The sequence below is a fragment of the Ceratotherium simum genome, chromosome 28 (genome assembly GCF_057802395.1).
Source record: "Ceratotherium simum simum isolate JZ-2026a chromosome 28, ASM5780239v1, whole genome shotgun sequence".
Lineage (NCBI taxonomy): Eukaryota > Metazoa > Chordata > Mammalia > Perissodactyla > Rhinocerotidae > Ceratotherium > Ceratotherium simum.
The window spans coordinates 33,502,737-33,791,094 of NC_141927.1; the positions used below are offsets into that span (position 1 = coordinate 33,502,737).

A 288,358-nucleotide genomic window follows, 5' to 3' on the forward strand; every position below is an offset into this window, starting at 1 on the left:
ATACCAGAGTTGGCAGGGAAAAAAGAGTAGATGTCATGGAGGCAATGGATTTGATCTGGGTCACAAAGACAGTAAGTAAGTACTCACTGGATGGAGTAGGAGTGACAAGGGACAGCGTAAGTGTTGGCACAAACAGAGCTTGGTGCGTTTGGAGAAAGATGATGTGTGTGGTTCAATTTGGGTGTGTGCAGTGGGAAGGTGGGATATCAGGAGACGAAGTTAGCAGGAAATGGTCCTCAACTATGGCTGTGTATGAGAATCACCAGGCAACTTTCAAAAAATACTGATGTCCAGGCTCACTTACAGACCAAATTTTACCTGCATATCTGAGGGCGGCTGCAGGCACGAGTATTTAAAGAGTTCCCCCAGGTGATTCTTGTGTGCAAGATTGAACACCAGTGGAAAAAGGTGAGCTTACTACAAAAGAAAAAAGTTTTAGGTTAAGTTATCTGGATCATGTTTATCTGATCCAGGATCAGATCCTGAGTATCAAATTACTTTTTTATTTCTAAGCGCGTAGTCTCAATCTAAAGACAGTAACTTTATCTGATTACTCAAAAACATAGCTTTTGCTGAAAGTATTACTTTTCGTTCTTAAAACACTTTCTAATTCTGTGTAATAAAGTAAACATCAGAATCAGGGAAAGAAATTCAACTCAAAATGAAAAGACTCTATTTCCCCAAATCCAGCTCCCACTCAAATATCTAACAACACTGGTATTAAAGAAAGCTCAATGTAGGACATTCTCAACTTTCCTGGATTTACCAAATCCTCATATTACAATCCCAACCCAGAAATTCTCCAGCATTGTTTTGATTCAATCATTTCAACTTTCATTCACTTAAAAAATATTTGCTGCATATTGATTGTGTGCCAGACACTGACCTAAGTTCTGAGGACACAACTGTGAATAAGACAATCTCAGTTTCTGCACTCATGGAGCTCACATTGAATCAGAGGACTTCTTTCTTTCAGTTTACTTCAGCACTTCTGATTTGATCCTCTAATTCTTTAAACAATACAAATAACCCACAACAAATTTGGGGTTTGATTAAAATATGTACGGTCATCCCTCAGTATCCACGGGGGATTGGTTCAAGGACCCCCCGAGGACACCAAAATCTGCAGATGCTCAAGTCCCGTACATAAAATGGCATAGTATTTGCATATAACCTATGTCCATCCTCCTGTATACTTTAAACTGTCTCTATATTAGTTATAATACTTAATACAATGTAAATGCTGTGTAAATAATTGTTATACTGCATTGTTTAGAAAATAATGAAAAGAAAAAAAGTTTGTGCATGTTCAGTACAGATGCAAAAATAGTAGGCCTTTCCATCTGCAGTTGGTTGAATCCGCAGACCTGGAACCCACGGATATGGAGAGAAGATTGTAATCATTTTTTCCATCCCTCTTCCTATTGTGTCTCTTCCACTCATCTTCTTGATTAATGAAGAAGACTACTTAAAAACACCACTATCACTACATATTGTGGGAGATCAAGATTTGGCCACCCTGAAATCTATCTCTTTACCTTGGTTGTTTTCTCTAGAGACATTTGACCTCCCCCACTAACTGCCTAAAGAATTTGACATGGTAGCTCCTTCCTGGAACAGATCTATCATGATGGCTGTAAAGATAACGTAGGGTAAATGTTACAATAGGAAAGGCACCAACAAGCCCCTCTTATCAGAAGTTCTGTCTCTCTGGCCACATTCTCTGGATGACCCTGCGAAGAGTTGCCAGACAATCATTTACATTTATAAGGGAAATCTCCATTTGTAAAGGTATCTCCCTCTCTGTATTGGGAAGAGGGGGGATGAGCTCATTTCTAGAGACTTATCAATGTGGAAGTTGAGGCCTTGAGCTACATAATAAACCTTACTCTTGTTTACTGTGCTTTAGTGGTAATCTCCTGTAACTGACTCCCCCCACCGCCAAAATCCTCCTTTGTCATTGGCTGAAAAAGATATTTAAGACGAGAATTTCTGCTATTGTGTTGAGAAACGCAGTGTCCCTGCTTTCTCCCATGTATACATGTTATTAAACTTGGTATTATTTTCTCCTGCTAACCTGTCTTGTTAATTATTTGGCCAGCCATAAGAACCTTAAGGGAAAGGGCAGAGGGAGATTCTCCCTCTTCCCCCGACAATATCACTCCCTGTTCAAAAATCTCCAATAGATACCCATGGCTTATCACAGTGAATTTGTGGTCATTTTTAAATCTCTTCTCCCATCTCACCGTTTTTTGAGGATCAGTGTTATGTCAGCTCCTGTTATTGAGGTGAGCAGGACACATTCCCCAGATACATTAGGACAGAGAATAAAAGACAAATTCCTCACACTGACTGCAGCCACACCTGACTGCACAACTTCCTGTTCGGCTTTATCAACCTCTGATACAGGAACATTAGCGCGTTTAGTCGTATTTACATACTTTCTACATCACTGCCTCAGTCTCTTTCTTCACCCTGTTTCTTCCACCCACAAGACTCCAGCGCTTTTGGCATCTTCCATTCTTCTGCAATTAAATATTTTTTTTCTTGAAATATTGCTCATGCTGTTATTTTTATCTCTATTTACCTCAACAGATGAATAGCCTCTTGAAGAATCTAGGCTGTATTTCACAATTTTGTGCATTATTCATAGCACCTGGAAGTAGTGGGCACACAGAGGCAGTGCAGGGTGAATGCAAGAGCTTTGGGCTTAGAATCTAACAGATCTTGATTCAAATCTGGTTTAGAATCTGACAGACCTTGGTTTATTCAGATGCCAAAGAATAAAAGGAAAACCACTAGATCCTTTTCAAAAAATTACAACTCTGAGTCTATTAATTTGACAACAAGGGAACATACAGCATTGAAAAAATTCACTTAGTTGGTCACTGAGTAGAAAACGAAATCAAGGAATTTTAAGTGCTGGAAGGGAGGAGTTAATGGTGGCTATGCTAGTTAATTGTTGAAGATTAACATTATAGATAGGACAGAATGAGTCCATGGTTCCAGCACAATTAGTTGAAATAAGTCCCATTGTTCATTGGTCAGGACAATGACTTCAGTTAGGTCAAGTAAGGGTCTAGAGTACTGGGATCTTTCAAAGTTCGAGTCTTCTATCTGCTTCAGCTGTTTAGAGTCAGTTGTTATGAAACACAACAGTGAATTTTGGTATCTCCTAGGAAAGTCCTAATTTAAGTGGAAAATTTCCTTTTATGAAGGGCTGTTTAAACTTTTTTAACAAAATAGTTAATATGTATGCATTGTCTAGAATATAGTAAACACTTAATAAAATTACATGTAGCATTTTTATTCAGGTATATCTGTTCATTGATTAATTTTTATATTGGCCCCGAAAGGCATGTCCTTGGTTTTTTACGATCTTTGGAGAGAATATGAAAAATGAGGAGAATTAAATACATTTATTTTAATAAACATTATGTAAGGGGCTACGTCGCTGAATTGTGGGCCCCCAAGTTCACATGTTTGAGTCATAGCCCTCAATATTGCAGAATATGACTATATTCAAAGAGAGCACCTTTAAAGAGGTAACTAAGGTAAAATGAGGTATCATGGGGGGTGCAAGGGTAACTAATCTGATATGACTGGTGTCCTCATTAGAAGAGGAGATGATTAGCACACAGGCAAACACAGAGGAAGGACCATGTGAAGACACTAGAAGAAGAAATCTGTCTACAAGCTAGGGAGAGAGTCTTCAGAAGAAACCAACCTTACCGCACCTGGACCTTGGATTTCTAGCCTCCAGAATTGTGAGAAAATAAATTTCCATTGTTTAAGCCACCCAGTCTGTGGTAATTTGTTATGGCAGCCCTAGCAAACTAAAACAGATTTTGGTACTGGGAACTGGGGTGCTGCTGTAACAAATACCTAAAAATGTAGAAGTGGCTTGAAACTTACTAATGGGTAGAGGCCGGAATGGTTTGAGGCTAGGAAAAGCCTAGCTGGCCCAGTGGCGTAGTGGTTAAATTTGTGCACGCCGCTTAGGGGCCGGGGTTACGCCAGTTCCGATCCTGCGCGCAGACCTACGCACCACTCATCAAGCCATACTGCTGAGGAGGCCTCCCACATAGAAGAACAGAAGGACCTACAACTAAGGTATACAACTGTGTACTAGGGCTTTGAGGAGAAAAAAGGGGGGGAAAAAAGAGGAAGATTGGCAACAGATGTTAGCTCAGTGTCAATATTACCAAAAAAAAAAAAAAGTTAGAAAAAAAAAGAAAAGCCTAGATTGGGCTGGCCTGGTGACATAGTGGTTAAGTTTGTGCGCTCTTCTTCATCAGGCCGGGGTTCACAGGTTGGGATCACGGCCACAGACCTACACACCGCTGATCAAGCCATGCTGTGGCAGTGTCCCACATAGAAAATAGAGGAAGATGGGCACAGATATTAGCTCAGGGATAATCTTCCTCAGCAAAAAGAGGAAGATTGGCAACAGATGTTAGACCAGGGCCGATCTTCCTCACCAAAAAAAAAAAAAAAAAAGTCTTAGATTGCAGTGAAAAGACTGTTGGTAGAGAGAAAAACATTAAAGGTACTTCTGGTAAGGTCTCAGACAGAAAGGAGAAACATGTTATTGGAAACTGGAGGAAAGGTGATCCTTGTTACAAAGTGGTGAAGAACTTGGCTGAATTATGTTCTAATGTTTTAGGGAAAGCAGAACTTGCAAGTGATGAACTTGGATATTCAGTTGGGGAGATTTCTAAGCAAAATGTGGAAGGTGTGGCCTGGTTTCTCCTTGCTGCTTGTAGTAAAATAAAGGAGGAAAGAGATAAATGTTTAAGCCAAAGGAACCAGAACTTAAAATTTGGAAAATTCTCAGACTAATTGTTGTAGTTTAAATTTGATTTCCCTAATGGATTATGATGTTGATGGTCTTTTCAGTTTATTTGTCATCAGTTTATCCTCTTTACTGAAATGTCTGTTCCTATCTTTTGCCATGTTCTAATTGGATTTTTGTTTGTATTTTTATTCATTTATTTATTTTTACTGTTGCATTTCAAGAGTTCTTTATTATTCTAGATATTTGATCTTTGTTAGAAATATGGCTTACAAATATTATCCTCCACTTAAAAGATCTTTCAAAAAGAAAAAGAGCTTAATTTTGATAAAATTCAGTTTAATTTTTCCTTTTGTTGATCATCAAATTTATGGATCTTCAAGTCTATTTGTGTCAAGTTCAAGAATTTTTGCCTAGACTTAAATCCCAAAGATTGTTTTCCTACATTTTCTTTTTTAAAACTTCTATATTTTTCTATTTTACATTTTAATCCATGATCCATTTTGAGTTAATGTTTGCATGAGATGTGAGATTTTGGTTGAGTTTCAATTTTTTGCCTATGGATGTCCACTTGCTGCAACTTCACTTTTTTTAAAGACTATCTTTCCTCCATTGAATCACTTTTGCACCTTTGTGAAAAATCAGGTGGTCATATTTGTATAGGTCTATTTCTTGGTTCTCTATTCTGTTCCATTGATCTATGTGTCAGGCCCCATGCCAATCACATACTGACTCCATCAGTGTAGCTACCTAATAAGTCTTAAAATCAGGTAGACTGAATCGTTCTTTTTGTTTTTGTTTTTGTTTTTTGTGAGGAAGATCAGCCCTGAGCTAACATCCATGCCGATCTTCCCCCACTTTATGTGGGACGCTGCCACAGCATGGCCTGACAAACAGTGCGTCGGTGCGCGCCTGGGATCTGAACCCAGGCCGCCAGCAGCAGAGCACGTGCACTGCTATGCCATGGGGCCGGCCCCTGAATCGTTCTTTAATCTTCATTTTCAAAATTAGTTTAGCTATTCTAGTTCTTTTGCTTTTCCATATACGTTTTAGAATAGTTTTATCTATACCTACAAAAAATTTTGCTGGGGTTTTGATAATAATGGTATTAAACCTTTACAGTCATGCACCACATAATGACATTTTGGTCAATGATGGACTGCATATACCATGGTGATTCCATAAGACTAGTACCATGTAGCTCAGGTGTGTAGTAGGCTATACCACCTAGGTCTGTGTAAGTACACTCTATGATGTTTGCACAATGATGAAATTGCCTAATGATGCATTTCTCAGAATGTATCTCTGTCATTAAGCAACACATGACTGTAAATCATGACTGTAAATTTAAAGAAAATTAATATCTTTACTATGTTGAGTCTTCCAACACACAAACACAATATGTCTCCCCATTAATTTGGGTATTCTTTAATTTCTTTCATTAGCATTATATAGTTTTCAGGATACAAGTTCTATATATGTTTTGTTAGATTTACACCAAAGTATTTAATTTTTTAGGTGACTGTAAATGGTATTTTATTTTTAATTTCAGTATCCATGTGTTTGTAGCTAGCATATAGAAATACAATTTATTTTTTATGTTTATCTTATATTTTGCAACCTTGCTGAACTCACTCTATGTAGCCATGTTATCTGTATATAAAAAGAGTTTTATTTCTTCCTTTCTGATCTCTGTCTTTACTTCCTCTTCTTGCCTTATTGCATTAGCTAGAACTTACAGCATGAGTGCTAGGAGTGGACATCCTTGCTTTGTTTCTGATCTTAGGGAGAAAGCATTCAGTCTTTCACCACTAAATAGAGTGGTACGTGTAGGTTTTTGGTAGATGCTCTTTGTCAAGTTGATGAAGTTACCCATTATTCCTATTTTACTGAGAGTTTTTATCATGAATATCACGTGAATTTTGTCAAATGATTTTTCTGCATTGATTGATATGATCATGTGATTTTTGGTTTTAGTTTCTTTTATAGTGGATTACATTGATTAATTTTTGAATATTGAACTAGCCTTGTATCCCTGAAATAAGTCTTGTTTGGTCATGGATATAATTCCTATTATATACTGCTAATATCTATTTGTTAATATTCGGTTAAAGGTTTTACTGTCTGTATTCATGAGGTAGATTACTCTGTAGTTTTTATTTTTTGTACTATTGGTCTGTTTCTCTGGTTTTTGTCAGATTAATCCTAGTTTCATAAAATGAAATGAGAAGTGGTCCTTCGTCTTCTACTTTCTGGAAAAGTTTATTTAGAATTGCCGTTAGTTCTTTTTTAAAAGTTTGACATGATTCTCCAGTGAAACTATGTGGACCTAGAGATTACTTTTTTGGGGAATTATTAAATTATGAGCTCAATTTGTTAATAGTTATAGGGCTATTAAAATTGTCTATTTCATATTTGGTGAGTTGTGGTAGTTAGTGCTGTCTGAGGAATTAGTCCTTTTCATCTAAATTGTTAAATGTATGCGTGTAGACTTATTTGTAATAGTCCCTTATTATCATTTTAATGTCTACAAGGCCTCTAATGACATCCTGTTTCATTCTTGATATTAGCAATTTGTTCTCTCTTTGCTTCAGTTTCATTAGAGGTTTGTCACTTTTATTGATATTTTCAAAGAATCAGCTCTTTGTTTCTATGGTTTTATCTATGGCTTTTCTGTTTCAGTTTCATTTATTTCTGCTCTTACTACTATAATTTCTTTCCTTCTGCTTGTTTTTGGTTTATTTTGTTCTTCATTTTCTAATCTTCAGATAAAAGCATAGATTATTGATTTGAGACTTTTCCTCTTTTCCAATATGCATTTAGGACTATAACTTTCCTTCTCTGTACTGTTTTTGCTATGCCTCATAAACATTTGATATGGTGCATTTTCATTTTTGTTTAGTTCAACATATGTATTGATTAATCTTCAGACTCATCTTTGGCCCATAGATTATTTAGAAATGTGTTGCTTGTTTCTAAATGTGTATAAGTCAACGCCCTTCTCTCAATAATTAGTATAACAATTAAATGAACAGGATGCAATCCACTCTCATAGAAAATAAACCACATTTGGGCCATAAATCCAACCTCAACAAGTTTAAAGAAAAATGAACCCAGGTTGAATGCGTTGTCTATCCACAACTGAATTAAAGTAGAAATAAATAACAGGAAGATAACAGAAAAATTCTATTGAAGAGTGTTGACTTCTTCAAATATAGTTGTGGTCTTTGTCTATTTCTCCATTCAGTTCTATTAGATTTTTAAAAATAGACTTTATTTTTTAGAACGATTTGTAGTTCACTGCAAAAGTGAGTAGAAGATACAGAGATTTCCCATATATTCTTTGCCCCTACACATGCACAGTTTCCCCCATTATCAATATCCCCCACCAGAGTGGTACATTTTTTACAGTCAATGAACCTTCATTGACACATCATTCTAATCAAAAGTCCATAGGTTACACATAATATCAAAAGTTTTTAGTTGTACTTAGAAGGAATGGGGAAAAGTATGTCTAATTTATCTTCCAAGAAATGGGAATACCAATGCAATGTTTTTAAAAATCAAAATTTATGCAAAAAATCCATATAAACAAAATCTCAACTTTTAACTAAAGACAGAATCAGTATTACTGAATTACCTTCTATCTCAGGGTTCAATATGGCCCATCACAGTACTGTTATTAATCTTCTTTATATTTAAAATGTAGAATTTACCTTAATATAGTAAACAAAACAACAAACATTGCCTTAAACAAGAGAGAAACTTATTTCTTTCTTGCATAGAGAAAGTCCTGAATCAGCAGCTCTGGGCTGGGAGAGAGCTCCATGGCACTATCAGGAATTTGGGCTCCTGCCTTTCTATTCCACTGTCATCAGCCTATGGCTTTTTTTTCAAGGTTGCCTTGTGATGTGCATGATTGTGTTAAGTAAGATGGAGGGGGAATGACAGAAAAGCACAGAGGGGTCCTCCCTTAGCTGAGACAGCTCTCTTCAAGCAGCCTTTCCACAAGTTCTACACATTTCCACTTACATCTTCCTGATAAAGATTCATCCTTCTGCCATTTCTAGCTGGTAAAGAAGGTTGAGAGTAGAGTCTTTTATTCTGGGCTGCAATGTACTCAGCTAACAATTAGAGTTCCCTATCTAAAAAAGAGGAGACCAGATGTTGGGAGAAGGGAATTAGCAATCTCTACTATCCATACGATATCATACTAGATCCCGAAGTCTGAAGAGGGTTGACCCAATTTCTATTTATTTCATGATGCCATAAATATTGGTAAATAGTAATAATTTTCTTTGGAGGAAAATGCAAAGTCAAATGCACTCAACATAAGTGCAAGAATTCTAAGGTACATGCATACTGACAACTGTTGGAAAAGATCAACACTAAGAGTTCCTGCCCACCACCTTCCTAGGGCTGATTTGTAAGTTCTAACTTACCACTTTGGTCAAAATGAATGGATGCTATTTTAGATTAAAGAGGTAATTTGTCCCATTCACTGATACAAAGCATATGGATTTTTTCCCTCATGTCAGGCCCATTGCTCTGCATATTTAAGAGGCAAGTTCTCATCAGCTTCAAGATACTGTGGTTGATATCAATATGTTCACACTTCCCTCACTTCTCACAGCTGACAGCTGTATAGAGGTGGCTATAGTTTTCCAGGGCAACTCATCAGTCCTGGAGCAGCATATCTATTCAAGGAAGAGCCTCATAGTGTAATAATTTTGAACAAGGTCAATAGGTCTTTTATTTGCATCACCCAAACCAGTGAAATATCAGGATGGGAGTTCCGAACCATGTGCTGAAAGGCAAGATTTTATGAAATCTTTAAGGAAAAACACAGTAAAGCCATGAATCTGCAATAGGGAAATTTTGGTTCATTTGAAGGCCAAAAACATATAAATAAATAAATAAAGCACAGAAAAAATATAAAGCACACGTGGAGTAAAACATAAAATTTTAGTTTTCGTTGCTTATACTTACTTGATTTATAGATTTTGAAGTAACTGAGCTTTGTTAAAGATAAATTCAGAAAATATTTTAGTATACTTCAAGGGAATCAAGGGAAGAAAAGAAAGAAATAACAGTTGAAAAGACAGCGTCAATTAAAAAATATTGTCCAGATGTTAGGTATAGGATTCCGGCATCTACACAACACACGTGCTAAGCATGTGGTACGGTCTCTCAGAGAGATGAAGATATTCCCCTAAGGTTACACATTTGGAATGAGTCAGAGCCAGGGCTCAAACAGATCTAAATTTTCTAACTACAGAAAAACATGCTGCTTTCCAGATATGGAGAGATAGCATGCTTGAAGAGACAAGAGGCAAAAACAGTAGCTGGCCAATGCTTGGGACCAGCAGACAGGCAAGAGTTAGTGCAGCTGTAGGGTTCCCCAGTGTTCATAAATCACTGACATCACACTCTGCCATCCACTAAGGATCTCAAAGTTTCTTTCACCTCTTATTATAGTTTTTTGAAACATATATGTATGTGTTATCACTGTTCATAGTTCTTCAATTCTTTTCTACTCTTAAGCCACATAAAGTGACCAGAGCGGTGAATTAGGAAAAAATTGTCTACAGGATTACACAAAAATGACCTTATCCACTTAACTCCAGAAGAAAATTAAATTAAGTTTGAGGACCTTTTCTTTCCTAGGCTGATGGTTTCTCACCTTGATTTATGGGGTGGTAGGAAAAAGCCATTTTCCACCCAGCTCCACTTCACTCATAATATGACTACATGTTACAAATGCATGTAGAGGCAACAACTGCTCAATTTATCTTTGGAAAATTTCCATCTCTCCCTCTCTGACCTGCTCACTTCTATTTGCCAAGTTCTCTCAGTGCATAGGTCGCTTGTACCAGGACACTTCTGAGATGGTGATGCATTCTCCTCCACTCAACATATATTTCTCTAATTTTCCCTTTATCTCTGCTCTATAATACCCAAGAAAACAGTTTTGTAATTCATTAGTGACTTGTTACTATTGGGTTGCTGTATTAATTCTTATGAGAGATGTTAAATTTAACAAGAGAACCTGGGAAAGTAAATCTCTTAATCAAAAAGTAGCACTTACTGGTGAATAAAACATTGTGAAGAAAATAGGTAGGGTTGTTGGGACTTCAAGTCCCTAGAGACTTCTGCCAGGATGAATCTGCTCCTACGGGTGGAATCAGGAGCTCCCTGGCTGCCAACAGCACCCTGGCTGTCCTTCCAACTTGAAAGAAATACATAGAACATGGTCATAGTCTTTTCTCAGAAGCTCCACTGGATTTTCTAGGCACCTCAAAGACCCAGGGGCTGAGAATAGGAAAGGAGATGCTTTTATAATTAGGAGAAATATCTACAGCTACAACTTTAGCCTCCTGGATTCCAGGAGATCTCTTCTGTAACACATTGTACTTCAAGATTGCGTGGGTAGGGAGAACATATATGAAGTGAAGTTTAAAACAGTAAAATAATACATTCAGCCACAACGCTGTATATAATCTTATTTAAGAAATGGTTCTTTCTTTTGTTTATTTAATTTAGTCTAAGAGTCCATCAGATATCCATGGCATCATCGTAAGATTTTAAACTGAGATTAGTTCACTACGTTGAAGGGGAAAAATTTTTCTTTTCAGAAATGTTAGTAAAAATGAGTTGAAATGTTGAATAGAATTCTCTCAAATAAATCAGACAGAATGTAAGTCTCTCTTAATGTGTCTTATCCCTGTTAAGAAATGCACCAGAAGAAAATGGTCTCTTTTCGTCACATGCTTTGAATGGGTTTAAGTGTCCTCATTTGTCTTCTGACTCTCAGCTGTGAAACAAAGAACACTGAACACCAAGGTAGGAGTTTAAGTTCTCACATAAAATGGGATTTTGAGTTTGTTCAGGATGTTGCCCAATCCAGAAGAAATAATAATCCCAGAATAGTTGCCAAATTAGGAGTTAGTTCTGGAATTTCTTGTCACCTGACATTCTCTGAGCTTGCCTTTTGTCCAGGCTCAGAATTCATTCGAATTTTAATCCAATTTGTAGAGTTACCAAGAATATAGGGCAACAAACCCAGTGTAGGTAGATTTTCTGTTCTTCAGAACATGGGCAGCCCATACTAAGGGTTGATTTATGTAATTTTTTTGGTGGGGGAAAAGTGAAGTGAATTGAATGATTGCTTCTTTATTAAAGAAATGATACTCAGGACTTTGAGATTGCACTGTATCTAGTTGAAATATAAGCTTTTATAATGCAATATCCCTTAATGTTGACAAAATTAACAATTACTTTTGCACCTTCCTTAAGTTTCCTGAAATCTTTTTTCCTAGATTTATTGAGTTATAATTGACATATAACATTGTGTAAGCTTAAGGTGTACAATTTGATGATTTTATACATGTATATATTGTTAAATGTTTACCACAATAAAGTTAGTTAACACATCCTTCACCTCACATAATTACCATTTTCTTGTTGTTTTCATTATGGTGAGAACGTTAAAGCTCTACTCTTGGATTGCTGTCAAGATGGTGGTGTCAGCGGACTCTGAACTCACCTCCTCTCAAGGAGACAACAGACTTACAACTAATCTTGGAAGAATTACCCCTGAGAGAGAGCTGAAAACTGGATAAGAGGAACCCCTGCAACACACAACAGTCTTGACTGGGGTGGAAGAGACAGAAACTCCCTTCTGGAGAGAAAAAAAGCCATCTTCCCAAAGCTGCAGCCCCTCACAGCCATCCAGGAGCAATACAAAGGTATGCAGCCTTCCCTGGGGGAGTGGGGGACCTGAGTGGGGACTGTTGCCACTGTAAGCATTTTCTGGACTCAGCACAACCAAGACGAGTATCATGATATCTGGCTTTACTGGCTACTAACAACAACAGGGAATACGCCCAGAAAAGCTATCAGATATAAGAAAAAAACAAGCCAGCTCTTTAAAGGCCTATGCAAAAATTCACCCATTTCAGAAGACAACATAAAATCACCAGAAGAAAGGTGCACATTCATTTGGTAAAAAGAGACTCACCTGATAGGCCCTACGTGCATCTCAGTGAGAAGTGAAAACTCTCTAGGTACTGAGACATTAGTGGCAGCCATTTTTGTGACCTGGTTACAGGGGTGCCAACACAGTCACTGGCAGACATCATTGGAGTTCTCCTCCTGGCCTCTCCACCTAGGGTCTGCCTCCCCAACTAGAGCACTGATTTAATCCAGCTCAGCCAGGGCAAGTGGCTCACCCTAGGGACTGGCCCCAGCCAACAACATACCCTCAGACAACTTACAGGACTGCATAGGCTAAGTGCCTAGATTCTCTGCAGCCAGGCAAGTGGGTCCACCTCTGTGAGGCAGGGTGTGTGCAAGGAGCAGGTGGAGTGTGTGGGGCATTGGGAGAGTGTGTGGGTCTTCTGCTGTGGGGTGACTGGGTCCCATTCAGGGGGTCAGGGCATGCGCATGGGGCAAGACTGTGTTGATGGTGTGTGGTCCTGTGGGTGGTGGGGCTTTTCAGCTGCTGAAGACTTGTGCTTCTCAAACAGCTCCATAGGGGATTGGCCCCACCTTCCAAAGCCTGAAACAATTGGGTGGTCCCGTGCCTGGGGCCTGCCCCACCCAGCTGCAATGCTGAGAGAGCCAACAAAAGGCTTATATGCTGGAGGCCTACAGCTATTGTAAGCCCCTGAGCTTAACATCCAGCCACACTGGGAGCTGACTCACTTAACAGAAAAACTGCAATAGGAATGTGCTATTAGAACCTGCAGCCAACTGTGCTGGGGCTCACCACACCTGATAAAGATACTAAAGGGTCCATAACAGCCACACACAGCTGAGCATTACAACCAGCTGGCTGGGGGGACAGTTCAGCCTCCCAGGGCATCTACAGCAAGAGCAACCCTGCCACAACAGAAGGACATATGTAACCCACATGAGGGTCACTCCTGGAATATTTGGAACTGATTATGAGAGGGAAGCACACTATTGGGCCGCATAAGGCATCTCTTACATAAGGTCACCTCTCCAAGATCAGGAGACATAGCTGACTTACCTAATACATAGATACAAGCACAGAGAAAGAGGAAAATGAAGAGGCAAAGGAATATGTTCCAAGTAAGGGAACAGGACAAAATCCCAGAAAAAGAACTAACTGAAACAGAAATGAGCAATATGCCTGACAAAGAGATCAAACAAAGAGTCATAAGGATGTTCACTGAGCTTGAGAGAAGAATGGATGAACTCAGTAAGGATGTCAACAAAGAAATGGAAAATATAAAAAAGAACCAATCAGAAATGAAGAATACAACACAGGAAATGAAAAATTCACTACAGGGACTCAAAAGCAGAGTGGAGGATACAGAAGAACGGATCAGTGAGCTTGATGAAAGACTAGAGGAAATCACTCAAGCTGAAAAGATAAAAGAAAAAAGAATTAAAAAGAGTGAGGACAGTCTAAGAGACCTCTGGGACAACATCAAGCACAGTAACATCCATGTTATAGGTGTCCCAGAAGGTGAGGAGAAAAACAAAGGGGTAGGGAAACCATTTGAAGAAATAATAGCTGAAAACTTTCCTAACCTAAGGAAGGAAACAGACATCAAGTACAGGAAGCACAGAGAACACCAAGAAAGATAAATGTAAAGAGACCCACACCAAGACACATCATAATTAAAATGTCCAAAATTAAAGATAAAGAAAATTCTCTCTGCAAGAGAAAGGCAACAAGTCACATACAAAGGAAACACCATAAAGTTATCAGCTGACTTCTCAACAGAAACCTTACAGGCTAGAAGTGAGTGGCACAATATGTTTAAAGCGCCAAAAGTAAAAAAATCTACAGCCAAGAATACTCTACCCAGCAAGGTTATCATTCTGAACGGAAGGAGAGATAAAGAGTTTCCCAGACAAGCAAAAAGTAAAGGAGTTTATCACCAAGAAACCAGCCCTACAAGAAATGCTAAAGGGACCCATTTAAGGGGGAAAGAGAAGAACACAAATAGGAAAAAAAAAATCTGTTCCCATGATAAGAGCATAATGGATACAAATGCACAAAAATGAGGTTAGGTATGATATCAAAAACAAAATGTGAGAGGAGGGGAGTAAAAGAGTAGAGCTTTTAGAAAGAGGTCAAACTAAGGAGACCATCAACTTAATATAGATTGCTATATTTGTAGGTTATTATATATGAACCTTATGGTAATCACAAACCAGAAACTCATAATAAAAAAACAAAAAACTAAGAGAAAGAAACCCAACCATAATACTAAAGAAAACCATCAAACCACAAGGGAAGAGAGAAGAGAAGAAGAAAGGAATGGAAAAGAACTACTAAAACAACCAGAAAAAAAAGTTAAAACATAGCAATAAGTTCATACTTATAAATAGCTACTTTAAATATCAATGAACTAAATGCTCCAATCAAAAGGTGTAAGGTTATGGTTAAAAGGTATTGGTTAAAAAGGTATTGGTTAAAAAAGGAGGAACCATATATATGCTGCATACAAGAGACACACTTGAGACATCAAGACATTCAAAAAGATACTCCATGCAAAAGCCAATTAAAAGAAAGCTGTGATAGCAATATTTATATCACACAAAATAGACTTTAAAACAAAAACTGTAACAAGAGACAAAGAAGGGCCCTACATAATGATCAAGGGAACAATCCAACAAGAGGATCTAACACTTGAAAATATCTATGCACCCAACGTAGGAAGATGTAAATATATAGAGCAATTACTAACAGACATAAAAGGAGAAATAGACTGTAACAGAACAATAGTAGGGGACTTTAACAATCCACTTACACCATTGGATAGATCATCCAAATAGAAGATCAATAAGGAAATATTGGCCTTAAATGACACACTAGACCAGATGGACTTAGTGGATATATACAGAACATTTCATTCAAAAACCAAAGAACAGACATTCTTTTCAAAGGCATATGGAACCTTTTCCAGGACTGATCATATTTTAGGCCACAAAACAAGTCTCCACAAATTTAAGAAGATTGAAGTAATACCAAGCATCTTTTCTGACCACAACTGTATGAAAATAGAAATCAATTCCAGGAAGAAAATCAGAAAGCCACAAATATGTGGAGATTAAACAAAATGCTACTGAACAATGATTGTGTCAATGAAGAAATCAAAGGAGAAATAAAAAAATACCTGGAGACAAATGAAAATGAAAATACAACATGCCAGAATTTATGTGATACAGCAAAAGCGGTTCTAAGGGGGAAGTTTGTAGCAATACAGGCCTACCACAACAAACAAGAAAAATCTCAAATAAACAATCTAAACAGTGCACCTAAAGGAACTGGAAAAAGAAGAACAAACAAAGCCCCAAATTTGGGGCTGATTTTCAATAGAAGGAGAAAAATAATAAAAATCAGAGCAGAAATATATGAAATAGAGACTGGAAAAAATCAATCAAACCAAGAACTGGTTCTTTGAAAAGAAAAACAAAATTGACAAACCTTTGGCTTGACTCTCCAAAAGAAAAAGAGAGAAGGCTCAAATAAATAAAATCAGAAATGAAAGAGGAGAAATTACAACAGACATTTCAGAAATACAAAAGATTATAAGAGAATAGTACGAAAAGCTATATGCCAGCAAATTGGATAATCTAGAAGAAAAGGATAAATTCTTAGAATTATACAACCTTCCAAAACTGGATCAAGAAGAAATAGAGAATTTGAATAGACCAATCACCAGTAAGGAGGTCAAAATGATAATCAAAAACCTCCCAAGAAATAGAAGTCCAGGATCAGATGGTTTCCCTGGTGAATACCACCAAGTATTCAAGGAAGACTTAATACCTATCCTTCTCAAACTGTTCCAAAAAATTGAAGAGGGGAAGCTTCCTAAGTCATTCTACAAAGCGAAAATTATCCCGATACCAAAACCAGACAAGGACAATGCAAAAAAAGAAAATTACAGGCCAATATCACTGATGAACCTTGATGCAAAAATTCTCAACAAAATACCATCAAATCAAATACAACAATACATTAAAAAGATCATACACTGTGATCAAGTGGCATTTACTCCAGGGGTGCAGGGATGGTTCAACATCTGCAAAACAATCAACATGATAAACCACATTAACAAAATGAAGAATAAAAATCACATGATCATCTCAATAGATTCAGAGAAAGCATTTGACAACATAGAGCATCCATTTATGATAAAAACTCTGAATAAAATGGGTATAGAAGGAAAGTACCTCAACATAATAAAGGCCATATATGACAAACCTGTGGCTAACATCATTCTCAATGGTGAAAAACTGATAACTAGCCCCCTAAAAACAGGAACCAAACAAGGATGCCCACTTTCACCACTCCTATTTAACATAGTATTGGAAGTCCTAGCCAGAGCAATCAGGGAAGAAAAAGAAATAAAAACAATCCAAATTGGAAAGGAAGAAGCAAAATTGTTACTATTCGCAGATGACATCATTTTATATATATAGAAAACCCTAAAGAATCTGCCAAAAAACTTTTAGAAATAATATATGAATATGGTAAAGTTGGAGGATACAAAATCAACATACAAAAATCAATTGCTTTTCTATACACTTACAGTGAAGTAGCATAAAGAGAAATTAAGAATACAATCCCATTTACAATTGCAACAAAAAGAATAAAATACCTAGGAATAAACTTGACCAAAGAGATGAAACATCTGTACACTGAAAACTATAAAACATTGTTGAAAGAAATTGAAGAAGACACAAAGAAATGGAAAGAAATTCCATGCTCTTGGATTGGAAGAATTAACATAGTTAAAATGTCCATACTTCCCAAAGTAATCTATAGATTCAACACTATCTCTACCAAAGTTCCAAGTACATTTTTCACAGAAATAGAGCAAAGCATCCTAAAATTTGTATTGAACAAGAAAGACCCCAAATAGCTAAAGGAATCCTGAGGAAAAAGAACAAAGCTGGAGGTATCACATGCCCTGATTTCAAAATATACTACAAAGTTATAGTAACCAAAACAGCACGGTACTGGCACAAAAACAGACACAAAGATCAATGGAACAGAATCGAGAGCCCTGAAATAAACCCACACATCTACGGACAGCTAATTTTTGACAAAGGAGCCAAGAACGTACAATGGAGAAAGGAAAGTCTCTTCAATAAATGGTGTTGGGAAAACTGGACAGCCACATGCCAAAAAATGCAAGTAGACCATTATCTTACACTCTACACCAAAACTAACTCAAAATGGATTAAAGACTTGAACATAAGACTTGAAACCATGAAACTTCTAGAAGAAAACTTAGGCAGTATGTTCTTTGACATCAGTCTTAGCAACATATTTTCAAGTACCGTGTCTGACCAGGTAAGGGAAACAATAGAAAAAATAAACAAATGGGACTACATCAAACCAAAAACCTTCTGCACAGCAAAGGAAACCATCAACAAAATGAAAAGACAACCTAACAACTGGGAGAATATATTTGCAAACCATATATCTGATAAGGGGTTACTCTTCAAAATCTATGAAGAACTCATACATCTCAACAGCAAAAAAACTAACAATCCAATTAAAAAATGGGCAAAAGACCAGGACAGACATAGAAGATATACAGATGACCAACAGGCACATGAAAAGATGTTCAACATCATTAACTATCAAGGAAATGCAAATAAAAACTACAATGAGATCTCACCTCATGCCCATCAGAATGGCTATAATTAACAAGACAGGAAACAAGTGTTGGAGAGGATGTGGAGAGAAGGGAACTCTCATACATTGCTGGTGGCAGTGCAAACTGATGCATTCATTATGGAAAACAGTATGGAGATACCTCAAAAAATTAAGAATAGAACTACCATATGATCCAACTATTCCTCTGCTGGGTACTTATCCCAAGAACATGAAAATGTAAAGATACATGTAACACTATGTTCATTGTAGCATTATTCACAATAGCCAAGACTTGGAAACAACCTAGGTGCCCATCAAAGGATGAATGGATAAAAAAGATGTGGTATATATACACAATAGAATACTATTCAGCCATAAGAAACTATGAAATCCAGCCATTTGTGACAACATGGATGGACCTTGAGGGTATCATGCTAAGCAAAATAAATCAGAGGGAAAAAGTCAAATACCATATGATCTCATTGATAAGTAGAAGATAAAAAGAACAAACAATCACATAGAGGTAGAGACTGGATTGGTGGTTACCAGAAGGAAAAGGGGGAGGGAGGATGGCAAAAGGGACAATTAGGCACACGTGCGTGATGATGGATTGTAATTAGTCTCTGGGTGGTGAACATGATGGAATCTATACAGAAATTGAAATATAAAGATTTACACCTGAAATTTATATAATGTTATAAACCAATGTTACTGCAATAAAAAATAAAAAAGCTCTATTCTCATAGCAACTTTCAAGTACACAATACAATATTGTTAACTGTAGTCACCATGCTGTACCTTAGATCTCTGGAACTTATTCATTTTATAACTGGAAGTTTGTACCCTTTGCCCAACATCTCCTCATTTCCCTCACTCCTGAGCCCCTGGCCACCACCTTTCTACTCTCTGTTTCTATGAGCTCTATGTTTTTAAATTCCCGTATAATTGAGATCTTACAGTTGATAAGAAGAGTTAGGAAACCCCATTCATGGCCAAAACAACTAACTCTTAGTTAAAAATACACATATTTGCCCAGAAAATGCATTTGCTTTAAGATATTCCTCATTTAAAGTTTAAAACACTAAACATTAAAAAAAATACAATTTGTATGCCCTAAAATGTAAAATATAAAATAGATTTTAAAAAGCCAAGGGCTCTATTGTATTGAATCATATAAATCATTGAAATAATCCAAAAGTGACTACCTTCTCATAATAGAAACACTATTTAAGCAAGTTAGTCTCTGTTTCATTCAGTGTTTGGTGGAGACTCATGCCTACATACATGAATGTTGCTGAACCAGTATGATCTAAGCAGCTTAAAAATCTCTTACGTTCCCAGAACTAGACTGTTTGGGCTCAATCAGGATTCACGAGAATTGCTCTGACAATTAGCAGTAGGAGAACAGAGAGAGTGTGATAACCTAAAGCTTAGAAAATTTTTAAGATTCAAAATGGTGAGATATATTAAGGCGGAAATCAATCATGTAGATTTCAAGTCAAGATTCCTAAGAACAGATGCAGAAGGGTATGTCTGGTGTGGGCCAATGAGCCCTTTTTTTTCCCATGAATTACCCAGCAAAGTAGGTTATTGAAAAGCAGGGGCTAACTTTGAGACAGAGAGGAATGATGTCCTATAGTTCATAAGTATGCATTCAATGACAGACACTCTAAGCTAATATGACAAAGCTGAAGATTTCTGGAGAAACCTCAAAATACTCGATGGCTGAACTAAGACTGTGTGATGGTTAATAAGAGATGTCACAACAGAATCAAAAGCAAGAAAGCCATAATTCTGAAAATATCTAAGAGCCAAAATCATTTACATTTTATTGACTCAAGGGACTGAGAAGGAAACTAATATTTGGGGAGCAGCTCTGATGCAAGAGAAAGTACTAGATGCTTCAGACATATTGTTTCTTTTAAGCTTAACCTTATAAAGCAGGTGTTATTAGCCTTCAAAGTCACCAAAGTCCCGTTTATTAGTAAGCTATACAATCAGGACTCAAACCCAGGCCAGTGTGACCCCAAAGCTCAAGTATTTCCCACTGCATTGCACTGCTAATGTGCAGGAGGCAGCAGGCATTGGAGTGTAAGTAAAATTAAGTTAGCTAAATTACAGATGTATTCATGCTTTGACCTAACAATTCTGCTCACAGGAATTTGCTTTGAAAACATACTTGCAAAAGTACAAAATATCATCCACAAAGTTATTTATTGCTGTATTATTTGTAACAGTAAAAGCCTGGGAAAAAAAACAAACACAAAATGTCTCCCAGTAAGGGAGTGATTGAATAAGATATGATGCATTTGTATGTTGAATTACTACGCAGCCGAGTAAAAAGAATGAAAAAGATAACTATATACTTACGTGGAATAATTTCTAGAAAATATTTTTAATTAAAAAATAAGGTGCAGGACACTGTATGTGGTATCCTACTTGTGACAGGAAGGAAAGGAAATAAGAATATATATATAATTTTATATATATACAAATATAAATATTATATACTTATAATGAGAATCATCAAAAGAAAGAACCAAAAAGTAATAAAAGTGGTTACATAGAGATGGTACAGGGATAAAGGGTGAAAAGAAAAAGAAACTAAATTTCTTAGAGTTTGTGATTTTACTTTTAAACTACGTAAATGTTTTACAAAGCTTAAAAGTAAATAATAAAGAAAAAGGAAAACAAATCTAACAAATCCTAAAATTCAAAACAGCTGAAACAAATCAACTTAATTACATATAAAACTGGCCACATGGAACAAATAATTATTTCAGTGACATTAGAAAACAGTACATTGATCCAACAGCCAGAGTTGGAAAACATACCAAAACTTAAAGGATACAGTAAGTGCAATACTAAGAAGAAAGTTTATAGTGATAAATACCTACATTAGAAAAGAAAAAAAAATCTCAAACAATCTAATATTACATCTCAGGGAACCAGAAAAAGAAAACAAACTAGGCTCAAAGTTAGCAGTAGGAAGGAAATAATAAAAGAGCAGAAATAAATAAAATTGAGAATAGAAAAAACAAAACTAAAAGTCAGTTTTTTGAAAGGATATACCAAATTGACAAACCCTTAAGACAAATTATAAAAAAAAAGAGATGACTCAAATAAATAAAATCAGAAATAAAAGACAAGACATTACAATTGATGCCACAGAAATGAAAAGGATCACAAGGGACTACTATGAACAATTATATGTGAACAAGTTTGATAACCTAGAGGAACTGGATAAATTCCTAGAAACATACAGCCTAACAAGACTAAATCATCAAGAAATGGAAAATCTGAGCAGACCAATAAGGAATAAGGAGATTGAATTAGTAATCAACAACCTCCTAACAAAGAAAAGTTCAAAACCAGATGGCTTTACTGGTGAATTTTTATCAAACATTTAAAGGAATTAACACAGTCTTAAACTCTTCCAAAAATTGAAAGGGAAGGAACACTTCCTAGCTCATTCTATGAAGCCAGCATTATCCTGATTCCAAAGCTAGTCAAAGACACTAAAATAAAACTACAAGCCAATGTTCTTGATAAAAATAGATGCAAAAATCCTTAACAAAATATAAGCAAATCAAATCAACAGCATGTTAAAAGGATCATACACTATGACCAAGTTGGATTTATCTGTTGGATGCAAGGGTGTTTCCATTTATGGAAATCAATGAATGTGATACACTGCATTAGCAGAATGAAGGATAAAAATCATATAATCATCTCAATAAATACAGGAAAAAAATTTGATGAGATTAAACATCTTTTCATGATAAAAATTTCCAACACACCATGTATAGAAGAAATTTACCTCAATATAATAAAGGCCATATATGAAAAGCCCACAGTGAACATTGAACCCAATAGTGAAAAGCTGAAAGCATTTTTCCTAAGATTAAGACAAGGATGCCCACTCTTGCCACTTGTAGTCAACATAATACTAGAAGTCCTAGCCAGAACAATTAGGAAAGAAAAATAAATAAAAGATATACAAATTAGAAAGGAAGAAGTAAAATTATCTCTGTTGGCAGATGACATGATCATATACGTAGAAAACCTAAAGACATACACACGCACACACACAAAAATGCTTAGAAGTAGTAAATGAATTTCGTAATGTTGCAGGATAAAACATTAAAATATAAAAACCAGTTTGCTTCTATATACTAACAATGAGCTATCTGAAATGGAAATTAAGGAAACAATTACATTTACAATAGCATCAAAAAGAATAAAATACTTAGAAATAAACTTAAGCCAGGAGATAAAAGACTTATACACTGAAAAGTACATAACATTGAGGAAAGAAATTAAAGACACAAATAAATGGAAAAAACATCCTGTGTTCATGGATCATAACACATAATATTGTTAAAATGTCCATACTACTCAAAGAGGAGTTATGGATTCAATGCAATCCTTAGCAAAATTCCAATTGCATTTTTTACAGAAATAGAAAAAAGCAATCCTAAAATTCATATGGAACCACAAAAGACCCAAAAAAGACAAAGCAATCTTGAGAAGGTAAAACAAAGCTAAAGGCATCACATTTCCTAATTTCAAAATATATTACAAGGCTACAGTATGAAAAAAGTATGGTTCTAGCATAAAAACAGACATATGGACTACTGCAACAGACTAGAGAACTCAGAAATAAACCCATACATGTAACGTAAACTGTTTTTTGACAAGGTTGCCAAGAATACACAATGGGGAAAGGATAACTTCGTCAACAAATGGTATTGGGAAAACTGGGTATCCACATGCAAAAGAATGAAATTGAACCCTTATCTTACACCAAAAATCAACTCAAAATGGATTAAAGACTTAGATGTAAAACTTGAATCTATAAAACTCCTAGAAGAAAACATACGGGAAATCTTCATGACTTTGGTCTTATGACCCAAAAGCACAGACAACAAAAGCAGAAATAGACAAATGGATGACATCCAACTAAAAAGTTTTGCACAGCAAAGGAAACAATCAGTAGAGTGAAAAGGCAACTGATAGATTGGGAGAAAATATTTGCAAACCATATATGTGATAAGGATTTACTATCCAAAATATGTAATAACTGCTACAATTCAATAGCAAAAAAATAAATAACATTATTTAAATATGGGAAAAGGACTTGAGTAGACATTTCTCCAAAGAAAACATACAGATGGTCAACAGGTATATGAAAAGATGCTCAATGTCACTAATTACCAGGGAAATGCAAAATCACAATGAGATATTACCTCATGTTTGTTAGAATGACTATTATAAAAAAAAAAAAAGATAATAAGTGCTGGTGAAGATGTGGAGAAACTGGAACTTTTGTACACTGTTGGTCAAAATGTAAAATGGTACAGCCTCTATCGAAAAGATAAAGGCCACTCAAAAAATTAAAAATAAAACTACCATGTGATCCAGCAATCCCACCTCTGAGTATATATCTGAAATAATTGAAATGAGGAATTAAAAGAGATATTAGCACTCCCATGTTCATTGCAGCATTATTCACAGTAGCCAAGACATGAAAACAACTTAACTGTACATTGAATAGGTAAAGAAAATGTGGCATATACACACAATGGAATATACAGCCTTAAAGAAGAAGTAAATCCTGCTATATGCAACAACATGGATGAACCTTGAAGACACTGTGCTAAGTGAAATTGTCCATACACAGAAAGACAAATACTGCATGATTCTGCTTACATGAGGTATCTAAAATAGTCAAATTCGTAGAAACAGAAAGTAGAATGGTGGTTGCCAGGGTCTGGGGGCAGGTAAAAATGGGGAGTTGTTTCTCAACGGATATAAAGTTTCAGTATATAATATGAATAAATTCTAGAAATCTGCTTTATAACATTGTGCCTATAATTAACAATACTGCATTTTACACTTAAAAATTTTTGAGGGTAAATCTCACACTAAGTGTTCTTACCACAATTTTAAAAAACTGATAAACCTATTTTAAAAAAGAAGTACAAAAAATCTTAATCTCATTCAATAATTTTATTTCAGTGGTAATATTTATTTTATTATTTTGAAACTCTTTTATGAATATTGTATTATGCTACCAATAAATAATCATTTTAACATTATTACGTGTAATGATTTCAATGTATGGGAAAAGAGACACAAATATAAAACACAAGAAATTAAGTAAACCTCCCACTGTGTTAAAGTTGAAAGGAAATTATATAAACTCATGATTTCTAAAAAAATAACATAACCATGAAAGGGCCTAAGAGCAATAATACCCAAGTAGCATTGAAAACAACTTCTATCCAAATTCTGTTTCCTAAATACCATTCTCTAACAAAGGGGATAGTGCTCTTTTCTGAAAATGGCTGTCTCCAGATCTGGTAGGAAAAGTGCAAGATCTTAGGACATCTTTTTGTACCAGAAAGCAAAAAGGCATTCAAAAAGCAGTGGAGTTCTGTCAAAAGGACCCAAGACCCAGTTGAAAGGGATGCTGCTGGCTAAACTTGAAACAATCTGAGCAAGAAAATAAATACGAAATATTTTTGATGGATGCATGATGTGCATATACAATTTCCACAATGATACACATCATTGTGGACTAAAATTGTATACAAACACACGCACAGTAAAAAAGGCTTCCATTGGAGATTACAATTATATCAACACCTGTAAAAATTAGTGAATTAATGAAAAAGAATTAATTAAGCATTTATACTTTTATTTCACTGACTATAAAATATCACCAACTAGCCCTAATTGATGAGGGAAAGCTCTTTTATTATAAAAGAGAGTTGGCTGTTAATAATAATAGATGAAATGACAGGGGAAAAAAAATCACCATTTATTAGCTCCTAATAGATATTCTACTCAGGAAAGAATCATCAATGAATTCTAAAATCATTAAATGAAAGGTTGATGGAACTAAAAATACTGCCACATAGATTATTTCCCAATCATAAGGGGGAAAATATACCTTTACAATAGAGAAATCTGATTGTTCCCATCATGAATAATGAATCAACTAGTCATTTTTGCCTCCTAGTGTGATGCAATATAAAGTATCCAGCATCAATAATGAGTTATTTTGTTAAATTTTGATAAAATTTACTATTTTTCCTTGTTTTTATTTATTTTTTATGATGAAGAAGATTTGCCCTGAGCTAACATCTGTGCCAACCTTCCTCTATTTTGTATGTGGGTTGCCACCACAACATGGCCACCAACGATTGGTGTTAGGTCCACCCCTGGGAACTGAACCCAAGCCACTGAGGCAGAGTGCACTAAACTTAACCACTAGGCCATGGGGCCAGCCCCATATTTTACCATTTTTAAGCATACAGTTCAGTGGCATTAAGGACATTCATATTGTTGTGCAACCGTAACTGCTATTTATTGCTAGAACTTGTTTTTGTCTTCCCAAACTGTAATTCTGTACCCACTAAACACTAACTCCCCATTCCTCCCTTCCCCAAGACCCTGGTAACAACCATTCTACTATCTGTCTTTAAGAATTTGACTACTCTAGAAACTCATCTATGTGGAATTATATAATATCACTGAATGATTTATTTCACTTAGTATGATTCATCCATGATTTATTTCACTCAAGATTCATCCATGTTGTAGTGTCTCAGAACTTCCTCCTTTTTGAGGCTAAATAATATTCTGTTGTGCGTATATATCATATTTTGTTATCCGTTCATCCATCAACAGACATTTGGATTGTTTCCAGCTTTTAGCTATTGTGAATGCTGCTATGAACATGAGTGTATATATATCTGTTCAAGTCACTGTCTTCAATTCTTTTAGGTATATATCCAGAAGTTGAGTTGCTTGATCATATGGTAATTCTATGCTTAATTTTTTGAGGAGCTGCCATACCACTTTCCAGAATGATTGTACCATTTTACATTCCCACTAGCAATGCAAAAGAGTTCCAGTTTCTCCACATCCTAGCCAGCAATTGCTTTTTCTGTTTTTTCAATAATAGTCATCCTAATGAGTATGAAGTAGTATCTCATTGTGGTTTTGATTTGCGTTACTCTGATGTCTAGTGACTTTCAGAATCTTTTCATGTGCTTATTGGATGTTTGTATATCTTTGAAGAATGTCTGACCATTTTTAATTGTTTTTCCTTTTTGCTGTTGTTGATTTTTAGGAGTTTTTAAAAATATATTCTGGGTATTTATTAATGCCTTATTAGATATATGATTTGCAAATAATTTCTCCCATTTCTTAGGTTGTTTTTTCACTCTGTTGATAGTATCCTTTAACACACAAAGGTTTTTAATTTTGTTTAATTTCAATTTATTTTTTTCCTTTTGTTGCCTGTTCTCTAGGTATTATAGCCAAAAAATCATTTCAAATTTAGTATCATGAAGATTTTCCCCTTGTATGTATGTTTCCTTTCAAGAGTTTAGAGATTTAGCTTTTATGTCTAGGTCTTTGATCCATTTTTAGTTCATTTTTCTGCAAGGTAAATGTCCAACGTCATTTTTTGCATGTGAATATCCAAATTCCATTTGTTAAAAAGGCTATCTTTTCCCCATTAAATGGTCTTGGCACACTTGCCAAAAAAATTAAATCATATATGCAGGGTTATTTGGGGAGTCCCTATTCCATTGCATTAGTCTTTATGTCTCTCTTGATGCCAGTACCACACTGTTTTGAATACCATAGCTTTGTAGTAAGTTTTCAAATCAGTAAATGCGAGACCCACCCCAGCTATGTTCTTCTTTTTCAAGATTGTTTTGGATATTGAGGGTGCCTTATGATTCTGCATAAATTTTAGGATGAATTCTTCTATATCTGCAAGAAACATCATTGGGATTTTTATAAGGATTGCATTGAATCTGTCGATTGCTTTGGGTAGTATTGGCATCTTAACAATATTAAGTCTTCCAATCCATGAACACAGAATGTATTTCCATTTATTTGTGTCTTTTTAAATTTCTTTCAGTAATGTTTTGTAGCTTTCAGCATACAACTCTTTCAATTCATTGGTTAAGTTTATTCCTAAGTATTTCATTCTTTTGGGTGCTCTTAAAAATATAACAGTTTTCTTAATTTCTTTTTCTGCATTGTTCATTGTTAATGTATAGAAATGCAACTGATTTTTGCCTATTGATTTTGTATCCTGCAACTTTGTTAGTTTATTCTAACAGATTTTTTTGATCTTAGTGTTTTCTACATATAAGATCATGTCATCTGTAAACAGAGATAATTTTACTTCTTCCTTTCCAATTTGAAGGCCTTTTCTTTCTTTTTCTTACCTAATTTCTCTATCTAGGACTTCCAGTCCTACATTAAATAGATATGGAAAAAGTAGGCATCTTTGTCTTATTCCAAATCTTAGAGGAGAACTTTTGTGTTTCATCACTAATTATGATGTTAGCTGTGGGTTTTTCATATATGAATTTTATTATGTTAAGGTAGTTTTCTTCTATTCCTAGTTTGTTTAGTGTTTTTTCATGAAACAGTGTTTAATTTCTTCAAATTAAATTGAGATCTGCGTCAATTGAGATAATCATGTGGGATTTTTTTCTTTCTACTAATGTGGTGTTTTACGTTGATTGATTTTTGTATGTTGAACCAACTATGCATTCCACATATAAATCCCTCTTGGTCATAGGTATATCCTTTTAACATGATGTTGAATTTAGTTTGCTAATATTTTGATGAGGATACTTGGATCAATATTCATAAGCAATATTTGTATGTAGTTTTCTTTTCTCATAGTGTCTTTATCCAGCTTTGAAATCAGGGTTATGCTGACCTCATAGAATGAGTTAGGAAGTGTTTACTCACCTTCAATTTTTTGGAAGAGTTTGAGATTGTGTCAATTCTTCTTTAAATGTTTGATAGAATTCATTGGTGAAGCCATCTGCTCCTGAACTTTTCTTTGTTGGTGGGTTGTTGATTACTGATTCAATCTCGTTATTCCTTATCAGTCTGTTCAGATTTTCCATTTCTTGATGATTCTTTTTGGTAGGTTGTGTGTTTCCAAGAATTTATCCATTTCGTCTAGGTTATCAAATTTGTTGCATACAACTACTCTCTTATAATCCTTTTTATTTCTGTAAAGTTAGTAGTATGGTCCCTATTTTCATTTCTGATTTTAATTATTTGAGGCTTCTCTCTTTTTTTCTTAGCTAATGTAGCTAAAGATTGTCAATTTTGTGATCTTTTTGAAGAAGAAACAAGGATCTTGATTTTGTGGATTTTCTCTGTTCTTTTTCTATTCTCTATTTTATTTACCTCTGCTTGAATCTTTATGATGTCCTTCCTCCTGCTTGCTTTGAGTTTAGTTTTTTCTTCTTTTTCTGGTTCTTTAACCTTAACAGGGAAAGAGTAGGTATAAAGTTAGGCTGTTCATTTGTGACCTTTATTCTTTTTCTTAATATAAGCATTTACAGCTACAAATTTCCCTCTTAGCATTGCTTTTGCTGCAACCCATAAGTTTTGGAATATTGTATCTTTGTTTTCATTTGTTTCAAGGTATTTTTTTATTTTCCTTGTGATTTCTTCTTTGACCCATTTATTATTTGTGTTATTTAATTTCTACCTGTATGTAGATTTTCTAGTCTTTCTTCTGCTATTAATTTCTAGTTTCATTTTCTTGTAATCAGAAAAGATACTTTGTATGATTTCAATGTTTTGAAATTTATTGACTTATCTTGTAGCTTAAAATATGATCTGTCCTGGAGCATGTTCCCATATGTACTTGAGAAAAATGTGTATTTTGCATTTGTTCGATGGAGTGTTCTGTATATATCTGTTAAGTCCAACTGATTTATAGAGTGGTTCAGGTCCTCTATTTGCTTATTGATTTTCTGTCTGGCTGTTTTATCCATTATTGAAGTGAAGTATTGAAATCTCCTACTATTAATATAAATTGGTCTATTTCTCTCTTCAATTCTGTCAATGTTTGCTTCATATATTTAAAGCTTTGAATTTTGGTGCATATATATTCACAATTGTTGTATCTTCTTTGTGAATTGACCCTTCTATCATTACATAATGTTCTTTTTGTCTCTTTTAACCTTTTTTGACATAGTGTCTATTTTGTCTGATATTAGTATAGTTATTCCTGCTCTCTTTTGTTTACTATTTGCATGGAGTATTTTTGTCCATTCTTTCACTTTTAACCTATGCATGTCCTTAGATGTAAACTGAGTGTCTTGTAGACAGCAAATAGTTGGATACTGGTTTTTTATCCATTCAGTCAATCTATGCCTTTTTTGGGGAGATGGGGGGGTTTGCGAGGAAGATTAGCCCTGAACTAACACCTGTGCCCATCTTCCTCTATTTTATATGTGGGATGCCACCACACATGGCTTGATGAGCAGTGCATAGATCTGTGCCTGGAATTTGAACCTGCCAAACCCAGGCCACTGCAGTGGAGCCTGCAAACTTAACCACTATGCCACTGGTCCCTCAATCTATGTTTTTTGATTGGGGATTTTATTTCATTTACATTTAAAATAATTACGGATAGAGGAGCACTTACCATTGACATTTTGTTGTTTGTTTTCTATATATCTTATAGCTGTTTTTGTTTCTTATTTCCTCCATTCCTGTCTTCCTTTATGCTTTTTTTTTTTGTAGTGACATGTTTGATTCCCTTCTCATTTCCTTTTGTGTATATTGTATAGATGTTTTTCTTGTGGTTACCATGGGGATTACATATAACATCATAAAGTTATTTCAATCTATCTTGAATTGATACCAACTTAATTTCAATTGACACAAAAAACCCTATTCCTTTAAAACTCTGCCCTTGTTTATATTACTGATGTCACAAATTACCTCTTCATATTTTGTGTACCTGTTAACAAAAATTTATAATTACTTTTTATTTTTTAATTAATAATTTTTTCTAGAAATTATTCAATGTAAGTATATAGTTGTCTCCTCCTAACTATGCTGTGCTGTGCCAAGGAAGGAGTCGGGCAGAAGTGAGTAGAAAGTCCATGAAATTTCCTAGCATTTTGAATGTGGCTTTTTCTTGATTGGATGTTTCCTTGGTTGTTATAGATCTTCGACGGGTTTCCAGAGCTCCTGTAAAGTTACCTTAGTAATTTTGTAGTTGTTTATTTAATATTTCCATAGGGGAATTAGGGACTAGAACTTCCTAGTCTGCTATCTTGCTGACATCACTCTACCAATGACTTATTCTTAACAAAATGTTTAATCTAAATATAACCACATATTAAACTCTAATTTCTATATTAAGGGAAATATGAAAGATAGATAAATAAGATAAATGACACTATAAACAACAGACAAATCCAGATTATGAGATATTCTATAGAAATTTTTAGAAAAACCAATGACATAAACAAGAAAGATAAATTGATGGGCTTTATGCTCTATTAAAAGAGATTTAAGATTAGGATAACTGTTATGTCCTAACTTGCCCAAGATGGTCCCTATTTACACTTCTTGCTATATTATAATTATTAATAGTACCCCTTTCACTCTTATCAGAGTCCTGGTTTAGCTGATAAATTATATGGTCTCCCTGCTCAAGAGAAATAAAACCAAGAAGAATATGTGATCACTAATTGAATAAGAAGCTTAAAGCACATTATTGGGACAAATGTTGTCATTTGAATACAGATTGGATTTTTTATATTATTATGGTTTTTTTTTAGTTTTGCTAATTTTGGAGATGCATGTTGAAATATCTAGGGGTGAAATATGATAATGTCTCTAATTTATTTTGAAAAGTTTAAGCAGAAAATTTATCATATATGATTAATTTTTATTCATGCACGTACATTTTTATGTCTTTTACTTATATATGTAATTTTAATACATGACACATATACCTATATATGTGTGCTTGTATATGAGTGTATATGGCATATGCATGTATATGGTAGAATGTTGACAATTGTTTGATTTAGGTGGTGGGTATATGGGGGTAATTGTACTATTCTTCCTGCTTTTGAATATGTTTAAAATTATTAGAAATAAAATGTTTAAAATTCAAGAGGTTATCTAAATCGAGTAGACAAGATTAAAGAGGACTTGGAAAGCCCTTCAGAAGAGCTTAGATGTGTGGTCTACTTGAGCTGAAGTAGCTAAACAAAGTTCATTGTGGTTTAAATACTTCCCACTTTCAATAACCTTTCATTCATGTTTCCCTAGCATATGTGTCTTTGACTATTATGAGCTGGGGATGCTTGTACTTGTAGATCTCAGATGAGGGTGATGTTTTTCTTCCCAGTAGATTATAAGCAACTTGAATATAGCAAAAGTATTTTTTGCTCCTTTTGTCCCTCCTTATAGCACCCACACATACACGTTCTGCAATGATTACAAGTCACCAAGAGACTCATGAAAATTGCAAGAGGAAGGTGACAGATTACAAAGATGCCATAATTCTCCACTCCAACCTTTAGCCATGCCTCTTTGCAATGTGACTTTACAGGACTTCCCAGAAAGAGACAGAATCTATTCCTTAATCCTTTGCGTCTGGGCTGTACTTGTTCTGACCATAAAATGTGGCAGAAAAAAAATGCTGTACCAGTTTTGAGCCTACTCCTCAAGAGGGCTTGCATGCTTCATTCTCTCAGAACCCTCCCAGCCACCATGTGAACTGATACAGGCTAGCCTGTGGTACACTGAGATACTTGCTCTATTGAGGTACTTGCTCAGTAACTCAGCTAATAATCACCAACCTTCAGAAGTAGATCCTCCTGGCTGACGACAGATGCCATTACTGAACCAAACTGAGAGCAGAATTGCTGACTCACAGAACTGTGAGCTAAATAAATGTTGATTGTTTTAAGCCACTCTGTTTGGGGTGGTGTTTTGTATGGGGAAAGATAAGTTATGCAAGAAACGAAGGGGAAGAATAAGGAAGAGAGAGGGAGAAGGAGGTAGGAATATAGTAGAGTGGGCCTGAGCATATGAATGACTTTTTTCACGGAAGTCCTGAATCCTATATTTTATTTAATCAGAGTTGCTGTTGCATTGGTAGCATTCAGCAAAGTCACAAAATTTGTGTTGCATTCTTTTTCTATTTTATCAAACTTGAGGTTTGAAATATTCATACATATAAAAGAACTCATTATGACACAGGAGAAATTTCTTCATTTGCCATTAGTTCACACGCACACAAGCAGCATCTGTCTTCCAGCGATGGGTAGCTACTTAGTCTCGCCTAGCAATTTTCTCTTTGATTAAGCCCACATACCAGAACATTATTGCTTTTCTGTGTCTATTAGGATACTGGTGCTTTACTTTTTTAAGGATGTTGGTACAGAGTGAGGTGATTTTTTCATAGAGACATTCACCAGATTCCTGAAGCCACGGGAATTCTGGACTCCAATCTGAAGCTCCTAATTTCTTCCTCTCCTCGCACCATACACTCCTCCGACCATAAAAAAACATATCAGGAAATATAGGAGTAACATTATTCAGTGAAAAATACTGACAAAGACCTGAAAAAAATGATTAGTATCAAAGTTTAGACAAGAGATATTTATTTGACACACCTTCGGAATGTCAGTGTTTTATCTTGATTCTGCACAAAGACCTCAAAGAATATCTGTGGAGAGAGGAGAATAAAGAAAAAAATGGAAAGGTAAAATTAGGGAAATGCCAAACCCAAGAATCACTCAATTGCTTTCCCCCTTGCTAAGAGTTTTTAAAAATTGGAAGAAGCCTAGAGTTCTCTAAGAGGATGTGCAGGGCAGAAGTGATTATGTTATCAGAGAATAGACTGGAGATAAATAGAAGAAACATAAGCGTAGAGACATCTGACCTGCTCTTCCTTCAGTAATTTTCACTTCAGCCACCTGTCTCTTGGATCTTGATTTTTTTCATTCAGTGGACTGCTCTGGCAGATCAAAATAAAATTATTAATGCCAATAAATTTAATTCTACTTATCAGGATTCCTGGACCTGTCATGCAGTCAAGCTTCAGTAGTCAGTGCACTTCTGTGGCCCCCTGCCAGCCCTCCCTCCCTCCAGGGTAAGAAGAGCTGGGAGACCCCAATGGTTCCCAACACAAGAGAATTGCCCTAGATATTTTAATAAACAAGGTAGACATCTCTCAGGTTAGGGGTTTGAAAATTCAAATTCATAAAATTCCCACAGTTCATTTTCTTGCAGCCATCTAGATGCTGGTTCATGACCAGATTTTTGGAAACCACTTGACAAGATGAAATTAAGGTCAAGATTCTATGACAGGGTATTTGTAGAGTTTTTGGTAAAGTAAATTGATTTCTATAGAATTAGTTTGGGCACTTCCATAAAAACACCATTTGAGTGAGGCTCTAAAGCAGAGAACACAAATACAAATACCTACAGAATGAAGTAGGCAAGTGGAAAGTGTAAAAATCTGGATAGCAATGCCCTCTCTAAAAGTCACAGCCTATTACTGCCATCTAGGAATGAGGGTACAGTATGATTTTTCTAATACATTCAGAAATCTAGATATTTTAAAGTGAAGTTTCTTGATTTTGAAATGTTCACAACTTATTTTTAAAAACTTGAAACACTGTCTGACTAGATGTTTCTCTGGGCTTGAATGTGACTGCCCTACGAGCTACCTTAGGGTGTCTGCAGATGCGATGTTATCTTTGTATAATTCCACTCTATGGTACACATTCTGAAGTATTCCAAGTATCAAAAGACTTTAAGCACAACAAGGAAATTACTCCAGATTCAATAATGACTAATCTTTACCAAAGATAATTTTTTTCACCTTGGTATACATCAGTGTAGTATGACCTCATCCTAAGCACAGACTGATTTGGGGCTCAGCAACACCCTTCTCTCCACACATAAACTCAAACACACACACACGTTTCTCTTTCAACGTCTATTTGTGTGAATTTATACATATGGAGTGTTGGTTTTGGGGCTGGAGGAAGGCACGTAGTAGAGGGACCCTGGAGGTAATAAGGTAATAGTGTTTCCTGAGCTACGGCTTTTCAGTCCTTGTGGAAAATTAAAACCACAGGATAAAACAGCTCTTTTCTTGAGAGATCTCATGAGACTCTGAGACCAAGAGTGCTGGTTAGGGGCCCAGGTGAGAAAGTCACCACAGAGCCCAGGAAATGGTCATTCTTTCTATTTCTCTTCAGATTATCGCATGGCTCCAGCACCTGGAGGACTCAAAGACAATACAGTTTCATTTAGCACCTCTAGGATGTTGTAGCATGTAGTGGGTTGGGATCAGGGATTCAGCATCTTACTGAGGGTGGCACTGGCAGTGACAAATGACCTACTTCGAGTCACTTCTCAGCAGCCACCATCCAAAAGAAGACCAGAGTTGACATAAACCAACTCATTCCTGTATATCAGTGAAACCACCCAGGGAATAACCAGAAAATTGATCCCTGCCCACCATATACCTGCCACCATCACCATCTGTGGCCCTACTGAATGCATTATTCACCCTGATATCTATCAAGGCTGACCTAAGCCAACTTAGCCATTCAGAGTCATTAGGTTCTTTTTGGTGAATGTGGGCTTCCTCTACTGATTGGTGATGTTTGAAGCCAATTGTTTTCCTCTGCAATGCCATGGCTAGATATTATGTTTTTAAAAAAGGAAAACCATACATAATTCTGCCACAAGTACCGATATTTATTAGTGAGCAGGCATCAAAACATGTAAATAATGAGGTCTTGCAAATTTGATGAAGTCCCCACTCTCCATCCTTTCCACTCTGTCCTCTCTAGGTGTTCCACAAGCCCCTTCCATTAAGGGCTCATCTTGCCACAACAAGTCTTCTGATGATAGGAACAGTTATGTTTCTAGTTCGATTAGAACAAAGAATTCTCTGTAATGCGGGAAACTCGGGAATAAGTAGAGTTCTAAACCTAGGGTACTACCCAAAAAATATTAGCCTCCCGGGATTGTCAGAGTATTAATCATGCAGGGGGAGATTTTTCTGTACAAATATTTCTGGTTGACATATATTGACACTATTCATTTCTCCAATGAATAATTTAATATTCTTTATGTTAATAAACCCTCCAGTGCCGAGTCAGACTGTAATATGTGAAGCACTTTCTGTGGCCACCTCTGGGGAGAGTGAACTGTAGAGTAAGGTTTTCAGATTCTAACCTACCACCTCTGAAATATTTTGAAGTGTAAATTACTGAGTAGCATAGTTCATATATTATGTGACCATCCCTGAAGTACAGATTAATGTTAATTTAGACATGCACACACACCTCACACTGTCAACTGAAATACTTTAAATAAATTTTAGAAAATAGAGTAATTTTCCACAGAGCATTGTTTTGGGCCAAGGAATTCACTTTTCAGTGAACTCACTTTGTAGCAAAAGAATCCAAATCCATGGGGTTCGCTGATTTACCATGCAGTTCCTCATCTAGTAGCAGCCAGCTCCGTAAAACAGTAGAATGGCTCATTAAGATGCAGTGTTAACTAAGAGAAAACACCAAACAAGACAGAGATGTTGTCCATAGATTTGGTATTTGCTCTACACCAGCAACCAGCAATGGAGCTCTTTCTCCCTGAATGCACAGGTGCAGGATCCAAGAGGTCAAAGTGAAAGGATCCTCTCTTAGTTTCACACACATAATGACCCTCTCACAAAATTTCGTCTTGTGCAGCAGCGAACATATTCCCCCTTGATATAATCAGCATCAATTTTTTGACCAATATTCCAATATCACAAACCTCCTTTCTTTCTATTTAATCAGTTACTGAAGAAGCCCAAAACAGCCAGGTGTATGTTATAGCTTCAGATTTAATGGAACCATTGTTGAGTCTTTTAGTGGAAGCAGTATTCTGAAATACTAAAATCTTGAAAGCATAGGAGCCTAGGGTCTGTATTTGTGTTGGACAACAGAAAGAGTGACTCATAGCAGTAATAACACTATTATTTTCCTGTCTATTATTTGAATTTCCTTTCAAAATTTGGGGAATTCCTCATATTGTGAGTTGAAGAGAGACAGAGCCTACCTCCCACTATAGAACCTCAGGTTCTCACTTTTCAACTCACTGTGTAGTTAGCACATGAGTATGTGATTGCATAGCCAATAACAAGCACTCATTCTAGAACTTGAATAAAGAACTGGTAAAGCAAGACATCTGAAAGTAGATGTAAGGTGCATCCAGTTTCCAAGAGCACCAACATCTGAAATGCCAGCAATAACATTCAGTTGAAGGCCATGACCAGTATGGTGTCTAGAGCTCATGTCGGTTTCCTATTGCTGTGTAACAAATTACCACCATCTTAGAACCTTAAAACAACACAAATTTATTCTCTCACAGTTCTTTAGGTCAGAAGTCTGGATGGGCTTGAGTGATTTCTCTAATCTGAGTCTTATAAGAAAGAAATCAAGATGATGGGCCACTTGAGCTCTTATCTGGAGGCTCTGGGGGAGAATCTGTGGAATGACTCTGCCATGGCACCCTGCTGACTTTGCATGTACCCACACAGGCCACCCAGGCAAAGGCTGGAACCACAGCTTGTCTGAGCCTTGGCAGAATGCCTGGTGATCTTCCCAGAACAGAAGAGGATGATAGGATTATAAGGAGCTTCTTTGAGGCCATCTCCCACTGGACCTATCTCCCCTGGGAGGCTTTCATGAGACAGTTTCTCATCTATCACCTTCCAGATTATGATGAGGTATGGGACTTTCTTCCCTGCCCCTTCCTCCCATCAACATAGAATTGTAGGATATAAAACTGCTTAGCCTTAGCCTGGAATTGGCTCCTCAGCAATGAGATACTCCACAATTTACATTATAGTCACCTGGCCACTTTTGCTTAGGTGTTGATCTTTCTGGTGTGTGTGACAAGGACTATGGGGAGCCAGAGCCTTTGGCTAACCTTCCTTCTGCTGTTTACATAAATAATAAACTGTCTGAATCTAAGAACAGCTCGCTGTATCTTTACCAGTCAAAACAGTCAGATCTTGCTCTTAGTCTTACCTTGTGTTGGGTGTGTTTGATGATCCACTTCCAAGCTTGTTCAGGTTGTTGGCAGAATTCAGTTCCTGGGAATGGTAGGTTGAGCTCCCTAGGTTTTGGCGACCTATCATCCAGGAACCTCTCTCAGCTCCTTAAGGCTACCTGCCACTCCTCATCATGTTGCTGCCTCCATCTTCAAATCAGCAGTGGTGCAGAGTCCTACTCATTCTTCAAATCTCTCTGACTTCTCTGCCTGCCAAATCACTTCCCCCTCCAGTCAGAAAAAGTTTTTTATTTTAGGGCTCATGTGATGAGATTGGGCCCACCTGGATAAAACAGGATAGTCTCCCAATCTTAGGATCCGTCACCTTAAATACATCTGAAAAGCCCCTCTTGCCATGTAAAGTAACACATTCACAGGTTCTGGGGACTACCATGTGTACATCTTTGGGACTCTATTCTGCCTACCACAATTGGCAATGATGCTGATATCCCAACAGACCAGATTTGTGGCACTGTTTTGACCCTTGCTTTGGGGATATGGTCTATAAGTTTCGTTGTCCAGCACTCTTGGCTACTCAAGCTACTCTGGGTTACTAATATTCTTCTATAAATTCCTTTTCTTTTTACTACTGTCAGTTTCTGTTTCTTGCAACTAAAACTCTGATAAATATATACATGATTCTCAGCATTGTTGACAAGAATTGGATAAAATTTCTTGGGGCTTAAAATTCTTTTCCAAATAATTACAGCTCTTGGACTGGCTAACAAATATCTTCTTTACAACTATGTAATGACATAGTTGTAGAAATGACAGTTTACATCTCCTTTTCTTTGTTGAGACAGTTCCACTTCATACTTGTGGTATCAGTGTCTATAACCCTATCTTATGAAATAATTCCTGTATTCCTGATTGTCCATTATAAGAGAAAATGATTGAGAAAATAGATACCCAAAGACCAACACCTTACTTCTCACTCCCAATGAAAGTCTTCCAGCCTGCTCTCCCTCCCTCAGTCCTATCCCCAGTCAAGATTGTTATATAAACATCATCTGGGGTTGCAGAGGAGAACAATCACTCCATATCACTTAGTTAATTTACTGGGACTATAGATGGAACCAATTGTTCCCCTTCCTCGAGGAGATTGTCAGAAGTAATTCCACAATCTCCTGCTTCCTGCTCATTTAAGTACCATCTGTACTCTCATCTCTTTACTGCTACCTCCACTTGCATCCTCTTTTTGCTTGGGACACCTCATCATCTGATATATTCCCCACACCTTCCTGCCCCTGCAAATCTTCTCCTGTACACATTGGATCCCTTCATCTGGAAATACTAAACCCTTCTCTAACTCTTCATGACTTTGCCTTTACTAAAAATTATCTCTCTCCACAGAACCCCATTTCTCCCAAGTTTTCCCAGCTGGATGCCTTTTATCTCCCTCTCTCTCTGCCACACACCGCAGGGTCACGAGGCAGTATGAGTGTCCTCCTTGCTCCCTATTGCCTCTTCCACACCACTCCTCCTTCCTCCTGCAATATTCTATCCCAGCTCCTCTGATACTTAAGCCATCAGGATATACCAGAGGCGCCACTCCCCCTCATTGCTGTCATCTACATATATCTTACTCTTTCCCATTCCTTTACTGAAGAGGTGATTCTTGCAGCCTCTGCCCAGATTCCATCTTCTTAGAGGAGCTTTCTATGACCCCCCCTCAGGAGTCATTCTACCTCCTCCCCATTTCTTCTCTAATTCATCATATTTTTCATTTCCTTCATAGCGTTTATATTGTGAAACTTTTTATTATGTTCTCATTTATTTAATGTATGTTTCTCTTGCTGGAATAAATCAAAGTCCTTGTCTGTCTATTTCACGGTTATATCTTCAGTACCTAAAATAGTATCTGACACTTTAGGTAAAATTGCCCTATCTGAAATTGGGTTAAAATAACTACACATGCACCTCATAGTTATATGAAGTTCTACCTTGATATTTTATCTAAATAGTCAATTTTCCAGACACTATTCATGGAATAATAGGCTTCCTCCTCACTAACATGCAATGTTTTCTCTATTACATATTACATGCTTACAGAAGAGCTATTTTATGATTTTCCACTCTGTCACTTGGATGCATATGCCTGAATGTTTTGCCAAAGCAATTTATTTTAATCACTGTGACTTGATAAACTTTGTAATAACTGATAGAGAAAGTTATTACTTTTCCCCTTTTAAGCTTTTCATAGTACTCTTTTCCAGATAAACATTAGTGTTCAGACTATTGGGGCATTTTCAGTGTAGAATGAAAGTGGAACAAATCATGAAGGAAAAGAACCTAATTTGCTTACATAAAAATATGAACTTCTGTACGTTGGAAAACATCAGAAACAAATTTGGGAACAGTATTTGCACAATATGCAGCAGTATTTGGGTAGGTGTCAAACGGATGCTATGAGTCCTCATGACATTAGGTTATACCATCCCCTGGAGCCCTCCATTGCTCTGGAAGGACCAGTCCCTAGCTGCTGGCAAGCTGCCCAACTGCCTTGGAATGCTCAGGAGAGGGAAAGGATGCTCAAATCAGCCTTTCATTCAGAAGGATCTAGGAGCCAGTCTGAAAGAGAGAACGTGAATCTTGAGCACGTTCAAACGTGTCCATAGATCTGACCGATGGACTGGACAGAAAGGAGAAATTGAGGAGTATGTCTGGAAGAAAGTGCCAGAGCCTAGAGATCAGTGGGAAGACTGGTTCCAAGAAATGTGTGAAGCTGGCCTGGCCACCGCCTACCACAGCCCCATCTCCACCCTTGGAGCACCTGTGCTGTCTGAGAAGGGAAATCTAGGCCGGTGGTATAATCGAGGAATCGGACTATCCTGGTGTGGAAAACCCCTGCCAAAGAGCTGGATAAAAAACATAGAGGAACTACCAGCCAGCCAGAGAGAAGAGCCCCCACGTTAGTTCGGGAATATAGAGAACAGCATCGGGTTGGTTGTCAAGGACACTGAGACAAGAGTGGCCATCCCGGAAACATATGGATGGCTGATCTTTACATGAGTTCCTCCCCTTCCCTAATCAAGCTTCTAGAGAACAATGTGGCAAGGGGGGCCCCAGAAGTGCTGGATCAAGAAGGGGGAGGCTCTGAACATTAAGATTTCTGGAATTGCAGAAAATTTGTAATCGTTGGTAGGTAAGGCCAGGACATCTTAAAAGAGTCAAAGGGTTAAGTTTATCCTTAACATAAAAGATGTTCTTAACACTGAAACAGAGAAAAGATTCCCCTTCCAACAGAAAAAATGTCAAAGGATATCAACAGATCATTTACTGGTGAATGAAGGAAACCAGAAACCTCATCCCAAAATATGCCTCTTTGACATAAAACTTATTTTAAGCTGAAGGCAATTAAGAAACAGCAAACGCAGAAAAAGCTTCCCCTTTTCTGCCTAAAGGCAGGACATAAATTCTGCTTTCACTGGAGATACTCTTATCAGCCCAAAGATGGCACCAGAGGAATATGCAAAGAAACCATGTTAAACTAACACTTATCTTCCCAGTTACTCCTGCACCATTAACTACCTCTAACACCAACCTCTTTGTCTTGTCAATTCTTCACAAATTTATTGTTTTTTTGTCTAAAAGGTATAAAAGCTTCCTGCTCTAGTCACATCTTCAGGGCTTCATTTTCTTGTGAAGGCTCCCAAATACATGTAAAAATTCAATAAAATTTGTATGCTTCTCTGCTGTTAATCTATCCCTGTCAGTTTAATTTTCAGACCCAGCCAGGGACTCTAAGAAAGTTGAGGAAAGCATTTTCCTGCCCTGCACAAAGAACTATGACTTACAAATGCACATATACAATGATTTCATTTAAAAATGAAAGAATAAAAAAATTAAAATGATAAAAAACATCAAATTATCCACTGAATCAATATATGAAAAATGTTAAACATGACAGTGTGGGTGAAAGAGGGAAGACCCAGGAGTTCCAATGGGAATAAAACAACAGAAAAATGACATGAGCTTTCTAAGAGCTTTGACGGTAAATATCCAACACTTAAAAATGCTCATATTCTCAGGCCGACCCCGTAGCTTAGCAGTTAAATGCACAGGCATGCTACTGGCGGCCCAGGTTCGGATCCTGGGCGCGCACCGAAGCACCGCTTCTCCGGCCATGCTGAGGCTGCGTCCCACATACAGCACCTAGAAGGATGTGCAGCTAGGACATACAACTATCACCTGGGGCTTTGGGGGGAAAGAAAAAATGCTCATATTCTTTGAGATAGTAATTTCACTTTTAGGACTCAATCCAAGGAAGTCACTAGAGATGGGGACAAATATTTACAAAGATACTTATTGCAGCATTTTTATAATAAAAACGTTGAAAACCTGGGGGCCGCCCAGTGGCGCAGGAGGTTAAATGCGTGCACTCTGCTGCGGAGGCCCGGGGTTCGCGGGTTCGGATCCCGGGCGCGCACGGGTGCACTGCTTGGCAAGCCACTCTGTGGCGGTGTCCCATATAAAGTGCAGGAAGATGGGCACGGATGTTAGCCCAGGGCCAGTCTTCCTCAGCAAAAAAAGAGGAGGATTGGCAGATGTTAGCTCAGGGCTGATCTTCCTTACAAAAAAAAAAAAAAATTGAAAACCTAAATATCTAAGAAATGGCTAAATTATTAGGATAATATGATAGGTATTACACAGTCATTGAAACAATGTTTTAAAGTAGTTTAGTGACATGGAAAATATTCAATATCTCATGTACAATAGAAGGAGAAAACAAAGGATGCAAAGCTGTATAGTCTGATTACCTGCAAGCCATAAAATCACTGAACTGTTCCTCAGACATCACCCAGGCCCCTGCGATTATTTTACGGATGAAAGAATTAAGGTTCAAAAAAGATATTAAGGATCAGAGAGGATAAATGACTTCCCCAATGTCACAGAGTTAGTTAGGAGAAAACCAGGAACGGAATTCTAGTCCCTCAACTCCCCATTCATAGTTCCTGGATTGATCGCATAAATTTCCTGATTCACATTATGCACTTTAGGGGTTTACGGCCTCCCACTTGCATCTCCAAGTCCTTCTCTTTTCATTAGCATCACCCTTATCAACCTGTTATGACTCTAGGTCAAACTCTGGATCTCCAAATCCATATCTGACCAGGTAAAGGGAATTCTTTTTTAAATACTCTGCATCCTCTCTTCTCTAAATTCTTTTGTTCTTCTTATTAACACTTTAAGAAATATGCATTCCTGCGGGATATGTCCCTAGGCCTTCTCAAATTCACAAATTTGAAAATATCACTGTTACACATCACTCCCTCCGTAAAATGCCATGAAGTATAACTTAAAGTTTTAAGTGACCCCCTTAGACAATTAATGGTTCTATAAATTCAGTGCTAAAGTCTTTTATACAGCTATTAAAATAAATTTGGGTGGAAGCAATACCTGAAATAGTGTCACAGATTGCTTACTCTTGTTTCTCTGCAGAGTACATCAGTTCTGAGTTGAATTCACCGTTTCACTCCTCAATGTTATTTTCTGGCTGAGAAACATAACCTTTGGAGCCACTTAACTTTCATCACCAACTTGGTTGTTGACTTTCTTTCAAATATTTGTTTTTATCTTCATCACTGAATATTCACATTTCTTTTCATTTTTCCAGTAATGTGTAGTGTTTCTTATAAATTTTATCAGTTACTTATAAGAGATATCAACATCTGGGCCAATTATTTGTAGTAAAAATGTATTGCTTGGTTTAATTTTATGTTTATGAACTGTAAAACAATTGATTTACATATAATCAAAGAAATCCATTTTGCTTTCGTGATTTTTTTCTTTCTCTTTGTGCTTAGAAAATCTTTTCCCTTGCCAGATCAGATAAATAGCGACTAGATATTCTTCTGGTTTTAATTTGTCTCTCTCTCTCTCTTTTTTTCTTCTCTCTCTTTCTTCTTGTCTGTCTTTGCTTTTTTAGACATTTATTTGAAAATCTAATTTCTCTTTTATAAAATTAAGCTCTGAAATTAAGAGTAGACATGGTTTGAAGGAAAGAACACACACTTTGGGATCAAAGTGTTGGGGCTTCTACTTCTGATAGGTCTGTGGTCTTAGACAAGTTCACTTGCATCCTTGAGTAAACTGGGTATCTTAACACCCACCATCCAGGACAATTGTAGAGGAGATGCTGTAAAACGGCTAGATCCCAAAGATGTTATTTCTGCTCTCTCTCTCCTTTGCATATATGTTCATTCTTGCATTTCATGACATTTTCTCATCTAGAATGATTTTCCTGGTTTCCTTCATCTTCTAAATTCTACCTGGTCTCTATTACTGTCTCCTCCTTAAAAATATTATCTGATGCCATGCCTTTAGGGCTGCACCCCCGAGGTTATGATTAAATACTAAATTCCTCTTCACAGTTTCTCACTGCTTTTTGTGCATTTGCCATTTCTGCACAACTATCTCCTCCACTAAACTCATCTTTTAAAATGTGACCCGATTTTGCAAGATGCTGTGAAGAAGACAAAAGAAGATCTACAAATCTCAGTTGACTGATATTTTCTCTTATCAAAATAAAGCCAATACACAAGAAGTTAACCCCTATTGCCAACTCTACCCTAACCAAGGAACTTGAACTTTAACAAATATATGGAGGGGTTAACCTAATTCCAGCTACAGACAATCACTCAATGGCAAATGATGTATTATAGGTTTCATCCTTTTCTGAATGCATTTCAGAGCTTTGAGGCTATTACCCTGTTCTGAACTCAGTCTCCAGAGTTGACACCTCAAACTGAAGTGTGTCTAGATGACCTGGGCCCACCACCCAGCATCCTCTCCTTCCTGTCTCCCAGGGGACAGCAGCACCCTTAAAGCACCACAGCCTCCTAGTCTGACTTCTCCTTAGGAGAGCTCTCCTCCCTGCAGGCTGCAAACTGCTTCTGATTAGGTGTGGTGACTGGCCTCATCCCTTTGGTGGGCTTTCATCCCTTACCCTCTTCTTTCCTCCTTAGACTGAAGAGCTCCCTTAGATACAACATCATTTCCAAATCAGAGTGTTGGAGGAAATCAGGATAGTTACTTAAGGCCATTAAAGATCCTTCATTAGCATCAAGTGCCCCTTTGTAATGAACCATGCATCCTGGGAGGAGGAAGGAGGTTTAACCTCTCTGCAGGGAAGCAGCCTCAGATGCTGAAGATTTCACTGCCCAAGATAAAGGCAGCAGCTTACAACAGACCAGTCTGTAAAGCAATGTTGCTTAACAGTGATGTGGAGGAGGAAAAAGTTTTCCTCAACCCTCTTAGGGGTCTCTGGCTGGGTCTGAAAATTAAACTGACAAAGACAGATTAACAGGAGAAAAGCATACAAATTTTATTGAATTTTTACATGTACATGGGAGCCTTCACAAGAGAATGAAGGCCTGAAGAAGTGACCAGAACAGGAAGCTTTTATACCTTTTAGACAAAGAAACAATAAATATGTGAAGAATTGACAAGACAAAGGAGTTCCGGCTGGGGATAGTTAATGGCGAAGGAGTAACTAGGAAGATAAGGGTTAATTTAGTGAGGTTTGTTAATACTGCCTTCTTGGCCCTAAATTCCCTGTCTCTAGTGATAAGGATGTCTTCTTCATCCAGGTGCAGGGATGATAACTTTCACACAGGAGGTTTATGACCTGTTTCAGGGAAGAATGCCGAAGAGTAGGGGGGAGTCAGAGTGACCTTCTTGCTTTGCTGTTTTTAAAAAATTCTTTAAGATATTTAGTATGCCAAGATGCCATATCTTGGGGTAGCAAGTCCTGAACTCTGTCAGTGAGAACACTGATTCTGGAGTAGACTAGACTGTAGACTGGGCTTTGAATCAAAATCACCATATGTTAGTTCAGAGACTTTGGACAAATTGCTGAATTTCTCTGGTCCTCAAATTTTTAATCTCTAAAGTTGGGAAACTAATATCTATCATGCATAGTTGTGATGATTTAGTGAGACAATCTGCAGAAAGTGTTTAATATGGAACCCTACACTCAATAAATGACAGCTATTATTGTTGAGTGTCTGATATTTGTCCCACTGAAGGCTTAATACTTTAAATTTATGAAGCTCTTTCCTCATAGTAGCCAACCTGACCCTCATGCAATCTATGCAGTAGACAGGATAGGTGTTTTGTCTCCCAGGAGACTGTTTTTTTCCTTCTAGATCTGGTAAGTAGCAAAGTCAAGACTCAAAGTCGTCCCTTGAGGGTCCAGGGCACTTTCCTCTGGCTGCAAATGACCTCTTGACTCTCCAGGGAAGGAGCCACCATCTGCAAAGGTTTTGATTTCCTGTGGATAATGAGTTTCTACACAATGTGCAGTGGGTGCGTTTTGGTTGATTTCTTTCCATCTACTTGATTCAGCCAGGCAGTACTAAAGCTAAGAAGTCCAGCTATTCTGTGCTGTCAATTTATATAATGATTATTCCAGGAGCAGGTGATTTCTATTAGAGGGCAAGTGACAGATTGCAGGTTAGATAGAAATGCATGTTTTTCAAACTAGGAACTCTCAATAAACAGGGAAGCAGAGCTGGCTCGTCCCCAATCCCACACTCAATAGAGAGGTTAATGATGTGATTATCCGGGTATTATTTGTCCAGACCGGGGTACTAGACTCTGGACACCTCTACTGCCAACTGTTGCTCACTCCAGCAGTGAGAAACACATGGGACAGGTAGGAGGAGAGAGAATGATAACCAGTGTGTGACAGGTTTAAAAACCAAAAGGGCTCCCAGAAGCTTATTTTCCAACTCGAAAAGGGATTAGGAAGGACTCACAAAACCAAGGAAGAGAGTCCTGGATTATCTCTCTTACAGCACCAATGTCTTTCTTGGGGAAACTTGTTCAATTTCTTATATTTTTCTGTGCTTTGTTTTGCATTGTCACATTAAATGGAGAAAGTTTTTAAGATTCCTCTGCCTGTTTCCTGATTTCTGTGGTGGATCTTGATTGTCTATGGTTGAGACCACTCTTGTAAGGTGCTCTTTGCGGCAAGAAAAACCCATGCAAAAGAAGACATTTCAAGTGGAGATGCAATAAAATAATTTATTATTTTGGTTCTTTCATTAAGCTTACTAATCCAAGAGTGATGCTTCAGGGCAAGGATTAACTTCGCAAACCTAAGTGACAGTTCTCTGACATGTGAAAACCCAGAGAGGAAAGGTATCCTGAGCATCCCTTCCCAAATGAATGAGATGCTTGTGCACAGCCCGACACATCTGTCCTTGCAACTTCATTGAGGTGAGCCAAGGCATTTGCAGACAAAGGGAAAGTCAATGGCTCTCCTTTATCTCATTATTTCTCAGGACTCCATTTCTTTCCCCCTACTCTAACTGCAAAGGTGTGATTTTTGAAGAGTTTATTTGGATATACCCCAGGGCAAAGAAGCCTAACTTTCTCTTAAAGAAAAAAAAGAAAAGGTCCTTCAGGGCAAAAGTAAGTCAATGTTGCTCCCTAGTGGCAAGATTTCCAAAGAGCAATCTTTGCTTTGATGAACTGCAATGACATTTGCCAGGCAAGAACCTGGCCTGTGGCACCACTGATTACAGACAGTGTACAGGAGGAGAGGAAGGGGGTCACTTGCTCAGTGATGGTCATTCCATGGAGTTTGGCTTTTTCAACTAGCACATAAATTCTTGCCACCAAATTGCCATGCTTTCTCTTTTCACTCTCTCTCCTGGCCAGAAAGGAATTGACCCTTATCTCTTCTGTAGCACTTTTTACCCCCCACCAATGTTTGTTAGAAGTGAGATGAAAGATATTTTAGAGTATACTCAGGAGGCTCAACGATTTTACCAAAGAAACTTACCATTAGTCGTTGATGATTTCTTACCATCATACGTTTATCTTTTTTCTCCAAAATGCTATGCATTTGGCTGGGTTGGGGTAGCTTTCCTTTCAAAAATTAAAGAATAAATTCCTCTGTCTTGGTTGTAGCTTCCTTGTTTTTAAAAGAAATGAGTAGGACTTAGGGATAAATAGACTTAATGCTCAATAATTCTTGTACCTCAATGCTCATCTACATAGTTTTGCGTATTACATTCCAAAAGGCCCTTACTGGAAGGACATCCTGAAAAAAGAAAATAAATGTGTTAATGCAACAGTTACATTCAAACTCTATATCAAGGGCATTGCTTATAGAGGCAGTTTTTAGATGAATGCAATTAAAATCACAATACTGAAAGAAAGTCAGATATACTAAGAAAGAGACAACATTACCCTTTTGATGGGAGAAGTAACAGAACTGGGTGAATAAGCAAGGCTCTGTCTTAGAGGAGATTAACCAGTTTCTGAGCACTTCATTTGCCTTATGCATGCACTTCATATCATTTGTTTGGATTTTCTTTAAAATATGTAGATTAAAATAAATTTGGTTTTTAGAAAGTTATTTTGTATCTACAGAGTTTTGGTTTCTCTCCTGAGATAATTGGAACACTGCTGGGCTCTCCCCAAACCAAAGATAGAGCTAAAGCTTCTTTTATCTCCTGCCAAAGCTTGCAAGGAGACAGAGGAGTTTGGAGAGGAGTGTTTGGGTGAACGTGCCAATTCAACAGGAGCTGATACAGAAAAGATGGCTTTCATCTCCTGTACTGTTGGTGACACCTCAGTTTTTCAACTAATCTTCAAATTGGATACAACTGACTGCCCAGAGACTCAAACAAACACACAGTTGACTGAAATACTGATTTTGGAAACACACTCACGTGGCACCCAGAGGGATAATGCAACCAGCTGCTGGGACAAGGCTTGGTGATTTGCCTTAGCTTTTCAGTGGTAGACCAGTAATTTCAAACAGGGGATGGGCAAAGGGAAGGCAGAGTGATCATTGCACTGGAACCAGGGCCAGAATCGCTGGTTGGAGCTGCCAACAGTGAGCCCCCACTGTTATTTCTCTCACTCCACTTTTGCTGGTTGGCATTAAGCATTCCGGTGAAATCACCAGCTTGATGTTCAGCTGGCCTGATTGCTGAAGAGACTGATTGCATTATTCAGTCTCGTGAAAAGATTTTTAGGACTCTCAAGGAGCCATAGAGATTATATTAAAAAAAAAAAAACAAAAAAAAACTCCAGAGTTATCAACAGTTTAATTTATCCTTCTATTCTTTCAAAACGGGCAGAGTCACAGAGGACAAACAGAGAGAGCCTGAACAGAAAATGGGTTTTTGGTGAGATTGAGTTTGGAAGGCTTGCATTTTATGGGATTGGGTGTCCCCTTCTTTGTCTCTTAGTTTCTGTTTTTCATTTCTCCTTTCTACTTCTCTTCCAGACCAGTCCTCCATCTTCTTAAAACAACAACAAAACCAAAACCAGCCAACCAGACAAAACCCTGCTGCTTGCTTAATTCCCTGTGAAATACTTCCATCTACTGGCCAAATGGAGAAGGCTCATGTCTTAACTTTTTTGTTATACTTGTACCACGATTTATGAAGACCAACCTCCAAAGATTTAGTATAATAATTAAGAATCACAAATCAGAATATTAAAGAGGTTGAGGAAATTCTTCACTTTGGACTTAACAATTCACATAAGTAACACTCTGTGTGTTTGCTATACATGTGGATATATGTATGCAGTTTGCAAACACCCCAAATGAAGCATAAGTCTGCAGTCTCAGAGAAAGAAAATTAGTGAGAAAAGGGAAGGAAGACTGGACAGAGAGAGGGGGAGATAGTCTCTCCTGCAGACCAGTTAGCATATTTCTTATAGGATCACACAGGGAAAGAGGCTCTGGATTCAGAGATGGAATCAGAGACTGTAACCAAGGCAACCATAGTCCCTCTATGAAGAAAAGTAATTCCATGAGATCTAAAAAGAAATCAAATTGAGTTGCCCATTAATTTATCAAAGTGGGTACCCCTTGAGTAAAAAGCCACTCAGAAATGACGTTTCTTCCTTCTGGTTCATTTTTAAAAAGAATCCATGTGGGGAAGGGGGTCAACACTGAAATATGGAAAGATGTTTATGATCTATTAGAGAAATCATCTGGGCTTACAGAATTAAAGAGTCATAGTTTGTCAACGCTGGGGTCCAGCCTCCTCATTTTACTGATAAGAAAATTAGGATTGGAGAAGCATAAGAAGCTTGTCCAAAGGCTTATGCTTCAGAAGTCAGCCAACAGATCTGACAAGAGCTAAAACCAAAATTCAAGATTGTTGTATGGATTTTAAATACAATTACATAGTTTGTAATACCAGCCTCTCCAGCGCTGATAGTTTCTAAAAACAAACTCATACTCTCATTGACTGGTGTAGACGTTCTATTGGGTTAATGGGCCTCCCACAGTAGAACATCTTCTGTGGTTTGTCCACCTAGAATAAACAGAGAACAACAGAGTGAAGAAAAAGTACAGTGCCTTTTAAAAGGGCAAGTTTCAACAGATTATGGATCAAAATAGAATATAGATCCTCTCAAAAGTAGTTAATACATCCTCTTCCTTATTCCATCAAACTTAAGGAGAGGAACTGAACCAAAAATGAAAGCTTAAGAAGGTTAAAGGTAAAGACCTGGTAATTAACATAGCTTCCTGTAAACACCTTGAGAGACCGAGGCAATAATCTCTCAGTAACATTTCCACAAGGATAGACACATTAAATCAACAAGATGATGTTTACTTCAGAGACAGCCTGCTGTGATGTGCGTGCTCTGTGGAGGTAAAACCATCTTCATCGTTGACTTTAGACCTGGTTCTGTCATTGACTAGCTGCAAGAACTGAGGCCTCATTTGTCTTAACCAGTGCCCTTGACCGATGGTGTGGATGTTCTTTGGAGGTATGATACAAACCTCTGCTTGTAGAAATAGAATAAAATAGGATTTTACCTGGCCAGCCCTGGTGGTCTAGTGGTTAAGATTTGGCACTCTCACCCCCTCAGCTCTGGTTCGTTTCCCAGTCAGGGAACCACACCACCTGTTGGTTGCTTGTCATACTGTGGTGGCTGCATGTTGCTATGATTCTGAAAGCTATGCCATGAGTATTTCAAATACCAGCAGAGTCACCCGTGGTGGACAGGTTTCAGTGGAGCTTCCAGACTAAGACAGACTAGGAAGGAGGAACTGACCACCCAGTTCTGAAAATTGGCCATGAAAAGCTTCTGCATAGCAGCAGAGCATTATCTGATAGAGTACCTGAAGGTTCCAGGATAGAGCAAAAACACCAGGCAGAGTTCAGCTGTGCTGTAAATAGGGTCGCTAGGAGTCAGAATCAATTTCATGACACTAACAACAAGGGTTAGACCACCAAGTGTGACAGATAGATTGAGGCCCCTAAAAGATCACATTTCAATTTCAGAAGCATTAAAAACACACACATACATTCACGAGTGCTGCTATATACTCTTAAAAAAATGAAGTTCTTACTTTCCTTTCTCAGATACGGCACATTTTTTGAAGAGAGTGAATTTTTAAAAATGAAACATTTATTCAATCTCATTATAAAGTATAATTTTTCCAGAATATTTTAGTGCCCAGAGGTAAATTACAGAGATGTGTACAAAGTAAAGCTATTTTTCTAATCCAATCACTAACATGTTAAAAAATTCATCTGAACTAAAAAAAAAATTTCTTCAGTAGCATAGTCTTTGTTTCTTGGATCTAGTTTTAAAGGCAGAGCAGTGAAAGGCCCCAACAACCACCCAGAAGAACCAGCCAGAAATACAGGGTCAGCCTTGACAGGTCCTCATCCTCATCTCCCACATGCAGACGTGCAGATGTTACTCCTGGATCTTACTCACACCTGTCCACCTGTCTCCACCCGCCAGCACATCCCACCTGGACCAGCCTCCCCTCACTCTAGACCAATATCTTCTCTGCACGGAAGCCAGGGCCATCCTTTTACAACTGGCATTCAATCACTTAACTCCACTCTTTAAAATCCCTTGAATGTTTCCTCTTAAGAAAAAGTTTTGTTGTTTGTAGTTTTTTTATCTTGAATTGGAACACAAGGCCTTGCATGATCTCGTTCCTTTCATACACAGCCAGCCTTCTCTTGGGTCACTGCTTTCCATTCGGCCACCCTTTTCAGCAGCGCCACTCTCCTTCCCGCTTTTGCCCACCATGGTCTATCAGCCTAACAAGCTCCCCAGGGGTCCTGGTCTAGGTAGTTTTCCTGCTTCTGACCTTCGCTTCAAACACAGCATACTCGAGGCAGCCTCCAGACTGCCTCTAGGACTCCTGGCCTTGATTAGATTCCTCCTTGGACCATATGTTTTTTTTCCTCCAAATGCTTCTCCCAGTTTGTAATTGTAAATGTCTTCCTTGGTTAACTGTATCCCCTGTCAGGGGATGAACTAGGTTTGTTTTGTTGATCATTGTGCTTCCCGTGCCTGCACATAGTAATTGTTCAACACACACACACCATGATTGCACATACAGACACACACACACATTTGACAAAGATTCTGGCTTGTAGTAGGTAGGCAACATAGTACATATTATTTTTTATTTCTTTAAACTATCAAGTATAAACACAGTCTTTTCCTTGTTATTGTGAAGAGGAACGTTGCTTCAAAGTTGTCTGCCTCCCGAGTTCTGAACACTGAATTGCTACCAAGCTATGAATGGCAGCTTTTCCTTTGTCACATGCTTCCACCATGACAACTCAGTATCTTTGAGCAAAGTTATCAAATTCGAACCTGTCATCAAAGATAATAACACTTTGAATGGCACTTGATCCAAATCAGATGACCTTTCCACTACACACACACACACACCCCCACACACACACACCACAAACTGTGCATATACACACTGCAGGTGGCATTTCCTTCACGAGAACAGTTTGTAGTGAAAGTGGGAAACACCGAGTAGAGAAGTGTGGATAACATGGGTTAAGGTCCATGTAGATTCAGTATTTCATTCACCTAACAAATATTTTTAAGGACCGATGATTTATTCATTCAGTCACCAACTATTTCATGTGATGTGCCAGGCATGTGCCAGGTGTGTTCCTAGACACAGGGTACTCGGTGCTGAATACAACAGGTATGGTCCCTAAGCTTGTGGAGCTTACAGTCTTGTGAGAGAAGATAGAAAAGAAACCAGGCAATGAGGAAGTAACAGAATTACAATTATTAGTGCTATGAAGTGCTTGGAAGGAAGAGTCAGAAGGCCATAACAGAGAATCCTGGGGCACGTGGCAGGGCCCTTCTTTCTGTAGGATGGTCAGGAGGGTGTGACAGGACATTTAAATGGAGACCTGAAGATAGCAGCTGCTGGAGATGCGAGGGAGTGTTCTAGGCAGAGGGAACTGTGCGTTGTAAAGGCCTGGAGAAAGAAAAGGCTTTGCATGTCCTCTTGGCTAAGAGGAGGCAGTGTGGCTGGAGCACAGTGTAGACGAGGAAGTGTGGGGCACAGGGTGACCAGCTACTCCAGTTTGCCCAGGACCAAAGGGTTTCCCAAGGCATCAGAACTTGAGTACTGAACCTGGGACAGTCCTGGAGAAATGGGGATGGCAGACAACCTAAGTTCAAGATGAATTTGGAGAGACTGACTTTGAAACCACCCGCACATTTTTTGATTCATCCTCAGAAGCTAATAATAATATTATCACATTAGCAGAATATTAGAGGAACAAACTGCCTGTCTCTTTAAATTGAATTAAATCTTTTTTGATCTCATAGGTCAATTTCTGGGAAAAGGAAAAAGGTGCCTAGACGGAAAGAATTTGTTGTACTTTGACAATATTAAATAGCAAAAGTTAGGAAATGAGAAAATTTCATAGATAATTATAGCTTAATCACTACTTAAGAGTAATCAGATTAAGCAAATGATGTGAATGAACTTTGACTCAGAAACTGATTTTACTTTCCGAATAGTTATAGATGTGTGTCTGTGTGTTTGATATAAACAAATAATTCCTTCCTTCCTCTTTTCCTTCCTTCCTTCCTCTCCTTTCTCTGTAATCAATGTCATTCAGAAAAGGAACTGAAATAACTAATATTATCTTTTTTTATGTTGAATTTTATGCTTTTCAAAATATGATCACCCTGCCTTATTGAATCCCCATAATAATTCTATCAAGTAGGTATTATCTTCACCATAAAACAAGACTATGAAAAGTGAAGTGAATTAGACATCACACAGTAACTTAATAGAAGGTCTGGGGCAGGAAGCCAGGGCTCCTGACTCCTAGACCAGAGTTCTTTATAATACTGCCCTATGCCAGTCAGCTAGTTTAATGACAAGATTTTGTGGAAATTATTGGTGCTTAAAGGAAGGAACTATAACTGTGTCAGCAGTCCTTGAAAACGCTATAGTTATCTTCTAGAAATAGTCTGCCACACAGAGCAGAGTCATCACGGGCTCCAAAGGACAACAGAATTTCTCCTGGGTCTCATCACCTCGTGTCAGGTCATCTTCGCAATAACTCAGGGGAACTAGACCCTCCATCGGGCTCTGACATTTTGCCTGCCACTCATGCACACTGAAGCCATGACATGTCTTACACCTTTGAAAACATCAGAGAAAATAAAAGAAATTGCTCTCATTCTGAACTTTACCTCTGCTAGACCAAAGGATTCGCTGACGGGGCAGCGATGAAAGCAAGAAAGGGGAGGATCTCAGAAAGAAGAGACAAGGGGAACAGATTCTCGGGCTCAAATAGCAATTGACTAATGTTCACACTGGTAAAATCGCCTTCTACAATATCTGCACCTGTACTTCTCTCACGTGTCCTTATAAGATTACTGTGAATGTGGTATCCACTCAGGAGAAGAAGCAACTTGTTGACACACAGATTGATAGTTGTATGTTCATTTCACTCAAAAAGAGTTGTTCTGAAGTCTGCACAAACCAAAAAGACAGCCTGTTGACCACAGCCACAAAGGATGTAATTTCCTCAAGGTTATAGAGAAAGTCAGTAACAGAATCAGATCTAGAATTATCGTCTTCTGAAGACCCATGTTGTAGACCCTGGCCTTCTGCATCTGCTCATTCGTTTGCATCCTATGAGTCAGCACTGCTGTGGTTAGTGCACCCTTGTTCCTAGAACCACCCATTGTTATTGCACCTGGCATTAGGACTCAGTAATAAGTTGAACTCTAATTCCTAGAATGGTTACCACGTGATCATGACGTCATAGAAGCCCCACAATTCCATCACCTGATGATTCGATGCAAACCACAGAATGATAGTGGGGAAGACCACAGAAGCCTAGCAATTCCGTCTCCTGATGTTTCGATCCAAGCCACAGAATAACAGCGGGGAAGACCTGGGGAAAATGTCCTGCACAACGGAGATCCAGGCAGCGTTTATTCTTTCCTCTTTTGTGACCTTCTTCAGTGGACTCCTCATCTTATACATTTTCAGGCTATTCTGGAGGGCCATAAAAAAATGGCAAAACATCAAAGGAACAGGAATTCTCTTGGTCAGTTTTCATATGTGGGATCCCACTGTATGAAGATCAGAGACAGATTTGACATGCGTTTGTGTTTAGAAAATGATTTAGGCTTTGCTCAGTTTGCGTGGGCTAACGAAACCAGCTCTGACCCAGTGTCTTAGAAAGAGGATGATCCTGCTTGGGGTGGAAAACAGGAGCCTAGGCCGTCATCCCAAAGGCCGCAGGTACAGGGCCAGGCCTCGTTTCCCACCACTCAGAGAAGCAATGTCTTGTATGGGTGGTGATGAATGCTAGCTCTGGACACAGGGGTCACTGTTCTGAAAAAAACTTCCACGAACATTATGTCTATGTCTCTATTTTGAATTTTAAAATGACAATTGTGCCAGATACTATGAAGGAGCCAAAAAGGAACATCAAAATCAACTTTACTTTGATAAATCGTGCATGCATGATGCATATGCACTCATAAGTGTACACTGCCTTTTGTATACCATGTTAACACAACACGCTGAACTGCACACACCTACACACAGAAACCCATGCGTACATGTGCATGCCATCTAGTCACAAACGCAGAGACGCTTCTGCCTGAACAAGCTTTGCAAGGGTGGGTGCTATTGAATAACGGCTGGCGAATGATGGTGACGAGAATAATGGTATCTTACCCAGATAAGACTTAGCTGAACTGCTTGAAATAAAACTCTCAAATGCTACATAATGGCTGTCCTATTACCAGTGGTTGAAGGCAAAGAGCTTTTTTACACCCTAGGTGGTTTCTTTCCATTTCTCTTTCCCAAACTTTGTTTATTTCTCTGATAGATTACAGTAATTTCCATAATAAAACACATTTCACCTGTGCATAATAATTAATATTGAAAGTTGCTTAAAACATTTCTCTTAAAGCTAAACATTGACATAAAATAGCAGAATTAATGATAACGGTAACTTTTTAAGGTCGTTGGCAATATCATAATATGGAAGTCAGGTTTCTTCATTCAAGTACTTGATATTGAAGTTCATAGATTTCGTTGCTGATTCACTCTATTAATAATTATTTGTAGATCAAAGACTTTAAGCAGTGGCATAAACATTGGGAAAGAATTCTGGGGTGCTGTCTTCTAATAACATGAGAGAGTACACAAATGAGTAAGGGGTATGGTGAACCTACCGTCTACCTTTTTTTTTTCAATGCACAACTGACTTTGTAGAATTGTTTAATGTCTTTATAATTCTGCTCCAGGAAATGGAGCAGAATTTTTCCCCATCATATTCATTTTTGTGTGGTTACAAAAATGTGAGAACTCATTTGTCCATTAACATTTGAGGTATTTTTCATTTCTTTCATTGGATGTAATTCATGTCTACCCCTCAGTCCAGAGGTACCATTTAATTTCAAACAGAAAGCAAATGCTACAAAATGTTAAGAAGTGGGATCTGAGGAACCAGAATACTATACTCTTCTGCTTTTGAATCTTGAGGGGAGTTTGATAAAAGTTGAGTGACTTCTCAATAATTTGTTGTATTTAATTAAACTGAGAGTGCTGTATTTTTCTCTAAGCCTTTGGGAAAGTTGGCATAATGCAAAAATGTCACAAATCTAGGTACCGTGAAAAGTTCTTTTAAAAATTATTTGGAGAGTCATAATTTTCTCCTTAAATGTGCATTTTAAAAAGGTTTAGTACATTCATAAGTACAATTTTATTATATCTTAGGGCCAATTTGTTTTCCCACAGAAGGCACCTCCAATTTTATCATGAAATTCAAATGAATGCTCCCTATTAACGTCATATTGAATATTTTTAAAAAATTAATTCCCAGATGACATCTCAGGCATGCATACGATGGTTCATAGGTATTAGAGGGTAAGTCGTTGATCAAGATATGAACTCTATCAAAGAGTCATTTAATGAGACTTCCCTTCCTACCACTCAGAAAATATAAGTAGAAAAATTAAGCCATTTGAAACCCTGGCTCCACATAAAATGAGCTTTTCTAAAGGTCGGAGGGTCTCAGTCAGCATGGTGCGGTCAATCCTAGTTCAGTTGTGTCTTTCTCGGCAGTGGTTCAAGACTATCAACAGATGTGAATCCTAGTTCAGACCCCAGCCTTTCCTCATTGCCTGCTCGTGGGCCAGGCATTTAATTTCTTCATACCTCGGTTTCCTTACTGACACAAAATGGATTTAATCATACTGACTTTGTCTACCTCATAGGACTATTATAAATTTCAAATATAATTAGTAAAGGCATTTGGTAAATGTGAGGAAGGATTATAATTTCATCAGCTTATGATACCAGATAAGGAACTAAAACAACACAAAATTGCTGAAACTTTTCTTCTTCTTTCTCTCTCAAAAAAAGCAGACACTTAAGTAATCACCTAAAAGTCAGTTTGTAATCTTTTCTCACTGTTTACGTATCTTTATGAAAAAGGATAAGACGCTTATTCCCAGAGCAGAAAGAAGCATGCTGCTCCCAATCCTGATCATACAGTCACATCAGTGTGAAGGGCCTGGGACTGAGACATGAGAAAGGCATGATGAAAACTGAAGAATTCAGAATTAAAAAGCTGGGCAGAAGCCAGTAAAATGCAAACCTAGTAAAATTCATTTTATGAAATACTGCTTAAGCCGCATCAGGGTTCCCCGGGTTGGACCAGGTGGAGGGATTTCTGGTTGATACCACAGCAGAGGCTCCATCAACAGACATCAGATTACTTTCTCTGAGATCCAGCTCACTCTCGATCCCTTTCTCTTGCTTATAGGAATTAATCTTGTCAAATGGCATTGGTGATGAACATTTAAAAAGTCACCACCACTTCCATGGAGCATTTCGTGATCGGATAGAAATGTTACTTTCGGCACAGACCTTTGTGGGGCAAGTGTTGGTAAGTACATTTTCATCGTTAGCTTGCTAACGAACTTTAGCCATGAGCATGATTATAGTCGGTATATACAATTTTATCACCCAGGTGAGCATCCGGTGTTCCCTGGTGGCCTTACCTAAAATATCACTACCTCCCAACTGCCATCTCTCCCTGTCTATCCTCCTTAGCCGTTATTCTGCTTGCTTTTTCTTTGGAGTGAATATAATTACTTGGCATTATATTTTCTACTTGTTGTCAGCCTATCCACTAGAAGAAAAGCTTTACTAGGGAAAAAGTTATGTGCATTTTGTTCTCCTCGTATGTAAATGGATGTCTGGCATATAGTAGATGTTTCCAAAAATTCGATGTTTAGTGCATTATCTGGCCTGAAATGTACAGCTATTTTCCCCTCCTTTGATTCCAATAGCCTCTTTTCTTCATTATACAGACTAGTCTTTTTTGCCCCTCTATAATATTTATCATTTTACTTCCTGTCTTAATGTAAGTAACCTGGACATATTAAAACTCAATTCAGGCATCATCTCCTGGAGGAAATCTTGCCTTATCTCCATATTAGGCTAGGAGTTCCTCGCTAAGCTTCTATAATATCCATTGAACACTGTTATTAAAATTATCTGTGCATATGCCTGTTTCCCCCAGTGCACTGTGAGCTCCTTGAAGGAACAGACTATGTCATGGAAATGTTTATCTCCCATTGTCTGGACATATAAAAGAATATTGCACTCATCATCATTTCAGTAGTATAGTTTTATCTGAAACATTAAAAAATAGAACCTATAATTTGAGGGTATGCTGCCATCAGATGGTGGGATGATGAAAGTAGATGTATGTGAGCTAGTGATTATCCTTTGCTTTTTTCTAGTTAAAGTTTAATTCAGATATAATTAATTTTTAAAATTTATTTGGAAGGATGTAAGTAAAATTGCTTTGATAAAATCTGCAGGGAATGTTGAATAGTCTGGGATTGTGCCTCTCCTCTTCTTCCTTCTGAAGTTTTTGTCTCTTTTCTGAAATCCCTGTTGGTATAAACTGTTAGAGAAGGATTTTGTGATTCTTTCTGATTTTATCATGGATTTCTTGACTAGGATCTCTTCAGATGTTCCAATCATGTTTGGTTGTGTGAGAATAATATTGGGGATAACATATTCTAGGTCACTGGGTGAGGCGGAAGAGCACGTATATCATCTACATGTAAGCGTTACATATGGGAGTGGGAGGAGAACGAATGATCAGGGATTACAAACCAATAAAAATTACTTCTTTAGTGGCAGAAAAATTGTTCTTTTGATCTGCTAAAGCTGATGATTAAGTAGTTGATACAACAGGAGAAGAGGAGGAAAGGTTAGATTAGAATAAATACTCTAGCATTGAAAAGTATGGTTGCAAATCTCATTAGGGGTCCCAAGCAAGTGTTTTAAGAAAAGATGAGAAGAGAACAAAATGGCTTATAGATTTCCTTTCCATCCATCCTTCTTTTCTTCCTTTGTTAATTCCCCTACTTCCTTCTTTCAACAAATATTTATTGTTTGCCAACTATATGCAAGGCAGACACTCTAGACGTGGCGAAAAATGCAGGCAAGAGTCTTGCACAAATGGGCCTTAAATTATAGTGGGATAGAGATGATAAATATGTACATAAACAAATAAGAAAAATTCAGATGGTGATCAATGCTCTGAGGGAATTATGAGTGATGTGTTTGAGAGTTTTCATGGTTACTGACTTAGATTCCATTAGATACAGTGATCAGAGAAGAAATCTCTGAAAAGGTAAGATTTGAGTTGAGACACGAAGAACCAGAATAAAGCAATTGAAGCGTGGAGAGAAGAAGGTTCCCGATAGAGAGAAGATTTTTGGAAGTAAAGAGCTCAGGTTGCTGTAAGTACCAAAGTGAGGCTAGAGGTCATGAGGGGCACGGGGGAATGAGGTCTGAGAAAAGACAGGAGAATCATGCAATGCTTTGCACTTCATAGTGAGGATCTAGGCTATTCAAATGGAATAATTTTATTTTAATGCAAAGGGAAGGCATTGAGGATTTTTTAAGCATGGGGTTGACATGGTCTAATTATGTTTTAAAAATTCAACAGCACTAAAGTTTGGAAAAAAAGGAATTGTCAAAGTTATACCAGGCAATGACAATAGAAATTGGGAGCACATTTTAATATCAGATAAGTTTGAATTTAGGGTAAAAAACAATAAACGAAGCCAAGTAACCCGTATTAGTTTCCTAGGATTGCTGTAACGAAGTACCACAAACTGAGTGGCTTAAACAACCGAAATTTTCTGTGTCACAGTTCTGGAGACTAGAAGTCTAAGAGCAAGGGTTGGTTCCTTCTGAGGACTATGAGAAACAACATGTTCCATGCCTTTCTCCTAGCTTCTCATGGTTTGTTGGCGATCTTTGGCATGCCTTGGCTTGTAGATGAACTCAGATCTCTGTCTTCATTTTTGCATGGTATTCACATAGTGACGTCTCTGTTCATGCCTGTGTCCAAATTCCCGTTTTTATAAGAAAACCAGTCACATTGGATTACAGTCCATCCTCATGACCTTATCTTATCTGAATACATCTGAAAAACCCTATTTCCAAACAAGGTCACTTTCAGAGGTACAGAGGTTTAGGACTTCAACATATCTTCTTGAGGGGACACAATTCAACACAGTTCAACATAACCTTTATAATGATAAATGTAAGAAACCTCAACCAAGACATAACATCATGAATATCACTACACCAAAAATATAACTTCAAGATAATTGATAAACAAAAAATTAAAAGAAATAAAAAAGAAATATTAAAAACATTGACATTGGTAGAAGGAACTTTTAGTTCCCCTATCTCATACCAGGACATAGTAAATAGAAAGAAAAAATAATACTAATAAGCATAAAGAAGACCAAAGTAACTTAATTAAGAGAGAGCTGATTGAAATGATCAAATTCCATATGCTGAAAACAGAATTTCAACTTACAAGTGCCTATGGACTATTTATAAAAATTCAACATATGTTAGGCCACAAAAAACAATACCAATTATAAAACTTACAAAGTACAGACAGACAACATTAACTGAACACAGTGTAATAAACAGATTAGAAAATAATAAATAAACCCAGAAAAAGAACCAAAAACAAAGACCTTACAGCTAAAAAGATTTAAATCTCTCTCTCTTAGATGACTCTTCACTCAGAGAAATCAAAATAACAATTGCAGTACATTTAGAGCTTAAAGATAAAGGAAACACATATCCCTTGCACCTGCAGTACAAGATGGGAGTAGTTCTGAGTTAAATGCATAACAATGAAAACTTATTTTGATAAACAAAAAATAATTAAAATAAATGAATTAAATATCAGTCTCACAAAGTTAGAGAAAGAGAATACATTAAAGCTAAGCAGAATAAATATAAAAAGCAAGTCAGAAATTAATGAATTATAAAACAGCTGATTATTTGAAAAAACAATAAAATAATCAATAGCTAGTATAAACAAGGAAAAGAGAAAAAAACACAAATACGTATGAAACAAAACATTAAAACGAGACAATAAGTACAGACAAAAAGGAAATTGAAAGATATATATGCAATTAAATATGAAATCTGAATGATTCCTTGGAACAATATAAATTAATAAAACCAACTGTAACAGAAAGAAACTTAAACAGACCAAATATCTGGAAGAAATAAAGATGTTGTCAAGGACCTGTATCACCACCACGACCACCATCCCTCCTCCCCGTCCTCCTATGGGAGACGTAGATGATTTCAAGGTCCAGTCTACCAAATCTTCAAGGAGCAGATATCTCTACTGCTAATTAAACAGTTCCAGGGCATAGAAAATAAAATCAGCATCTTATTTTCTTTTTCAATGAAGTCACAGTATCTATAGCAAAACCCCCAAAGACGGCAAATAAAAAAAGTCTGCAGGGACCTGCCTGGAGGCATAGTTAACCTTAACCTCCTGCCTGGAGGTTAAGTTTGCCCGATCCACTTTGGCGGTCTGGAGTTTGCAGGTTTGGATCCCGGGCGTGGGCCTACATACCACTTATCAAGCCATGCTGTGGTGGTGTCCCACATACAAAACTGAGGAAGATGGGCACAGATGTTAGCCTAGGGCCAATCTTCCTCAGCAAAAAGAGGAGGATTGCCAACAGATGTTAGCTCAGGGCTAATCGTCCTCACCAAAAAAAAAAGTCAACAGACTAATGTCATTGACACTTTGGGGGAGGATACATGGCCAGCCAACCACTGGAAGAAGAAGAAGAAGAGGAAAAAGAAGGAGGAGGAAGAGGAGGAGAGGAAAGTGAAAAAAAGAGGAAAAGAAGAAGGAGGAGGAAAAGAAAAAGAAGGAAAATAAGGAGGAGAAAGAAAATTCCAAAAGTCGAAGGGAAAGAAAATATCTTCAAGACAGGATACTGTCTTCTAGAGATTAGAACTCTAGAGATTAGAGCCTTCTAGAGATTAGAACATGGCAAAGTATCAACTCTATGGGCTTGTTATTTTAGTTATCACAAGATATGTTTTTATGACTACCTGTGGGAGATATTCCTCTGAATTTAGTTCCAAATATAGTCTGGTTCCTAAACAATCTGTTCCTGTTTTTTTTTGGAGGGGGGGGAGTGTTGTTAATTGTGTAATTGACATGTTTCTCTGTTGCTGATGGCTAGGAGGTTTAGAACCAAAACTATGGCTTATCTTTAGCAAGTGTATCTATTTTTAGCAACATTCTAGGTAGGCACTATTTTATGTCCACATTTTATTTTTCTGTCTTCTTTGGCTTCTATTTTTTCAGGTCTTTGTATTCTGCCTTACATCCTTTCTGTAAATGCATAATCTTTTCTGTAACTGTGTAATCCTTTCTGTAAATTAATAAACAAACCCTTAGCAAGAGCAACAGTTGTCAATCTTGGTATACAGAACAACTGAATGAACAAATGAAGCATCACAATTCATTTGGAAATGAGAAAGAATATTTCATAAATGATGCTCTTTTTTTTTTTTTTCGTGAGGACGATCAGCCCTGAGCTAATATCCGTGCTAATCCTCCTCTTTTTGCTGAGGAAGATCGGCTCTGAGCTCACATCTATTGCCAATCCTCCTCCTTTTTTTTCTCCCCAAAGCCCCAGTAGATAGTTGTATGTCATAGTTGCACATCCTTCGAGTTGCCGTATGTGGGACGCGGCCTCAGCATGGCTGAAGAAGCGGTGCGTCGGTGTGCGCCCGGGATCCGAACCCGGGCCGCCAGTGGTGGAGGGCGCGCTAAGCCACCTGGCCGGCCCAGTGATGCTGGTTTTTGACTAAATAATTGACTAAATAAAAATTTATTTTGCTGGTTTTCCTAATTAAATACTACTTCTAGGGGGAAATAAAGAAAAATATAAAACATACTAGAAAAGATCAGTCTCCTAATATTTCTGTAAACAGAATACTCATGCTTGTATCTATAAAGATAGAAAAATTGCTAAAATTGATGTTGAACCCTACCTCTTTCTAGGAATAAGTAATATCCACAAATACATACATTAATTGAAAAAAAATCTCATTTGGATGAATTTCCTATACAATTTTACATTTTATGTTTGATAATTATCAGAATTTGTTATATAGTTGTGTTGCTTTAGTCAAACGTATCTTAACAGCTGTAATGATAATTCAATCCAGAAGAAATTTTTTAGTTAATATTTACAGACAGGTGTCAGAAAATTTAGATTCCCTTTTAGTTCCTTGCACCTATCTTGAGATTTTCAAACCCGTTTCTCCTTGTCTCCATTCAACTACGATTTATTATAGGTGTTATGCAGTAATTATTGAATCAACACGACAATATATGTTATAAACAAGGATGATCCATAAGCCCAGGTTTTTGTCAGTTGTCCTGGTGTAATTATTAATAGAGTCTCTTTCACTCTTCAAAGTTTATGTGTTTGGACAATTAATAATACAGCTGCCTTAGTTTTAAATGAAAAGTTTTTTTAATGCCACAGGACATTCTCCAAGGAGAAGGAGCCACCAGAGAGAACGTCGCTTTGAAGGTCTCCTTGACTGCTCATAGATTAAAATCTGCCTTTGTTTAGAAAGAACCCTTTTTTCTCTCTCTACTCCTCACATCATTGCCCTCTCCTGATGGGCCATGTCCCTCTCTTTTGGTCTCAGTTAGCTTTGCTGGAGATTTATATATTTCATTAGTCTCATGATATACAGATATGTATGTACAATTAAATTTTTTTATCCTTCTTAATTTTAATATCCTTTTTTTTTTTCCCATTTATTTTGTTGAATTTCTTTCTTTTCCCCTCCAGTCAGTTTCAATGAATGGTAGTATTATATCACAGGCTATCCCACCAGCTCAGGGTGAGAATTTCCTAATAAACCTTTCCTGATTCTAAAACTGCTTCTTTTCGTGTCATCCAAAGGTCCACCCCAAGCTTGGGGAAGACTCTACTGGATGAGACCTGAGTTTGTTGGGAGAAATCCCCAAACTGACATGTTTCCCTTTTGCAAGGAGCTGTGCAGGGAAAGCAGAGTTGTAGCCTCCAAAGAACGGATTAAGGAGCAATAAACACGCTGCTCCACCTTGTGAAGCTTGCTCTTCAAAAGGAACATCCTTAACCCACAGGTTATTTTTCCAGCATGGTAGTGGCTCACGTCGTTACTTGTGGCAGAGGGCCCTGGGCTGCTCCTGGGGCCTCCACCCTCCCTCTCCCACCAGCGGTAGCCGGCCAGGGTGCAGTTGGCCTCTGCCATCCTGTGCACATCATGCTTCCTCTTCATCACCTGCCCTGGTTTTGGAAAGCCTCCAGCAGCTCCTGAGACAGCCCCTCAGGCACCACCATCCGCAGGCGCTGCTTCTCCTGGCACTCAGTGATCATCCACTTCAAGGCCTGGAAGCAGCTGCATGGGTCGGCTAGCGGCACAGGCACCTGGTAGAAACGGTCACCCTTGAGGATGGGTCGCAGCCCCATCACAGGCTCACAGCATTTCAGTGCTCGGTGGAAGGTAGTGCAAGAGTAATGTTCCATGGTTGCTGTTCTGCAGAAGCAGCTAGTACTTCTCCAACTGCTTCCTTCTCACAGCTTCCCGAGTCTGTGTCAAGCGGGTTCTGGCCAGGACTTTGTTTCCTCCAAAACCATCGTGTTGATCAATTTACTGATCACTGGCTCTCCATACACAGAGTTTATTCTCATCGCTGGGGCAGCTTTGGTGAGCCTGGTCTTCCAGATCTCCTGCTCATACTTCCTCCTCCTTCAGCTCTGCCAACAGCTTTCGGTCAGATTCCTTGCCAGTCTGGGGATCCCTGTGTTCGGCACCCTAGCGGATCCCCTCCTGGCTTACTCTGGACGCCGCAGGCCAGCACTGCGCACCTGCGGTGCCGGGTGCCACCACGCTGGCGCAGCCTTCACCGTGGGCTGGCCTCTGATCTTCCCAGCTTCTTCAGCTGAATCTGACGTATAAAAACTTTTTTTCTCAGAGTACTTCTTTGGCCATATCTCATAGAATTTGGCAGGTAATTTTATTTTTATTAATGCCTAATTCATTTTAAGTTGTTTTTAATTTCGATTTCTTGTTTTGATTCATGATCTATTGAGAGGAATGTATGCTTTTATTTTCTTGGGGATAGAGTGGCTATCTTTTCTACTTTGCTAAAATTTATGGTCCAAGAATATCACTGCCTTTATGATTTCTAGTTTATGGAATTTATCTTTGTTGCCTAGTACATGATCGATATTTTTTTTTTACTACCTAAAGGACTTTTAAAAGAATATGTATTATCTGCTTGATATGTAAGCACCATTAATTATGTTTTATGTATTTTCCATATCCTTAATTATTTGCTGACTGGTTAAAAGGAGCATGTGAAAATGTTTCATTTATAATTTTATGGTTTTATTGAATATCTTGCATTTCCAACAGATTTTGAATTATACATTTTATATAACATTAATTAGTGGATATGCTTACCTATTTTTCTTTATTACCTATATTTTCTTGGTTGATTGTTCCTTTTACCAGCATGAAATACCCATTTTTGTCACATTTAGTGATGATGTTTGTGTGTGTGTGTGTTTGTGGATTTTTTTGCTGGAATATTTTAGAATACAATATTAGCATGTAACATAACATTACTTTCATTTTATTCATACTTGATTGGGATGTCTTTACCCAGCTCTCTTTCAATTTTTCCATCTTATTTCCTCTCAAGTGTGTCTCCTTTAAATATCTTGTAGCTGGATATTTGTTCTTTTATTGATTTAAGAATACATTTATTTGTTCATTTACCAGGGGAATTTAATTATTCTCCTTTATGGTGATCTGTTTTATTGGTCTTTATAATATTTAGAGATTGAATTTGCTGCATAAATAGAATGTCTAAATATCAGTAGCTTAAAAAAAACAAAAGAGAGGTCTGTCAGTAAAGAAAGAAAGAATGAGTATTGGTTATGTAACTAAGAGCTCTGTTACTGTCTTAGTTCCTTATGTTACTGGAGAGGCAGAATGATGATGCGACTGTGGATTTTGAGGGACATAGACTCAAACATTGGCTCCTCCACTTCCTACTGTGTAATCTTGGGCAAGTTAATTTTTAGAATCATTCATATAATGTGGATACCCTCTCTCTAAAGTATGGTAGGGAGAATTACATAATAATACTTGTAAATCCTTCAATTGACCAACACGATGATTTTGGAGGAAACAAATTACTGGCCAGAACCCGCTTGACAGTAAGCAGTGGCCATTGGCTGGTATTTCCATTTTTTATTTGTTACTTTTTATAACTTTTATTTATTTTCTTTCATCTTTTGACTCGGATAATTCCATTTTTGATAGAATATCGTAGGCGTATTAGGTAAATCAAATGCAGAACAAACTTTCCGTTCTGTATTTCTTTACGTATCTCTGCATGTTTTATGTCTATATCCTCCTCTTGTATGAGATCTTTGGCATGTTTTTCCTCCGCACCACCCCTCTTTTCTTCCAGAAATTGTTGAGCTGATCTGAACATTCAGTTCCAGAATGCTATTGTGTGTTTTTAGCCTTCTACATCTGGCAAGATTTTCTTCTTCTTATTTGCATTAAAGGTAAAATTACATTAATTTTACTAGTTTCATTAGGCACCACTTTTTCTTACATAACATTTTATCTTTCTGAATTTTTTCTTTTTTTTTTCTTGAGTACTTTACATATTATTTGTAAGGGAAGTGTGGGTGGTAAGTTTTCTGAATCCTTGAATGTCCAAAAATGTTTTTTTCCCTCACTCTCATAAGTGAACAACAATTTGGTTGGGCATAGAGTGCTTGGCTTGCAATCCTTTTTCCTAAAATCTCTATAATGCTGTTCCAATGTCTTCTAGCACTTAAAGCTACTTGCTAGATACTAAGCTACTGTCTCTCAGCTCCAAATCCACCCTCTATCTCCTGCTTTGTGATTGAGGCCAGGCCTCAGCAATAAGTCTCTTTTGTCAGCTCACTGAAGCTCAGTTAGGCTCTGCCAACAGCAGGTACAAGAGGAGACCGACACCTAGAGGAGAGGAAGGGAACTGCTCCTTCTGTGTTTTGCATCTTTTTTTTTTTTTTTTTTTTCAGTCTTACCTAATCAATGGCTTTTCACTCCAGTAGCAGTACTTGGTTCTTGTTTCCCGTTTTCTCCCATACTGCCAAAACCAAGCTCACACATGCCCTCAGAGGGGCTGAAATTACCATTACCGGCCAAGCTGGGACCCTCCTCCCAGGCCTCAATCTCAACTCCAAAAGACACTTCTTTTAAGATGCTAAATGTTGATAATCCTAACCTCTTTTGGTTGATCTCTCAGCCTGCCATTGGGGTGCAGCTTCTCACAGTTTACTACCTCTGTGTTACCCCATATTCCTTTTCTGCCTTTCTAATCCTCCAACGCTATTTAGCAAATTTTTAGAATCTTGCTAGGAACACAAATTGTAATTTTAAAAAGTTTAATTACATATTATATGTTAACTCTTACATTGGAGGTCATTTCATCTGTTTTCTCTGTGTGATCCTCCTGTTTTCTTACACTTCCCATATAACTGGCAATTTTCTATCGTCTGCTCGTTTTCATAAGTGAAGGCTTAGAGTATTCACAGTGTCTCCTGTTAACTGCGTTGGCCGTTACTTGTATTCTGAAAACTCCCGTAACTATCCACCAAGTAAACAGGGGATTTTAAGCCCCGCTGTGGAAATCAAAGACTCAGTTTACTGTGTTTTCCCACAAAGACAAACATGGAGGATAATGCTGTGGCCAGCAGCTCTGCAAACCAGGCTCTCTCTGGAAGAGGTCTCAAATTCTTCAGTTTATTTTTCTCTGACTGCTTTCCAAGGTGCTTCTGAGAAAAGGAGTGTCGCTGCCAGCCAAGAGGTTACTCCTCAGCCACCGCTTGGCCTCAGAGTGTCTCCTTCTAGGCCCCTCTGGCTTTGCGGCTCCATCTTCAATCTATAGTTCAGGTGGAGGGCTTTCTACCCCTCCCAACAGCCAGCACTTCCAGATTTACCCCTCCGACCCAAGAGAAATTTATAGGGCCTCTCAGAATTATCTCCCATTTCTACCTGACTCAGAACAGTGTTCACAAGCTTTTAGCTTCCAGTGCTTTGTTTCGGTTTGGTATACATTTTGCTATTTATTATGTATTATTTCTAGATAATATTCTTTAGGTTTGTGGCATGAGGTTGGTACTTTTCTTAGTTTCAATATAACTAAAATTTTCTTTTTTGTTGTTAATTTCTATGGTTTAGAGAGTTGTAAACATATGGCTTGCCACCCTCATCTTTCCAGAAGCCTGTCAATATATGATTTATACTTGAAGAATCACTTATGAGATTTATTGAGAGAAAAAAATATTATCATATGTAAAGAAAAAAAAGATTTAATGAAAACTATTTATTAATAATTATCAGTATGCTGAGATATATATATATATATATAATCTCCGCATATCCATTTCCAACATGTTTCCTGAGCTTTGGACTACATTTCTAACTAAATATCTCTGTGAGACCCACAAACTTAGTAATATCTCCATCGACACTTAATTCAGTTGTTAAAATGGAACTTATAGTAAGAAATGAGATCCCAGGAAAATAGATGCTAGTAACTCCCATGTTTTAAGTAAGTTACAATACTGCCCGTTACAAAGCAGTTGGAAGAAAACCAGTTGAAGCTCTAAGCTTCACATGTAAATTAGGGTAAGCTGGAAATAGAAGAGGATTTTTGGAATAAGCTCTGTTGTGGCAGAAGTGTGGGAGTCCTTTCCTTTCATATCAACCCTAACGAAAGAGGCTTAAGGGCAACCACTCAGAAATTTCAGTTTGCATTTTTGGAACTTCGGGGACACAGAGGACTGACATCTGTCTCACTCATGATAAGGGACTGTAGGGCTAGCTGCTCTATGCCAGAGAAGTTGCCACACTGAAGACAACCTATCCTTCTAGTATTGGTTGGGGCAAAGAATGCTTGAGCTGTTCCATGGGCCAGATGTGGGTCGCGTGTGAGAGTCTTCTCCTACCTGCTCAAGTAGGCATCTGGAGGGTAAGTGTTCCAACAGAATATGAGAATGTGAGGTGTACTGAGAAAAAAGTTGTGAGCAACCCATGAGAGAATATTCTTTCACTCAGTTCATGGGAACCACAAATGGGACACTTAGCAATTAAATATTATCAAGACTGCAACCCTCTGCCCCCTCTCCTTGCATTTCTGATCCCCTTTACTTTGCTCTACTTTATTTTCCTAGCACGTGTCTTCTAACATACCATATAAGTTACATATTAATAATCTTTATTTATTGTCTAGACTGTAAGCTCCGTAAAGGCAGGGATCTTTGCGTATGTTGTTCACTGATGTATCCCAGTCACCAGAATAATACTTGGGTCATGGTAGGTAGTAAAGAAATATTTGTTGAATTTCAATATGCATTGAATTGGGATCTCCATGAAAGCCCACGAAAGTAAACATTGAACACTTCCCATGCCCAGAGAGCCCAGGGTGAGAGCATGGTGATCTAACACCAGTCAAGTCCAGCGTTTCCTGCTCTGACCTCCCCTTTCTGTTCACTCCCCACACTGGCCTATAATTCTGGAGAGGGCAGAGGTAGCCTAGTCAGCGGGTAACTAGGAATAAAAACCCAAACAGGGTTAATAGAGAAGAAACTGACCTCTTTCCCGACGTAGGTAGCCGCCCAAAGAACACCTGAGCTGGAAGGGAGTGAAGCTTTAATTATACATAAAATTCAGAGTTTTATTAGTAGTATTATTAATATAACACTGGACTTAACATATTTAAAGAACAAATGGTTTGGAAACTAGAAATAACTGGAGGAATGTTTGGTTACTTAAAGTTACCTGAAAAGTCATGGAGGCTAAGATTACATCCAGATGGAGAAATCTCTGATGACATTCCACAAACTCTGCTTATATTATAGACCAGATACATTAGCATGTTAAAAGCACTCATTTTCTTTTCCTCACTTAAAGCGCTTGCCCTCCTGTCAAAATTCTGACCATTCTTTAGATGGGCATGTTTGAGGCTACAATATCATGGGCAATTCCAGTCCAGAGTCTGTATCAAGTAGCTCTCAATTTCTAGCATGTACTAGAGTACATAACGCATATTAAGCTCTTGATTAATGTTCAATGAGTGATTGAATGAATAAATGATAGGACTTCTAGAGATCAGAAAGTTTTAGGGGCAGCAGGAAGTACAAACTGTTTATTCTGAAGTGTGTGAGGGTTAAAATTGGTAAGTAAAGTGGGTAGGTACATGTTCATCTATTGAATACCCAGTAAAGGTCCAGTCAATTTTTCTTGAATGAGTGAATGAATGAATGCTAACATAAATGAAAGTGGGAAAAAATTACTACACATATATAGGCAAGGTAAAAAGAGAAAACACAATTTTGTTGATTTGTTTATTCATCTGTATTCATGCCAATAAAATGGATTTGTACATTTGTCCCTATTGGTTTTTTTTTTTTCCCAGGTGATCCTTGTCTTTGTCTTAAGCATCGGGTCTCTTATAATCTATTTCATCAACTCTTCTGAGTGAGTAAAATCCCCAGCCACCCTGGTCTGCTATATCAGTAGGTTGCCAGCTAATTTGGAATTTTCTCTCAGGAATAATGCTTAACGTACTTTCAAACATACTCACACACTCAAGCTCATGAAAAATGGTAAGTGTTTAGTTCCCCCCAGAAAGCACTAAACCCAACTCCACAAAGAATTGCACGAGTTTCCCCTGGACCTTGTCATCCTGCATTGCTAGGGGCTGGGGTGCTCTGCACAGGTCTTCTCTAGACTCTCTGGGACTACAAGCCTCCAGCTCCTCCCTTGGACCAGTTATGAGGGCTTTAGGTGTTGAAGCAGAAGTTCTGTGGTTGTTTTAGGGTTTCTCAACATCTTTCAAACAACTTTGGATGGTCTTGAGAAAGGAAAATGCTAGACTTTACCTGGCATAAAGGAGCAAATTATTGTCTGCTCTTCTCTGAAGGCATTCCCTTCTTCTATCCCAAAGTTAAGACAGTTTCTTGGACCCAACCCAGTTAACCTGAACTCCACGCTGATCCTCTGGGAATTACATTGGACTTCCAGTTGAAGTAAAATTGGGATTGCAAGGCCACAAAAGTCAGGCAACTTTAGAGATCCTAGGGAAACTAGTAGTCTTGGTTTGTGAATTCCTTACTGATATTTTTAGGAAATTTTCTTTGAATTTGGTTCAGATGAGTCCATTTGACCTAGAGTAGCTCTGTCTCAGAAGGGTACAGAAACCAAAATGTCATGGCTAGGTAGATGTTCTTACAAACCACAAAGAGCCATGTAGTCTCTATGCCTCTGAATCCCATTGATAAAATGGAAATAGAACAAATAAACTCTATGAAAGGAAGAGCAGGTTAATTTTCTTGTTATTTTCAGCTCCATGCACAGTCCAATGGTTTTGTTCATGTATATCTCTACTCCCAAGAGAAAAGTAATTTCCTTGAGATGTGAACTTAAGTGCCTGGATTGACCATACATGTTGAATAAATAGAAAATTGCCTACCTTTTCCTTTTATTTGGTCTTTATAGACACAGCTTTTAAAATGTACATCTTTACAAATTGTCCTTATTTCTTTTCCAGCCCTGTTGGAAGCTGTTCTTCATACCAAGACAAAACCATCCCTATTGATTTGACTTTCAATGCTTTCTTTAGTTTCTATTTTGGGTTGCGAGTAAGTACCTATTGAAAGCGGGAGTAAATAGATGAACACAACAGACACAACATGAAGAGATCTGTGTGTGCCTTAGTTATACAATCTGCTTATGTTTTCAGGCTCTAAAGCTAGAGGATCGGTGCCCTAAATTGTTAAATGTATAATGACACGTAAAAACTCTCTCTTCTGCACTTGAAACTATAAGCCAGGCCAAAAATTCCAACACAAATGAAAATGATTCCTTTTTTAAATATCATCACACTGTCCTCATTATTGGCTTCCCACCTACCACTGAGAAAGCTTTACTAATAGTCATAAGCTAGCAGAACCTGAGTAACAAGCCTCTGAAAATGTCATTAGCTTCACGTATGGCATATGTGCCATATAACTATATGCAATACTTGTGTGTCTTTATTTTTGTTACACTCCTTTATTAAATAGTTCTGTCATTCCACAAACATTTATTAAGAACCCATCCTAGATATAGATTTCAATGTATCTATCCATCCCATGTTTGTGGGAGACTGTATAGATATGCATACATGTGTGTATATATGTATGTATAAAAGATATGTTATATATATATGTGATATGTATTTCTATGACCTTCCTTCAGAACTTACTTCGACCACACTGACCATCAAAATCTTCTTTATAAAGCAGACCTTCCCTTCTGGAAATGCTTGCTTTCTTAATCTAAATAGGGAAGCTTACAAACACAGGCCTTGCCTGGCCAAACTTCTAGGCAGCTGTACCTTTTCCACTGAAGACTATCCTAAATTATGTACCTTCATTGTTCACAAATAGGGGATTTTATCTATATAATTATATATATCAGAAAGCTCTAGGAACAGTAGGAAGGTCCAAGTGTTTATTCTGAAGTGTGAGAGTTAAGCTCCAGTAAGTAAAATGGGTTCATGTTCATTTACTGAACACCCACTAAAGGTGCAATCTCTATATCTATGTATATAGGTATGTATGTATCTACAGTATATTCATCTATATAGTTACGTAAATAAATATATATGTGTGTGTGCATATATATACACATATGCGTATAATAGAATGAGATCAGAGCTTCAGTTGCTGAATGAAATGTAGCTGAATAAAGCCACTCATGTTCATTTTAAAATTCTTGAGGGTAACAGAATTTGGGGTCTTTTATTTCCATTTCATAGTTTTTGGCAGCTGATGACAAGGTCAAGTTCTGGTTGGAGATGAATTCGATTGTAGACATCTTTACCATCCCACCAACCTTTATTTCTTATTATCTGAAGAGTAATTGGCTAGGTAAGTGTATTGTAGGAATCAGGAGCAATCTCTGAAAAAACCCTCAACATTCATTCATAAGTATCCCTTATTTTCTTTTAAAGCCTGAATGCCATTTAAAAAAAATTCCTCACGGTGATTGAACGGTTTTGAAATATATTTTCAGAACCCATTTTTTTTTTCTCAGTACCTCACGCTGTACCTGCTGCACAGTAGATGTCAGTGGCTGTCTGTTGTTTGTGGACCGGCTTGTCCACAACCTGAAAGGCGAGGCCCCAACACCTCACCCCGCTGCGGCCCTTTATGCTGAGATCCCACATGGACTGGAGGAGATGAAAAGCCTCCCTTGGTTTTCGAAAACTATAAATCATCATACCCAGACACAGTGTGACATGTTAGGGGTTTATTTAATTACTTACGTTGTCTTTAGGGTGGATGAATTAGCAGCTCATGGGCATTATGTGGCTTTTATCGGTTTTTATGTAATTTTTTGTTATTATTATTTCAATATTTCTTGCCATCATGATCAAACCACATAAAGTAAAATATCATGCAAACACATGAGGAGCGTATCATAGAGATTCTATAGACGGGAGTTTAAGTGGTTTATGGATAATTTGGTCTCTATTCTGAAGAAGAGTTCAATAGAGTAAAATGTGTGTTGTGCTTATTTTATACTTTACGTTAGCTCAGCAACCCTGTGGAGTAGGTACAGTATCAATTCCCATTTTGCAGGTGAGGAACTAGAGAAGCTGAGGGGATTGTTTTGATTACAATGGCTATTAAGGGTCAGGGCTAGGATTTCAACTAAAGCCCATGCTCTTAAACCTATGACATTATAATATACATATATGTGAGCACTTCAGGGAGAGAAAGAATGTAAGCAGTCCCAGTTGTGTTATCATTCAGACTACCCCCTCAGTGACCCTTTTCTGTTGTCATCTTTCTCCTTTCCATTGCTTTGTAGGTTTAAGGTTCTTGAGAGCACTGCGGCTGCTAGAACTTCCTCAAATCTTGCAAATTCTGCAAGCCACCAAGACCAGGTAAACGCTAGTCCTGCTGCAAGTACTACTTACTTACTTGTTTGGGGCAGGAAATTAAAATGTGAACTGAGCCTTTAACTCAACTCATTTCCCACCAGAATTTCAGTTCAAAAGTCGTGAACTCCCTCAGCTCCCAAGATATTATTCGCTCCCTTTCTTCAGTTATATTAACATCATGCACCGGCTGAAAAGTTTGCCATCATTTTAAAGAATTTGTTTCCTCTTTATTTTGTAGAACTACAATGTGTAAGTCCATTTAGGCTTTAGTTCTGCCCCCCATCCACCCAAATAAAAAATCGGAGCAATTCAGAGGCTTTGGTTCTGCACATTTGCTACTATGCGTCGTGTCTTTCCTGGCTGAGAATGTAAGACAATTCCCCTGAGCATGAGGGTTGCCCAGTAGCAGCAGTGGACTATTGCTTACAGAAATGGAGCCACCTAAATGTCTCCAAAAGAAAAAAAAAAATCCAAACCACCTTTGAGCAGCAACACTTCTAAAGTTTTAAGCAGTTTAGTATTATGTTACCACTCAAAATCTCCATGCCTCTACGGTCTCATTAGAAGCATCAAATATTACAAGCCAGGTGGGTTTCACTGCTAAGTGTTTATGCATTACGGAGCGTAAATATGGATCCCAGTCAGGACCAGAAAGGGCTGTTCTTGTGTGACACGTGGCCCTGCCTGGAAACCACAGAGATTTCAGCTAAACTCTAGGGCTTTACTTAGGAGACAGGCGCTTGTCTCATCCTCTTCACCCAAAGAACCCGGTGTGAGTTTAGCCATAGGAGATTATATTTCTGTGATCTACTCAAATTTTATTTTGCAAGCCCACTCTCTAGACTCCTGGGACACTTTATTTTGTACTATTACTTTAGACAATGTAGCAATCTATTAAATTTACTTTATGATGATGCACGTATAATATATTATTAAAAGCAATATATCAGGCTATTGGCTATCATAGCAAAATCTAAACTTTTTCAACAAATGTGTGCGACTGGCTGTGTTTTAGAGCTGTGCATCTCAAACTCTAATGTGTATGTGAATCAAGCAGAGGATCTTGTAACAATGCAGATCTATAGATCTGGGTGGGGCCTGGGATTCTACATTTCTAATACACTCCCAGGTAAGCATATCATTGCTTCTGGTCCAGGAACCACACTTTTGAGTAGCAAGATTTTAGAGGATGAAGTAGTTGTGTTGTTCTGGAACCTATCAGAATCCAACAGCTCTTTGTCTTTCTTCCTCTAGCAATTCAGTGAAGTTTTCCAAACTGTTATCAATAGTTCTCAGTATCTGGTTCACTGCTGCAGGATTCATTCACCTGGTAAGCATCTTATAAACTCTCTGATGTTACTAGTCCGCATGAACATCTTTTCTTTCTTTCTTTCTTTTTCTTTTTATTTGAGGCAGGAATTTTTTTTTATGAGATATAATTGACATACAATGTTATATTAATTTCAGGAGTACAACATCATTCAATATTTGTATATATTGCAAAATGATCATCATGATAAGTTTAGTTAACATCTGTCACCATACACAGTTACAAAATTTTTTTTCTTGTGATGAGAACTTATAAGATTTACTCTCTTAACAACTTTCAAATATGCGATACAGTAGTCCCCCCTCATCCACAGTTTCCCTTTCCACAGTTTCAGTTACTTGTGGTCAACCTTGGTCTGAAAATATTAAATGGAAAATTCCAGAAATGAACAATTCATAAGTTTTAAATTGTGCACTGTTCTGAGTGGCGTGAAGAAATCTCACGCCATCCTTCTCCATCCTGCCTGTGATGTGAATCATCCCTTTGTCCAGCGTATCCATGCTTTATACACTACCTACCTGTTAGTCACTTAGTAGCTGTCTTGGTTATTGGATCGACTGTCACGGTATTGGAGTGCTTGTGTTCAAGTTACCCTTATTTTACTTAATAATGGCCCAGAGCACAAGAGCAGTGATGCTGGCAATTTGGATATGCCAAAGAGAAGCCATAAAGTACTTTCTTAAAGTGAAAGTTCCCGACTTAATAAGGAAAGGAAAAAATCATATACCCAGGTTGCTAAGATCTATGATAACTTTTATTATTACAGCGTATTGTTATAATTGTTCTATTTTTTTAGTTACTGTTGTTAATCTCTTACTGAGACTAATTTGTGAATTAAACTTTATCATAGGTATATATGTATGGGGAAACGTCTTTTCTTCAAAAAATAGAGGTAAACCTTGTGAACTCCTGTCTGCATCAGGAGTTTCCAGTGTGAGGTTTATCTTTTTACTTCCTTTTTCTGGGTTTTCTCCAACCCCATATTTCTCACTAATATGTATCTCCTACACTCAAGGTATCTATGTTCCTTCCTTCATCTTTCAAAATCTGCTCTTATGAAAGAATCTAATAAGCTTACCCTTCAAAGTTGTAAGCAATAGGTAAAATTTATCGCTATATCTTCATAGGTGTTCTAGCATTTAAAAAAAAAATAGTCAAAGAAATGAATCCAATGAAGGAATTTCACATTTATCAAAGCCAGAGAGTTGGGGAGGAGTTGCTGAGTCGCAGAGGGGAGCTTTGGGGCTTTCTTGTTTCTCCTGAAATCAATCTGTATATATAGCTGCTTCCCTTTCCTACAGGAAAGCCTAGTTCTTATCTCACATAATCAGGAAAATAATAATTGGATTTCAACAGTAGGAAAGAAATTCCTGGACTTTATTGCTCGAGGACAGTTGAGGAGCAGTCATTAGAAAATGTGGAAATTGAAGTGGGATGTTAAAAGCCTGCAGAAGTCTTTGAGTAAAGCAAAATGAAACAAAAATTATAGTAGAAGACTTTTTCACTTGAGTCCTTCTCTGAAAATTAATTAAAACAATAACAGGAAAAAAAGTAAAAAATTTACCATCTTCAGTTCATCAAGAAAAATGTCAAACACCAAATGCAAACTGTGATATGAACCTTCAAGAAATCTGAAACCGGCCACATCCTCCCTCAGGACTCAAGCAAGAGAGAGATTTCTGTGAAAAGAAGTGTCATAACAGTAAAGACGGATCCGTGGATCTAGAGGACTGGATCTAAGGGTATGGTCCTACGATGAGAAGCAATGATCAGTGTCCCTGTAGAGGCCTGTTGGCCATCACAGAATGGTAGGCAAGAGAATGCTAAAGGAGAAACCATGGTAACAGGACTGTTTTGCCTTCAATAGCAGTTCCAGTGAAGGACTCTCCGGCTGAATGGGGCCTATAGGCATATTTTATTTGACCTAATTATGTTCATATTTTCTGGGGGTTTTTTGTTTGTTTGTTTGTTTGTTTTTTATTGCTTGCTAACTTTTTTTAGGGAGATTGGCCCTGAGCTAACATCTGTTGCCAATCTTCCTCTTTTTCTTTTTTCTCCCCAAAGCCCTAGTACACAGTTGTATATCCTAGTTGTGTGTCTTTCTTGTTCTTCTATGTGGGACGCCACCTCAGGATGGCTTGATGAGCAATGAGTAGGTCCACGCCCAGGATCTGAACGAGCGAACCCCAGGCCGCTGAAGTGAAACACGCGAACAACTGCTACGCCACTGGGCTGGCCCCTTCTTGCTAACTTTTAAGGAGAGCTCTCATAAAAATCCTGATTTTTGGATTTTTTGGGAAATTACAAGATTCTGGCAACCCACTCTTCCCAAGGCCGCCAACAGTCCTAGTCGAAGACTAGCTGTCCCTTGTAAATAGCATGGGCTTCTGGGTTGGACACAGTCTCTGCCAGGCTTTCTTGAATCATTCAAGTCTTTTGCTCGACTCCTTTAAGCACGTGAACATGTGCCCTTGTTGGGCATCCAGTCACCCACGTAAGGGGACCTCCAATGAGGATGCATGCGGAGAAAGAAGGAGAAGCAACCAGTTGGCTTGTGACTTAAGGGGATCCACTGTGAGTCACACCAATATCTGGAATGTTAAAAACCTAGAAGAGCTATATCTCAGAGCAAAGAAAATAGCAGATTTTCTTGAGAGAATATTTGAAATGAAAAACCAAAATAAAAGCTTTGATTGTCCCAACTCACTATCTTCCTATACTCACACTGTCCTTCAGCTAAAAGTTGATACCATTCAAAGGTGAGTGTTAACCAGAAAGTAATCAATATGGTGCCTATGCTTAAATTCTGCCCAAAATAACAGGGGGGTGTGGTGGAGAACAGAGAGACATCGGTACAACAACAGTTACATAATGTAACTTGCCCAAGGAAACAAAGGAAAAGTTAAGAAAAAACCCTCCATATTTGAGAAAAAAGACAAACAAAAGGCTTTAAAAAGAAACTGAAACTCATAATTCAAACAAAATATATAAGATTTTAAATAAAAGATTATTAAACAGTAGCAGGAGTTGGAAAATGGGCTGAAAGATATCTCAGGGAAAAAAAGAAGAAAAAAGTATTACAGAGCTGAAAACTGTTAGAGAGAAAAAAATGTAATAAATGTGACAAAAACATGCTCAGAAACATGGTGGACAAGATTGAGGCAAAAACACTAACGTGCAAAAGAATAAAAGTCCTCAAATTATTGTAGAAAAGAAATATGAAAGATGGGCCATGTTGATTTACTATAAAATTAGTGATCTTGAAGAGGGGGACACAGTAAATGGCAACAGAAAAATGTTTTAAAATAAAGTCTGGAATCTGTAGATTAAAGGGTATACTGAATCTCAGAAAAAATAACCCTAAATTACTTATTTTAATCATATTTTGGAGCAGTTACTGACCTTCAAGGATAAGGAGAATATCCAAGAAGAACAAAGCAAAGTCTACATAAGGGGGAAAAACTGAAACTGGCCTCAGATTTCAGGTCAACAGCAATACCAGAAGATGATTGAGCAGCGGCCACAAAGTTCGTGTGGAAGTGTAACCTATCCTGCCATTTTAAGCATGCAAGAGCACCCGTGAGCCCTTTTAAAAATATATCCTGATGAGAATATCCAGCCACCTAGGAGAAGAATCAAAGCTAAGAGCTCGAGAATGAGGAAACCATGATAAAAAGTAGTAGTGGTGAGGACTGAAAGAGTTTAAAATAGAACCAAGATGTAACCAAGGGAATTATGGTTGCAGACTGTAACACACATGAGCAATGGAAAAATAATATAACCAACACCAATGAGGGGGAGGTAAGAGGAGATGGGAGTGTCCTTATATCCTCCTCCTCCACAGCATATCTTACCTAAAGTTGAAACATAAAGTTTGAAAACATAAAATGTCAGGTTTGAAATATGGAGTTAAAAATCGATAATAATTTAGTATTTTAACACTGGCCATAATCCTTTATCTTAACTTTAACTCATTTCCTATCTGGGACTGACATGTTGATGCTAAGCTCTTAGAGAGGTGCTGGAGGAGTGGGGAGGGATTTGAAACACTAAAGGAATGCTCCCAAAAAAGAGTGTTAAACTTATTGTGTGTTATTTAAAGTGTTATTTAAACACTTAAAGTGTTATTTAACTTATTGTGAGAGAGATTTCCAGGTTGAAGTAAATTTACTTTTAGTTGTACATCATGTTGGGCACGAATATGATTGAATCCCCGTGCTGAGATGTTGTAAAAGACACTGTGGGGTTTTAGCTTAAAGGAAGCTGTCCCAAGCAACTCTTATACTCCTTTAAAAAAAAAAAAAAAGAATGATTTAAACTTGGTTTTCTTATAGTACATTAGTCTCAGAAAATAGTAAAGACTCCAGAAGTCGGTGGAAGCAGATTAGCAGACTTTTTGCAAGAAAATCCACTACCAGCCATAAGAGTTCTGTGTAGACATACCATCTCGTTCTTATTTCGCTGTGGGGCGTTATAGGACTCCACACTCCTCACCTACTCAGCAAACTTAAGAAAGGATTAGCACTCAGCACATCGCTTCTAAAAAGTGATCAAATCTTTGTGCATACTACATTATTTCTCATTTCCGTTCCACTTCCTAACAACAAAACAAAAAAACTACTTTCCCCAGGCATCTCTAGCATTTTATCATTTTTATGCTAGATAGGAATGGAAGACATCTAGGCAATATATAAGTTATTTGGGAAAAAAGTCTTAAAATGGAAAAATAAAGGAAAATTGTATACATTATTTATAATTATTATATGTTATATATAATATACAGGATATATATTATATATTAATAATAAGTTTATATATACTATAAATATAAAGTATAATAACGTTGCCTAAGTTACTCTATTTAATATAAAAAAAAGATGATCTGATAAATTTAGTTTCCTTAAAATGTGAAGACTTATGGGGAAAATCAGAGGAAAATATTTTTCAGAGTATTTTTTTTTAATTACTGGGAAGATTTTTGTGGTGAGGGGGGAAAATAACTTGGAAACCTTGTTTGTGTGCTTTTCCTTAGACACTAACATTCATGTGCTTAAACTCACTGAGATGAAGTGCCCATTTAAGTGTTTCTTTCCTTAATGGCAATCCTGACCTGGTGAGAAATGAGAATAAATAATAATTGCTCTGAGAACGTTTGGAGTCTCACGGCTCCAGGATGCGATGATGTGCCCACATGAAAAGAAAGAGACATGGGCAGCCATCCCCCTGTGGAGCATTCCCAATGTGGGCTCAAGCTACATGCCCCTCAGATTTCAGCAATAATCACAATGCAGGGAAAACAAGACTTCACTGTCACTACCCACAATTTGCAAACCCTTCACAACAGCCTGGGAATCATTTAATATTTCATTTGGATTGAGTTAAGTGAAACTAATCCAATGTGTTGCCTATTCTTTGTAAAGTTTCCCTTAGAGTCCATTCAGAGACCTTTCCTTAGTCTTTTCTCTTTGGACAGGTGGAAAATTCTGGTGATCCCTGGCTCAAAGGTCGAAATTCCCAGAACATATCATATTTTGAGTCCATTTACCTGGTCATGGCAACAATGTCGACTGTTGGCTTTGGAGATGTGGTAGCCAAGACATCCCTAGGACGGACCTTCATCATATTCTTCACCCTGGGGAGTTTGGTGAAGACTATTTTTAATATCTTTGAATATAGCTACACAAACCAAAAACATTTGGTTAATGGTGAGAAATAAAGCAATATAGGTTTGAGAGTGAATGTTGCATTGATTTAGAGCAGGTGTCAAATGAAAATGAAAAGATACATGAATCCTATATTTTCCAAACTGCATGCCCTGGAGGGCGTAATGTAACTGCGTGGTGTCCAGGGATGAAGGGTGGTAGACAAAGGAGAGCAGACTTTCCTTATTAGCCTCTACACTGATTTGAGCGACCCGTTATCTTCCTTCATTGTTTGCCCATCAGATTAAAGTCTTTCTTCCAAAAGGAAAGGGCGTGTGAAATTTGATCTGAAGAAAGTTCTTTCCAGATTAGATGAGTACACTCTCTCCAAACTAGCATTTTACCTCAGATAAGTGAACATCTGTGCTTGGTTCAGGAGTGTGTCACAGACAAAGGAAGCCTCCTGTTCTTTGAGTGACTTTAATTTCAATTCCTTAAAATCCGTAACAGAGTTCTCTACTCCACCTTCCTGATATTGCCCTGTCCACGTTATTATATCCCCTCATTTCAGTCTTTTTCCCTTAACCCCCCTCTGTCCCATCTGCTTTGTTTTTTCCAAGGGCCCAAAGAGTATCAAATCAAAGAGTAAGAAGGGCAATTAGAAGGACGAGGGGACAAAATGGGCAGGGAGGTTGCCTTACTGCTTGTCCTTGCTTTCATCATTTTGAATGCTGAAAAGCGTTTTATTAAATTTTAGCCAAATCCAAAGGCTGAAGTAAGGAAGAAAAATGTCTCCCTTTAAAGATAGAGTTCACAGTCATGCCCCTCCTACATGAGAGAAAGTTTTATGTACCTTCTTTCTCCTTTATAATCCCAGAATTCTGGAGTATCCTTGAAAATAATGAGACCTAAAGTTTTATTTGCTGATCATTTTAGGTACTATTTGCAAACTATATCCCTGAAATGGTGGAACTCTTTGCTAACAAGAGGAAATACACCAGTTCCTATGAAGTGGTCAAAGGGAAGAAGTAAGTAGCTTTCAAGGATAATTTCTACAGTTTGGGATATTCTACTAGTCACATATCTCTTTCCAAACACCTGTTGCCTGGCCTGGGTGAATGTATTGGCAAGGTCCTTCATGCACTACAGAGGGCTGTGCTACAATAAATATGATAAGATGATTGCTACTTGATACAAGCTACTACATAGATGCTTATAAGAGCATTAAATCAATCAAAATGACAGATAATGCTGTCATTCACTATCAGATATTATTGATTGTGGCAATATTTCTACATTCCTTATCACTAACTGTTCTCTTCTGTTTGTTACTAATTGTCGTATTCATTTTCATCACGTGGTTAACGTATGGCTAACTTTATGTAATGGATCAAATTAAAGCCACGGTTCGAATTTAAAATAATTAATTCAATTCAGTTATCTTAGCCAAAACTTCCTTAAACTATACGGGGCTCCTTCAGAGGCAGAGGTTTGCTCGGGTGTGGAGCACCTTCAGCCTCTTCTCCAGTACTTCCCGGATCTCCCATTTTGGCCATTGCACGGCCATTTGCTCCCAGGAGGGGACTGGAGTTGGAACTGTTTTTACACTGCTGCTCTTTGGATATATGTTACCTCAGTTTCCATTATGCTTTTTCACCTCTAAGAAAAGAATGGAACAGAGATCTTAAATTTGAAGGGATTCTTTTTTATTTAGTCTCTGTCTGCTATAGAGGAAAGAGGCACAACGGGTATAACTCCTTGGAGTGGTCTCTTAATGCAGTGGGCTGAAAACCAAGATTGACCTAGGAGTATGAAGAGGAAAGTAAAAAAAATAATGAAAACCAAATATTGAAAACAATGAAATAAACTATATAGGCCAAAGTGTGACCCAGTTCATCTCAGGAAAGGGATACAGGACACATGCTAAATCAGCCAACAAGATCTGGAAAATTTGAGGTTAACTTAGGCTAAAATTATTCTTTCAGTTTCCTTAAATGACTAATGGGGGGAAAAATAACTTCTATATATATATATATTAAGCCTAAGGAAATTGACAGCTATTTTTCACCATAAAAACTACATGCATAGATTCTTGCACCTCTCCTAGATGTCTCTTCATCAGACTCACTTTTTTGTGACTACTAGATAATTTTAGATGCCAAAGATAAACCAAAATAACCTAGAGTCTAGTGCTACTTCAGACATAGTATTTGACTATGGGAAAATCAATGAACCATTTTGTGCCTCAGTTGCTCCTCAGTGAAAAAAAGACCATGTCAGCCAATCAGGAATCAAGTGGAAAATCAAGTGAAATAATGTACCTTCAAGTCCATCATAAGTTATAAATAACTGTGAAGACTCTAGCAATTATGATAATTATTGTTGTATTCCTGAAAAGCTATGAGTAAATTAAATGTGTGGAGTCATATCCTACATGAGATGAACTAGGGACTACAGAAATCTGACGCTTCTTTTGTTTATTGGAGATGCAGTCCTTGGTGTTTCTATTTTTAAAATCTGAGTGATCCAAATACCAAATTTATTTAAAACTAAATTTAGGCTAATTGTCCATCTCTAAATCTAGAGAGGAAGATACTTCTGTTCCTCAGATGACCCACCTCACATATTTTTGCTCCCTAGGTTCATTGTGGTCTGTGGAAACATCACTGTCGACAGTGTAACTGCTTTCCTGAGGAACTTTCTCCGTCATAGGTCAGGGGAAATCAACACTGAGATTGTTTTTCTGGGAGAGTAAGTGTATCTGCATGGCTCATGGGGTCTAAATTAATACTTGAAACACATGTGAAAATTTTTAATGAAAGAAAATTACCCTTGTAATGTTCATAGAAAAATTAGGAAATAATTATAAGCAACAACAAAAGAGAAAGCAATCTCATGATCAGAGTTAATCTCTGGAAATATTTTGGAATATATCTTGCTGGATTTTTTTCTATATATGTACTAATAGTATTTAAGTGATTCCCTATCATTTAGGTTACCCTACACTTATTACAATGACCATAATTTTGTGCACAAGTCTGGTGCACTTCATAATTATTATTGTAACTGTTAATTCTCAGAATTGGAAATGTGAAGTTCAAATAGTTGCTGATTGTTTTTGATGATGTTTTTGTTCTGTGCAGTTTACCTTTCCCCAAGCAGAGTCCAAGTCAAATATTTTGTGGACCACTGGGAAATGCATATTGAATACAAAAAGATTTTTAAGTAGGTAAAATGGTTTCTAATTGTTTTATTTTAACAATATTGGTTCCTGGTGAGATTGATCCATTTTTGTGTATTTTGATGGTTTCCTTTCCTTTATGAAATCCCTCATTTCTTTTATCCTCTTTTCTATGAGGATGGTCATCTGTTACTTTACTGACTTTTAAGCACTCTTAATATATTTTGGTATTAGCTGTTTTGTGTCATATGTTGTAATTATTTTTCTCTCTTTGCCCTTTAATTTTTTGTATGTTTTTATTTTAATATAGAAGCATTTGATTTGCATATGCTCCAATCCATTGATTCTTTCCTTTTGGCTTTTTTCTTTTCTGACATTCTTAGGTCTCTCTGTTCTAGAATTAAATAAATATTTCTCTAGCATTTTTATGTTTTCATATTGAAATTTTTTATATTTAAGTTCTCTGGAATTGATTTCCTGTAATGTGTAGGGAAATAACTTCTTTATTTTTTCCAAGTGGTTAATCGGTTATCCAGACCTCACTCATTTACTAAATAAGTCAGCCAGATGTGAAATGACATTTTGATTTTATGCAGGACTGTACGTAGGATCACCTCAACCTTCACGCATTTTATAGTTGAACACTCTGTACGTTTCACATTATGACATCTCCAGTTCACCGTAACTTTGGGATCTCATATATGAGATAACCAATAAGCATTTTGAACTCCTTTATGGTATTGTTGATGGACAGCCAACAGTTCTGTTTCAATATCATTGTCATGTCTGTCTTTTCAGTAATTTGTGTATTACTTGAATTTTTATTTAAAAAATAATTTAAAAAACCAGTGCTCAAAATGATAAGAGGCTAATAATTATAATCCATTTATAGACAGTGACAAAGAGGAAATCATTAGATGTATGGAAAGTGACATTTTATCAGCTGCTGTATTTTTGTGGTCTAATGTAGGTTATTATAGGTACTTAGATAATAAATGAAATTTTTTAAATGATGCAAAATGTTGTAAGTATCTATCTAGAATTTTACCAATTACGTCTATACTCTGATGACTCCAAAATTTATATCCTCCACCAGACGTTCTCTGTGGCTCCCTATTCACATAACTAATTGCTTACTAGATAGTTCCACGTCAGTGTTTCAAAGTCCCCTCAGACTCAAAAAAGTAAACTCATGATCTTATGTCCCCATTTCCATCTCACAAGGCAAATAAAAAATATAAAAGAAGCAAAGAAAATAGCGTTTTCTATCTCAGTAAATGGTACCTTATCAATGTGGTTCCTTAAAACAGAAAATTAGGCATTGTCTTTGATACTCCTGTCTCCCTCAAACACTATGTACACTTTGATCAATATCATCAATTTTGTCTCCTAAATAAATCCTATTCTATTTCTATCATTTCATCTGCACTATCACAACCCTATTCAAAGTTAATATCTTGCCTCTCCTGAATTTTGGTAAAGGCCATTTTATTGATTTGTTCTTTTTACTCAGAAGCTCTTCTTCTACCTTTCTATGACCAGTTTATTTTCATTCTTCAGCACTCAGAGTCCTTCCCCATCCAACCTATCTAACTTAGTGTCTTTTAATCCTTCTGCCTCATTTCTTCATTGTATTTCCTTTAAAGCAATTATCACAGTCTATAATTGTGGTAGGTTTTCCTTTAATACAGATATTAACATGTCTTTCCCTTATTGTACATTCATACTGCTCCTCTCAATAAAAGACAGAGTCTCTTTCTCCTCCCTTTGAATCTGGGCTGGCCTGTGACTTGATTTGATAAATAGAATGCAGCAGAGGTGACACTTCGCTAGTTTCAGGTCTGGACTTTAAGAGGACTGGCAGTTTCAATTTCCACTCTCTTGGAGCCCTAATCCATCATATAAAAAGTCAGACTAGCTTGCTGGCAAGAAGGCTCAGCCAGCTCTCAGCTACCACAGTCACATAGCTGAGACGACAATCATATGTGTGAAGTTATTTTGGTCACTCCAGCTCCCAGTCAAGCTCTCTGATGAATGTACCCACATAAATGGCCGCAGCCAACACTATATGGAACAAAAGAATTACCTTGCTGAGACCAACCAACCCACAAAATCAAGAGAAATAATGTATTATTGTTGTTTTAGATCAATAAGTTCTAGAAGAGTTTCTTTTGCAGAAAGGGATAATTAATACAAAAAGTGGTACCGGAAGTGGGGTGCTATCATAAGCCAAAATTTGGCCTTCTTTTGGGAACTGATGGTAGGCAGAATCTTGGAAGGGTTGCATGAAGACTCTTAGTAGAGGTCAGGAAAGCAATGATGAAATTGCTATTGAGTATTGGACAAAGAAACAGAATTTTGATAACAGTGTCACCAAAAAGAACATGGAAAATAGAAAATGTATCTAGTGAAATTGTGAAGCTAGCTAAGAAAATTTTCTGAACATGTTAGGTGTTATTTGCCTTAGTATAATCATGTATGATAAGGTAAGGTAAGAAAATTAAGCTAAACCTCAACAAAGTGGGTACAGAGGGAACGTACCTCAATATAATAAAGGTCATATGACAACCCACAGATAACATCATACTCAGTGGTGAAAAGCTCAGAGTTTTCCTCTAAGATCAGGAACAAGACAAGAATGCCCACTTCTGCCACTTTTATTCAACATAATATGGGAAGTTCTAGCCACAGCAATCAGGCCAGAAAAAGAAATAAAAGGCATCCAAATTGGAAAGGAAGAAGTAAAAATGTCACTATTTACAGATGACGTGATACTATGTATAGAAAACCCTAAAGAATCTGCCAAAAAACTATCAGAACTAATAAATGAATTCAGTAAAGTTGCAGAATACAAAATTAATGTACAGAAATTGGTCGTGTTTCTATACACTAATAACAAGATATTGGAAAGAGAAATTAATAAAAACAATCTCATTTATAATTGCATCAAAAAGAATAAAATACCTAGGAATAAATTTTATCAGTGAGGTGAAATATTTGTACTCTGAAAACTATGAGACACTGATGAAAGAAATTGAAGAAGACACAAATAAATGGAAAGATATACTGTGTTTATGGATTGGAGAATTAATATCTTTAAACTGTCTATACTACCCAAAGCAATCTACACATTCAGTGAAATATCCATCAAAATACCAATGGCATTTTTCACAGAACTAAAACAAAGAATCCTAAAATTTATATGGAACCACAAAAGACCCCGAATAGCCAAAGCAATCTTGAGAAAGAACAAAGCTGGAGGTATCACACTCCCTGATTTCAAACTATATTACAAATCTATAGTAATCAAAACAGTATGGTACTGGTACAAAAACAGACACATAGATCAATGGCATAGAATAGAAAACCCAGAAATAAACTCATATGGTCAATTAATCTATGACAAAGGAGGCAAGACTATAAAATGAAGAAAAGATAGTCTCTTCAATGAATCTTGTTGAGAAAACTGGACAGCTACATGCAAAAGAATGAAACTGGACCACTATCTTACACCATACACAATAATTAACTCAAAATGAGTTAAAGACTTGAATGTAATACCTGAAACCGTAAAACTCCTAGAAGAAAACATAGGCAGTCAGGTCTTTGACATCTGTCTTAGCAATATATTTTTTGGACCAGTCTCCTTAGGCAAGGGTAACAAAAGCAAAAATAAACAAGAGGGACTACATCAAACTAAAAAGCTTCTGCACAGCGAAGGAAACCATCAACAAATTTAAAATTTGGAGGGGTTATCAAACTCCTCATCTTGTGTGTCAGAGAAGCTGGACATTTTTGGCCCCCTTGCCCTGTGAGATCACCAAAATGTGGGCTCAGTTTGATAGCTGCTTCTTCTGAATTAGTAAGTGCTTTTGGGTGGAGTGGGGTAGGGTTGGGGAGGGGACTGAACTTAATGTCCAAGACCTTGATTTCTCCTGGGTTTTGGCCTGGTAATTCTTCACGGTCTGGTTGTATCCTTGGTGATTTATTAGGAGATGTTTTTATGTTTCAATCCAGCATTTTTATGTATTTTCAGTAGAAGTTTGGCTGAACTTACCTAATTTACTATTCCTGAATGCAGAAGCCCCAAACTCTACTAATATTTAATATATGGATATATGCAAAGTTCTCACTTGTCCACATATGCTGATGATCACATGTCACATACTGAATATAAAGTGTTTTAAGGGAATAGGGGAAGTCTTTTTGTAGATCATGACCATTCTTTCTCTCTCCTATAGTTTTATTGCATCTATATACACTCTTAAAACGCACACTTTATTTTAGATATATTTAACTTTATAGAAGGAGGATTATGTTTATGTAATCTGTGGGTCTTAGATTTTCCTCATGTTAAATTATATAGGATGTATATATAATGTTCAAAAAATGATTATATAATGTATATAATATTTCTTAAAGTGGCTGTAGTTAATTGGTATTTATTGTTATATGATATTTCATTTTTGTCTTCTCTTTTTCTCCATCAATTTTACTACAGCTTTACCTATTATATTAGATTTTTTTTCAAAAAACCAATGTTTGGCTTTGTTGATCTTCCCTGTTTTATCTTTCTTTTCTGTTTTATTGTTTGCACTCTTGTTTTTATTGTCTCTTTCCTTCTTATTTCTTTGGATTTATTCTAACATTAGCGTTCAGACTATAACTTTCCCCTAAACCATTACTTTTATTGTATACAAAGGGTTAGATATTTAGTGTTTTCAACCTAATATATTTATAAGAATTTTATAACTTTCATTATAATTTCTTCTTAGCCTATGAGATTTTTAGCAGTCTATTCTTTTAGATTTCCAAATATGAAGAATATTTTTAAGTTTTTTTATTAACTCCTAACTTAACTGTATTGTGATCAGAGATCATAATATGTACAACAACTATTTTTTGCAATGTATTGAGGCTTTCCTTATTGGTCAAGTAAATTATGGTTTTGATAAATATTTGTGTGCTCTTGAAAAAAAATTCAAATTATTCACAATAGCCAAAGTATGAAAACAACCTCAGTGTCCATTGATGAATGAATGGATAAAGAAAATGTGGTCTATATATACAATGGAATGTTATTCAGCCTTAAAATAAGAAAGAAATCTTGTCATTTGCGACAAGATGGATGAACCTGGAGGGCATCATGCTAAGTGACAGAGAAAGACAAATACTGCATGGTATCACTTATATACGGAATCTAAAAAAAAAAAAGGAGAAGAAAGTCAAACTCATAGATACAGAAAGTAGAAAGGTGGCTGTCAGGGACTAGGGGATGGGGGATATAGGGAAAGGTTGGTAAGAGGGTACAAGCTTTCAGTTTTAAGGAGAATAAGGTCTGAGGATCTAATGTATAACATGGTGACTATAGTTGATAACATTGTATTTTACAATTGAAACTTGCTAAGAGAGTAGAATTGAAAAGTTCTCACCCCCGCAAAATAGATAAATATGTGAAGTGATGGATGTGTTAATTAACTTAATGGGGGAATCCTCTCACAGTGTATACGTATATCAAATCATCGTGTTCTACACTTTAAATATCTTACAATTTTATTTGTCAATTATACCTCAATAAAGGTGAATAAAAGAAAAAGAAAAGATATCTTAAATATTGCTTACAGAATTTATAAATATCAAACAATGATTTTTTTCTTCTGCTTGATCTATCAGTAATTGAGAGATGTGTTGAAATCTCTTGTTACAGTGGCAGATCATCAATTTCTTTCTCTAGGTTTGTCAATTTTTTCTTCATATATTTAGAACCTATTTTATTAAATTCATAGTTCTTTTAAAGTGTTGTCTTTTTGAATAACTGAATTGTTTTTATTTGACACTGAACTTCTTCAGCCTTTTTTTTTAGCATTAACCAGATTTGTATTTTTTCATATCACTATGAATGATTAGAGAGGAATTTCAGGCCCATGCCTGGCATTAGGCTAGTGGTGTCAACATCACCTAACCATATGGATTAATGATAGAGGATGGATGTTTTTTCAAAAGGAGATTAGGGGTTCTATTTAAATGCAATAAATAAATCAAGCAATCTCTAAACTAAAGTCAACCATCTTTGGCATATCTTTTGTCCAGAGTTCCTCCTTCTTTGGAATTGGAAACCATATTTAAGTGCTACATGGCCTATACAACTTTTGTTTCTGGATCTGCGCTGAAGTGGGAGGATCTGAGGCGAGTTGCGGTAAGATCCAGTTCCTTTCCTCCTTGTAGTTTTCCTAAGCTGCAACTATTAAGAGGATAGGATGTATTGCTCTTTCAAAAGGTATTACTCCAGACCCTTAAATTGGGGAAAATATGACTTCCTCATCTTTAAAAATTGCTGATATAGGAAATGTAGTAATTGACCTCCAATTCTTCCTTGACACTTATCAAGCAGACCTCATTGTTTACCTGTACTTACATTTACATTATTTATTTCACTAAATTCTCTATTTATCTAGAACAGTCTTATTTTATCAGCCTAAGAGATCTGCAAAAATTATGGATAGTAAAAGTGTGTTTGATCTTACTATGCAAATAGGATTCCTAACAGATGAGAGATTTCTAGGAGTCTGTCAGCTTTACCAAATTCTCCTAAACAAGCTGATATGCCTTCTGATAGGAGAAATGTGAAGGAAAATAGCAAAGACCCCATTAAGGTTGAGATTAAAACTAATGAGCCACAGCCAGCCCTCTAGACATCTTTCATTTAAAATCAAAGCCAGCTTCCTCTAATGTTTTAGGTTTCACAGTCATAATCCAAAAGGCTTCAGTTTTTTAAAGCAGAGATCTATACAGTCAACATAAAGTATAGAAGCTGAAAATGACAGACACAGAATAATCTTTCTCTTTCCTGCAACTTAGTATTATAAGAGCCATTTCAATAATTTTCTAGAACCTTAAGATTCAGAATCCACAAATATTGAATGACTGCTTACTCTAAGCCAAGCAGACTTGCAATTCCTCAATTCTTTACTATTCTGAAAGATAAATAAATATATGGGCAGTTTCTTAAAAAGATCTTATTACTCATCACTAGTCATAAATTGATGGTTATGGGTGATAGGAAAAATATAACTATGTCCTTTACCCATTTTAAAGCAATCTTACATCTATGTTGGAGAACCTGCCCCCTGGTCCATCTGCTACAGCCCTTGCAGCATTTGCAGGAATATGATCCTGATGTAAAGACATCCTTATCACAAGTCCTTGCTGAGTGTGTTCTCTTTCTTATTGGAAATTTTATAAGAAAACTCAAAAGGGGAACACTAGAGCATTTCCCATATAATTAACAAGATGGCTGTTGTTTAATCTTGAAGAATAGATGGAATCTGCAGAAGCATGCCTGATTATAGCCAATCCTTTGTGCAGTGACTTACATGCTGAAGACACTTCAAACATTATGAGGTAAGAAGCTGGCACTGTGTTTTAAATGCTCCCATGCTGATGTTATTTTTACCTTTTTTAAAATAAAGCCCAGTGTGTAGGAGAAGATGTCACTGTCACAGCACTATGTTCATCATATTCCAGGTTTCTGCCTATTATTTTGCCCCAGAGGCTGCACAGATTGTGAAAATAGAGCATCCTGAGTGTCTATGTGCTTCTCCACATACTTTCCTGAAGTTTCATATGGATAATAGCTATCTAAATTTAAAATGCAAGCATGCAAATAATTGATAACTGTTCAGATGGCACCCTTAGAGCTAACATCCTCTCCCCCTCAAAAATAAAGACGCCATGTGTGATTTGTGAATTCTATTAGTAGACTTAATTTATTGGGATTTTTTCTCCAGTAATTCTAGTGAAAGATTGTACATGGTTCAGTATGACATGCTTATGACTATTGGCAAGTATTTCAAGATGGCTAGAGTTAGACTTACCATCTTTAACTCAGAACTAACTAGGAGCAGGAACTTGACTTGTGGTAACACATTCAAACGATCGTTGTGATGGCAATGGCTTGTGCCTAACCCAAATGAACTTTTGGCCCCCAGAGCAAAATAAATATACATAGCTGAAGGTGCCTGTATAAATAGCAAGAAACTGCTGAGAAATTGCACCATGCATAATATAGTAAATATGAGCTAGATCTTAGTGTCTTAATTTGTAAAATGAGAAAGTTGGATTAGACAGTCTATGAGCTACTTCAAGCTATAAAGGGTAATTCAGTCTCTGTTTTTTCCTGTAATTAATGTGTTTGAATTTGAAGGCTAAAATATATGAAACAGTTATTTCCTCCTCAAGAATTTGTCCCAGAAGACCACAGTCTCCTAATACCAAGAGCTGACCTTTCCGTAGATTTAGTTAACTAAGCCACTAAAACAATAACACCCTTCTATGTGTAAGCTATTAAACAACATTCTTAGAGAAGAGCGTAATGATGAGCTTTATAATACACTGTTTCCCTATGCTTACACATCAATTTAACTCTGAATTGAATTATATTACGAAGCCATTGGATATGGTGCATCCCTGATGAGTATATTTGTTGTTTATGTAGGGTGCTCTCTATCAAGAACTATTACCCACAGACCAGAGTCATCATACAGATACTTCAATCCCACAACAAGGTATTGTAACATTCTAGCCTATCCAATCTCCTCCTTTTAGTCTGTGGAGCTAGATGAACTTAGCTCATCTAAGGAATAGATGAATTTATTACTTGATAATGGGTCTACACATAAAAAGTTTTGGCCAGTTGTACGTGAAATTTGGAGTCTCCTTAAGATTGTTATCACTTAAGAATGTAAATTCAGGAAAATATATATTTGTATACTTTAAAAGCTGCTACCTGAGAGTCTGTCTTTTAATCAGTATGAATCTAGATGCTGGCTGAGATCCTTCCCTTTGGGACACTGACAGGTCTTGGCACACGCTCAACTACAGGAAGCCACTAAAAACACAGTGGGCTGCCTGAACAATCACAAAGGTTTGAGAGACAACTAAGAGTGAGGGCAGGCTGAACAATAAGGTTCATGAGACCACTCCTTCAAGACTGGGAGAGGTGGCTGTTTTATCTAATGCATAGAAACCAACACAGAGAGTCAAGGAGAATGAAAAAACAAAGGAATATGTTCCAAACAAAATAACAATATAAAAACCTAAGGAAAAGACCTTAATGAAATGGAGATAAGTGATTTATCTGATAGAGAGTTCAAAATAATGGGCATAAAGATGCTCACCAAGCTCCAGAGAAGAATAGATGAACACAGTGAGAACTTCAACTAAATGGAAGTCTCAGGGCTGAGGAATATAATAACTTAAATGAGAAATACAATAGAGAGGTTCAACAGCAGACTAGATTAAGCAGAAGAAAGGATCAGCAAACTTGATGACAGGGTAGAAGAACCCACCTAATCAGAACAGCAAAAAGAAAAAAGGGTGAAGATAGCTTAAAGTACTTATGAGAAAATGTCAAACAGACCAACATTCACATTATAGGAGGCCCAGAAGGAGAGAAAGGGGCAGAAAACTTATTTGAAGAAATAATGGCTAAAAATTTCTCTAACCTGGAGAAGGAAACAGATATGCAGATCCAGGAACCACAGAAAGTTCCAGATGATAAGAGTCCCAAGAGACACACACCAGTATAAATAAAGCATCTAAATAAAGACACAGTATAAATAAAGCATCTAAATTTAAAGACAAGGAGAGAATCTTAAAAGCAGCAAGAGAAAAACAACTTGTTACATACAAAGGAACTCCTGTAAGATTATCAGGAGATTTTTCAACAGAAACTTTGCAGGCCAGAAGACAGTAGCATGATATGTTCAAAGTGATGAAACAAAAAACTACCAACCAAGAATATTCTACCTGGAAAAGTAGTCACTCAGAATCAAAGGAGAGAGGCCAGCCTGGTGGCATAGTGGTTAAGTTCATACACTCCACTTCAGTGGCCCCAGGGTTCACAGGTTCAGATCCCAGGCATGGACCTAGGCACCTCTCATCAAGCCATGCTGTGGCAGCGTCCCACATACAATATAGAGGAGGATGGGCATGGATGTTAGCTCAGGGCCAATCGTCCTCAGCAAAAAGAGAAAAGATTGGCAATAGGCATTAGCTAAGGGCCAATCTTCCTCACCAAAAGGAAACAAAAAATGGAGAGATAAAGAGGTTTCTAGACAACAAAAACTAAAAGATTTCATCACCAATAGACGGGTTTTACAAGAAATGTTAAAGGGACTTCTTTAAGCTGAAATGAAAGGATACTAATTGGTAACAGGAAAACATGAAAGTATAAATCTCATTGGTAAAGATAAATATATAGTAAAATTCAGAATATTCTAATGTTGTAAAGGTGATGGATTAATAACTTAAAAAGCTAGTATGAAGATTAAAAGAGAAAAATAGTAAAAATAACTGTAACTATAGTAATTTGTTAAGGGACACACAAGATAAAAAGATGTAAATTGTAACATCAAAAACATAAAATGTGGGAGAGGGTGTAAAAATGTAGAGCTTTAGATGCGATCAAACTTAAGTTCTTATCAACTTAAGATAGACTTATAAATATAAGTTCTTTTATGTAAGCCTTATGGTAACCACAAAGCAAAAACCTATAGTAAATACACAAAAGATAAAGAGAAAGGAATCTAAGCATACTACCACAGAAAATCATCAACTCACAAAGGAAGAGAGCAAGAGAAAAAGAAAGGAATTGAGAAATTAAAAACCAGTCAGAAAACAATTGACAAATGACAATAAGTACATACTTATCAATAATTACTTTAAATATAAAAGGACTAGATTCTCCAATCAAAAGACATAGAGTGGCTGAATGGATTAAAAAAAAAAAAAAGACTCATCTGTATGCTGCCTACAAGAGATTCATTTCATGTGTAAGGACACATACAGACCAAAAGTGAAAGGATGGAAAAACATACTCCATGCTAGTGGAAACCAAAAGAAAGCCGGGGAAGCTATACATATATCAGACAAAATAGACTTTAAAACAAGACTGTAATAAGAGACAAAGAAGAGTGTTACGTAATGATAAAGGAGTAAATCCAGCAAGAGAGTATAACATTTGTAAATATTTATGCATCCAACATAGGAGCACCTAGGTATATAAAGCAAATATTAACACATACCTAAAGAGAGAAATAGATAGCAATACAATAATAGTAGGGGACTTTAATACCCAAATTTCATCAATGGATAAATTATCCAGACAGAAAATCAATAAGGAAACAGTGGCCTTAAATGACACATTAGACCAGAGGGACTTAACAGACATATACAGAACATTCCATCCAAAAGCAACAGAATACACATTCTTTTCAAATGCACATAGAACATTCTCCAGGATAGGTCATATATTAGGGCACAAAACAAGTCTTACTAAATTTAAGAAGATTGAAATTATATCAAGCATCATTTCTGACCACAATGGTGTGAAACTAGAAATTAATTATAAGAAGAAAACTGGAAAATTTATAAATATGTGAAGATTAAACAATATGCCATTTAACAACCAATGAGACAATGAAAAATCAAAAGAGAAATAAAAAATTACCTTAACACAAATTAAAATGGATATACAACATACCAAAACTTATGGGATGCAGCAAAAGCAGTTCTAAGACAGAAGTTCATAGCAATAAATGTCTACCTCAAGAAACAAGAAAAATCTCAAACAACTTAACTTTGCACCTCAAAGAATAAGAAAAGAGGAATGAACAAAGTTAGGAGAAGGAAGGAAATAAAGATCATAGCAGAAATAGATGAAAAGAAATAAGAGAAATAGAGACCAAAATGAAAATAGAGAGCAAAAATGAAATAGAGGCCAAAATAGAGACAGTAGAAATGATTGATGAAACTAAGAGCTGGCTTTTTGAAAAGATAAACAAAATTGACAAAGCTTTAGCTAAAGACACCAAGAAAAAGAGAGTGAGGACTCAATTGAAATCACAAATGAAAAAGGAGACATTACAACTGATACCACAGAAATACAAAGGATCATAAAAGACTACTATGAGCAATTATATGCGAATAAATTAGTCAACCTAGGAGAAAATGATAAATTCCTGAAAACATACAATCTAAAAAGACTGAACAATAAAGAAATAGAAAATCTGAACAGACCAATTACTGGTAAGGACATTGAATCAGTAATCAAAAATTTCCCAACAAACAAAAGTCGAGGGCCAGATGGCTTCACTGGTGAATTCTTCCCAACATTTAAAGAAGAGTTAATACCAATCCTTCTAAAATCTTTCAAAAAAAATGGAAGAGGAAGGAACCCTTCTAAACTCATTTTATGAGGCCAGCATTACCCTGATACCAAAACCAGACAAGGATGCCACAAGAAAAGGAAATTAGAGGACAATATCCCTGATGAACATAGATGCAAAAGTCCTCAACGAAATATTAGCAAACCAAATTCAACAGTACATTACAAGGATCATACCATGATTGAGTGGGATTTATTCTAGTGATACAAGGATGGTTTAATATCCACAAATCAATCAATGGGATACACCACGTTAACAAAATGAAGGATAAAATTCATATGATCGTCTCAATAGATGCAGGAAAAGCATTTGACAAAATTCAACATCCATTTATGATAATAACTCAACAAAGTGGGGTTAGAGGGAATGTACCTTAGCATATTAAAGGTCATATATGACAAGCCCATAGTTAGCATCATACTCCATGGTGAAAAACTGAAATCTTTTCCTCTAAGATCAGGAACAAGTCAAGGATGCCCACTCCCACCATATTTATTCAACATAGTATTGGAAGTCCTAGCCAGAGCAATTAAGCAAGAAAAAGAAAAAAAATGCATCTGGAATGCAAAGGAAGAAATAAAACTGTCACTATTTGCAGATGGCATGATATTATGTATAGAAAACATTAAAGATTCCACCAAAAACCTGTTAGAACTAATAAATGAATTCAGTAAAGTTGCAGGATACAAAATCAATATACAAAAGTCTGTTGTGTTTCTGTACATTAATAACCAACTATCAGAAATAAAAATTAATAAAGCAATCATATTTATAATTGCATCAAAAAGAATAAAATACCTAGGAATAAATTTAGCCAAGGAGGCAAGAGACCTACACAATGAAAACTATAAGACATTGATAAAAGAAATTGAAGAAGACACAAATAAATGGAAAGATATTACATGCTCATGGATTAGAATAATTAATATTGTTAAAATGTCCATATTACCCAAAGCAATCTACAAATTCAGTTAAATCTGTATCAAAATTCCAATGGCACTTTTCACATAAATAGAATAAAGAATCCTAAAATTTGTATGGAACCACAAAAGACCCCAAAACAGCCAAAACTATCTGAGAAAGAAGAACAAAGCTGGAGGCATCATGCTTCCTAATTTCAGACTATATTACAAAGCTATAGTAATAAAAACTGTATGGTATTCTCATAAAAACAGACACATAGATCAGTGGAACAGAATGGAGAGCCCAGAAATAAACCCATGGATATATGATCAATTAATTCATGACAAAGGAGTCAAAAATATAGAATAGGGAAAACACAGCCTCTTCAATAAATGGTGCTGGGAAAAATGGGCAGCCACCTGCAAAAGAATGGAACAGGACCACTATATTACACCACACACGAAAATTGACTCAAGGATTAAAGACTTGAATATAAGACCCAAAACCATAAAACTCATTGAAGAAAACATAGTTAGTAAGCTTGACATGAGTGTTGGTGATGATTTTTTGGATTTAGCACCAAAAGCAATGGCATCAAAAGCAAAAATAAAACAAGAAGGACTATATCAAACTAAATAGCTTCTGCACAGCAAAGGAAACCATCAACAAAATGAGAAGGGAACATACCAAATGAGAGAAAATATTTGCAAATCATATATGTGATAAAGGGTTAATATCCAAAATATATGAAGAATTCATGTAACTCAATAATGAAAAAACAAACAATCCAATTAAAAAATGGGCAGAGAATCTGAATAGACATTTTTCCAAAGAACACACACAGATGGCCAACAGATATATGAAACAGTGCTCAACATCACTAATCGTCAGGGAAATGCAAATTAAAACCACAGTGAGATATCACTTTACATCTGTTAGAATGGCTATTATCAAAAAGACAAGGAATAATAAGTGTTGGTGAGGATGTGGAGAAAAGAAAATCCTTGTGCACTGTTGGTGGGGTTGTAAATTGGTGCAGCCACTATGGAAATCAGTATGGAGTTTCCTCAAAAAATTAAAAATAGAAGAACCATATGATCCAGCAATTCCGCTTATGGGTATTTATCTAAAGAAAATGAAAACACCAACTCAGAAAGGTGTATGAATCCTTATGTTCATTGCAGCATTATTTACAATAGCCGAGACATAGAAACAACCTAAGTGTCCATCAATGGATGAATGGATAATGAAGATGTGGTGTATTTGTGTATGGAATATTATTCAGCCATAAAAAAGAATGAAATCTTGCCATTTGCAACAACATGGATGGACCTTGAGGGCATTATGCTAAGAAAAATAAGTCAGACAGAGAAAGACAAATACCATATAAGATCTCGCTTATATGTGGAATAAAAAAAAAGCAAGCAGAACTCATAGATACTTAGAACAGATTGGTGGTTGTCACAGATGGGGGTGGGGGAAATGGGTGATGGGGGTCAAAAGGTACTAACTTCCACATAAAATAAATATGTATAAAATAAATAAGTTCTGAGGATGTAATGTACAGCATGATGACTATAGTTAATAATACTGTATTGTATATTTAAAAGTTGCTAAGACAGTAGATCTTAAAAGTTCTCATCACAAGAAAAAGAATTTGTAATTACTGTGGAAGTGGATGCTAACTAGGCTTATTGTGGTGATCATTTCACAATACATAGAAACATCGAATCATTATGTTGTACACATGAAGTTAATATAATGTTATATGTCAATTATATCTCGACAAAACAAACCAACAAACAAAAAGATTGAAATTTGGGGTAGAATTAGAGGTCTAAGCCATTTCACCTGAGTTTGCAACTCTAGCTATTTTTTTTTTAAATGTATTCAAAGCCACACTGCTTTATTTTTATTTTTTATTTTTATTTATTTATTTATTTTTGTGTGTGTGTGAGGAAGATCAGCCCTGAGCTAACATCCATGCTAATCCTCCTCTTTTTGCTGAGGAAGACCAGCTCTGAGCTAACATCTATTGCCAATCCTCCTCCTTTTTTTTTTCTCCCCCAAAGCCCCAGTAGATAGTTGTATGTCATAGTTGCACATCCTTCTAGTTGCTGTATGTGGGACACGGCCTCAGCACGGCCGGAGATCGGTGTGTCGTGCGCGCCTGGGATCCGAACCTGGGCCTCCAGTAGCGGAGCGCACGCGCTTAACCGCCAAGCCATGGGGCCGGCCCTATTTTTGTTTTAAAAAGTGGGAGAAGTTGACAGCTAACCACTTTTTTTTTTTAGTTGAAGTAATTTTGGTTCATAACATACAAATTTCAGGTGTACATTATGACAACGTGAATGGACCTTAAGGGTATTATGCTAATAAGTCAGACAGAGCGAGATAAATACTGTATGATTTCACTCATATGTGGAAGATAAAACAACAAACACGTAGACACAGACAACAGATTGATGGTTACCACTAACCACTTTTAAATGCTGACTTTGTTCTTTTCACTTTCACTCACCTGGGCACCATAAGTGCTTTCAAATAAATTAAATGAAAGAAAGACATCCATCCAGAAAGAACATTCTTGAGGCATATTTATTCCTAATGCTTGACCTACTTGCTACCATGAAGCAGGTTTTTCTGCCGAAGATTCCCAGCTGGAACTGGAGTACTGGGGACAACATCATCTGCTTTGCTGAATTAAAGCTTGGATTTATCGCCCAAGGCTGTTTGGTGCCAGGCTTGTGCACCTTTCTAACGTCTCTATTTGTTGAGCAAAACAAAAAGGTAACCTTGTAAATTGATGTCGAATCTTGGCTCTATCCCCATATCCTCACATGTTAGGGTCAGAAATAGAAAATAAAAATTGGGGAAAGCAAGAAGACCCCAAGAAATGAGATTTGACTAATGCTTGAGCTGGGAAAGGTTTGAGAGAGCTAGATGGAAGTCCCAGGGGCTGCATTGACCTTGAGGAAGGTATTTATCTTATTCCTGCCTAAGAATATTTATCTGCAAAACAGAAATCATAATTCTGCTTCCTACCTGCAGCCCACTATGTTATGAATGTAAATGTATTCATAAAAGTATAAGCACTTTGGGTTATTGAAAGTAGAAATATAAATAAAGGTTATAATATTAGTGGAGGTCGTATATTTAAATACACATTAAATACAAAATAATTGACATAATAATAAATAATTCATCAAATAGAAATGATAATACAAATGATAATTAAAATCTAATTTTCCAGGTTATTTTTGGGACAATCCAGGCAGTAATAAAAATAGTGACCCCATATTGGATTCCTACTATGTGTTATGCATTTTAAATATGTTTCTCATCAGTAATATTCCAAGGTAGTGTCCCAGGAATGGGTCAGTGAAGCTAACTAACTTGATTGTGCAGTTAGTTAGTGAGTAGCAGAAGTAGAATGGTCTGACCTGTGGTCTTAGCACTGTGCCCTATTCGTTGGGTGTCTATTCACAATCTCCCACATCAGGTTCTTCGATGCCTTTGTCTGAGATACAAAATAAGGGGTCTATTGGGATGAACTACCACAGCACAAAGAACAACCTTCCAAATGCCGTTCCCATGAAATGCTCCAGGAAATGTGTTCTAACCCTCAGCTGGGCCTGGTACTCTTTTGTCCAAAGCCTCTCCAGGGAGTGACTTTTCTTTCCATTTAATTACGAGTCCACATTTGCCTTTTCTTATATGCAGGTTCCCTCTTGGCCTCTCTTTGCACTTCATCTCCTTTGTTTAGTAGATTCAAAAAAAATTTATATCTTCTCTGGTTCCTTCCCTGGTGCTGTTAAGGAAAAGCAAAAGACATGAAAGATACTCTGGCCAGCAAAATGCTAACTGGAAAACACAGACTTCTTCTACAATTCCTTCTGTGAGTGTGAGGAGATACCATATACAGATAAATAGAAATGACCATCAGGCACTGGGGAAGAGCCCTGATGCTGCTACAGTGAACATGCTTTAGCCTTCACGTAGTGGTCACTACGTGTGGCTGGCCTAGGAAATGGCTTGTAAGGAAATTGTCTTTGCCTGTGTTGTATGCTTAGAAAGTGGAAGTTAACTGCCATATCTGTTGTGACGATTGTGATTTTAATCTCCATGGCTGGAGAAAATAAATAGAATGATAACTCCATATGAAGACTTTATCTCTTTCATGGAAGGATAGAAGGTAGAGATGTAAAACCAGCTCTATTATGTTTTTCTTTTTTTTTTAATCTAAAGTTATAACCTCCTCACTGAGGATGGTCACCTGTCAATATTTGTCATATGATGGCTTTTGGAATACAGGAATTGAGAGAGATTTATTGTCACGATAATTTTTTCTTTTTTTTTTTGGAAGCGGAGTCTGAAACCTGCTTTCAGAAATCCTAAACTGTCCAGTGAGGTTAAGATTTTTTAACACTGTACTTTGCTCTCGTGCTTTAGATTCTGTAATGAACTATTAACTTGCATTTAATGGCCAGGACTCCAGTGTCATATCTTGTTTTTTTTGGATTAGGCACTTACTTTCTCTGACTGTCAGTGTCTGCATCTATAAAATGAGAGTTGTTAATCTCATAACCTGATTTTCCCAAGTATTGAGTTGATATTTGTAAAACTTCTGAGTACTCAGATTAGGAGGCTTTTGATCAATGCCATGTGTTTTGACTATTGATTATATGATGAGAAATTGTGGTCCAAAGAGCATTTTTCGTTGGTTCTAGGCACGGAGCATTGCCTTGAACTTAAACTTAGATTAGATCTAATCCAACTGGTTTACTTGAGCTCCCTGATTCTACTATCCAAATCCTAAATCCATCTTGTCTTCCTGTTTCCCTTTCTGATCTTTTAAAAACTCAAGAAGTCTTCTCCATCTCCATGGTCATCATATTTTACCCTCTTTCAAAAACTGAAACATTTAGATTAGAAGCTCCAAGCCAAATTCTTTGGTAATGGGGACTTCAATAGTGGTATGAACCGCCCAGCGAGGTGAGACCTCCTCAACAGAGGAATTTAAGAAAGTGAGAAAAAGCAGAGGATTCAGCTGAATCTTGGGAAGGGGATGGGGTGTGCCTGGATTGCCTGAAATAAGTGGTCCTATTTAGCAAGGCAGAATTTTTTGTTTGCGTGTTTGTTTTTGTTTTGTTTTTCCTAAACCACAAGACGGCCATCTGAGGAGTATTATTGAAATGGCCTTAACTCCCCACAGCTACAGTGTTTCAGAGTTTATAGAAATTCCTGATGTTCATCTGAGATTCTGGGCTTAAAGGCTCCTGTCCTGCCATGTCAGAGCAGTTGGTGGTGATTCTGATGGCAGCAGGTGGGGGAGGATGAGGAGGAGGTAAATATAACAAAATTCCAGGAGATCTTATACAGATGTCAAAGATGAGTTAACCAATAGCCCCCACCCCCCTCAGGCTGCTTTTAACCTTTCTGAGAGATAGCCTTATCCCTTCATATCTCCCATTTCTCTAGAAACCTACTGCTGCCCTTGATTTTTACATTATTATTTCCATTGATTAGGATGACTCTTTGAGTTCACTTGATCCTATGAAGAGTTCTAATCCTGGGCAGAAGCCATGAATATATTTTTCTTTGTGGTATATGTTAGCAGAAAACTAATACGTTTGAAAAACCAAAACTAGGGGGCCAGCCTGGTGGTGCAAGCGGTTAAGTGAGTGTGCTCCGCTGCGGCAGCCCGGGTTCGCCTGTTCAGATCCTGGGTGCGCACCGACGCACCGCTTGTCAAGCCATGCTGTGGCGGCGTCCCATATAAAGTAGAGGAAGATGGGCATGGACGTTAGCCCAGGGCCAGTCTTCCTCAGCAAAAAGAGGAGGATTGGCAGATGTTAGCTCAGGGCCAATCTTCCTCACAAAAAATAAAATAAAATAAAATAAAAAACCAAAACTAATATGTTAAAAAAAGAGTCATATCTAGAGAGAGATAACTTAGATTCCACATATTCTTCCCATCATATTGTTACTGACCCAAAAACCAGTTTACTTTGATGAAATTATTAGGACAAGAATTGTAATTTCCAGCAAGGAGTCTTGGACGCCATCTGGGAAGAAACTAATTCATGATGCTTCCACTTCATTCTGAACTCTCAAGTGCAAATAGTTGAAATGTATGTCTTAGTTCTCCCTTTGACATTTTTCCAGTTAAGCATAGGACAAATCTCCTTTCTATGACCTAAATGTAATAGGTACTGGTTTGCTGCTTAGCAGAACATACAAGTTGAATTATAACATTCTATATTCCATGTTATTGTGCTTCATTTGGCATGGTTGTGTATTCCAGGTTTGTCCTAGACAACCATGGCAAAAATATTTCTTAAGTGGCCTGAAGAACAAAATCCTGACTCAACGTCTCTCTGATGACTTTGCTGGAATGAGTTTCCCTGAAGTTTCCCGGTAAGTTAAGAGAAATACTTTCCTCATTCTTCATGCAACCATATTCTTCAACAATGTTCTTGAGGGCTCACTGTAAGCCAGGCCCCACAACAAACATTGAAGACATAAGAACGGATAAGTCTGAGAGTTTACAGTCTACGTGGGACAATTTCATCTCTGTCCCAGTTGGCACGCTGGCTATGAGTTACTTCAGGATAGATTCACTTACAAGTGAACATTCTATACTTAGGAGCCCCTTCCTCTGCTGAGGTGTTGGTGCTCTCCCAGGCACACAGCACGAAGTGTTAGTCATACTATTGTGAACTAGTGCCCTGCTGTCCTCTCTTTCCTCACAACTACTTGTCTTCTTTCCCAGGCTCTGCTTTGTGAAGATGCACCTCATGCTGATAGCCATCCAACACAAACCCACGATTCACGGTTACTGGTACCAATGAACTTTCAAATCTTTTCATTTTTTTTTTAAGAGAATCTTTATGATTAAGACTTTTCCAAAAATACAGCCATAACTAAGCATTTTGCCACTTGTTGAGAGCCAGCCTATTGGTCACCCAGGCTGCTGTGGTGCAGTTAGTACTGTCCCTAATGATTGGGGTTAGAATGGTTACCCTAGTGTGTGGACAGACCTTTTTCCTATGGCTCTGCCCCAATTCTCTCTCATGAGCAGGGGAGAGAAGAAATGGCCACTTTCTTAGATGTGTTCTTCTTAATATATTACCAGATCTTGCAAGTCTTAACCATGAAACAATAGTATGAAATAGAATGATTTGTGATAAAAAATGTCCCCACAAACTCTAGTCTTATTATCAAATCTGCAAAGTATGGCAAAATAAGAATTTGATTGGCCTACTAGACAAAGTTTGCTGTTGATAAGATGCTGGATAGATGAAGGAAAGAGGTAACATTATCAGGCCACCAGCATTTCCTGAGAACCCATAATGGATAATACGAGAAGTAAGAGAAGTTATTGTGTAATAAAAAAGAAAATCCAAGGCAAACAGAAAGGGAATCAGCCACAATGATATAGAGATATAGGATGCTGAAAAATAAGAAAAAGTGGAGGCTTAAATAGGATGGGGATCTAAAAAGGCTTATGAGTGTTTTTTAGTGGAAAACTAACTTGAATTAAATTGGAATCAACAAACTGGATTCTGATCCTGATTATGATTTGCTAGTCTTGTGGTCTTGGAGAAGTGTTCATCATATGTAAAATGAGGAAGTCATGTTAATTAATACCTAAGACCCCATCCAGCTCTAAAACTGACATTACCAGGAACCTTAGAATTATAGACAAATAGTCAAAATTCAATAATTTTGAATGATATCTGATGGACTGCAAAGAATGATTTTGTATGAAATGTTGGAACGAAGAAAAGATATGTCTAAGTAGAAAGGAAGCAGAAGATCTGGGCAAAAGAAATCAGTGGAGTAGTGTATAAAGCAAGTCATTAGGGAGAGAATAATGAATAGTATGGTCTGGCTGGCTAAATTCTATTTAGCAATCCTGCCATGCTCAAGAAAACCTCAATATCTAAACCTATGCACAAATGGCCTTTCTATTGGAGAGAGGTCATGGTAAAAAGGATAGAGTCTTAGAATCATAAGCCAGGCAATTAGCGTTTCAGACTAGCCCAAAATTTGATCAAGTTTTAATGTCTTTAGCTATGCATCAGACTTGTTTGCAAAGTTTTAAAGACATATAGATCCCAAAACCCCACTTCTGAACTTTACAAATCAAAATCTGCAAGAGTGGGGGGTCCAAGAATTTTTTAAGTCCCCATGATATAGACAATTTATTCACTAGAATTTGGAAACTACTGGTTTAAACGAATGCTCTTAAGATCCTTTCCAACTCTAACATCCTAGTTTTCTGAAAACTTTATTAGGATGACGAATAGGACATTGTAGACAGGAAACATGAATATTTACTAAGCAGCTAATTTCCACATATATTCAAGATGTCCTGCTGCTGTTTACTACCTAGCACACATCTACCCCCAACGAAAGAGGAACCTGCTCCAATATAGATTTAACTTTGGTTTCTCATCGAAAAGTCAGGTGAATCAAAAGGATTAAATACTGATGTGGCAAAATATTGATAATTGCGGTCTCTTACGTGATTGCTAGTTCATGACCAACAGTGCTATTAGCATCTTACTTATATTAACTCTTGAATCCTCACAAGAATGCTGTGAGATGGGTACAATTATTAGTTCCACTTTGCAGAGGAGGAAGCTGAGGCCCAGAAAGGTTCAATAATTTTCCCAAGCTCACACCACTCTCAAGTGGCAGAGCTAGAATCTGAACTCAACCTTGCTTCAGTGGCCGTGCTTCTGATCACCAAGCTGTGCTAAATCCACCACAGCCACTCTAAGTGGAAGGAAAATAGGGCATCTTGATGGCCAGGCTTTAGGCAAGTAGATTGAAAAACTGGGGAAAACCTATCATTTCTCACCTTTTATTTTCTCTTATAATTGGTACACTTGAATAGACTCTAAGACTTGCAAAGGCCCTGGATAATCATAAGGATTTGTCTTAGGGAATAATTTGTTGCCTGCTAAGGGATAAAGCTGGATCTGACCCGAGTCAGAAAATGTTTTGGCTTTGTTCCAGTGGCAGACATTCTCTAATAGAGCACCTGGCCGTGATTCATGAAGGGGACATCAAGCAATAATGCCAGTGTGGGAAAATCTTCAAAAGACATTCATCTCTTCTTTCAAATGCAACCAGAGATGTTATAATGATAGAATTTTCATAACTAAATATTTAACATGAGTTCAGAGGACCCTCTCTTTTTTTTTTTTAAGAGAAAGTTCCCATTCTTTTTTTTTTTAATTTTTTTTTTATTGATTTTTCCCCCAAAGCCCCAGTAGATAGTTGTCTGTCATAGCTGCACATCCTTCTAGTTGCTGTATGTGCGACACGGCCTCAGCATGGCCGGAGAAGCAGTGTGTCGGTGCGCGCCCGGGATCCGAACCAGGGCCGCCAGTAGCGGAGCACGCGCACTTAACCGCTAAGACACGGGGCCGGCCCCAGAGGACCCTCTCTTAAAAAAAATAGGAAAGGAGATATGAAGATAAAACTAAGCATATGCTTGCTAACTAGTGAACATCAACCAATGATATTTATGGGTCGGGGGGGCACAAATCCATGCTCTTTCTCTTTCAAAGTCAAAAGCAATTATTCCACTCATTAATATCAGTCAGTTCAATAAATTCTATTCAAATGTATTCAAAAAATGCCATCCAATGTCTCAGGTAATAATCTACCTGAACACAGCTATTTAGCATCTTTCTACTCTTGACATTAGGCTCAAGAGCTTTTGTTGTGCAAGCCTTTTTATTTTTGTAAGGCTCTAACACTTGCAAGTTACTTTGGAGTACCCTAATAGCAGAATAAGCCTCACCAAAATGAAGACTTGACCTCTTTAACATGACTATAAAAGGAGGAGTGTGTTTTAAAGGAGGAAAGGGGTATTTTCATACCATGCCCAAATGAAGTGAGGGGAGTTATGGGGTTACAAGACCTTACCATACCAGATGTCTGAATTCAAGGAAATAAAAATGAGAGATCCTGACAAACGTAAGGAGAAATGTGAGGAACTCATATAGAACTCAAATAGGCATCTGTGAAGTAAAGAGCAATGGAGTTCTGCATTAAGGAGTATCATGGATGAAATTTATAAGACAGCATTTTCAAACACACAAACCATAAGAAAATAGAAAATCAAAATGTTCAAGTAATGTAGAAATAGGAACAATTCATGTGGCTCCTGCTCTCAAAAATCTTGCAGTCAAGATAGACAAAAATGAAGTCAAAAGAAATATACAAGTTCAAAAATGGTACAGGCAAACAAAAGGAACTTTTGAATCCAGCTGGTTAAGTAGGTGTAATTTAATTTTAAAGGGTAAGTAGCCTAAGGATGAACACTACTACTATGACCATAAGACTAGCAACTGTGTGACCTTGGCCGGTCTGGCATTGGATAGCCTAAATTAACTAGGCTTCATGCAGCTGAGTTGGATTGACCATCCCAGATTCAGGACACAGTCCAGAGAGGAGCTGACCCTTAGCGCAGCTGTGTATGCAGCTAAGCAATCATGTTGTGACATGCTCCCCTCAGCATATTTAGCAGCAATGAAACAGAGAATTAAATATAGTCAAATTCACATTTTCTACTGTGTTTGACAGTAAAAGGGGATTGAGTCCTATTAACCCTTCAGCATAGAGAATCCATTGGTAATGACAGAATGAAACTCCAAATATTGCCACAGAAAGTGGAGGGAAAAATTACTGTATTTTTATTTTCTGTTTCCAGTGGTCTGGTACTAAATCCACCTGCACAAGTTAAGCTGCGTAAGAACACATTAGGGTTTTTTATTGCTGAATCTGCAAAGGAAGTCAGAAGGTAATTTTTTTTTATTACTTTATGGGGAGAAAGTCTAAAGCAAATGCAACTTAATGGCAGGCAGACTGAGTCAGCACTGTGCTTCCTCCGTGTTAAGCCTCACATAAGTCATTCTTGATTTGTCTTCTTTGTCCAGAGCCTTCTTTTACTGTGCTACCTGTCACAGTGATGTTTATACTCCTGAGCTAATTGGAAAATGTAGCTGCAAACACAAGAGCCATCGACACAACACAGGTAACTGCACTTCATATCCGGCTGTCCTCAGCCCAGCTTCTGGGGGCATGACCAAGGAACAACGAGATGTTCCATCTCTTAAAAGACAATGCCCATTTGAACTTGGCCAAGAAGTGGCAGACATTTCCCCACTGGGCATACAAGACCTGAGAATCAGTCTTCTAGAGCTAGAAGAAACTTTACTAGTTATCTAGTTCAACCCCTTCACAGGCCAGATGGATGAGTTCCAAAAGAGATTCAGTGATGCTGTCCCAAGTCACAGAGCCAAATGGAGGCCCGGGCCAACTCAGTCCCAGGCATGCTGACTTTCAGCTCATTGCTTTTTCACTACATCACACTGGTCTTCCCAACTTCAGTCTGAGAGTTCAGCCTCCATCTGATTGCTTGGTTGGCCATAAGGATACCACCTCATGACCAGTCCTTTCTGTTAAAATTAAATATTTTATTGAGATATATTTGACGTACAACATTGTATAAGTTTAAGGTGTACAACATATTGATTTGATACATTTATATTGCAGTATGATTGCCACTGTAGCCTTAGCTAACACCTCTATTGCATCACATAATTATCATTTCTTCTAGTGTTGGGAACATTACTATTCCTTAAGTACTCTGTTTCCTTAATGGATTGCAGGGAGTTTAAAATTTACTCATTCTGACACAGTGATGAGGAAATGTAACTTTCTCTCTTTTCTCTAATTGAACTCAATAGCTCACCAACAACCCTTTCTACTCAATAGCAGGAAAAGAAAAATTAATCTCAAGCATTTGTGATAACTTGGTCCCTTCCGGTTTAAAACTAAATCTCTTTCAGGTACATTAAGATTCTTCGGGTAAAACCCCAGTGTTTCAGCATTTAAACTTAATCAAGTTGAAATTTGAACTTCCTATCAGGACTATTCATATCTCTAAGGTCCTTATCCTCTCCTTATTCATAGTAATCTATTTAAATGCAGGAGTAAACTTGCTTAACATCATGGTTGTTCTTGTAGTGGACAGCAAGGTATCCTTTAGTGCAAGTCCTGACTGGTTGCTAAGATGCCTCATTCCCTTCCATCTGTGTCAGTTTCTGTGACAACCAGTGACTCTGTTCCTCTAGCTTTGGGTCACCTTCTGTCATTTGTTACTGAAATCCGTTGTCCCTGCCATACCCTCTGGTCTTGAGGTCTGCATAGCCCCTTTTCCCATATTCCTAGTCTTTTAATTCCATTTATTATTTTGGTCTCTCTGCTGTTTGGGATTTTTCAATCTCCCCATGTATGTATGTATGTCAGGATGTGGGAACCTAGGTGGGTGCCCTCTCAAGCCTTCTCCCTGCTTAAACACACGTGCTGCCAGGTCTCTTTTTCTGTAGTCATCATGCGTTGTTACTAAACACTCCTCCAAGTGCACTCCACTAAGAATCCATATGGAACGGAAGCACCTCTCTCGTTTTTTCCCCTTGCACACCATAAAACTATCATATTTTCCTGCCTAGCTACCCCTCACCAACCTGAAACACTAGTGTGTGTGTTGGGTTGGGGGGGACTGGGTGCTTTCTCAGGCTGTGTCATTTTTTTATAATAGCTTTATCAAGATATAATGCAAATATCATGAAATAAATACCATATTCATTTAAAGTGTACAATAATTCAGTGTGTTTTAGTATGTAAACAGATTTGTGTGACTATCCCCACAATCAATTTTAGAACATTTTCTGTACCTCAAAAAGAAACTCCATACTCAATAGCAGTCACTCCCCATTCTCGTCTACCCACACCCCTAGAAACCACTAGTCTACTTTCTGTCTCTAGAGATTTGCCTGTTCTGGACATTTCATAAAAAGGAAATCATAGTGTGTGGCCTTTTATGTCTGGCAAATTTTACTTAGCAAAGTTGTAGCATGTATCAATACCTCATTCCTTTTTATGGCTGAATAATATTCTGTTGTGGGAATATACTTCATTTTGTTTATTCATTCATCTGTTGATGAACATTTGGATTATTTCCATCTTTTGGATATTGTAGATAATCTTTCTATGAATATTGGTGCACAGATATATGAGTTCTTGCTTTCAATTTTTTGTGTATATATCTGGAAGTAGTATTGCTAATTCAAATATTAATTCAACATTTAATTTTTTGAGGACCTGCCATACCATTTTCCTCAGCAGCTGCGTCATTTTACATGCCCACCAGCAATGCACAAGAGTTGCAATTTCTCCACATCCCAACCGATACTTATTTTCCTTTTTTTAAAATAATAGCCATCTTGGGGCCAGCCTGGTGGCGTAGTGGTTAAATTCACATGCTCCACTTTGGCAGGCTGGGGTTCGCAGGTTCGGATCTCAGGCGCTGACCTACACACCGCTTATCAAGCCATACCATGGCAGGCATCCCACATATAAAGTAGAGGAAGATGGGCATGGATGTTAGCCCAGGGCCAATCTTCCTCAGCAAAAGAAAAAAAAGAGAAAGATTGGCAATGGATGTTAGCTCAGGGCTAATCTTCCTCATACACACAAAAATAATAATAATAATAAAATAAATAAACAAATAAAATAATAGTCATCCTAGTGGGTGTAACGTGGTATCTTATTGTGCTTTTAATTTGAATTTCCCTAATGGTTAATGATGTTGAGCATATTTTCATGAGGATCTTATTGGCCATTTGTATATCTTCTTTGAAGAAACAGCTATTCAGATCTTTTGCCCATTTTTAAATTGGGTTATTGTCTTTCTATTATTGAGTTGTATAAGGTCTTTATGTATTCTAGATACATGTCCCTTATCAGATTTGCAAATATTTTCTCCCATTCTGTGGTTTGTCTTTACATTTTCTTCCTATAATTTGAAGCACAAAAATGTGAAATTTTGATGAAGTCCAATGATGTATTTTTTCTTTTGTTCTTTGTGCTTTTGTGGAATATCTAAGAATGCTTTGACCAACCTAAGGTCACGAAAATTTACTCCAATATTTTCTTATAAGAATTTTATGTTTTTAGCTCTTACCTTTAGGTCTATGACCCATTTTGAGTTGATTTGTGTGTATCGTGTGAGGTAAGGATACAATTTCATTCTTTTCAATGTGGATATCCAGTCGTTAAGCACTATTTTGTTCAAAAGACTATTCCTTCCCCATTGGACTATTCTTGGTACCCTTGGAAGCAACCTAACTGCCCATCAAGGGATGAATGGATAAAGAAACTGTGATATATACACAATGGAATACTACTCAGCCATAAGAAATGATGAAATCCAGCCATTTGTGACAACATGGATGGACATTGAGGGTATTATGCTAAGTGAAATAAATCAGAGGGAGAAGGTCAAATACCGTATGATTTCCTTCATTAAGTAGTAGATAATAGCAACAATAAACAAACACACAGAGACAGAGATTGGATTGGTGGTTACCAGAGGGGAAGGGGGGAGGGAGGAGGGTGAAAGGGATAATTCGGCACATGTGTGTGGTGATGGGTTGTAATTAGTATTTGGGTGGTGAACATGATGTAATCTATGCAGAAATAGAAGTATAATGATGTACACCTGAAATTTATACAATGTTATAAACCAATGTTACAAACCACTGTTACTGCAATAAACAAAAAATTAAAAAAAAAAAACAAACAATGGACGTAAAGGTATAGGTTTATTTCTGGAATATCGGTTCTATTCCATTCATCTGTATGTCTAGCCTTATGCCAGGACCACACTGACTTGATTGCTATAGTTTTATAATAAGTTTTGAAATTAGGAAATATGAATTCTCCAACTTTGTTATTCTTTTTCAAGATTGTTTCGATTATGCTGGTTCCTTGCATTTCCATATGAGTTTTAGGATAAACATGTCAGTTTCTGTAAAGAAGCCAGCTGGGAATTTTGGCTGGCATTGTGTTGAATCTGCAGGTCAATTTTGGAAATATTGCTACTTAACTATAGTAAGTCTTCTGATGCATGAACATGTGATGTCTACATCTATTTAGGTCTTTAATTTTTTTCAATAATGTTTTCTAATTTTCAGATAATAGACCTTACACAACTTTTGTTAAATTGATTCCTAAGTATTTTATTCTTTTTTAACACTATTGTGAATGAAATTGTTTTCTTGATTTTGTTTTCAGATAATTCATTGGTAAGTGTAAAGAAATACAATTGATTTTTGTATATTGATCTTGTATCCTGCAAACTTACTGAATTATTTTCTTAGCTCTAATTTTTTTAATTGCCTTTTATTTCATTTGCTTTCCTAATTGCCCTGGAATAATCTCTAGTAAAATGTTGACTAGAAGTGGTAAAAACTTGTATCCTTGTTTTGTTCCTGACCTTAGGGAGAAAGCATTAGGTATGATATTAACTGTGTGTTTTTCATAGATACCTTTCATTTGTTTGAGGAAGTTTTCTTCTATTCTTAAATTGTTGAGGTTTCTTTTTTTTTTTTTTCATTTTTGATCCTTGTCAAATACTTTTTTTTTTTTTGAGATAAGGATGTGGTTTTTGTCCTTTGTTCTCTTGAAATGGTGTATTATATTAATTGATTTTCAGATGTTAAACCAACCTTGTGTTCCTGGGATAAATCCCATTTGATCATAGTGGACTATCCTTTTTACACGTTCTAGATTTGGTTTGCTGGCATTTTGTTGAGGAAGTTTGCATCTATATTCAGCAGAGATGTTGGACTATCGTTTCTTGTGTTTTTGTGTGTGTGTGTGTGATATCTGTGTTTGCTTTTGCCATCATTGTAAATTTGGACCCAAAGAATGAGTTGGGAAGCATTCCCTCTTCTTTATTTCGGAAAAGTTTGTGAAGGATTAGTGTTAATTCTTCTTTAAACCTTTGATAGAATTTTACCTGTTGAAGCCATCTGGGCCTAACTTTGTTTTTTGATTATTAATTCAATCTCTTTACTTGTTATAGATCTATTCAAATTTTCTTTCTCTTCTTGGTACAGTTTTGGTGGTTTTTTCTTTCTAGGAATTTGTTCATTTAATCTATGTTATCAAATTTGTTCACATAAAAAGTATTGTGTTCAGAAGTATTCCCTCATAATCATTTTTATGTTTGTCAGGTAAGTAATAATATTCTCCCATTCATTTATGGTTTTAGTAACATGAGTATTTTCCCATTTTTGTGGCCAGTCTTATGAAAATAGTTGTAAATTTTGTTGGGCTTTTCAAAGAACCAACTTTCATTTTAATTGATTTTTCTCTATTATTTTTATTTATCTTTTAATTAAATTATTTCCATTCAGACTGGATAAACTCCATTGACCCATCTTTGAGTTGGATGATTTTTTCTTTTGCATGCTTAAATCTGATCTTAAGTTCATCTAGTAAACTTTCATTTCATTTATTATACTCTTCAAATCCAGGATTTCTATTCTTTTTTTTTTTTTATAATTTTAACTCTTTATTGATATTCTCTGTTTTGTGAGACATCATTCTCATATTCCTTTTAGTTGTTTAGATATAATTTCTATTAGCTCTCTGAACATATTTAAAAAAGGCTTTAATAGATTTAAAGTCTCTGACTAGTAAATGCAATGTCTGGGCTTCCTCAGGGATAGTATCTATTGATAGCTTTTTATCCTGTGTATAGGTAATACTTTCTTGTTTCTTTCCATGTCTCATAACTTTTTGTTCAAAATTAAACATTATAAATAGTATAATGTGGTAATTATGGAAATCATATTTCCCTGCCCCCTTCCCCAGTGTTTTTTGTTGTTACTGCTTGTTGTAGGTTCCATTGTTTATTTAGTGACTGACTTTTCTGAACTAATTCCACAAAGTCTGTATCTTTGTCATATGTGGCCACTGAATTCTCCATTCTGTTAGTTTAGTGGTCAGCTAATAATTGGACAGAGATTTTAGTAAATACCTGTAATCAATAAGTCTCCCAGTATTTGTTAAACCATGCACACAGCTGTACACTGTCCTGGGTCCTGAGCATGTGCGGTGTTGGTATAAATATTCCAGAGTTTTTCAAAGTCCCTATGGAGAACTCATTCCTCAATTTTCCTTTTAAACTTTTATTTAGTCTATTGTTTGTCCTGTCTTTTATCCATTGCCTCAGGAAGCTGTAATATTAAAACATTTGATAAAGCTCACTGGGGAGAGGATTTTAGCACTATGTAAGTTCAAATAATATTGAAAAAGACAAGCCATCCAAGTAGGGTCATCCAGGGAACCACCACACGAGTCTAACAATGAGTTTTCTTTGGAAATGAGGCTTTGAAATAAATACAGTTCTGTTCTACTCCCTCTGGTACCAGGAATATGGGGCATTATTTTTCAAGGCTACTGATTAGCTAGGGAGTTGTGGATGGGGCTAGAATAAAGTAAAATACCACAAAGCATTCTGTTCTGAGATATATTCATTTTTCATAAATAAATGTTTCTTGGGTTGCTGCTGGTTAGTTTTCAGAGGTCTGAAAAACTTGATTCTGACAGTTTTTGTCAGTTTATTCTTTGTTTTTATGGAGGGGCAAACATTCTGAAGTCCTTCTTCCACCATTTTTTCTGGTGTCTCATCTTCATTTTTGAAAGATAATTTTACTGGATGTAGAATTCTTGGTTTACAGTTTGAATATAGAATTCCTGGTTGACTAGTTGATGATGGTTTATTTATAGGACACTTTGAATATGTCATCCCACTGACTTCCAGCCTCCATTCTTTCTGATGAGAAGTCATCTGTCAGTCTCATTGAGTTTCACTTGTAAATCACTTTTTGTTTGTCTCTTGCTGCTTTCAAGGTTTTCTTCTTGTCTTTGGCTTTCAGCACTGTTACTATAATATGTCTGTGTCTGGGTCTCTTTACGTTTGTCCTACTTGGGGCTCATTGAGATCTTTGGATGTGTTATGTAATAGACTAAGTAATGGCCCCAAAGATATTCACACCCTAACCCCTGGAACCTGTGAATGTTACCTTATATGGCAAAGGGAACTTTGCAGATGTGATTAGATTAAGGATCTTGAGATGGAGAGATTATCCTGGATTATCTATGTGGAGTCTAAATGCAATCACAAGGGTCCTCATAAAAGGGAGGCAGAAGGAGAAGATTTAACCACATGCATAAGAGAAAAAGCCTTGTGGTTAAAGAAAGCAGATAGGAGCAGATTCAGAGAGATAAAATGTTATGCCACTGTATTTGAAGAGGGAGAAGGGGCCACAAGGCAAGGAATACAGGAAGCTTCTAGAAGCTAGAAAAGGCAAGGAAATGGATTCTCCCCTAGAACCTCTGAAGGGAATCTAATACTCTGATTTTAGGCCAGTGAAAATCATTTCAGACTTCTGAACTTCAGAACTGTAAGAGAATAAAGGAAGGTTGTTTTAAGTTCATGGTAATTTGTTACAGCATTATAGGAAAATAATACTTAATATTTTTCATCAAATTTGGGAAGATTTCATTCATTATTTCTTTAAGTATCTTTTTCTGCTCCTTCGTTTCTCTTCCCTCCTATTGGTCCTCCCTTTGCATGTGCATGGTACACTTAATGGGGATCCACATTTTTCTGAAACTGTTACTTTTTCTTCATTCTTTTCTTTCTCTCTGGCTCACTCTCACTCTTGATTTTTTGGATTGCATAATCTCTATCAATTTCTCTTTATATTTGCTGTTTCTTTCTTCTGGCAAATCTGTTGGGCTCTGCATTAGTCTCCAATTGCTACTGTAACAAATTTAGTGGCTTAGTGATAAATTAACATTTATCATCTTACCATTCAGAAGTCTGGGCAGGGGTTAGTCAGCATGGCTATGTTTCTTTATGTAAGTTCTAGGGGAGAATCAATTGTCTTGCTTTTTTCGGCTTGCAGAGGCTGTCTGTATTACTTGGCTCATGGCTCCCTTCTGTCTTCAAAGCCAGCAATGTCTTTATCACTTCTCATTACTCTGATTCTGCTTCCCTCATCACATCTCTTTCTCTGACTCGGGTTCTTCTGCCTCCCTGTTCCACATTTAAAGAACTCCTGTGATCACATTGGGCCCACCTGGATAATCCAGGAAAATCTCTTCAGGTGTGCTGATTAGCACCTTTAATTCCATCTGCACCTTGAATCCCCCTTGCTGTATGTAACATAACATATGGACATGTTCTGGGGATTAGGACATGGGCATCTTTCAGGGAGGGGGACATTTTCTGCCTACCATAAGCCCCTTGATTCATTTCCTAGGCCTGTCATAACAAATTGCCATAAACTTGGTGGCTTAAAACAACAGAAAATTATTTTCTCACAGTTCTGAAGCTAAATGTCTGAAATAAAGGTGCCAGCAGTGCCACACTCCCTCCAAAGGCTCTAGGGGAGAATCCTTCCTTGTGTCTTCCAGCTTCTGCTGTCTCTTGGCATTCCTTGCTTTTGGCAGCATGACTCCAATCTCTGTCTCCATCTTCACATGACCCTCTCTCCTATGTCTCTCCCTCATGTCTGTCTGTTTTCTTCTTCTTATAAGGATACCAGTCATTGGACTTAGAACTCATCAAAAATCCAGGGTGATTTCATCTTCAGATCCTTACCTAATTACATCTGCAAATATGCTATTTCCATTTAAGGCACTGTATTAGTCAGCTTGGGCTGCCATAACAAAATACCACAGACTAGGTGGCTTAAACAACAGAAACTTATTTTCTCATGGTCCTGGAGACTGAAAAGTCCAAGATCAAGGTGCTGGTCGATTCAGTTTCTGGTGAGAGCTTTCTTCTTGGCTTGCAGATGGCTGCCTTCTCACTGTGTCCTCACATGGCAGAGAGAGTGAGCTCTTCTCTCTCTTCTTCTTATAAGGACACTAATCCTATCAGATGGAAGCCCTGTCTTTATGACCTCAGTTAGCCTTAATTACTTCTGTAAAGACCCTATCTCCAAATACAGCCACATTGGGAGTTAGGACTTCAACATATAAATTTCAGAGGGACACAATTCAGTTCATAATAGTCATATTCTGAGGTTCCAGGTAGACTTGAATTTTGGGAGACACTGTTCAATCCACTAACCCCTCTAGTGAATAATTAACTTCAGTTCGTGTACTTTTCAACTATAGAATTTCCGTTTGGTTCCTTTTTAAAATTCCTATCTGTTTATTGATATTGTCTTCTTGAAGAGACATTGTCATGCATTTCTTTACTTCTTAAGTCATAGTTTTCTTTAGTTCTTTGAACATATTTATAATAGCTTTTCTGAAGACTTTATCTGCTCAGTCTGACATCTGGATCCTTGCACAGGCAGTTTCTGTTGTCTGCTTTTTTCACCCCTTTGCCTTGTTTGTGGTTTCCTGTTTCTTTGCACCTCTCATAATTTTTTTGTTGAAACCTAGACTTTTAGATAATATATTGTAGCAACTCTGGACACCAGGGCTTGTCATTGCTTTTTTGATTGGTTGGTTAGTGACTTGGTTGGACTGTTTCATTGAAATCTATTTCCATTGCAGTGTGAAGCCTCTGATGTTGCTCATTGAGTGCAGTGTTGGACATGCACACAGTCACCCTGGTATGACAGTGGTTTTAGCAGGGCTCTTTGTAATTGTTTCCTTCCCTGATCTCTCTGTTAAGCTCTCTGCCTCTGTTGGTATCACACCCAGATCTTAGGCTACACTAATTGGCTGCAGATCACTCTATTATTTTTGACAATACCCTGAGGCATATATTGCCCTACAGTATTATCCAGTTAAATTTGGACCCCTTTGCAGCAGTAGTTTTTGAGGCCAGTCTTTGAGGTTTGTTCTGACCCTGAGAGAACAATTATTAGCTGTCTTTTTTCCTGGTTCACTATATAGTAAATTCTGGCCTATGGTTTACCTTGTTGTTCTCTGAGTTACTCGCCTGCACTTAATTGTTTGCCACCAGAATCACCATTGTTTTCAAGAGTATCCTTGGCCTTGAACTTCTCCACACTCCGTTCCAAGTAAAGCCAATTCCATTGGGAAGAGCTTCAGAGCTCTCTGTTCTTATGACCTGCTTCTCCCTCTGGGCAAAAATCTCTGAGCCTTCGCTCCAGAGTTTGGGAGATAGGGACAGTGGTCTACTTCTCTTAAGGTGACACACCTGCTTTTTGAGCAGGACACTGGGCATTGGTGGTAGCTTCTGGTCTTCTTGGCTTGCCTCTCCCACTATGAAACATGTGCCGTGGGTGTAAGCTGGGATGAGGATAATCAGTGCTCCATTCTATTCACCCTGTGAGGGCAGGGCCTCTATCCTAAGAATGAGGGCTGTGTGGAGGAAGAGAGCCTCCATCCTCTTGGCTGTACTCACCTGAAATTTAGCCTCTGCAACACGGAGCTGGGGGAATCCAAAATGCTGGTGCCCTTTCCCTCCCAGAGACATATCATAGCCCTTGACTGGGAGCTGGAGAGAGAGGGAGCTCTGTATTCTTGGGCACACTTACAGAATGGAGCTTCTATAACACTTAGTTGGGGTTGGAGGGAAGGAAGCAGTTTGTGGCTCAAGTGCCACAGACTCCTGCAGTTCTTACTAAGATTTAGCATAATTTCTTGAATAATTTTACTTCATTTGCTATATCCCCCTAGGACAATTTCTAGAGAATTTAAATGGCTGTGTGTTTGTTAATAATTTTCATTAGTTATCGTTACACTGAGGAGCGTTTCCATGGAGTTTCTCATGCTGTTGTTCCACATGTAGAACTAAAGGCTCTATCTTAACCCTATCTTTATTTTCTCTGAGTCTTTCAATTTTTCCTTGAAGATCTCAGACAATTTGGGGCATAGAAAGAAACTATTCCTATGTAATTTCCTGCAATCCCTATTGTCTGTGGTGTTTGTAACTGAATGCTTGAGTCTGAAGAATATTGTTAATTAAATGGGCTTCAAGATCCTATATTGGATTCATAAGTAAAACATTGACTTTTTTGCATTCTATAACAATATGAATCTTTCTTGAGGCAATGGATGAGGCTGAATAAATAGGAGAAAGGTCTCATTAAAAAAGGTGTGAATAAGAAAGAAAAAATAATACATTAAAAGTATCATCTCAGTACACATATCTTTATACTATATGAAAATTTAGCACGGTTTCTTGCAGTAGACTTATCCCTGTAAACACAACGTACAAATCAAACTTTTGCAAATAAATTATACCCATTCATATGCATGCACTGTCAGTCATTTTGCAAAACAAAAATGTTTTCTAAAAATGAATAATCACCTCTTTAGCTGACTATTAAGAGTGATTTTACTATAAATATTTTAACAGAGGAAGTTGCTCTAGTATAGAGATGGAAAGATTTTTGTATAAAGAGAAAGGCTCTGCCTTTATATTTGTAGATATAACAAATTTTAAAAATTCTGTGGCATGTATTGTATAATATCTAGGGAATAAATTAGTAAGACTTTCAATTTACAATCTAATGTTAGAGCTTTGATGTAGTTATCTCATTCCTCAGAATATTTCATTCTTCTCATAATAGAATTATTTCTTCTTCCTGACCCATATTGATCCTTCCTGATTACTCCTACCAAGACTATCCCACTGCATCCAGCAGAAATCTACTAATCTGGTGCCAAGATTCTTAAACAGCAGGCAAGGAGCAAGTCAGCTGTTCTCGACTTCAGTTTGCCAGATGATGGCAGCAGAGTACCATGAAACGCTCATGGGTCAGGTGTCTAGAGGGTAGACTTGTGTGTGGATGTGAATCTGGAGAGCTGGTTCTAGCCAAAATGTGCAAAGAGGACATCGCTGTAGAAGGGGACTGCTTGGCCCTAATGTTTGACAGTCATGATAATATCTGGATATTCTCCCAGAGAATTAGCTTTCAAGAAGGACTTAGGAACTTACCAATAAATGACAAAATAGAGAACTTACTGACTTTGGATTAGTACAGATTTCAGGTTGACAATTTCATGTTTTCAGAGCCAGATGAAGACTATTCCCAGCCCACTCCCTTCAAATAATTATCTCTTTATTGAGCTCATTAAGTTTGCTGGATCCCACCAGTTTCTTCCTCCTACTGTACTCAATGAGAATGCAGAAGACACGAATTCTGACACAGCTGTGCCACTGATTAGCTGTGGTTTAGGGAAGATGGTACCTTTTGGGGTCTCAGTGTCATCATTTCCAAACCGGGCAGTCCTCATCATCTCTGTGGCCCTGTTCAATTCTGATATTCTATGATTTCTGATCCCTCTTCCTTTGATTACCTCCATTTTTCTAAACTAGAACCACACCAGAGATTTTCCACTTAAGTTCACAATCCAACATTTTAGAGAGGCAGCATGGAAAAGAACATAGATTCTGGATTGGTCACTTCTTAGCTGTGTGACTTTAGACAAATTTAAGTTCTTAGTGTGCTTCAGATTTCTGAAAAATGTCGAAATATTATTACATATCTCAGATGGTTAAATGAGAATATTAGTACATAAAGAGTATACAAATTGAGTATATTAATATAAAAAGCATTAAGACCAGTGCTTGGAAAATAGTAAGTACAGTGTGTATATTAATGATCGTATTACCCATGGGAACATAAACTCAAAAAGAATCTCATTATTTCCTTTCTCATCAATGAAATACAGATGGAATAAGAATTGGCAGTCCTAGTAGATTACATTTATTTGAACCCATTCCCTGATGTTTTTTGGATTCAGATCATGAAGACCAGGAGGGCTAGGCTTCAGAGCAGGAGGAGTAATTGTCTTCTGCTTTTCTGCTTAATGTAATTAGATAAGCTATTGTGCAGGAACTATCCCAGCCCCAACTATACAGTTCGCTGCCTGCTTTTTCACCATTGAAATCTCTAAAACCTAAGGTTTTAGAGTGGTGGTCTTCAACCAGGACAGGGAGCAGTCTCTAACTCCTCTAATCTCCACCCCTTGAGAATTATTTTAGAGTACTCATTAAAATATTAATTTTTGCCATGGAGTTGCATCTAAAGGAGAGGGGAATTATTGAAAAAGAAATTGGAAAGAGTGTGAAAGGTGTCAGGGACAGGAAGAAATGTTAGGAAATGGTTTGAATAGGTGGGCCAAACTTGAATTGACCCCATTTTACAGTTTTCTTTAGGTTTGGTCCTGGGTCACTTTTTTCATAAACATGGAAGACTAATTGATCTCTTCAAGAAGGGAGTCACCCCAGCCAATGTTCCCTTGGGAGGAGAATTCCAAACCCAGAAGGTTGAGATGTAACTACCCTCATGAATGTACCAGCTCGTCTCCTTCGCTTGGCTTTCCTAAGCAGCTCTGAAGTCCAGTCAGAGCTCTCCTCCTGTCTTCTTCTCTAAAGCAAGGTCAGGGGCTACATGTCCACTGAATTCCAATAAAAGGGAAAGCAGCTTGGTAATACATCCACAAAGACCATACACCAATGTCTTGTATTCTTATATTCATAGCAATTGTTATCATTCTGCTAACCCTACAGTTGACAAAATGGGGGTCCATTTTGTCCAGTCCTTAGTGTCCATCTCCACCTTAGCTGTGACCCTATTTTTTTCTTATCCCAATGATTCCACTAGCTTCCTACTGGGGTTCCCTGGATCTAGCTTCTTTTTATGCCAATCCATGCCGTCTTTCACGGCTATAATGATTTTCCTGAAATAAAGTTCCTATCATGAATAGATTTACAAATAAATAACTAAATAAATAGGTGAATATTATCCCCACTTTTGCAAGACTAAGGCATTGGCTTGATCTGTTGTCCTGCTGCTTCTTTAGCTCCTAAGAGCAGTTGTTCTTATCCAGAATACATGATATCACTTTTCAGGTGTGTCACAATGATTGGTAAATACTAAATTTTCTAAATAATTACAACAATTTAGCTATTTAGTAAACTAGAGCATACGCAGAATTATCCAAGTAATATAGGAATTATTTTCACTCATTTGAACTATGATAAGATTTCTTGAGGGAGAGAGGAAGAAGTAGAATCATTGCTATCCATATGGAAATCATATATGAGGCATGTCTTAACATGCAATCCTAATTATATATGCCAAGAAAGGAAAATGTTTGCCTGTAGCTTTCAAGGAAATCACTCCTTGAAGAAGAGAGAAAGATAATCAAATTGTTGGCCATGTATAGGACTTTCATTTTTTTTTCTCAGTCATTCACAGGTCTTAGATGCTGTGTCTTTTTTGATGTCTAATGTTTTATCCAGAAACCTTCTCTAGAATATCCATTGGGAAGTCATAGTAAGCCATGGCAAGACATTAGCAGTCTGGCTAGAGTATTAGGCAAAAATCCATCCTATTTTTTTTCTTTCCGGAAATGTGAAAAAATAATTACACACCATCAGCTGTAGATAGATAAAAATATAAATAAATAAAATGATCAAACTCTCTTCGAATGGAGTCAGAGAAACTTCAGTTGCTTATCTACTGCCTTGAGAGAGGAGACTTCGCTTTCCTGTTTTTATTTTATTCTTTGCATTTTTCCCAAATGTTTGAAGCAGCATAGAAACTCGGGAGAAGGGCAACAATCAATTGTTGCACATTCTTAACTGTCTTATCTACAACCTGTAGAGAGAACACTTTGAGACTTGTTTTTGAAGGTCATTAGGATTATCGAATTTAGAGTTGGAAGGGACCAAAAGAGATCATGTGGGGGAGTTCATCTTTCATCTTCAGGCAGCCAACACAGAGCCAGAGACTTCACCAGTCTTCATACTGGCTGTTCTTTCCAACCCCCAAATGCATGCACATACTTTCATGAATATGAAACCTTCCAAAATTATACAAATCATTAATGTGCTTTTAGAAGAGATTTTGTTAAGAATGACACAAGGGGAGAGTTACAGTTTCAGCAAAAATTTCAAGGTTCATACATAGCACTCACTTCACCCACTTATTCTCTCCCAGCCTTTTTCTATTACCTGGCAAATGTTGTTGGCTGGAGAGTTAGGCTCTGAGAAAGCAGAGGCTTCCCGAAAGTTCCATTGTTCCTTAGCCAGTTTGGGCATGTTGCCTTTTGCATTCCATAGCTTAGCTTCTATCATGTGTACCAAGCCGGCTAGCTTTTAAAGACTGACAGTTGGTAACACACTAGTCCTCCCTCAGATTTTTCTTCAGATGTTCTCTTCCTGAGCCATTCCCTCCAGGGCAAAAGGTAACCACAAAATAAGGAAACATCAGTCAACCTGAAAACCCCCATCAAGCCTCCGTATGTAAGTGAAGGCTTCTCAGGCTTACAGGTAGGGAGCAATCTCACTCCAAACCTAGCTCTTAGCATACCTGTGTGATGCAATTATTGCTGATTTAAGCTGACAAATCACATATCCAAAGGATATTCCTCTTCTTCCAGAAGTGTGTTTTGACACAACTGATATTTTCTATGGATTAGAATGGTTCATAAAGAATTATATTAAAAGAAGAGGGATACCAAGATGTTTTTGTGGCTCTTTCTGTCTGCCATTGTCCAAAACCTGGTGATATGTCAGTTTAAATCCTTGTTGCACATGAACTCCCCATTCTGAGTAGACTAAGTACAAAGATGATTCTTAAACTGACGCAGGAGGAAAAGGTCATGTCTCTTTTCTCCATTTGAGTGGGCAGGAGAAGAGGAGTAGCAGTGATGGCTACTCTTTGACTTTGTCCATCTCCTTGGTAACTTCACACACAATCTCCCCATCTTTGATCACCCAGCAGTCAGACTCAGGCAAGCAGAGAATGCAGGGTCCTTAAAAAGTGAAAGAGAATCATTTAACTTAAATATACCTCCCCCCAACATTGCTCAAATAATTTATACCTATGATAACCAAAGATTCTGTACCCAGTTTTCTTTCAGATTACCTTTCAAAGCCTCCTTTGGAATGTTATTTTTTATCACAATATCAAGTGCCAATTCTTATGGACCAACAATGGCTTCCTAGCCCAGCGTTTTGAAAGGATTCCTAGGGTTGAATCTGGGTCTGGAATAAGAATGACATGATTGAGTACCAACATATGGGTACAGGAAGAAGTAATGGCTCATATGTCAGTGTTTTCCATCTCAATGCAGCTTCCTGTTGCTCATTTAATTATTAAATTTCAAACATTCTTGCATTTACCCTCACAATCACCCTTTGAAGTCCCAGTATTATCCCCATTTTGCAGATTGGACAATTATTTGCTTTTGTTATTTTCAGATTTGGAAATTCACAAATCTTTTGAGATATAGCTCATGTAAGATCGAGAGTCTTCAAAAGTTAAAATTAATAATAAAGCAAGCCTTGAAGGAAAAATAAACTAGAAGGAGGCAATATCCAAGAAGAATGAATTGCAGCCTGAGCAGTATCTACAGAAGGGAGAAGGAGGCTTGTATAGTGATCCTTTTTTAGAGTCCTATAGTGGCTCTAGACCCTGCCTGTAGCAGGAAGTCTCCCCAGATGCCAAACTCTTGGGTGAAATGGGAGGAGTGATGGGTTAGAAAGGTGCAGCTGCAACTCAATAGGTACTTATTCTAAGCATACTGTATGGTATTGAAATCCTCACAATCATTTTCCACCTGCTCTCTAACTCTATAGAAGGAAATTAAAGAGTTTTCTATAATTCATCCTTAGAATTAGTCAGTAGCTAAGGAATCACCAGCCTCTCCCTAGTCGAAGGCCTAGAAATGTCTCAGCCATAGGAATGGTCCAAAAATCCCTTATTAGGAGATATTATGCCAGCTCACTAAGATTGCTATGCTATTGCAGGGGCCACAATAATGGTAAAGAGAAGCAGCGTGAAGGAATTCTCCTCTGATACAGAAATGGAGGATTCTATGCAAGGGCTACAGTCAAACATGGCGAGCACCTTGAGCTTTACCACCAGGTAAGAGCCTCAGAGAATCCTGGTCCCCTATGGCTTTCTGAGAATCACTGGGCAATAAAAATTTGACTTAAATCAAAATATTTGCTTTATCAGCTCCTATACTAACCAATTGAATTGTTCCTCACCAACATGAATTCATCCCTACTTCTCCCAATATCATTAAGCTAAGCAAATATACCTCCCCCCAACATTGCTCAGATAATTTATACCTATGATAACCAAAGATTCTGTACCCAGTTTTCTTTCAGATTACCTTTCAAGCACTCTAGAAATGTGGGTTTGGGTGAAATTTCAACTACTTCCAAATGGCTTTTCTATTAATCCATCCCCTATTATTTCCAACAAATTGATGATGAGATTGCCTTTGTTTTTGAATCCACAAAATAGGGTCAACAAATTCTTCCTCCCCCATTTTCTTTTCCCTACAGATCTTTAGTACATTAAAACCTTGATTAACAGGGTTGGACGTGGAAGGTGATCTGTTTAGTAGATTTTAAACAGAAGGTTGATCTAATATGTTGGCAACATTTTAGTTTGGTAGCTATAGTATACCAGGAAAGTCTTTAATGATTGAGAATTGTGATTGTCTACAGGTAAGTATTGTATTATCAGCAGAGTGCAGTCATTGTGCTCTGGCATTACATAAGTTCAAAGGCTGGCTTTAAGCTGTGTGATCTTGGGCAAGTTGCTTTACTCCTATGTATCTCCATTTTGCTATCTTAAATAAGTATGACAGTAATGAATACTTTGTAGGTGTTTTATAATGATTCAATAAGATTAGTTATTTAAAGCACTTTGCTTGATTCCTGGCTGAAAGTAAGTGCTCATGAAATGTTTGTTATTGAAATTATCAAATATTATATTAGGAAGGTGTATGAAATTGAACTGAATATGTAATAAGTGCAGAGTCTTCCAAGGATATGGATTTTGAAATAAATCCTTGATCTTGTTTTTGCTGTAATTTCACCTCTTTTATTAGTACATGAAGAATCATGCTTCTGTTTACTTGAGGACTGTGGATGGATGGTCTGGTTAATGGAGGTTTTACTCTACCTCTCCCACAGGTGAGGCAGGTGTCAGATGTTTGAGCCGCTGAAGGTGCCACCACTTCATGTGTGCACTTTCTAAGAGGAATATAAGTCTAAAAGTCATAGGAATTATAGTTTCTGCCCTTCTTGCCTTCCGTTCCAGGATTTTATGAAACTAAGTGAGATAATCTGTGGGACGGGATTAAGAACTGTTGGGAGGGGCCGGCCCCGTGGCTTAGTGGTTAAGTGCTCGCGCTCTGCTGCTGGCGGCCCGGGTTCGGATCCCGGGCGCGCACCGACACGCCACTTCTCCAGCTATGCTGAGGCCGCGTCCCACATACAGCAACTAGAAGGATGTGCAGCTGTGACATACAACTATCTACTGGGGTTTTGGGGGGAAAAAAATAAATAAATAAAATCTTTAAAAAAAAAAAAAAAAAGAACTGTAGGGAGGAAAGGTGCTGTGGAATTTCAGAAATTCACATTTTGCCTCACTCTTAATGACAACAAAACAGCTACAGACTAGCATTGGGATTTACAGATAATTTTTTCTTCTTTTAAAACGGTTGGTAAATAAGTATTTATTAAATACTTCTATGTGCTAAGTAGGCACTGTGCTTGATGCGTTTGTAAATATAGAAATCATGTTTCAACCCCCGTGCAATCTAGTTGAGTAAACAAGATGAATTCATATGAAATAAATCAGAGGCCAAATAAGACAACATTCCTTCAAGTGCTGCATTGGTGATTCCTGCAGGAGGTCAAAGGAGGAAGAAGTCAATGAGGGCTGGATAGATTGTTCCAGAAGGTTTCCTGTGGGAGGTGGGATTTAGAAAGGTAGAAGAGAGTGGGAATCTCACCTCCTGTGAAGGATATGACATGGGCAAGGCATGGGGGAAAACATGGAGCCTTCCATGCACCAGCTAGCCTGACTGGAGGTGAGAATACATGGTGGAGTGCTGTGAGAAATAACATCTCAAATTTCTTAAGAGTACATTCTTTGCTATTGGTATTGTGGCATGTGTGTATAAATGTGTGTACACTATGTATATGTTAATGCAAAGTTGTTACAAAAATATGATTCAAATTTTAAAATTGTTTTGAGAATATAAAGACAACATATGTGATAACCCATAGAGTGGTCCAATCATGTTTATGCTTTCATTTATTCTTTCCCTTGACTTCTCTGTAGTAATAGAGGATGGGCAAGTCACGGATAATCAAAAGCCACAGACAATCCTTAAATGTAATTGTAATCATTCAATTTCACTGACTTTTCTCACTGTTTTTTAGCGAAGCCATAAAAACAAAATGATTTAACTTATTGGTATTTTTCCCATTGTCTTTAATTCCCCCATTGTCGATGATAAATAAGGAAATGGTCTAAAGCAGGCATCTAAAAGGAGAATTGATCCAGATGGCCTGATCCATCCATAGACTGGGCCTATCCGCCCTGTGTCTGGCCAGGGGACCCCTAAATATGCTTTAAAAGCCCCTAAAGAAGGGCAGAAGTGGTGATAGTTACCCATCCAGATCTTCTCCTAAAATGATGCTTAATCCACTTGTACCTCTTAATTTAAAAGCAACATATGTTCACATGAACTACAGAGGCTTAGAGAAAAGACTAATCAGGGCCATACTGCTGATTAGACGGTGGTGTACATTTGAATACATGAATGCCATTTGTGGGTGAATTTCTGTGATAATTCCTCAATGGAGTTGGTTAGCTCAGTTGATTTAACTGTAGTGTTAATGGATCAGTAACAGATCCTGCTCTACTTAGTACTAGAGAATAGGGTTGGGATTCTTTGTTTTGTTTTTTGTTTATTACTCTTTTTATTTGCAAGGCAAAGATAACTCCAGCCAGCAAATTGGCAAACATATGTCCTAGGTAGCAACAATAAGTGGTAAAATACACTTGATGGCTTAATCGAGACAAGTAGGCATTATTGGGGAAAAAAATGTGAAATGTGTGGCATGTGCTATTTTTGATCCACTTTTGATGTGTTAATAGTACTACATTCACATACCAAAAACAGCGTAATATTATTTATAGTTTTGCTGACAATGGGCTTGATGCTTTTAAAGATGTAATCTTCAGGCCACCAGTGGGTTTTCTGGGAAGTTCAGAAACTACTCTCTTCTATTCTTAGTACTTGAAGCAATACAGACAGCCCTAACTTACACAAAAGTTATAGTCCAATATTTCATTGCACCCCTGGTATCTTTCTTTTCCCATAGAATAAACAATGTTATAAATAGCACTTGGATTCTCAGACTAGCACACAAAAATCTGTTTAATAGATGGTAATTAAATGTGTATTTGTAGAATAAATAAACAAACACTAGCTCTATTCACCTGAATTCTGTGTCCTTAAATCAAGGCGTCATGTAATATTAGAGAGTGAAGATGAATATCCCCTTTTCATTTTCAGATGATAAAGTTAGACCTATGCAAAACTTGATGATAAATAGAAATACATCTCAACCACTCCTGGAGCCCAGTTGCCTCTCTTCCAATTTCTTTGCCATACTGTGGCCACCCTACTTTGGGTAAGCTTAGGAGAGTTCTGCCAATTTTACTGTTCTACAGTCATTTACCATTCTCTGCTTCTCCTCTATCAAAATTCACTTTTTCAGTAAAACTTATTTTAATTAGATATTAGAAAAAAAGATTTAGATACAACTAAATCATATTGTATTGTGTCTGACCAATAACACAACAACCACACTAAGTCATTCAGCATTTTCAAAAGTAAGTGTTTCCAAACTCAAGTAGATATTGATAGATATCTAATCAATGAGACAAAGGCAGAAATTTCCAAGCAGTGCATGATAGATCTGGGTCAAGAGAGGAAATCATTTCTAATAGAGAGGTTTGTCTTCTTTGGACACATTAGCCCTTCCCTAGAAATCCTCCATCCAGGTCTGCTGAATTCAACTCTTACACATTATATTGAAATCTAAGTACTTTCCCATATAACTTCCCTTCCCACTATGTCTTTGTGAAACTTATGGCTATGATCATATTTATAATATTAACCTCCTCTTCTTTTAGAGAGACCAGAGACCATGGACATTACTTTCTCTCTTTCTTAATGTCCAACCCAGCTCTTTAAAATTCAAGTGGCCTACAAATGTCAGCCATGAGCATTACCCCTGTGGCAAGCATGAGCCCTACATCATCACCCTTTTTAGCCTTTAAGCTTCAGTTTCCTCATCTGCAAATTAGAGATAATATTAAACCTAAATAGTTGAAATGTTGTGAGGATTGAATGAGATGAAACAGATTAAGTTCTTGTATAGCGCCTAACACACAGTAAAAATTGAACAGGTGAAAAATGGTTCATGTTGTTGTTGTTCTGTTCCCCCATGCCCTTCTGCCATCATTTCCCATGCTTTTGTAACCAATTTCTGCCACATTTAGGGGGAGAGGGTTTGAAGTTTAAGACCTTCCAGAATTTCATTCACTGTCTACCACCCCGCCCATAGACCGTCAGCTTGACGGAGCATGTCAACAGGGTTTTCAATGAGGATCTATAATGCAGCACCTCCCATGGTACAGTCACTTTGCCACATCCAAGTCTGCCTGTAGCTTGCTGTTCCCCCTCCAGAATACTCTTTTCATGGCAATTCTACCTCCTTCCTTGGCTGTTTTCCGGCACAACCAGTCCCATAGCAGTCTTCATTTTCTGAGCAAATTATAGTCCATTGAGAAAGACTGCCAGGATATTCTCTGCTGGGCCAGAAGCTTGTTAGTATAAGAGGTACACTGACCGTAAGGACATGTGGAAATCCATCCAACTGGGGGAAATTCTTTCTCTTCTGGCACACTCACTTCCTGGCCTATATAATTTATGCACAGGCATGACTCCTGAGACATCTGTCCCTAGGACCCCTCACTTTCAGGTGCTATGCCCCCTCACTGCACACACACACATTATTCTCTTAGGAAATGAAGCTGGACCCTTCTTCCCTTTTTACTCTCAGTTCTGCACACCTTATTGGATTCTGTGCCCCAGATGATGTAGGCAAGAGAAATACCATCCTTTAGTCTCAGTGATGTCTGAACTACTAAGGACCAGCTTCCAGAGTCTTTCTAGGGGCAGAAGATTAGATATAAATCACCATACATTGTTCTTCTTTTCTCTCCACATCCTGTCTGAGCTTTCTACAGAAACTGATCATATGAGATTATCTGAGCAGGTACTTTTTTTCTTTTCTTTCATATTAAGCTTTTAAAATGACTTTCCCTCTATATAAGCATAGACTTGTCTGAGTTAAATATAGTCCCTAACTAGTAAATCAAAAGCCTTCTTTGATTCCTTCATTCATATATGCTTATTGAATACGCCCTCACTGTAGCATTTCAAATCATGTTCTAGAAATCCACATTTACTTAATACTGTATAGCCAGCATTTCATCTTTCAGAGTTACTGTTCTCTAAGAGTCCAAATAGCACTTATGTTCCTAGTCCTATGATTTCCTGAGATTCCAGAACCTCTAAAGGTGCCTTTCTCATTTCAATTGATGTTATTGGGATACATACGAGTCACTAGCAGGAGTATGTGTCGGCTGTGAACTTTAATAAGCATCTTCATCAAGTCTCAACACAAAGTCCAAAGAAAACAGTAATACGAATGTATCCACATATAGTTATAGGTATAGGTATGGGGGTCGGGATAGAGATAGACACATGCACTACACATATGGAAAGGCTATTTTGAAGTTCCAAAGACGGATGAAAGAATTAGAGTGGCAGGGAATAGAAGAACAAAAATTTGGAAAGAATGCATAGGTACTTTCTTTTAGACTCTCTAAATTACTCTTTTCTAGTTCTTGTCTTGTGCCTATAGACAAAAATTAGATTTCCAAGAAGTAATGTGCCGTGACTCCAGCAAAGTACCATATATATAGGAATAATTTATCAAGTATGTATTGAATAAGTGAATTCTTTAGATTAACAAATAGTATTTTATTATTATTATTTAAAAATAGGAGACAAAAAAGCTTCGGGCTTCATAAAAGCATCAGAGTAATACTGTGGAGAATTTAACACATCCCTTCGATTACACTTGTCTTCCTTGCCCTGTCTGTTTGACTAGCTTGGAAAGCTGTCATAAAGGAGGGACAAAGGCCTTTTATAAACCTCTTTGTGATTCTGTGGACAGGTCTTTAAGAAAAATGGAGTCAAATTCTCCTAGGACTTGTGGGTATGGAAATTTCCATTGACTTAGCTGGGCGGTAAGATGAGGAAGCAGCCCTCATAACATGGGACTAAAAATTACAGTGCAACAGCTGATTATTTACGGAGTGTATATATATATTTGCGTTAATTAATTAGTTTTTGCATGTTTTCATTTTTCTCATTTATAATCTTCTGAAAGGCAGGAATGAGACCTTGTCTGTTTCAGGTCGTATATAAAAGCCTAACTCCACAAGACAAGGTGAAGATGATGGGAAGCTGAGTCACTGTTTCTAAGTGAAACTCTATTCAAGCACTAAGGACATGACTTAGAGTTTCTAGGGAAAAAATGTGAAATAGGCATTGCCATAGACTTTTCATTCTGCATTCTTTTCTCTCTGTTTGACACCCACCATCACCCTTCTCAGGTGCTCACACTCCCCACCTACTTACTATCCACATCAACATCTGCTCTTTGAACCATCATTTGCAAAAGCAGAAGTTTAAAATATTAACCCCTCCAGTGGTAGCTTTTCTTTAATCCAGGATCCAGGACTTCAGCTAAGGAACAAAGCCCTAACGGAGGGTTTCAGGCATCAATCAGAAGAGGAGGTACGATTTTAGGCGACGTCCAGTAAGAGTCTCCCGTCCTACATTTAAGAGCACACCTCAAAGCCTATTGTGTGCTATGGCATGTTAGTTTTTAGTTTACTGCAAGAGCAATCGAGGAGGAGGCTGCCTGGTCCCATGACTACAGCAAGGGCTCCAGAAATGGACTGTCCAGGGTCAGATCTCAGCTCTGTGACTTCCATGCTGTGTGATCATGAACAAGTCACTTACTGTTCTGTGGCTCAGATCTCTCATCTCTAAAACAAGTGGTACCACCAATCTCATAGGGCTGATGAGCAGATTAAGTGTAAGACTCTTGGCAAAGTTCCCAGCAGAGAGTAAGCACTCAATAAATGTTAGCAATTATCATGACACCAAAGACAGGATTGTCCCACAAAATAATTGAACCTATGGTCTGTAGACTCACCTTAAAGCAGCTCTTGCTAAAATTTTACTAGCATTCTACATTTGTGTTAACACCAATAGTATGAGTAGGAAAGACAGAGGACTTCAAGATAAATGTCATTTCAATTTAAATCTGAGGGGTGACAATGCTGCAGCAGAACTCACTTTTAGTAACACGAGGGGTGGACCCAATTCCCATCTCCCTATGAAGCAATGTAGCCTTTGCCTGGTAGGAACGATTTCTCTTTATTAGCCCTTTCTCTAAAGACGTGAGACTATAAGAATTTCCAGCCTATGTGAGACCCATGCTAGGCTCCTAAAGACCACAGTGGCTTTGATAGTGAAAGTCCAGGACAGGACCATAATTATCCTGAACTCAGCATCAAATATCAGGGATGTTTACCCAATGTATTATTCATTTTCATGCAGTTATTTATAACTTTTCATCCAGACTTGCCAAGAACATGTTAATTTTTGAGTCTGTAACAGTCCCCAAATAATTGGGAAAATCTTTCTTACCAAGAGAGGATTAAGCAAAGGCATCTTTAGCAAATGCCTCTCCTCCCCACTCCAGAACCCACTTCCCTTCCCTTCCCTGCGTCTTGTCTTGTTCTGCAGCTGGCCTACGAAGGCAAACACAGGCGGGCAAAACTTCAGGGTTGCTGGGTAGATTTGCACCTTAGCAGCTGTCTTCAGCACATGCACAGCCATCAGGACAATAAAATATTGTTCATTGCTTCTACCCCCACAACCAATTAGGTCAGCTGTAAATATTGGAATTGCTTGGTAAACATGCTGGAAGATTGTGCTGACTTGTTAATATAAGTGAAAATGTAATTAGATTTATAACACTTTTCTTCCAAACCATAATTTACAACAACAACAGAAGAAAAAAAAATTCTCTTGCAACCTGCTGAAGTATCATTATTAAAATGCACATGAAAAGTCAATTATGCCAGAGGGAGGTATTTAAGAGAAGTGAGTTTCCATACCCTGGGATTACACCACGGGGATTACATATTTCTTATTCATTTATTTTTTTTCCCTGAGATCTTTGCTGCTGCCAAATGAAAAGGAACAGATATTTTACTTATTTCACTCTGAAATATCGCTGCAGATAGTGCTAAAAAGTAAACTAAATAACCTGGCTCCCTGGAAACCTGCTTTGCTCTCCTGAAAGCCCCAGGAAAAGCCGAGTCGTCAACATTCTTTTTTATTTACAAACCCAACTCTCTTTAAGCAATAGGCATATCCCTTAAAACATGTGGAAATCAAATATTTTTTTCTAAATGTTATTCTCTTTTATATTCTGAGTAGATTATTATATGTAATTCTACGGAGAATTCTTATGTAAAGACAAGAAATAACCCCTTTTTTTCATTTTAAAACCTGGAGTCTCCTCTATTCCCAGGGTCATATTGCAAGCACAGCTCTACCTGCAAACAAGATGGCACAGGTGCCACCACTTGCCCTGGCTGGGCCAGGAGGCACTGGTGTCTGTGCGCTGAGCTGGGCTTTCTCTGCTGCAGGGGCCTCTATGGGTCGGGCGGGGTTCCACCCCTCTTCTAGAGGCTGTGATTCTAATCCCAGTGCCAATTTGAGCCCAGACGGGTTGCTACCTCTCTGCTTTCTGGTTTCCTCATAATGAAATGTAAGTATTATTATATCTTATCTGAGTTGAAGCTACCCGTGGGGAAAAGCTAGTTTAAAAAAAATCATCAAGCAATTTATACATGTGAGAGAAGCTTCCATTTTCAGTCTCAAACTTCTCCTAAAATGTTCAGTTTAGATAATGGAAGAAATCTTTAATATACAATTTTTTAGAATTGCTGGTGCATATATTGCAGATAAATTACTCTTTGGGGGAAGATTCTGGTGTTGCTATATAAGAATCAATCAATAAAGTAAATCACATGGGTCTGTGCATATATATGTATATGATTTACTTTATATATTTATACTTACTTCACACCTACACATACATACAGTACAGATGGACATATTTACAGGAAGATCTAGAGGAGCCTGATATGGGGAGTTGCAAACTTTACAGACTTTGATTCAAAGTAGCATCTTAATCCATTGGTATGCTCAATAATTGAGAAGAATGCAAATAGTCTTGCAACATAAAACTGTTCACAGTTTTTATTGATTGATGCAATAATTATGATTAATATCTTTATAGTTGCATTTCATTACAAGTAAAGAGCATATTAATATTTCTAATTCTTAAAATAATATTTTATGGAAAACTTTTTTGTACTGATTAGCTAGATTTGCTTCAACGGAAATATTCTGTTAGATTTTACAGTCAGCAAAGCCTGGTGCCTGACTTTTACACTGTTTGGGGGTCAACCTGAATATTCTTGCAGCTTTCTAAACATCCCCAGTTTCCACTTTTGCCCACAGCAGCTGCCAGGGCCATGGGTGATATGTTTCTTTTTTTCTCACTTGTCTTCTGTTTTACTCCTTTGAGAAACCCTTTTGTGGATCAGCATCGGAAACCAGTTTTAAGAGACTTCGAGGTGGCTCAGAGGTAAAAGATAACTGGAAAGGATTTGTAGGGCCAGGTCAAGTATCTGCTTGGCCTGTGAGCTCAGTCTTCCAGGAACAGTTCTCAGCACCCACACCTCACCCAGAGTCATCGATTAGCATCTGTAGCCTTTAAGCTCACCCAGGTGAAGGAGGCAAAAAAAATCAATGAACCCAGTGGCATAAGGCTCTGACCTCTCTATATGGATTCTTTTTTTTTTTTTTTTTTTTACAGCTAATTTGTAGGGGGAAAAGGTGAACACATTAAAGAATAAAACAGGCAGAAACTATCCTGGGTGAGTTTACATTTATCCAGTTTTTCAAAGTCAACGGCCTATGTCAGATGATTCTAAATCTTCAGGGTTGTTTGGGACCAGCAAAAAGAACACAGGAGAAATGTGTTTTTACAGTATGCATCAGCAGAATTTCTCTATCAACTCTGATTACAGTCTTCCTTCCAGATGATCTGTCGAGGTCTACCTTCCCACTTAGAACCTTTTCCTTTCCTGGGGGGAAGGGGGGTAGAGGAAAATGGTTCTGAGTCCAGCACACTCACTCTTTCACCAGATGCTCTCATCTCCACCTCCAGATCTGTGAAGCTGCCTCCGTTGCCTTTCTCCTTCCCTTACTCCTTCTTTACTCTCCTTCCTTTTACTGTTTCAGCCACTGAATTCTTCTTGTACCATTTTTCCAAGCCAAGAAACAACAGAAGAGTAGCGAAGGAAGGAGACAGTAATTCCCAGGAATACGGAGATGTGTATGTAGGCATGGATATAAAAATTTCAGGGGATGGGAGCCTTCTTCAGATCATATCCTGACCCACGATCTAAGACTACCCCCTGGCTGCTTGTTTTCACACTGAGAATCACAGTGGACAAGGCTCAGTGCTAATGCCTGGAGCACTGAAGTTGAAAGGAAGTGAAAAGAAATGGAGAAGTAGGAAAAGGACTTGGATTCTGGAACAGTGTCACTATACCAAATTTTTTTTTAGAAGAGAAAATTATAAAATAAAAACCTTCCGCAAGTACCTGATTTCTAACCTGCCTCTAATAACAGTACTCAGAAACAGTCTAAGATAGGCAGAAGGAAACAATAAAACAGTGAACCGAGCTAACTCTATCAACAGCTAACACCTGGGCTGGCAGTCTTGGTAAGGGTTAAAAGAATCAAGTGAGGAAGCTGTGAGATATGTTTCTTTCCCAAATTCCATCAAGTCTCGTGTTTTTTTCTATTTTACCCCTGAAAATATCTTGAATCTCTCTACGTTTTTCATCTCTAATTGTAATCCCAATCCAAGCCACCATCTTCTCTTTCTAGACCACTGTTGAAATGGCCTTTGACCTGGTCTCCCACATCTCCTCCTGTCCGTTCTTATCTATTCCTATATTACTTTTAGGAAGATGTGTCAAATATGAAAATAGATATACCTATATATGTAAATATCTTGCCTCAACAAAGTACACAGTGGTATAGTGAACACCTGTGGTGCCCATTAAATAGTAAATCTATCCTCAAGGAGCATGTATGTGATATGCCAGAAAAAAGGAGGCATCAACTAATTGTAGAATGGATCGAATAAATCAGTGCACTGCATATTTCCATCTAATATGTGGTAAGTGCCTTTGATGTGCACTGTGCTTTCACAGATTCATTAATTAGCAAGTTGTATTGAGAGATGGGTGGCGTATTGTGTTAGAGATCAGAAAATTAGTGAAATTAATAAGGAAGCCTTCCTGAAGGAGGCAGATCTTGAGCTGCATTTGAAATGCCAAATGCTTTAACAGCTGGCATACCATGATCTGCATGAATAACAAATAATTAATACAAAGCAAAGCAAATCTGATTGAAAGAAAATGCAGGTTGGCTTTCCTTCACATGAAACTTACCTGGCAACTGGTAAAGCATTAGGACTTTGCTCAAGTCATTTTCTCGGGTATTCTCAAAGCCCTGCCTAGAGTGGGCACTGTAAAGACTGGTTTATGGCTCAGATACTTGTTACATTTTTATAAGGCTTGGAAACTTAGATGTTGTTCAGTGCAGCTGCCAATCAAGTACCTGCATAAAAGCAAGACAAACATAACAATAACTGCTGAGCACTCCAGTGTTCAGAGACTCGGGCAGGATGCACTGCAGGCTTTATGAATGTGTGAGAGTGAATACACAGAAGCTGGGGAAAAGGTCATTGGTATTTTTGGAGCAATAAATCAAGTATGGAAAGATTTGCATTTTGGCTGTATAACATACAGGACTGGATTAGAGGGAGAGAATACTTTGAAGTAATATTTCTCCGCTGACTTGTTTTATTAGCTTCCTTTAAACATGTTACATTATTGCTTATAGAATTTCATTTACTTGGATTGGCAGCTTGATAAATACGTCTATTGGCGATGATTTGGATTGCTCTGGGCATTAATATTATTAAAACCTGTCACAAGGAAATGTCTGAAAGATGACTTACTGTAAAGATTACAGCATGAAATAAATCATCCTGTGGTATTTGTTACCATTTATGGCCTCTTGGAGCTGAGTCAATCCCTTTTTATGTTGCATTATTTTTCAAGTTTTTACAGCCTTACATTATATATTGCTGTCAGAAATGAACAGATGGGGTGTTGAACATGAGCTTTCTGAATAATTCCCACCCTCCAGTTATTTGTATGAAGGACAAGTGCAAAACCGTGTTCTCGAGTGAAAAGGACAGAAAGAGGTGGAGAAGCTGCTGTTGAGGAAAAGGGATCCCTTTTGTCAGACCGTTTAGGCCAATTCCACCAGCTGGTTGGAATCCCTGACTGGCAATCACCCTGTCTGGGTTTCAAGCAAGAGATGAGGTGGCTGTATTTGGCTCCAAGGAGCCAACAAACGCCGTTTTCAAATGCATTCTCTCAGAGCGCCTCTTGCTGAGAAACCTCCACATTTGGGGGTGTATGTCATACTCTCTTCCTAAAAAGCTGAGAAATTTGAAAACACACACACGAAAAATAGCAGAACAAGAAGAAGGACACATTGAAAGGATTTAATATTCTTTGAGTGAGTGACGAATGTGCGAGCATCCCATGGGGGTGCACAAAGGATTCTGTGCAATCTGAATTGTGCAGCAGGGCCCTTGGAATCAGTGTAAAAGGAATAAAAGGAGCCCCATGGAGGTTTTCGGCCCCTCATAGAGGAGGCAGGAACAGAGTTCTCCAAGGTCTTGTACACACTGAAGCGATGTGTGCCCTTGGAAGTCTTTAGCTGTCCTCCTCTGATGGGGCCAGGCAGCTGCCTAATTGTCGCACGAACCCCTCTGCAGAGTCCTGAGGCTTTGTCACCATTGGAGGAGGAGAGAAAACTAACGCGCTAAAAAGCCAACCAATTTTTTAATAAGGGGGAAGCATGTGTGAATTTTCCTCATCTGCCTTTCCTACCTACCACTACATCCATTCTGAGTGGTTCTATAAAGTACTGGCACACTGTAGAGGAACATTTAATAGACCCAGAGTCTGGATGATGGGAATCCAAAGTCCTTGCTTACCATCTTGGGATTTTGAGTGAGTTGCTTACTTTCACATCATCCTAAAATGTGGATAAGAGTATTTTTCCTGCTTACCTCATGGTGTTGCTGTGAAAAGTCAAATCGTACAACACACACACACACACACACACACACACACACACTTTAAAGTTTACTCACTCCTATATCTGTCGAAGGTGGGTATTTTAATCACCACATTGCAACTCTTGCCTTCTCTCCTATAAAGCTCTGCATTTTCTCGAGTTTATCACTGAGTTTTACCCACCTCCTTATCCCCAGATCCTTTAATGTCAAGCCCTCCCTCCCCAATCTCTTAAAGTTGTTACTTTACTAGGAGTGATTTGTAGACAAAAAATCTGAGCTTCAGCAGCTCCCTCCCCAAGACCAGACCCATTCTCTCATGCTGTACCGCTGACTCCCGTGTCCCTCATCTCTTCTTCTGTGTCATCTTCCCAGGGATGTTCCATATGAGTTTCTGCTTATTTGTCACATTTGCCTGAGGATGCCATCTGGATACGCCCATTTAAATGTTGACATTTACCAGTCATACCTGAAACAAGCAGAGTTGAAGAGGACTGCTTCATTCTAGGCAAAGTTCACAGCTTTGCCGTCTTTCATTTGAGATTTCACTCTCTAGTAGAGCAGAAAGTTTTCTGCCCTTAACCTAGGGAGAGAGTACCAAAGAGTAAATTTCAGAGTTGGTGAGTTGATAAAGGTAGTCAATTAGTTATGCAGAATTGATTTTCTGTATCCTGGTAAGGAAGACACTCCTCTCTCCATCTCTCTGTCTCTCTCTCTCTCTCTCTCTCTGTCCCTCTCTCTCTCTCTCTCATTCTCTCTGTTTTCCTCATTGCTCCCCCAGGAAGGAACATTTGCATAAGCCCCATCTCCAACCCATCAAATTGGCAATGCTGAACCCACGTAGTCTGACACATAAATTTGTAACTCTTAAATTTTACGTCTGTCTATAAAATATGCATTTCTCTTTTTTCTTTTTCTTCCTCTCTCCCTTCTCCCCTCCATCCCTTTTCCTATCCCTCCCTTCTTTTCTTACTTCTTTATCTTTTAAATTTTATTTACTTTTGCTTCCCCAGAGGTGTACTGATTGAGCCATCAAAGTTCTTAGCCTCTTTTGCATAAACATCATGATGTCTCTGTTTCCATATAGCAGCTCTCTTGTGATCTGATGAGGCCATAATTCGACAAGCTAAACAATCGATGAATTGTCTTTTCTGTACTCTGGAAAATTGTTATGGACGTGCCTTCAATGTTCTTTCACCCAGTGCCACGCTGAGAAAACTGATGCTCACCAATTTCCCCATCAGTCCATGGCCTTCCATACCTTAAATAAGAGAAGCATGACACTAAGCTTGAAGGCTGACCCTCTTATTCACTGGCAGCCACATAATTTCTCTAGGCTAAATCCTCTATCTGTAAAATGAGAGAGGAGATGAGACATGATCATCTAAAGCTCTTTCGAGAGTTAAGTTATCACTTGCTCCTGTTCTGGATGCCATATCTTGAAACATCCTCATAGAAACTGATTTCTCCTTCCTTTGCCTTTTCTGGAGAGAAAGGATTCTCCCGATGATAATTACCAAATCTCTTTCTCTGACTAATTTCAAGATAGTTACCTCATGAAGAGTTTACAAATCCTTCTCCTCCTTGTTTTAGGTCTCATTAAAAAATTTATCATGAATCCACTAAAACCATTAAGCCATTCATTAAACTATCTTAAAGGTGTGTTTGTGTGTGTGCGTGTGTGTGTTGGGTGTGGGATCAGGAAGAGATGCAATATGACCCAGAGCGACCTGACATAATAAAGTTTTATAGTAATGTCTAATTACTGCTACCTACCTCTCTATTATTAATTCCACAATCCCATCACATAAAATAACTTAATCATTTTCAGAATTTGCATGACAAATGGAGTGAGTTCTGATAGAATAAGGATAAGTTTCATAATTAGGTTTTTCCAGGAACTTGTGCAAACCAGTCTATTTATAATTTGGTCAGCTCCTGATTTTTAATGAGGGCACTGAGAGTGACTGAAGCCTCTGGCAGCATTCACTTTATATTTTAATTACCCACAGTAATTCTGAGAATTACACACATGTTATAAATCACATCATAATGACCCATGAAGAAAGTATATTTAATTACTGAAGGGAGAGTTCTCAGATTAAACAGGTAGATGGGATGTGCTGAAATGTGAACCATGTTAGAAAGCTGAGCTGCTTGATTCTGTGACATGGAAGAACCAGCCTCTGAAACTTGCATTATAGAGAGTACGGAAAGCCATTGCCAAATTTCCAATTTTAGCTCCAACATGTAAAGAGCTTTGAAGTCATCCCTTCTGTCTTTACAAGAAGAAAAAACTGAACAAACTGAAAATTAAAGACTTTTCTTCACCCATCAGAGAGCTGAGGTTGCAGGGCAAACCATCACCCTGAAATGTGGAGAGTCACAGCCAAGATCCGCTTACCTGGGGAAGGAGCCACTGATCCACAAACTGGTAGGAACACTTAAATGGTAATTTTAATGAATTACTGGAGGTTGAGTGTGGACTAGGTGAAGAGTGTGAGACTCCTTGGGGCTACAGGCTTAGAGGGACCTCCACCCTTTGGGGGGTTTTCCCTCTAGGAACTCTACCAAATTCTCACAGTGAAGAGCCAAGAAAAATCCCGTCAGTAACTCTGAGAAGGGAAGAGTAACTATAGCGAAATAAACCCAGAGGGTTCTCCGTAAGAAAGCCCCACTCTTCAGGGGAAAAGACGTTACCAATACCTCTCCTCAGGTGAGGGAATGCCATTTCTCCCCCTCTAGCCTCCTCTAGCCTTCTTGTCTCACCTGAGGGGAGCAAGCCGGAGCTAAGATACATTTGTGAAGATCACAGCTCCAAGATACAAGCCAACTGAAAAACAGAAATTTAACCACAAAATGATAGAATCTTCCCCTCTCCCACACGTTACTACCACACTAGCAGGACTCCAGTATAGCAACAATGAATTATAGTTGAAAGAGCTGCAAGGTGCAGACTATGCAAGGAAGAGTTCTGAGAGAAGCCCAAAGACAATAAAGGAGACAAAATCAAGGACACTAGAGGAATTGGAAGCTTCTGGAAACTACAGCTACAGCAAACATTAAACACGGTGCAATTGCTTGCCAGATTAACATAAAACCTCACACTACAGGGGCCGGCCCAGTGGCACAAGCGGTTAACTGCGTGCGCTCCACTGCAGTGGCCCAGGGTTCGCTGGTTCGGATCCCGGGCGCGCACCAACGCACTGCTTGGCAAGCCATGCTGTGGCGGCGTGCCATATAAAATGGAGGAAGATGGGCATGGATGTTAGCCCAGGGCCAGTCTTCCTCAGCAAAAAGAGGAGGATTGGCGGATGTTAGCTCAGGGCTGATCTTCCTCACACACACAAAAAAACCTCACACTACAGATCTGTTTAATTTAGTTCCTATTACCTAATACATCATATTTCATTGTAAAAAAAGTTACAAAGTATGCTAAAAGGCAATAAAAAACACTATCTGAAGAGACAAAGCAGGTATTAAAACATCAATCAGGAATTTCATCAATATGGGGTTATTAGACAGGGACTTTAAAATAAATATGATTGATATGTTAAGGGCTCTGAGGAAAAAGATAGACAACATGGAAGAACAAATAGATAATGTAAGCAGACAGATGGAAACTCTAAGAAAGAAAAGGAAATGCTAGAGATCAAAAATACTAACAGAAATTTTTTAAAAATTGTCTTGATAGTCTCACCAGTAGACTGGGCACTGATCTTGAAGATATGTCATCAGAAATTTCCCAAACTGATACAAAACAGAAAAAAGAAGGGTAAAAAAACAGAAAATCTGAAGAAATATGAGCAATTTCAAAATGTGTGACATGTATATAATTGGTATATGAGGAGAAGAAAGAGAAGAAATATATAATTAATACTGGCTGAAAACTTTCCAAAATTAATGACACCAAGTCACAGATCCAAAAAACTTAGAGAATACCAGGTATGCTAAATACCAAAATAGCCACAACTATGCCCATAATATTCAAACTGTTGAAAAGTAAAGACAAAGAGAAGATTGCAAAAGAAGCCAGAAGGGAAAAAACACCCTACCTATAGAGGAACAAGGATAAGAATTAGAGAAGTCTTTTTGTCAGAAACCATAATAAAGAAGTGGAGTGAAATATTTAAAGTATTGAAAGATTAAAAAAAAAAAACACCAACCTAAAATTTTGTATGCAGTGAAATTTTCCTTTAAATGTAAAGGAATATTAAAGACTTTTTCAGACAAACATAAACTTAGGGAATTCATCACCAGCATATCTGCCCTGAAAGAAATGTCAGAAGAAGATAGGAAGGTTTTCAGGAAGGAGGAAAATGATATAGGTCAGAAACTCAAATCTACATAAAGAAAAGAAGAGCATTAGCGAAGGGATAAATGAAGATACAATAAAATCTTTTATTTTTCTTCTACTTCATTGATCTAAAATATAACTATTTAAAGTAATAATAGTAAAATTGTATTGGGTGATTATAGCATATATAATAACAGCAATGTCATGAGAGGTAGGAGGGAGGAACCAGGAATTCTCTGTTATAAGCTGCCAGCACCACACATGAAGAAGTATAGTGTTATTTGAAGATGGACTTAGATTAAAAATGTACAATGCAAGTTTGAAGGCAATTCCTAATTTAAAAAAAAAAAAATACATGTAATATGCTAAGAGAGGAGATAAAATGGAATCATATAAAATGCTCAATTAAAACCAGAGAAGGCCAAGGAAAAGAGGTGAGAGAAGAACAAATACAAGTAGCAAACAGTTACAAACATGGTAGACATTAATCCAACTATATCAATAATTGTTTTTAATAAGAATGGTATAAATAAAACAATTAAAAAGTAGATATTGTCACAGTGGATGAAGAAATAGAACCCAACTGTATGCTATCTATAAGAAATCCACTGTAATTATAACTATTTGTATAGGTTAAAAATGAAAAGATGGAGAAAGACAAACCATGCTAACACTAATCAGAAAGAAAACTTTAGTAGCTGTATTAATTTTAGTCAAAGAAGATTCAGAACACGGAAAATTGTCACAGATAAGGAGTGACTTTACATAATGATAAAGAGGTCAATCCTTCAAGAAGGTATAACAGTCCTAATCATATATGCACCTAAAAACAGAGCATCAAAATACATGGAGCAAAAATTGTTAGAACTGAAAGGAGAAATAGACAAATCTGTTATTAAAGTTGGAGATTTCATGACCATTTTTGTAGTAGTTGATCACATTAGCAGAAAACCAGTAAATATACAGTTGATCTGAACAGCATTCTTTATTAAATTGATCTAATTGACATTTGGAGAATACTCCAACAATAGCAAAATGCACATTCTTAAGTGCACAAAATAGACCACGTTCTGGTCCATAGAATATACATTAACAAATGTAAAAGAATGGAAATTATGCAAAGTGTGTTCTCAGAACTCAATGAGAAATCAATAACCCCCAAACATGTAGAAATAAACAACTTCTAAATAACACATAGGTCAAAGAAGTCTAGAGAGAAATTTCAAAACATATTGAACTAAAGAAAAATGAAAATATAAATTATCAAAATTGGTGGAATGAAGCAAAATCAGTTCCTGAAGGGAAATTTATGACATTAAATGCATATATTAGAAAAGAGGAAAAACTAAAATCAATAATCTAAACTTCTACCTTAAGAAACCAGAGAAAGAAAAAAATTTAAGCCTAAAGCAAACAGAAAAAAAATAATAATGAAATTAGAGGATAAATCAATTAATATGAAAACAGGAAAACAAAAAAGAAACATCAACAAAACTCAAACTTTGGAAATATCAATAAAACTTATAAACTTCTAGCCAGACTAAATGAAAAAGGGGTCATAACTACTGTTCCCATGGACCTTAAAAAGGTAATACAGGAATTCTGAGAACTATAAGCAAAGAATTTGATAATTTAGATGGTATGGGACAATCCCTTGAAAAACACAAAGTACCAAAACTCAAACAGAGAAAAGTAAATAATTTGAATAGGCCTCTATTTATTAAACAAGTTGATCCAATGATTCATAAACTTTTCCCCTCCGCCCTCCCAAAAAAAGTACTAAGGCCAGAAGTTTTCACTGGTTAATTCTATCAAACATTTAAGAAATGATACCAATTCTCCACAATTTCTTTCAGAAAATAGAAGCAGACTGTATACTTCCTAACTAAAGGCCAGTATTACCCTAATCCAAAAATGAGATATACATATTACAAGAAAGGAACAGTATAGGCCAATATCTCACAGGAACATAATGTAAAAATCCTTAACAAAATAAAGGCAATTCAAATACAACAATGTATGAAAAGAATTATGCACCACGACCACGTAGGATTTATTCCAGCTGTGCAAGGCTGGTTCAACAATGAAAATCAATCAGTGTAATCAACTACATCAACAGACTAAAGAAGAAAAATCATATGATCATTTCAATTGATTCACAAAAAACATTTGGCAAAATACAACACTCAGTCATGATGAAAAAAAAAATCTCAGCTAACTAGGAAAAGAGCGGAACTTCCTCAACTTGATAAAGAATATCGACAAAAAACCTGCATGTAACATCACACTTAATGGTCAGATACTGGATGCCTCCCCCTTAAGATCAGGAACAAGCCAAGGATATACACTCTCCCCTCTCCTATTTAACAACGTTCTGGATGTCCTAGCAAGTGAAATAAGGCAAGAAAAGGACAATAAAAGCTGTACAGATTGGAAAGGAAGAAGTAAAATTATCTTTCCTCACAGATGATACTATTATCTCTGTAGAAATACCAGATTCTACAAAAATATACCTGCAATTATTAGTTGATTACAGCAAAGTCACAGAGTATAAGGTTAGTACTGTATACTAGAGTCAACTGTTTTCCTACCATAAACTGGAATTTGAAATTTTAAAAATATCGTTTATAAAGCACAAAAAAATAATGTATAAATCTCACAAAATAAGTGTAGAATCTACATACAAAAAACAAAACTTTTATGAAAGAAATTAAAAAGGATCTAAATAAATGCAGAAATATTCCATATTCATTGATTGGAAGACTCAATATTGTTTAAATGTCAGTTTTTCTCAATTTGATCTATAAATGCAACACAATTCAAATCAAAATTCCAGCAAGCTATTTTGTAGATATTGACAAACTGATTCTAAAGTTTATTTGAAAAGGTAAAAGTTCTAGAATAGCCAACATGATACTGAAGAAGAAAGTTGGAGGACTCATACTGCCCAATTGCAAAACTTACCATAATGCTACTTAATCAAGACATCACAGTATTGGTAAAAGAATAGACATATCAATTAATGGAACACATACAAAGCTCAGAAATAGGACCACACAAATGTGGTCAATTGGCGTTTGACAAAGGAACAAAAGCAACTTAGTGGAAAAAGGGTAAACTTTTCAACGAGAGGTAACGGAACCAGTGTATGTCCATGTGCAAAAACAAACAAACAACCTAGATGTAGACATTACATCTTTAACAAAGATTGGCTCAAAATGGATTATATGTCTAAATGTAAAATGCAAAACTACAAAACTTCTGAAAGAAAACAGGAGAAGTCTAGGCAAACTTAGGTTTGTGAATGAGTGTTTAGATAAAACACCAAAAGTACAATCCAGAAAAGAAAATATTATAAGATCAGTAAGTTGGAATTGAATAAATTCAAAAGCTTCTGCTCTTCAAAAGACACTATTTAAAAAATGAAAAGATAAGCCACAGATTGGGAACAAATATTTGCAAAACACATATCTGATAAAGGACTTGTATCCAAAATAAACAAAGAACTCTTAAAACTCAATAAGAAAACAAACAATCCAATTAAAAAATGGGCTAAATAACTAAATGACGGCTCACCAAAGAAGATATACAGATGGAAAATAAACATGGAAAGATGCTCAAGTCATTTGTCATTACAGAATTGCAAATTAAAACAACAATGAGATACCACTACCTACCTATTTTTGTGTGTGTGTGTGTGTGAGGAATATCAGCCCTGAGCTAACATATATGCTAATCCTCCTCTTTTTGCTGAGGAAGACCGGCTCTGAGCTAACATCTATTGCCAATCCTCCTCCTTTTTTTCTTCCCCAAAGCTCCAGTAGATAGTCGTATGTCACAGGTGCACATCCTTCTAGTTGCTGTACGTGGGACGTGGCCTCAGCGTGGCCGGAGAAGCAGTGCGTCAGTGCGTGCCCGGGATCCGAACCCAGGCTGCCAGCAGCGAAGCGCACGCACTTAAACCGCTAAGCCACCGGGCCGGCCAACTACCTACCTATTGATTTGACTGAAATTCAACGAAACTGACACTACCAATTGCTTCCATGATGTATAGCAATAGGAACTCTCATTCAGTGATGATGGGAATGCAAAATGGCACAGTCATTTTGGAAGATGGTTTGGTGGTTTCCTGTAAAACTAAACATGTAGTCTTACCATACAATCCAGTAATTGTGCTCCTGAGTATTTACCTAACTTCTTTAAAAACTTATGTCCACACAAAAACTTGTATGTGGATGTTATACCAGCTCATTGCACCAAAAACTGCAAGCAACCAAGATATCCTTTAATAGGTAAATGGATAACTGTGCTATATCCGCAGAATGGAATTTTATTCTGCAATTTAAAAATTAACTGTGAAACCACAAAAAGACATAGATCAATATTAAATGCTTATTGCTAAGAGAAGTCAGTCTGCAAAGGCTACATACTGTATGATTCAAATTATATGACCTTCTGGAAAAGGCGAAACTATAATGATAGTAAAAACAAAAGGCATTACCTACATTTCAAAACTCAGGCTAAATGGTTGCCTACAAACGAGATAAAATTTGTGTATGTTTTGAAACACAGCATGATGTCACATTGTTTTCCAATGAATTTATTATACTGCAGAAATGCAGTTTTTTTCAAAAAATTTCCAATACTTTTGCCTTTGTAAATGTTGATATCAATGTTTAAATGGGAGAAGCAGGCAATATTTGCTTGCTTTCAAGCCTTCTCATAGGATGGTATTAATATTGGTTATTTGCCACACTTTAGAGTCTGGTTTTCAGCTTAATAGGTTTTGATTTGGCCTTCCACGAAAGGATGTATACCAACCAAGTGGCCATACGTTATTACGTTAAAACCACGTATGAACCTAAATGCTCAGGTTGGCGTGGCCAGTGCATCCCTCCTTATTCACAGAGCATCAATGGGATCATGATCTAGTTACCCAGCTTCCCAAAATTCCTCATTTGTAATTGAGGTCGTTGCCGGGTTGCTGTGAGGATTAGCAATAATAAATGTAAAGCGCCTAGCACAGTGGCTTCCAAGTAGTGCTCACTCAGTACATGGTGTCCATTATTATGAAACAGATTATAATCTGAAATTTGCCTAAAGAACATGAAATTAAAGCAAAATGAGTTAGTTGAATAATTCTTAAGCTAATCATAGCCAGATGCATCTACATATCAGGATCAGAGTCGCCTCTTCAACCTGTTGCCACATGAGTTTGATCCCAAGATCAAGGGAGACTTACTATAAGAAGAGGTTAGATAGGTGATGTTGATTCCAGCTACTCTTTTCATTTCCTGGGTTGAAGGGAGTTTATTCAGAGGACATATTCAAAATACTATTCTAGAATAGTGTTTATTAAATCCATGTACTAAATCACAATCATATTCAACCTACTCTACTGAACATTTTTTTCCCTCTGGAATCTGGGGCTTTAGATAATCTCTTGATTTGTTCTCATATGTATCCAATGGTATTCATCATATGGATTTTATTACTTTAAATTTCACATGTTATATCCAGGTTTGGGGGGAAGGGCAGAGAGCACAACTCACTATAACCACCATGTACCTACAAATGGATACGAATTTCCCTAAAATCACAGAAGGTGAAAGCTGTAAGCAGTTTGAATTTTGAGTTTGAATTTCTTAGTAGATACAATCAACGGCTTTCATCAGTTATTCAGCCTCCAAGCTGTAAGTCAACAAATATTTATTGGGAATTCAGTGGATGTCCCCAGGGATTTCAATGTGCCAGACATTGTGCTAGATGCTAGGTCACACATGATCTCTGTTCTCACGGAACTCAATCAAACATACAGTGGTTCTCTGTAAGCCTTAGAGAGCAAATTTCAATAGCCCTTCATCTTCTATAAATCTCAATGTCATGTGAGATACTAAGAATAATTACTAGATATTTTCAACCTCAATGAGTCAGAACTCTTGGAATGAATCATTCTGAATAGCTTTGCCTAGAACTTATCTAAGTATCATTACTGTTTAATTTTAGATGGAAATAATCCTAGAAACATAGTAGGCACTTTCCTGATTCCTTATGGAAAAATGTATTGACTATAATTTAACCTCTAGATTATTCAATTATCATATGAATGTCAGTAGTTATATGTGTTATAGTATATGGTATAGTTATAGTTAATTGAATTGGAGAAGAATTTTACCCTATAGGAAAATAAATAGTAGAATACTATGTTTTGTCCCTGCTTGTGGCTACTCTTTGTTAATGAAAGCTTTTTTGAAGTATAATTCATATGCTATAATATTCACCCTTTAAACTGTATAACTCAATGGTTTTTAACATAGTCACAGAATTGTGTAACTATCATGACTAAGTTCAGAATAGGTTCATCACTTCCAAAGGAAACTTCATAATCGTTAGCAGTCACTTCCTATTCACCCTTCCCTGCATCCTCTGGGAATCACTAATCTGCTTTCTGTCTTTATGGATTTTCCTATTCCAGACATTTCATAAAAATCAAATTATACAGTATATGGCTTTTTGTATCTGGCTTCTTTTAGTTAGCATAATGTTTTCAAGGTTTATGTTGTAGCATGTCTTTTCTTCTTTCCTTTTTAGGACTGAATAATATTCCATTATATTGGCACACTACATTTTGTTTATCCATGCATTAGTTGATAAGCATTTGGGGACGCTCTGAGTCAGGTCAAATAAAGACAAGCCTTGTGATTGAGTGTCTCCAGGGAGCTGCCAGAAAGCTGAATTAGTGACATTTTCTACGAATAGGGCTTTTTGGGAAGTTCAAATCCATTCTTCCCCCTCCGGTGGCTGCTATACTGTTGTTTTTCACAGGTCTGTGATTGTGAGGCTGTTGGATTTCAAGGCTACTGTAGAGCTGAGGAGAGGGGGATGGGAATAAAACAAGTTAAAATGCCACAAAACTCACTGGTCTTGCCAAGATTCTGCCATTTTTCCTGAATTAAACACCTCTCAGATTGCTTCAAGCCTCTAGTTAATTTCCAGAGTTCTGAAAAAGATGATTTTGAGAATTTTTGTCAGCATTCTCATTGTTCTTATGAACGAGTGGATTTTCAGAGGTCCTTACTGCCCTTCTGGAACTGCTTTTCTCCATGACTACTTTTTCTAGTTTTTCATCTTTCTGTTAAAATTTCAATGATTCCTTAAGCTGACATAAAACTATCTCTTTACAGCAACTCCTTTAACTATAATTTGCCACTTTTAGTCTGCAAATCAAAAAAAACAAACATGTTAGGATTATAGACAAAGCATGCAAAAATTTGCCATTACCAAATGGCACAGGGACTTGGTGATATCTTTGGTTTATGCAAATATGATTTTACAACGATGTCAGAGTGTGTTCTAGATCAGGGGTCAGAAAACTATGGCCTGAAGGCCAAATCCAGCCCGCCACTTGTTTTTGTATGGTTTGCAATGGCAAAGCAGTATGTTTAATTTACAATGACAGTATAGCTGTGCTAAAAGAATGCAAATACATTGACATTATCAGACTAGGTACTTATCACAATATTCCTAATTCACATTAAAGCACTGGTTTAAAAAATTAGCAAATTTAGAAAGACTGTCTTATCACAGGAGAATTTACAACTAAAGTTTGTTTATGAGTAGCTCATTTGGTAGCCAAGCCAGGGAAGTTATTTACTGATGGTGAGTCAATTAAATTGTGTTTAATGGCAGCAGCCAATAAGTGTGCCCAGAGAAAATAAAATTAATACTACTGACATTTCAGCAAAAACAGTTGCTTAAAGAGTTGGCATTGGGGGGCCGGCCCAGTGGCGTAGCAGTTAAGTTCACACACTCCACTTCTGTGGCCTGGGGTTCACGGGTTCAAATCTCAGGCATAGACTGACGCACTGCTTGTCAAGCCATACTGTGGTGGCTTCCCATGTAAAGTAGAGGAAGATGGGCTCGGATGTTAGCCCAGGGCCAATCTTCCTCACCAAAAAGAGAAGGATTGGCAATGGATGTTAGCTCAGGGCAAGCCTTCCTCACACACGCACACAAGAAATATTTAAAAAAAAAAAAAAAAAAGAGGGGCCGGCCCATGGCGTAGCAGTCAAGTGCGCACGCTCCCCTGCTGGTGGCCCTGGTTTGGATCCCGGGCGCTCACCGAGGCACCGCTTGTCAGGCCATGCTGTGGCAGCGTCCCACATAAAGTGGAGGAGGATTGGCCAGATGTTAGCTCAGGCCAGTCTTCCTCAGCAAAAAGAGGAGGATCGGCATGGATGTTAGCTCAGGGCCGATCTTCTCACACAAAATAAAGAGTTGACATTGGGAGCAATATCAATAGTCAATTAAAAAATAGGGTAAATGATTTTGAATGGTTTCCTTTGGTTCCTTATGAGTTGACAAATATTACGGATATTTAGTTGTTTTTTATTAAAGGAGCCAATGCTGAGTTTAAAGTAACCAAAAAAATTAGCCTCTATGAATAGTCTACATGGCACAACTACCTGTGAAAATATATTTTAAAAGCTGAGAAAACCCTAATTCAGTACAATCTGAAGTGGAATCTGCTAAGATGTGTTGCAACTGATAGTTGTAAAAATACACATGGAGCAGAAAAAATTCCTAGTTAGACAAATTTACAAATCTTCTGAAATGCGAGGTGTATAAAGACTATGGTTATTCATTGTATTATTCATCAGCAGGTATTTTGTGGAAAATATTTTAGTTTGTTATGAGTTATTTGGCCAAGAGTGTCAATAGTGAACTTCATTTGCTCCCGTGGACTTCACCATTGTTAGTTCTGTGAAACTTTGTCAGAAATAGAAGCTGAATATCCTGAATTGCCTTACCACAGAGCAGTTCAAAAGCTCAGTCAAGATTTACTATGATTTTTTGAGCTCTGGGTCAAATGTGAAATTTTTCTGAATGAGAACTGCCCTCAATCACTATTATTGAACACTAAATGGCTTTAAAACTTAGCATTCACTGCGGGTGTGATAAGTTTTCTTAATGAAATCAATATAAAGTTAAAAAACAAAGCAGAACTTATATGTGACACATTCTGTGATAAAGTCATTACAATGACAATTATTTTTCTTTGAATCACAAGTAATGTCATGTTTCTTTATACACTTCCTATTATGTCAAAAGTTAAAACAAGAAGTGAGATCACTATTTCCACACAAATTTGCAGTGGATGTATTTTCTTTCTTTCTTTTTTTTTTTTTTGTGAGGAAGATCAGCCCTGACCTAACATCCATGCCAATCCTCCTCTTTTTTTGGCTGAGGAAGACTGGCCCCGGGCTAACATCCGTGCCCATCTTCCTCCACTTTATATGGGATGCCGCCACAGCGTGACCTGACAAGCAGTGCCTCGGTTCACGCCCGGGATCTGAACCCAGGCCGCCAGCAGCGGAGCACGCGCACTTAACCGCAATGCCACCGGGCCAGCCCCTGGATATATATTCTAATCTCAGTTCCATGAGTGCTTTTTTTCTTTTGGACCTTGATGCAAATGCAAGGGAAATGTCTGACTTTTTAAGTTCATTTAACTGTGCAGTTGAGGAGTTTCCACCTAACCTTCTATTGCAAGTGATTAATCTGCTATTTAATCACATGCTAAAAGGCAAATATCAAGAGAAGAGCCTAAGAGAATTCTATAAATGCCTCCTAAGTGATGATTGTGCTCAATTAGAATCATATGCTCATGGAGCACTATCTGTATTCGACGGTACTTATCTGTGTGAAAAGACATTGTCAAAGATATGTGTAAATCTCCTTAGGATCAGCATTAACACATGAAGATTTGCAATTGATTTTGATGATAGAAAACACTAACTTTTAATGCCATATTAAGCAAAATTCCTTTAAAATTCCTTTCTTTTCATGAGTAGATCTGTAATACAAAAAATATATTCATGATTATTAATATTATTATATTTTGGATATCATCAAAGAGAAATTGTGAAAATTTATTTTCTCTCTTGTTATATAACTACCTATATAATATCAACTTTGTCTCTTGGCCTGCAAAGCTTACATATTTACTATCGGGCCCTTCACAGAAAAAAATTTGTCGATCCTGTTCTAGATAGTTAAGTTGACCACTGTTGCTTCAGATGACTGGAAGTAATAGGTAAAGACTAATTTTGCAAAGGCATTAGTTCTCACCCCCCAGCTATTAGTAAAGTTTTGAGTTTAGATTAAAAGAGTGTTGAAGAGCTTGGAAAAGCAGAGGTGAATAAAGAGTGCCCACATAAAGAGCAATTGACTCTTCAATTATATAATCCCAATTTTTCACTGAAACCAAAAAATAGCTATATATATGTAGAAGATAAAGGAATCAAAAAGTAGAATAAAATAATCATTCAGACATCTGAAACTTGGTGTGGTTACTGTTAGACTTTTGCCCTGTAATCCTGAGTGATAGAGGATGAGTTCCTGTGATGTGGTCAAATGGAAGAGATTGGGAGATTTCACAAAATATGTAGTTTCTTTATTCTTTTACAGAGTTATGAGAGCTCAGACATAACTTGGAATCTATTTCCATGGATATTGTGATATAAAAGAAAAAGAAATGATAGGAAAACATTGCATTCTTGCAACATAGTCAAGAAAATGCTCACCAGGAAGGCAAATATTATTTATATTTGTATTAAGTATCTGTATAATTCTGTGCAGATGTCAATTTATTCTAATCTATGAAAGCCAGAGCTTCTTAGTTGAAAACCTTGACAATGCACTATTTTGGGTCTTCCACTTGATCTGCAAGGGCAGTAAAAAGGGACATGCATGCACTTCTGCCTGCTGGATGACTAGTGGTGGACCATGGGGTGATCTTGTCCTGATGTGAGGACATAACGAGAAAGAGTCAAGTCAAAACCCACTTATTAGCATGAACAATGGTTCCATGGTACAAGAGACATTTAGGTGAGACATAAGAAAGAATTTTATTGCCAAAAGGTCTGTGTTTGTGTGTGTTTTTGGTGGTGATTTTTAAATTACAGGAAAGTTCCCAGAGAGTTTGTAGAATCATATTCTCTCTCTCTCTCCTCTCTCCTCTAAATGGCTGCAACTAAGTACATAATATTGGAAAGGCAATAAATGACTTCTACAATTTCCTTCTGGAGCTTAAGCAGTAGGGGTAAGAGATGGGGCATCCAGATGGTTTCTTGATGCAATAGGCCTCAGCTTCAAGAAATTCATATAGAATGTCATCTATATAGTCACACACAAGAAAAGTCAAGGACTTGATGTGCTGCAGAAACTTAATTTCAAATTAGAGGTGAACAGATGAGGATGAAGATTCTACTTCTTTCCTTTTGTTCTCATTCATCTTGAATTTAAAGAGCTAAAACATAGAGAGCATCTAAGTAAGAGTGCTCGTGACCTTCTTTCCTTATTAGGGCTATCTCACCCTGTGACTCCTCTTCTATCTCCCACTAAAAAACCCTGAGTCTTACCTTTCATCTCTAATAACAGCCTGACTTTAATCACTTCTTCTTATTAAAGAACACTAACCACAACCTTTCCCTCCCACCAGAGACCTCTAATTCTAGCTTTTCACCTTTAATCAAGGCACACCACTTTTAAAAAACAGCCATCATGTAACGCATAGAGCAGGAGGAGGGCTTCACGTCATGAGTGATCCCAAGTGGCCTCCATCTCCATTATCTCCATTGCTTCTTGACAGGTCGCCGGTGCTAAGTAAAATGTTATAACACTCAGGATGCCTTTATTCAGCAGGCTTCCCGCCAGTGATGGCTTCCAGATGTGAGGAAATTTTAAAAGTCTGTGGCCCTCAACACATCATTAGTTCCTTCCAATGTTTCCAAAATTCTGTAATCACCAGCACACTAATAATTTGTCTCCATTTCGACATCCAGCAACAGATATTTCAGGGAAACCAAAGAATGTGGATAAGAAGACTTCACAAACAACTTCCTATTTATAGAAAAAAGAATCCACTAGTGTTCCTGTACTCTGGAATTATTTTTGTTTCCTATCTACAGTTTGTAGATTTCTATGGTACCTTTCCATTTGATACCTCTTCTTCTCTCTCTGCCTCACACGCACACACAAGCACATGTGCACATTCACACCAGTAACATTTTGATGGATGCTTTTTTTACAGTCCTAGTTTCTTTTGGGGGTTATTATTGTTAGTAATTGCCCAGGCCAAACCTCTCACTTCACTGCATAAGGAAAGAATTTTTGTCACGCTAATCTCTGACCCAGGCTCAATCCCATAAAACCTTAGAAAGTATACCAGTAGAATGAAATATGAGCTAGTTTTAAGATATTTCACATTTCTACTTCCTACCTCCATATCCACCAAAGAAGAAAAAGAAAAGTCTTTGGCTTGAACTTTGCATTTGTTTCAGTAACGTGTATCAGCGTAACTGACTTAGTTGTTCAGTTCCCAGTCCAATGAACAGAGAAGACTGTATCGCAAACCATCTATGAAGGGAAAATATTTTTCATTTAGGTCAACTTCTATGTTTATAATGTCATTTGATATTTAGAAAGTGTTGGGTGGTGTGAGAAAGAGCACCTAAAAATACAACCTCATGCCGAAAAGATTGGCTGAGAAAATTGTTCCTGTGAGATGTGAGGCTTGCCCGAAGCCCCAGGCTATTCTGCCCAGAGCAGAAACTCCAGTCTTTATTAAAGGTACCTGCTGCTCTGGGTCATGTCTCATTTGTCCTCACATTGTAGGAAATCCCAAATGCAATATCCATAAAATATAAAGAGATTTAAATGAAGGTCTGTCTGGGGAATGGGTCTTTTTTATTAAAAGAGGGAAACTGTCTTTTTTATCTTTCTCCTTGATCTTCCGTCTGGTAACAATTTAAGTTCTGAGATGCCTACATGCATGTTTTCACAGAAAATGCTCTGCAGAAAGCTGTCAGTTTATACTCATCAGAAATAAAGCAAAGCCTAGCGGAGGGATGCTCAAATGTGAGCTCAGATGTGGGTTTATCTAATAGAAACACCATCCTATTCTTGGGCTGGGGCTACTCTGACCTCAAGTCTAGCTTCTAAGCAAAAGGGTGGAAAAAAATGTCTTTGTGGAGATTTTAAATTGTAAACATTGAAAACAGAGGCTGTGGATTTGATAGACTCCATCTGTAAAGCAACATTTAAAGGCAAACAGAACACTCTATTCACAGCTGATTTGCTTTATGTTAGAACACAGTTTACATTCTCCTATGTGGACTGAAATAAGATTACACTGAATATAATGATATCCTGGACTTTTATACATATCCTTTTTAAAATACCATTTACAGATGTTTTTTAAATCACACCTACAGTGTTTACTATTAAAGTTTATAATTTCATAACGACTTCTTGAAGACTTTGCATATTCAAAGAATCAGGAGACAGGAACCAGAGGGAGGTTGGAAGACATAATTCACTGGAATCTGCTTGTCTTAAAACATCCATGTCTCTGGCCACCTAACTGTCCTTTCTTCCACTGAACATCAACCAAACTCATCTGTAGACATGGAGGTGTGGAAGGTTGTCTGGGCACATCACGGAAGGGTTTCTGGGCATGGGCTTTCGAGTGTTTTATTCTTCCTTCTCCCCTCTTCCTCCTTTTCTAGGAGCTTTTCCCCATTCTGGCAGTAAAGTGACCAGTTTTAGTACTGAAAGTCTCCTGTCCTGGGAAACCCCTGTCCTGAGCAAACAAGAACAGCCAGTCACCCTTGCTGCTGCACAGTGGATTTCTTATTCCCCTCCTTTCCTAAGGTTTCCCTCTTGGCAACCAAGAGGGCTTGGTGCTTTGGAGATAACCAGTCTGCTGTCAGCGCACGTCATGTCCCATGAGATTTCATGGCAGGTTTTTTTCTCCTTTTACACAGTAAAGGAGGCTCAGCAAGAATATCTGGTCAAGCTGGAGGGAAGGCACAGAGCCTCGTGCATGCTTTCCCCTTCTCTTGGAAAGGAAGTGACCACAGAGGCTGTTCTAACAGGGAAGGTGGATTGTGCTCCCCGCCTTCCTGAGCTTCTTCCACAGTCTCTTGGTCCTGAAAGTTTCTCAGAGCTCACAGGAGCCCTTTTCTGCTTACTCATACAGAGGTTCCTAGGGGAATGGACTGTAAAAAATTATCCATGTTTTTAAACCTTAAGTTTCCCTCCAAGGTAAAAGTAATGCCTTGTAATGAAGAAATGACAACCAGGTGAAACCTAGAAAAAAGAAATGTGGCCATTAAGGCTCATATTCTGAAATCTGACTGTAGCATGTGTGTAGGTGTGTAAGGGTGTACGTACATGTGTGTAAGATGGAGAGAGAGATAGAGAGTGAGAAAGACCAGCACAAGATAGAGTGGGAAGCACTGATGATACAATTTGCCCTCACATCTCCAAATTTTAGGTGCTTTTCTCCTTGCCAGAACACAAAGGTGGTATTCAGAACTGACAATAAATGAGTATTTTCAGGTTAGGTGTGAACTGAATAGCCTTGTCACGTGTACAAAGTCATTGGAGAGAAGGCAGCAGTAGCCTACAAGATACAAAATCCTCAGCAGCACCGAAGGCATCCTGGGACTGAGTATTTTTCCTCCGTTTTTGGTGGGAACTTGATCGCTGCCTTCAACACACAGTTGTAATGGATTTTTTCAAAGATTCAACCATGCATCTGAAACTCCTGGACCCACAAACACATTCCTCCTCTCCTCCCCAACATTCGGCCAAGGGACTTGTCCTTCTCCCTATGCCAAGACTTTATGAAACTTGTTATTTTTATTTAACTCAAATCTTAAGCAAAAAATATATCGTTCTGTATCCAGGCCAGAAAACTCTCTTCTGAGAATTTATAAGCCACCTATGGAGTTTTAAAGAGGTTGCAAATGGAATGGTCACATGCCAGGATTTCTTAACACATCCAAAAATGAGGCCTGCAAAAGAAAAAAAGGAACTATAGGTGCTTTTCGAACTTTCTAATAGGTATTGTGAACAGCAGAGGATCTCATTCATTGGTAGATCATCTTCAAGAACAATCTGAGTGAAGTCTGTAAATTGGAGGAAATAATGACAACAGATTTACGCTCTTGGAAACCATGCTTCCTGACTTGTCACTGAAACCTACCCCACCTACTTAATAAGGGTTTTCCCCCATGGTTTATCTCTCTCCCTCATCAGGCACCACCATTGGAAACCAAAGGCACATGGTTTTCATTTATATTTTCTTTGAGGTGATGGGCTTCATAAAGGATATGAATGCTGTGGACGTGAGAGAATAAAAGTTCTCGTCGGAATGGTTCCAGAAAGCAGAGAAGAAAGAGCCTGCCTTCCTTAGCTGGGACATGTTCAAGCATGTGCTCCTAAAACATTGGCTTTAGGCATATGAAAGCAGCCTGAAGAAAGACAGTCATCAGCAAAGAAAGCCGGGGGATTCTTCATTCCCATGTCGCTCTGCATATCCACGAGTGGACTGGCTGCAAAGGCTGTTCTCACCCAGCACATTTGACCTATCAACTTCCACAGGTGGAAGTCAGAGACCTGACTCTGAGGATAGTTCAAGGTTTAATGCCTCCTGGATGCTCTCAGGTGGAAGTACCACACTTTGCTTGGACAACCAGAAGCCTATCTTGTGACCAGTGAACTCATCCCACCCTCATCCCAAACGTTTCTTGCTGAGGGGTCTCTCAGATAACTCCTACCATGTTTCTTGCCGAGCTTTCCCACACAGAGGGCCCCTTCACTTGAGAAAGAGGCTTCTACTGTGGTCAGGACGTGGCTTTTCTTTTTTGCCCTGAATGACTTAAATGGTGCCTTGTGGCTACCTTTTCCTCCAAAAGCATCAGTCTTTACGTTATACTACTTGTTTCTAAGTTCTAAGACTGCTAGTGTTGCACATTCTCATAGATGATTTCTTAGTCTCTTTAGTAAGGTGTATTTATGCAAGTATCATGTCATTTGCAAGGCATATGGCAGAAGGGAGCTTTCGTTAAGGGATGGTGAACTAAATTGCATCAGGTTTTGCTTTGGCAAGGACACCAGATGGATGCCTTTGTGATGAAGTGGGTCTCCTCCAGCTTTTTCTTTTATGCAGGGCTCCAACAGGTGTTTCCTCTGAGGCATATCTGTTTTCCATACCATCAGAATGAAGAAAGATGTTGTCTGTGACAGCTTGTGTACATAGATCATGCTTTTATTATGATAGAAAGGTGTACAGTGATTGATTTGCTATTCTGAGTCAAATTAAAATGTGCTTCGAAGATCATCTTCCATTTGCCAAAAGGGCATTTAATTTCCAGACCAAGGACTCTTGAGGGCGTGGGGGGAGGGAGGAGGAGAGGAAGTGGGAAAAAGCTGAAGAAAGTGACCGGAAGAAAAGTGGCAGCGGTTGTTGTAGACTTGCGTGCTGAGGGCGGAGAGCAGGAAGTCACCTCCCTGAAGGTAACTTGTGTACATTGTATCAACATCTGAGGGACAGTGTTTAGGAAACTACCCGTAGAGAGAAAAGAAGTTTCTATGAATGAGTAACATAGCCAGTTCTCCAAATCCTGATAAAAATCAAAACCAGACTCGGGTCTTAGGTGTGTTCCCTGGTGAGTCTCTTTAACAAGCTTGGCAGAAAGCCATCACCATGGTGCTGTCTAGTACTATTAAGAGAGCATGTCTTGTGTGGCTCTTAGAATTCTGGGTTAGAGCTCATGACTTACCGATATTTAAACCACCAAAAGGCGTGTTAACAAATGAACAAAGTAACCCATTTTGGTCAATCTGACCTTGAAGCTTCTGTTACTACATCTTCTGGCTAGTTAAATGACTAGAATCCACTAAGTTTAGAGGTAGGACTTAAATGGAGAGGACAATAAAGAATGGTACCCAGGGCTTGGCCGATCTTGTTAGCAATTAGCCTCTCTACTTTTCCAAACCCTTCTCCAATGTCCCATCCTTCTACCCCAGCTTCTTTGTCTGGGTCCTCTCTCTACCCCATTACTTTAGGTCTGAGACGTAAACCTAGGTTTAAGTTCCTTTGTCTGAAAAATGATGACTTAAGATAGCACTTTAGAAACTAACCTGGTTAAAGAGAGCGAAACTGCTAGTCATTATATTGGAGTCTGAGTCTTTGGGCCAGGTGTTGAATAACAAGCTATATTAATTCATGAGGAAAATCCCCAACCCTTCAGCACAGAGAGCAATAGGTTGTATTTCTCCCAGGATGTATAGTAAAATCTCACAGGAGAATGCTGTCATAAGCCACCAGGGCTGAACCTATAGTGTGACATAGTACAGTATGTCCCAAAAGGTGTTTCAAGGGATAGTAACAGATATTTCTAAATAAGTAAGTAAATAAAATAAGTAAGTACATAAGTAAATAGTAAAAGTTTTTGTGGTCAAGTAAGTGTGTGAATCACTGGAGTATAAAAATTTTAAAGGATTTCTTTTCTGTAAGAGTTTTCAGAAACTTTCATATGCTAAAATGTAGTATGAATCTCAAAGAGGGGATACTTTTCTCAAAATTTATTTGACTACAGAAAACATTTCTTCAGGACTTCTCCAGTTACTAATATTCCATGGAACATGTTTTTAGAAAAGATATTTGTGTTAGGACTTACGTAAGTGGACTTACGCTGTGGTAACAACCATGAAATCTCAGTGGCTTAGCACAAAAAAGGTGTATTTCTTGTGCGTGTTACATGTCCAGTACAGGTCAAGGAGGAAAGGGCACTCGGCTCCATGTAGTCACTCATGCAGTCAGGCCGTCATCTCTACAAAGGATTGGGAGAGAGCCTGATTCTTACACGGGGGCTTTTTGCTATGTCAGCCATCACTTCTCACATTCCGTTGGCCAGAACTAGTCATGTGGCCCCACCTAACTGCCCATGTGCTAAGGAAGGAAAGGAGAATTGAATATTGTGAGCACCCATAATCTCAACCTCAGCATTATATTCAAACGCCAGGTTTACAATTTGTTAGCTCTTTGACTTTTAGCCATAAAAGAAGGCATGTTCTTTAAAGTCTCTGGCAGAGACAGAAATTCTCACAAAATATTTCAATTGTTTCCCACGTCCCTCAGTCCCCTCACAGTTAGCAGGAGACATGGGACTAGTTCTGGCCAATGAAATGTGAGCAGCAATGATGTGTAATATATATTATGGGTGAGAAATAACCTATGTTGTGTTTAGCCCCTGGGATTTTGAGATTGTTTCTACAGGCTACACCTAGATTCTCTTGACTTAAATAGGTCCTTTCTAACCTTCAACTTTCTGTGATTCTAGAATGGTTTCCTCTCTTTTCGAACAAGCAAATATGCATTCCTTAGGATGTGAGTGGGATTATTCCAAAGATCATCTAACTCTTTTGGTGACTGAATATATTCCATGATAAGCACGGTCCCTAAGTGCAATGAGGGGGGATCATGTGGAGGGCTTTGCCAGGAACTGAGATCAATATTAGAGGAAAGTCTAGCCCAATATAGGCCAGTGACGGAAGCTGTAAAGAGTGCAAAATGCATTTAATAAGTAAAGATGTTTCTACAGAGACTCATAAGGAGAGATATGGAAATGAGAGCAGAGGAAAACAGGCTAAGGAGAGAGATGCCACCCATGACTCAATCTCACAGCCTTTTAAGTCCTGCATTCAGGTACCCAGAATACCTCTCATGATTTCTCCCAAGCAATAGTAGCATCCTGATACTAGCCAAATTAAGAGCAGAAATAGCTACCTTCAAGGCACACATAATCTAAGATAAAAAGAGAGACTGACGGATCTGTTAAACACACACACACAATCCTTATGGCTTTTGCCCAGAGTGCTTAGTGTGTCTTCAGCTGTGATATAGTCTGGACATTCAGCTCTTGGTGTACTTCAGACTTGAATCTTTATTCTGGAGTTTCGCAAACCCGAGGTCATTCTCCTTGTGTTATTCTTCACTTTGGGCTCAAGGTTCTAATGAGCTTGATGTCTTGGCTTTGTGACACCAGATCCCCAAATGTTCTCAGGCTAACTCTCTGTTCTCCCTATTCAGGACTGTTCTGTATGAAGTGGAACAAGATGCTGACCAGCTGGACAGCAGCGGCATGTTTCACTGGTGCAAAGCAACCCCTTTGGACAAGGTGATTCTGGTAGGTGATCTGGCACCAAATCAAACCAAATAGAGCTTCTCTTAGGGTAAATGATGTCCTTCTGCTACTCATAAGCACCAGCCATTTCTCTTTGTAAACTGTGAATTTTGAAGGAAAACACATACCTCACCAGCCATACGAATGGCATGCAGGGTAACATGTGGCTTTTGACAAAGACTACGTGGGTCATATTCTGGGATTTAAAGCAGTTAGATCAGAATCTTCAACTACTTCTTCCCTCCTTTAACAGTTTAGCTGAGTCAGTTATTCAGAATAATGGTCTCCTGAAACTTTGCTGTTTTGCTAGTAAATCTAATTAATTTAAATGCACCAGAGAAATGTACTATTTGCGAGAACTCTGCAGTCTTTCCTTTTTTTTAAGTAAATAATCATTTCTCTAATTTACTGGTTTTAAAGTTTGGATTTTCTATAGTAGTTTTTCTTAAAGCTGGCTATACTTATACTTAGCACATTAGCCGAGAATATATTTCCTAGATGCTCCCCTCCCCATACAACATGAGTGAATCCTTATGGATGTTAGAATCCTGTCGCTGTCTCTGTCCCTTCAAGGAGACAAACTAACTCAGCTCACTAAGGTGTTAGCAACTGAAAAGTTAAAAAGCCTTGTATCCTAATCCAGGCTCTGACACCTGCTTTCGAGATCCCCATCTAGTCTCATTTTCCAGAATTGGAACTCAGGTTTAACCTCAGTGGTTTACTTTGCAAGCAGTAGTTGGTAAATTTAACTAATAAAAGTGATTGCTTGCATGTTGCATGAACCCTATATAATTTTTTCAACTATGACTAATTGATAATTATATATTTTTTCCTGCTTTCCAAAAGTAGTTTAGTTCTCTTTTTTCTGTTCAACACACACACACATACACACACACATAAAATCCTTGTGGCTCAGTGCCAGTGTCCTGTCAGAATATGTTCCAATTTTTGTAAAAACATGATCAATCATTTGATCAGAAGCACAAAGTTGTCAGAGTTGTCATACTCACTAGAAGACTATTACAGTTGCTGAAACTCACCATTTTAGCAATTATGTCTTATTCTAAACTAAGCAAAATAAACATCCATTGAGCAGGAAGCCAAACATGTTTTCAGTGGGAGGGAAATCTTTGGAAAGGTTGGGAAGTTGGTTGCAGATGGAGGCATCCAAGAGACCAAGAAATGGAAATTGCAGACGTTCTATTATGCCATATTTATTAAGCATGCAGACAGGTTGCTATAATAGATATCTCCCTTACGACACGTGATGTGGAATACAGTTCAGAACACCCACTGAGTGTTTTGATAAGTTTAGAAGGGCTTCAAGTTTAAGAAATTCTAAGCGTTTTGAAACTTGTGACCCTAGAGGAGAAATGTCCAGATTGCCAAGTTCAGCGAGGCTTTGAACTTGGTTTGGTTTGCAGAAGGGTCAAGTGGAAGCGGTCGATTTAAGCTACTTTGAACAAATACTGCATCCTCCCCTTCCTCCAAAAGCCACCAGTGGGAGACAATTGGGAGACAATTTTGTGTCACAGTTTCTTGGAGAAATTGCCTCTCTAGCTGTGCGCAGCAATGCACTGTGCCATGTATCTTGTTTCTAATTGTTTAGTTCTACTCAGAAGAGCGATTGTTGGACTTCAGGCATGTTACATTAAATGCTGTTAAAGACTTCATTATTCAAGTTAAAACTAATCAGATTAGCTAGAAACAATTATTTAATAGATTTGGTTAAGATTCATATCACTCTCTAGGAAGGCTCTCCAGACAAGTAGCTTTATTTCCCCTCACAGGGCGATTCCCTTTGGAAAGAGTATTTCCCAGTATATGCTAATTTCACAAACTCTAAGTGTTGAGATGTCAGATGCTGTTTATTTATCCTCTTAGATTTCATCAACCTGTGTTTCATAGAAGTTTGTCATTAACCCAGCTAAGGACTGGCATAAGGTAGAATGACAGATCCATTTGAAATATTCTGTCTTCATGTGCTCAGGAACACACTCATTCTCGAGGTCCTTTTGAATGCATTTAACTCATTCTCTACCAGCTTCCAAGAGTCTTCCTCTGAAAATCTAGGAATTCAATAAGATTCAGATCTCATTAATAGTTATTGAATAACAGTTAATAAGTCAAGCACTGTACTTTCAATATATTATTTAATTTCCACAACAGAATTAACTTTTATTTTTAAACCATTTAAACTTAAAGAAATTGAGGGTCAAGGAGATTAACTAGTTTGTTCATCGTCATACAACTAGTGATGAAACCAGAATACAAAATCGAGTCTTCTGACTCCAGGTTCAGTGCTCATTCCACTCCATCGCAGCACCATGAGAGAAGACATTGACATATTCCCTGTAAGAAATCAGACGAAGGCTTAAAATAAGTTTCCTACAGGAATAACATCCCTTTTTTCAAAAGTTACATTTATTTTTTTTAAAAATCTCCATGAGTGTGGGGGAAACCTGCTCTAAATATTTGTCATGAATACTATTTTGTTTTCGACTTAGAGGTATAGGGGAGATGTTAACTCTTGGCAATGCTGACAATAGTGTGAGACATGTCAAATGTTTGGGATCAAATGGAATTTCTGTAACCTTCTAATTTCTTTTGTGTACTTTGCATGATGAATTTCCTCAACTTTAGAAAGAGTCTGTTGAATCAGTTCAGTGTATGAGGTTGAACCATATGAAATTGACAATATTCAACCATTTTTGACCCATAAAAAGGCGATTTCATGTGGTTCAAACTAATATGTATTTTCATTCGTATGAAAAGCCACTGACAACTACAATATGTTGTGCAGCTTGATGTAATTTTCAGGGCTCACTAAAAGACCTAAGTTTAGCAATGGAATTTGAAATGTTTTAGTTTTTCGTTGAATCTTTCTATAGCCCTTTCAAGGCTAAAAATGTATAATGAAAATAAGAGATATTTTCTCCATTTGGTTCAGTGATTGAACCAAATTCAATGATACACACCTTGAAGTAGGATGTTGATTTAAGTTTTAATTGATTCACTTCAGGCTAATAGAAAACTAAAAAAAATGAAATAAGAAGGAACTCCACAAAAAGATAAGTATAATTGCTCCACTGTGGATAAGTTCCATTTTTTATGAGCAATTTGCAAAATTCTATTATCGTTATGAAAGTACTCCTGTGGATGTACCCAGAAGAGTTGGGATAGGGGAAGGAACCCTCTTTGAGGGACTCTTATCTTGTTTCTGAAAATGACCAGACTCTGGCATGCTTATGCTTAGAAACGAATGGACAAGTCAAAACACGAGTTTCGGAACCACGTTGTAGCATGCATCTTTGGAGATGCCCACTCAACTCTGATGGGGCTTCGGAATTTTGTAATGCCTTTGAGAGCTAGCAACTATACCCGGCAGGAGCTGAAGGACATTGTGTTCATTGGGTCTCTGGATTACCTGCAGAGGGAATGGCGATTTCTTCGGAATTTTCCCCAGATATACATTCTGCCTGTAAGTATCGCATAAGGTATAGCGAATATTTGTAATGATAACAACACTAACAGTACTAGCATTAATAATAACAATAATAAAATAAAAATAACTTGCAGTTCTATAGTGCTTACTGATACCAGAAACTGTTCTAAGCATTTTACATATATTAGTTCATTTAACCCTCAAAATAAGCCTATGGGGTAGATTTTAAGGATGTTGAACGTTAGGCACAGAGAAAGTACGTAACTTGTCCAAGTTTACACAGCAGGTAAGTAGCAGAACTAGGATTTAAATCCAGACATTGTGGCTCCTGAATTTATGGGTAGGGGCCACCATGTTTTATGTTTGTAACTGTGTTTTATGGTCTTTCTATAAATAAGAGTTTCTCTGTATTTCTGAATCTGATTCTGACTTAATGGCTAAACCTAAGCTGATACTAGCCAGCCTTGGGCTCTAACTTTCTCATCTGTTCTGGAGACACATCTTTTATGGAACACATAATGCCACGCAGTCCTTGACAGATGTATGAAAAGGAGGAATTAGGTTTATATTTATGAGAAATGGATCCATTATGCAAACGTGGCATCGTGGTTGTAATTGTATTTGCTCTGAAGCTTCATAGATCTGTATCTCATTATATGCCACCATTTTCCTGGATAAAAAACAACCATTATGTGCTGTGTGAAATGCTACCAAAGGGTTTGATTTTTCATGAAATAATGCTGACAATATGTGAGGAGTATTTTTCAAACTTCAAAAATGGTTCTCTCAAGAAGTAAATTTTGTTTGCTTTTTAACAAAACCACCACAAAGTTCCCTGCCCTACCTTCTTACTTTAGTCCATAGAAAAGAAGAAAAGAAAATGACCAGAAGTCTCCAGATCCAGTAGTGTTAGGAATTACCAATGTTCAAGTCTAAGCTATCTGAAGGCGGGACCAGATCTATCCCTATTTCTCCGCCAAAGGAAAGAAGCACTACTTTGTTAGTTAATCAGGAGAGTACAAGCAGGGTGAGCTACAAGCAAAATTGTAAGGATACAGAATTTGCCTTTAGATTCGTAACTTCTCCTTTCTCTGAATTTTTTCCTCACTATTGTTACCCTTACTCTGCTTCTCTGCTCCCACCTGAGTCATCTAAATGGATTTAGGCTCCTCCCTCCCCACCCTCTTTTGTCTTATCTATCTTGCTATCAGGAAAGGGTCTGTGAAATTTAGTCACACTAAGATATTAATGATTGATAAGCTAAATGTTTCAGATATCAGGTAACTAGGAGAGGCTTTGGCTCAAAAATCGCTTTACACACATGAGTCGTGATATAAAATCCCTTCATCTGAGAAGTCCCTTCTCTACCCGGTTTTCTCTCACTAGGGATCTGCATTCTATTCTGGAGACCTCCATGCAGTTAACATAGAGGAATGTTCTATGTGTGCTGTCTTATCCTCCACATGTAAGTCAGCAAGCAGCCCGACTCTAGTAGACAAAGAGACCATCATGGCCACCCTCACCGTAGGATCACTGAAGATTAGCTGCTCTGCCCAGACACCCTCGGAGCCAAGTAAGAACAATGCCCTGACAGGAAGAGGCTAGGGAGAATGGAATAAGGAGAGAGAATTAACTCCTCTCTAAAGCACTTTAACCATGAGGAAGAGGAGAGGTTGGGCCAGATCCCTTCCAACTCTGAGAATTCTATAATAGAAGTAGTGGACAGTTCAGTCTTTGGGAATCCTAAGCCAAATGAGAAGTGATATTCATCTTGTAAATGGAATCCACGTAACATTGTTTTACCATTTTAAGGAAAATCACAGAATTCTAAGTGCTATTATTGTTGTTATTGATCAAATATCAATGAACATAGCAATTGGCATATTATTATAATTAATAACAGGTTTTATTATTATCAATCAATTCTCATTGGATCTTATAGATGTTCAAGTTACTATTCTTAGTTTTGTGGTTGAGAGAATGACATATAATTCTCTTTTACTCTTCAAGATGCTTTCAATATATGAATTTTAGAAGATAATCTCTAAGGTCCATTCAAACATCTATAGACTGAAAATGTCATATTTCAGCTTCAGATTGGAAAGAGATGGTGAGAAATGGAGATCTCTTCAGGATGGGGCTCTTGTATTTTCCTCTTTTGTATTCCTTTCAGGGCCTAGTACAACTATGGTCACTTAATAGATGCTTAATATACATCTACTGAATTGAAGCAAATGAGCCAGGGAACTGGACTCTTGAGGAGTTTCCACACATGTCACTGTACCCAAAATGTGCTTGAGGTAAATTTCCACAACAAAATTGTGATTTCCCTTCTCCCTCAAAATGAGAAAAGGCTTAAATATTAGTCTATTTCTAAAAATTGACTACTAGCCACTCAATCTAATATGAAAGTACTATTACTGAAGAATTTTAAACTATGATTGGAGTTCCCCAGATCGAGCCATTTCCCTTGGGGATGTGGATCCTCTGTATCAAGATCAGGTATTCGGTCCTCTGGCCACATAGCTGCTGACCACAGCTATCCACTTTGCATGGAACTTGGAGAGATCGGATGTCAAAGGCATTGTAAGGCTTTCATGATTATGGCTATGGATAAAAGTGTTCATGAGTCAAACTGGAAAGCCAAAAGTACTCTCTCTGACTCCTAGACACTGTTGCTAGGAGGGAAAATATAAGGTTCTTGGGACAAAGGAATAAACACGTGATCTAGTCTAATCTTTGGTGGGTGAACTGAGACAGCTACTTGACACACCCTCACTAAGCAACCAAACACCACTCAGCACTCAGGGTTTTGGGGTTTTTTGCAAAGCGGAACTAATAGCAAAGCACTTCATGAATATCACAGTACCATGAAAATTCAGACTAAGGAGGTGTGAGCCATACCTCTGCTGAGCAAATCTGAAGATCCATAAAAATGCTAGTGTGTCCTGCAGGTAAATCCTTAGCTTAGCAATTAGGGTCACTCAGATTTACACAAGATTTGTGTGTGGTGTGTGAGTGTGAGTATGTTGGTGTATAATTCTTGCAACTTTCTGTAATTGGGCAAAGAAGTATTCACTTTAAAGGCAGTGTCATCAATATACAAGTGAAAATGCCCACTCAATAAAAGCCCGGGATAAAATGACAATACCATAAGACATCTGGTTAATCATCTGGGTGACTTGTCCTTCCTATTATTATTTTTTTTAAATCTCACATCCTATATATGCTAGAAAGATATAAACCTATGATTTTAATTCTGGCTTCCTTTATATCTAGTGATTTTCATCCTTTCACTTATTTATTCATTCATTCAACAAAAATATACTGAAGAAATAAGATGTGTCATGTACTCTGTTATAAGCTAGAAGGTTGCTGTAAAAGGAGCAACTAATTGGATTGGTAGAAGGAGGTGAGGAGAGAGGGAAAAGGGATTGGAAAGAAGGAAGAGAAAATGAAGGAATGTCAAAGTATTTTAATCATCATGAAGTATGAGTAGGTGCTTTCCCCAAAGATAAAAGGGAAAGTTTAGAGAAAAATACATTGTGTAGGCCTTGTACCATCCTTCTATGGATGTTGTCATACCCATTTATGTGATGGGGAAATATAGGTCCAGAGAAGTTCTACTGTGCCACCTAATGAAGGTTATCAAGTCTGCTTCTCTGGTGCTATAGCATCAGTGAAGTCACATTCTGAGCACACATGAATAGCAAAGGGTTATTACTCAGAAATTTCACCAATTACTCTGGCATCATAGGAATCCACCTGGAGTTTATATATAGAAATTCCCAATCCTCAGAGAAGCTCGTTTGGTTCTCTTAACCATTCTTCACGTTTCATATTAATACTCCTCTTGCACCATACCTAAGAGGTGGAAACGGGAATACCTAGCTCCAAGAATTGACAGTATAAAGGATTGTGAAATTCTGCCAGGAGGTAGAGAGCATCTTCCATGCTGAGCACCAACATAAGACTGGCTTATGGACAGTTTTCTTTCCTTTCCTCTAGGACAGTGGTTCTCAACCAGGGGCAATTTCGCCCCACGAGGTCATCTGACAATGTCTGGAGATAGTTTTGATTGTCACAACTTGGTTGGGATGCTGTTGGCATCTAGTGGGTAGAGGTCAGAGATGCTGCTAAATATCCCACAATGCGCAGGACAGCCCCACATGATAAAAGAACTGGGGTCCCCAAATGTCCATAGTACTGAGATTGAGAAACCTTGCCCTGGCCTATCTGGCAAGACTTTTGTGGGATCAGTGGGCTTTCCCACATCTTCATGGTCATGATAAACTTGCATATGAAGCTCATCTAGGACCATCAAGGTTATTCCATACAGTGATTCACCAAGGGATGTTGGGGGTGGGGGACAGCTGAGTGAGGACTCTCCAAAAGATCGGTAAGAACGCCGGGCCTCCTGGACATCTCCATGGAAAACTTCAGGTTTTCCAGTGATGTTGTAATTACTGCCCTGTCACGTCATAAAGAGAACAGGTTGGCAAACCTAGGTACTGAACTAAATAATCTGTGGCATAATCTAAACATATAAAGGTAATTAAATCTGACAACTTAATATGCTACTGAAATTTAAATGTACAGTAGTAATCTACAATTAAGCAATCTTTTGTAATAGTACCCTGCCAGCCTGGAAGATTTCAGGTGTAATACAGTGTACTATTAGGTAGCAAAAATATTGACATTCGTAAAATGTGCCAGGCTATGATCTGACACATATTCAAATTAACCATTGCTCTACCAGAAAAGATGGAGGTAAGGCAGAAAGTCAGCTGCTGTCCTTCAGCTGGTGTCAGAAGCAGATATTTAAGTAGTCACTTCAGCCGATGTGGATGTGTCTGTATCCAATAAGAACATTTGACTCTGAAAATCAGGATATTCCAAGCCCTTTGTTAAGGGAACCGGAATCAGAAAGTAGGGTTCCAAGGAGGATTTCCCCTTTGAGGGAAAATGATCTCAATATTTTACTGAAAACGCCAGCTAAACTTTGTATATTTTAATAGGGCTACAAAGTAAAAATGGGCATGGGCTTTGACCTTGGTGCTGATCAGGGTATAAAAGCCCATCCATCATTTGTAAGCCATATAATCTTAGGCAAGGTATGGAAAGCCTGAGTCAGTTTCCTCGTCTTCAAAGGTGATATAACTATATTTAATTCACAGACTTGATGTGACCATGGCACAATTCTTATCTCCCTACCATTTCTACTGCTCACAGCAGCCAGAGGGATCTTTTACAGATATTTATCAGATAATGCCAGTTCCCTACTTTAAACCCTATAATGGTGACTCATGACAATTATAGGAAAATCATGTAGCGTCTTGCAGGCCAGTAGGAAGTTTGAATTTTCTCCTACTTCATCCTGTTTATACTAGCTCTTTTCTACACTAGGTCTCTTATCCCATTCCCTCTGCCTGGATGGAATTTTTCTCATCCCTCAGGACTCCATTCCAATGTCAAAGAAGCCTCTCCTCCAACTCTATCTCAAGTCACCTCCCTACCTCAATCACTAGCCCCTAAAAGTTTGTTTTTTTGCAGCACTCATCACTCTCTGAAAATATCCTGTATTTGCAACACGTGGTGTGTCACTGGGAGAGGGACTCTTCACAGTCCTAGCAAGGGGTAGATACTCTAAATATCTGTGGAAGGAAGAAAGAAGGGAGGGAGGGAAGGGAGGAAGGAAGGAAGGGAGGAGAGGAGGAAGGAAAGGTACGTAAAGCATCTCGCACAGCTCTGGGAATAAAGTATAATCTCAATTGCCCCAAGTCTTCTTTCATTATGGAAGTCCTAGAGAGTTTTTTTAGGAAAAACAGTTTAAGGAGTCAGACCCCATCATGAATAAGATTTACCACTGTATTAGGATACCTGATCTCTTAGCCGTCGATGTAAACCTTCCTCTTAAATAGCTATGTGAACGAGGTTAGCCCTCCGGACTTCCATTTCCTCACCTGAAGTTAAAGGGTTTTTCTAAATTCCTAAGGTCAGGTCTAACTGTAAACCAAACGTGTTGGGCTCTTCTTGTGGAGCTTAAGTTTTTACCCTGAATCCTCCTTGAAGTATGACTCAGAATTTTAGTGGCTATCAAAAATATAATCAGCTCTACCCTGCAATAACAAGAAGTGGCTTTTTTATTGAGTATTTCTTGGGGAGATGGAAGAGATGGTAAATATTGTAGTAGGTGATATTCTCTCTGAAAAAAATCTCCCTTTGGATTTTCTCTTTCCCCGTCCCCTTCTGGGTGGCCAGATTCCCCACTGCCCCCCTTCATCTGTCTCTTGGGCTGCCTTACCACCAGGCTCATCTCCCTTCACTCCACATCTCACTCCCCCTCCCCTGCCACCTAACTGGCTTAGGAAACAAAGGACCCTCCAAATATTTCACCCTTTTCCGAGGCAGCAGGGAATTGTAACTACAAGTAGAATTTTAACTTTCACAGTATTTTTTTCCCCATTACATAACATTCTCAGGAAAGCTCAAGAAAGGTAACCAACAGTTTTAAAGCTCACCTTCTGATGAGATCATTGTGTGTGTGTGTGTGTGTGTGTTTGTTAACTAGACCCCAGCTTCCCATTTCTCTTTTCCCTTCTCTTTCTTTACATTTTTAAATTTGATTTGGAGAACAAAACTCTGGTATCCTACTTTTTTTTTTTTTTTTTGAAACTCTTACGGTTCACCACAGGATCGTGCTGTGTTTCAGGCCAGTGCTGAGTGCCGGCTTTGTTTTGCAGAGACTAGATTAGACCTAAGGCAGAAGGGAAATCTGTCTGTCAGCTGAACTCAAAGGCCAGAAGCGTCAAGTGACACTCCACCCCAGTCTTTAAGGAGCTCCCAAGGCATTCCAGGTTGGGGCAGACCAACCAGAGATGGCAAGCAGCCAGTCCCACTGAAGAAGAAAGAAGACATGAGCAGCGCCTCAGCCCAGAGAGGACCTCAAAGAGGCAGATAGCACCAGAGCCAGAAACCAGTTGCAATGTCTCCAGAAGAACTCATGGAGCAGCACCACCTATTGATTCCCAGTTTCCTAAAGGTTCTACAAGCAAATGGATGTGGTTTGAGGCACTGCCTGCCTAAGCCATTACCCAGCACCACTACTCGATGGAGAATAATCGTATTTTACTTAGGATTTCAATAAGCAACAACTTGGCGAGCTTTATCTTTTTTATAATTCATTTGAAGTGCCAATTAGAAAACACACACACACACACAAACACACACACGCACATACACACACAGAGACCATACTTCTCAAAAGGAGATGCTGAGGAGGGCCAAATATATCTTTTTTCTAAATATACAAAAGGATTTGGGATTTGGGCGTGAGGGTAACTTTGCTAAGAGAAAGCGCTAAGTTATATGGTGTGCTTCTACATCCTTGGCAAGGTTTTCAAGCCACTTTGTTTGCATTTATCCATCTCTTTTCTTCTTTATTTTTGTCTGTGTCTACAGAGTGTTCACACTGCTTTAGTGGATATTCTGGGAAATTAAAATACCGAAGAATCCCCATCCTCACTGAACTGAGTAAGTTGTGTTATTCAGCTTCAGTTTTTATTTTTAATTTGAGTAATTCTCCAAATTAAAGGGAGAAATCTTTGTGATCCACAATTGATGTTCCAAGGTTCTTTTTAAAATCCACAATCAAAGGACTGAGGAACCAGAATGGGGCCTAGAGAGCATAGAGTGCTTGGCTGGACGTTACACTGGGCTTTTACCCAATTGGTGACATCATCTAGCAGAGCCTGTTGTAGCTGGGTGTCAGGGGGCAGGAACAGCATCTGCCTTCTCCAATCTTCCAGTTACCAGGAAAGGGAGACCAGCAACTGGCTCAGCCTCATTCAAAGGGAATCTTCCATGGGAGAGGACATGGACTTGAAGACTGCTAGAAAGGATCTCCCTATACCAACTCATCCACCCATCATGGAGCTTAGGTCAAGCACCTTCCTTCCCTGTAGTGATATGAAGGCCGCCACTGGGGTGAGGCACCCAGGGTGCAGACTTTAAGGAGACACTCACCTTGGAGTCCTTAAGTTTTGTGTGCCAGTTCTCTCCCTGTGTCGTCTTAATCCTGGCCCTGAATGGCACTCTTCTAAAATGGAAATCCTCCATGCAGAAATAGCAGAATAAGCTGTTATCTCTCACCAACACATTATGGAAAATACACATATATGAAACTTTCCTAGATATGAGGAGCTCTGGGAGCAGAAGGAAGGGTAGGGAAGATGGGGAAATTTCCTGTGTGCATTTGGGGGTGTGTTTGTGAGGCACTAGGGGACACATTGAGATTAAATACTGACGACAGCTGGTGAGGAAAGGGGAAGACACCAGAGAGGTGAACAGTGCCTTTAACGCAGATTGGACCAACTCAAAGATGATGTCCAAAGCTGATCCTTGGGCGTGTGATTTGACTTGATCCCATAGTGTCGCAAAATTCTTAATGGGCATTTTATGATTCAGAGTATCTAAGCTGAGTGAGACTTATAACAAACTAGATGGACAGAACTCTTAGTCCCAGAAATGAAGCAGGGAGACAAAGAGAGGAGTCAGTAGGTGACACCACCACATTACCTGGGAGTGACAGTGCCGCAGGCAGGAAAGAGTCTAGTCACCCTGGATCCTGGAACAGCAGCTCTTCAGATTCAGCTTTGAAGATCTCAGATCCCTTGATCCTGACTGGTACCCGCCAGCCTATTTGTAACCCCCTTGAAACTGTCATCTTCAGTTTTTATTTTTATTTTATTTTAATTTTTCTACCTTTTTGAACCATATCTAACCCCAAGGTGTATATACGCTAAGGACATTGATTAGAAGACTAACATAAATTAGAGCTGTTGGGAGGCGACCAGCCAGCTTCTCACTAGCCCAGAAGTGTATCTGGTCCCTCTCCAGGGACTTATATCTTTGTTCAACTAAGACTTTCTGGCACCAAGCAGCCCTTGTCAAATTAGCCTGCAAGTCACCTGCCAGTTCATTTAGATTTTTGTTCTTTGGCTGGCTGGAAAGGGTCACAATGACATGAGAGCTGCAGGTCTGACTGCCAGCACTTTGGTACAGAATGTACCATGGCCTACAGGAAAACGGCTAGCAAAGCTCAGGCTGGTGGTTGAGGATGACAAAACCAGATTTGGACAAGGACTCCCGGGATAGGTGTGTGTGCTGAGGGTTGGCAATGCCAGGAGAGGAAAATGTGTGTACATGGGGAATGTGGGTTGATATTAGTCACACATTGCTCATCTTTTATAAAAATATGTAATTCTTGGAAGAAAATGATTCACTAATACCAGTGGTATATAATTTGCCCCAAACTTAATAAGGAAGAATTAAAGAACTAGGGAATAATCCAAATCTTAGTCAGGAATGTATTCTGAGTTGTCTGTCCAGTAGATTGTTTGTTTTTTTTGTTTGTTTGTTTGTTTTTGTTTGATCTGTAATATGACTATCAAGAACTGTGAAGAGTCTAAGACTTTACGCTCCTTGCAAACCAAGGAGTTAACCTGCCTCAGTTTCATGGATGCTGGCAGAAGACACAAGACCACTGGGTCAGAGATGAAGAACAGTTATTACTCACAGCAATAGCAGTAGCCAGAGTATCACTGTTTTCGTGCTGGTTGCCCAAGACCTCATTCCCATAGGGTGACATGAGAAGGGCCAGGTGTTACCTGTACCCACCAGGGATTGCTTTGTAGGAGAGGTACCCTGAGCTTAGGGAATCAGAATCTTCTATAATGGGCAGTTAGCATGCCTTCTCTTTGCTCTGCTGGGAGATATATCTGTCCTCCAGTGCTATTCTCTATACAAACATTTTTGAAGCAATAGTCTTGGAACAAAGGCAGTCAGTGCCTCTGCTCACACTCCCAACGAAAACCAATTGCATTCACTCAGAGGCTGCCTACAGAGGTCTGAGTTGCAGCCTGGGGCCAATATAGGTATGCTAATGGATAATTTGGCCACTGCTACACTGGCCTAAATTAGGATGATACTCTAAGCCCTTGCTGCTCAAAGTGTAGTCCGTGAATCAGCAGCATCTGGAAGCTTGTTGAACACGTAGACTCTCAGGCCCCACCCAGACCCAGTGAATCAGAATCTGTAGTGTAGTAGGGTCACTAGGTGATTCACATTAAATTTTGAGAGGAACTACTTTAACTCATTCTGGGCCCAGAGAACTCTAGAAACCCAAGTAAATACCAAGCCATCTATGGCTTAGTATCATGAAAAAAAGACTGTAACTGGGGTGATCACATGTTCCTATTTATGCCTATTGTCCCAGTGCATCGTTGAGAGTGCCTCTCTTTTACTTCCAAAAATGTCCTTGTTTGAAAGATAAATTATATAATAATCAGGACACTCGCCTAGAGAAACTGGCCTGAAGCACAAGGATATCCCCTTGATGATGAAGGTTACCCAAGAGGGAGACACATTTTTAGGGGAAGAAGATACTTGGAAAGAAAAAAAATGTATTGATGTAGAGGCAGATCCCACATTGACACCAGAGTAGGCATCAAATCCTTTATCAAGTGGTCACCTCTTGCCCTGCCTTGTATGGTAGTCCTGTATTCCTAAGCTTGTCTGTCTGCCTTTTTTCTTTTCTTTTTTTTTTTTTTTTTTGCCTCTTTTGCCTTGCAGAAAATCCTTCCAACATCCACTTTATTGAACAGCTTGGTGGAATGGAAGGGCATCTCTCAGGAACAAGCCTGCATCTCAGCACTTCCTTTGCCACTGGCGCTGTCTTTTCTGGTAGCTTCTTGGATTCCCTCCTGGCCACGGTAGGTGCAGCTGAGCCAAGGAGCCCCCAAGACCCAGCCCTTGCAGAGGGGGAGTGGATGGCTTAGGGCTTGGATAGACGATGATAATGCCTTACAATTCTAAGTTCTCTTTGATTTTCAAAAAAAGCTGTTCACATACATTATTTTATCCTTTCTCACAACTACCAGGCAAGGGAAGCAAAATTTTCACATTTCAAGATTAAAACTTGAGATCCCTAGAGCCAGAACACTTGACACCAGGAGGACTGAGGGCATAAGGGGCAGGGTGCCTGCCTTTCAGCTTCAGGTGCATCTTGGCAGACCAGGCCCTTTGGTGTCAGAGCTTAGGAGACACTGCTTTCTCTTCTCTAAAATATCCCCAACAGCTTACAAAGAAATCAGCTGTGAAGGGACACTGGGTTTAAGGAAAAAGCTTTGGCCTTTGGTCATGTGAGATTTGACTTTCAGAGCCAAGTCAAATCTCCCTCCTTCTTGCCCCTCTCTTGGGGTGCATGTTTCACCACCTGGTTGTTCTTTAGCTCTCAAGCACCTCTTTAGCCACTCAGCCAATCCCTTGCATCAATTACAGGATTTCCATACATAAAACTGATTCATTGTGCGAATACCTATTGAGCACTTACTCTGTGCAGGGCACTGTGCTGGGTGCTAGGACACAGCAGTGATGCAACAGACGAAAGCCTCTGCCCATGTGGAACTCGTGCTAGTGGGGGTGATTGGCATAAATATGATAAAGAAGGAACACATCAAGTGTGTCAGATAGAGGGCTATGGCGATGTGAGATAGGAAATGTAGGGTTAGGAGAAGGAGTTGCAAGTTTCAATAACAGGCAGCCCCGGGGAGGTGGTATACGAGTCAGGTTCACGGGGAGAGGAGAGTGCACACCATTCTGATGTTTAGGGAGGAAACAGTCCAGGCAAAAGTAGGAGGATGCCCAGTGTGTTCTAGGAATTTGATGAAAACCCACAAAATCTGTATGTAGCCATTTGTGAATGGCTGCAAGAACTCCTCCAAAGGAAATCCTTGTAACCCACCGCCTCACAGACTCCTCCCATCCAGATTTTCCAAGAGAAAGGTTGCAACAAGGCTGAATATCAACATTACACATGCTTAAATGCACAAGGCCTCAAGCATAGTTTGATAAACTTACTGCCTTCTGGAATCCCATGTAGAAGAGGCATCATTCTTGAATGGTATGGATGCCTCAAAATTTGCGGTGGGGGCTTTTAGGGGAGTGTGGCTGGGACCCATGCATTGCCCTCATGGCATCAGTGCTGTTTGGTCCTGAGGGGATTATGTTGCCCTGGGGTCTGCCCCCCTAGGCCTGTGGGCAGGGAGATCTCACAAACTCATCGAGCTTTCAGAAAGATAATACTATGTCAATGATAGTTCAACATTAAACAAGTTGGTAGACTACGGATTTCCTAAAGGGTTCAGCAGCACTCAGACTTGACTGAGCCAGGGAGAGATGTGTTGGAGGGAGTCAAGTCAGGTTGCTGTTCTGGGAATGCGGCTCTGTCAGAGAAAGGGTGTTATCACTGTCTGTCACTTTATGTCAATTACCTTGCCTGTAATTAATGACTGGACTGTCAGGCAGGAGGTGACTTTTGATGAATGGGACCTGTCTGCAGGATAGAGTTTAGATGGGTTTAGGGTCCCATTTCTCCTCAGAGACCCCTAGATGGAGGCAGCTTTGTGCCTTAAATCAAACTCGAGCCTTAATTAAACTGCTCTGGCCCACACAGGTAGAAACAAAGTCACAGGTTCTCTTTCGAGTTGGTAGGAAGAGCTGGATGGGCAGAGAAGGACTGATAGAGCATAAATAAAAACCAGTGAACACATCACGTGAACTAGCACTGGAAACTGGAACTTGGTAATAAGAGTCGACACCTGGGCCCCTCATCACTCACCACGGGAGTGTGACCTTGCGACCTCTTTGAGGAGTCCTGCTTCCTCCCAGGCTGCCTTCAGATATTGTGTCAATGGGCTTCTCAGTGGGAGAGGACAATCTAGTCCTGCTGGAAAATGAAATAAGCTAAGGGAAAACTCAGGAGTCTTCTGGGGCCTCATGGTGAAGGCTGTGGGAGAGAGAAAAAGCCACATACTGTGGCCTGATATAGGGGATGGTCACATGAGGTCACAAGCCACACTGGACCATCAGCTTACCCTTAAGGATTCCTGGTAAGTGCTTAGTTTAGGACTGGCACTTGGTCAACTGAATATGAGGTGAAGATGGCAATGGAGCTTCAGGGTAAAAGGCATCCTTTATGTTAAGGGGGCTGGCTGGGATCTTCAACCTCTAAATCTCTACCTAGTGGCCTTCTGCCCCAGTTCTTGAATCCTTAATGATGTATGGCACAGCAAAGTGAACACACTTTAATACTATTTAGAGCTTCAGCCTTAAATCTCTGGCCATGATGAACTGAACTAGACCTTTGAAAATAATCAGGGAACACTGCCCACACTTGTTTCCTTTCCACCTGAGCCTGGTACTATTGGCTCACCTTGGCCTTCTGAGGGTGGGGATGACTTCCTATCATACCAGCCACATAGAAAGAAAGAGCCCAAGGGTCAGGCCTGAGCCTCTAATTCCGTTGTCTCCACTCTTCTGAGTACCATTTGATCTTGGCTGGCCTGCTGACCTTACACCTGATCACAAGGAAATAAGAGCGGTAGCCTCAGAGAGGAAGAGAAAATTTATCCTTTTGTACTAAAAATATTTTGGCCCACTGTGTTGGCTTCAGAATATGTTTTCCAACACTCCATTTTATTCTCCACACATATTGGAGCATCTCCTTGTGGAAAAGTGTGGGAGGAAGGCAAAGACGTCCAGCTCCCCTTAAAGTTAGGATGACAGTTATGGGCCTCAGGGTTATCACTCCCTCTAGCACTCTCCCGTGGTGGACACCGCTCATGGTCACAGTTCTGTGCCTCTGGATCGTATCTACAAGACTTTCCCAACACAGACCTTGAGGCAACTTCTTCTGATAACGTTTTGTTGTTGAGATAATATTGATAATTTGAGCAATATCTGTGATAAGAACAGTAATAACAACATCTCTCAAGCACTTAACATTGTGCCAAGGTCTTTGCTATGTGCATTACCTACATCATGTTGTTTAATTCTCCTGTCAACCCAATTAGGAGAATAAAGTGATTAGCCTCATTTTGCGGACGAAGAATCTGAGGCTTAGAGAGGTAAATAATATGCCAAAGGTCACAGCACTTAGAGATGACAAGTTGGTGTTCAGACCCAAATTCATATGATTCTAGATTCCAAATTCATATGATTCCAACTTACTACCACAATCCACTGCCACTCCAGAAATCTCATTCTGTTAGTGCTAGTATCCTTTCAATACACTGATGTTTTGCTTAGAGGAATCCATCTCTCAGAGTGCTCAGGAGTTGCTGAGGAGACAGGCAAGGAGCCACCATGCCCACCCACGCCTTCCCCTCATCAGAGCAACTCTACTTTCATCTGTGTCATATATGAGGCTCCTGTGTGAGACTTGATTTGAAGGATTTCTGTTGTTAAGAAGACTTTGAAAACCACTCCCTAGAAGTTAGAATATATGACCAACAGAGAGGCATAAAATAACAGAACCAGAATCCTGTTCTCCTCCATCCCGAGACGTGTTTCCAGTTTCCCATCAGGAGTCCTGTATGGAAGGTAGGAGTTAGCCATTCTGCCCCATTTTGCATGTCCCTTTGTCCCATTATTTCCCTCCCCAAAGAACATCTTCCAGGTTTGGGTCTTCCAACCTGCTGCCCAGTAAGGCACCAAGAGATCTGTTTCCCATTGCTGCACAATCACGGTTATAATTAGAATCCAGTGTTTGTTTCCGTGATGCCCATACTACCCAGAAGGGCAAGGCTAAAAACAGACACATTCAGAAGACTCCCTCAGGAAAAAGGGGGCTAATGCCTCAGCAGTTTCTGAAACAAGACGAGGTCACCAGTCTGACTCCAGTCACAGTGAACTATATTTCTGACCTAATATTTAAGAGCCCTATTCCTCTTCATGTGTGCTCAGAAAACTTCACCTTGCCTCTCCACCCGGCCTCTAGGTTGCCCTTCAGAAACACACGGGAGAATGAATGTGCAAGTCCCAAGGAGAGAATAAAGCCTGAGTAACATGCTGAGAACTTGTCACTGCTTAGAATTACTGGTTTTGTTTTAGATTTTCATATATTTTTTTCATTCTATCCCCTGATATACTTGTGATTTTTTTCAATATAAAATATTGTGTTTCTCCTCCAAATCTCCTGATACAGTTGACACTATGGCATCAAGTATCCCCTGGTATATTACTGTAAACACCCACCCCTGTTGGAGAAACATACCTATGAGGTATAATTCGGATTCACTTCTAATCCTCTATCAGTTCAGTGCTACAAAAATTAAAATATGGAGAAGTACTCGGGCCCATAAGCAAGACTCCTGTATGGTTTTATAAGAATCGAACTTCATAACTGGACATGAACTTAGGGGCAATTTCCTTTTCTTTTAAGGAACTTGAGGCCCACAGACATGACATGACATCCTCAAGGTCACTCAGCTGGGTAGATGCAATTTTCCTCCCATATAGCCTCATTCTCAATTAGATGTATTTCTCAAAGAATGTTTGGTCTTAAGTCCTTTTGAGATCCTCAGAATAAAGAGCAGCAAGTGGCTAGGATTTTAATATCTATATTATTAAGTAATATTGTAGATTGTGACAGAGACCTCAGGCTTTATTGTAGCTAAAAGTTAAAACACTTTGGGCTCCACAATTTTCTAACATTGGAAGTCCAAATTCTAGTAAATCTGATTATATTAGAAACATTGTCCAAGTTTAGAAGTCTTAAAATATTTCAAGCACATTTCAACTTTCGTATTTTCTTAAGAAAGAAAAAAAAGGAAGGAAAAAAAAAAGAGACCAATAAGGCCAATACCACAGAACTCCGAATCATAAGAATATGAGATGAGCTCACGGAGGAAGGGTGACATGTAAATCCCATTATTTTCCCCAATATAGAATTGCAATCCTTTTGATGTCAAAACTGAAGAAATGATATATTCAAAAGCTAAGCCTCTCTCAGTTAAATATGTAAAGTACATGTTTGCCTAGAGCCATGGACACCAGGATAACCCTGGAATTTACACCTTGTCTTTAATCAGTAGAGAATTATTCTAACAGCATTATGTTTGATCACTCTACACTATGGCCATTTGTTCTTAAACGGATTGTGGCTCAGCCTGGATTTACACCCTCCATTGCCTCCTGGATTTCAAGGAGCTGATTCCATAAGCACCCTTCTGGGTGGTAGCAGGATGGCACAAAGAAGAAATGTACGGAGGAGGCCATCGCTCAGGGGATTCCTTGAGTCCGGACATTAGAGTGGAGAAGGCATTTGAAGTCATCTTTTAATCTGAAAAATATAAAAGTTCTTTTCCTTTTATTTTCTCTTAATTTGTATGGATTATGTTATTTCCTAGGTCACCTTGTTCCGACGGCCTCTACATTTTACTAGCAATATTTGTTAAAAATCAACTGCCAATTGCAGTCAATATTCTTACAGCTTTGGAACACATGCCTTGTTCAATGCACTCCCAAGGACGTGAATGTTAAGTAGACAAAGTCTGTCCTCTGGAAGAGCACATAATTTAAGGAAGGGTTGCTCAGAGTGTGATCTGAGGACCACCAGTGTCAGAACCACCAGAGGTACCCTTTAACTTCGACTGATTCCTACTTCTGTCCATCAATTCTGATCCGGTAGATCTAGGAGCCCAGAAATCTGAACGCATGATTATCACTCCAAGTGATCCAGATACATGAGAACTAATGCTGAAGAGAGCAGAATTTAGTAATGAGTGCTCTGTATCTCATTTAATCCTGTAAACAATGCTCAAAGGTAGGTATTATCTTGTCAGCTTTAAAGATTGTAAAACCATTGCTGAGAAAGAATACATAAATTGTCCAAATGTATTCAGCTTGGATGTGCCAGTCTAAGAATCAAACTCAGGTGTGTTTCAGGCAAACTACTAACTATAAAACACAGAAGAATGAAATAGAGTAAAAGCTAGTGGCCATGGGATCCCAAAGAAAGAAAAACTTCATTCTGGTGAGAAGGCCAGCAAAGTGTTCACGACGTTGGTGAGAGATGAAACAGATATTCCAAAACAAGGCATGCAGGAGTGAGGTATAGCTTGAGCTGCTACAGTTAGACTGTTGTGCACGGAGGGACCATTCACTGGGGAGATGAGCTTGGCTTTGCAGCAGGGGTATGACACTAAAGATTTGAAGAAGTGGATGGCACGATCTGATTTGTGTTTCTAGAGAATCTAGACTGCAATGGGATTGCAAATGGGAAGAAAAACAAGGAAGGCTAGTAAAGAGGTCCCTATCATAATCCAGGCTTCAGAAAATGAGTTCCTGAATTTAGGAGTAGAGACACTGAATGGCAAAATTTCTAGAATAATAACAATTGAAGTCATGCCTATCATTTATAATAAAAACAAAATTTTTGATTTTTGGACAGGTGATGATAAACATATAAATTCTCATTTCTACTGTTAAAAGTCAAATTTAGATCAAACAAAGGGTAGAAAATTTAAAACATTACATATTTAATAGATTTGAGAAACCTAATGGGTAATATACTACAATGCTATTTACATGTGTGTCAATGCCTAGACTACACTGAATATGGTAGGAATCCTTCAGAAAAGGAGTTTAAGAAAATGGCTAAGATTATTCAGATTCAAGGCAGTTTCAAAATAAAAGTCGGCCCACATGTCTTTCTCTGGTTTCATTTTGATGCCAAAGATTCTAAAATTCCATTCATTTATCCAACACCTACAATTTGTGAAGTGCACCATAAGAGCTATGGAAGATCTAAGTATTAATAAGACCTAAGTCAATACCTGTCCTCAAGTAGGTCACAATCAAAAGCTATATAAGTAGATTCACATCCAGAAGATGTAAGTGTAGGTAACAATAATACTACCAGTAGTCACCTAAGGAAAAATCTATCGAAGTCTCATTAAATACATATTTTTAAATATAGTTGATGATTATTAGGGTGTCTGTGGCCTGACCTGTTCCTCAGGTCATTTTTGGAAGAGGGGACATCGTTGGTGTCAGTATGATCACTCATTTTCTTCTGCTACAGCGTAACCCCCGAGGGAGCAGGAATTGGATCAGCGTTATTTTCTTTGCACTGCCCCTAACCCAGCACCCTACCCAAACTGCCAGCTTTCAGCTGATCTTAATAATGATAATGAGAGACACTGCATTTGCACCACTTTGATCCATTTCCAACAGTGATACCCATGAAATCTCCAAGTCTGTACACCTCCACCGTTTCCATATTGGCCCTTCTGACTTTGCACGTGGCTTGTCCTTGCTTTCCAGGCCTTCTACAATTACCATGTCCTGGAATTACTTCAGATGCTGGTGACAGGAGGGATAAGTTCTCAGCTGGAACACCATTTGGATAAGGAAAAGTTCTCTGGGTTGACCGACAGCTTCTCTACAATTTTGTCTGATAGAATGCGCTGTAAACTGGGGCTTCTGTCCTTACACCAAACCATTTTGTCTGACATTCAAGTGAGTCTACTCTTATCATAAGAAAGCTTCCCACTTCCTTACCTCTCTGAGTTTCTGAAAATGATCCAGACTATTTTAGTGTCTAGATGGCCTATACCACAGAAATAATACCAGTAACAATAAATTCCTACAACCTTGTATTCAGAGAGTATTTTACAATTTACAGTGCATTTTCATGTGTTACATTTATTTTTTTAGAATAATTCTGGGAGATAAATAAAGCTGTTGTTATTATCTTCATCTTCCAGATAAAAAATCCAAGTCTGCAGGAAGCATCAGGGAGGTCCAATAACTTTGTACCTTGACAGGAGTGTGAATAATAATTGTAACAGCTAATATTTACTGAGCATTCCCCTGTGCCTGTCTGCTTTGTTTTTTCACCTAATCTGTCCAAGGATTTGCCCTGTAGGCATCATTATTAATTCCCCCGAACCGATCAAGAAGCTGAGGCCCAGAGAAACAAGTTCTTACCTGAGACGACGTTGTCTGCCAGTGGCCAAGCAGGGGCTCCTCTAAGGCAGTCTGAGCTAGGGTCTGCCCCTATACCTGAACCGCTAAAGAAATCTGACCAGGTCAGCTGAAATCAGCAGAAAGATTCTGTGTTTGGGTCTAAGAATCTGACTGCGTTAGCAAAGTGGCAAAATGCTTGTTTTCTTAGTCACTGAGCTAGTGAACAGCAGATTATATAGCAAGTGAGAAGACAACAATTCTGGCAAATTCCAATGGGGCATGTGGGCATGTGGATATCAGAGTAGCGTCCAATCTGAGAATGAGCAATCTACATATCAGTGTGGTACCTTTTGGTTTAGTTTTGATTGACACTGCATTCAGCTCTTCAGTGTTATTGTCGGGTGTGGGCCTCTATAAAGAAACATCTTTTGTTAGTTCAAAGGACGTCAGCAGAACCCTCTTCACAAGGAGCAGGCTCTTTCAGGGCTCTGTGCCTGTTGTGTCTCTACAGATTCCGCCAAAAAGGGCAAGCCCCATGCTCTGTGCATCTGAATTCCAGGTGCAAACAACATTCCAAAGCTCCCTCATTATGGTCTGTTCCTTTGCATGTCTGTGGTCCAGGGTTCCTCACCTGAAGTTGACCTGTGAGTGATGATAAGCCCAAGACAGCTGCCGCTGGCACTTCTTACTGGTATCAGAGATGACAGTGGACTGGTCAACCCTCCTCTCCTTCCTTTCCCCATTTATGTCTTGTCCTCACTTTGTTCTTTACCCCGAGGAATCACAGAACTAAATAGACTGTTGTCTTTTGACTTCACCGAACCCATTAGCTGCTGCTTTTGAACCTGTCATCTACCAGTAGTGCCCTTATTGGCTGTAGCCTGAGAGCAAGGTCAAGAGGAGCGCCTGGGGCTGTAATCTCTGGTAGAGTGGGACAGGAAGATCACTCTCTGGAGGTCACCTAACATCCCCACTCATTATATACCTTGAAAACTGAATTTTCCAACCTGTGGCTCATTGTTGCTTCTTAATAGTTACCAAAACAGCAGTAGTAATAAAAAGGAGCGTAACAACATGCCACATCAAACCCACTAGAGGGTCTTGGAAGACCAGAGTGATAAAAACAAACACTAGCATTAGACGCTCAAAACTAATCATAAACCTGATTTCCAAGCCGCTTGACACTGCCACCGTAAAGATATTAGGAAGTGGCTTTTGGGTCCTGCAAACTTCTACTACAAGGAAAGCCAAACGGTACTCAGTAAGTGCTTGCTCTTGCTTGATTACAGTGCCATCAGACGTATGTTTTTCTCTTCTCTCCCCAGCCAAGAAAGACCTTTGGACAGTTGTTCTGTGGCTCTTTAGATAATGTTGGAATCTTGTGCCTTGGCTTATACCGCATGATAGATGAAGAGGAGCACAACCCGGAACTCAAAAGGGGAGTATGCTAGTTTGGAAAGTGCTAGCTGCCCATCCAAGCATGAGACCCAAAGCTACTTTATTCAATATGAAATAAAAGTCCAGAGTTCAGGGTCCAACAGTCGCAAAGAAGGGTGCAGGGGAAGTAGATAATGATGTAGGAATAAGGAAGAATAGGTATAAATAACATGAACGAACCCTGATAGTTAGGATCCAATTAATATTGGCCATGTAAGGCGAAAGGTGTCTTTGTCCCCTGTGAAAATTGAAAAGTAGACCCAGATTTTAAATCAGGGTTCTTTTATAACTTGCCACTCATCCATGTCTGTGCAACTTTTTAAAGCTGAAAGCCACTGTCCACATTGGAAAGATTTACTTGTTTTCTGATGGACTCACTGGGTAAATATTTATTGAGTGCCTCTTTTCTAGGCGCTGTGCTTTGTACATATAAATTATGGGAGTGATATGTTCAGATTTCAGTTTAAAGAAAGATCAATCTGATAGTTTAGAGGAAGACAGAGGAAACGCATATGGAGGGCAGGAAGAGAAAAGAGAGGGTGCTATCTACAGACAACACAGTAATGTCAGTCCAAACTAAGATTCTCACAGTGGGGATGGACGGGACTCAGGAGAGAAGGAGAAATGAAAAATAATAGAGTGGAGGGGCCGGCCCGGTGGCATAGTGGTTGAGTGCGCACTCTGCATCGGCGGTCCAGGGTTGGGGGTTTCGGATCCCAGGTGCGGACATGCACACTGCTTGTCGGGCCATGCTGTGGCAGTGTCCCATATAAAGTCGAGGAAGATGGGCGTGGATGTTAGCCCAGGGCCAATTTTCCTCAGCAAAAAAGAGGAGGATTGGCAACAGATGTTAGCTCAGGGCTAATCTTCCTCAAAAAAATATAATAATAATAATAATAATAATAATAATAATAATAATAATAATAGAATGGAAATAAATTGATGGAAACTTGTTCCAGGAGAAAGGGAATGGAAACCAAATTACTCAAAGTGGAGTAGTCTCGAATAGAAAGAAAGTTTCTCTGCTCATAGGAGAAAAGAAGGAAAAGAATGGATGCCAAGGAAAATATAGCCATAGGTGAGAGGAGTGCTTGAGGGAATTTTTATTTAACCCTAGGATTTCTCAGTGAAGTATGGGCATAGCTATTGCTGAGAGATAAGACAGAGGAAGTTATTATAGGGAGTTGAGAAAGAGGTAAAAGTTTAGATTAACCACTGAAGAATGGAAGAAGAGGTTTATTGTAGATTTGTAGAAGCAATTCTAGACTGTAAAGTGAAAGGACAAAGGATTGGAAATCCTGATGAAGTTAAAGAGTAGATGTACTCAGAGTACAGGAATGAGAGAGAAAGAATGATGGGAAGTTGTAGTCAGAGAGCGACTTATTGAAGCATGAGATTTTAGAGGTGGGGCATGTCAGGAAATTATAACATCTAGTATGTGGCCAGGAAAGTGGTTTAGAGATAAAGATCACTGGGTAGTGGAAATCAAAGAAATGTGTCTGGATGTTGGAGTTGTAAACCACATAGACACTGCAGGCACATAAGAGGATGCTGGCACTAGAGTTTGAAAGAAAACGTGTCCCAAGTGCCAAAGGCCTAAATAAACAGGAGGTCTGTAGATGCCACTGATGAATCAAGAGGGAGGGTGATATGGCTGTAGAGCATTAACCACAAAGATGGTGGGGGAGGAGTGATGTTCTGGAAGCAGCATGGGGAAGCATGAATGGGGCTGACCTCTCTCTCTCTCTCCTTTCCTGGACTCCATCCTCTTCCCCAACACCTCTGGAAAACCTGTGGAACATGGTAACTGGGAGAATGTGCAGCCCATACTTAAGAGGACATCAGGGAAGGAAATGATATTTCTGTTTTAAAGGGAGTCTTTGATTATAGTAGATCTTGTTTAGAATATTATAGCGGTTACAGGGCACTCAGTGGAAAGATAAAAGCAGAAAGATTATTCAGTGAAAGAAGGTCAATGATGCATTGAGATGGGTGTTTAGGAAAGAAAAGGTGATCATTTGGGGCAGCAATGAAGAAATGCAGGAGGAAAGTCATGAAAGGTTATCCTGCCTCAATGTTGTGAAATGAACACTGGTGTGTTAATTAATTTAACTCACATTTATTGAGGGTTTGTTGTGCCTGATATTGTACTAAGGCATCCTGCTTCCCTGAAGTCTTTCCATGCAGCTCCAGGCTCTGGGTGTTCTTTAAGACTCATTGACATTCACTATTTGCTTACCAGTCAAGGTTTCAAATAGAACTTTGGTTTAATTTTTGTTTTCTTTTCTTCGCTGGCCACACAACATTCTGAATGAAAGTTGGTGGCAGAAGCATTAGGGTAGATATAAGCTAGGATGGAAATATCTGCAGTGCATGTAATCTTCCAGTTTTGACAAAGCTTGGCTAAGTGCTCATACTGTGCCAACTGAATTCATTGGTGTAGTGGACATTAAAAGCAGAGAAACCTGGAGGTTTTTGGAGAAAGGCCACTAGAGATCGATCAGTCCAAACTACAGTCCTACCTGTCTCCCATTAAAATGGTGAGAGAAGCAAGATCCAGAGAAGGGAGATGCCATGCCTAGCGTCAAAGATGGCTGGTTTCAGAGGCAGGGATGAAAGCTAGTCTCCCAGTTCCTAGTCTAGGACCTCTCCTATTGCACTATTGTGCCAGAGATATTTACTATTCATCAGAAACCAATGAAGCAAATGAAGCAAAACGAAAGCATTTCATCTTTGGGGCCAGCAAAGTGACCTCCTTATTTTGGCCATTGCCTGCAGCCAGCTGCAGAGGCTCAGAACTCATCTGTGGCTTTTCTTACAGGTTTGTGATTACCCGACCAGCCAATGATTTTAAGCTGCTGCCCTCGGATCTTGTGTTTTGTGCCATCCCTTTCAGCACTTTTTGCGACAGAAAGGATAGTACTTCATCTCAACGTCCATATGAAATTATAAATACAGAGCCACTGACATCAGAGCCACTCACAGACATAAATAATCTTCCTACAGTTGACCCAGTCAACCAGACTACAACCCAACCATTGAAGACATCAGTCCATTCTTTGGACCCCAATATTACCCCTGTTAGTGATTCTAAGCAAGCTGCATTGACTCAGAGTGGTAAACTATCATCCCAGGCATATCCAGGTGAAACCGTGAAAGGAAATGGAGAGAAAAACATGAATGAAACCCCAAAGGAGAATGCCTCTGTATATTCAAAGTCAAACTAGACCTGTTGATATTCTCCACAATCTCCTAGCTCACTGCTTACAAAGCATCTCTCCAGAGATGGTGACTTTGAACAAGGAAAATAAAAATGGAAGCATGCCATTTTTGTGCCCATTGCTTAGTGGATGATCAGCAAGCCCACACTGTTTGGGAAGAGACAAAAGTCTAATCTAATCCCACTGGATCTGGTGTGATGAATAAAGAAATATATGATAAATGCCTCTGTGAGGAAAGTTCATTGCTCTGTGTCTCTTGAGCAGAAAGCACGTTAGTATGAGCTGTGTTAAAGACGTCCTTCAGTACTTACTTGCTGGTTTCCTCGAGTCAGGGAATATAAGTAAGATAAAAAACAAGAGGGACTCAGACACAGGAGACAAGACATAAAGAGGGCCAAAATCGAGAATCTCACACTTTTTATCTTCAAACAGGCAAATAGTAAACTAGTATATTATCTCCTTCTCTTTTTTCCTCAGGCCTTTTCTTTCTTCATCTCTTTCTATAGGAGGTGAGAAAGACAAGATGGGGAGATGCTGGTTTGAACTGGAAACCAATTTGTGTATAACTAAGACCAAGGTATATGCCTGGCACAAAAAACAATATTAGAGTATCCTGGGATGAGGTGCCTGGGTAAAGTCAGCAGATTGAAATACATAACTTTCCAAATTCTCTAATTCAAGAATAAAGACATCATCGCATAAAAGGTATAAAACATTTCCCTATGTGCCAAAAGACACCCATTCACTATTCTATAAAACTCATCTTTAATTAAGTCCTTTCACGTGGGCATTTCTCTGTTAATATAGTAAAGTTCAGCACAAGTATTTACTCCCAGTTGGTGGTCTTATAATGGTGGGCTTTGTAAGCAGTGCCTCCTTTGTTATGGATACAACATAGGTAGAAGGGAAGAGGAAAGAAAATAATAAACCATATTTCTCATAAATTGTTTTACATAATGTTTATAATATACTTGACGTTTTTAACAACATCTTTGCTGATTTGGTATTATTACCTCCTTTTTACAAAGTAAGAAACTATGTCACAAATAAGGTTGCCAGATAAAATAAAAAATATCCAGTTGAATTTGAATTTCAGATAAACAACAAATAAACTTTTAGGATGAGTGTGTGTAAAGTATTGCACTTAGCTAGTAAGTGATCAACATTTATACCTGGTTTATTTGACTCCAGCGCCTATAGATATTATGCCTCCAAGCACACAAATAAAATAAACGAAACAAAACTAAACGAAAAACAAAAATACTCATCCACAGGAAATAAAATTTTGTGTTAGCTAAGCTTTGGTTGTAATGAAATTTACTCAATCTATGTGGAAAAAAGAGTAATTGTAAGGAAAGTTGTTAAAGACCAAGGAAATCCTTTTTTTTTTCCTTTTTTAAGCTTACTAAGTCTTCTTCATCCTTCTCTTTGTACCGACTGACTTTCTTTGTTTTTCCATATACATGGCAAAATATATTTTCCTACAGTTCCAAATTTGTAGGTAGAGTTATAGGCACATCAGAGATTTAACTGGCCTGTCTCTGAATCGCAAATCCTAATTTCCAAAAGAAAGTATGTAGTGGGCTCAGCTTTGTCCACTCCATTCCCAACTATCAATGGTTGAGAAGCAGGGTGCCTCTGAATGAAGGAGCTGTCCTCAGGGAAGGAAAGGAGGATGTTTCATGGCCTGGGAAGACATGCCACCAAACATCTACTGCAAAGACAGTATCACTTCTTCTCTCCATTCGTCACGCCATTTTATACACATGGTAGGTTTAGTAGAAACAAAATATTCCTGAGAAAGGAAATGTGGATTGGCCTTATGTATATTCAAAATCCATGAATATACTGCTGTACACTTATTGACCAATCTGTTTAGCATCTCAACCTCAATTCTCCACAGTAAAAGCTTATCCCACAAATGACCTCATTTCCAACACAGCAGAGATATTTGAGTGAGGAATTCTTCAGTATTTTAGGAGAATGGGTACCAGAAATATGGCTAAGAAAATGTTGAGGTATATGCAACTATAGCCAATGTGTGAGCATTCATATTGCCGGTGTTGATAAATGACATTGGCAGAGTACCCCTAGACTCATGTTCCAAGTGATTCCATAATACCAGAACCAAACCCTTTATCCGTAGATGGCAACATTTTAAAACAAGTTGTAACACTAGATCCTTTGGCAATATAGTAGATACTTAATTCATAATGGCTACTATTAATAGAGGATTAACTTTTTAATTAATTAAAATATTAACCTTTATTCATAGAAGAAGTGATATGGAAACAAAAGAAAACATGAAAGGAACTTAACAGTTCACAAGCAATATTTAGGCCAGTTTTTAAGATTTTTTTGCAACTTTGACCCTTTTGAAAATTGGATGAAAACTATAGCCTTCCTCCCCAGAAGAATTAATATACTCATGTATTTCACAAAATTCATGTAAGTGGGAGGGAGGTCATGGCTCACTCTATAGTCTATCATCTTCCCGAATCCCTGATATAGGCCTTCTATAACCAGCAGAGTGGTCATCAGAAAGAACATACGGCAGGAGAGCCGGGACATCTCATTAAACATCTGTGATCTTGGGCAAGTTCTTAAACCTTTCACAGCTGCTTTCCCAGCTCATTTTACTTTTTGTAAAAGCAGAAAGTTGAACCAGAAGACTTTGAACATTGCTTCCATCATCATTCACTGAACACATTTATTCACTACCTATTGTGTATCAGGCACTGTCCTAGATGCTGAAGATAGAGCAATTACCAAGACAAAGTTGCTTTCCTCAGGGAGCATGCTCTCTATTTGGAGGAGGCAAAAAATAAAAGAATAAGTAAATGAACAAGATAATTACAGATTCTGTCAAATACTGTGAAGGAAATAAACATGTTGATGTGATAGAGAATGTGGTGGTCAGGGACCATTGTAGTTTGGGAAGGATCTTGTGGAAAAACTGTTTTAGGAAAGAGAATGTTCAGGAAAAGCAAGCAAGCTGGTGTGGTTAGAGCACAGTGAATAAGCCAGAGGAAGAGTTACATGAAATGAGACTGGGAAAGTGGGCAGAACCTGATGAAGAAAGATTCTGTAGACCATGAGAAACAGATTACATTTTACTCTGAGTGCAATAAGAAGCTCTTAAACAATTGTAAACAATGGAATGATGTGTTGTCATTTATATTTTCAGAGATCACTCTGGCACTTAGGTTTCAGCAGGATGATTAATCAAATTCAAATGGATTCTCTTCCTGCTACAAACACTCAGAAATGTTAGGTAAATTATAACAAAAGAATTTTTAAATGTATAGCAGTTCTTAAAAGAAATGGAAACTTCCAACCAGAAGCAAGAGGGAGGTCATAGCCGGAGAGAGGGTGTCTGTGAGAGATATAGGACTCATAAATAGGTCTGTTTAGTCAGTGGCCACATAATGCCATGTGGAGCCTGGAGATATAGATGAGAACTGAGACCCAGTTTAACCATCACCTGGGAAGGACCAGCGCATCTGTGTAAGAGGCAATAAATAGACCCCTCTTACTGGCTCAAGAAGGGAACAAGAAAATTTATCTTTGCTTATGGATCAGGGTGTAAGATAACACCTACCATGAGAAATTGAAGACCCAAGCTCATATCATGTGCAGATGTAGTATCCAAATTTATACCCTGTGTGGCAGGAAGGTCTGTGTCTCAGACACAGTTTTAAAACTGAGAAAATAATGGAAAAAAATATATATGGTTCCAGACCAGTAACATCCTTGAGGTAACTGCTAGAAAGAAATGAATAATCTTTTGCAAGAAAGAATTCTACAACTCAGGTTAAACAGGACTCTATCCAGTAGGAGACAAGGTGAATTCAAGACTTTAAAACTGACAAAAAGCCCACAATAAAAAAATTAGAAATGAAGAAATTATCCTCAGATGTTAGAGTCAGCAGGCAAATCAAACAAGAGGGTTAGCATGACCCCAGAATTTGTATATTAGAACAATCTGAAAAAGACCATAAAATTGATACATTTAAAATGATGAAAAAGTTTCAAAAAATATGATTAAGAAGTGAAAATGAAAGAAGAGGATACTGTGAAAACATGAGCAGGCAGAATTGAAAAAGAATCAAAATTTCTACAAACGGTGGATTAAATTAAAAATTCAGTGTATGAGTTGAACAATAAATTAGATGCAAGTAAATATGAAGAATTTACTTAAAATGTAAAATGGAGAGATAACACATGGAAAATATGAAAAAGGTTAAGAGACATAGAGGAAAGAATGCAAAAGTTCAATATATAAATAACTCAATTTCCAGATGGGGTGATAATGCAAAAAAAAGTCGAAATTTTTAGAACTGATAAAATACAAGAATCTTGAGATGTAAGAAGTCCAGTGAGTTATGAGCAGGAAAATTAAAATAAATCTACATGCAGATGTATCTGTACTTAGAGAAGCAGATTTCCTGCAAAGGGATTACCATTGAGAAAATGAGAAAGAAAAAAGATAATGGACGGTCAAACATCAAAATGCTAAGGGAAAAATAACACGATGTAAAAATGTGCATACTATACTATCTAAATTACCATTCAAAAGGGGCGAGAAAAAATAAAGATGAACAAAGACTGAGAACATAACACTTAGAGACCTTTACTGAAAGAATTAGTAAAGGATATACTTCAGTAAGAAGTGAATGAACCCCAAAAGACAGAAAAAAATATAGGGAACAATGATAAGAAAATAATTGGAAATTACTGAGGTAAATATAAACAGCTTTATTTGCAATGCTAATAGTAATAATAATAATTTAGAAGGATTAAGAACAAGTTGGAACTAATATATTAGATAGAAATAATAGGGGATATGAAAGAGGTGAGATTAAGTAAAATTATTATAAGATCATAACATTGTTCAGGAGGAGAGCAGAGATAATTATTAACTTTGGCATTTGTTAAATCCATTAGCCTGTAAAAATTTTAGAGAAAATACTCTAAAGAAATAAAGGAAGAATACCTAATTTCCAAATCAGTTGAGAGAAACTAATCAGTAAAGGGACAAAAAATGGAATTCAAAAATGTTAACTCAATTCACGAGAAGCCAGCATTTCTTTTAGAAAAGCAAATTAAAAGAATGGCAATATAGAAAAAAAATGTAACGGGTAGTTATAAATGCAAATATATAAAATATTAAATAAATGTAAATGGATCAATGGTTAGGTAAAGGATAAAGATTCTCAGATTAGATTTTAAAAACAATTATATGCTGTTTATGACATAAAATATAATGATTCAATCTGAAAACTGAAATAAGGTATGAAACTGAAAGAAAATAAAGAGATATATTACAAAAATAGCGACCAAAAGAAGTGGCACTAGTAGTATCAGTTTAAGTACACCTTAAAACAAAAATCGTTACTGAGGAAAATAATTTAATTCTGTACCATAACACTAATCTTCAACTAGCAAACAATATAACAATTCTGAAATTTTATGCCTATAACATGGCCTCAAAATATATAAACCTAAAACTGACAAAATTACAGAGAGAAATTGAGAAATATACAATCATAGGGAAGAGTTTTAAGACACATTTCTCCGAAACTGATAGATCAAGCAGAAAAAAATTAGTACTTGCATAGAATAATATGAACTACATAGTTAATTAGCTTGATCTAATAGAGGTTAGATAGGTGAATAGATAGATGATAGAAAGATGATTGATAGATGGATAGATAGATAGACAGACAGATAGAGAGATAGACAGACATAGATAGATAGGAAGATAGATCATTATCTAACAAGTAGCAACTAGACATTCTTTTCTAGCATGCATAGTATATGTTTTAATTTCCCATGAGTCATCAGCAAGGCCAGTCTCTATGAACCAATGATATCATGCCAACCACATTACAATAAAATTGATAGCAAATACCTAGACCTCAACAAATACAATTTACTAGCATATTTGGAAATAAACAAAACAAGACAAAAAAAATCCTACATCAACCCTGGGTCAAATTCAAAACTTCATAATGGATATTATAAACTTTTGAGATTTAAATGAAAATGAAAATGAAAAGACTATATGTTAAAATTTGTGGTATGCTTCTTCAACAAATGGTGGTGGGAAAACTGGATATACACACGTGAAAAATGAAAATGAACCCTTACCTTACACCACTTACAAAAATTAACTCAAAATAAATTAAAGCCCTAAATGCACGACCTGAAACTATAAAACTCCTAGAATAGTAAACAGAGTAAAAACTTCATGACATTGGATTTGGCAGTGATTTCTTGGATATGGCACCAAAAGCATAGACAACAAAAGCAAAAATAGATACATGGGAATACATCAAACTTAAACTTCTGTGCAGCAAAGGAAACAATCAACCGAGTGAAAAAGCAACTTATGGAATGGGAGAAAATATTTGCAAACCATATATCTGACAAGGGGTTAATATCCAAAATATATAAAGAACTTCTACAATTTAACAATGAAGAAATCCAAACAATCCAATTGAAAAATGAGCAAAGGACTGTAGTAGACACTTTTCCATAGAAGATATAAAATGGCCAACAAGAATATGAAAAGATCTTCAGTATCACCAATCATAAAGGAAATGCAAATCAAAACCACAATATCGCCTTACACCCATTAGGATGGCCACTATCAAAAAGAAAAAGAAAATAAATGTTGGTGAGTTTGTAGACAAATTGGAACTCTGTGCACTGTTGGTGGGAATGTAAAATGATGCAGCTGCTATGGAAAAGAGTATGGAGTTTCCTCAAAAAATTAAAAATAGAAATAGTGTATGATTCAGCAATCTCACTTTGGTATATAGTCAAAAAAATTTAAAATAGGATCTTGAAGGGATATTTGCACACCATGTTCATTACAGCGTTATTCACAATAACCAAGAGGTAGAAAAAACCTAAATGTCCATCAGTGGATGAATGGATAAAGAAAATAGGGCATATACATACAATGAAATATTATTCAGCCTTAAAAAATAAGGAAATCCTGTTATATGCTACAACATGGATGAAGCTAGAGGACATTATGCTGAGTGAAACAAGCCAGTCACAAAAAGACAAATCCTGAAGATTCCACTTACATGAGGTATGTGCAGTAGTCAAACTCTTAGAAACAAAAAGTGGAATGGTGATTACCAGGGGGTGGGGAGAGAAGGAAAAGAGAATTGTTGTTCAGTAGATATGGAGTTTCAGTTTTGCAAGATAAGAACGTTCTAGAGATCTGTTGTACAACAATGTGTGTAGAGTTAACACTGCTGTAGGGTACACTTAAAAATGGTTAAGATGGTAAATTTTATGTTGTTTTCTATCACAATAAAAAATTGTGGTATATATGTAAATCAGTACAAAGAAGTGAATTTGTAACCTTACATGCGTATGTGGAAATAGATGAAAATTAATTAATTAAAAATTAATGAGGTAATTGCTTAATTTAAGCAAATTAAAGAAGTAATAATAGAGTAAACTAACATAAATCTAAATAGATTTCTCATCACCCTTGGTACTTCCCAATATACTTGTTTGGAACAAGACACCAGAACACAAATCTAGAGTCGACTTTACTCAGTAGCTAACCATTTGTCATTCTGAGAAAGAGCAAGAATGCCCTCTATCAAATGGATTGTTTAGGTGCCCTAAACAAAGGCTGGAGCAATATTGGGACAGATTTAAGGAATAGGGCAACTAAGTTAAGACGAAGAAGCTGGAGGGGAATATGCAAAATCTCTTTCAGATTTGCTGTTCAAGATGTGGTCTCCAAACTAGCAACATCTACAATACCTGAAAGTGGGCTCCACCCCAGACCTGTTGAATCTCAGTCTGTATTTTAACAAGATCCATACATTAAAGTCTGGGAGATATATGTATATGTATGCCATCTCTGGTGGTCTAGTGGTTAAGATTTGGCACTCTCATTGCCACGGCCCAGGTTCGTTTCCCAGTCAGGGAACCACACCACCCGTCTGTCAGTTGTCATACAGTGGTGGCTGTGTGCTGCTGTGATGCTGAAAGCTATGCCACTGGGATTTCAAATACCAGCAGGGTCACCCATGGGAGCTTCCAGACTCAGACAGACTAGGAAGAAGGACCTGCCTACCCACTTCTGAAAAAACTGGTCATGAAAACCCTATGAATAGCAGTGAACATTGTCTGACATAGCGCTGGAAGGTGAGAGGATGGTGCAAAAAGACCGGGCAGAGTTCTGCTCTGCTTTACACAGGGTCGCTAGGAATCAGAATCGACTGAGTGGCACTAACAACAAATATATATATATGTGTATATGTAATATGTGACATATATTACAGATATATATTACGTATACATACATATATAAATACACACACATACAAAGGCTTCTAGAAAATTAAAGGATCTGAAAATTTGGTTTTAGTGAAAACCATCTCCTCCAACATTTAGCTATTTGGCATGTTAACCTCTGTTTAAGACCTATAATATATTCTGAACACCTCTAATTAACCATAAAATCCTCAAGCTGAGTACCTTCAGACTGTGAAGGAGTTGAGGGAGGTTGAAGTCGGTGTATATTTTCCTGGAGCCACAATAACCTATAGCTCAAAGCCTCGAGTTGTTTCTTCCAGGCCCCAAAACAAAACAGCCTAACCTCTAAAAGTAATCTTACACGGTTCCCTGATTGGCATGCTTCGAGAGTACTGGAAAGTGAGAAGGAGGGGAGGCAGTGAGGGGAATGAGGGCTGCTGGGGACAGGAGGGAGAGAGAGAGAAAAGGCCTTAACACTAATTAGGTTTGAAAGAATACAGGGTGAGTCCAGCCACTGCATGCGGAGAAGAAAGGAACCTGAGCAGCTGATGCTAAGTTCAGGCTAAACTAACTGCACGTCCCCTGGGGACGTCACAGGGTAAACCTGATCGTCTCTGTCATTTACAATAATTATCAGGCAGGCTGCTTCTGTAATTTTACTGGGGAGCCAATTAACAGATCCCTGCAGCCAGGGGAAAAATGTCCCAGCCTTCCTCTTGCTTTTGAAAGGGAAAAATAAGGCAGCTTTTGTGCTGCTGTCTCCTGACCGTTGCCTCTTGTAAAGGCAGGAAAGGGGCGAACTTCAGACAATGCAGTGACTCCTCAGGTGGGTGAATGGTTGGAGTCAGCCTTTTCCCCGCCTTAATTTACTCTTTTCTCCAGCAACTTAAATTAGTCTCCAGATAGCCCAGCAAGGCTTGTTTCTTTCTTTTCTGAGACATGGAAGTGCTGACCATCTTTCATTCTTCCTTGCCTTCAAGAAAATATCTTTGCAGCATTTCATCTTGCAAGTAAGTGAGGAAAGGCCAGCTAACGCACTGAGAAGAAGGCAGTAAAGAAGGGCCACTCTGCTCTTATCACAGATTTATCACTCAACTCCACATATCTCCCCTGATACCATCCCTTCTCTTGCCTTCCTGTCACAGTCAAACTTTTTAACTAGTCGTCTACATTCACTACTTTATTCCAACATCTCTGATTCACTACTGAAGCTGCCCCAACCTGGCTGTAACCCCCATTATTCTGCTAAAAGTACTCTTCTCAGATGACTAATTACATTTAAGTTGTTCAGGATGGTAGAATATTTAGTACTAGCCCTAGTACTAGTACTAGTACTAGTACTAGTACTAGTACTAGACTTGAAGTCTCAGCAGGTTCAGCACAGTTGATCTCTCCCTCTACCCTGAAACATCGTCTTCCCTTGACTGCCATCATACAACAGTCTTCTGGTTTTTTACTTTTCTGACTATGCAGTCTCACGTTAGTTACCTTCAGCTCTCCTTTTATACAACACTATTAGGTAGTAACATTACTCAAAGCTTGATTATGGACCTTCTTTTTTTATCCTCAGGGATCATTTAGTGATTCAGATAATTAAGAAAACTGGAGAGCATATACCTGAAATTAAAAAGTTAGGGGCTACTTACCTACAGCCATTATTTCCATGCAAGAATGTGGGCCCAGTTTTGCCAGACCTTTAATTTTCCAGAGAAATCGACAGTTTTGATTTTTATATAAAAATATTATGTTTTTTAATTTTTGTTTACAGCTATGATAGAATTGCTGTAGCAGACCAAGCCTCACTCCAAGAAAAAAATTTAAAACTGGATAAAATTTTTTTAAAATACCTGTTCAAAGTAATCATAGAGCAACAGAGTCAGTAAGAACTTGAAAAAGGCTAAGATCCAAGAGAAAAGAAAAACACTGAGATGACCTCACCGCTTTCTGCTGTTTTTCCCTCAAGGCATTCGCTGATTAATAAGTGGTACTAAATGAGAGATCAAGTTGAATTTTAAGGCAAAGAACTTTCAGCATTATCATAGGGCCAGAAGGAAAAAAGAATTGGAGTTGAGGGTTATCAGGGAAGCTAGGAATTGAGGGGACTAGGTTTGAGGGTAAAGAGAATTGGAAAACTATGAGCAGGACTTTCTGTGCTGCTTTTGTCCTTGAGGGAATGAATTATTTATTCCTAATATTTTCAACATAAGGGGCTGAGAAGCTAAGAAGAAAGGACCAGCTAAGAAGCTAGAAAGCTAAGAAGAGCTTCAGCCAGTCACAAAGGGCTAGTAGGGTAAAATGGGCATTGAAGGCCTGGCAAGGGTATGGGCCCAGGGAAACCACCTTTGCTTTCAGAGGAGATTCTTGAAAGGTCCTACTTGAGGATTACTTCAAACTGGAAGTAGAATAGTTCTCACAAATCAGCTTTAATGCCTCCTGTCCCCTGATTGTATCAAGGTGACCAATCCCTGCTATAACTACCTATAAGTAAAAAATAAATAAATCCTCTCTGCTGGAAGTTAGCATTTTTTCAGAGTTTCTACACTTGTTATCCACAGTATCCAGCACTCAATAAAAATGGTTGGAGTCAGCCTTATCTCTGCCTTAATTTACACTTTTCTCTAACAACCTAAACTAGCCTCCAAATAGGCCAGCAAGGCTTATTTCCTTCTAGTTTCTGAGGTATGGCAAAGTTAATAGTTTCTTTTACTCCTTTTTTCCTTCAAGAAATAAATAAGTAAATAATTACCATGAATGACAGTAGAAAGACTCAAATGACCAAAAACCAAGAGAAAAGAAATAGATAATAGAGATGGTCCACAGATGATCTGGATATAATACATAAGACATAGACTTTAAAGTAACTGTGATTAACACGTTCAAGTAATTGGATGACACTCCAGTCAGGCGCCTGGTGGCAGTGCAGAGGGATAACTCTAATATGACAGATGCGGGGATTCCACCTGCTTTTTAACCATGAAGGAGACAGACTGGGAAGCTATTGCAACAGCACTCCATAGGGCCCTGGGATGCTTCAGTGCCTGGACCAGCTGGACAAAGTGGAGCAGTATCACAGAAAAGAGGCCTGGAAAAGGCCTCCATGGAGGCCAGAGTGAAGGCCTCAATCCAGTCACAATTGAATGGGGTACACACGTGCCTAAGCCAGCCCCAAAACGCACTGAATGACGTTAAAGACATCCAGCAGTCCCTGGCTCATGTCAGCCAAGACCAGAGGCAGAAAATCAACACCATCTAGAGCCTCAAGGACATGAAAGACGACTTGTGTTGTGCGGCTCAGCCAGCACACTGCAGCTGTGGAGAATCTCAAGAACATCTTCTCAGTGCCCCAGATGGTGAGGGACACCCAGGATCTCACTGAACAAGGGGCATTCCTGCAGGCCCCCTGGAGGCTGATGGGCATGGAGTGCTCCCGAGATGGGCTGACATTCCCAGCAGCAGTACCATCTGGACAGTGGGAACATGTACAATTTGACCCTCACCCATGGCTACTTTGGGAGCACACAGGGGATCTCAGATGAGCAGGCCAAGCAGCTGTAGATGGTGCTGCAGAGGTCACTGGTCAACATCCCCTGTGACCCCACTTTGCTGGTCTCAGTTGTCAGCATCCTCTAAAGGGAAGAAAAATTCACCAGTGCTTATCTGACCCAAAAAAGCAAACTAGCTTTCTTCTTCCTTGAGGGCCAAGAATTGGAAGGAGAAAATGTTTGCCATCTTGGACAGAACAGTGACTACTAAAATTAAGGGCACATAGGTAGACCTCAGGGAGTCCAACAAGATATGGTTTGTGTGCCACCTGGAAATCATAAGGAAGTACATCTAGGATTACCCATCATTGCCAAAAACCTGTTGATTGTTTTCCTCCCCACTATGAGATTTTCAGAAACCTCCTGAACATGTACCACCAGGTCCTGAGTATACGGATGCAGAAGCTCAGTCAGAAGACCTAGAAGCAAATGAGATCATGACCCATGATGTGGGTGTGAAACACCTACACAGGTGCAAAGATGATGCAGAATGTAGAGCTGGCCCCAGAAGTGGAAATCAATGCCCTGGCCCTTTACTTTCTCTAAGTGGTCTCTTTACTGCTCCACATGTACATGTCAGCTTTCAGTTCAAACATCATTGCTTAGCTGTGGAAAGCACTAGAAACAGACGAGAAAGACTGGATAAAAGAGACTGAGCCTGAAGCTGACCCAAGGGGGTCCTAACAGGCAACACTCTCTTCCAGATGTTTGAACAGATTCTTCAAGTTGCTGCTCTCAGATAAGTGAAGATTTGAAAACAAAGGTACTAGTTTGTGTCTTCAGCAAATGAATTCTTTGTTAAGTAGATACAAAGGTGACGTTCAGTTGTGTGAAGAACATCTGAGAAATCTAGCAACACACACTATGTTCAATGTGCTGTCAACAACTGCCAGACCTTTAAAGAATCCATAGTCAGTTTAAAAAGGAAGTATTTAAAAAAAGAAGTGGAAGAGGGCATATCTCTGAGCCAACCAAACATGGATGGGATTTTAGACACCAGTGCAAAGGAGGGCTATAGGAGCCAGCCAGAGGAGGTCTTCCTGGATCTCGAGCAATATGTCAATGAGCTGGTGACAAAGAAGTGACTGTTAGGCTCAAATGCTGCAGACATCATCTATGTCATCACGCAAGAATATTTCAATGATTTTGCCAAAATTAAAAAAAACTGTATAAAAACAGGATGGTAGCAGGTGGTGGTGGAGTACCCGTGGGCCATCATGCAGAAGTGCACCTCATTCGGGAGTGCCCAGAAGCACAAGGAGGGTGCCGAGAGGATGGTCAGGAAGGCTGAGTAGCTCCTCTTCCTGTTCCAGAATCTGTCTTCTGGATTTGGTGAAGATACAAACGGGCACTGTGACACTATTGTCACCATTGCAGAAGTTATTAAGCTAATGGACCCTTTTCTGCTTTACTTGGAAGTCTCGACTCTGGCCAGCAAATACCCAGATGTCTGGGATGACCACATCGACAGGCTGCTGGCCATGTGAGGGGATGCCAGCTGGGACATAAGAAGACCATCACTGAGACTCTGGAACAGGGCCTGAGGCAGGCAATTCCAAGCTATGTGCTCATACTCAAGGAAATTGTAGGTCTAAGTCTGAACATGGCAAAGCTTCTCAAGTAGCCTGTCAGTTTCCAGCTTTGTGTCCTTCATTCTGCATTCATCATCCCCACCCTCAGAAATATATTAAAGCAAAAGTAACTCTCAAGGGTTCACATTAGATGTTTCAGTTCCCTGTGCCTGTCTCTTGAGATGCCAAGCATGTTGTTTATGAGGTGCCCAGACACATGGCTTCTTAAAGAACAAGCACTCTGATGGCTGTGGTTCTTCAGGCTTTCTCATTTTTGTTGTAAACATCTTTGTGAGGCAGGATTATGGTGTAAAACGCCTCATGGTTGATTGTTTATCACAGTGGAAAAGGTGCATGAAGGGGGAAGAGGCTCTGTCTTCACTCACCTCTTGGTCTTCACTCACTTCTGCATGGAGTAAAGACTTCTGAAACTCTGCTGCTTAATAAAAGAGTCCAAACTCCTGCATAGGAATGAAAAAGAAAGAGAAAAATTGGATGACAAGATGGAGAAATTTACCATAAAATGATGATCTACCAAAAAAATTATTTATGAAGTAAAATTATAAATGTAATAGGTGGGTTTAACAGCTATTTGAGTAGACAAGAAGAAAAAATTACTGAATCGGAAAGTAGGTTAGTAGGAAAAAAATAGAGTAAAGCATGGAAAAGAAAATATGCATAAATGCACATAAGAGACATACGGGACATGGTAATAAGTTTTAAAATGTATTTGAAGCCTGAGAAAAATAGGAGAGAAAGAGAGCACATGAGACAGAAAAAATATTTGAGGAAACACTGACCAAGAATTATCCTAAACTGAAGACATCAACCCACACATTCAAGAATCTCTTTGAATCTCAAGCATGATAAATGAAAAGAAGTACTAAACACATTATAGTAAAAAATCTTCAAATTAAACTAAAATAGAAGATCTTAAAGGCATCCAGAGGGGGAAAAAGACACATTACATTCAAAGAAGTGACAATAAGATTTATGGCTGACTTTTCTACAGAAACGATCAAAGTCATGTTACAGTTGAATAACACACTTAAAGGTTTGAAAAAAGAAAACTGAGTACCTAACCTTCTATGGCCAGTGAAAATATAATATATGAATAAATGCAAAATACAAAAATCACCAGAAAATAGAAAGTGAGAGAATTTATCACCTTTATACTTATACTAAAAGAAATACCAAAAGGAATTCTTTAGGCAAAAGGAAAAGATCCATAAATGGAAGTACAGAAATACAGTAAAGAATGAAGAGCAAAGAAAAGGGCAAATATATGGATTAATACAAATTAATATTGACTATTTTTAACAATAGTAATCTTGTCTTGTGGGATTTAAAATTTTAAAATAAACGTGTGAGAGGGATAAATGGAATTAGAGATACCTAATGTTTGTGCATTCCTGGAAAATGGTAGAAAACACTGCTGAAAATACTAACTCACAGTAACTTTATTAAGTGAAAGATGCACATTAGACTCTCTTGGGTAAACATTAAAAGAATAATGCAAGGAATGCGTAATGAACTATGAAAGAGCCAAATGGGGAAACAAACTTGATTAATCAAAAAGAGGGAAACATTTTTTTTTAATTGTTTTTTAAATTTTAAAAATTATTTTAAAAAATAGTAATCAAGTAGCAAGATGGCAAATTTTAAAAATAAAAATGGGGGGCTAGCCTGGAGGCAGAGTGGTTAAGTTCTGTGCTCTGCTTCAGCAGCCCAGGGTCCGTGGGTTTGGATCCTGGGCATGGACCTACACACCAGTCATCAAGCCACACTGTGGCAGATGTCCCACGTATAAAGTAGAGGAAGATGGGCATGGATGTTAGCCCAGGGCCAATCTTCCTCAGCAAAAAGAGAAGGATTGGTAACAGATGTTAGCTCAGGGCTAATCTTCCTCACCAAAAAATAAAAATAAAAATAAATAAAAATGGACTATTCATTCCAAAAGTACAAATTTTTCAGACTGAATAAACGATAGTACACCATATACTGCTTATGATACAGCTTAAATATATGAAACAAAAAGTTTGAAAGTAAAAGGATAAAAGGATAGACAAGCACTTACCATAAAAATAAGAAGAAACCTGGTGTAGCTAAACAAATAGCAAATAAAATAGACTTAAAGGCTATAAATATTAATAGAGATATTGAGAGACATTTCATAATTATAAATGTGTTAATCTAATGAGAACATATAAAATTTTAAATCATTCTTATAGTATGACCTGAAAATATTTTAAGTAAAAATTGACAGAAGAGAAAGAAAAATAGATAAATATCCAAATTGGGATATTTTAACAAACATCTCTTGGTAAGTGATATATTTAGAAGAAAAATACCACTAAAAATGTGTAAGATTTGAGTAACATAATTGCATAAATCAACCTAATTGACATAGAACACTATTCAACAACTGCTGAATACACATTTTTTCAAAGGGAACATGGAATATTTACCATAATTTGATCATACTTGGGCTATAAATAACATCTCAATGAATTTGTAAGGACTGAAATTATTTGAGTATATTTTCTGAACACAGAACAATTAGGCTAAAAACTAATATTTTAAAACCTGGGAAACCTCCCCAATGACCAAAAATTGAGCAATACACTCTGAAAAATCCATGAATTTAAGAAGAAAACAGAATAGAAATTAGAAGACACTGGGAATTGAATTATAATGAAAATATTATATAGAAAACTTAAGTAGTGCTACTAAAGCTATAGTTCAGAAGAAATTTATAGCTTTAAATACCTATATTAGAAAAGAAGAAAGACTAAAAATTAACCATCTAAGTATCTTTCTCCATAAGTAATAAAAACAAAAGGAATTTAAACCCAGAGAAAGTGGTAGTAAAGAAATTATTTAGAGTAGAGTTAATAAAATAAAAAATGATACAATAGAGAAAATTTAAAAAGCCAGAAGTTGTGTCTTTGCTAATATTAAGAAAATCAGTTAACACCTAACCAGACTGATTAAGGAAAAATAGAAAATTCTTAATTTTTATATTTCCTTATTTTTATAAAAATTATATTGATAAAAAACGATCAGCATTAGAATTTAAAAAGAGAAAGTCTTTTTAGATTTTACCTTTTATAAGAGACACGAACAACATTATGCAATAGATTTGGCAATTTGGGTAAATTGGGAAAATTCCTTGAAAAGTATAATTTATCTGAAATGTCATGAGAATAAACGAAATATCTGGAGTTTTTCTGTGTGAGTCAGGGTCCAGTCAGAAAACAGAAATTTAAAGAGGGAATATTTAATATAATAAATGATAAACTAATAACACAGGATTAATTGTGAAGGGGGATAAAAAGAAGTACAAGAATAGAAGAATAGCATATTTGGAAGCAGCCATGGCCTCCAGGGCTGAAGGTGAGTACACAAGATCTCCCAGGTCTGAGATGTAGACATCATTGGGTATGACTGTGGCCCACTGAATGTCACAGTAATCTTGCCGAGATGCCAAAGGCTGGAACTTGTGCACAGAAACCACTTATTTGAGTGCTGGTGAAACTCACTAGAAACAAACCTACGTGAGTGGGTGTAACTCTGGGAAGCCGCCCACTGGGGTTCCAGGACAACTCACTGGATGCCACACACTGAGGTACTGATGAAACTGTCTAGGAAGCCACCCACTGAGGTAAGTGGGAATATCACAGTTATCACCATCCCTACATTGTTCAAGTCTTTTATTGCGGCATTTGTTTCTGTTGTTCACTCAGGGATAAGGTATTATTCTTGGTTTACTTTCTTCATAGGGAGGGGAACTTCCAGAGGTTTCCACTTAACACTTTTTGTCATAATGACACTCACCCCCAGGGGTCTAGAGTGCCAATGTGTGGATCCTGCCAATTCCCAAGTGTGTCTATTCCAACTGTACATAAAGGGACTGTGAGGGGAGAAAAACACAGGTTGAGTCAATGTACCAACCAGGCCAATGCGAGTTGGACTTGGACTAAGAATCATCTACCTGATCATAATTAACCTCATAATCAGCCTCTACTTTGACTGGTAGATCATAGTGACATCTTTGACAGGCCTGAGTATTTTCTTTTTCTCAGTGTACAGTCACTCTAGTAAATGGCCCGTTCATGTCCAGAATCAAAGTTTGATTAAAAAAATAGCGAGATACGCTTTGTATAAATGGGGATATTTAGAGATTTTTAAGGAATAACTTATTTTTTCCAGCTTTATTGAGATGTATTTGATATATAACACTGTATAAGTTAAAGTTATACTTATATTGGTATACATATATATTGAAAATGATTACCATAATATGGTTAACACATCCATCACCTTACATAGTTACCTTTTCTTTTTTTTTTTTGGTGAGAACATTCAAAATCTACTCTCTTGGCAACTTTCACAAATACAATACATTATTGTTAACTATAGTCAACATGCTGTACATTAGGTCCCCAGAACTTGTTGATCTTATACTGAAAGTTTGTACTCTTTGACCATGATCACCCATTTCCCCCACCCTCTAGCCATTGGCAACCACCAATCTATTCCTTGTTTCTGTGAGTTCGATTTTTTTAGATTCTGCATGTGTTGGGGCTGGCCCTGTGGCATAGTGGTTAAGTTTGCTACATTCCACATTGTCAGGCTGGGTTCGCAGGTTCAGATCCCAGATGTAGACCTATACCACTTGTCAGCCACACTGTGACAGTGATCCACATATAAAGTAGAGGAAGCCTGGCACAGATGTTAGCTCAGGGCTAATCTTCCTCAAGCAAAAAATGAGGAAGATTGGCAACAGATGCTAGCTCAAGGCTAATCTTCCTCAGCAAAAAAAAAAAGATTCTGCATATAAGTGAGATCATATAGTATTTGTTTTTCTCTGTCTGACTTATTTCACTTAGCATAATGCCCTGAAGTGTCATATGTGTTGTTGCAAATGGCAGGATTTCCTTTTTTATGACTGAATAATATTCCATTGTGTGTGTGTGTGTGTGTGTGTGTGTGTGTGTGTGTGTGTACATCACATTTTCTTCATTCATAGATGGACACTTACGTTGTTTCTATGTCTTGGCTATTGTGAATAATGCTGCAATAAACATGGGGGTGCAAATGTCTTTCCACTAATCAGTAATCACTAATAAGATAGTGATTTCATTTACTTTGGATATGTACCTAGAATTGGGATTGCTGAATCATATGGTATTCTATTTCTAATTTTGGGGGAACTTCCATACTGTTTTCCATAGTGGCTGTACCAATCTACATTCTCTTTTGGTTCCATACAAATTTTAGTATTGTTTGTGTTATTTCTGTGAAAAATGCCATTGGAATTCTGATAGGGATTGCATTGAATCTTTAGATGGCTTTAGGTAGTATGGAAATTTTAACAATATTAATTCTTCCCATCCATTAACCTGGGATTTCTTTGTATTTATTAATGTCATCTTTAATTTCTTTCATCAATGTCTTATAGTTTTCAGTTTACTTTTTGGTGCTATTGTAAATGGGATTGTTTCCTTTATTTCTCTTTCAGATAGTTAGTTGTTAGTGTATAGAAATGAAACAGATTTTTGCATGTTGATTTCATATCCTGAAATTTTACTGAATTTGTTTACTGATTCTGATAGTTTTTTAGTGGAGTCTTCAGGGATTTCTATATATAAGATCATATCATTTGCATATGGAGACAGGTTTACTTCTTCCTTTCCTATTTGGATGTCTCATTTCTTTTACTTGCCTAATTGCTGTGGTTAAGACTTCCAGTACTATGTTGAATAGTGTGGTAAGAGTAGGCATCCTTGTCTCGTTCCTGATCTTAGAGGAAAATCTTTCAACCTTTCATGGTTGAGTATGATGTTAGCTGCGGGTGTTTTAGAGGAAAAGCTATCAACCTTTCACACTGTTTTGTATTTTTCAGCCTACAGGTCTTTCACCTCTTTGGTTAGATTTGTTCCTAAGTATTTTAATTTTTTTGATGCTATTGTATATGGGACTGTTTTCTTAATTTCCTTTTCGAACTATTTATTGTAAGTATATAGAAATGCAACTGACTTTTGCATGTTGATTTTATATCCTACAACTTTATTGATTTCATTTATCAGTTCTAACAGGTTTTTCTACATATAAGATTATGTCATCTGCAAATAAAGACAATATTATTCTTCCTTTCCAATTTAGATGCCTTTTTTTTTCTTTTACTTCCCAAATTGCTCTGGCTAGGACTTCCAATACTATGTTGAATAGAAACGGTCAGAGTGGGTGTCCTTGCCTTTTCCTGACCTTAGAAGAAAAGCTTTCAGTTTTTCACCATTGAGTATAATGTTTGTTATGGGCTTTTCATACATAGCCTTTCTTATAGTGAGGTAATATTCTTCTATTCCTAGTTTGTTTGTTTGTGTTTGTTTTTGACAGTTTGTATCATGCAAGGATGTTGAATTTTGTCAAAGGCTTTCTGCATCTATTGAGATGACCATGTGGTTTTTATCCTTCATTCTGTTAACACGGTGCATCTCATTAATTGATATTGTGCATGTTGAGCCATCCTTGCAGCCAAAGATAAATCCACTTGGTTATGGTGTATGAAGCTTTTAATGTGTTGTTGAAATTGGTTTGCTAGTGTTTTGTTGAGGACTTTTGCAGCCATGTTTATCAGGGATATTGGCTTGTAGTTTTCTTTTCTTATAGCATCTTTTTTTTTTTTTAATTTATTTTATTTATTTATTTATTTTTTAATTTTTTGTTTATTGCAGTAACATTGGTTTATAACGTTGTAAAAATTTCAGGTGTACATCATTGTACTTCTATTTCTGCATAGATTACATCATGTTCACCACCAAAATACTAATTACAACCCATCACCACACACATGTACCCAATTATCCCTTTCACCCTCCTCCCTCCCCCCTTCCCCTCTGGTAACCACCAATCCAATCTCTGTCCCTATGTGTTTGTTTATTGTTGTTATTATCTACTACTTAATGAAGGAAATCATACGGTATTTGACCTTCTCCCTCTGACTTATTTCACTTTGCATCATGCCCTCAATGTCCATCCATGTTGTCACAAATGGCTGGATTTCATCGTTTCTTATGGCTGAGTAGTATTCTATTGTGTATATATACCACAGCTTTTTTATCCATTCGTCCCTTGATGGGCACTTAGGTTGCTTCCAAGTCTTGGCTATCGTGAATAAGGCTGCAATGAACACAGGGGTGCATGTATCTTTGCAAATTGGTGTTTTCAAGTTCTTTGAATAAATACCCAACAGTGGAATAGCTGGATCATATGGTAGTTCTATCGTTGATTTTTTGAGGAATCTCCATACTGTTTTCCATAGTGGCTGCACCAGTTTGCACTCCCACCAGCAGTGTATGAGAGTTCCCTTCTCTCCACAACCTCTCCAACACATGTTGTTTCCTGTCTTGTTAATTATAGCCATTCTGACGGGTGTGAGGTGATATCTCATTGTAGTTTTGATTTGCATTTCCCTGATAGTTAGTGATTTTGAACATCTTTTCATGTGTCTGTTGGCCATCTGTATATCTTCTTTGGAGAAATGTCTGTTCAGGTCTTTTGCCCATTTTTTAATTGGGTTGGTAGTTTTCTTGTTGTTGAGATGCATGAGTTCTTTATATATTTTGGAGATTAAGCCCTTATCAGATGTATGGTTTGCAAATATCTTCTCCCAATTGTTAGGTTGTCTTTTCGTTTTGTTGATGGTTTCCTTTGCTGTGCAGAAGCTTTTTAGTTTGATGTAGTCCCATTTGTTTATTTTTTCTATTGTTTCTCTTGCCCGGTCAGATGTGGTGTTTGAAAAGATGTTGCTAAGACTGATGTCGAAGAGCGTACTGCCTATGTTTTCTTCTAGAACTTTCACAGTTTCAGGTCTTACATTCAAGTCTTTAATCCATTTGGAGTTAATTTTTGTGTATGGTGTAAGGTAAGAGTCTACTTTCATTTTTTTGCATATGGCTATCCAGTTTTCCCAACACCATTTGTTGAAGAGACTTTCTTTTCCCCATTGTATGTTCTTGGCTCCTTTGTCAAAGATTAGCTGTCCATAGATGTGTGGGTTTATTTCTGGGCTTTCGATTCTATTCCATTGATCTGTGTGTCTGTTTTTGTGCCAGTACCATGCTGTTTTGGTTACTATAGCTTTGTAGTATATTTTGAAATCAGGAGTGTGATACCTCCAGCTTTGTTCTTTTTCTCAGGATTCCTTTAGCTATTCAGGGTCTTTTGTTGTTCCATATAAATTTTAGGATTCTTTGTTCTATTTCTGTGAAAAATGTTGTTGGAACTTTGATAGGGATTGCATTGAATCTATAGATGGCTTTAGGAAGTATGGACATCTTAACTATGTTAATTCTTCCAATCCAAGAGCACGGAATATCTTTCCATTTCTTTGTGTCTTCTTCAATTTCTTTCAGAAATGTTTTATAGTTTTCGTGTACAGATCTTTCACCTCTTTGGTTAAGTTTATTCCTAGGTATTTTATTCTTTTTGTTGCAATTGTAAATGGGATGGTATTCTTAATTTCTCTTTCTGCTACTTCGTTGTTAGTGTACAGAAATGCAACTGATTTTTGTATGTTGATTTTGTATCCTGCAACTTTACCATATTCGTTTATTACTTCTAAAAGTTTTCTGGTGGATTCTTTAGGGTTTTCTATATATAAAATCATGTCATCTGCAAATAGTGACAGTTTCACTTCTTCCTTTCCAATTTGGATCCCTTTTATTTCTTTCTCTTGCCTGATTGCTCTGGCTAGGACTTCCAATACTATGTTAAATAGGAGTGGTGACAGTGGGCATCCTTGTCTGGTTCCTGTTCTTAGAGGGATAGCTTTCAGTTTTTCACCATTGAGGATGATATTAGCTGTGGGTTTCTCATATATGGTCTTTATTATGTTGAGGTACTTTCCTTCTATACCCATTTTATTCAGAGTTTTTATCATAAATGGATGCTGGATCTTGTCAAATGCTTTCTCTGCATCTATTGAGATGATCATGTGATTTTTGTTCTTCATTTTATTAATGTGGTGTATTATGTTGATTGATTTGCGAATGTTAAACCATCCCTGCATACCTGGAATAAATCCCACTTGATCATGGTGTATAATCTTTTTAACGTATTGTTGTATGCGATTTGCTAGTATTTTGTTGAGGATTTTCGCATCGATGTTCATCAGTGATATTGGCCTGTAATTTTCTTTTTTTGTGTTGTCCTTGTCTGGTTTTGGTATCAGGGTAATGTCAGCTTCGTAGAATGAGTTAGGGAGCGTCCCCCCCTCCTCAATTTTTTGGAAGAGTTTGAGAAGGATAGGTATTAAGTCTTCTTTGAATGTTTGGTAGAATTCACCAGGGAAGCCGTCTGGTCCTGGACTTTTATTTTTGGGGAGGTTTTTGATTACTGATTCGATCTCCTTACTGGTGATTGGTCTATTCAAATTCTCTACTTCTTCTTGATCCAGTTTTGGAAGGTTGTATGATTCTAAGAATTTATCCATTTCTTCCAGATTGTCGAATTGGTTGGCATATAGTTTTTCATAGTATTCTCTTATAATCTTTTGTATTTCTGAGGTGTCTGTTGTAACCTCTCCTCTTTCATTTCTGATTTTACTTATTTGTGCCTTCTCTCTTTTTTCTTGGTGAGTCTAGCTAAAGGTTTGTCTATTTTGTTGATCTTTTCAAAGAACCAGCTCTTGGTTTTATTAATTTTTCTATTGTTTTTTGGTCTCTATTTCATTTATTTCTGCTCTGATTTTTATTATTTCCCTTCTTCTACTGATTTTGGGCTTTGTTTGTTCTTCTTTTTCCAGTTCCTTTAGGTGCATTGTTAGATTGTTTATTTGAGATTTTTCTTGTTTGTTGAGATAGGCCTGTATTGCTATAAACTTCCCTCTTAGAACCGCTTTTGCTGTATCCCATAAATTCTGGCATGTCGTATTTTCATTTTCATTTGTCTCCAGGGATTTTTTGATTTCTTCTTTGATTTCTTCATTAACCCAGTCGTTGTTCAGTAGCATTTTGTTTAATCTCCATGTATTTGTGGCTTTTCTGATTTTCTTCCTATAGTTGATTTCTAGTTTCATACCTTTGTGGTCAGAAAAGATGGTTGGTATTATTTCAATCTTCTTAAATTTATGGAGACTTGTTTTGTGGCCTAATATGTGATCAATCCTGGAGAACGTTCCATGTGCATTTGAAAAGAACGTGTATTCTTCGGTTTTTGGATGGAATGCTCTGTATATATCTACTAGGTCCATCTGTTCTAGTGTGTCGTTTAAGGCCAATGTTTCCTTATTGATCTTCTGTTTGGATGATCTATCCGTTGGTGTAAGTGGAGTGTTAAAGTCCCCTACTATTATTGTGTTACTGTCTATTTCTGTTTTTATGTCTGTTAATAATTGCTTTATATATTTAGCTGCACCTACATTGGGTGCGTAGATATTTACAAGTGTTATATCCTCTTGTTGGATTGTTCCCTTGATCATTATGTAATGCCCTTCTTTGTCTCGTTTGACAGTTTTTGTTTTAAAGTCTATTTTGTCTGATATGAGTACTGCTACCCCAGCTTTCTTTTCATTGCCATTTGCGTGGAGTATCTTTTTCCATCCCTTCACTTTCAGTTTGTGAGTGTCTTTAGGTCTGAAGTGTGTCTCTTGTATGCAGCATATATATGGGTCTTGTTTTTTATCCAGTCAGCCACCCTATGCCTTTTAATTGGAGCATTTAGTCCATTGACGTTTAAAGTAGCTATTGATAAGTATGTACTTACTGCCATTTTTAACTTTTTTTTTTTCTCAGTGTTTTAGTAGTCCTTCTCTGTTCCTTACTTCTTCTATACAGAATTGATGGTCACTTTAGTTTGACCTCTGTCTGAAAGCTGTACTCTTTAACTACCCTCCTCCCTCCTTTTATGTTTTTGATAGCATATCCGACCTCTTTTTCTTGCATTTGTATCCATTACGTTCTGATCGTGGAAATAGATAATTTTTCCTATTTGTGGTCTTCTCTTTTCCCCTTAAATCAGTCCCTTTAACATTTCTTGTAACACTGGTTTCTTGGTGACAAACTCCTTTAATTTTTGCTTATCTGGGAAAATTTTGATCTCTCCTTCCATTTTGAACGATAACCTTGCTGGGTAGAGTATTCTTGGCTGTAAGTTTTTCCTTTTAGCACTTTAAATATATCATGCCATTCTCTTCTAGCCTGTAAGGTTTCTGCTGAGAAGTCAGCTGATAGCCTTATGGGGTTTCCTTTGTATGTAACTTGACATTCTCTTGTGGCTTTTAGGATTCTCTCTTTATCTTTAATTCTGGACATTTTGATTATGATGTGTCTTGGTGTGGGCCTCTTTGGGTTTATCTTGTTTGGGGCTCTCTGTGCCTCCTGTACCTGGATGTCTGTTTCCTTCCTTAGGTTAGGGAAGTTTTCATCTATTATTTCTTGAAATAGATTCTCTGCCCCCTTGTCTCGCTCTTCTCCTTCCGGGACACCTATAACACGGATGTTAGTGTGCTTGATGTTGTCCCAGAGGTCCCTTAGACTGTCCTCACTCTTTTTAATTCTTTTCTCTTTTACCTGTTCACCTTGGGTAATTTCTTATAGCATCTTTGTTTGGCTTTGGTATCAAGGTAACACTGGCCCCATAGAATGAGTTTGGAAGTGTTCTGTCCTCTTCAGTTCTTTGGAAGAGATTGAGAAGTATTGGCATTAATTCTTTAAGTGTTTGGTAGAATTCTCCAGTGAAGCCATCTGGCCCTGGGCTTTTCTTCATCAGGAGATTTTTGATTATTGATTCAATCTCCCCAACATTTATAGGTCTGCTCAGATTTTCTATTTCTTCATGACTCAGTCTTGGTAGGTTGTATGTTTCTAAGAATTTATTCATTTCTTCTAGGTTATTTGCGCCATATCATCTTGCATCAAAATATTCTTCTATAATAATTTTCTTTGTTCCAGATGCACATCTTAAGAAATTCTTTTAGCAAATGTATAGTGATAAACTCTCACAGTTTTTATGTCTCTGTAAATATCTATACCTCATCCTCATTATGGAAAAAAGACCATTTCTTAAATATAACATCCTTTGTTGAAAGTTATTTTCTCTCAATACTTTGAAGTTATTATTCCATTGTCTTCTGGATTACACTGTTACCTTTAAGGAATCTGTTGTAATTCTAAATATCTGCTCTTAATGTTTATGACCTTTTCTTTGTCTTTGTTATTCTATTATGGCCCTAGATATGAATTAATTTTTGTTTATCTTGCTTGGAATACATTGTACTAGTGGGACTTTTGTTTGCTACAGAAAATTTAGAGCCATTGTTTCTTGAAATATTACCCCTCTTCCATGTTATTATCTACTACTGGGACTCTGATTGAACATACTTTAAACATATCTTCTATATATCGTAAAGTCTCTTTCATGATTTCCATTTCCTTTATCATTCTGTGTAGTATTCTGAGTAGTTCTTTGAATATATCTTTTTCTTTACTAATTGTCTCTTCAGCTATCGATAATCAAAATAAATGATAATTTAATTCTTATACTCAGACTTTTAAAAATTCAGCTATCAAATATTTCATTTCTAAACATTCCAGCTGTGTTCTTTTTCAATTCTGTGCATTTAATTTTTATGGTATCTTTTTGAATATGCATATTTGTGGTTATATCCTTTATTTTTTGTTAGCATGTTATACATAAAATGCCTAACAATTCCAATATTTCAGTCCTTAAACATCTTAATATTTGATTTGTGTTTCTGCTTTCATCATTACTCGCATTCTTTTGGCTTGTTGATATTTCAAGCTTATTATTGATCTTAGTCTGTGGAATCATTTGTATATAATCGTGAAACTTTCTTCCAGAAAGGATTTGCTTCTACTGGTGCCAGTATTCAGAGGGCACTACAGACCAGAATCACTTCAGTACCACCACCTCTTCTCCCCCCAACACACACACACATCCTATTAACAGCTTGATAATATCATCTGCCCCTAGGTCCACGGCATCCCTGCTGCTTGTCCACTATCTGGGCCCAGCAACCTGCTGCATCTCTGGCCACAGCATATAGATTTTTGTTTGTTTTCTTTTCCCTGTTTTGGTCTGTGGTCCATAGAGAATGCCTCTACCTCTTATGTAACCAGCAATGCCCCAAAGAACATTTCCTATGCAGGGTGTATTTGTTCTGCAGCGAAAGGGCCCTCCCATGACACCTATTGGCTGTAATGACAGAAGCAAAAGTTCTAGTTTATTTTGGCTGGAAAGCAAATGAGATGTTTTCATGACTAACTTTGACAAATTCTAGTCAAAAGCAATGCTATGTAGGGGCCAGGTGAAAGCAAGACACAGGGATGGTGTAGGTGGATGACCGTGAGCTCAATTATTCTTGCATGACAAAACTATCTGGCATTTTAAGGAGTGACCATTTGGGGGAATTAGGAAGGGAAAAGCACTCTTGGCATGTACACTGGCATTCTTATGGAGAGCTCCCTTGGCAGAGATAGTGGCATAGTGGCTTAACAAATCAGAGTGGATGCTGTCTGTATAGAGGGAGCATATACCGTTTATACCATAAAATTGTTTATTTGCTTCTATAGTTCTGTGTATATATATACACACATATATAACATATATGTATACATACATATATACGTATATATAACTCTCAGATTGTTGTACCCTTTCTTTTACCTTTCTTAAAAGGTGACAGGATAATCTATTACAGAATCAAAGACATTAGACTTACTGTTCCTGCTACATAGACCCCTTCTGGGACCTCCCAAGTTGTTGGTCTCTCCACAGTAACTTGAGTGGAGCTGGTATTGGAAGAGCCAACTAGTGCGCTTGCAACCAGGAAAAGGCTAAGCTCCTGTGTCACCTTATGTCTGGCCTTCTTCCACCACAGCAGGAAATGTTCCATTATTTTGAACAGCGAAGACCAATCACCTTAATAGTTTAACAATTCTCCTGAGGGGTCAATTGATTTTACACATGGATTTTACCCGTGTTTGGTGCTTGAATCTGCTATAAGCAAAGCGCCTACACTTTAGGCAAGTCAGACGATGGGATGTGGAGTCCAACCAGCAGGATGCTGCACAGAGTGATAATTAACATCTGCTTCTGCTTGATGATTAGTCTATTGGCAAATAGGAATAGAATGCACAGATATTTGAGAGATGGTAATACTTGCTATAGGGTGCCTGAAAGTCGCCCTTATTCTCATAAAATACAAAGCAGACAACTACTATCTCAGCTGACTGAATTTCTGTTGTCCTGGCTCCTAGAATAGTCTTAAAATAAGTTTTACTTTGATAGTAAAGCTAGATAACGCATACTCAGTAAGCCCTGGGCTTTTGCTGAGGACACTAGAGGCCTGATCAGGGTTGGGACAAGAAACTCTGGCTCTTATGGATATTGTGTGGTTAGGGACTTGGTTTAGAAGTCTCCTTTAATAGACATCCACAAAGTAACCCACACTAAAATGGACTTATCTCACTACAAAATTGTCAATACTGAGTTGATTGCTACTGGTATTTGAAATTATGGACCTGAGCACAGTGCTGTAAATAATGCATTGAGTGCATTGTGCAGAGTGCATTGTCTAAATAATGTATATTACAGACACCGAAAAATCAGATTGGATGCTGTCTGTAGAAAGGGAGAAGAGCCCTTGATCACCAATCCTTCCCCGACATTGTCAATGGTTACATCATTGTTAAATTCTGAATAGCTCTAGAAGGCTGGGCCACTTGGTTTGGTGGAAGGGGAACTAAGATTACTTAAGGCGGTGACTATTTACTAACCAGCATGAAAGTATTTTAATAATATATCAACCAGTATTGCCATACAAGAGCATACTAGCCACATATCAGCTCTGATCCTAAAAAATCTAAGATGCTTGCCATTTATTTAGAGCAAAACTTGCCATTCTATTAGAGACCAGACCTCTTGAGAAGCTTTTCTAGAAGTCCCTATTACTTTCCAGATGAGACATGTGATATTTATTTGGTCATGTGGCCGAGATTATTTTGAGAGTCCTTGTAAGGCTATTGTAATATTTTTTGCAATCAAAGTGATTCTTAGTTGCTGACTTCTTTCCTTACTCCCTATTCTTTCTTCAACTCACTCCAAATGGTCTTTCTATCAGATAACTCCATGGAAACAGTTCTTTTCAAGGTCACCAGTGACCTGCATGTTATTCAGTAGAGGGACTAACTTTCTGTTCTCATTTCATTTGACCTCTCAATAGCATTTTACATAGATCATCATTGTCTTCTTCTGAAAATCCCTTCTTCACTTCATTTTCCTGATACTTCACTCTCTTAGTTTTCTTTCTTTCCACTGGTCACTTCTTCCCAGGCATACTGAATAGATCCCATTATCCCCTCTTTTTATGTATGGAGTGTTCCAGAACTCAGACCTAGGTTGCCTCATCTTCTCTGTGCTTATAATCTTCCTTGGTGATCTCATTCAAGTCCATAACTGTAAATATCTTCTATATGCTGATGACTTTAAAATTCATGTCTTCAGCCCTTACATCTCCCTTGAGTTCCATGTGTCTATAACTTCAACAACCAGGATATCTGACAATGTGTGAAATTTAATATGGCCAAGAGAGAACTACTGACTCCACCACTCCCTTGGCCCAGTCCTCTCCTCCTCCATTATGCTGCATCTCAGTTAACTCTACCACATGTGCCCAGTTGCTCAGGCCAAAGGAAAAAGGCCCTATTCTCTCCTTTCCTCAAGTCCATATCCAGTCCATTAGCAAGTTCTGTCACTTATACCTCTAAAATATATCTGGGTTCCATCTACTCCTTGCCTCTCTATTTCTACCACCTAATTCACCCTAGTTCATCACTTCACAACTGGACTGTTTTCCTGGCCTCTTAGGAGATCTTTTAAGTTTTAGGTAAGTTTGTTTTAAGTGAGATTTTTTATAAGACTCACTGTCCCATTTGCTACTGAATTCTTGACACTTAGAATAGTGCTTCATACATATTAGGTGCTGAATAGATGTTAGATGAATAAATGAATAATAAACATGAGATTTCATACCAAGGGAATGCTTTTTGTACTTTTACAAAATCTCACTCACTTCACAAATAAATTTATAATTCATTCTACTGTGTCCTGAAGTTTCATACCACTAAAGACATGACCAAAAGCAGTTCAGAATAACAGCAGCTCATTATTTTATTGCTCTCAAAGAGACTCTGTGTTTGGGCATCTTCACGACGGGGCTGTGACTTGAGACTCAGAGGAAACCTCCCTAGCCTGCTGCCAAGGAGTTAGTACTCCAAGAAGTCTGGAAAGAATTGTTCTTTTGAAAATATTCTTCTTAAAGTGTGTCCTTTCTTAATCCATGCATTTAGAGTACACTATTAAAAGTTCCAACTTTATTTCATTTATTATTTATTTTCTTTATTAATAGAACCCACTTTAAGTCACTCCCACATTTCCTGGATGCCCTCCTCACTGCATTCTCACTTTATTCTTGCCTTTAAATAACCCTCAAACCAAATAACCTAACAAACCCTCATCAGGCAAATGCTGTCTTCCTATTGGGGTGAAGGAAAATCTGAATACCAGTCATGTATGAAATGTGTGATGAGGAAAAGAAGCTGGTTTTATAGACAGAGAGGCCCAGGCTCCAGTTCTGGTTCTGCTGGTTTGTTGAGCATGAATTTGGAGATGTGGCCTAACTTCTCCAAATCTAATTTTCTGACCCAAGAAAGGTTGCTAGTAATGCCTCCTTTGTAAGATGCTTGTGAAATATAGGCATGTTCTATCTGGGACGTGCACATAGGTAATGTGCAAGCTCCATGCCTGGAGCTAGTTGGTTTCTGAAAACTGCTTTGTTCTTGATCTTTCCTCCAACGGCTCTATTTTGGTCACTGTCAATCAACTATTACTGATTGCTATAACTAGTGCCCAGTGTCAGGGACTACCTCTTCCCAGGATCCAGACAACTTGAAGACAATGAGAAATAGGGGAATCCTGAGACAGTTATAAAAAGTCTGACTCATTAAATTAAATGTAGCCACCTGAGCTGACTGCAGTCACACTGGAGAGAATCAATAAACATTTCAGAATGAATTAGTAGATGAAGATGGATGTTTTCTCTTCATCATTTACCTACTAGATAAATCTGGCCACGTTTTTCATTAGTTTGCTATACTTTACAGGTCAGAAACTCTTGGATTTGCAAAATGGTACACAAAGAAGTGCTGCAGGACCGAATGAGTGACTAGAAAGCAAGAAAGATGGGGGTTGAGGGAGGAGGTGTGAGTTAGGGGAAAGCAGAGATTTGATTCTGCAGAGAAAATCCTTACTGGGTCGAGGCCGCTTTTGCATAATTCTATTATCACCAGGAAGAGGAGAAATAATCATATTAGGTGTGTGCTATACTGCTCAACTGGGCTTGTCTTACCTTACTTTTGAAGTCAGACAGGTTTAAATGCTTTGTGTGAGTGCGTTGTTCAGAAGGCACCCAGTCAATAAGGCAGGTGCTGCCAGAGCAAAGCAGGGAAGTTTTTGATGTTGACACTGACATATGTTCTTGTGCAGAAAGGAGTAATCCATTCGGTCACAGTAATGAAAAAGTTATATGTGTGTTGCTTGGGGAACAGAGTCAATGCTGTCTGGGAGGGTGGCCTCCAGGCAGGCCAGCTGCAGGGCATCAGTGAGGTGGTGGGTCAGCTCATGAGCAAGAGCAGCCCTTTACTGAGCCTCCCTGTCCTCTGTGTGGAAAAGCGGGCATTCGCATGAGCACCTGCCTAGGGTTGCTGTCAGCGTCGACTCCACCTCATCTTCTGTTTATAGGTCCCAGGCATCTCATCAATTTCCGTTCAGTTTCTGCCTGCCATTGTCTCTTCCCGAAGTTCAGCACAGCCCACAGCGAGGCCTGTGCTCATCCAGGGCTCTGCTGATACCAGGAGAGGCTTGTCAGAAGCCTCCCCCACAATGGACCAGAAGTGGCTAGGGAAACATTTTTTCACGGGCCCCCACCATAGAGATGCCCAATATGAGGAAAGAGAACACGATCTGTGCTTTTGTGAGAGTCAACTGGGGACATTTCTTCCAAACTCCAGTGATGTTGGTAGCTTGGAATTGGCCATAGTGGGAGTATTTGCACCACGGAAACCAGCAAACTCTAAACTAAGTTTGTTTTTTTTGTTTTTACACTTTTTGAGAGCTGGTTGTTAAACATCTGCTAGCACAACATTGGGTGTGGTGCAGGGGGCAGAAAGAGGGAGCCTGGAATTCAAAGTCCTTAATTACCCTCTCTACCTCCTCTCAGAGTGGCTGCTCAAATAGCTTAGCCTACCCTCCCCTCTATAGTTTGACAACCACTGCAAGGCAATAGCGAGCCACAGAAGGTTTTGTGTGTGCTATTGTTTTCCAGCAGATTTGTATTTTAGAAAAGTAACCCTGGCCACCATGTGTTGGGTAGACTGAAAGGGCATAAAATCAGAAATAATGTCAGAGGCAAAGAAATCAGATGGTAATCTAATTGCCCTTGTCTATATAAAAGATGATGAGACCTGAACTATGGCAAGAGCAGAAAGAATGGAGAAGAGAGAACAGATGTAATAGATGTTAGAGAAATAGAGTTGACAGGACTTATTGATTGATTGGGTGTCAAGGTGAGAAAAAGAAACGAGTCGATGATAACATCCAACTTTCATATGATATTGCCATTCACCAAGACAGAAGGATTCACCAAGACAGAAGGAGTAGCAGATGGAAAATTGATGACTTTTGTTTAGAGCAAGTTGAGACGCTGAGAGGCAGGTAGATGGGGCTTAAGCTCGAGGAGCAGAGTTGACCAGAATGTATTTTGAAAGTCAGCAGATGGTGGCAAGTGACAGCAGGTGATCAAAAGGGATCACTCAGGGATGGTATGAAGTGAGAAGAGGTCCAAGGAAGAAAAATACATGGAAAACCCAATATTTAAGGTGCATGCTGAAAAATAAGAGTCAACAGAGGACAGGAGAAGGATTGGTCAGTGAAGTAGTAGAGAACTAGGAGAGAAGCAAAGAGAGAAAAGAGTTAGAGAATTGAGTAGCCATTAATGTAAAATATTGGGTCAAGGTCAAGAAAGATGAAGTCAAACAAAGAATGCATTAGGTTTAGTTGGAGAAGATTATTAGGGCCTTTTGCTTTTTTCCCCCTCAACTGCAGAGAGAGAAGGAGCCAGACTACAGGTGTTTGAAGAGCAAGTGAGCAGAAGGTCAAAATAACAGAAAACAAGTAAAGAAGCAAGAATTCTAGGCTTGGAAGGTAAGAAAAGGCGAGCAGATGCAGGGTCAAAGGAGGACCTTATTTTTAAGATGGACAACAGACTTGATCATAATTTTATGCTGTGCAGAAGGGACCAATCGAGATGAAGTTGCCAATTTGGGAAGAAGAAAAGGAATCACAGATGCAGGTCCTAGGTGAGACAGGACGGTTGGGCAAGAGCACAGCTGGAGAGAATGGCCTTAACCACAGAAATAGCTCTTCCCGCAAGACCAGAAGGATGGGGATGAGAATAAATGCAAATATCATTAGCTTTTTGATTGCTGGAAATTGAGGGAGCTTGTGCCTGATATTCTCAGTTTTCTCTTGAAGTTCCAAGGAGGTTGAGAGTGGTAGAAGTTTGAAATAAGCAACGTGGGGAACGGGAGAGGGCATAACACTCTGTTTTAAGCCTACATTACATTTTAATGCTTTAATACACAGACACAATTTTATTGTTCTATTGTTTTTTGTATATTTTGTTCCCTCCTTAACATCTGTACTATCACAGACATAATAGCACACCTCACACCACATTACTGTTGCTCATTTGATTACCTGCCTTTCCATCTAGCAATAAACCTAGACAGGGGAGGAATAGTGCTTCCAGCCTAGGAGAGTACCTGAAGTATAATGGGTGATTAACAAATATTTGTTGAATGGATGAATGATTGAGTAAATAAGTAAATGTCTGAATTAGTTCAGTCTTCCCAACTAAACGGTAAACTCCATTGTGTCTTAAATTTGGTTGGATTGCTCAGCATTTTCAGTACATGGGAGCTGCATGACCAGGATGAATTAAAATGAATTGGGCTGCTTCAAGACCAAAGTGTTGATGTAAAAATCAAAAAGTACATTCCAAAGGAGAAGCTCGAGGTGAGATGATGGAGGAATGGAATTCAAAACTATCTAAACCTGTAGAAGAAAATACGATTGTCTTCCTTCTCCCAGCAACTTCCAGTTATTGATATTTCGTTTCCATTTTTAGGGAACGTATCCTTTGAGCATCCCAGTGTCTAGTGTTTTCCATTTCTTAGTGGAATCAGCAGGTCATGCAGAAGGATGACCAGCATCCCTCACCCCACCTGTTCTCTGGCTTCTTGGACCTTAACCCCATGGTCTAGAGACCAAGGCCCAGACAAGGTAACTAATTGGTGTCAGATATGTCCCTGCATTGTGCTTTTTCTAGTTCTAAAACTGTGCTCCCAATTGCCAGCCCTCTGTACTGAGAGATAGCGAGAAACCCTTCAGGCAGACAGTGAGATGCAGCTCCTCTCTGCCCTGCTCTGAGGTTGTCCCATAGCAAATGATAGTGGCAGGGAAATGTCTTAATACAGCGTGTTGTTTAGCATAATTGATGTTCAGATGTTGCGTTGGTAGAAACAAGCCCAGTTAATTGGTCTCTCAACCTACATTAGCTCTTGCATTGCAGCCAATTAGGCAGGGGCCAGAGGGCCCTTTGCTTGGCCATTAGAGCCCACCACGCCGAGGCGGGGAAGGTGCTGGCAGTTGGGCAGCGGAGCTGGTGTAAATGGCTGTGATGAGCTGTGTGTTCTGCTGCACTACAGCCGGAACCATCTGTCCATTTAGGAATGTGAGACCTTAAACAATCAATCTTAAAGGTGGAAAAGGAAAGGTAATGTTCAGCAGAGGGAAATCTGGGCTCTCCTGAGGGGTGGAATGCTCGAGGAACCTTTGAGGATTACAGATTTGAAGGGTATAAACCTAACACTAGTCCTATAGCAATATTCCTAATAAACTAAGAGCCTGTCTCTGTTCTCTGAGCTAAGTGTTATTGGAAATGCCCTGGACATAGAAAGGAAGAACATATTTCACGAAGACACTGTAGGATTGCTGCTCAAAGTGAGGTCCACGGACCAGCAGCAACATCGCCATCGGGTAGGGGGTGAGGAAAGCAGATCTTGGGCCCAGAGCTGACCAGCTGAATGAGAATCTGCATTCTAACAAGATCTCCAGGTGTGCCGTATGCCCATGCAAGTCTGAGAAGCAGTATTCTAGGCCAGGGGTGAGCAACCGCATTTTATTGGAACACAGCATGTCCATTTATTTGCCTCTTGATTATGCTGCTCTCACACTACAGCAGTGGGATTGGGTACTTGCAACGGAGACTTTATGGGCCACAAGCCTAAAATATTGATTCTCTGGCTCTTCACAGAGAGAGTTGGCTGATCCCTGCCCTAGGCAAGCAGAACTCTCTGTAACCAACCCATGTGACTAACACTTCTGTTAGTCCTCAGAGGCCAGGTTAGTGCCAGATTTAATTCATTGTTTAAATATTGTCATGGACGTTATAGACAGGTGGAGCAACACATGTTAGATGATAATGCTCAATTCTAGGGGCTCAGGAATTCTAAGTTTATACAGACACTTCAGCAAAAGTTGGCAAAAACTTTGAACCTTCTACTACCTTGACTGAGTCAAATGGTTTGAAGGATCCTTTTCCCTCATTCACACAGAGAATAAAGAATAAATGACAAACTGGCTCTCATAATAAAACAATTTTCTATGTTGCATCCTTGATAGCACATACATTGTGACTGGAAGTATTAACTTTTTTCCAAACATACCAAGAGGTTGCTTTGACTTTATGCCAGTGTTTGGTGATAATTTTATACCCAAAGAGTTACGCAGAGACTGCATTCTCCCCCTCTTGATTTTCACCAGGGTGAAATGTTAAGGAGACACAGTCTCTCTTAAAACAGGTGTGACTGCTCTGCTTCATATATAGCAAAAGAATTGTTGAAAATATGCATTCCTTAGTGTATGCCATAAAGAGAGCTTATGCAAAGATTCTGCAAAGGACTTCAGTGACTCATGGTGAGGAAGTGGACTGCTAAAGAAGCATTTCTGAAATTCTTGAGATATTTTGATAGGAAATCCTGGCCTGAAGCTTCTAGACTTGCACTTAACTGTGTTTTGGAAACCCTTGGAGTTTTTCCAAGTTCCTGCTTCCCAAGTCTGTTTCTGTCCTTCTGTCTGTCTCTCTCACAGACACACACCCCCCCCCCCACCACCAACAAGAGCAAAAGCCAGGCTGCAGCCCCAGACTCCAGACGCATGCCTCCATCATCATTGCAGCACTGCCGGCAGTCATGTAAAGCTTAAAGACCTCAACAGCCTTCTGGCACTTAAAGGAAAAAAAAACCATCTAATTAATCACAGGTGAAACAACTTGGACTGTCTCCAAAAGCCCCTGAATTTACTGCCAAGCTTTGATGCTAATTTTCTTTCTAAGTAACCCCCTAAAGAAATTTACGATGAGGTAATTAAAGTAATGAATAAAGAGATACTTAGGTGGAGGGAAAGGAGGAGAGGGGAAAAGTCTATTATTTCCATCCTGCAATAAACGCATCTGGGCATGCATCATTTGTGAACCCCCACTTAAAGGTCCCCAAGTGGCTTTCTCCTGGAGAATATTTTAAAAATCAATATTTGAGAAACCAAAATGAGGCATATAAATGAAGCTGGGAGCAGGTCACCTGCGAGAGCCCATGAGACAGAGAAGGAAACCTGCCTTCTGCCAGGTACTTTCTCTTGACTATTTTTTTAATGCCACAGCTGTGACCTGTAGGGAGGTTGGTGGTGGTTCCTCCCTGTGATCTGATTGGCCAGCATCACTGGTTTGATTTAGAGATCTCACCCTCCTGATATCCTCCATGTCCCTTCTGGGATAGATCCTAGATTTTTGGCTTTAATTGGCTGGAAAGAAATTGCTCCAATCTTGTGTTCAGGAAGTGTTCAGGGGAGGGCTTTAGATTTTATCATCCCAGCCCTGATCCTTCCCTCTATCTCTGACGCTCAATACTGGCACACTCCCAGAATGGGAGATTTAGTTAATTCGCTACTTTAAGTTTCAGAATTAAACAGAAATACTCCTAATTTAAACGATGAATCAAACAAGTTTCTGCTAAACTCCCAAGTGCCTAGAGCTTCAATCCTTGCTGGAAAATCTTGCTAGCAACAATTTTTCTGTCTTAATAAATATAGTATAATAAGCCTAATGCTTTTTTTAATAATTCAGAATCTTCAATTTTTGATTGAAAACTCTTTGCTCTGATTTATATCTACTTTCAAGATAGTTTACAAGCCTTTTGCAAACAGAGATCAGAGCAAGTCCCCATTTTGTCTCTTTACCAAGTCTAGCAGAGTATGAGCACTAATTATTTGTAATTAGTAGTTGATTGTATCATATGTTTATATAAGGAAGGCAGAGGAGATTGTACTAAATGAGTACTGACTCAGAGATATACCCTGGAAATGTAGTTTTAGTTTTTTTACTAAGTTACCATAGGAATTTATGTGTTTACTTTTTTCCTCTCCTGAAAGTGGAGGAGTGAAAATAATAAAACTAGAATTTTGATTTAGAAATGAAGTTAGAGATTTTATAGCTTTAAGGTTCATTTCAGAGCTGAGGGGACTGAGGCTCAGAGAGGTAAAATACTTTGGCAGAGATGCACAGCCGTTTAATGGGTATTGAGATTATAAACTCTGAAGCAAGATATATCTCCGTTTATAAACTCTTGCTACTTACCAGCTGTGGATTCTGAGAACTACTTGCCTCCTGAGCTCCTTTTTCTGATCTACAAGTGAAAACAACAATATTCTTGAGTTAGAATAAAGATTAAATGAGCTAATATAGGTAAGGTGTTTATCATGAAAACACTAAAAAATACTTAGCTCCTATTAGTTTTATTTTTAATTATCATGTATTTATTGTAATTTTATTTTTATTGAATAGATTGTGTTTCATTATTCACAATTCCATACTGCCTTTCAAGGAAGGTGGAGTCATAGTCAAAGGTGGCCCTTCGGTTGTGCGGGGCCAGATGGGTGTGGATGTGGGGGAAGCTGGACCAGAGCCCAATTGCTGCTTTTTCTTAATGACTCAGAGGTGGATACAAAAATAATTAGGATTGATGTCTTCTCTGGGCTCTCACTTATCTTTTACAAATGAAGATAAAATGTAAGGGCACCAACTACAGGGGATTCCTGATCAATAGCCTGTGATGACTTTGGAAATAAGATGTTTTCTGAGATGTTTCTGAGTGACGTACGTCTGAGCCCATAAGAAAAAGCACATATTTGAGAGGCCTCTAATTCAGGGTTTTATCTTCTCCCTACCCAACACAGAATGATATGAGTTTTGAACCTCATTCCTAACTGAGGAGTGACAGATCTTTTCCCCAGAGAAAGCAATTTCAAGACATAAGTGAACCCCAGAAGAGGGAGGTGTGGGGATTGGGAATCAGCCAAGGTTGAAGGTCACTATCTACTCAGCCCCCATCTCCCTAATCTACTGCCCAGTCCTTAGAGCCTCAGGGCCTAGTTCTCCTCTGAGCCTTTATAAAAGGCCAAGGAAGTTGGAGAATCCTGCCAAATCAGAATTAAAAATGACAAAACAGCTGATTAGATCTGAGGTGACAAGAATGAGAAATAAAAGCCATTAGAGCCCATTTGCAATGTGCCCTCCACGAGTCAAGTTTCAAGGTGTTCCTAGGAAGATTATTAATGGCATGACAGTGTTTTCCGTGCAGGAATCTGATACGTGGAATAACATCAGTGTACACACACTGCATTCTAGGTGGTAAGAGGGGCCTGCCCTCATTTATTTAGTCTCACAGATTTGAAGAGACACCCTAATTTGGCTGTCAGGATGAGGGCTAGTGCAAGCACCCCGTGCTTGGAGGAAGAGATTTCCACAGTAAATAGTTTTCTTCTATAGCAGGGCTCGGCCAACTATGGCCCATGGGCTAAACCCAGTCTGCTGCCTAAATTTTGTATGGAGCAAAGAATGGTTTTTATATTTTAAAATGGTTTTAATAAATCAAAAGGAGGGGCCGGCCCAGTGGCACAAGCGGTTAAGTGCATGCACTCCGCTGCGGCGGCCCGGGGTTCACCGGTTCGAATCCCAGGCACGCACCGACACACCACTTGGCAAGCCATGCTGTGGCACCATCCCATACAAAAAGTGGGGAAGATGGGCATGGACTTTAGCCCAGGGCCAGTCTTCCTCAGCAAAAAAAGAGGAGGATTGGCAGATGTTAGCACAGGGCTGATCTTCCTCACAAAGAAATAAAAATCAAAAGGAGAATATGTTATGACACATGGAAATTTTATGAAGTTGAACTGCTGGTGTACAGAAATAAAGTTTTATTGGAATTTTGTCATGTTCATTTGTTTACGTATCATCTGCGGTTGCTTTTGCACTGCAATGGCAGAGTTGAGTAGTTGTAAGAGACTGTGTGGCCCATACACCTAAATTATTTAGTCTAGACCTTTACAGAAAAAGTTTGCCAACTCCTGTTCTATAGGATTTCTCAGAAAAACTACTTTCCTTTGCAGAAAAAAAAGTAGTCACGACTTAGCAAAATACTATAAATGTTTCCTATAGAAGAATACAACCTCATTTTAGACTCACAGCATGGAAATCAACTTATTCACCGTTCCCAGGGACAACCACCCAACCCCAAGAGCAGCAAGTTCCAGGTTTCATAAAAGGTCACTAGAGTTGAGGTCCACCAGGCCCCATGTGGCCATCTAGACACACGGAGAGGCAGCAGTTCTAAAAGGCAATGTAAACATCTTATTCTTTTCGAAGTCATCACAAGCTATTGATCAGGAATCCCCTGTAGACGGTGCCCTTACATTTTACCTTCATCTGTAAAACATAAGTGAGAACCCAGAGAAGTCATAAATCTTAATTATTTTCATAACCACCTGAGTCATCATGCATTCTTATCTCATTCCTATGCCTAGACTTTTTTTGCAAGGTTCTACATAATTTCTCTCCCTGCTCAGGAATGGTTGTGGCCCTGAACTGGCACTATCAGTTGTGTCTAAGATACTCATTATCCTAGAGTCTCATATTGCTTACAGAGTCCTTCTCCCATCAGTTTTTATAAGTGAGAGCAAATGTAGTGATCCTGACATGGAGAAGGGTGTTGCTGTTGTTTGGAGGACAGATGGAGGAAGATTGACAATGAAGAGCAGCAGTAACACTAGCCTGAGGGCCTCAGACACCACGTCCTCAGAGGATCAATCACGAAATCCTTCACTCAAAGACATGTTCAGGAGAGCTGATGGGTGCCAGTGACCAAGGGCCTCATCGTTCAGCAGGACAGATACACACACACGTTCATGAATAATTCAGGGAAAAAGATAGGACATATCAAAGAGGAGGGACAAACAAAACAAAGTGCCCCCTGGACAACATAACGGAGGAGGTGGAATTGGAATTGAGAAAAAAAGAGAGGTTGGATTGCCCTAGTCAGACAGGGAAATTCATGGAATTTTCATGGTAAGAAAATCCTTAAAAACTGAGTTGTTTAATACCTTCATGATAGTGAATTGGTGGCAAAGCCAGTCTCTTGACTTCCTAAGTGAATGCTCTTTCAAAAAAAATAGAGAGTAGCCAAAAACCCCTTAGGCAGTGTCTCAATTGCTTGGGGTAGGAAGTTTTGTAGTTCACGGTTTTTAAGACACAAAATGCTTATTGAGTAGCCCTGTCTTTGGTGAGGAGGAGGAAGGAAAATGAGAGGGATTTTGAACCCTGTTCTTTTATCAGAAGAGATAAAATTGGGACAAACCATCTCACTCCTGGGCTAATGGAAGCACCATAGCTTCAGTTTTTAGCTCTCTGCTGCAGGATAAATAATCCCTAGATTGAATTGTGGAACGCAGGGCAAGCGCCACCCAAGGGAACTCTGAGCCCAGTGCAGGAGCTGGATCACAGAAACAACTATTCTTCCTCAATTAGTTTTTAGAAGTTCTTTCTCGTAGGTCTTCACAGTATTTTTTTTCTCTTTTCCATAGTGCAGAATCTCTTATCTATGAATATTAAGGTTTCTTTCCACCAAATTTGAAAGGAAAAAAACCTTACTTTGGATGGTGACCTCATAAAGGTAGATGGGAGGGAAAGTGTGGGGTTAAGTTAAATGGCTTCAAAGGGTCTTTTTTTTTTCTTTAAATTTCTTTTTTTTTAAAACGCATCCCTGAGTTGTAAGGAGGTGCCGTCACATCCAACTGGATAGGAATTGTGAGACGCTCAAGTTAATGATCTCAAAAAAAAGTAGGTTGTATAGGAAGCTGGCAGAAATGGTGTCTGAAAGCAGGAACCATGACATAATACCCAGCTCACGAAGAATATCATAGTCACCTCAGAGCATCACAGGGAAACAGAGGCTCTGTGAGCAAGAGGCTCCATTGTAAGCAGAGGTCCCTGTGCCTCCTTCGCGGGGTTGCCAATAGGTAAACTATTGGAGGTTGAAATTTCACCTGAATAGGTCCCTGCCTCAGGTGCTCTGTGCAGCTCTGCCTATGCCATCAAGTTCCCGTCCTTTGAAAAATGCAGAGGACTGTGCATATCAGTGGGTAATGTCCAGTGCTTCAGGGTAAATTTCCTAATAATTGAGACCCCTACCAACCTCCCATCTGATCATCCAGCTAATAGAAGGGCAGCTTCACCAGAGGCTTGGCAATAAGCATGTTGTTCTGCTTATCACCTTCCAAATAGCCAAAATGAATCTTCCAGGAGACACAAGACCACCTCTAGCCCAGATAATATCAACAGAGAAATGAAGGTGAGAACAATTGCTCTATTTAGGCATAAACATATACTTACTCTATATATATAGAAGGCAGATACCCTTCCTCCATCCTGCAACCATGAATGTGTAGGTGTTATATAGGGTAAATACCTTCCAGGAAAAAAAAACACTAATTGGCAGAGTGCAGTTATAGTTAAAAGCCTCTTTAGCTAGAACAAAGTTTATTCCTGTTGAAACTCAGAAGAGGAAAAGGTGGTTGAGTTTCACCCAAGAAGTTTCAGCAGGTTTGAACTCACCTTCTTACTCTCGTCTATTCTGACAGTCACTGGAAGCCTGACACCCCTTGACGCTCACCGCCACGATGACAGATCCTCCCTGAAGACTCTACAGCAGCAAACACATGCATTGTTCTCCTTGTCAACCCACTATTGAAAGGTGATCCACAGCCAGCTGCAATCGGCCTTGTTTGTTAGTGTTAGCAAGTGTGAGGCCGAAACTCATTACCCTGAGAAAAGCGAAAGCCAAGCACAAGTTCCTGAAATCAGGCTGCAGAATCAGGGACCTGTCAGCAAGGCTAGAGTATGAATGTACCACCTCTGGCTGGTGACTAAAGCCTGCCTATCCCTCTCCGAGTTCCTGCTCATTCCCACCTTGAACAGCCCATCTCCAGAAAATGCAATCACAGAGGTGATTTTGATCCCGAACATGGGTATGTATTCAGTTTTCTAGTCCAGTTTCCTTCCCATCACTACATACTGCCTCTCTATGGACCGAAGGAACCCAGTGGCTATGACTTTTAGGAACACTTTGGACAGGTGGCCTTCTCAGGCAGAAGTGGTGGCTCCATCATCCTAGTCGCCATGCAGCAAGGCGTTACCCATTTCGGCATCGTACATACAATTGCATTTTGCAGTGTGTAATAGTAGTTTGCTTATGTGTCTATCTTTCTTTATTAAACTGTGATCTACGTAAAGACAGGGGCTTTGAGGACGGGTGGGGACTAGTGGGGAGCATGGGCTTTGGACTGGGTTCAAAAGCTGACTCCGGGGCCGGCCCCGTGGCTTAGCGGTTAAGTGCGCACGCTCCGCTGCTGGCAGCCCGGGTTCGGCTCCCAGCCGCGCACTGACGCACCGCTTCTCTGGCCATGCTGAGGCCGTGTCCCACGTACAGCAACTGGAAGGATGTGCAGCTATGACATACAGCTATCTGCTGGGGCTTTGGGGGAAAAATAAATAAGTAAATAAAATTAAGAAAAAAAAAAAAAAAGCTGACTCCGCCATATGCTCAAGGTCAACTCTTAAACCTTTCCAAGACTCAGTTTCCTCACCCAAACAATGAGGGAAAGAAGTAAAGAATGTTATGAACTGAATTGTGTCCCCTCAAAATTCATATGTTGAAGTCCTAACCCCTAGTACCTCAGAATGTGACTATATTTGGAGAAAGGGTCTTTAAAAAAGTAATTAAGGTCAAATGAGGTCATTAGGGTGGGTCCTTGTTTGATATGACTGATGTCCTTATAGGAAGAGGAGATTAGGACACAGACACTCACAGAGGGAAGCCTATGTGAAGATATAAGAAGAGTGCCATCTACAAGCCAAGAAGAGAGGCTTCAGAAGAAATCAACCTTGCCAACACCTTGTCTTAGTCTGCTTGGGCTGCTATAACAAAAATGTCATAAACTGGGTGGCTTATAAACAACAAAAATTTATTTCTCGCAGTACTGGACACTGGAAATCCGAGATTGGGGTAACAACGTGGTCAGGTGGGGGCCCTTTTCCAGGCAGCAGACTTTTCCTTGCACCCTCATGTGGTGGAAGGGGCTGGGAGCTCTCTGGGCACAATCCTATTCATGAGGACTCCACTCTCATGACCTAACAACTCCCCAAAGGCTCTGCCTCCTAATACCACCACTTTGGGGGTTAGGATTTCAACATATGAATTTTGAGGGAGACACAAACATTCAAACCCTACCACATCTTGATCTTGGAATTTTAGCCTCCAGATTTAATTATTAAATTTAATAATTTAATAAATTTCTGTTGTTTAAGACACCCAGACTGTGGTACTTTGTTATGGCAGCAGAGATGGTGATTTATAAGAAGTATGTATTTGGTCAGTCAGATGACCAAATTATATCTCTTATGTATATTTTGTCTTTGTCCATGGTTCCTGGTTCATAGCTCCCAAACCCTTGGAATTTCCTGAGCGATAAGAGCAGTGAGAGCATCTTTTGTCATATTTGGTCTCTTATCCTCAGTTCCTGAAATCTTCAGAGCCATAAAGGTGAAATGGATGTTTTGTTATTCATAAAAAGCCCCTTTCCACCACTACTAGGTTTACGTTAATGAGGTGACTTTTGGAAAGCACCTAAAGATGGGGGCTGGTTGCCAGGGGAATCAACCATGAATAGAGGGGTGGAACATTCAGTGCCCCCCCACCAGATGTCTGGGGAGGGAAGAGGAGCTGAAGGTTGAATCAGTCACCAATGGCCAATGATTTAATCAATCATGCCTATGTAATGAAGCCTCCATAAAAACTGGAAAGGATGAAGTTCAGAGAGCTTCCTGGTTGGTGAACACATGTAGACTTCGAGAGACTGGCAAGCTTAAGGAGAGTGGTAAGCTCAGAGAGAGCATGGAAGCTCCATGCTTCTTCCCATATACCTCGCCTTATGTATCTCTTCATCTGACTTTTGATTCTTTTCCTTTAATATCCTTTGTAATAGACTGGTAATCTAGTGATTAAACTGGTTTCCTGAGTTCTGTGAGCTGCTATAGCAAATTAACAAACCCAAGGAGGGAGTTGTAGGAACCTCTGATTTATAGCCAGTTGGTCAGAAGCATAGGTAACAACATGGGCTTATAATTGGCATCTGAAGTGGAGGGCAGTCTTGTGGGACTGAGGTCTTTACCTATGGAATCTGATGCTGTCTCCAGGTACATAATGTCAAAATTGAGTTGATTGGTAGGACACCCAGCTGGTGTCTCAAACTTTGCTTGTGTGGTGTTGGAATTGGGTCCAGAACCCAAATAGCAGCCGTAGAAAACTAATACAGGGAGGTTAGAGCTCTTTCAGCCCTAACAATCTAGGCTCATGGTTTATAACTTTGACTATAACATATCCCTTTGAGAAGGTGCTAGAAGCTAGGGACTCCCTGGGAAAATGTGCAAATGCACAGAAGTTTGCAAACCATTCAGGGCCTTACTGACCTACCCATGGATTCTTATTGTCCTAAGCCCTTCTGGAAGTTTGCTTGATGGCTTGATCTTTCACGAGGCAGGAAGAGAAAGGGAGTAAAATCCTCAGGTGGTAATGACATTTCTGTGGAGGTAGGCCCTACGAAAGAGTTAAAATCTGGGAAGAAATGATGCCACTCTCCCTTCAACTCACATTCCCTGAAAGTGACTTCAGTCCTTTGAATTTTTTTAATATCTTTGCAGACATCAGAAGATCCGTCAAAGCATTTTCCCCACTTTTCTAGCTTTGCTTGAAAACATGAGTCAAACTTAATATGCTATGATATTCAGGGAAATTTCCCTTTTCTACCCAGATCTAATGGATGAAAGCATTTGGCCATCTCACTTAATTTAAAGGAAAATGGTATGTGATGGTCAAGAAAGGAAGTGACCTAGGTTCGAGTTCTAAAACATTTAGTGAGCCCTTGTAGCCACAGAACCTTCATAAACAACTAAAGACTCAGACTTCAGCTAGAAAACTCTAAATTTAGCATATTTATCCTTATTCTTTCCATCCTGGTCGCCCACTCCATGGTCTACAACTTAGCATCACCACCAGTACTGGACATTTCTGGTTCTAGGCTCCCCTCCAGCCTCTCCTTCTTCCATGCCCCCCTCTATTTCCCCATCACGTAAAATCAGCAGGTTGAAGACATCTCTATGGATCTTTTCCCTTCCAACTAAAAAAAATGCTATGATTTTCTGATTCTCTGAATCCCAGTGCTGTGGTAGCTCTAATTTCAGGCTTGTCTTTAATTCCTGGCTTTGCTTCACAGAGCAGGAGAATAGCTTATGTTGCAAAATGCATCCCAGAGAGTAGCACCCCAGAGACCAGGAACGGGGTGAATGCAGGCTCAGCTAATGCGGAGCACAGCAGCTGGACCTGGCAGAGGAGGAGGGAGGGGCCTTGTTTGTGGATTGTAAAAAGCTTTGCTTGGCAATTTGGCTCTGCTGATAATTACAGGGCAGGGGAAGTTGGTAGTGAAGTGATGGTGGAGATTTCGGTTAAGAGCTATTCCAGGGGTTTCTCCCTAACTTGGCTCTGTTGGAAAATTGGGAGAACTGGCAGAGAGCCAAGGATAAACCTTGAAGGGAGCAAGTCAGCTTTCTTACCTACCTAATTTTAGGACATAGCCCACATGTCCTGTGCACATTGATTTTTTTGTTGTTTGTTTTTTTGTAATACCAGAGGGGAGCTTTCCTTGACATGAAATGGAAGGTCATCGACTCACCCTTACACTTACTGTAGCATGTCTTCTCAGACAGTCCTACCAGACAGAACCCAGGATAAGTAATTCATAATGTAAAGAATTTCTATAAGAATTAAGTGAGACAGAAAGGGCAAGTGCAATTTGGAAGTTGTCATATGCTAATCCAATGGGACAGGGGTATAGCAGAAGCACTGGCTCTATAGACAAAAGAACTGTTTAAGATCTAGCTTTGCATTTGGCACTTAATGAGATCTTGTAACCAATCCTCTTTAAGTCGCCCTCTCCCTAATTTTAAAACAGCGTAGAAGTTGTAATTGTAATAACAATTATAAGGTGAGTTGGGATTGGTAATAATAAAATAATAATACTCTCATTTCAAAAGGAAAAGGAACCACATTCTCCAGAAACTTCAGCTGTATTCTTAACTCTGAAAGATTTTCTCCTTGAAGTTCTGTCTCCATGGAGTTGGCTAGGTCAACAATGTTCTGGTCACAATAGCTGTAAATGACATTTTCAAATTTCAAAGTTCTGAACCAAACCCTCTTGCAGCCTTTAAAATCATCCAGTGAGGAATCACTCACCCTGGGCCACCAAGGAGCAATTTACCTTTTTTTAGTGTCTCCAGAGGGCAATAGAAAGGTGACAAAACAAACTGGCCAGTCTTTTATGAGGCTGCCACAAATGTAAGTCCAATTGTAGCATAGGTATAGATATTACATTTGTAAGTTTTATGGACATATATAAATACATGTTGTAGAGACACAGTGGGTAGCTCTGGGTGAAGGAATTATAGATGATTTTTGGCATCTTTTCTCTATTTTCTAAGTTTTCTCAATGAGCATATATTCTTCTTTTAAAGCATAAAAAAAGATTAAAGTTGTCCCTAACCGTTGTTGAGTTAGCCCAGCATCTTGTCCAAGTAGAGGCTCTTCTCTCAATTATAATTAAGTCTCTTTTTTTACTGTTAGGCTCCAGTGGCCCTTTAATCCAAAGGAGGGTCTTTCCCTGAGGTGTCCATTTCCTTAAAGATATCTGGGAGAAGACAACTGAGAAGGCCACTCACTTCTTCACAAACTTATAATCACTTTGTATTTCCTCTTCTTTTACAGATCCTTAGCCACAGAATATGAGGCCTATTTTTTTTTTTTTTTGTGAGGAAATCAGCCCTGTGCTAACATCCGCCAATCCTCCTCTTTTTTTGCCGAGGAAGACGGCCCTGGGCTAACATCCGTGCCCATCCTCCTCCACTTTATATGGGACGCCGCCACAGCATGGCTTGCCAAAGCAGTGCGTCAGTGCGCGCCCGGGATCCGAACCAGCGAACCCCGGGCCGCCGCAGCGGAGTGCGCGCACCCAACCGCTTGCACCACCGGGCCGGCCCCGAATATGAGGCCTATTTTATGTCAAGAAAAACCACAGTCATACAAAATTAGAAGTGCTTAGAGTAACTAGAGAGTGGGATTCACTCAGAGTTGGGGTTTTGTCAGATAAATATTATGAAGGGAGAGAAGGCAAGGGTGTTGAGGGTGTGTGCAAGAAAGTAATTGTAGTGATGGACCATCGAGTCTAAGCTGGGTAAAGAATAAGATGGAGTTACTGGGGGCAGTGGGCAGTAAAGAATAGTGAAAAGTACGAGGGTCGAAAAATTGGCGATCCTTGTTAACCTCAAGATTTGTTGGAGTTAAGTTGCTTAGGAGGAATTAGCAGTAATGTTAGAAAGTGATGATCAAAGGATGGCATGCTAGAAATCAAGATTTGGGGGGTAGTACTATTATTAGTAATGAGAAAGAGTAAGCTATGACCAAGGGAGTGTGTGGCTAAAATGAAGCAGAATATGCATTCTTATTGAGAAGGAGGTTAAGGATCTGAGAGGCCAGGGGGTTAGATGGATCTTCTCACCTTAATGTTGAAGCCGCCAAGAAGGAAAACAAGAATAGTAGTGTTGGAGGGAAGGGAACCACCATAGTGAGGGAGGGGCAGGGAGAAAAATGTGCTAAATCTTCAGTGAATAAAAATGGGAACCCCAGAAGCACAGTTTGTAACTGAATGGAGGATGGTGTGTGCTTCAAAGAGCAGGTAAGAAGAAAAGCCTGGAAGCTGCAAAGGAGGGGAAGGTGGGCAGTACTCCACCCCAAGGCTCTGCTGAGAAAAAAAAATAGCCCCTACTTGAGAGTCAGTGTCCTAGGGGCGACCAGGCTTCAGCGACAACAGGAAATGAAGAAATCGGAGAAGAGTCTGAACATACACTGGTTTGCTGATGATAAACAGCAATAGGAAACGATTTGAATGGATAGACAAAGATGAAAGCTTGAGGTGTGTTTAAAGATAAACTGAGGCAGGTTAAAAATTTTAAGGGTTCATTTGAGCAGAAATCTATTGGAATCGGGCAGCACCAGAAATCTATTGGAATCAGGCAGCACCAAACCAGAAGTGGTTAGGAGTGCTCCACAGACAGGAGCTAGAGGAAAGCTTTCATAAGGAAGATGCAGAAGCAAAGCAAGGAAATTATTTGATTGGCTGTCACTTAAGAATTTGTCTTGGGCCACCCCGTGGCTTAGCGGTTAAGTGCGCGCGCTCCGCTACTGGTGGCCCAGGTTCGGATCCTGGGCGCACACCGACGCACCGCTTCTCCCGCCATGCTGAGGCCTCGTCCCACATACAGCAACTAGAAGGATGTGCAACTATGACATACAACTATCTACTGGGGCTTTGGGGAAAAAAAGGAGGAGGATTGGCAATAGATGTTAGCTCAGAGCAGGTCTTCCTCAGCAAAAGAAAAAAATAAACAGGAGGATTAACATGGATGTTAGCTCAGGGCTGATCTTAATCACAAAAAAAAAAAAAAAAAAGAATTTGTCTTATTTGGAAAAGCCTAGTTGGCTGTTTGTGATTCATTGTCCCTAGGTTTCAATTTCTTACCTTTGAGGCATTTCAGGCTTAAGTTTTGGTTTGTTTACATAGGCTGCCCAAGCATGAAAGCCACCTCAGTCCAATGACCTCCTTGTTTAATTAAAACAGGTTAGTTGGTTAATGTACAGAGCCCTATGGGATGAGAGTCTTGGTGTCAAGAAATGCCCAGGGAGGCTTAGAAGTTTTGTGGGGAGTGAGGTACAGAGGAACATTGAACATAACTGATAGTCCCTAATGATGAGCTGAATAAATCTTTCTTGGGGTTGATCTCTCCAGAAGATTGAAACTGAGAGATGGGACTGTGTCAAGGGGTGAGAGGTTGAGTAGGGCATAAAAGCATGTGGCGCTCTTTATTACAGCTATGGACAGTTCCAAGGTCTGGGTGAAGGTCATGAGGAAGCCCTGTTCTTTGGAAGGGACCTGCAGTGATGTAAGGGCAAGGCATTTTTATCTTCCCCATTAAGAAAAAATTGAGAAGACTCAAGAACAAGAAGCTCACACATACACATGCACACACACACACAAACAAATTGAAAAACATACATCTGATTTGGGAAGCTTGCTTCAGATGCCTAATTTCTTAAACTTCTCACGGCAGGCAGGGGAAAACTAAAAACCCCACCTCCCAGGCAGCTAATGGCTTTTTCTATTTTCCACACTTTTCAAGTGATTTTATTTATTCTTTGGGTTAAGAAAAGAGAGAGAAAGGGAAAAGGAAAAGGTCCCCAACAATGCCCAGGCCTGCTTCAAGGAGAAACAGGACCCCTGACCGTTAGCAGAGGAGGTGCACGCGTGTCCAGTTCTTCCCGAAACCAGCCCTGTTTTCTGTTGCCTCATGGCAGACACATGAGTGATTTATTGCTTCTAATGTCTCTTAGTTTATAATAAAGTTTTCAGCAGCTCTTTTTAGCTGCTGGAACCTCTGCCCCTGCAAACACACACACACACACACACTGAGTTCACTTTGTTTCTTTTTCACATAATGTCAACTCATAAAGCTTTCATCAAGTCAACCATGTGGAAAACTCCCTTTGCTGAAAGAGGCATTCATTCAGGGTGGTGGAGGCGAGCCATGGGGGAGGAGAGGGGAGTGGCAGACAAGGTGGGGAAGAGAAGAAAGTGTGCTGATGGGAAAAGTTTTATGTGTGGGGAAGTGAGTGTAAGTTTCCCAGGGGTGTGCCCTCTTTATGAAAGGTCTCCTCTCCTTTGCATACCCCGCCTGCCAACATCCACAGAAGCTGACAAATCCGTCTTTACAGGAATAGGGGGTAGAATTCACAATATACTTATTCAAAGAGGTAGAGCATTGGACCTAATACCCAACGACGGTAAGAAGGCTTAAGCAGAGTCAGGTATTCCTCCCTGTGTTACAGGCCAGCATCTCGTGAGCAGGTTGGTTTCTGCTTCCTTCCTCCCATGATCCCACTCACCCCCGGGTTTCCATCTCCGGCTCTGCTGCATCATGCCATGGTCATCCCACCACCAGACCCTATCCTGCCCTTTAGAGCGTTCTCAGCCACATATTAGTCATTATGTACCCTAGAGGCACATGGAAAGGAAAAGAGTCGCTAGAAGAATAATGTTTTAGAGAAGGAAAGGCCTGGAGGGATCAAGAATACAAGGAAAGGTAGAGTAAGATGATTTGAGATGTTCTTTATTTCCCAAGGACTAATAGCACTACATAGGGGTTTAAGATTTGGGGAAAGGTTGAGTAAGGCCAGAGCACTATTTCCTGGTTTTCCTCACAAGAGGTTAATTTCATAGACACTCCTTAAATTCCTAGGATCCAGATGAAAGCCCCAGGATAAATTGAGGATTTCTAGCGATCCTGTGAAACCCTGGATATTAACCTCACCCTTCCAGAGATTGGATGGAGAAGACTTCAGCCTCTGAATTCTAATTTTTTCCTCCCTTATTCATGATACTTGATAAGAACATAGAATACCTACTGCTATGAAGCAAGTTAATTTTGTCCCAGAGGCATGCTAAACAGGAGAATAAGAAGCAGCAAAGTGGAAATATGTGAATACCAATAGAGACACAGCTGCATTAATATACATAGTCACTATGTTCTCTCTTCTCTCCTCAACTCCAATACCACAGTGGGTTTTCCAAAAAATGATGCATTTATATAGTCAAACAGTGTTACTACTTTTATCAATATTTTCTCTTTTTCTTTGATTTTCAGCATTTTAAATATAATATTTGGTTATTTTTGCTATTTTTATTTGGTATTTATCAGGTTTGGGGTTCACTGAGCTTCCTGATCAGTAAATTTATGTCTTGCACCAAATTAGGAAAAATTTTGACTACTATTTCTTCAAATATATATTTTTTCTGCTTCATTCTCTCTCTCCTCTTGTTCAGGCACCTCAACTTTTGTTGGACCCTTTGATATTGGTATTGGTTCACACATCATTGTGGTTCTTGTTTGTTTTTTTACTCTTTTCTTCAGGTTGGATATTTCCTATTTCTCTGTCTTCAAGTTCACTGTCGCTTCTGTCATCTCCAATTTGATGTTAAGTCTCTCCAGTGTATTTTTCTTTTTTTTTTTGGTAAGGAAGTTTGGCCCTGAGCTAACATCTGTTGCCAATTCTCCTCTTTTTCCTGAGGAAGCTTAGCCCTGAGCTAACATCTGTGCTAGTCTTCCTCTACTTTGTGTATGGGACGCTGCCACACATGGCTTGATGAACAGTGCATAGGTCCGCACCCAGGATCCAAACCAGCGAACCCTGTGTCGCTGAAGCGGAGTGCACAAACTTAACCACTATGCCACTGGGCTGGCCCCTCTCCAGTGTATTTTTTTTTAATAAACTTTTTATTTTGGAATAATTTGCAATTTACAGAAGAGTTGCAAAAATAGTACGGAGATTTTGCCTCTTTATTAAGACCCTCACCCAGTTTCCCTCATTGTTAACATTTTACATTACCATGGTACATTTATCAAAATTAAGAAACTGACATTCATCCACTATTGTTAACTAAATTCCAGACTTTCTTTGGATTTTAACAGTTTTTCAGTCAGCGCTCTCTTTCTGCTCCAAATCCAGTCTGTGGTACTATATTGCATTTAGTTGTCATGTCTCTCAGTCTCCTCTCGTCTGTGACAATTTCTCAGTCTTTCTTTGTTTTCAAGGACCTCGACAGTCTTGAGAAACACTGGCCAGGTATCCCATAGAATGCCCCCAAACTGGGTTTGTCTGATGTTTTTCTCATGTTTGGAGTGGTCTGAACTGTTTTTACAACACTTCTGACACCAAATGTATGAGGTTTTCTCCCCATACCAATCAATTCTCTGACACCAACTTGGTGTCTTACAATTCAATTCAATTCTGACACTAACTACATAGAACTAGCATCAGACTCCACAGGTTAAAGGCTCAGTCCCACAAGACTGCCCCCACTTTAGAGGCCAGTCACAAGCAGCAGGAACCCAGAAGGTCCCCACACTCTGTCCAACATGGCTACAAAGTTGGAGGTTCGCACAACTCTCCCTTCTCGTTCAATAATTTTCTAGAACTACTCATAAAACTTAGGAAAGTGCTGTACTTACTATTACCAGTTTATTATAAAGGATATCTGAATAACCAGATGAAGAAGTACATAGGGTGAGGTCCAGAAAGGTCCTGAGAACAGGAGCCAGGTGTTGTGTCAATGATGGAGTCTACAAATGAAAGGAAATTCACCCTAAAGAAGGCTGGTGGGAGGAAGAGGCTAATAGGAACTCCACAATGGGCGAACTTGGGGTTAAGGATGAGACTAATAACATCAAAATGCTTCTTCTTCTTGGCACAATCCACAACAAACAGTCTGGCTGAGCAAATAAAAGTTAGACCAAATTTTCTTGAATCATCTCAATTACCAGAGCTTACTATGGGCAAAACTGACTGTAAAGAGATCTTCAACTATCATGATAAGGAAATTACTCTCTTCCCCTTGAAATTCTACATTTCCTATTATTTCTTTCTCTCTTCCTCAGTACTCCAGTTTAAAATTAAGGCTAAAAATCAGTTCAGAAAATCACTGAAAACCCAGAACTCATCGCCACTTGATTTATCTCACTGAAATTGAGGGACTAGGCAGCTGAATTTGGCCCTAGTTCTCTCTCAATTAATTCATTCATTCAACAAAACTTAGTGAAGACTTACTATGTCCCAAGCATATTTTATAGGCATGAAGGACATAAAACACAATCCTTACCCTCAAGGAGCTCACAGTACTATTACACGATCTAAAAAAATGTGACTTCACTGTCCTCTAGCTCAGTTTGTTCATCTGTAAAACAGAACAATCCTCATCCCTTTTTGAGAAGCTAAATATTCCCATAGGTGTCAAGGCAGCCTGTGCTGCATTGCAGAATGAAAAGTAACCTATGAGAAAATTATTTTTACCTTTATACACTGCTTCATTTAACAGTCAATAAGCTAAAACTAAACTATGTGGATGAATTAGGCAATTTTCTGCCAAATGCTCTGAATTCCTATGCGACATCTAGCCGAGTTATATGAAATCGCCTCCTCTTCTTAAGGATTAGAGAAGTAGAAGTAAAGAAAGGGTATTGTTTTGCAGATTCAGCAAGAATGACATTATTTAGGATTAGGTTTGTCTGTAAGTAACAGGGACTCAGAAAAGAGTAATTCAAATAAGGTAGAAGTTTATTTCTCTCCTACATAAGAGAAGTTGGAGATAGATAAGTACAAGACTCATATAGTAGTTCCAAAGTTGTCTGGATAGAATCAAGCTCCTTCCTACTTCTAGTTCCAGCAAAACCCAGAATATAGTTTGCCCACTTGGTCCAAGAAAGCTGCCATAATTCCAGCCATCACATTCATTTCCGAGTAGCAGGATGGACAAACAGAGTTGGAAAAGCATGCCCTCTTCCACATGACCAATCCATTTGCAATTTGCAGTCCATTGGTCGAAACCAAGCTACATGGCCATGCTTCACTGCAAGGGAGGCCAGGAATGTAGTCTTTAGTCAGGGGACAATGTGCCTAGCTAAAAGTGAAATTTCCTTTGAGAGGGAAAATTAGAACAAATATTTGTAAGGCAACTAGCAGTCTACCACAGGGAGCATCAGAAAGACTATTGATAAATATTCATTGACATCTCCTTCAGGCCTATTTCCTTTCCTGAGAGCTACCATCTGCTACTGCCTAGGATAACCCCAATTCCTAGCCAGTGCTTTTCAAACTTTAGCAGGCCTCAGAGTCACCTGGAGGGCTTGTTAAAACACAGATTGCTGAGACCCAGTCCCCGAGTTTCTTGTTCACTAGGTCTGAAGTGGGGCCAAATAATTTGCATTTTAATAATTTCCCATGTGAGGCTGATGCTGCTGGTCTGGGACCCATACTTGAGAATTACTGCTCCCAGCAAATATGCAAAGCAGGAACAAAAGGAAAACGGGAGAAAGCAAGAGACTACGAGTATTAATGATGGAGCGGGAATAGAGAGTAGAATTGACAAATAATAATGACCTCAAGCCATGAAGATGGGAGCACTATAAGTCAGCACCTCTAACCCACATACTAAGCCTCAGAAGAGTTCTTCTAGTGTTCCAGGACATTTCAGAACATAATGTAACCCAGATGCTGTTGCTCAGGAGATCTTGGGTGTGACTCTGCCCTGACCTGCTCAACCCACTGTTTTGGAATTAGCAGAGGCCATGCTTCATTGCCCCAAATTGCTGAAATCTGATTTCTGCCTTACTTCTGACACATCACCCGTGGCCCTGATGCAATTGCTGGACTCAAGTTTCCCCTGGGAGGGTAGAATGCTGGCACTGAAGTAGACATAATCACCTGCCCCTCTCCCACAGTCTCATGAAATCAGTCACCTGGGAGCTCCCACTTTCATCATCATCTCTCTAGAACCCCCTAATCATGACCTCCTCCATTTGTGGGGCTGCCAGGGATGCTAAGTCAGAAACTTCTAGCCACTGATCAAGAAGGACAATAACATTCTCTGGTTGGGTGGGGCATCTTACTTTATCACTGGGGGCTTGTTTTTCTATTTGTTTTGCATGTTTTCTCACCCCAAACATAATTTTACTCCTGGCTACATATGCATAAAGTTATGCATATGTATACGCATATCGAAGTTGATGAGACCTTACTTTGTACATGCTATCTGCATAGTCTAGTTATTTGTGTATATTCTCTCTCCCCCAGCCAGTGAGAGCACACGAAACATCCGGCGTAGTGCCCAACGTCTATGCTATCTATAAGTGTTGAATGGTCGACACTGAGCCTGGGGTTTTTCCACACGTTTGACAATAGGGCTTTAAGATTCTCTGCTGGCTGCCCTGTCAAAAGCTCCAGGCCTTACCTCCACCTGTGAGCACCACCAGTTTGTAGTCTCATTCTCTTTGCCCACTCCCTCATCTGAAAAAAAAGATACTGCTGAAAACTCTGGGCATTCTACTTTTGAAAGAGTGCCGGGCCCTAATGCAGGCCTGAGGCAAGGACAGACAGAGATAAAAGGAGCAGAATATAAACTCCTAAAGATTTTCCGTGCAGGAGGAATAACAAGTGCCTGAACAGTACCAAGAGACCCCAAAGCAGCAGCAGCAATCTCAGGGACGGATCCTGACCCATTGGGTCAGCGAGCGTTCAATGAGAAGTCGGTTTCCACTGTTGTTCTCTGCGTGTGTGTTGCACATAGAGTATAGAATTATATTCACCAGCCTCATTCCCTCTCTGACTAATCTTGCTATGAACCATCACCTCCCTCACAATGCTGCCACATTGCAGACCCCCTGGAAATGATTTCCTGAGAGATCTTTGGGGGAGGTGTAGGAAATCAGGAAAATATTAATACTCGAAAAAAGTGCTTCTTCCTTATTCTTCCGTGTTACTCTATTTGGCATTAGAAACCTAAGGCTCAGCCAGAAAGCAAAAACATATGAGGTTTTAAAGTCACCCATACCACAGGTGCCAGGCTGTCTACGGAAAATGAAATTGATCTGTTTTAAAGACTTGATTGGGCTTAGGAAGATAGTTCCCTGAGCTGGTTCATCTGCCCTAATCAGATGCATTTTTTTTCAGTCTCACTTAACTTTTCTTGCCACAGGGATAAAATGAGTGAGAACAATAAAAAGGGAGGGAATGATGAAGGGATAGAAGGAATTAAAGGGCTCCTGAGTGAATAGGTAATTTGATTCACTGTTGACATTGCTGGTGGAGATATTTAAACAGTTGACCTACTGATGACCCTTTAAATTGAGATTTCAGAGAAATTTTTAAAACCAAATAAACTTTAGAGTAATGAAGACTATCTTGTAGACTCTAAGCTAATCCAGGTGGTAGACTAGGAAGGGGTTGGGCAGGGGTCATTACTGGGGAGAGATCTGAAAAGATAGTTTTTCTTCTTCCCGCTTAAGAGCTATTTGTTATAAGCCATCAAAAATTTATGGCAACCTATTATGTGCAAAGCATTATGTTGGGCAATTAATATATGGCTGGGGAGAAGATAGAGTATAGTGCACACAGAAAAATATTATGTCTTTGTATGTTCCAGGTACCAAGTGGTACACACAATAATAATGTAAAATGTTGGAGAGAAAGAGATGACCACAGGGTATGATGTTCAAAAAAGATTTCACATAGCAGGTGAGACTCTATTAAGATCTTGTGTGATATGTAAAACTCAAATAGACAGAAGGGAGGTGGTTGTTATTCTAGGAAAAGGAAAAGACATGAGATTAGAGGAGAGAGAACGCACTAGAGATTACTGTGTTAATAGCTGCTCAGCAAAGTAATGAGCAGAATCCCATGGAGAATTTTTGGGAAGAATGGTAACATAAGTGAAGATTTATAATCCCCACTCTTATATATTGCCGAAAAGGACCAAAAAGAGGCAAAGTAGAGAAACATACTTTATTCCAGCTGAACTGAGGGAATGATCCGTATCTTATATCATTAAGCCCTGAGAAATATGTATCATACACAATCTGGTCCAAATTGAAATCAGTCATCAAAGGCTGACAACCCACCTCCACTTCCTGAGAGGTTTATGCCATGTTGTGGGAAGATGAAGAAATTTTATATAATAATTTTTAAAAGACTCTAATCCCCAATTTATTGAAATGAAGCTTGAGTGTATGAACCAGCCATAGGTAAAAAAGCAAACACTACTCTGATTTTCTTTCTTGACTGAGGTCAAATGTACCCTATAAACCCAACAATTGGGATAGAAGATTGCATAGTTATGCCACATTGTTTTTTCTCTAACATGATTTCCTAGTGGTGGTGTAGGCTGACTCTGCAACAAAGACACCCTTCCTAATACAGAGAAACACGGTTTGAAGCAGAAACAGCCCTGGTAGAGCTGTTTCCATTACCATAGAGATGGAATTTGCACACCAAGTTCTTGAGCTGCCCATGCTTTGAGCTCCTTGTCCTTTACTGAATATCTGAACTAAACATTTCAATCTCCAAATACCTCCAAATAAAATTCAAAGGGGGGATTAAACTGTAGTGTAGAAGTAAACTGAAAATGGAAACAAGAAGAACTTGCTTTAGTCTGGCAAATAGCAAGCCCAGAAAGAGATTTTCTCATTAAAAAATGATGAACACGATAACAAACAAAACAAGCATACAAACACAAGACCCATGTAAAAATCCTGCAATGATAAATGTACATCCCCCCAATGAAAATGAATATAAATCATAAATTTTAGATCAAACTCATCCTCTAGAATAAGATTTAATAGGAAAATATAAGAAAAATGTAGACTGCATCATGCTCTCAAGGAAGTTAAAGGAAATAAACTCTATGAAACAAATTAAAACAGGGAGATAATTAGTAGACTGGGTTTTTTAAAGAGAGAGTTGCTAGAAATAATAAAATAATTTAATATGATAATGCCACTGTATTTAAATGGCATAAAATCCAGCAAAGATCAGAATTAATAATACAGCAATAGAAATAGGGATATGGAGAACAGGCTTGCAAAAACAAAAAATCTAAACTATAGAGAAAAATCACAAAACACTAAAAAGAGTAATATTGATGGACAATTGGTATAAAACAAGCATACAGGTGTTAAATGGGCCCAAAGAAGAAAACAGAACAAATCCAGACAGAAACAGTATTCAAAGACATAACAGAAGAAAACATTCCTAAAGTTAATGAAGATTTCAATGTACAGACTGAAAGAATTTGCCATAATTCATCAAAATTATCAAAAAATGTCAAGACATAGCCTAAAGAATGAAGTTCTGAATTTCAAAAATAAAGTAAAACAATGCTATGAGCAGTCAGGCAAATTGATTTACAAAGGAAAAAAAATCAGACTAGCCTCAAAGCAAAACCTCAAAAACAAAATATTCCAGAAGGAAATGGAATAATATCCATATCCATATCTACAGAGCTTTGAAACGGCGAGGGAATGTGAACTAAGAACTTTTATATCTAGACAAATTTCTCTTCTTGTGTATTGACAACAAAGACAAGCTCAAACATTGAAGCACAGCACCCCCTGAAAAACCTACTTGAAGATAAAGTCTAACCGAGCTTCCCTGGTGAATTCTAGCAAACATTCAAAGAAGAGTTAATACCTATCCTTCTCAAACTCTTCCAAAAAATTGAGGAGGGGGGAAGCTCCCTAACTCATTCTACGAAGCCGACATTACCCTGATACCAAAACCAGAAAAGGGCAACACAAAAAAAGAAAATTACAGGTCAATATCACTGATGAACATCGATGCAAAATCCTCAACAAAATACTAGCAAATTGCATACAACAATACATTAAAAAGATTATACACCATGATCAAATGAGATTTATTCCAGGTATGCAGGGATGGTTCAACATTTGCAGATCAATCAACGTAATACACCACATTAATAAAATGAAGAATAAAAATCACATGATCATCTCAATAGATGCAGAGAAAGCATGTGACAAGATACAGCATCCATTTATGATAAAAACTCTGAATAAAATGGGGATAGAAGGAAAGTACCTCAACATAATAAAGGCCATATATGACAACCCCACAGCTAATATCATCCTCGATGGTGAAAAACTGAAAGCTATCCCTCTAAGAAAAGGAACCAGACGAGGATGCCCACTCTGATCACTCCTATTTAACATAGTACTGGAAGTCCTAGCCAGAGCAATCAGGCAAGAAAAAGAAATAAAAGGGATTGAAATTGGAAAGGAAGAAGTAAAACTCTCACTATTTGCAGATGACATGATTTTATACGCAAAAAACCATAAAGAATCCACCAAAAAACTTTTAGAAGTAATAAATGAATATGGTAAAGTTGCAGGATACAAAATCAACATACAAAAATCAGTTGCATTTCTATACACTAACAACAAAGTAGCAGAAAGAGAAATTAAGAATACCATCCCATTTACAATTGCAACAAAAAGAATGAAATACCTAGGAATAAACGTAACCAAAGAGGTGAAAGATCTGTACGCCGAAAACTATAAAACATTGCTGAAAGAAATTGAAGAAGACATAAAGAAATGGAAAGATATTCCGTGCTCTTGGATTGTAAGAATTAACATAGTTAAGATGTCCATGTTCCTAAAGCAATCTATAGATTCAATGCAATCCCTATCAAAGTTCCAAGAACAATTTTTCACAGAAATAGAACAAAGAATCCTAAAATTTATATGGAACAACAAAAGACCCCGAATAGCTAAAGGAATCCTGAGAAAAAAGAACAAAGCTGGAGGTCTCACACTCCCTGATTTCAAAATATACTACAAAGCTATAGTAACCAAAACAGCATGGTACTGGCACAAAAACAGACACACAGATCAATGGAATAGAATGGAAAGCCCAGAAATAAACCCACACATCTATGGACAGCTAATCTTTGAAAAAGGAGCCAAGAACATACAATGGAGAAAAGAAAGTCTCTTCAACAAATGGTGTTGGGAAAACTGGACAGCCACATGCAAAAAAGTGAAAGTAGACCCTTACCTTACACCATACACAAAAATTAACTCAAAATGGATTAAAGACTCGAATGTAAGACCCGAAACTATGAAACTTCTAGAAGAAAACATAGGCAGTACGCTCTTCGACATCCATCTTAGCAACATATTTTGAAGCACCATGTGTGACTGGGCAAGAGAAACAATAGAAAAAATAAACAAATGGGACTACATCAAACTAAAAAGCTTCTGCACAGCAAAGGAAACCATCAACAAGACAAAAAGACAACCTAACAATTGGGAGAAGATATTTGCAAACCATACATCTGACAAGGGGTTAATCTCCAAAATATATAAAGAGCTGATGCATCTCAACAACAAAAAAACTACCAACCCAATTGAAAAATGGGCAAAAGACCTGAACAGACATTTCACCAAAGAAGATATACAGATGGCCAACAGGTACATGAAAAGATGTTCAAAATCATTAACTATCAGGGAAATGCAAATCAAAACTACAATGAGATATCACTTCACACCCATCAGAATGGCTATCATTAACAAGACAGGAAACAATAAGTGTTGGAGAGGATGTGGAGAGAGGGGAACTTCACACACTGCTGGCGGGAGTGCAAACTGGTGCAGCCACTACGGAAAACAGTATGGAGATTCCTCAATAAATCAAGGATAGAACTACCATATGATCCAGCTATTCCACTGCTGGATATTTACCCAAAGAACTTGAAAACACCAATGCATAAAGATACATGCACCCCTGTGTTCATTGCAGCGTGATTCACAATAGCCAAGACTTGGAAGCAACCTAAGATCCCATCAAGGGACGAATGGATAAAGAAGCTGTGGTATATATACACAATGGAATACTACTCAGCCATAAGAAACGATGAAATCCAGCCATTTGTGACAACATGGATGGACATTGAGGGTATTATGCAAAGTGAAATAAGTCAGAGGGAGAAGGTCAAATACTGTATGATCTCACTCATTAAGTAGTAGATACTAACAACAACAAACAAACACATAGAGACAGAGATTGGATTGGTGGTTACCAGAGGGGAAGGGGGGAGGGAGGAGGGCGAAAGGGATAATTCGGCACATGTGTGTGGTGATGGGTTGTAATTAGTATTTGGGTGGTGAACATGATGTAATCTATGCAGAAATAGAAGTATAATGATGTACACCTGAAATTTATACAATGTTATAAACCAATGTTACTGCAATAAACAAAAAATTAAAAAAAAATTATATAGAGTCAAACCAACAAAGAAATTAATCAAAATAAAGAGGTCATGAATACAGAATATTTGGGAAAAACTAACGTTGAACATTTAATGTACATAAACACAGAGTTGACCCCAAGTAATTTTGCTAACTATGTTGAAGGAAAAGATTGTAGATATATAATTCTTTAAGGACAAAGTACATAATATAAAAAATAATAATTGAAATATAATTTAATAATTTAAAGTAGTAATAATAATTTCAGTAAGAGAGTCATACAGGAATATAACAATGCACCCAGATAGCAAAGTCTAAATGATCTCATTTCTACATCTTTAATAGAAAAAATCCATTAATGTTATTTACTATATAAATTCCATTAAGTAATAATTATAAGTTTTGGCACATTAGTTAAACTCATCAAATATTCACAAGCAGAGGAAACAACGTGTAGTTGTCAAAAAACTGACCCCACAGGGAATATAAATATATAGCAAATGATACACAAGCAAGCTCAGAGCATGAGGCAGCAAGAAGGATATTTTAAAATAAATAAAATAACATAAAAAGAGAGAAGAGAAAAAGCATAAGAAACAGGAACATAAGATAACAGAATAATATCAAATATATATTTTATAAACATAAATGTAAATTGATAACTTACCTGTTCAAAGAAAAACTCGCAGAGTGGGCTTAAAAGAAGATATAACTTTAATCTACAAAAAACATACCTTTCTATAAAGCAGAGATTCGTTAAGGCTGCAACTAAAATGATGTGCAAATACATAGCAGATAAATGAAAAGTAAAATAAAACCACGTATAACTAAACCAAGTATGCCTTGCAAAATTGATCTTAAAATTAAAAGATTAAATAGGACAAAAAGGGTCCTATTTTATTGATGAAGACATAATACTCAATGAATTTGTATCTAACCTCTACTTGTCTATGTCAAATAGAATAAAATTAAGCTATATAAAATAAAAATCTGTTTAAATGCAACAAAAATTTTACTGAAACACATTAGGATTAGGAAACAAACATGATTCAAAATCAAATATAAAAAGCCTTCAATGTGTTAAATAAAATATACCTGTTCTGAAAGATATAATCAATAAAGTTATGATGTATATTATATAATTTCAAATTCTATATATCAAACTCCATATCTGGTAAATAAAAATACACCAACTTTTTATGTACAAATGTTACATTTTTTAAAAAATTGATCATATAAAATGTGAAAAAAATTTAAATAAATTCCAAAGATAACTCAACACCTGTTTTGACCATAATGCAACAAAACAAGAAATAAATAACAAAGGTACAAATAATTCACAAACTGGAATATTTTAAACTCTAAGAAAAACCTCAAGTTAAAGAGAATGTCAAAATCTTAATTAAAACATTAACAATAAGGGAAAATTTCACATTCAAACTTACTGAATGCAAACAAAATTGTACTCAGAGGAAGATTCATAACCTTAAACAACATTATTACTTAACAGAAACTGGTATAAATAATTAGTATTTAATTCAAAAAGTTGGAAGAATAAGTAAACAAGTCTAAGGAAAACATATGAAATAAATTCGCAAGGATAAAACCAAAATTCAATGAATTAGAGTTTTGTAAGATCTAAACAGCTAAATAGATGAATCCACTAACTTGTCTGTCAAGAAATATCAAAGAAGAGCCAGCCCTGATGGGCTAGTGGTTAAAGGTTGGCACACTCCACTTCAGTGGCCCAGGTTCGGTTCCCAGGCATGGAACCACACCACCCTTCTGTCAGTAGCCATGCTGTGATGACAGCTCACCTAGAAGAACTAGAAGGACTTAGAACTAGAATATACAACTATGTACTGGGACTTTGGGGAGGAAAAAAAAACACAAATATATCATACTGTATGAGATAAAGGGGGTATATTTGTAGATTTATTTATTTATTTTTCACAGATTTGATGGAAATTAGTAGACTTAAAAAACCCTTCGTTTGGTACTACACCTGTAAAATTGAAAAATGGATGAAAATAAAGATTTCATTGAAAAATATAAATTACACAAATTAGCTTAAAAAAGTAAGAACATTTAAATTGATTAATAACCACTAGGAAAAAAATTAAGAATACTGCAAAAACAGAAACAACCTCCGTGCCCAAAAAAAGAGCTCAGATGTTTCCAAATGTGATTTATAGGATCTCAGTAGTTTTTGAATGAAATACCTAATTCTGAAAAAATGAGGATTCTTTCTAATGTTTTCCTGAGGCTGTAGCCCTGGGAATAGCCTGGACTCATGGCCAGCTAAATCAGAAATAAATTTTAAAAGCTTTATTTTTCTAGGCAGCATCAGGAGCTGAGAGAAGGTGGACGGTCAAATAAAACATCAGTTCACACCTATTAAAAGCAGTCGAGGCAAGGTTCCATGCCAAATTGGCTTGAAGAAATAGTGTGGCAGGTATGCTTTTAATGAAGATCATTTCTCCACCTTCCTGTTTTAATTTGATTTCCCTGGCAGAGCTGTGCTTCCTTGGCTTGGAGGAAAGCTGCTTAACAAGCGCCACCTCAACCGGGAGCCAGACAGCGCTGGATTCCTTCACCACTTTTGCATGTTGACTTCCACAGGGATAACAGCCTTGCCTCCACCAGGGCCTGGAGAAGGTCCAGCAGGAAAGGAGAGGCTGCTCCATTTGCTGGGACAGGCCACACAATGTCAGTGGCAGAGGCTTTGCCCACTTTAAGCTAAATTATGCTACATCCTCTTCCCAGAGTCGTGGCAGCTACATAGAGTCTCTTTGTAAACTGCTCCATGCTGCAAAGTGCCCCTCAAGCTGGGAGCAGCGCTAAGGCGTAAAGCCTCTGCTTAGTTTCAGAGCAGGCTGGGGCTGCGTTCTTAGTGAGCCTCCAGGGCTCTCCGTATATAACCACACTTTCCTTATAGATTACATAAAAATTTCATGGCCATTTCATTGTTTTCCAAATAGGTCCAAATTATATCAGCCTGCAGAATGTCCCATAAAGCCTTAATTCAGGCAGAGAAGTGTTTGCTGAGCATGTCTGTATTTGTTTCTGATTGCTGCTGTAGCAAATTGCCACACACTTAATGGCTTAAAAAAAAACACGTATTTTTTATCTTACACTTCAGGAGGTCAGAAGTCCAAAATAGATCTTATGGGCTAAAATTAAGGTGTTAGCAGAGTTGCATTCCTTCCGGAGATTCTAGAGAATCTGTTTCTTTGCCTTTTCCGCTTCTAGAGGCCACCTTATTCCTTGGCTCACGGCCCTTTTCTCCCTCTTTAAAGCTCATTCCTCCAGCCTCTACTTCCACTGTTGCATGTTCTCTCCTGACTTTAGCCTCTTGCCTCCCTCTTACAAAGACCCTTGTGATTACATTGGGCCCACACAAATAAACCAGAATAATCTCACCATCTTAAGACCTTTAATAAAATCACATCCACAAAGACTGTTTTGCCATAGAAGGTAACATGTCCACAGGCTCCAGGCATGTCATCAGGCACCACTTTTCTGTCTACTACAATGTCCTCAATGGATAGCCCACCCTGGCCAATATAATTCAGCCAAGCAATAACCAGGTTATACATGATTAAAATCCTGTGAAAGAACAAGAGGTGTAACAAACGGTAAGATGCCAAAGGAGGGAGAGGATGCCTTGTTGGGGAGCGGTCAGAGGAGCCATCACGGAAGGAGAGCCAGGGAATTGAACTGGATCTTGAAAGATGAGGGAGAAGTTTGCTCCCTCGGGTCCCAGAGGGAGCCTTTATGGGCGGTAGTCAGTTACAGATGTGACATGCCAGCACTTTCATTGCACTTCTTGTAGAGGCATCTCCAGACATAAGAACACCAAATTAATGGCTCTTGAGAGAGAAAGAAGTCAGAGGTTTTTTTGGAGCCACCCCTTTCACTCCCACCTGTACCATTCCTCAACCCCCAGAGAAATCAGTCTTTACCCCTCAGAATACACTGGGGGTGACTGGGGCAGGGTTATGCCCAAATGGAGACTCTGCTTCTCTTGGAAGAAACCTCATCAATTCCTCTGTTTAAGAGGAAGGGGATATGTCCTAATTTCCTCAGCTGGAACTCAGAATCCCTTTCTCGCTGAAGCAATGTTTATAATGAACGTAAGATGTGGTTGGAAAGGACTCGATTGGCAAGGACTTCAGAGAGCATCTAGTCCAACCTTCCTCAAGAAAACAAGCTGGTGGTTCAAAGCTAAATTCTCCCACCTAGGCCAAAGTGTGTGAAATCTCTGTTCTGCCCTTACTATCCTGGGTTTTTAAAAGAATATTTATTTTTAGTTTAATTCAAAGCCATTTGAACTCTACCATTCATTCAATAAATATTTATTGAGCCAGGCACACTCTTATTCACAAGTCTAAGAGGACATGGCCAGGAGGAATTTGTTCCTCCCACTAATAAATGTGGGCAAACTGAGCAGGTCCTTTAGCAAGCTGGCCCCAACACAGTCTCACTGATATGCAGTTATATTAATCCTCCTAATTTCTAATTGAGATCATCAGTTCCCTCCTAGGTCATCATCTGACACACTAATTCTATATCCCATGAAATCCTCTTTCTCCAAATTTGCCTACTAACACCTACATCCATTCACTCTTCAATCCCAGCTCACCCCTTCTAAGTTTTTTGTACCTATTCTCAGAGTTCAGAATGTGAGTGGACAAAGAACAGTGTACACGTGGACCACAGCCTTCTTGCTACCAAGGGCTAGCATGCCATGGGACCAGGGACAACGTGACTGGGCTAGACACTACATATACAGAAGAGAAAAGGTCAAGCATGGTCCCATGTTTGGAGCATGTTTCCATAATCTCATGAAATTAATAGTCCAGTTCAAGAGATAAAAATTAAATAATCACGCAAATGAACACATATATTAACTCCATATTTTCCCAAGTGTTATGAATAAAGCATGTGCCATTAAGTAGAAGAAGCAGGAAGCGTGGTTTTTATTGGGGTATCAGTGATGGCCTCACTGATAGCTGAGAAATGAATGTTGAACAGGACATGGCCAAAAACTGCCTGGGAGGGAGAGAAGCATTCCTGGCATAAGGAGCGCATATGTGAGGATCATACAGTAGGAAAGAGCTTAGGTGTTTGAAAACGTGAACAAGGACCAATGTGACCCCAGTAATGCATCTAGCAGTCCTCTTATATTTCCTCCCAGGGGGAGTTCCCTTAAGTTCCTCATCCCTATGTAAAAGATCTGTTCTCTGCAGAGTTGCAAATAATCAGACTGATTATATCAACACCCATTTCACTGCTCATTTCTCATAATCTGTTTCCCTGGGTCATAAGCTCCATGGTCCCAGTGAACTTGCCTTCAGAGATGAAAGGCTCTTATCCTTGAGCATGAAAGACAGAAAACCACCATCAGTCCCAGCGCAGATCAAGGCTTCCCCCCCAACCCTAGGGAATGCAGTGCCAACCCTCCCTTAGATGGGACCTCTCGCATCACTCCACCTCTGGATGTTCCCCTTTATTCTCTGAAGGTTGGGGACTGGGGAGCAACACCTGCAATGCCCTGGGCACAGAGTATGTGGGGAGAGCTGGCTCAAGGGCAGAGAGAGCCAAGGCCAGGATAGGTAAGCCTCTAGGAGAAGAAGTGGAGGAGAAGGGAAAAAGAAAGCTAGACCAACTATGTATAGTCCCTTTCCACTCATTTACCTCATTAAATCCTAGACAGCTTACATGTCTACTCTGATCCTTGTTTTATAGATCGAGGGGGATTGATTAATGGTGGGAACGATGGGTAACTTGTTTAAGCTCTCAGTCATAAATGACTGTGATTTTGAGCCCAGGCTGTTTCCAAAGTTCTTGCTCTTGCATTAGATTAAATACAGCACGTCCCATCCACACCAAGTCACCAAGTCCAAATCAGACTAATTTCTGCTCGCTGTCAGTTCTTACATGCATGGGTTCTCTCTTAAGGTGGGGACAGTATATCAGAACAGATGCTTCTAGTCTTCAGTAGGTTTATGTGTCAGGGATCTGTCAGGACCACATGTCCAGGGAGAATTGTCCAAGTTAAGATGGGGTCCAGCAGGTGAATACCCAGAGTGAATCTAACCCTCCAAAGTAAGGATTGGAAGTCATCAGGCAGAAGACCAAGGTCCCCAGCTGAGCAGGCAGGCTCTGTTCCCAACAGGAACCAGGATCCAGTCCTTCTGTCAACACACAGTGATGGACAGGGGGCTACAACCCCATGCTCAACAGGCCTCTGGGACGAGATTCACCTGCAGACACTCCCCAGACCTTCATTCTAGTGGACGAGATGCTCCCAGGGAACCACTAGTTCTGGCTTTCATTGGCTCCAGAGAAAGGGATGTATTATATCCAGCAGCTGGGCAGGGCTGGAAAGGCAAAGACTCCAATTGGGACTAACGTCTGTATTTGGAATCAGGCATGTCCCTTTTGTTTCCTCACAAACAGGGTTCTATTTTCTAATCCAGGTATAGCTTCTCAGCTATTGTGAGGGATACCTCCTGCAGCAAAGAGCAGAAGAGACACAGGCAACAAGGATACCTGCCCAGGTACATGAGAACAGGGCAAACTGAAAGCAGCACTCTGCTGGATCAGTGGGTGGCATTCTAACATGTTTGAGAAATTCTCAAGTCTCTCAGAAGATGAAGTCCATTTCATATGAGTTCTCTTTCTCTTCATCCTCCAAATTTGAGGAATAGATGTCCATTCCATCAAGGCTCTTTGTTTATACTTTAGAACTTTCTGTGATGATGGAAGTGTTCCTGTGCTGTCAAATATGGTAGCCGCTAGCCACATGTGGCGGTGGAACACTTGAAATGTGACTAGTGTGACTGAGGAGATGAATTTTTAATTTTATTTCATTTTAATTAATTTAAATGGAAATGGATATAGCCACATATGGCAAGTGGCCACTGTTTGCACAGTACAGTTCTAGATATTCAAGCTGTGTACGGACAGCAGCCATAATTTATTCATCCTTCTATTCCCAGTGCTATCACAGGCCTGTGATACATGTTTTGCACTAAATAAATATGTCCTACTTGACAGAATGAAGAGGAAAGAAGGAATAATTAAATAATCCCACTGAGCTAACATGGAAAGAGGACAGCAATTCCTTGCTTGAATTCTGTCTCACCTCTTACTAGTTGTATGAATTTTAGCAAGCTATGGTTTAAAATAGCATAATAATAATATTAGTAATAATTGCTAACATGTGTTAAATGCTCAGTGTATGAATCCTTTATGAGAACCAGTTTATTTGATGCATGCCACAAGCCCATTTTTCAGTTGATGAAACTGACACTAATAAGAGGTTAAGTCAATGATTTCAAACTGAAGGTCATGACCCATTACTAGGTATAAAATCAATGAAGTTGATTCCACCAGCCTAATTGTATACAACACATATATATACATATACGTACACACATTTATACATTCATACTTATACACACACATATATGTATACGTATTATGTATATATAAATGGTATGTGTATATGTGTGTGTGTGTGTATGCATATTCAAATCTGTTCTAAGGCCACTGGATTGCGTAACTTTGTCAAGGCTATTCAGCTAGCTAATGGTGAGTTGGGATTTGCACCTAGGCTATCTCACTTTAGGTCTTACACCTTAACCGGCATACTCTACAACTTCCTCTGGTTTTGTAAGAAATGTGTTTAAATTTAAACAACTGACTTACACATAAATCCTAAGCACCTTACCCATCCATTAGGTATGGAACACGCATGTACATGCGCGTGCACATACACACACATATACTTGTTTTGACTAATGCCTAATATCTTTTAGATTTAGTCTATTGTCTCTGGCTATGGACCAAGGAAAATTGACCCTAATTTAAATGTCTCTAACTCAACCTAAAGGGCTCCACTTTGGCAGAGACTGCTAGGGCTCACCAATATGTGTATTTCTCCTTTTCATACTGGGTACACCACTGGGCTACATTTCCCACTTGTCTTAAAGTTATGCGAGGCCAGCTACTTGAGTTCTGGCCAGTGGGGTGTAAGTAGAAGTGATGTACACCATTTCCAGGTCTGGCCTTAAAACCTCCCTCATAGTCCTCTAGACCCTCTCCTTTTGCTCATCAACAGTCTGGATGCATAAAATGAAGTGGAAGATTCTGAGAAGATGGCAGAACCACAAGATGGAAGGAGCATTGGTCCTGAATAACTGTGTGGGGCACAGACCCTGCCCTCTCCTCCCACCCTGCTTTGGACTGTGACATAAGTGAGAAATAGTCCTTTGTTGTATTATGCCAACTGAGATGTATTGTCTGTTATAGCAGTTATCCCATCCTAACTAAGATACCACTTTTGTTGGTGAGATTCACAAAAGAAAACACATCTGAGATGGTGCTTCTGCTCTCATCTCATCTCCACTGTCATACTGAGTAAGGGAGGACCATGGAACCAACCGTGAACTCCTGGGCTCAGGTTGGGTGAAAAGTGTGCATCTGATAGCTTGTTCTGATTGTTTGAGCATCAGAAGAGAAGGACGATGGGTATTCATTCATCTTAATCACATGACCTTCAATCCGTAGACTGGTTTGTAATTTCAAAATGGGCTTTCTCAATACATGATTTCATGTGGTTAAATTGAATACAGACAAGAATCCCCATTCTACTGATGAAGAAGCTGAGGTTTGAATATAGTAATATTTACCTGCAATCTCACACACACATTAAGAGCAAGGATGTGATTCACAGTCATGTCTGCAGACTAAATCCAGTGACTTACTGAGGAGACAGTGGAGTGAGAGGCAGGAGGTGTCCCAGAGCCAAGGTTGAGGTTGGTCTGTATGAAGCAAGCCCAAGCTCTTGTCTACTTGCTAGAATAACAGCACACATTATACGTGATGTTTTAAGCTTTCCAAAGTATTCTTACAACTATCATCTCATTTGAGCCTCACAATAACTTTGTGAGGCAAGCAAGGCTGATACTATTACCCTATTTTACAGATGTGTCACTTGAGGTTCAGAAAGATAAAGTACCTTTCCCAGGTACATAACTTGTTAGTGAGAGAATTGAGATTAGAATCCAGGTCTCCTGACTCCCGGGTCTAAATTATTATTGCTGGATTGTGCTTCGTCTTGATTCCTGATCTCAGAAAACTTCTTGTCTAGAATGATAGTTGATCATCAGCCAGGGTTTTCTAGAACTCATTAGCTCTACATGAACTGGACATTTTTCTCACTTTTTTTCTGATGCATTTTAGTTCAGGGGAAATCAATGGTTTTAAAGATAGAAATGTTCTTTAATGTACTAGTTGTTTCTTTTCTTAATCTTTCTTGATGTTCCTCATCCAGAACCAAGGAACATTTCAGTTCAGTACTGCAGTATTTGATGTTGCATGGATAGTGTTGTGGTGGGGAGCTGCCATTGCTCTGGCAGGGCAAAGGATGGGTGGATCAGGGAAGGGAGATACAGTACATCACAGCCCGTGGATAAGGAATCATAGGCTCTGATTTTCCATCTGGGAATCCAAAATCTGACTGACAAGAAAGAAAAAAAAAAAAAAACAAGAGAGTGAGGGTGGCCCCCACTGTCAGGCACACATGTGCTCCATTGCCCCTGGGATCTGTGAGGATGGAAGATAGTTCTTGGGACAGAAGATCATAAATCATTTCAGCGATGCGGCTCAAGAAAGAACAGTCATGCCACACTACAAGGATTGATGGCAGGAGGTGGGAATAAGGCAAGAAGCAGAGATGGTATAGTGGGCTGAATGGCGGCCCCCACCACCTCCTAATCCTCAGAACCTGAGAATATTACTTTAAATGGCAAAAGTTGTGATTACGTTAAGGATCTTGGGAGGAGAAACTTTTCCTGAGTTTTTTGGGTGGACCCTAAATGCAATCACGTGTACCCTTGTGGGTGAGAGGCAGAGGACATTTTGAGGCAGATGCACAGGGGAGAAGGTGACGTGAAGTTGGAGCAGAGAGAGATGTAGCACAAGCCAAGGACCGTCGACAGCCATCAGAAATTGGAAGAGGCAAGGAACGGATTCTCCCCCAGAGCCTCCAGAGGGAGTGCGGCCCTGCCGACTCCTTGATTTCAGACTTCTGGCCTCCAGAACGGTGGGAAATAAATTTCTGTTGTTTTAAGCCACTAAGGTTGTAGTAATTTGTACAGCAGCTCTAGGAAATTCATACAGATGGGTTATATTAGCATGTGAGTCAAGTACCGAAAGTCTGCAGAGGAGAACCTGGAGGACCTAACCCTTGTCTATATCCACAATCAGTAGGTATCAAGAGCATCCCATATGCAAGACCAAAAAGACATCAGATTTAAGCTAGTTGGCTCAGAAAATAATTCCGAATTGAGTTCTACTTTGAAACTACACTAGTTTCACTATATACTATATAACACTAGTTATAAACATAACATGATTATGACCTCTGCATGCCCCCCAAAGACACACCCTCTAATCCTCTTTTGCAGCCAGGGGAGAAATCCAGGAATTTAGGAGAAGTCAGAGTAATGGAAAAGGATTTTGAAATGTAATTCACACTTGTGTGTGTGTAGGCAGGGGTTGGCAAATATAATTGTTCTTTTAGCATAGTAAGGTCAGAGTTATGGTACTAGGAGGAAAAGTGTTACTTTATTCAGACCAATGAAGATTTTTTTGGGGGGCAATAAACTCATCTTTGCAGAATGAGATGTGACTAATTAGATATTTGACGAAAAAGTGAACTACAACCTAGAGAGAAAAGATCCAGTGTGTCCACCCATCTTCCCCTCATTCTTACCTGCCAAGGGCACTGAAGTTCATATTTCCCCACTCAGAGCAACAAAACTGGGCAGAAGAGGGAAGACATTGGACTCACAATAAGCACCAGAGACAGGGAAATCTACAAATCAAATATGGGGATGTATGATTTCTGCAGGAGGATTACTATGTCGGAAAAAATGATGGTGGGCAGATAGGATTTGTGGGGCAGGTAGGGTTTAAAAGACAAACAAAGGACGCAAGGAGAAGGAAGAGCATTTGCTTGGAACACCTCCTGGAAGCTCAGGGGGTGTCCACATGGGACATCTGATGATCTGGCAGTGAGACTCTGCTGTTTCTTACACTGACGGGAACAAGATACATTAGGCCCTCAACTCATGGTCCAGTTCCAGGTCCACCTCTGTGCAATCTGAACCTGTTACCGGAGCCTCTGAGTGAAGAACTGCTTGAGCCTTCTTCAGGGCTATGTGGGGGTGTGTGAGTGTGTGTGTGTGTGTGTGTGTGCGCGCGCGTGCATTGCCTTTGCAGAAGGGAGTGGCCAAGGTAGTATCCAGAACAGAGAGAGCATTAACCCCTCCATGGTCTATGGGGTGGAGGTGGGGGAAGGAGTATCTACTCACAATGGACAATCCAGCAGGAGAGACCATAAGGTTGATCCTTCCAACTTCCTTCCCCAGAAAATAACATAAAAAGAACCGAATCCCTTAAACACAAGAGTATTTGTTAAACCCCATCACATTTTCCCATGCCCTTTGGGTGGTATAGTGGAAAAAGAACAAGCATTGTAATCAGACAAATTAAATCCCAGCCCCAATACTTAGCTGTGTGTCTTTAGGCAAGTTACGTAATCTCTCTGAGCCCCACTTTCCTCTTCTACAAGAAGGGCCAGTGTCTACTTCACAGTTTCAGAACTAAATGACTGATGTATGTAATTCATTTAATATATACACTTAATCAACATTAGATGCCCTTGAAAGCAATATTGGCTTCAACGTCCCACAGAACTCAGCTGATATCTGAGATGGCTTTCTTTAAACGGGGAACTCAGAATTGACCCTGCTCCTCTTGATTAGCAGCTATTACTTCCTTCAAACCTCTTATCCCTGATGCAAATCTAAACTGATCCATTTACCTCCTAAACTGAATGTCATGGAACATATTTTCTTACTGCCAAGAAAAATCAGATTTAAAACTGAACTTTCTATCCTTTTGTTAGATGTCTTCATTAAATTTTACGTTTGCAGAGACCTCGCTAATCATTTATAGCCATTTGCTTTTATGACCAGGGGTTGGCACAGGGCAGCGAAAACTTCCTGGTCAGGGAATGTCAGCAAATTCGGGGCAGAAAAGGTGGGAGGATTGAGAGTCCAGAATCCGCTCTGCGGCTGCTCCCAGCCGTTCCCTCCAAGCTGTCTTGCTGCCAAAGGAACAGCAAAGGCCTCAGACCTCAGCTCCCCGCCACAAAGAGGAAAACAAAACAAAATCACCGGCCTTTGCCTACTGTCCCTTTCCGTTTCATTAAGTCACTGAAAAGCAGAACCAGCAAAAAAGCAATTTTTGCTTTTAATTTTAATGTTGTCAATTGTAATAAACTCAGCTAAGTTTCACCAGCAAACTGCTTTCTGTTTGTTCGGGGGACTTAAGCTGTAGTCTTCATATCCTGCCTTAGCTAGATACTTGGTTTGGGAAAAAGACTGCAGCCTCCCACTACACTAATGAATTCTGCTGGCTGCTAAGGATCTGGAGCCGATGCTGAGTTTGTGGGGCTATTTGATTCGTTTACCACTAGCGACCCACTTAATACAATAAGTAAACAAAAGGGGAAACACCTTCTGAGGCATTGGAAGCACTTAATGGCATCAGACAAGATAGTCACAGCAAGTTTGTTGACTCTTTCCATAACTTAAACAGCAGCTCAATTACCTTTGCATAAACATGCAGTTGAGACTTGTGTTATGCAAACAGTTGAAATGAATAAAACTTTATTAATTTGGGACTGATTAATGGGTGACACTGGATAGCTGAGTATCAGGTGAAGGCAGCCAAACCTCTAGAAAGGGACTTCTTGTCTCCAAGGGGTCCCCTGGTTTCTTCCCAGGAGCTCCTGATCTGAGAGTGTTCTCTGGGCTGGCAGCCTCCTTGGACTGGCCGCCATTGGTGGGTGTCCTGGTCATGTCTGGGTGAGAATGACAGCAGAAACACCATCATTGCTCTCAACATTTGTCATTTCCAGGTTCCAGAGAAACAAGGAAGTACAGAGGAAGCTGAACTCAAACCACAAAGCCACAAGCTCACCAAATACCTTAGACCTGAAAAAGAATGGTAGGAACATATTAGCTAGTAGGACTTCACAATTCTTCTCCGGAGTAAATTTCTGAACACTCTTCTAGGTTAGAGAGTTTCAAAGGTATCATCTGAGACAGAGAGGTTGATAAACTCCTCAATACAATTGTCAAGTTATGATCGGATTCCTGCCTGTTTCTCCACTTGCTCTCACTACTCTTATCTCTATTTCAAAACTCACTGGAGGTCTCTTAGCCCCTCCACCCCCCAGACTCCCTCCTCTGGAGGGTCTTGAATAGCTGTCCTCTCTGCTAGAGCATCCTTCCCCTGCATCACTCATCTTCCTTCTGGCTGCAGGGGTTTCCATATCCACCTTCTTTGCCCTGCCTACATCTGAGTAAAGTGCTGTTCCACCCACAGGACCTTGATATCTTCAGTTTTCCGCTTACTTGTTGGTATGCCCCCAACTCCAATCTGAGTTTCATGAAGTGGAGAGCATGTCTACTTCATCTACTGCTGTAGCCCTGGTACCTTACAAGACTTATGGGACATGCTTATTAAATATTTGCAGTCTGAGTGGATAATGAGAAGATGTGTGTCTATAACTGTATATGTGTTTGAGCCCAACGGTGGGGTGTAGGGAGGAAGAGAAGGACTCCAAATCAAACTGCTGATGGTTTTATTTCCTGAGCACAGGCCATTTCTCCCCATATCAGTAGGCATTGGAACATTTCAGATATAAAAACCAAAGCAGCTGTCTGATTACTTTAACTGTCCTTAAAAACTGAGCCTCAGGTCAGTATGCCTCCAATCTCTATAACTTCTAAAATACTTAGGTGTTCCCAATGCACCTGTCTTGGCTCAGGGTATCCCTTGCAACACCCCATTGCAGCCCGCCCTCTGTGCTTGGGTTGTTTCCCCTGTCCAGTTAGCTTGATTCACTCATTAGGCTCTGCTCCTGAGTCTTGGACCTGCGCTCTATTCTTTGGCTCCGGCTGAACATGCAAGATTTTCCCTTCATCAGGCTAATGAAGTAAGAGTCTTATGTCATCATTAGTGCTGGTGTTAATCCAAGCAGAACTAATATTGGTGTTGTTCCAAGTAGAATTAACCAAGCCCAGCCCCCAACAAGCCAGATGTTAGTCAGGCATTTCTTACTGATGTTAATGAACAACTCCCTTGGGTTTCACAAACAGCTGAGTCCACCAAATGAACTTCAGGGACCCAGAAGCAAGCTGCCTGCCTAATAGAAATTTGCCCTAGGAGGATACTGAGGGCTTAGAACTTCTGAGCCAAAAGCAAGAAAGAGTTCCTTTTTCTGGGTAGAAAATGACCATACCATTCCTAGCTGTCCAAAGAGCAAAGAGAGAGCCCCATGGAGGCAGCTAACAGGCCCCGGAGGCTTCCTAGGGACTGTTTCTTGGAAGAACCTCTTTCTTCTGTACCTATCTCCAGAGGGGTTCTGAATTTGTGCATTTATTTCCTCCACTGGACTGTGAGGGCAAAGACTGTGTCTTTTCACCTCTATGTTTCCAGTACCTCTATGATCTCTAGAGGTATGTTGTATGGAAATAAATTACGGTAGAATGTCTTTCTGAGGTGGTTTGTTTCATATTCCAATTCCACTTGGCTTTCCTCTCAGTCTCCATCAAGTAAAATGTATCAGCTCTAGAATTTCCATTTGTACGTGATCACCACTGTCACAGGAATGTGATAATAAGAATAGAAACGATTTATAGGAAGGGCTAGACACTGTGCTAAGAAATTTGCATGCATTTTTCAACAACCCGTGAAAGCAGTATATCAGGATTTTAAAATAAATGACCAAGGCTTGAGGTCTTGGTGGGGTGGTGGGTGGGGGTTGGTTAAATGATTTGCTGTCTTGCTTAAGGTCGTAGGACTAGCCCAGAGAAAATTTAAACTGGTAACATCTGTTCATTCCACCATCAGTTGGGTGACCTGTTCAGCAAGAAGTTACCCACTTACCCCGTCTGGAAAACATGGGGGCAGATGTCTGCCATATTTCCTCCCTAAGCCATGAAATTCCCATAATAGGAGAATTTGTAAATAAGAGGCTTAAAATATGAGAAAAACATAAGGGGCCAGGAGGATAAATGGAAGACTTTAAGAGTATATTTTTAGATTTGCTAAGATAATGAAGACAATACACTAAAGATACTATCAAAAATAATTTGCAGATGTTTAATTATTACTATTGGCTACTCTAGAGTTGATTTCCATCTATTCTACAACTCCCCCCATGCTAGAATGTTTTCAGGCTCTCAGTTTCAGTGAGATGCATATAAATGTCTTTTAATTAGCAGCAGATAGTATGAATACCAAGAGGATTTTTCCGTCTGTGGCTGCCTCTTCATCCAGATGTTCAGAGTCTTGTCTATAATGACTCAGCTATTGACTCCCTTCTCCTGGATCCCACCATGGACCTAGAGACGAAGAAGAACTGGGACTCCTGCACTGGGAAAGGCGAGGCTTTATCAATCCACCTCCCCTTCTGCTGGAGCCTTGTTCCACCCTTGATAACTTCACACAAGAGCTCAGCAGAGCACTCTGACCTAACTCTGCCCATCCTTTCACTCAAGTCTCAGCTCCCACCTTGCTATGAGGGCAAGAATGTGTCCCAAAGGCCAGGTTTAGTTTGTCTCCATTTCCTTTTCCTCTCTTAAAGCAGCATTGCAGAAGTCTCTATGCCTAGTCTTTCTATTATTTCTTCGGCTTTATGCCCTTTTTCTCTGTCCAATGTACAGTTTCCTGTCTTTCTAATTATCCCGTCAAGAGTGACTAAAACTTTGTATACTCAAACTTAAATATTCAGTTGGAGGGAAAGTATATAGAAGTAAATCTATTTATAGTAGGCTTTTCTTAAAGGAGACTTCTGGTTGGGGACAGTTACTGCATATAGATTCTTTCCCTGGGTCAATGCCCAATCCATCTGTGCAAGCTTGTTTTCTCAGAGCCAGACTATGACAATAATAATAGATCCATTTATTGAACACCCAACCCTGTGCTCCAAGCAATGTGCCAGGCTAGGTACTTTCCATGTAATATCTGTAATTTAATGACTTTCTAAAGAAAGTGTGATCATCCCTATGTTACCAGTGAAGAAACTGAGGCCCATCAATGTTAATTGTTTTGCCTTAAAGTTAGGTCATTGGAGATGAGTTCACTTCTTTTCCCCTTGTTTATGAAACTGTTCATACCAGAAAAGGAAAGCATGCTGGTGTGCCTAGAAGAGCCAGCTCCAAACTTCTGCAGGTAACCCTGTAGGGCAGCCTCTCTCTTGGAAAGGTAAGACTTTAATCAATGTTTAATTTTCTAGTTTCAAATTGAGACATAGTCCATAACACTATATGAGACTTCATAATGATAAATGAAAGATCAAGGTACTCTTTCCAAAGAATGATTTCCCAGTTGGGCTTAAGGAACTAAAGACATCAGTGAAAACTCTAGAAGGGAACTGTGTTCCTTTTAGGGCCACGGACACTTTAAGTTTGAGATGTTCCTTGAGCATCTGCTAGGTGCCAGCACTTTTATGGTGTAATTTACATATACTGTCACCTTTAATTTTCACAACTGAAAGAAGTAATTATAATTATCCTTATTTTATTGATAAGGGCACTGAGAATTGAAAGGCTAAAAAGTAATGGAGCTGACATCAGAACCCAGGACTGTCTGACAACAAAGCCAAAAATAGGTGTCTCGGGAAGTCTAGATACACGTCACAGAAACACAACTCGTCCTCCAAAGAGGATTCTTGACCATCATAGTCATTCTACATAGCTTGGTAGTCAACATCAAGTTTTTTTTTTTTTTTTTTTGTGAGGAAGATCTGAGCTACATCCATGCTAAGCCTCCTCTTTTTGCTGAGGAAGACCGGCTCTGAGCTAACATCTATTGCCAATCCTTGTCCTTTTTTTTCCCCAAAGCCCCAGTAGATAGTTGTATGTCATAGTTGCACATCCTTCTAGCTGCTGTATGTGGGACGCGGCCTCAGCATGGCCCGAGAAGCGGTGTGTCAGTGTGCGCCCGGGACCCAAACCCGGGCTGTCAGGAGCGCACTTAACTGCTAAGCCACGGGGCCAGCCCCAACAACAACTTCTTGATTGGCCAAGTGTTGGTCTAATGCCTGTTAATCTAGATACCAGGTGTCTCTGACCCACCTGCTCATTGAAGTAAGGAGCCCATGATCCCATCTTAAATGTGGAAGGCTGCTGTTTTGATACAGTGATTCATGTTAGAGCTTTATCCTGATCTAAGCCCTCCCTTTAAGACAAATCTAACCCCAACTTGAAATAAGACAAATCTAACCCCAACTCGAAATACCCTGCCTTGCAGCATCTTTGCCCTCTGCTTCCATGCCATCTGTATATTCTCAGGGGATATCAATGATCCTCTAGCTTCCCCATGATTCTCTAGGGTCAAGGCCTAGAGCTGACAACACCCAGGAAGATTCTGGCAAAAGCAGAATTGATGAGCAAGACCCTCATACATCTCCCTCTAGGAAAGAAGAAAGACTCAGGGGGAAGAAGAACAGCCAATGGTTGGGCTGGAGGTTGATGCTAGGCCCACTTGAGATGCAGGCTTTGTCCCTTCCGTGGCTCATGAACAAGGGGCTGGACTTTGCTGTCTTGCCAGGAAATGTCGTCAGTGCTGCAGCTGCCCAAGGGGCAGGACCCTCAGGGAGAAGGTATGAGATGCCGGCATACAAGGATAGAAAAAGAGAACAAGTCAAGGACTGTTTTTTAAGTTATTAGTTTAAAGCAAATGGTGCATTTTGGCTGGTGGATTCAAAAGCAGATGTCTGTGGAAATAGCCAAGCGTAAGGCATTCAAGAGCACACTGTTATAAATGAAGGTTATAAACATGCATTGCTGTGATTATAGTTAACAATACTGTATTATATACTTGAAAATTGCTAAGACGGTAGATCTTAAATGTTCTCACCATAAAAAAGAAATGATAGGGGGCCACCCGGTGGTGCAAGCGGTTAAGTGTGTGTGCTCTGCTGCGGCGGCCCGGGGTTCACCAGTTCGGATCCCAGGCGTGCACCGACGCACTGCTTGGCAAGCCATGCTGTGGTGGCGTCCCATATAAAGTGGAGGAAGATGGGCACAGATGTTAGCCCAGGGCCAGTCTTCCTCAGCAAAAAAAAAAAAAAAAAAAAGAGGAGGATTGGCAGACATTAGCACAGGGCTGATCTTCCTCACAAAAAAAAAAGAAAAGAAATGATAATGGTGTGACATGATGGAGGTGTCATTTGCGATCTATAAGTGTGTCAAATCAAAATGTTATACAGCTGGGGCCGGCCCGATGGCGCAAGCGGTTAAGTGCGCGCACTCCACTGCAGCGGCCTGGGGTTCGCAGGTTTGGATCCCAGGCACGCACCAACGCACTGCTTGTAGAGCCATGCTGTGGCGGCATCCCATATAAAGTAGAGGAAGATGGGCACGGATGTTAGCTCAGGGCCAATCTTCCTCAAGAAAAAAAGAGGAGGATTGGCATCAGATGTTAGCTCAGGGCTGATCTTCCTCACACACAAAAAAAAATGTTATACACCTTAAATTTCTACAATGTTGTGTGTTAATTACATCTCAATAAAGTTGGATTTTTAATTTTTAATAATTAATTTTTAATTAATTAATTGATTCATATGCATTGATGTAATCTCTCACTTCTATCCTCTATTCCTCTCCCCCCTGTGTCCTACTCCAGGTTATAGGAGTGACACATAGCGTGAGAAATTTGTGCTACAGAATTGTTTATCCCCTCCCCATCTCTATGTCTCTCTACTCCACCCAGCACTCATACACATTCATGGTCCACCATTGTGGTTTAATCAACAGGATCAGGTAAATTACATGTACTTGTTATCCAGGACTTAGTGTGAAGTGGATGACAGCATTACCAGTTATATTTATGAAGTTTCAATTTCAGGCAATGCCCTAGTTTTGGAAATAATCATTTAAAGTTTCTCCACCTATATGTGTAAAAACACATTCCTAAGCACTCAAGTATATTTTCCATTTCCATCTTTTCTCAGCAAAAACCCCAACATTCACCTCGACAAAATGATTAATACATGCTGAATGCAATTTCAAAGCCCCAGAGATCCATAGTCATCCAGACACATGAAAGCCACACTCAAGTGCACCTACGCACACCATCCCACACTGCGTGGCTGCTGCCCACCTCTGTCCAGTGAATCATTGGACTCAGATGCCCTCAGCTCCCCGTCTCGTCTTTGCAGACTGTCAAATCACCAGCCTCCTCTGATCCCTGCCCTCCTTTTCCTCCAAATTAAATTTCAACTTTTTGTAAACCTCTGTGAAAATGACAAGCTGGTGCCAGAGCTGTCTTTTAATACACAAAAGCATAAATAATGCCATCCATCAGGTCTGTCAGTCAGAAAGATAGATTGCTAGTTGTCCAGACCCTCGAATGACACCAGAGCCAAAGTTAGAAAGTGTCTCTTTTCTTTGCTGTGGCCGCTCTCCCTCTCTCATGCTCGCTCGCCCGCCCGCTTCTTTATTTGCCGGACTGCTTGATTCTGATTAATGGTCCTGTCAGGGCGGGATTCCACTTGCTCGGATAATGAGTCAAGAATGTATTCCCTGTCACAAGCGCAGCAGATGTCAGGGGCAGAAGGGCTCAGGGATGCCAGAAACAATATACGGTTTCTTCCTAGTCCCCTGACAGGCCAATATGCTGCACAAGGTCTAATTTATGTAGACAAAATTCAGGCGGGGCTGCGGCAACCAGAAAACTGCCCCAGAAAGCCAGGGCTACAATGCAGCTCGCAGCGGGGCCTGCTTGTCGGCCGGGCTGAGGGCAGCAGGCTGGTAATGAACATCAGCAGCAGACTCAATAGTGCTGCCTCCCAAGGCCTGAACACAGTGAGAGGCCCAGGACCCCTCTGACTTCATTAAACTGCACTTTATATCATTATGGGAAGAAATCAAACAGGGCAGAGGGCTTCTGTTTCCTTTAATGGCTTGATTAGGTTATTCACTGCTGGGCTGGAGCATTATCATACAAGCTGCTGAAGGGTGCTGAGCAGTGTCAGCCGGCAGAGCTGCTCCAGCCAGACACCCTCTTTGCTTTGACGGGACTAATTTGATCTCAGAAGTTTGTGCACCGACAGAGAACGCAGGGCTCCCCGTCATTCCACCGCTTTTCCAGGAAGCACAGCGGCTCCTTGGCCGAAACACAGACGCTTGGTCTCAGCCCAAAGGTGGACCTGCTTGCATACAATCAACCTGTCCACATAGATTTTGTGCCTGTGTACACATTTCTTTTTTGAGAAAAATCTCTCGGGCTGTTTCTTAAGTTACAACATGAAATCAATACGTATTTCCCTTAGAAATTAAAATACGACCACATTCCTTTGGCAAACAATTCAAGCAGTTAAATAGTAAGGACACACTGGAATTAGATAAATCAAAATCAGGCAGGGGGACTGTCACATCACCAAGACTGGGAAGATAAAACTCATGTTTACCAACCTCCATTTTAATCTTAACCATATCACAAACATCTTCCATTAAAAAATAAATAAAACTTCAAAGAGGTGCTAAAACTCCATGTATTAAGTAAGCTTTGGGTGGCTTCTAGACTTCATTTCTGTGGGTCCAGCAGACTCTTCCGATACGGTCTCTGGCTTCGGGTGCTAGGCTGTGGGTCCTGCTCATTAAAAGGCAACAGGCAGCGTGGCTGAGCTTGTGAAAGCCAGGCAAAATGTTATCAATTCAGCTGACGTTTCTTTCTTTCTAATAGTGTTTTTCCTATTTTATTAACGTGGCTTTCTCCTTCGCAGAGACTTTCTTAGTTGAAAAAGGGCGTTGCCATTAGGGGAACAGATGTGATGTGGCAGAAAGTATGGATTCCAGAGGTGGGCAGGTTGGTGTTCCAGCGAGTTCTGCCTCATGCGCAATTCAGGGCTGCAGGCAAATCCCTTAAGCTCTCTGAGCCTCATCTCTTTTAACTGCGAAATGTGGCTAATGCCTTCTACCTGGCGGCATTTGAGATCACACGTACGCAGTGCAGAATATGTGTTTGGCGTTGTATGACCATTTTCTGAAAACCAGGTGGCCGATAAATGGTAGCAATTATTGTTATATGTTTTGTCCCACTGCCTAACATTGTGCCATGCAAAGCTACTACTATGCAGGTATGATGCCTTTCCCACTATTTAGTGGGAAAAAAAGAAATGAAAATGGGCCCCCTGTGGTCAACATCCACTTAACTGAGTTCAGATACAGCAGTCGCATCCTTACGCCCACCCTCCAAAGCCCATCCTGGTTCCAAACACACTTCCCAGCTTCTGCTTTTTGGTCTACAAATTTAACCCTGTTCCTTCCAAATCCTGAGTGCTGATTGGGTCTCTCCTAATTCCATCCACACACGTTTCACCACTAGTGGCCACGTGAGACTTTCACAAGCATTGGCAACAGGAAAAGAAAGCAAGAATAAAGTTCTGAAGTAGTTTGCCTCCACTAAAGTGAAAAGACGTTCTGTAATGGAAAAAAACAAGTTTTAGAAGAGTATGTATAATAAAATCCAATTTCTATTAAATGTGTGTGTCTGTTTAAATTTACTGTGTTTAATTTCTGGAAGGAAACATAAGAGATTTGACAGTAGTTACCTCTGGGTAGATGGGAAGTCAAATTTTTTATCATAGCTATGTGTTACTTTTATATTAAAAAACAATTTTAAAATAAAGAAAAAGTAGTGAGAAGGCCAAATTAAGCAAACCTACTTTCTGAACTGCCCCCAACTTAAAACACTGACCTCTCTCTGATGGTCTAGAGCTTACTAGAGAACCATCAGGCCAAAGCAAATATCGCAATATAAATGAGTCCCACTTTGTGAAAATCCAGTGTGTACAAATCCAAACATCAGGCAGTGCTTCAGCAAGAAGGAACTGCAGCAAAGAACCTGCCTCTGATATAGCAATGAGGGAAAGTCAGATGGTGGGAAACAGTTGACACTGGACAAGGGCAGCCATGTGCAATAGGGTAACATGCTGAGGACCTGCCAAGGAGAGGTCACAAAACAGACAGGTGTATGGGACGTTTTACGATCATTAGAGGATTTTCATGTTACAAATGAGTCTTTCAATGGTAAGCTCCTGCAATGTTTATGCATTTGTATATGTCACTGAGGGGCTGGAGCAGAGCAGGGAAATTAGCATTTAATGGGCTTAGGGGCCCGTGTTACTGAATGAAGAACAATCAGATGGGTAGATGGGCAGATAGTGCCTGCCTCCTCCAAAAAATAAGCCAAGAGAAGCAATTTACAGGCAACGCATGGGAAACAACTTATTGTGTAAAATGAGCTACATTTGCACCAGCTTGTCCTTCGGACATGCCTGTTTTGATTTATCTGAGTGGAGGTCATTCATCACAGCTACAAAATCCCAGAGCTGAGGCACCAAGCAAGGTCACCAGAAAGATGTCAGGGTGAGCACATTGGAACAAAAACTGAGAGAAACAGTGGAATGGAAAATTAATTTTAAATTCCAGTCACTGAACTGTTTCCAAAGGCTTGTCTGTTCCAGGGTGCAGGAAAATGTGGTGTGGAAACAGGCCCTGGCTGATTTTGTGCTCCTGTCTAGAGCCTTGCTAAAGCGTGCTGGAACCAGAGGTCAGCCCTGCAGTCACGAGTGCCGATGAGCACTGGAAACAGTGACGCCATGGCTGTGAAGGGTTAAGAGTTGCAGACATGAAGGGCATTTCTGTTATGAAGGTGTTTTCCTCCAGGCATTCCCTGAAACGTCCCTAGACAGTCCTAATGAGGGCGAAGAGCTGCAGTTGAGAGCTAGTTCATCTCTGGCCACACACACGTGGTATTTCCTGCCTTGGTGTCAACACTCAAGTTTTCCCACTTATCTGAGGTCCTCAGTATTCCCTTTCATCTTAGTAAAACACCCATGCGGCCTTCAAGGTCAGCTCAGACCCAACCTTCTCTGCCTTTCTTGTTGTAAGATGCCTCAAATCCTGTTTTGGAAGCAGACTGCCGGATTTGAAATATAAAGCCACATCAGGAGCCTCGTTTTGCTGTCCCTCGGGAATATGCTCTCTAGCGACACTCTGTAGAGGGGAAAGTGGACGGTACTGGCCTTGCTTTTCCTCCAGTCAGGGAAGCACAGGTCGTCTTTGGTGGAGCCACGGTGCCCAGTGAGGCTGTTCCACTGGGTGACTCCACTGGTATTCGGGTGTTGTGGTGGGTAATCAACCCAAACCTGGAAGTTACTGTCGCAATTTCCTCCCCAAACCAAAATCACATGTGGCCCTGATGACAGTTTAAGCAGGTCTTCATTGAAGAGGTGAGTAATTATCCTAGTTCACTTATCCTCTCCTCAGGGAAGCTGCTCTAGTTAGAGCAGTTCCCTCCTAACTCCTAGTCTCCGTGTTTTTTATTTCCTTCATCGTGTGTCTTCAAGTCTCGTTTTCCTCAAAAGCAGAACCTGAGACAAGGACTTGGGTGTAGGTCGTTTATTTGGCAGGTGATCCCGGGAAGCAGAAGTGAGGAAGGGGAAAAGAGGAAAACCCAATATAAATGTATATTATCACGGCCCCTGATGTGAGCAAAAGGGAGCTCGATTCCACTGTGGCGCCTGAGAAGATGAGAAGAGGTCAGAGCACAGCCTAGCACTGTCAGCCTTAAGGACTGGGAGACTGGAGCATTACCCACCAATTCCTGGTGTCCCCTGATCACTGAAGTTTGCCCCCAGAAGCATGAATTGCCCCTCACTGCTGGCCCACTACTCGCCAAGGAGCTCCTGAGAGGCATCTGAGAAAACCCTGAGGCAAAATGAGGGAGACACAGGATGCAGGCTGAAAGTGGTACACGAGGAGCTCCAGGAAAGTCTGAGCTCACAGGGATTGTCCACCATGAGCATGGGCTGAAATCAGAGGAAGGGTGAAAGGAATATAGCATGGGCACCAGAGGGGTCTCCTACAGTACTTATTATGAAATTCTCTCATTTATAAGATGTTTACTTACTTAATGTCTTTCTCACACCACTGGAGAGCAGAGACCTCTCCGTGAGAGCAGAGACCACGTGCATGACCTCCAAGAGCCCAGAATAAACCTTTGTGAGAATTAGAAACAGGCACTGCCCCCACCCCCACTCAGGTAGTCACAGCTTCTCAGGCAAAGAGAGCTCACCATAAGTGTCACTGCCCACTCAGCCCCTCAGTCAGTGCTCTTGTGCAAAGCAACATGTGCACATCCACAAGAGGAGCCCTGAATATTTCTTCAGTCTTGTTGACTGGAGTGGCTACTGTACCTAGGACAGTAACTGCCATATACAAGCGCTCAACACATTCTGTTGAATGAAAGTGTTTAAGTCACCTTGGCAATCCCTTTATGTGGACTGTAAGTTTTATAACCTTTTGCATCCTTTCAGCGTCAGAAGTAGTTTCCTTCTCTGGATTTCTGGTGTCACATGGAAAGGAGCCACATTTTCTGACCTCAGAGTCTGCTGGCTGCCCCCGGGCTCAAGGGAAGGATGAGGTCCACCATGAATGGTCCAGGAGTCCATAGACCTCCACTTCAGGCTGCAGCTGGTGTTGGCTTCAATAATCTGAATTTAAACACGTTTGCAAATACCCAGTCCTGAACACACTCTTGCACCCCTCACTCAATTCTAGTGCTATTTTAGAAATATATACTCCCTTCCACATCTACCTTTGATTATATGTCTTGCAAAATCCTAGCTCTGCCTTTATGACTTACATAGCATTTCACCCACCCTGCTCTGAGTTGTTTTATAATGATACCCATATTAACTAACAATGAATGGCACACCCTAACTCATAACATTTCTACTTTAAAAAGAAAATTCAGACTCTTTTCCTGACCGTAGGGTAGAGACCATAGAATGGTTTTATGGTAAGGGTGAAAGTTGCATTTCACCCACCACAAAAACAAATAAACGGCCCCACATCCTCTGTCATTATTTGTGACTTTTCCTTGAATTTTCTTAGACCTAAAAAGCAGACAAGAGTTGCAGATACTCCCTGGTATCTGAGAGACATGGGATATAGTCACTAAAGCATGAGGCATCACTACGGCTCTCAGATGTACCCAGGGGTCTTGAGCTCGCATATGCATGTGCATACACATAAGCTCATAAAGAAATCATCAGGAGTCACAATGTTTGCTTATATACCACGACCTGAAAATCAGGTCACAACTACAGGCATAACTCTTGGTCCTTAGTCTGATCCCAAATGATCATATGAGGGCTAGATCCAAACCTTGCAGATAAATTGATTTAAAGAGATGTGAAAGGCTATTTTCAGTTTTGTAAAAGACTTCTAGGTCTTCAATATTCCTCCCGCTCAGCCCAGTTTTAGAAGATACTCTCTTATGGAAAAAAACATGGCTCAGTTTATAGAGGCTTAATGAATTCCAATCTTCTCAGAGAAAGCAAAAGGACGTTAGGAAGTGTTATGGGTTGAATTGTATCCCCAAAAAGATTTGTTGAGTTCCGATGCCCCAGTACCTCAGAATGCAACCTTATTTGGAAATACGGTCATTGCAGATATAATTAGTTAAGATGAGGTCATACTGGAATGGGGCGGGCCCTTAGTTCAATATGACTGGTGTTCTTATAAGAAAGCAGAATACCACATGAAGACATAGAATCACACAGGGAGAAGATGGCCATGTGACAATGGAGGCAAAGCTTACAGTGATACATCTACAAGTCAAGGATTGCCAAGAATTGCCAGAACCTAAGAAGAAGCAAGGAAGGATTCTCCCATAAAGCCACTAGAGAAAGCGTGGCCCTGCTAACACCTGTATTTCAGACTGCTAGCCTCCAGAATGTGAGATAATAAATTTCTGTTGTTTTAAGCTGCCTGATTTCTGATACTTTATCACAGCCCTAGGAAACTAATGCAGGGAGCAAATTAGGATGATAGCATAGGAAATAGATCTCATTAGAGCTCTAGAAGTGTAAACATCACCATCCCCACTACCCAGTGAGTGGATACTAGGCCTCTGGGAATGCTTCAGTGAATGCAGAGGACCCTCTGGGGAATTCCGCTCAGTGGTCGGAACATTTTGGGTACATCACCAGTCTGCATGCAGATGAAATGTCTGGTTCTTTGGATATGAAGTAGGATTCCTACAGAACTGGGAAATGCAGCCTTCTATCACCCTGAAAGTTTCCAGATGTCTGAAAAAAATGAGATGTGGATTAGGTGTCACTGGAACTTGGGTAAGATGAGAAACCTATGTTTCCTCAAGAACATAGACCACTTTCTCAGAGGACCTCTGGGGATTACTGTGGAACAACAGGGAGAAGAAGAGAAGCAGAAGCAGGAGAAGGAGAAGGAGAAGGAGAGGAAGGAGAAGGAGGAGCAGGAGGAGCAGGAGGAGAGGAAGAAGGAGAAGAAGAGGAAGAGAAGGAAGAGGAGGAGGAAGAGAAAGGAAAAGTGAAGGAGGGGAGCGAGAGGAGAGGACAGGAGAAGGGGAGGAAGAAGAAGAGCAGTACAAGGCAAGATTTCGGAGAAAGGAACAAGGCTCCCACCTTAACTCCTTTTTCTTCTTCATCCTCAACATCCAATTTATCGCCAAATATGCATGTTTGAACCCACCAACTCTCTCCCTTCCCTTGACTCCAGCACTCATTCAGAACCTCACACCGTTTCATCATGATTACTGTTACAACATTTACCAGCCCATTAACCCACCTCTACACAGTTACTGGAGTGAGCACCTAACTCCCCTGCTCACAGCCCTTCCCTAGCCTCCTATATTACCCACAGGTGAGATCGAGACTGAACTCCATAACATAGTGCTCTAGGACCTCCAAAGTCATACTGCAATCCACACTTCCTGTATTATCTCATACCCCTCACTGCATAGCATCTGAAACTCCAGCCCAATTCAATAGCACATCTTGGTTTTTCATAAGTGTTTGCCTTTTTCACCCTCTTGTAATGTCTTTTCTCCTCTTCATCCTTTGAACTTCTACTCATTCTTGTAGATCCGGCACAAATATCACCTCCTTTGTTGAGTCTTCTATTGCCTCACCCCGACCCAGCCATGGCAGAGTAAATTTTTCCCTCTTCTATGCTCCCGTAGAACTTCAAAACAGTACCTACCACACTGAGTTGTGGTTATCCAGCTATGGGACAGTTTGCCTTAGTGACTGTATGTTCCATGAGCACCTTATTCACCCACAGCATCCCATGGCCTGGCATCATGTCTGAAATGTGGAAGGTTCTTAATAAATGTTGAGAAAATAAAGGATGCATGAATGAGAATAATATACTTCAAGTACTACAGCTTACACCCATGGTCCCCACTATCTGGCCAGATGTGCTCCATCTGTCTTCATTTCCCAAACCCATAAGAGAAATTCACCTGATTCTCAGACATCACTGCCATCTCCTCCCCTGTGCCTCTGCACAGGGGTCTCATCAACTTCAAGGTTGGCTTCAGTCTAGGAAAATAAATAGGACTCCCCTTAGACACAATAAAGCCAGCTAATTTATATGAGAAGGAGATTCCAGGGCCCCTGCTTCCTGGACTTAGCAGGGAGAACATGATGAAGAGGTCCAACATGAGTTACCGCCTTCGGCCTGGCCTCTCTTTACCATCAGGGCCTTCTGCTCCTTTGACAAAGGTTTATGTTCTAAGTTATTACGGTTTTCTGCCAAAACACAACGTGTTTCACTTTAAAGGCCTTTGTTCCCGCTCAGAAGTTTCTTAATCAGAAACAGTGACTAACCGTTAAACTCCAAATAAAGGAAATAAAATTAAATGTCCGAATTGCTTTTTGCTGATTTGGGCTTTGGTTTCATTTTATTATTTTTTTTACAAGCCGTAGGCTTATGGAGGAACTCCCCAATGCCCAACTCCCCACTCTGTTGTGGAGGGAGAGAGGTGTAATGCCCCATGGGACGTGTGAGTTATAGTTTCTCTAAACCGTATGCACACAATGATGAATAGAAATGTAAAGTGCCAACATTTAAAACTAGCATACCTTGCCTGTGGTTGGGAGGTTGCTGCGGACCCCTACCTGCTTAAGTGTTGGGGGCATTTCTAGAGCCAAAATGACAATGGTTCAGGAGGCAAGAAGTAAATTCTACCAACTTATACCTCTTTGAATGAATTCCAGCTGCCTTTCCTGTTTATGAAAGGCCATTGCATTTGGCCTCCTTGAACCAATCATGGAAACACCTGGAATATGGCCATTCTGCACTCAGGTACAATCTAGAGTAAAGTCCAGAGAAGAGGGAGAAAAGTCCAGAGAAGAAAGACACAAAAAGAATTAGAGGAACTGGGTAAAGAGACTTAGAATAATTAACATTAGGACCAGAGAACACCTATTTCATTGTCCATGTTGTACAAATAAGGAGAATGGGGCCTAGAGAGACCTGGACTTTTTAAAAGGGATAAAATTATTCCATGCCATCTTAACTTTACTGGATGAAAGAAAGCATAAAGGAGCAGGGCAGGTCAATGTCTAAAACTTAGCTCAGTTTCTGGCACAAAGTAGGCAAGAAATACTTGATAAAATAACCTTAAATAATAGATCACACAAGAGATAACCCAATAATTGCATGATCCCTCAGGCAACTCCCCACAAAGAAAGTCTGAATTTATTACCTTTATTTTGAAATTATTCCAAACTTTTAGAAGTTGAAAGAATCATGTGAAGGATCTCCATATACCCTTTACCCAGACTCATCAATTTTTAATGCTTGCCACATTTGTGTTCTCTATCTATCTACTTATGTCCACACACATATAATTTTTTCCAAAACATTTGTGAGTAGATTTCTTTGGGCCTGTTTCCCCTTACTACTTCAATGTGTATTTTCTAAGAACAAGGACATTCTCCTACAGTTTTCAAATCCAGGAAATTTAACATTCACACAATACCTATATCTAATCCACAGTTCACTTTCAAATTTTCTCATTGTCTCAATAATGTCCTTTATGACATTTTCCCCATACAAGGCCCAATCCAGGATCACGTCTTACACTTAATTGTCATGTCTCCTTAGTCTACTTTAATCTGCAAAGTTCCTCAGCCTTTCTTTATCTTTCATAAAATTGATACTGTTGAAGAGTGCAGGCCAGTTCTTTTATAGAATGCCCCTCATTTTGGATTTGCCTACTGTTTGCACACAATTAGATTCAGGCCATGCTCATTTGGCTGGAACACTGCATGAGTGATGCGTTCTTTTCAGGCTATCATATCTGGAGGCACACTAAGCCTGTTTGCTCTTTATTGATGATGTTAATTTTGATCAGTGACTTCTCTGCTATAGAATTACTAGTTTTCCTTTTGTAATTAATAAGTAATTTGCATGAAGTACTTTCAGATCATGTAAATATTCTGTTCTCCATCAATCCCCACAATGAATTTAGCAACCAGTGATTTTTTTTGCTTTTCACTCACTGGGTTATAATCCACTGCCAACCTTATTAATTTTGGCACTCAGATTATCCCAGATTTGACCAGAGGAACTCCAGCAAGCTCTCTTTTCTCCTTTTGGCATGTGCCCATTTTTTTTTTTTTTTTTGAGATCTTTTTTACTTTTTGGCAATATAAGATGTTCCAGGATCTTCTTGTGTCTTCCCTGACTAATCCCTGAAATCAGCCTTTATCCAAGGAATCCTGGTTCGTTTAAGTGAGGAATGGTATTTCAACATCAAGACCTGGGTGTCAGGTGCGGCATTGCTTTTAGGATGACATTACTTTAAGGTCCTATCAGCAGACAGAGCTGATAATAAACATTTTTGAAATTGTCTGCTTATACTGATACCTCCAAACCAATTCTTTGGGCATATTTCTTATCTTTTGCTATTTCTTATTTGTATCTCCCTACTTCACAGTGAGAATCCTGGCTCACAAAACAAACAATATAATTATTCATTTGCTTAATCCTACAAAACACATAAACAAAATAGTTTTAAATGGCTACCCATACCACTACAGTAAAAAAAAAAAATGACTAAGAAAAGTTTAAGATATGTTTGCATTGTTTTTCCTTAGATGAAGATAAATATATATATAAATAGTCAAAGCAGTGTGTTCAAAAGTTGCTTGGAGTGTTCTTTATCCCTCTTTTTGGTGTGGTTATATTAGTTCATTGAAATAAAGTAGGGTCTATTTATTTATCCTTCCAAGCAGTTTTAGGCTTTCCGCTATGCCCATTGACTTACTCTTAATTTTTAGATTTGTAAAAAGAAATAATATGATTCCCAAATTGAAGTCGCATCAGAAGGTATACCCAAGGAAGTAACGCCCCTCCCCTATCCTGTCCACGCTCTTTCCCCTGCCTGCACCCTATGTGGTAACCAATTTCATTCGTCTCTGGTTTATACTTTCTTATATTCTTTTCCCAAAATAAACCAGAAATATATAAATTATTTCAAAAATAAAAAGTAAAAAAAAAAAGCAGACGTATGTTTTCTTATTTCCTCTTCTTAACACAAGAATAATATACGATATATGCATTCTTTTGCACTTTCTTTTTTCACTTAATATATCTTTAATTCATTTTATATCAAATCATAGAAATCTTCCTAATTCTTTTTACACCTCCTCAGTCCTCCAGTGAGTGGATATACAGTTTATTCAATGCCTTATATTTGAGCACTTAGCTAATTTTTAATAGTTTGCAATTACAAATGTGCTGCCATGATCAACCTTGTGCAAGTATTCTTGTATTATTAGAGATATATCTTCAAGGTAAATTGTTAGGTCAAAGGGTAAGCGCATATGTAGTTTTGTTAGATAACCCTATAGAGGATATATTATTTGAATTCTTACCAACAACTTCTGTGAGTGTACTTCCCCCAGAACCTACCAACAGAGAGCATCTGATAGTTGAGAAAGTGTATTTCACTATAGTTTTATGAGTGAAGTTGAACATCTTTTCATATGTTTGATCTGTGTGTGTATGAATTGTCTTTTTAAGTCTTCCTCTTTTTTCTATAGGATTTTTGGTCATTTTTCCCTCAATTTCAAGCATTCTTTGTATATTAGTCCGTTATTTGTTGCATATGTTCCAAATATTTTCTGCCAATTTGTCATTTGTCTTTTGACTTTGCTTACGGCATTTTCTGTCATGCATTTTTTTAATGTAGACAAACTTATCAAACGTTTTTGTGCATTTTGATTTTGAATTATAGCTATAAAGTCTTTTCCTACAACCAATGAAAGAGGAATTCATCCATTAAAAAATTCTTATATAATTTCATTTTTATGTTTACATCTCTAACTCATTTGAAGTTTTTTAGAATGGTGTGAGGAATGGATTAATTTTATCTTTGTCTAAATTGCTATCCAGTTATCCTAACATCAGTTATTAAAAAGTCCATATTAGCCCCCATGATTCAGTACGCTACATTTATCTTATACTAAATTTTCAGATGTACTTGGGTTTATTTTTTACTTTCTATTCCATTTCATTTCACTTTATGTCATATGCTAGTACTGCACTAGATTAATTACAGAGATTTTTGGAGCATCTTTTTATATCTGGAGGGCCAGTCTTTCTCATAGATCTTCCTTCTGCTGTTTTTCTAGCTGTTCTTGCATGCTTATTTTCCATAAGAATGTTAGTATCAACTTCTCTAGCTCCAGAAAAACAGTATATTGATATTTTTACTGGGAGAACTATTATCTTGATGACGTTTACATATTCTATCCAAAAGCAAAGAATATCTTACCATTTCTTTAAACCTAGAAGTCTGTGTGTGTGTAAATTTTTTCCCTATTTTTTTAAACCTTTCATTTTAAAATAAACCCACACAAAACAAATGTAAATCTTAGGGAATTATAAGGCAAACACTTGTACCCAAGTCAAGAAATAGAATTTTGCCAGACACACCACAAGCCCTTCCATGTGTCCATCCCAATCACAGCTCCCTCCTTCTTTCCAAAAGTATCCAGAATTTTATAGAAATCATGTCTTTGCATTTCTATATGTTCAAACACCATGTGTTCATCCCTACACACTAAGATTTAATCTTATCAAGGAAAAAACAATTTGATACATCTCTTAAGTCTCATTTAATCTACAGATTTCTCCTCTATCCCTTTCTTTTCTGTACAGTTCATCTGCAGAAGATCCCAGGCTATTAGACCTGTAATGTTTTCATAGTCTAGATTTTGCCAGTTGCAAGCTCAGGATGCAGATCATTATGATCCTCCTGGAAATTTGCATTTCCTGCAAATCGGCAACTGGACCAAGAGGATTGACCAGACTCGGGTTTGATCCCCTTGGCAAGATTCTAGGTGGTATTGCATTATTTCATCAGGGAACAGAGAATTTGGAGCATTCAATCTTTTTTGATATTAGCAGCCATTGATGCTCAATGCCCCCAATCTTTTTTTCAGTCTCTCTCCAGTCATTTTGACTGTGTGAAACTCGTTCTCTAGTATATTCCTTAGGAAGATAGAAAGTCTGGATATTTAGATGTAGTTTTTACATCCTTTATAAGAATCAGAAGTCAGCTCTGATGCCTCCTCTTTATTTTTATCCTCCTCTCTACTGCCATCCACACATAACACCAAGGAGATGACTTTAACAACCTTGGTGGTAGGAAATAAGCACTGCCTATAAGACTTCTTAGGAGAGGAAAGAGTTCTATAGCCAATGCCCTGTAGAGCAGCCATCCTCATCCAGTGAGCTCTAGAAGTTAAGAAAACCTGGGGACCTGGAGTAGGTAAATAGTTTTGGGTTGCTTATACGTTTTCATTTATTAACATTTATTGAAATGCAAAGAAATGCTTGGTCCTGAGGCAAGAATTAGCCCTAGGTTTATTGCTCAAAAGGGTATTATAGAGCTGGAATGTTCCTTAGATATAGAGATATAGATATAGAGATATAGAGATATAGAGCTGGAATGTTCCTGCTCCAAATCCCTCCTTGATCTAGAGAGGATCTTACGTAAGGTGACTTCTCTAAGGTTGCTCGACTGGTTAGCGACACAACCAGGACTAGAACCCAGTCACCTCTTGCCTAGCTCAGCCTGTTACAGAGGGGGACAGTCTCTGCCTGTATATCTTTTCCTCCTTTCTCACCAAGACTAGAAAACGGGCTATATAACTTCTTGTAGCCACTAGGAAATGTTCCCAGGTCAGCTTTTCAAACAGATGCTTCTTTACTCATTAATTATTTTTTTTTATAAAGCACCTACTATGTACCCATCCCCTTGGCTATCTATGGCTATAAAGGAATGAACAAATAGACTCTCTCATGGAGTCTATATCATCCACTGAGGAAGATGAACAATAAGTAAGTGGTCCCCTAAATAAACATAATTACAGATGGCACTAAATGCCATATAGAAAAAGAAAAGAATGCTAAGAGAAAAAAATAATAAAGGAGGGGGCTTCTTTAGAATGAGTGATGAGAGAAGGCCTCTCTGAGGGGCTGGTCATTTACGCTGAGACTGGAAGATGTGACGGCTCCTGGGCAAGAGTGGGCACTTTCTTCTACCTAATGTCATTCCTTTATTTCTTTAATGATCTTTTACTAAGTATATTCTTACATGTAAATCACTGTGCTAGGTGCTAAGGATATACCAGGTTGAAACGGTATGGTCCTTGCCCTAAATAAAACCATTAGACTGGTAGAGGAAACACATAAATGCAGAGATAACAGAAGAAAGTAAATGCAAAACAAAGAGGGAGAGGGTGAGAGGCCAGGCTGAGGTCGCAGATGACCAGCCTCAGGATTCTAGATTTGTGTTATGGAGTCAAGGAGATGTTTCAAAATCAATTCCAGTAACATCATTGGTAAACAAATAAATAAAACAAAACAAAAAACCATGAGGCTGTAGGGGCAGAAGATGGTCCAGTCAGAAATCTCCTTTCAGCAGCATCACTGATAACAGAGGATCCAAACGTTACATGTTAGTTCACTGTAGTTAGATAGAATCAGAGTCATTTACTCCAATGGCAAAAAAAAAAGCTGGTGGAAGGGAGACAAAGCAAAGCAATGCATTCTTGTCCAACAAGCCATTTCTCATACAGGGATTAATAACATCTGGTCTATGCTAGTCTACAAGCTTGCTTTCCTTCTCCATCTTTGGGTGCAGAATGGTATTTGAAAAATATCTTACTGCACGTTGAAAAGAACTACAGTTACCTAAAAACAGCAAGAATGGATCCCAGTAACCAGAGAGAAGGAAAGTTGCTGCCTCCCCAGTCTCATCTCTTCTCTGTGAGTCATTCATCTCTCCGATGCTCCCTGACCTCCCTTCACCCCCTCCATCTTCTTCCCTGGGGCCTCACCAAGTAGCCCCAAGGTTTGTTCACGGGTCACGAGGAGTATGAGCAATTTCTTTTCTTCCACTGCATGAGTTGCTGAACCCACACCTCTGGGAAAGATTAATAAGCTTGCCAACACCCACAAACCAGCCATTGTAACATCAGTCACAATCTCTGGGGCCCTTTGAGTTATTAGACTCACTGACCAGAGTGTTAATGGTAGAACTGAAGAAGTAGCATGGATTAAAAGGAAACTTTTCTCCTTCCATCCTCCCCACCTACATCTACTTCCCTAGGGCTCCCTATCTTTACTAGGAAGGTAGGGTAGATAAACAAGAATAAAAAAATGAAATGAACAACTTAAAGGGGAAATTCTATTTACCAAGTGGTGTGTTAAGTGTTTCATATTTACAATTTCATGTAATTTTCAAAATAAATGAGGCTGACATTTTATTTCCATTTTATAGATGAAGAAATAGAGGCTTCAAGGGTTCAAGTGAGGGTCTGATGTGAATGGGCGCAGATGCTCATTAGACAGTACATGCTCTTTAAATGGCACCAGGCTGTCTGCAGACAATGCACTCTGGGCTGTCTCCTCTAGCCATTATTCTTTCAAAAACCAAACACAAACTTAGCAGGGTTCAATGTAAGCCCATTGTCTAGCCCAGGTACTATTAGATCCATGTGAGATTTCCTGAAGCCCTTAGCTTGAAAGCCAGAGCTCATCTTCCTGCCAAAAAAATGTATCCGAGAATGACAGAGAAATTAGCTTCTGCTCAGCCCAGCCCAGGCTTCCAAGGCACCATGCCTGCGTGCACGAGCCTGAGCACCCAGGTGGAGCACGTGTGAGCGGGAATAGCATATTGTAAAGAGCAGCCCCATTTCTGCTTGTGTGCAAATCAGAAATGCCAGAGAATTTTTCCATAGTCTTCTATGATGTTCATTACAAAAGAGTGCCCAGATGGCAGATGGCGATTAGCTCACTGTGACCTATATAAATGTCAAACGTAAAACTATGGCCCCAGAAAAAATCTCAAAATAAATAACAACAGGAGGAATGAGATTCTGTTGTCATCAGTATTTACAGTTTATGCATTTGGGCTCTTCCGTTCTCAAGCCAGAACAGAAATGCTTTCATGCCACTAGGGAATTCAATTAGCCGGAGCAATACAGGAAGTGGAGTCCCACAAGAATAACGGGCACTGATGAAGAATGGCTCCCCTAAAAAGGCAAGCCAGTGGCTGGGAAGAGTGGAATGGTTTTGGGGCATTGCTTAGCCCATATTTTAAAGGTTTATCTCCAGATCTTTATCCTCATGACCATGCTTACCAAGACAAAAGGAAGGTTGGCTTCTCTAGCTCCACACCTGGATAACCCAGAGCAGGGGCATGTTTTACTATCAAAGGGAAGATACCAGATCTTAAGATCTGGAGAAATCTTAAGAAATATAGAATAAGTTATTTTTGTTTGAGGCTTAGAGGATCAACTTCTTCCTTATTTGAAATTCACAGGGCCTCTGCCAGCCAACTGCCAAACCTACAGAAAACTGTTCTCCACCATGATATGTGTGTATATATATATGTGTGTGTGTGTGTGTGTGTGTGTGTACACACAATTTATATATATGTATATCTATTTTTATATATATATATAAATCTTTTTTTAACATATCAGTGTTTCTAACACAGCGCAATTTAAATCTGGTTCTCCAGATGAACAACTGGAAAAATTTTCAGTCAATCTGTTCAGTGAACTAAAATCAGCTTGCATTGCCTTGTTGGCTTTGTGGTATAATGATTCTGTTTGGATTTTTTGCCTTCATTTCTGAAGATCTAGATGGTTCTAGGAGCTAAGCAGTCAAGTTGAAAGAACTACCCCTGAAGCTTGGGCAAAGGATTCACCAGGAAGCAGCTGAATAAGCAATGTGATCTACAAGTTCAAAGAGAGGGTGACCATATAATTTACCTTCCAGACGGGGACAATTCTGAGAGTGAAAGGCAGTGTTATTAATAATTTCACCAAGGCAACAGGAATAAACCAGAGGTGTCCAGGGCAAACCAAGAGGTAAGGCCACCTTATTCAACGATGATTTATACACACCACAAAAAATCTCATTTAAACAGTGCATGTATCTGTGGAATAAAAGTGTTCATTATAAGAAATAACCAAGGCAGAAAGACAGCAGGAAATAGTAGAAAGAACTTTGTTGTAATTTGACAGCATTTTTTTTTAAAACTGGCTCTCTTTCCTAACTAGCTATGTGACCTTAAGCCTCTAATTTCTCATTTGGAAACAGAATAAAATACCTTGAAAAGCTGTTGTCAGAATTAAATGAGATAAAAAAATGTGAAGTGTCTAACACATTGCCTGGATAGAAATACCACATAATAAGTTTTACTTCTCATTCTGAAGAACATACAGACCCTACTTCAAAACTGTTTAATTCCATTATTCCTTGGTTTTAAATCAACTACTACTAAAAATGCACTTGAAAATTAATTTCCAGCAAGGCTTTTTCTAACAGCTGACAGCTGGCAGCCTGCAGCGTGACTATACATATATTTTTGTGAATCCTATTGTGAAATAGAAGTCTTTGATCCAAATGTTTTTGTTTTTACTTTTGAAAAATGTGTGATTATACGAATAACACCTCAAGCCACGGTGTCAAGCCAAGGCTTAGACTGGAAGCAGAGATGTCAATCCTGAAGAAACCTCCCAGTTCAGGGAAAGGGTCCAGTGTACACATCGTGGACTGGGCAGCTCATTGTGCATCCCTTAACACGGGCCGACAGCATGTGGGACCAGTAGTAGCCCACATACATATTTCATGTGTTGCAGAAAGTAAAGGTTTTATAGCAAAAATTCAATTTATATTAGTTTATTTAGCCTCAGAAAAGCTCCCCAAATGGCCAAGCAGTGAAAGGCCCATCTTCCGTGTCCATACAGTGCCTCCTACAGCTCCCATTTCTCCAACTCAAGGAACTTGCTGGTGGATATTTTGTATGCAAATTTCTCGAAAAACAAACCTGCAACTGTCCCATGGAGTCACATTCCAAAATTCCACTCACATGGAACAATGTAGGGAAAAATTTTGCCCTGAGGTTCTTTTTACTGAAGTTGGACTCACACCCTGAAAACTATTCACACTCTGAAATGAGTTTTCAAGTCAAAACATTTATGTGTTATTCAAGAAATGCTTATAAAACACCCATTCCACGCCAGCATCATGGTAGGTCCTGAGGAGACCAAATGAAGACTCAATCTAGACATTCAAGAAGCTTAACGACGTAGAGGAGAAAGCAGCAATTAATTATAATAATCAAGTGGTTGCTTTAATGGGATTATGAACAAACGAAATTGAAGCATAGAGGAAGAAGCGTCGAAATAGAGCTGGGGACAAAGGGAAGGTTTCAAAGAGGGAGCGGTGCATGAACTGGGATTTAAAGGTTGAGTTTGCAAAGAGGTCAAGATCGAGGTAGAAGGAACAGCGCATGCAAAGGCACGAGGCCGGAGAGACGGTGGTGGGCTCTGGACCACAGATGACAAGCATCACTGTGGCACATGCAGCACGGAGGTGGGGAAAGCCGCCGAGGCTGGGCGTGCAGGGAGGACCTGGTGGGGAGGGACTCTCTGGGCTTTGTAAAGGCGTGTAAGAATTTATCTCCCAGACCTGCAGTTCTTAGATAGCCGTCTGTTTCTAACAACTCTGTTAGAAACCTCTGTCAGCTTGACCTTGAGAACCTGTCCTACATCTGACCACCTCTCACCACCTCACCTCCTGGTCAGGCTCCCACCGTCTCTCACCTGGTATTCGGGAATAGCCTTCTGGAGGGTTTCTGCTTCCACCCTTGCCTCCTCATAGCCTACCACCAATATACTCGCTTTACTTTCAAAACCTAAATTACATCGTGTTGATCTGCTCAAAACTCTCCGAGGGCTCTCTGCTTCACTCAGAGGACAGGCTGATCAAGTCTGCACAATGGCCTTCCACGCCCAATGTGACCTGACCCACTGCCCCCACGCCTCTCTGATCTCACACCCTGCTGCATCCTCTCGCTCACTCATCTCCAGCCACATGGGCCTCCAGCTTTGAGACCTCAGAGCTTTGGCACTCCATTCCCTAGGCCAGGAGGGCTCTTTGGCAACACATCCATGATCCCCTGTGTCATCTACTTCAAGTCTCTGACCAAATGTCAGGCTATTAGAGAAGCTGTTTTGGGCCATCTTATTTGTGTGTGTGTGAGGGAGATCAGCCCTGAGCTAACATCCATGCTAATCCTCCTCTTTTTGCTGAGGAAGACCGGCTCTGAGCTAACATCTATTGCCAATCCTCCTCCTTTTTTTCCCCAAAGCCCCAGTGGATAGTTGTGTGTCACAGGTGCACATCCTTCTAGTTGCTGTATGTGGGACATGGCCTCAGCACGGCCGGAGAAGCGGTGCGTCAGTGCGCGCCCGGGATCCGAACCCTGGCCGCCAGTAGCGGAGCGCACGCACTTAACCGCTAAGCCACGGGGCCTGGGCCACCTTATTTTAAGTGACAG

At 38.8% G+C, this 288,358-nt stretch overlaps 1 protein-coding gene and 2 pseudogenes across 1 annotated transcript; 2 read left to right on the plus strand and 1 right to left on the minus strand.

The window, feature by feature from the left end:
* Positions 1-54,535: 54,535 nt before the first annotated feature.
* On the plus strand, positions 54,536-188,362 carry KCNU1 (potassium calcium-activated channel subfamily U member 1). The gene is made up of 27 exons (XM_087418664.1): positions 54,536-54,730; positions 57,467-57,589; positions 70,568-70,629; positions 71,702-71,792; positions 72,953-73,064; positions 74,011-74,086; positions 75,338-75,413; positions 80,887-81,057; positions 81,992-82,083; positions 83,696-83,806; positions 90,327-90,432; positions 91,555-91,637; positions 92,731-92,800; positions 100,004-100,156; positions 103,674-103,786; positions 104,142-104,210; positions 108,102-108,191; positions 108,328-108,425; positions 125,013-125,130; positions 161,726-161,822; positions 165,076-165,300; positions 166,651-166,837; positions 172,726-172,797; positions 175,897-176,036; positions 183,433-183,627; positions 185,403-185,519; positions 188,336-188,362. Exons 1-27 carry the CDS (start codon positions 54,536-54,538, stop codon positions 188,360-188,362), a joined length of 3,069 nt encoding a protein of 1,022 aa, XP_087274790.1.
* LOC147913354 (small ribosomal subunit protein uS7m pseudogene) lies at positions 64,024-67,257 on the minus strand (annotated as a pseudogene).
* An 11,617-nt stretch (positions 188,363-199,979) lies between the features above and the next one.
* On the plus strand, positions 199,980-202,196 carry LOC101387302 (exocyst complex component 3 pseudogene; annotated as a pseudogene).
* Positions 202,197-288,358: the final 86,162 nt, after the last annotated feature.

Bases quoted from the DNA above. Each gene is read 5' to 3' on its own strand.
- KCNU1 (XM_087418664.1), top strand. From the start codon at position 54,536: ATGTTTCGATCCAAGCCACAGAATAACAGCGGGGAAGACCTGGGGAAA. The intron at 108,192-108,327 runs GTAATTTTTTTT...TTCTTTGTCCAG, and splicing joins TCTGCAAAGGAAGTCAGAAG to AGCCTTCTTTTACTGTGCTA. The intron at 166,838-172,725 runs GTAAGAACAATG...CTGTGTCTACAG, and splicing joins CCAGACACCCTCGGAGCCAA to AGTGTTCACACTGCTTTAGT.